This window comes from Dromiciops gliroides, chromosome 1 (assembly GCF_019393635.1).
Source record: "Dromiciops gliroides isolate mDroGli1 chromosome 1, mDroGli1.pri, whole genome shotgun sequence".
Classification (NCBI taxonomy): domain Eukaryota; kingdom Metazoa; phylum Chordata; class Mammalia; order Microbiotheria; family Microbiotheriidae; genus Dromiciops; species Dromiciops gliroides.
The window spans coordinates 566,515,174-566,803,531 of NC_057861.1; the positions used below are offsets into that span (position 1 = coordinate 566,515,174).

At 37.0% G+C, this 288,358-nt stretch overlaps 1 protein-coding gene across 12 annotated transcripts; it reads left to right on the forward strand.

The window, feature by feature from the left end:
• The first annotated feature begins 15,881 nt into the window (after positions 1-15,881).
• ELAVL2 (ELAV like RNA binding protein 2) lies at positions 15,882-191,753 on the forward strand. 12 transcript variants are annotated; one of them, XM_043976938.1, is made up of 9 exons: positions 40,973-41,038; positions 41,896-41,962; positions 102,424-102,514; positions 105,350-105,590; positions 149,142-149,245; positions 177,354-177,507; positions 181,925-182,150; positions 188,340-188,378; positions 188,988-191,753. In XM_043976938.1, exons 1-9 carry the CDS (start codon positions 40,990-40,992, stop codon positions 189,316-189,318), a joined length of 1,302 nt encoding a protein of 433 aa, XP_043832873.1. In that variant the 5' UTR covers positions 40,973-40,989; the 3' UTR covers positions 189,319-191,753. The 12 variants fall into 12 exon arrangements, with proteins under 12 accessions (XP_043832878.1, XP_043832883.1, XP_043832880.1 ...); XM_043976940.1 differs by having other exon boundaries at positions 188,991-191,753; XM_043976939.1 differs by having other exon boundaries at positions 40,976-41,038; positions 105,347-105,590; positions 188,991-191,753.
• Positions 191,754-288,358: the final 96,605 nt, after the last annotated feature.

A 288,358-nucleotide genomic window follows, 5' to 3' on the forward strand; every position in this document is an offset into this window, starting at 1 on the left:
ATAACGCTAATGATAATAATATTTTTCTAATAATAACTAATGACAAAATTAGTTCTCTTTTTCTCTCTATTGATCTTTACCCAAATGTTGTCCACCATATTAGCTCCCTGTTTCCTAGATTTCCTCTTATAAATGTACCTTCTTAATATATACTGTTACCTGCCCTCTCCCAAAACGTTCCTTTAACTATTGTTTCTTTTGAATTTTAGAGTTATATAGCAATTAAAAGTTTCATTCCACCAAGTGGCAGTGATACTTGTGAAGCCTCCTTGTAATTGGACCTCTTGTTATATACCTAAATTTTAGGCATTTGTGTATAGATATTTAAAACCATGAATTTTCCTACTAATTCCTTTCTTGGATTTTATCTCATATATATGTGTGTATGTACACACACAATTTTTTCCTCTCCCACCTTTTTGACTTTAAAGACTTTTTGATTAGTTATCTCAAAAATGATTTTAAAAAATAATACACATTTTTATGTATAGTTTTGAGTTCCAAATTTTATCCCTCCTTCCTTCCCTCCCTTTTCCCCTTCCCAAGGCAGTATGCAATCAGATATAGGTCATACATGTACAATTATGTAAAACATTATCATATTAGCAATTTTGTACAAGAAAACTTGAATAAAAGAAAAAATGAAAGAAAGTAAAAAATAGCATCCTTTAGTCTGTGTTCAGTCAATATCACTTCTTTCTTTGGAGGTGGAAAGTATGCTTCATCATTAGTTCTTTGGGATTCTCTTGGATTGCTGAGAATAGTTAAGTCATTCACAATTCTTCATCAAAAGATATTGCTGTTTCTGTCCACAGTGTTCTCTTGGTTGTACTCACTTCACTATGCATCATTTTGTACAAGTCTTTCCAGGCCTTTCTGAAATCATCCTGCTTGTCATTTCTTTCTTTCTTTTTCTTCCTTCCTTCCTTCCTTCCTTCCTTCCTTCCTTCCTTCCTTCCTTCCTTTCTTTCTTTCTTTCTTTCTTTCTTTCTTTCTTTCTTTCTTTCTTTCTTTCTTTCTTTCTTTCTTTCGTGAGGCAATTGGGGTTAAGTGACTTGCCCAGGGTCACACAGCTAGTAAGTGTTAAGTGTCTGAGTCTGGATTTGAACTCAGGTCCTCCTGACTTCAAGGCCAGTGCTCTATCCACTGTGCAACCTAGCTGCCCCTGTCATTTCTTATAGCACAATAATATTCCATCAAAATCATATACCATAGCTTGTTTAGCCAGTCCCCAATTGATGGGCATTCTTTTGATTTTCAATTCTTAGCCACCACAAAAAGAACTGCTATAAATATTTTTGTACAAATAGGTTTTTTTTACTCTTTTTGGGATGTCTTTGGGATAGAAATCTAGCAGTGGTATTTCTGGATCAAAGGGTATGCAGTTTTATAGCCCTTTGGGCACAGCTCCAAATTGCTCTCCAAAATAGTTGGATCTTTTAAAAACTCTACCAAGCACTGTTAAAATTAGCATTCCAGTTTTCCCATATTCCCTCTAACACCCAATATTTTCCTTTTTTTGTTATATTCACCACTCTGATAGATGCATCTCACAAATAATTAATACATTACTATATTTTGTAAATTTGATGCAGTAGTTATATTTATTAATTTGTTGTTTTATTTGTTTGTTATTTTTAATAAATAGATAGTTTATAGTTTATTTTAAATTTATTATTATGAGGTAAAAATATTATTGACATAGTAGGTAGGGATCTGATCTGGAGTCAGGAAACCTGGGTTCATATCTGGCTTCTGACCAATATAATGACTTTGTGATCCTGAATAGGTCATTCAGCCTTTTAGTGCCCCAAAGCAATTCTATGACTTAGTTCTGCTTACTGGTAAGCATATGGTAAAAGGACTTTCCTCATCAGGAGTTCCTTTTACCAATGAAGCCATAGTTCTATTTTTCCTGCCCATCTCATTTCCTCCCTCCTCACGCCCTCCACAAAACACAAATTCAGAGTTCTTATTTTTATAATCTCTAACTCTTAATTTATTGCTTCCTGAGGTGGTAAGAATATTCAATATTACTTGGTACTTGTTTATACTTAATATCAGTGAATAGAACACTGGAACTGGAGTCAGGAAGACCCAAGTTGAAATCTAGCTTCAAACACTTAATAGATGTTGCCCTGGGCAAGTCAGTTGTTTTGCCTACATTTGCCTCAGTTTCCTCATCTGTAAAATGAGGATATATCACTCACCTCCCAGATTTATAAAGATAAAATGAGAATAATATAGATGTTGGCCAGAATCTTATGGTATATTTGGTATAAGATTTGAGAACTGGAGCAGTTTGGGAGGGGCAGAATATCTATCATCTATCATGTTTACGTCCTCTAATAGTTTCAGCCAAATTAAGAGACGGTAGGGTCTAGTGGATAGGATGATGGATTTGGAGTTAGGGAGATAAAGGTTTCAACCCCACCTCTTGCATCATCTACCTATGTATCCTGGATTAAGTGTCTTACTCTTTCTGAATACAAGTATCTTCATCTATAAAATGAGGATAATAATGCAACTAGTGCAGTTCTTACAGTTACTGTGTATCTTGCATTTTGTGATAGATGCCACGTGCTTTGCAAAATTTTAAATGGTATATAAATATCAGTTATTATGAATTAAAAGAATGGTGCTGCTTTTGATAAGGCACAGAAGGGGTGATATTTTCAAATAGCCATTGTAATACTATTAATATTCACACCATAAGACACACTAGTCCTTGGACTACATCAAGGACCCTTTTAGATTACCAGGGGTTTCTGACCATTCTTTGGGAAATACTCACCTAGGGAACTGACTGCACTGTCAGATAAGAGCTCTCTGTTCTAGAACTTAGATGGGCTGGCAGAAAGAGCATCTGCTGACTTTTAAAGCACCATACAATGTTCACCTTTGGCATTGCTCCAGAGGAGAGCTAGCTAAATGGTGTTATATTTGGAATAGAAATTGAGCAGCAAATAAAGAGGCTGAGTTGACAATTTGTCACCATGTTACTGCTTGAGTATAATACAAAGAATAAAATAATTTGAGGTAGGTTTCTTAATCCATAAACTACCTGTATGTAATTTAGGGTTTTTTTAAAGCTATACATAAATGAAACATTAGTGACTATGAAATACTTAAGACAATTCCTAAATGTTTAGTTTGTTGTAACTAGCTTAAAAGTGAAAAAAATTATGACAGAGGAAGCTTAGATTCAATCTCATAGTAAATCAAAAGAAAGGCAAAATCTGCTTTAGTATCCAATGACACTGTCCAATTAGCTTCCAGACAAACATAAATTAGAAAAGTAAAAGGTATTTTGTGAAATTCTGAAACAATTAGGTTTTCCATGAAATAATCCCTGGAAACCAAATACAAAATTACTAAAGCATAACTAACGTATGTCCAAAGATAAGTTTTGAAAGATAGCCTACATAGCTGGTTCATCAAAAAGATATAGATAAGCAGATCTAGTTAGAAAATAAGTGGGGCCCAAGATTGGATAAGTGGAAAAGAGCAGGTTGAATTACATTTGTTAAATGGTACAGTGCTTTATTAAGACCCAAAACTTCTTGGGAAAAAAGTTCTATTTTTAAAAAATTTTATTTTTTATTTTATGTCTTTTTAATATTAGTATACTGAAGATCCTATATGATTGTGAAGCATTGAGTAATATAGTCTCTGAAGAATTAAAATTGCAAGTCACTCAAATGGTACTTGTTGGCATCAATAGGCAGCAGCATATCACTAATTAAGAAATGCTCAGGAGAAAGGTAGCAAAATATGTTATCAGAGAAATGGGTGATTGGACCCGGAATTGGCCTGACCATGTTACAAGAACTAGGGATAACCAATGGACAGATGGCATGTGTGGAGAATTGATTGGAGAACTGAACCTCAAGGGATTAGAAAGCTGGGCTGTGGCAGCCTTGCTTATTGAGAGAGTACTTTCCTCAGTGAGATTAAAAATCTAAAGAAGCAACTAAGAAATGAATGAAAACACCCATGTCAAGTACCCTAACTTATATTCTCCAGAAGTTTATATATATTAAAACTTTAAACATGTTGAGGAAAGTTAGCATTTGAGTTGAGGTACTCTACTTAGGAATTCATGAGGGACAGGGATATAAAGCAAAAATCAAAGAAACATCTTTAACACACACACACAGAATACTAAGATGCTACAACAGTTTATAATAGCATGGATTGACTATGCCTCATTCAAAAAAATGAGGGGCTGCTACTTGTATTTATCTTTTGTGTTTTACTTTTTTCACCTGCTTCAAAAACTTCCATTAATATTTCATCTATATTTTCCTATCTTGGTGGAGATGGAAAGGATTTAGAGTCATTTAGGATTAGAGACATGTACTCTAATATTCATTTTAAATATGAAAAAACTAAGGTTCACCTAGGGATTGTGACTGCTCAGGATCACACCAATTGGTTAGTCACAGATCAAGGACTAGTACCCAGTTATGACTTCTAACCTAATTATTTTGTTTTCACGTTGCCTTTTTAAGGGTATTCACAAATATTAGCTCAAATCAGTTTGTGCTTTTTAAAATTCCTCTTCATATGCCATTTATCTGACTTACAGATGGCAAGGAGAATTATAGAATACATTTTAAAATTTAAAAAAAGAACAAACTGGGACATCTAGGTGGCACAGTGGATAGAGCACTGGCCCTGGAGTCAGGAGGACCTGAGTTCAAAGCCAGCCTCAGACACTTAACACAGTCACTTAACCCCAATTGCCTCACCAAAAAAAACCAAAAACAAAAAACCAAACTAGACTTAAAGATGTCTAATTTTTTCCCGGCTCTGAAATTCAATGAGTCTTAGTTATGATAAAGTAACCTTGTTTCCTTTTTACAAAAATGGTTACTGGATTGGAAGATCAAAGTAATTCTGTGGGCATAGTGTATTTGGACTTTAACTAGGCATTTGACAAATCATCTCATGATTTCGATTCCAAAATGGTAAAATGTGGTCTGCAGAACAGTACAGCTAGGTGGATTTGGAGCTAGGTAAATTATTCTATCCAGAAACTGTTGATTAAAGAATTAATGTCAAATGATGTGGAGGAAAGTTTCTAGTGGCATGCAACATGTACTTGATGCTATTCTATCTAGAATTTTAATAAAAAACTTGAAAGGAAAAAGATGGAAGGCATGTTTATTAAATTTGAAGGTGATTCAGAATATGGTTGGATGACAGAATCACAATTCAAAAAGAATGTGACAGCTTGTAAAAATGGGCTAAAACTAATAATATGAAATTTCAGTGAAATAAATGTAAAGTCTTGAATTCAGGTTATAACATTTTAGGGAGCAGTTCATGTGAAAAAGACCTGGGGTTTTTAAATGCACAAGATGCTCATTATGGATTTGGGGGTGGGATTTGAAAACTAAAGCAACCTTAGGCTGCATTAAGAGAAGGATCATCTCTAGATAAAGGTAATTGATGCACAGTACTTGGTACTGCTAATTAGATCACAACTGGAGTATTGTTTTCATTTTGGGGAGATACATTTAAAAGGGATATTGACAGGGGAGCACAAGCAGGATAGTGAATGGTTAGGAAATCATATGAAGATGAATAAAAGGAACTGGGGATTTTTAGTTTGAAAAAGAATATTTAATGGAAACATGATTGTCCATCTTAAAGTATTCAGTTTGTTCTGGGGGCAGAACTAGAAGTAACAAATTTAAGTTAGAAGAAAACAAATTTTATTTCAGCATGAAAGGAACTCTGAAAAAATAAGTGCCATTTGAAAATGAAATAGGTTGCCTTGTAAGATAGGAAATTCCTTGCCACCAAGAGTGTCTATAGAATGTTGTAGCCTAGATAATTTTAAAGGTCTCTTCAAAATATCCAAAATTCAATGATTAGGCAACTGAAAACAGTTTTTTGTTATTCATTATTTTCTTTAATAACTTTACACACCAGGTTTATTTTTACATAACTGTTGAATACTGCCATTGCCCATATATGAAATGTTCATATCTATTTTTTGAAGATTAGTAAATAAGAATATTCCAGAAAATATCAGTCTTCTATGAGTTAAATAACAACTGACATAAAAGGGTTTTTCTTTTTTTTCCCTCTCATGAAATCTAGAAGTCTCAGCAAGAGAAAAAAGCTATTTCCCAGTAAATGGTGTCAAAATAATTCAAGGAAATGTCTGTTTGTTACTCAAACAGCTTAAACAGTCTGTAACACTATTCATTTATGTTAAAGCTTCCAACTCATGTTTACAAAAACTGACATTTCAAAACAGCAGCATTACCTAATTTCCTATCTTGGAGTGAATTTGATCAAATGATTAGGGTATTATTCATATCACAACTCCATTGCAGTCTTCTTTAAAATTACACACATATATGCTCTCCATATCCAAGCAACAGATTTTTTTCTTTAGACACGTGAAGGGTTAAAAGGAGCTGTGCGATGTTGCATACTCTGAGATACAAATTAATAATACAGGCTAGAACCATGTGTTTTCCCCCTTTTGTTATATTTTCTTATGACCATCTGACATTCAAACTATTTGGCTTAATTTTCAAGGGGCCAATGTTAAATTATAGAATTATTTTATAACGTATGCTGATGTCTATGAAGAAATAATATAAGGGTATTGATTTTGCTATTTTTTATAATTTCATATGAATTTGGACCTAGCTTTTCAAAGGTGGATCACAAAATACACATGATATATGAATGAGATATAGAGTTAAACAGACATATATATGTATATATACATATATAATATATATATGTATACACACATACAAACACACTGCTTAGGCAAAGTCATTTAATCACTCAGTGCCATAGACAACTCTCTTAAGACTATAAGTTGCAGAATAGTTCCTAGCCTTATTTGAGGAGTTTCCCTACATAAATCAAGTAACATGCCCAAATAAATATATATTCTGTGTAAAAAGCATATATGTCTATTTATGCACATATGTGTCCATTTATGAAAAACTCTATGTAGATCTCTCTCATTAACAAAAATTCTCATAGAAATAATTTTTATTTGAATCTATTATGCTATCCATCCCTCATTGTATTAATTTGATTAGCTATTTAGAGTAAAATTTTCATGAATAAACACCAGAAATAGAAAGCTAGAGCACTGTGGTACAGTTAAAAAATGCTGGACTTAGAACTGGAAAACAAGCTGAAATTTTCTCTCTGACTCTTTTACATTCTGTATGACCCTAGGAAAGTCACTTGGTCTTTCTGAACTTCATTTTTGCCATCTATAAAATGTGATTAATCACACTTGCACTCCCTAAACAAGCAGTTGTGGTGAGAAAAACACTTTGTAAACCTTAGAGGCAAGTATACATATGTATGTATATGTGTGTGCTATATATAACATTAATAATTATGATTACTTTTGTGAACAGAATAGATAGGCATAGTGACAGTACGTAAAAATGTGTGGTTAAAAGAAAATATGTCTTTTATGAAAGTAATGAGAAGTTGAAAATATAATTTAAATTTTATGAAATTGGCTTCTTGCATTGGGACCAATCCAGTAGATAAGAACAGATACCATCTGCTGTTGAACAATAAAGTTGTCTATTGGCATTAAAGATCAAAATATTTTTGTTTGTTACACTGATGTGGCCCATAATCTATTCAACCTGATTATAGGGAGTTATTCACCGAGCACTTAATGCTAATACAAAAAAAAAGTGAGTCTAGTTATTGCATCAAATTAGTCAAAATTGAAACCAGGAAGTATAGTGAATTGCCTTAGACTGTAATTAAGGAAACCAGGTTTTAAATTCTAGTTCCTTCCATGATCTTGAAAAAGTTATCTAGCCTATCATTTGCCACCTGTAAATTAAAACTAATCCCTCCTTATTTTTTTGTATAAATATGTTAAAATGCTTTGACCTCTTAGGATAAAAGATATCAAATCACATCTCATCCTCAGTTCTTTATTTTTTAAACCCCTGCTCCCACCCTGAAGATCAAGTTTTTTTTTTAATAACTAGACCTATGGAAATATAGTTCAGAAATTTGTTTTGGGTTTTTATAAAAAGGAAAGGAATTTGCAAAATTTCATAAGCTCTCAAACTATGGTTATAACTAGAGATATAGATGTTTATTATGTTAGGTTTTTCTTAGGTATTTAAAAAAAAACTCTGTTGAGTTAAGTAGGACTTTGGTGAGTTGCGGCTAAGAAGAGGCAAAGAAGTATAGTTTGGGGAAAGGAAAGGGCAAGTTATTAGAACTACTCCCATGTCAGTAATCCCCAACTTTGCAGAGTTCAATATATAAATACATAATGTATAATAAATAGAATTATTTAAAGCTTTGTCACAAAATTCTCAAAATAAACATTTTGACATGGTAAAATTTGAAAACACAAATATATGGAAAGTACTTAAGGATAAGAGAGGAAGAGGGTCATAAGATCAATAATAATAATAGTTCACCTTTAAGTAGCACTATGTTAGGACAACAAAGTGTTTTGTATCCATTATCTTTTTCCCCCACCATAAGCACTTTATGATATAAGAAAAGCATTAGTATCCCCATGTTTTAGACAGAGAAACTGAGGCTCAGAGAGCTTAAATAACTTGCCTCAGGTCATAAAAGCTAGCAAATGTTGGTGTCTTGAGTGGGTACTCAGGCTTTTTATAGTGAACCTTTGAGGACAATTAAACTGTGCATAATAGGCTGGAATTCACATGGAGAATTTTTTTTCAAGTGCTTGTAAGCATAGTCATTACCTCAATATGATGACAGGAAAACGATGGTTTAGAAGGAAAAGCTGCCTTACACTAACATGCACTTTTCTCTCATTAAGGGATTCACTTAAGGGCCTGCTTGTAGCCAGGGAGTGCATGGGCACATACACACACACAGAATAATATAAACTCATATCTGTACTACGATGCAGGTAACTAGTACAAAGGATTTTTACACCTGTAACTATTCAGCAGAAAGCTCCTTGAAATGGCATGAATCATATTTTAACTTTCAGATTTGGCTTATTGTCTTTTAAATATTCAGGGACTAACCTTTAAGATTGAATAATTATTAAATTATTTTAAAAAGAACCCCAAATAGAATTTTTTTTAGTTTTCTCCTGATTACTTTATTTGAAATGCACTGTCACTCATTTCCATGCTTGTTCCTAAATTAACAAGATGTCTTTAAAGTATCATCTAAGTGCACATTGATCTGAGTTTCCTGGTTAAACAAAATAAAAATAATGTTTCAATGCTATTGTTTGCCAAGTGAAGAAGGTGCCTAACAATTCTTAAGTCTTAAAATATGATATACAATTTTGGAAATACAATGTTTCTTTTTCCACCTTGTGCATTCACATGTACACTCCACTAAAGAGCAGATTATTTTATAATCCACTTCTGCCATAAAGGTACAAGATGCAAGACACAGTGATCCATTTGTTACGCTGAGAGTCATGGGCCATTCATTTGGTCTATACAAATATCTTGCCCTTTGTTTTTGATCATTTTTATTCAGGGAAAGTAACACTTTAAACATCTACAATCATAATATACATTTTGTTATAATTCAAATAATATAGGAATATACACCTGCAGTTTTCTGCGTAATTCTCTGAATCATTATCTATAAATTATCTGAATAATTGCAACAAAATGATAGAATGTGGGGTGGTTGAGGGAACAGGGTACTATATATTTTGTAAGAGGCTAAAATATGAGTATCTTAAAGGGTTATATTTTGTAACAGTAAGTTTTGCTTGGAGAAAGTTAAAAAATCCCAATATCTCTTTTAAATCAATTCAGTGATAAAGCTCTGTTTACTGAAAAAAAAATAACCTGTTTATTGAAATAGCTTTCTACTAGGATTATCTGTTTACTCCATAGTGAACACAAAACTGGAACATTTGTTTCCATTATAGAAATATAGATCTTTTTAGTTTCAGGAAGAAAAGACATGAACATCAGATCATTTAAAACTTGACCTAAATCCCTGTTGCCATAAATTTCAAAAGGTTTTATAGCTTTCAGTCTGTTTGCTCACAGTAGGAATTAGTGGGAATAATGGCAAAGATGAGCCGCTCCCCCCCACTTCCTAGAAGCAATTTTAAGACAGGTGAGCTATTTTTTTTTAAGAAACAATATTTAATTATGGAAACTCCTTCCTCTGCGTACTGAAAGCATTTTAATGACAGTTTACTTTAGTGGTCTATCAGCAACATGCTGCTTGTGCCACCTGAATTTCAATTTCTTAATTTACAGCACAGATAAAATAGAATTGAGCTGGATCTGTGCTGCTCTCTACATTGGGTTGGTCTTATCAAGCGTGAAGTTTGGCGCATTGCAAACCTATTCAAGTGATTATCTGTTGAGGACCTCTTGAGCCATCTCCATCTCTGCAGTGTGATGATAAGACAGCTGTTTCTCTAGCTGCCGTGTCTCTCTGGGCCTCAGTCTTCTGGTACAAACTAAGGCTTTGTTACAGTGCCCTGGTGCCGTCACTCTGTTGTGCAAGGGTTTGATCTGAACGCACAAAAAATGTGTGTGTGTGTGTGTGTGTGTGTGTGTGTGTGTGTGTGTGTGTGTGTGTGTGTGTTGGGGGGGGTGTAGTGGAGAAGGGTAAAGGAAGAAGAAATAAAAGGAAGGAGAGGAGAAAGAAGTTGATGAGAGGGAGGGGAAAGTGTAGATCTGATTGACTAGTTGGTATGCCCAGTCTTATTATTTTAAATTAAATGTGTATTGCACATAAGTGGAAAAATAAATCTTCAATGTAAGAAACAACTGGGAAGCAGGAGCTCTAGAGCAGAAAAATGCTTCTACCTAGTTCATTATAAAATGGAGAGTGAAATAACTGAATTGCAGCTGAGATGAATGTCTTCCTTAAGTTTTTGAAACTTTTGTTTTTATTATGATTAGGAACTTTGAATGAAATTTATCATGAATAGAATAAAGTTTAGTGCTATCTTTTAAATCAGAAATCCAGACTTATACAGTACTCTGATTTTCAATCTCTCATCTCCATCTTTTCTCCCTCCTCCCCCCCCCCCCATTTTGTGCAAAGAAGTGGATTTTTTTCCTATTGTAATAGCTGCTGCTGAATAAAAAAAAATCTAGAACATTTGTGGAAATGTTTACGGACTGAACTATTTGTATATATCTATATATCTTTAAAACTTATGCTGTCTCCTACACTGCAATTGGTATCATCCTTAACAAAACCAGGCAAATTATGGTTAAGAGCATAGCTTCTAAATATTTCCTGTGGCAGTATCATTCATTGAAACATTTTGTTACATTTAATTGGCCATAATTTAAAAAAACAATTGATATTTCTTTCATTGTTAAAATGTGAACTCAAAAGTTATGCTAATTCCTCTTACACCATGGTCTTTCCCCTCCTTTTTTCCCACTCTTGATCTTTAGCCATGTTATTTTTTAAAGTGGGGGCAGAGGAAAGAAAGGAAATGAAATGTGCATTTGCAAGTTTACTTAGTGCAATAATGGTAAGTGTTTTTGATTTTAAGAACTGTATACAAAATAGTCTCAGTTATCTACTTTCAAAGGACTTTTCCCCCTTTTTTGCAGGGGAGAGGGTGGGAGAAGTGAGAAGAAGGAATAGAGAGAGAATGGGATGGGGAGAGGGGAAAGAGGAAGAGCCAGAAAGCACATTTACTGGGATGTCCCCTGGGAATTTGCTTGGATAAAGACATGTGAGTTGTATACATCAGTCTTTCCAAAAGCTAACAGCATTCAAATTTATTTTTCGTGAGCACTTTAAGTGAAGTGAAGATCATTAATGGGCAAGGAAGCTTCTGTAAAGTAAGAGGATTACAAAGGGTGCTTTGGGTGTCTAGTATCCAGATACTGTCCAGTTTATCATGACTGTCAAGAACTGAGGAAGTCAAACCTAATTGAAAACAGCTTTATTTCCTTGTGGCACACAGTACATTCTCCCCCAAACTTCTTGTAAGTCTGAAAGATTCCAAAGAGATGCAGTTTCTCTGTCTCATAGGGAATATACTTTGGCTGAAAACTCCCGCCCTCCAGGGAAAAGTTTTAGGCGGGGCTACTTATCTCTGTCCATGGTCCTACATACTGCATTATTTCTTTTTCAGGGATGCAGTAGACAGTACACACCCATCAGGTTTCCCTAGAAGTTTTCTCTTTTTTTGGAATTGGAGTTCCTAAACTGCTGAAGTTAAACTGGCATGTTGATATGTTAGGAAAAGCCATCAAAAAGGGACCTATAACTCCATTTATGTGCATCTCTTTTCCTTCAGATTTTAAAATCTCATATTTCCAACATTAAAAACAATTCCCTTCTCCCTCACCCAAGACCAACAATTTATTCAGAATAATCTTCCCAAACGGAAGAGGAGTATTGTTTTGGTCCACCAGCTTTAAACCAAACACAGTAAAATAATTTACGTAGCTAAAAGGGTTTATTGATTTTCAGGGTTACAAAGGTGGTTTCAGAACCCTTCAGACTAATGCTAATGTCTAGACCTAAAGTGTAGGAAAGAGGATAAAATGAGAGGATTTTTATCCAAAAGGTCATTGTCTGTATTATCAAATGGACACATAATAGTTTCATAACTGCATGTTAGAAAAATACATAAGTTGAATTTGTTGGTTTTCATGATTTTGAGGAAAAAACCCCAAACTCCCTTTTCCAACTTCTTGGTTTACTACCACGGACCTTCTCATTCTTACTCTTACGGACCCCCTTTATTCCTTTCCCTCTCTTTCTATTGCCGAAAACCCATAGTGTGTAGGGAACTTCTTTAAAATCAGAGATAATTTTTACACTCTTTTTCTACTCATATTATAAATTGCCTTTTCTTATAATAGTATCTTGCACATAGTAGGTACTCAATGTTTGCTGAAATAATTCATTACTATTAGTAAACAAGAGTTTTTTAGGTTCAGTTATTACTGGAAAATTTTAAACTTAAGTACAAATACTAAGTTGTTCATAGCTTATTATATTGCAGTTTTAGTCTCATATATAATTGACATGTAATAGTACTTCATTAATTATAAATATATCCTCATGTCACATGTTAATATAATGTGAGTTTAAAAGTGGAGGCTATATGTAGGTAGTATCTGTTAGAGGCAGGTTAATTCAGCTCTTATTCCAAAAGTTGAAAGTCTATATGGTGAATTTGGAATATAATTTTAAAGTGGTTATTAATTCAGAAACCATCTATTGGGAGGATGATAGTTAAAGTTTTTAAAGTGTCAATACATTAAATCATTTTGTTCAGAATTTTTCTAATATACCAAAGATGTGTGGAAAATAACTGCTAGAATTGCTAAAAAAGTAATAACAAAATAAAACCTTAAAAAAAAAAGCCCTCACAACATCCCATTCCGCAAAACCTACAGGAACTGAATTTAAATGAAAATGAAATATCTATATCTACTTAGTCTAGGTATTGGCATTCTGAAGACACAAGCTTTATATTTTATTTGGTTTACTTTCTCCCCCAATTATTCTGTAACCTTGAATCTCTTTTTCTATCTCTATTATTATTTATCTATCTTATTATCCTCTTCCCAGAGAGGGGGAAAAACCCTCTTTGGAAAAGTTGGCCTAATTATAATCTGTTCATCTTTCCTTTTTATAGGCACACACATATGGAGATACTACAAAGCCTAGATTTTAGCACCATTGGAAGGCATAGATGTACTTTAAAGCTTAATTGTTAAGGTGGTCTAAATGCTAGGCAGTTTTCAGAAATCTCCCACAAAAAACGAGTTATGCTAACAAAGTAAAACTTCTGCATTTTAACTGAATAATATAACCCATTCTTTTACATTATTAAATGTAAACAGGTTTCATTTTGAATTACACAGCACTATACTTTGCCCATGCTGTATTTTTTAAGTTACTATTTCTATCAAGTGATAAACTTCCACTCTTTGTTCATTAGGGTATGTTATGTGTTCTAACTGGTGGAGTCTTTTTGTCTTCTTCCACCCAGATCTTTTCCTCTTTTCTTCAGTCATTCAAACACCTAGTTTAAGCCAGCAGTTTCCAACTTGGAGCAAGAGAGTTGTAAGTTCAAAAGTAAGATCATTCAAAACTATTATAAAAAACTAAAAATAATTTAAAATATGAATGTTAAGATTAGATGTTGTCAGGCCCTCACAGTTATTGTCATGCTGAATAATAGAACATGGAGGTTGTTATACGACCAGACGGGAGATAAACAGGTTTTCTGTTCTTTTCCATTAATCATTCATAAACACTCACTGACACTCTCAAGGAACATACTTTTACTTTATATGCCTCTTCCAAATCATTACGATCGGCATAGATCTATCTGAACCTTCTCTTTCCACCCACACTTCTAATCCCTACCTCCGCCCTCTCTTTTATGGCATTTGGGAAAAAAAAATAGCTGATTGTACTAAATAAACACCTAAAGGAATTCCTTTCAGAAGAACTGATATTAGTTATTGAAAACATCCTATTGTTTTTGTAAGAAAAAGCTAGCACTATCTAGGCGTTATAGCTTTTTTTTTTTTAATTTTTTCAAAAAGATACAAAGAAGGAATTCTGATAGAAAAAAAAAAGTAGGGTCAAGTGAAATCTGTCCACTATACACCAAGGCAATTCGGAGCACTATGCATTCACTTAGATAGGTAAAGATGTTTTTCAGTCTGCTGAATGTTACTGAAAATAGGTCGGTGGTTAAAAACGAAAGAAAGAAAGAAAGAAAGAAAGAAAGAAAGAAAGAAAGAAAGAAAGAAAGAAAGAAAGAAAGAAAGAAAGAAAGAAAGAAAGAAAGAAAGAAAGAAAGAAAGAAAGAAAGAAAGAAAGAAAGAAAGAGAGAGAGAGAGAAAGAGAGAAAGAAAGAGAAAGAAACCTACTCGACCTGTAAAGGAGTTTACAAGTTAAACTTCTCAAAATCAGAGAGAAAATATTGATGAAGACTCCCAGCATCTTTACCGTCAGCAATGCATGTGTGGTCCACGAACTATTCTGTTAGCAAATGTAGGGGGCTGGTTTGCTCCTGTTTTACAGACTGCTGAGCTGTTCTTTTGGGTGTCGTAGCAAACTTAAATGAAGATACTGAGGCTTTGCACCGAGGCTCTTTTCTTGGCCCCCGGGAGTTGAATTCACATCCTTCTGCCCCAACGTGTGATAAAGGTAAATTGGAACTATAGTCTTGCATAGCATTTCTGCTTTCCAATCTTGTTCTGTAGGGATGAATCCCCGCCCCCCCCCCCCAGCCCCCGCGCGCTCCCCTCTCCCCCCATTGCTAACAAGACATCTGCAATACGATCTTTATATGCATATTTTAAGATAGACCCAAGGAATGAATCTGGCGACTATACTAAGATCCATCAGAAAATACGCTAAAAAAAATTGCGAAAAGCATGCGGGGGGGGGGGGGGGAGTAACGGATGTACATTCAATTATTTTCACGGAGATCAAAGAGAGAGAGAGCCACCAATGACTCATACATACCAGGCAGATTTTTTAATGTTATAAAGAAACGTGCAATAGATGCGGCAGTAACTGCAGGGGGATGAAATTTCTGTGGCAGAGAAATTTAAGAGAAAAAAGAAAGCGAGATCGTGCCAAATAGCAAACTCTGAGAGTTCAGTTCCAACCCTCCCACGTTGCTTTCCTCTCTGACTGCTCCATGCATTTCCCTTCGCCGCCTGCGTTAAGTGTGTACCTCTCGGCACAGCTTACCTTGAAACGGGACTCCATTGAGTGTCCTAGAGTGACATAGGATTGCAGCCAATCGGATCAGGGCTCCTATCTTGGGCGGCTCAGAAGAGCGCTCTTGCGCCAATCACAGTCCCACAGCTATGAGCAAGTTGCGTTGCAGCCAGCTTCGGCGTATACTTCCGCGCGTGCTGCCCGGGATAGGAACCTGGCACAGCAGCTGCACACACGCCAGTGCGGAGGCGGAGGAGGGCTTGGTGATACGGTTGCTATAAATCTGTGGTCCAGTCCACCTCCCTTTTAAGACGTCCTCCCCCCTTATTTCTGTTCTCACTTAGAGATGCAGCAGCTTACTTCTGTAGCGAGCCACTAAAAAGCAACACGGAGAAAGACATCGGCTTTAAAACAAAATACGTTCTTTCATCCCTTTTCTTTGTTCCTTCATTTGTTTCTCTTTCCCCCTTTTTGTTTAGTTGAAAAGCAGTAGGATAGTGTCTTTCTCTCTGTCTCTCTCTCCTTTTTTTTTTTTTACTCTTTTTAAGTTTCCCTACCCTTTCATTCTCCCCCCCCCCCCATTTCGTTTAGTGTTGGACGTTGGGAGTTGGAAGCATTTCTTTTTATTTGCTTCTTTTAAGCTGTCCACAGTTTAGGTTTCGTGCTGTCTTAACAGAACTATCCAGCTGCCTCTTGCTCATCCTTATTGGGAGAACTGCACCGTTACTTTAAACACACATACACACACACAACCTTAAGGGAGAAAGGTAAGTTGCAGTTTGGTTTCTTTAATCGTTACTTGCAGCGATTCCCTGGCAAACACAGAAAACCTGTAAGTGAGCGGAATATCAAGTTAATTGCACATAATTGTCTTTCGTTTCAAAGCCATTGCTCTGCATTATTAGTGAAACTTAAATATGTGTAAACATTTTTAATGTACTGCATATTCACAGTTATCACTAGCAGAAACTAAGTAGTAAATGTGGACAGAGGCATAGTAATGATCGTACTGAAACTAGACAGATTGAGAAATAGTATCTGAATTGAGGTTCGAAGTTCATTTCATAAGAATACATTTATAACTTTGGTGTTAGTGCTTGCATGCCTTTAGTGTATATGAAGGATTATAGATCATTTAGAAGAAAGGAGAGTAGCATGTTGAAAAGATAAGCCTGGGTTTTCAGATTAGAAGAGATAAACCTCCAAGTTTAATTGCATTAACTGAATTCATTTTGTTTAGATAGGATTGCTAGATGGAATTAAGAGATGAATTAGGCATCGAGTTGTAGTTGACCGAACCTAGTGCACGCAGCCTGTCTTTTGGGGGTGGGATAGGGATGGTTGGGGGGTGGGGGCTGTCAAAATCGATGAATGGCTAAATGCGTAAGATCCAATTTAGGGAAGTTAATTACCATAATTCAACCCACACCATTGAAGCCAATTTGAAGGCAAATTCTTCAGTCTATCCAGCATACGAGATTCCCTTTGTTCTGAAAAGCCTAAATAAGATCCTTTGAGCTGTGTCAGTAAAACGGTTTTTCTTGTGAGGGTGTTCGCGATACTCAAGAAGCAGAGTAGATTCCAACCTCTGTCCTTGGTCCTATGCGTTTGACTTCATCTTGGGGGGGGGGGATGCGGAGGGGGGAACCCCTTCTCAATCCGGTAGGTTAGGGATTCGCTGCAACTACAACTATAGCCTGCCCGACTACGTAACCCTCTCCCGAAACCTTCCTTCCTTATTGTATCCCCCCCACCCCCCATTTCCTCCGAATAGCTATTGTTAAACTGACACTAGAGAAAGATGGTAAAGGATGTGATTTCGTTTGTCTGGTTAGACAGATGCACATTTCAACTTATGCAATTTCTCAGCGTTTAGGTGATACTAGCCCCATTTCTTTTGCAAAAAGGAAAAAAATATATAAACCTGGGGTAGGTATGGGGGAGGGGCTTGAATAGAGATGTGGGGGTGAATGATAGAAGATGCCTGATTTACCTATGAGAAGTTTAAAATTATTGGCACCAGCTTAATTCAGGACTGTGTGTGTATATGTATGGCCCAGTGAGGGCAGAGGCAGAATATAAGGTTTAAGGCTTTTATAATTATCCAGTTCCCGATGCTCTCCACCCAATTCAGTTTGTGAACCTTTTTTTTTTTTTTAAAGGACTCTTGTAACCTTGACTGTACTTAGGGATCTGATGATGAGACAGTGGTGGTTAAAAGCTTTAGGCTGTGTCTACCATGTATTCATGATTGGACAGGACCTAGCATTGCCATTGTTGTTCAATTTATGCCCAGCACGTTACCACATACCCACCTATTTCACATCTGAAAAGAATTAATATGAGAGCTATACAACTGTGGTAAATTGGTGGTTGGAAATGTTCCCCATTTCCACTTGTGAGTATTGGTTAGGGAACCTGGTGTTGAGACTGTGTATTTTAACTCATAATTACTAGTTGCAGAAATAGGTTTATTGTGGTAGAATTCAAAAAGAATAGGAAATAATTTAATATTTATGGTTCACCTAGTGGATCATAGTTTGGCTATTACTGTATTTTCTCCCTAAAAACATCACAATCTTTTCTAGTTAGGTTGAATAAAATTCTTCACCTTCATCCCTTCTATATCTACTTTTTATTTTTACACTATTCTCAGTACTAGAGAATGTTTTAAAGAGAAATGATCTATTCCTTCAAATTGGACTGTCAATTTCAGACCTATAATGAAGGCTTAAATTTGAGGAACTGCAGGAATAGACAAGTAATTGAAGAAAATACATATCACAATTGAGCTTTATTTTCCTAAAGGACTGAAGGAATTGGGAGCGTGTGTAGGGTCAGTTTAGGGGCCTTTACTTAGGAAGGTCTGTGTGTATGTTTGTAAAAGACTCTCTTAATTGGACTACAGTAGACATTTATGCCAGAAACTGATCAATTTGTATTGCTGCAAACTATAAATTTTAATGTTGGGGACTTGGAAGTCTTGGCCTTGCTTGCTCTTTTCTCCACCATAACATGCTTTTGAGGTGTGAGGTAGAGAGAAAACAAGATCACCTCTTTCACATGCCACCAGTGATTCACCAGCTTTTTAAACTAGTGCTGAGGAGTTCAATTTAACATGCAACTAATTACCAAGTTATCAAATATACCATGGAAATATTAAATCTGTATGTGGCTTTAGAAGGAACTAAATTATAAAGAAGCATGCAAATGCAAAAAAACCCACCACAAAACAAAACAGAAAACTAGGACATTCCAAGACTTTTCAGTTAGGCTTGGAAGATTTGGTAGGACCATTTTACAGTTTGTGTGCCAGCAAGCACTCAAGGGTATTGTACAAATAGCTGTTGAAAGTAAGGTCAAAACAAAAGGAAGCAACCAATTGAGCAATTACCCCATTAATTAGGTCCAGCTCTACAAACAATAAGGGTCAGTTAGGCCAAGAATTGGATTTGGGGCATGTGTGGTCATGGGATAATCCGGACACTTCTGAAAATCAAGGAGAGCTTTCGCCCTCATTTTGGAGGATCTGGGCAGAGTGTCCACACTCTGCAGGATTCCCTAGATAATTGCTGAGTTCCCTACCTCACTTTGGCTGTCTACTTAGTCCAAGTAGTTAAGCCTCTTACCTCCCTAGCATTAAGAGCATTTCTTTCTGCTGTAGGACAGGGGTGAATAATAGGGCCTCCTGGAATGTCCGGTTCTTCCCCTCCCTACCTACGCTCACTGCTCCTCCCCGCCCCCTCCCCGTTTGGATGGGGGCGGGGGTTGTGTTTGTGCACTCCTTCCTGGACCTCGCTGCATCAAACCGCATCATGCCCTTGAAGTGACAACCTTTGGGCACGTTCTTGCGGTGATTCAAAACGCTTACTGCTCCATCAATCTCCTTCTTTCCCATATCCTGCGACTTCAGGTAGGTATGCTGGGTGATTTTTTTTTTTTTTTGCAAAGGAGGAGGAAAGCAAGGGGCTTTTAATGGAAGAACCACAGGTGTTTTATAGTAATTAAGGGCTGGGCAGGTGTGAAAACGTGCTGCTTTGGTGTCCCCGGTGATATGTGTTTTGACTTATGATCCATAGGACATGATCTGACTATGCACAGGCTTTTTGGAGGAAAGGCAATTGAATAGGGTGGGGGCGGGAAGGGAGGATGAGCGTGGGGACGCCCCCTTGTTGACAAATTAACAATTTCAAGGCTTCTGCTGGGGGGCGTTTGAAGGATGCGGCGTTTGGCTGACAATGGGATAGCACAGTACAGGATCTCCTACTTTGCGTTTGAAGCAGAGTATAGCACCCCGCACAGGTACTGAGGATTTCTTTTTAATATTTGGTACTCTCTGGAGGAGGAGGGAAAAGTCGGGGGTGGGGGGGAAGGGAACCTTTTTGAGTTTAAATGAAGGACAAGAACCTTTCAACCGAATGTGTAAAAGAAGACCCTTTTAACTTTCTTTGCAACAATCTAAAGAATATAAACAAAACACCCGGAGTGACTCCCTGGATGACCCTTTAAAACGCAGTGAGAGTAAAAAAACAAAACAACAATAACAAAAAAACAACCAAAAACCGCCCGTGCAAATTTGCACCTGGGGAAGGTTGCAGGAGGAACCGGCTAACCCTTCCCTGCACAGCTCAACGGGGTGGAGGGTGGGGGTGGGGGTAAGTTTGTCTGGGATGCCCTGTGCAAGCTGGAGAGAAGATTTTGCCTCCCTCCCCTCCAAAGAGCTTTGTGCTAGGGGGCCGGGATTCTCTTGAGCAGTCCGAGACCGCCGCTGCGGTGCTAACTCTGAGCCTGGGGCTCCGCCTCTTGGCGCTTTTCCAAAGAAGCCCCTCCTCCCCGCCCTTCTACAAACGGCGGGACTCTGCCTTCTTCTCTCTCCTCTCTCTTTCTGTCTCTCTCTCTCCCTCTCTGTCTCTCCCAGGCCTCCGTGAAAGAGGAGCAAGGGGTGGGGGTGGGGGTGGGGGTGAGTGAGGGTTAGGAGGGAAGATCGTTAGCATCACGGGGCGGGGAGGGGAATTGCATGTTCGGCGCCGGCTGGTCCATCCCCGGCTTCCTCTCCGCCTTCCCGCCACCCGGACCGACCGGGGGGACTGCTGCGAGCCGCTTTTCCACGGATCCTCCCTAAGTGATTCTCCTGCTGGTGTGACGGCGGCGGCGGCGGCGGCGGTGAGCAGAGGCGGCGGTGGCAGGAGCGGTAGCAGCAGCTTTAGAGCCGGAGAAGGCAAGTGTGGGTTCGGGTGGGGAGAAGAGAGGAGAGGGGGAAGTAGGGGGCCGCCACGCGCCTTTTTGTCCCCTTTCCATTTATCACGGCTTTCTTTCTTAAGGCGAAGGCAAAGCCCACTGTGCATGCAGCCCGCTCAGACTCGGTACATCTTTACACTCAGGTTCCAGTGTACCCGCCCCCCTCCTCCTTTCTAAGGACCTTGGGTAGAGAGGGTTTTTTTTTTTTTAAACGCCGAGGGTGGGGAATGTTGTGAGTCTAGGTAAGGAGGAGGAGAAGGAAGAGGAGGTGATGGTGGGGACTGAAAAGAGAGGTCATACCCTTTTAAGTTTTTGGAGTGCAGATGTTTGGGGGGGGTTAGAAAAAATTTACAGTCTTGGGAGGTGCTGCCGTGTGTCTTTGAGAGGTTTGGACAGAGCAGGGATTGAACCTCGAGCGAAGCTTGCCGCTCTTTTCCCCTCTATGGTAGTGGGGAGCCCTAGGCGTGTTTTGGGGGTGGTGGCAGTGCTGCTAAGGTGGAGAGGAAAAGGGAGCTGGAATCCAGGTGAGCTCGTTGAAAGGAGAAGGGGGTGGCGTGGGTGCGGTTTTGGGGGTAAGAGATCTTGCTTCGAGAGCGCGACCCCGCCTTGCAGCCTAGAGAAGGGGATGAGGTGAAGGTACCGTTTCATCCATCCTTAAAGACTCCAGTTAACATCTCTCGTGCACGCTCTTTTGAGCTGCACCTCCTCGTGCGTTGTCCTCCGAGGAAGGGGTCCTTCTGTGATTTGCAGCAAAGCAGTCTGCAAAGGTGGTTTGTAGCTGTAGACACCGACGGACGGTGGCAGGATAATCTCTTCAGAGCTTTTCTTCCTTTTTCCCCTCCCCCTTATATGGGGGCCAGGGCTCTGGAGGATGCAGCTAAGCAACTGCATTTTCAGGTTTGCTTAGTGCTAGTTGCAGGGGAGCCACAGAACGGGATGTGGAGGGCTTGCATGCCTGCTGCATGCAGGTCGAGCATATCCGGGCAGGTACCCTGTTCCCTATGACCCTCTTTGATTGCAGCAAGCCGCACCTTGAGTTCGTGGGTGAAGAGGGCGGGGCAGCGAGCAGGCGCTACGGTGCACGAGGGTGTGTGCCTGTGCTGCTGCTGCGTTGTATGTTCCAGTGTCCGTGTGTGTCGAGCGACGATCTTGAGATTTGTGGAGTGACTCGGGCCAACAGTTTTTAACTGGCAGGTCCTTTTACAGTTGCAGAGAAGATGACCCGAAAACTGAGTCATTATCACAGCGTTCCTAGCAAAGCAAAAATCGAAACAAATGTAGCAGACACCTGATTATTACTGGGGGATGAGCTACAAAAGCTGATTAAAAAAAAAATCAAAAGTGCGTGCATCTTTCTTTACCGACTTTGTGGAGAATTTGCCTTTCTTTTACCCTCTTAACCAAAATGTGGAACATGATGGTATGTTGTTTAGTTTTTTTTTTTCTTTACCCCAATCACATGTCTTAATATAGTGGAAGTAACATTGGATTTGGAGTCATAACACATGGCTTTACTGTGTGACCTTGGATAAGTCACTTCCTGGCTTTATTTTTTCTTTTTTCGTGACTGGATTGGATTAGATCTTTCTCCAGATATTTTTTGTCTTCAAATATAACCTTCAGGGTCTTTTTGTTTTTTTTTAAACCTTGCCTTGTTAAAAGGATTTAGAGCTCATGTAAATGGTGCTGTGGTGTAGTGGGAAAAAATACTGCTGTTGAAGGCAGAATGCAAGTCAAATCCCAAATCCGCTACCTGCCTATAATGACCTTGGGCAAATAGGGGTACAGTTGTAGGTTTCACTTTCTTCATTTATGAGTAAATGAAGGCATTGGACTAGATGATTTCTAAGGTCCCTTCCACTTTTTAAAACTATGGTTATATGAATTTTCCCCTTATCCCTCTCAGTTTATGCCTTCATAAAAATTTAAATTCCTAGCAAAAGTTTTTGTGTTGTCAGTTTCAGTTAAAACCAAGGTATAATCATCCCTTAGCAATTAGAGATCAATTTCTTTATTCCCTTATAGGTAAAGCCCATTTGCCCCAAATGACTAATATTGTGCTGGCCTTGAAAGAACTTTACTCATGAAATATTTTTCCAAAGCCTTTTTTGTTTGTTTTTTCTAAGGTTGTGGTAATTTGAGGAAGCAGTCCTAAAAGTCTCCATTTTGGTTAGTTTGTGAAACTTTAATATATCCACTAAACATGTTCAGACATTTTGGTATAAAAATGATGATCTTTTTGATTAAATATGTAAACTTGTATTTTTTGTAGCAGGTTGAAAGGAATATTGATATTTTGCTTGCTACTCTGCTGGGTTTCAGGTGAAGGTATATTTGAAAAGAAGATCCTTTTTAAAAATATTCCATGCCAGGTAGGAAGGAAATGTAGGGGGTTCGGAGCAAAACAAATGGTTTATATTACATTTTCCTCAGCTCTTACTCTAACCAGTCTTTTTTTTTCCCTATGACAAATATTATCCCCTTGGGTAATCTCTGAACAAAAATGTTCTGGGTTAGAAGCCTGAGTGAGTAACTTTCTGCTGCCGTCATTTGGCAGATTACTGGGTTTCTTTTTCCACGTGAAACCCTTCTTTTTTGGGGGAGGTGCTCCTTCATTCACCATTATCTAAAGTCTATAGCACACATCAGCTATTTTAAGTTCCCTCCAATTATAGGCAACGTTAAGGTGTAAAGCATAGAATAGATAAACTTAAAGGTGGTTGTGTTGCTTATACCTTGATGGGTTCTTCTTATTTCACTTGTTGCATAGATTAGCTTCTTCTGTGACCAGATCATTTGATTCTCTGGGTCTTTCTTTCCTAATTTACCCTGGATCTTGGGGTATACATTTGTTTTTTCGTTCCTCTTGGTCATTGGGGAAGCATAAACCTTTTATTCTTGTTTCTCTTATGCCCCTTTTGTACATAACCTTATCATTAGGTTGAAATTATCTACTTGAAACAACCTAAATCTGGGCTTGGATTTTTGCTCCCACAAATGCCTTCCTTGAATTAGGTTTTTCTCCATTCTGGGCACACAACTTGCTTTCAAGTTTCATAGGGTTGTCTGGTCAGCATGACTGTTCTGACATATTTGGCTCTTAAGGCTTTTTGTTAATTGAGCTAATTATTCTAACCCCTTTCATCTTGATTTGTTGTTTCCAAACTGTTCTAGATAGCTCTCTTCTATTCTAAAAGCATTAGGCTTTTTTTTTTTTAAACAAGAACCACAAGTTGGTAGGCAAAGAGCCCAGGATGATTTTTACTTCCCCCATCCCCCAAACCACTTTTCTAAAGCACTCAGCTTTGGCCATTTGCTTCATCGAAGGCATTAGCATAAAATAGCACATGAAGCAATTACATTTTAGTTATTCTAGCTCTAGCCAGGCTACCAATACTCAAATCAGCATGAAATTTGGGGAAGAAGGGTTTTTGGTATACCAATTTTGCATTGTGCCTTTTGGTGTTTTTAGAGCAAACTAATCCTGCTTCTTAATCAAATGATGTTAAATGTGTAACATTTTGCAGTCTTTAAAGCAGTCTATACCTACATGAATAGGGAGTGAACCTGCCATTTCATAATTGTGAAGATCATTTGTTCTTTGGTGCGGGTTGACAACATACATGGCGGCACCCACATGGGGAGATGGCAGGAACCTACTTCAGGGGGGGAAGACATCCTGCACTCTCCTGTTAAGTGGGTGAGGAAATTCTTCTACCAGTGCAAGCGGGCAATTTCTGTAACTTAAAATCTTCGATGATTGTTTAGAACATTGAAAGGTGAAGTGATTTGCCCAGCATTATCCAGCCAGTGTATGTGAGAAGAATGATGTAAAGTTAAATGTGGCCAGTTCTTTTATATTCCCCTACTATCCTAGAGTCGGAATGGGCATCAAAGGCTATCTAGTCCAATATCCTGTGATTTTATCGGTGAAGAAACTTGGGACCCTTGAAGGTTCAGTCACTTGTCTGAGGTCATCCAGATTGTGTTAGAGGTGGGAATTGAACCCATATCTTCTGACTCCACAACTAGTGGTCTTCCTATTGCTTTTTGCTTGCTAGCTGTTACCTTCCTTCAGAGCTAATAGTTAAATTGGGACTTGAGTGTGGTTTCATCTTAATGGGAAAAGTGACCTGTCAAAGAGGATGGGGGCTGTTGGGTTAAATGCCTGGTCAGATTCTGTTTTTGTTTGGGGGTTTGTTTTTTGTACCTGAAAGGTTGCTCTATTTTGGAGAGCAAAGCCATAGTATACTACCTGATGAGTCTAATTAGGTAAGGCCAATCAATATTCATGGTAACTACATCTGTTACCTTTCACGAATCTTTAAAACACTCACTTTGAGTCTAATACTTGGTTAGTATCTCATTAGCTTCTATTGCCAGGCACTATTGAGTAATATAAACAAACTATTGAAATGTTGAAATTAAGTATAAGTTCCAAACTTTATCATAGTCTTAATAAACAGAAGCAGTTTCAGCTTTAGAGTTTTTAGTAACAGAGCATTTAAAAAATAGTTTAAATTTCACAGCATTTTACGGAAAGTTAGGATTTCGCCACATACATTCTCATTTATCCTCACAACTCTGTGAGGACTTAGGTGGTATTGTCCCCATTTTATTGGGAAAGAAACCAAAGCTAGTGTCACAGTGTCTGAAATGGAACTCAAATTCAGATTGCCCCTGATTTCAAGTATATCATTCTTGACATTTTATCGTATTGTATTAGAAAAAATAATCTCTTGTGGGGGCAGGCTATGCACAGATCAAAGGAGAAATTGAAGAGTATTTTAAATGACAAATCGAGGCTTTGCCTGATTGTTAAGCTTTGAAACTTGAAGGCCTGTTATTTCTGAGGAAAGTAAGTTTTATAAAATAATAAATGTTGCTTTCTTGATATCCCATACAAACTCACAAAAAGGTATTGGTGATTGTTCTAAGGTGAGCAAAAATGAACAAAACAAGCTACATTTCTGTGTGTAGGTTTTCTTCATGTTCATGAAATTGTTCTTTATATTAATAGCATGGAACCCACTTTATACGGAAGAACCAAGGTACACTTTTTTCCCAGAAAAATATTCGATTAAAACACTTTAATCTTCACCTTGTAGAATTGCAGTTTTCAGTGGTTGTGAGTGGCAATGACAGAAAATTAAGGGTGCTTTTGAAGGCAGGTGGAAGGAAATATGTTGGATACTTCATGGATTATTTTGGTAACTAAATCTTGGGTTTAATGTATGCATGCATTTTTACTATTACATATTTAATTTTGGTGGGGTGGGGGATCTGTATAAGATTCCCATATATGAAACTGAAGTTATATTTCATTTCTTAGGTTGTGGGTAGGTTGTTCTTTAATAACTCAGATTATAGAATTTGACTTTCTTGCCATCTCCTTTGCTACCTTAAAGCTGGGTTAGGAAAAACAAAAACAAATCAATCAGTTAACTCTTTTATTCACAGATGTTTACCCTCCCATATATATATATATATATTCACTTTGATTTATAATTCTGGACCCATAATCAAATTCTGTCATTCCTTCTGGGAAGGATGTCAATTTTTCAAAAGGAAATATCTGTCCTGGCCACCACTGGCCTTTGTGTATTGCCTCCCCCATTATAACATAAATTTGAGGACTGGGATGATCTTCAATTTTGTATCTGTATTCCCAGCACTTAACACAGTGATTGGCACATAATAAGTACATAAATGCTTTTTCATTAATTCGTTATACAACAAAAATAGAACCAGTAATTTTTAATTCTGGTTTTGCATTTTAAAATTTGCTTTTCATTACTTCAATTGTTCTATCAGTGAGTTCAATTTTATACATTTCTTTATCCATCTGGCAGCCATTTATTTACCTTTTATCTTGATCCCTAATTTTATGGGTGCTGGCTGGGAAATTTCATTTGTAAAGTTCATATTAGTCTCAGGGATCAATATGAAAATTCTGTTTTTTACTGGGTTTACATTGATAATTTATTTAAAAATTCTCTAGATTAAGTGAATGAAATTAACTGGTTAGCTCCACATTTCCAAAAAAAATAGTTTCCTTTGTATAAATGTATGGGCTTATTTGTGTATGCACATACATGTGTATACTTAAGTATTTCAAGGATCTGTGATCTTATCTCAGTTCTCTACCATTTCACATAGCCACTGTCCCTTGCCTTGGTATCCTGTCATTTGGAATTGCTGTGGCAGAAACAGTGTATGTCTTACCAAATTGGCCAAGGGGACCCTCTTTAGTTTGATAGATTCTAGCCTCTCTCAGGATCCTCTCTGATTTATCTGGGCTGGTCCTTAGGAGACAGATGTACAGTTTCATCAGGAGACCTATTCCCTAAACCTTCCTTAATTGATAGCCCATGCCTTGACTTATTCTCTTCAAGCAGATTTTTCATTGAGGCATCAGAGAAATGTATGTAGTAGGGAAGTAAGGGGTATGGTGGTGACCTTGAATTTTTTATGAGTGTTACCAATCAATTATTGGTATGACTGAAGATGAAATCTTGAAATTATCTAAACTGACCTTAATTTTAGATGATTTGAAAAGAGATATTTACTTTTGAACCCTAGCATTCTTTATAGTAAATGCTGGGTGTGGTATGAAACAAACTTAAAAGTGGAAATGCCTTAATGATGAAGCATTTGGACTAATGTAATTAAATGCTTTTGGCTTTTTTGGTTTATACTAAATTAGCTCTTATTATGAGCAGTTCCTTGATGAAACTCCAGTGTACCTAGGAATCTAGGTGTCTAAAACAGTCATTTAAGCTCTCATATTACACTTACCACAGTGCTGAAGGATTTATTTACAGCAGTTCTAATCTTACTGTTATGTTAGGAAAGTCACCTTTGCCCATCAGTGTGATCAGAATTAGAACTAAACATCTTTGCTGTTTATGTTTAAAGTGCCTCATGTAACCTGTAACCAAATGCTCCAGGTCCCCTGTTAATAAAACTTCTGTGTTCCTAATCAATCTGTTATAGGTTTTCTCTCTCTCTCTGGTTGAAGTTCTTGGTGTCTAATAAGAATTTAACCTAGGCAAATAGGAAGGACAGGACTGGAAGCCTAAAGTTTTTGAAGCATTTGGCATGAGATGCTGGTGCCAATTATATATCCTTGGGCGTTTGACCTTTCTGTGGCTGTTTGCACGTAAGTAGAATGGGGACAATAAAATTTCTCCTTCCTGTTTCACAGGGATGCTGTTAAATGGAAATAAAAAAAATCTTAAGTAAAAGGGGTAAGGGATATCTTGCTATAGCTAGAATTCCACTTTTGTCATGGAGCTGCTAGTGGACAGTGGCTTTCTTGGGTGAATTTTTACTATGTGTATAGCATATTTTCCAGTGTAATAAAGATAAATCTGAAACTGTAGGGCTGTTTTTTTTAATTGTCACTTTATTTCTGTCATCTTTTATGAATTTATAACTGATGTTGCTTAAGAGAACAAAATTTTATATTGTTTCTTTACTCGTTTTAGAAGAGAAGCGGTGGGGTACCATGGAAAGAATGCTGCATTTGGAGTCAGAGGATATAGGTTCAAATTCCTGCCTAGCTGACCACTTTCTGGTTATCTTGGTCAAGTAATTGAACCTTTCATGTCCTCAGTTTTCATCTGTAAAATGTAAGAGTTGAATGAGATGACCTTTAAGGCCCCTTATAGTTCTAAATCTATGATGGTATGATTACATTTCAAATTAGTTTACAGGTAACTAATGCTACAAATAAAGTTGCTATCAGGCCATATTTTAAATGTGCCTTTAGTTTTTTTTTTTATTTTAATTTAATTTGGGGGGGGGGCAGGGCAATGAGGGTTAAGTGACTTGCCCAGAGTCACACAGCTAGTAAGTGTCAAGTGTCTGAAGTCAGACTTGAACTTAGGTCCTTCTGAATCCAAGGCCAGTGCTTTATTCACTTTGCCACCTAGCTGCCCCAGTGCCTTTAGTCTTAATGTTTATTTTGTTGTTTCTATTTTATGAACTGAAATTGTGAGGAAACAAATTTATTTCCTATCCATTCCCTCAAAAAGTCATGGGAAGAGGGGAAACTTACTTGACAAGAGACTTGTCATCTTATCTGGAGCTTCACTGGGAGATAGGCTTTGGCTTCTAAGATGCTGTCACCTTTTGGGGTTAAAACCCCTGGATTTGCTCATCTCTTGTCATCTGCCCCTTCTAAGGATTCTTCTGCTAAACTGACAAACTTTAAAAATTAAAAAGAAACGCCCTGCAATTTAGGATTTATCTTTACTACAATGCCAAATACATGCTATGTTTATATAGTAAAAATTGACCCAAGAAAGCCACTGTCCACTAGCTACTCAGTGACAAAGTGAAATTTTAGCTATAGTAGGTTATACATATAATAGCCCTTCTTATTTTGTTCCTATGACACTTTCGTTGTCCCATAGGTGTATAGCTCATATAGGTGAGATGCACAGCTAAACTTAAATTGAAGGAATATGAAATCATCAGTACAGTGTCAGGTTTCTCAATATGAAGGTATTGCTTGTCACAGTTAACTTTAACCATTTTGTATTGTGTCAGCCTGTAGCACAGATGTTTTTCAGGCTTTCCCCAAATGTAACAATTATTCATTTTGTCACTACCACTTTGTTTTCTCTTCTCTATAATTATTTTCCTTTCGAGGGCCTTTCATTTTCTTCCCTCTCCTTTTTGAGGTTCTGATGCAACTCCTGCATCCTGCCCACTAGATGTCACCCATTTTCACTGATCTCTGGTAGTCTTTGACTCCATCCACCCACTTTGGGGTCTTCTTGGCTTGCAGGCAGGTCTCTCTATCCTTTCATATCACTTCGTTGCTATGCAATATGTATTGTTTTCAGAGCAAGCCCATTTGCTCATTTTATTTCTTTATTTTTTCAACTAAGAATCATTTATTACATTCCCCCCCTCCCCCCCCCTTGGGGAAAAAATAGAAAAGCAAAACCCTTGTAAGAAATGTGTAGTCAAGCAACACAAATTCTCACATTGACCATATCCCAAATTATAGATCTCATTCTACATCCTGAGTCTGCAACTTCTCAGGAGTGTGTTCTTTGTCCTTGTATATTTGTCAATTTAGATAATTCCAGACCCTACTGCATTGCTTCCTTAAAATTATATAGTCATTCATTCACTTTAACAAGAAGCACATTTTTCTACAATTAAACTTGTAGATAAGATTTTAACTTTTTTATTGTTTTTTTTTAAGGTGAAGGATTGCTATTCTCTAAGTGTTTAACTAAATTTTGTGAAACTACTTTCTTTTAAAATTCATCCTGACTGAGAAGAAAAAGGAATTTTGACAGTACTGCTCACAGCAGTATAAGGAAAAAGACCCTGGATTTGTTGTCTGAGGGACATAGGTTTGAATTTGGGATCTCCTACTTATCCTGTGACCTTAGGGAGTAGTATCTGCTTGTCAGTTTTCTCATCTATAAAATCAGGGGATTGAACTGGATGAGGAATGGTAAAGGACATATCAATTGACCTAGACTCCTATATGCCTCTTGGGGTTGGATTGGTAGTATTATTTGCTATGAAAAGCTTCATTTAATAAACATGGTGGACAAAGCATCGAAGGAAAGAAGGTGGTATAAATACCATTATTGAACCCAGGAACCTTAAAAATTAGGTCGGATTTTGCTAAGTGGAGGTTGCAGTAGGACATACAAAGCAAAGTAAAGAACATGGGGAACCTAGTGCATTCAATGGGAAAAAAAATAAAATTTGATACATAAAAATGTGTCAAATTGGGATTAGGAAATATGGCTAGAAAGATAGGTTCACATTAGATTGTGGATTGTCTTGAATTTTTGTCTTTGCTAATATGTATTTGAAAAATGCTAATAATAGGCAAGTGATGAGATAAATGAGGGTACTTAAGGAAGATGAATCTGGCAGGGCTGTGCAGGAGGAGTTAGTGTGGGCAGAAAATTTGCTAGAAATGAGGGGTGATACAAAGTTTAGCTAAGACATGATCCATTCCCCCAAGGAACATAATCAGGAAGACTAGTTAGGAGTCCACTGGAATAGTTTAACTATGAGATAAGAGTTTGAACTAGGATTTTGGTATTAGGGATGGGGGGAAAAGGAGAAGGGGAGGAATGGGGCTGAAAGACTTTGTTTTTGGCTTTTCAGGGTCTTACAAAATTGCATGCACTATTTAAAAAAAAGTGCTGGCTTTGGAGAAAGACCTGGGTTTGAATCCCTTGTACCATTTTATTACCAATATAAATTTTTGGGCAAATCACATCTTTGGATTTCAGTTGCCTCATTTGTAAAATGTTGGGAATATACAATCTCTAAAGTTGCTTCTCTCTAAATTTGATCCATTATTTCTTTTTTTCTTTTCTTTTTTTTTTCAGTGAGGCAATTGGAGTTAAGCGACTTGCCCAGGGTCACACAGCTAGTAAGTGTCAAGTGGCTGAGGCTGGATTTGAACTCAGGTACTTCTGAATCCAGAGCCTGTGCTTTATCCACTGCACTACTTAGCTGCCTCATCCATTATTTCTTGATCTTACTTTGTGTAGAGATAGTTGATTCTCTGTTTTATCTGTTAAATATTAACTTAAGAGCTGGTGAATATTTCCTTAGTGAAAAGAGCATTTGTTTTCAGGATTTTGTGGGCTAAAGAAAGACAAACTGTGCTCTTAAAAAACAACAACAAAATGGATTTTAAATGTTATGCAAGTTGGTGAAATTTACTACAGTGTTATTTTCTTCATATTACTTCTAGGACCTTGTTCCAGAAGGGTACGAAATCTCAGGGTTTATTTTAGAAACATCTTAAATATTTAGGTGTGTTTATTTTTTTTCGTGATTAAAGTCCTCTAGCTCAATACTAACAGTGATCCTTAAGTTACACAAAAAACATATGAAACAGATTTTTATTTTGGAAAGCACATTAAAGTATACAGCTTTCTTAATAAAATTCTACAAATCCTTTTGAAGGCCTGCTAATTTAACAGATACTTTAGCCTATTGGGAAATTCCAGGTTTTGGTGAAGGTGTGGAATTAGCTGTGAAATCCCAAAACTAGGCCTTTTAGGCCATATTGGATCTTGCTAGCCTAAATCCCTAAACAGAAATTATTAACATTTGACCTATCCATAGAAAAGGGTTTCTTCACATTTCTTTGGCAGTTTGCTGATGCCTGTGGACCCCTTCTTAGAACAGTGTTTTTCAACACATAAAATAAAATAAAAACCTTGTAAAGTGAAACAGAATTTTCCCCAACTCTGAAATCTATTCACAGACTCCATCTTAATAACTGCAGAACAGGTGCACCTTTCTCTTTTTACATTAGAATACATTCTTCTCGAGGCCAGGGACTGTTACTTTTTGTCATTATAACTTAAGTTCTTAGTACAAGTAGGTACTAAATAAATGTTTGAAGTTATTTTTTTAAATGTTGAATGAATTGCTAAGTGGATTCTGAACGAATATAAATCTCAAATTTTTAACTACATGGTAAATAAACAACAGTCAGAAGAACTTAATTCCTTTGGTAGTACTGAGAAAATTAAGTATTTGACTAAGCAAGGACCCTTCCTTCCTTGTTCACTTTTTTGTTTTCCTCAAAAATATAGTCAATGAAGCCACAAGAATAGCAATGGAGATACAATTTTTACAAAATTAATGTTAATAGAATTCCAGTTAACTTCTGAAAGAAGCATACCAATGACTTCTTAATAAAGAGATTTTGGACTTGGTCTGCAGCAGAATGTGATTTTTTTTGGGGGGGGGGGGAATGGCCAATGTTGAAAAGAGTTTTGAGTTTTTATTACAAGTTACTTCTTCCTCTGCTGTGGTGGGAGAGGAGAGTGGGAGACAAAATAGTTAATTGTAGAAAAATTTTAAAAACATGTTAACAACTGAAAATCTTTGCCTAGATATTTACAAATAACTAAGGATTTTTGTTTTTTGGTCACTATTCTGAATTCTATTGTTTCTTCAAAGCTTATTAGATTCGTTTCCTTCCATTGCCCTTCAAAATATCTCTTTGATTTCTCCATCTCTTAAGCTCTGATTTCAGCCTTTTACTTTAGTCTTTCTTTTCTGTTTCAAGATATCCTTTTACTTCTGTGTAAACCCAAAGTTCTCCCTATAATTTTATGCCATCTTTTTTTGCCATTTCTAAGCTTCTACTTATGTTATTGTTGCTTTTTAGGAAAAGGAATTGTAAAACTTAATAGGACTTCATTAGGTGCTATAAAAGAGGGCTAATAGTTCTTCCCTAAACTCATTGCTAATGAGCTTTTTATTTAAAAAAAAATTAGAGGAAAAAATCTTTCACTTCAGATAGCTATAAAAATAGCTTAAACGAGTAGCCTTCAAGTATTGTGAATTAGTGGCCCATTTTATGTTTTTTCCTTGGATTCATTCTAGCCCCAGCCCCCAAAACAGCCTCTGAATGTAGTGTCAAGAAGAGTATGAGATGGGGGCAGCTAGGTGGTGCAGTGGATAAAGCACCTGGATTCAGGAGTACCTGAGTTCAAATCCGGCCTCAGACACTTGACACTTACTAGTTGTGTGACCCTGGGCAAGTCACTTAACCCCCATTGCCCCACCAAAAAAAAAAAAAAGTATGAGATAATTAGCCTTCCTTTTTCTCCCCTTCACTCTCCCCTCCCATTGGTAGTAATCTGCCTTTGAATTTACATAGTGCTTTTAAAAATGACTAATATACAATATTACATGAACTATTAAGTCATCCCTCTACTAAACCGTAAGGTATCTTGGGGTCAGGATGTGTCTTCAACTGTCTTGTCTTAGCTAAACTTTGTGGTTTTTCTTTGCATGTAGCTCTCTGTTCTACTTTCAAAATAACCCCTTAATAAATACTTGTAAGGCTCATAATTTCTAGTTAGTACGAGGATTTTAAAAATACGTTTTCCCTTGAGAGGTAGCTACATAATGAATTAGAGAGGGCTAGCCTTTGGGTCCAAACAACCTTCCTTCAAGCCCTGCCTTGGACACATAGCAGTGTAACCATGGGTAAGTCTCTTAACTTTTACTATTGATAGTGGCTAACATTTCTATAGCACATAGTATTTACAAAGCACTGTACAATTTTATCTTAAGTTTATCCTCCCAACAACCCTTTAAGGTAGGTTCTGTTATTTTCCTTATTTTACAGATGAAATGTGTAGGATCCCACTTTAAATGTCTGAGGCAGGAGTTGAACTCTGGTTCTGATTCCAGGTCTAGCTCTCTATCATCTACCATTTAGTCGTGTAGAAGCCCAGAGTAATACATAATCAAACTTGCTGATCCACATCTCTAGTACAGTTTCTATAACTAGAAGCTCTCTGTACCGATAAAATCAGACCCCCACCAAAAACAAAACTCTCTTCCTCTATGACTATCACTATGTTTGGTGTGAAGTCAAGGGAAACTTTGTGTATGTTTGAAATTAATATCGATAAATTTTAAAGACTGCATACTTAATGTTTATGATTTGGGCTCCTGGTTTTTTTGTTTGTTTTTTTGGTGGGGCAATGAGGGTTAAGTGACTCGCCCAGGGTCACACAACTAGTAAATGTCAAATGTGAGGTCAGATTTGAACTCGGGTCGTCCTGAATCCAGGGCCGGTGCTTTATCCACTGTGCCACCTAGCTGCCCCCTCATGTTTTTAAAATTGGAAAACTGACCAGTCCCAAATGTTTACTTAGGCCTAGCTTTGGAAGTATCTCTAAGGTAGAAACAATCCTCAAGTACTAGCAAATCTGTTTAAGATCAGAGGTGTTTAATTCTAACGATTTTATTTATTCAACCAATTTAACATTCATCAGCCTTGAAAATCCCAGTCAGACTATTTTCCATCCCCTTCTCATTGCTGGAGAGGAAGTAAGACCTACTGTTTGTGATTTATTTTACATAGCTTATTCTTTATCCCACAAAATTGTTCAAGTTAGCTTAGTTTGAAATGAGGTATAGTTAAAAGTATATATGTGGGTAAATAACATTCTGAGATTTTGGCCTTGGAAAGAAGGCACTGTTGTAGGCTTAACTATGAATCCTGTTATGGGTATACTGTGGTGGTGGTGGTGTTGTTGTTGTTGTTGTTGTTTTAGTGAGGCAATTGGGGTTAAGTGACTTGCCCAGGGTCACACAGCTAGTAAGTGTTAAGTGTCTGAGGCCGTATTTGAACTCAGGTACTCCTGACTCCAGGGCCGCTGCTCTATCCACTGCGCCATCTAGCTGCCCGATATGGGTATACTGTGATGAGTAGATCCAGAATTCTTAATGCCCCAAAGAAGCCTAGAGTCAGAACTTATAAATGACCTAATGAAAAATGGGCTTTGTTTGGACCTGGAGAGTTGAGGTATTGTTAGTTGCCCATTATTAGAACAAATATGTTCATTTTTTGATAATACTTTAGAGTAAAATGAATCCTTCTTACCTCGTGGGGGAAAGCTGATGGTAAATAACAGAGGTGAGCAAGTCTTGAGATTTTAAAGGGGTGGATAAATCCAGTACTATCTGTAATCTACCAAACACTGTGTACTTGATTTGTCAATCTCTTCCTTATACCCAAGACCATAAACACAGCTGAAATATAAAACGGCAAGATGGGTAACCAAGGCAGCAGCAGCTTGATGTGAGCTTGTAGCCAGGAGGAGCCTGTAACTCCCCCCTCCCTACGTTGTGTTACTCTTGAAAGAGAGCTTCTGCCTATACTAGCTAGTCTGTCTTTTTCTTTGGACAAATTAAAAAAATGGGTTATAACCTCCTCATCCCCTTTCTGTCCTTTTAAAGACTGAAATTAGAGTAAAATCTGCAGTTGGATAAGAAGAGATCAGTTGTTGAAAGGCTCATAGATTGCTGTTAATTTTAAAATGCTCTGTGCGTGGCAGCATAATGTGATAGTAGATAGAGAAAGGTCTGGCTTTGGAGTCAGGAAGACCTAGATTTAGATCCCACATTAGTTTATGACTATGGCCAAGTTATAAGACACTTGACTTTTTTGTGACCAAAAGCAGCTTTCTAAGACTAGAAGTTGGAAACAAGTTGCTGATAATGCTTCTGTGGAAGGAGTCTCCAAACTAAGAACTCTCCTTCTGTGATGATGTTTTAGGACCATTTCTTTATATATCCTTTATAAACTTAGCACGATGTTTTGGTGCATAGTAAGCATTAGAAAAAGAGTGTAGGCTAGTCAATAAAGAACTGGCCATGGACTTGGGAAGAACCAAGTTCAGGTTGCTCCCTCTTAACACATACCTGTTATGTGACTGTGGGCCATATTTTAACATTTAGAAATTGTAGAGAAAGTGTAGATCTGCCCTGGTAGAGGAAGTTCCTCATGAGGAACTATCCACATTGATGAAATTTTAGGTTTGGTTAAAAAGGACATTCTTTGTTCTTAATGACTAGGTTTTCAACAATACTTAGGTCCAAAGTTGGGACTCTCATCATACCTCCCCTCCTCCTATTCCCTGTTCTGTTCCACAGAAGAAAATTTCCTGTTCAACTTGGCTTTTCTGAAGGAATTTGCGAAAGGCTCATACAGATTTTTCAATTTACTTAGATTTTTAGTTGATAGTAATGTAGCAATGGTTAGACATGGACCTCAGTAAGGCACTGTTTATCTCTGCTCTGTTTGGGTTGTGAGTTGCAGATCAAGGTAGTATCTTGATTGGTCTTAATCTCAGTCAAATAATTACATTTTTACCTCCAATTTACATTGGAAATGGTGGTACTGGAGAAAATTAGAATTTAAAATACTTTAAAAATTGATATTTACAGCACAGAAGTTTTTTTTTTAAGGAAAAACTGCTTTTATTCAAAGGTAAAAATCAAATATGCTGTTGATTTTTGCCAGCATCTGAATTGACATAAGAATTTTAGTAAAGAATATTGAATTCTATGATAGTTACAGTTGAGCCAATGAGAATTTTTTTTGGTATATATGGAATTATTCTGTCTTTCTTTGGGCTCTTTTGTTCTTTTGTTTGTGGGGCAATGAGGGTTAAGTGACTTGCGCAGGGTCACACAGCTAGTAAGTGTCAAGTGTCTGAAGCTGGATTTGAACTCAGGTCCTCCTGAATCCAGGGCTGGTGCTTTGACCCCGAGCCTATGAGAATTAAAAAAAAAAATTCATATTAGAGACCTTTAGGTAAGTATGGTTTCTTAATAAGTCGAATTCTTGTGGGTAACTTCAAAAAGCTTTTCAAGCGCAATATTTTCCATTGATTTCCTTTTATAGAGGTGACTATCAGCAGCCCAAATTAATGCTAATTTGGTAGTGGTAGTGGTGCTTGTGGTGCTGGTGCTGTTTCAGTTCTTATTGTCCTTGCTTACATTGGTATTATTTTAATTTGCATAATCAAGAATCTTGTTCTTAAATGTACTTAGAGTAAATAGTGTATTCGACAGTCCCATGTTTGAAGAATCTGAAGCATATTAAATGATGAGTCATCAAGGTTTTTTTTGTCTTTTTTGGTTTTTTTTGTTTGTTTGTTTGTTTTTAAGGCTAGAATTAGATCAGGAACAGACCTTGAATCTCTTAAGTTAGTGATATCTAAATTGTCCTAGATAACAAGCTCATTATATCCTACTTAGGCAGGAAATATACCTACAGACAGTTAGCTGTGATTAACCTCCAATTTATTCTTTTTGGAGAGTGTAGGGAGTTGATTAAAAAGATTTAACCAAATTCTTAAGTTCAAATTTGAATTGGTCACTTTGTGACCTTGGACAAATAAATGATTCACCCACACTGTACTTGGAGGGTTGAACTAGATAAACTGTATAGTTATTTCCAGCCCTAAATTTGTCGTCCTGCTGGGAATTAATGTTGATGAAGGTGTATATATAAGAGAGTATGATATAGGACAGGGCTTCTTTAAATTTTTTCCACTTGTGACCCATTTTCACCTGAGAAATTTTTATGTGACCCCCCTGGTATATAGGTACATAAAATAGGTATACGTAACCTTTTATTGTTGCCAAATTTTATACAACTCCCACATTGTTGCATGACCTGTATGGTGTCTCAACCCACAGTTTAAGAAGTTAGGATATAGGAGATTTAGATGATGTGGGTCAGAATTTCAATTCTGATACTTTATAACTGTGGGAAATTGTTATGGACTTCTGGGCAAACCATTGTGCCTTAATTCTCTCATCTGTGATGTGGGGATAATGTCACCTTTTTCAACCTAACTTATAGACATGTTTTAAGGTTCTATAATCTTAAAGAGCTCAATGAATATGAATGAGAGCTATTTTTGAAATTGATTTTCGTGTAGTCACCTGACCTTTCAGTTAGGTTCCTTCTGCCTTATTTATAACCTTATCTGCCTGGAGGATAGATCAGATCTCCAGAACCCTCTTAGATTAATTTAGAGTTGGTGATAATACCAAACACTAGTTTGATGCTTCAGGTTCTTCATAATTCACTTCCCAGGCTACCATTGTGCATTCTGTTTCTTGGTAATTTAAGTGCTGTATGTTCTCTTCTACACCCACATAACAAAATCTTTACCTTTTGTTTAATAAGTAATTAATGATGATTTTAAAAAATAGAATTTTAAGAACTTTGAAACTTAAATTTAGAATTTAAAAACTACTTAAAATTAAAATTTTAAATTTAAAAGCTTTAAAAATTTAATGGGTTGCAGTGGTCAAAGAATTAATGTCCAAGTGGCCAAAATACTAGCCTCAGTTAGGCTAGTACCCTAACAATAGATAGGAACTAACACTAAGAATAATTTCATTAAGATTATATTCTTAAGCTCCACCAAGACTCTACCTATATTGCACTGACTAAACCCTTGAGAGAACCCAAGGTCGCTTCCATACCACAATGAAGCATCAGAGTAGGATTTTCATACATATATAATGTGTCCACATTTACTCTCATTAGTACTGTATTTTAATGATGTTAATCATGAAAAGTTAATCTTTAAAAATAATAAGGGGGCAGCTAGGTGGCCCAGTGGATAAAGCACCGGCCCTGAATTCAGGAGTACCTGAGTTCAAATCTGGCCTCAGACACTTGACACTTACTAGCTGTGTGACCCTGGGGGAGTCACTTAACCCCCAATGCCCCGCAAAAAAAAAAAAAAAAAAAGAGAAGAAAAATTAAATTTAAAATAATAAGAGCGGGGGGGGGGGGAGGAATTGAGAAGGTAACATGTATAAGCAGGGCAATTATGTTATTATTGTGTTAATTTTACTATTTAAGTATAGGTAACAAGTTCACAAGTTTCACATACAATCTTCTGCTCTGTTTATTGAAATACTTGAGGGGACAGCTAGGTGGCACAGTGGATAAAGCACTGGTCCTAGATTCAGGAGGACCTGAATTTTTTTTTTAAATTTTTTTTTTTGGTGGGGAAATGAGGGTTAAGTGACTTGACCAGGGTCACACAGCTAGTAAGTATCAAGTGTCTGAGACCAGATTTGAACTCAGGTCCTCCTGAATCCAGGACTGGTGCTTTATCCACAGCACCTGAGTTCAAATGTTGCCTCAAACACTTGATACTTACTAGCTGTGTGACCCTGGGCAAGTCACTTAACCATCATTGCCCCCCCCCCATTTGATATTTGAAAAAAGAAAATTAATCTCAAGATTGGGTTACTTTTATTGTTGTAGGAAAAATAAAGAGAAGGAAGAAGTATTTCACCTGAACACCAGAAATGAAGTTCTTAGATTCTCATGCTCTTTTTTTTTTAATTTTTAAAAAATTTTTGCAGGGCAATGGGGGTTAAGTGACTTGCCCAGAGTCACACAGCTAGTAAGTGTTAAGTGTCTGAAGCCGAATTTGAACTCGGGTACTCCTGAATCCAAGGCCAGTGTCTTATCCACTGCGCCACCTAGCTGCTCCCTCTCATGCTCTTTTTAGAAAAATTTGAGACCTCTATCCACAGTGACATTCTTTTATCTTAGTTCAAATCCTGGTTAAAAAAATCTTGTGGCCTTTCACAAAAAGTAAATCTGAAGAGTAAGGAAAGTAAGTGGCTACTTAAATTTAGATTTCATTTAATAGGTGTAGCTGTAAAAAAAATCATAAAGCACTGATTTAATGGCAATTAAATTGAGGTAAAGTGTCTACCTATTATTCCCTTCCACTCCCACTCCACCCTTCCTCACTTCAAAGAGGAATGTTTTTTTGTAAAATTTTGGTTTTCCCCAGTCTTGAAGGTCTGAGTGAAACACAGGTTAGAGCATGACCTTTTAGTGCATAGTTGAAGACAGTTGAAATTGTTTTGCCACAATGACAGATTTAAATGTTCAAACTTGAATAACTGACTAGTATTTGAAGTTGGACAACAATAGGAGCTCTATTTTGTAGGCTACTGTAAACTTTGGACATTAACATTTAGAATGAGATCTTAATTTTTTTCCTCCTAGGCCTTTAAATGGAAAATACACTTCATCTCTTTAGATATGTCTGTCTTTCACCACCTCACCTTTCTTACTGAGTGAAATGAAATATTGAAGACTTCTGAAAGTTTGAGGTTCTGTCAGAAACCCCTACTCCCTTTTTGTAAGTAAGTGATGGATAATCTTGTTTGCAGTATAGTAGAGCAGAAAGCAGGTGCTTGTCATGAAGAAACCCAGCACCCATAATATAAATAGTTTGGTGTCCCTGGGCAAGGCAAATTCTGTGAGCCTTAATTATCTTACCTATAAAATGGGCATAGTAATTATTGTAATTTCTACTCTTAAGGTGATAATGACAAGAAGGCTTTTGAAACCTTAAGGCACTTTAAATGTGAGCTTCTTATTTTTGTCTGGATGTTTAATTGGTACAGGGAGTTCCCATGCTGAGAGTTTACCTACACCAATATAAACCAGCAACTCTTCTGTAATTTAGCCTTAAGGTTTCCCATTGTCACCCAGCTAATGTGTGAGATGGAGGCAGGACTTCCAATGAGCTCTTACTGGACCTGAGTCAAGACCTTTGTCCATTTTGCCATTATTACTGTCATTAGTAGAAGTAATAATTATAATCTCTCAGAAACTTGTATTTTCCTTTCTTTTCTCTTGGGGACTTCCTTACACTTAAAGTTGATCGTGACTGATTGGAATCATAGAATGTTTCAGCTATGAGGGTCCTTGGAGATAATCTAGTCCAGTCCCTTTCCTTTTTTACAGGTAAGGAATCCTAAACTCTGGGAAATGAAAGACTTCTTTTTTTCTTTTCACCTTTCAGTTTTTTACCCTTCCTTCTCCCTTTTTTCTTTCTGAAAAGAGAACAGTCTAAGGGCTTTAAAAAACCTTGTCACCAATCCTTTTCTTTGGGTAAAAGCAGTGAGCGCTTAGCCTTTTCCTTGAATCCTATGAATTTCCCCATGCTCTTAGTTTTTGGAATCTTAATCTAGACATAATGTATTGACTGGTACTCCAATCATCTTTGGATCTAATAGAAATCATTCTAAGTAAGTGCATGTTATGTCACACCCACCTCCACTACTGTTACACCACGTCATGATATCTCATTCCTAGCATTTGATTTTTCATCTTTTTAACCGTAGGTTTCCTCTCTGTCTTACGTTAATAATTACATTTATATAGCACTTTAAGATTTGCAAATTGTTTTACATTTGATATTCTAAAATGATTATAAGCAATATTGAACATCAATACCACAAATTACATTTGCTTTTCAGCTATTAACATTTAAATAAATGGAATGCAACCTATAAAATGTCATAATTTTTCATTTGTTTTGTCTCTTGTTGGGATTATTCCCATTCAGTTTTTCTTTTATATGGTTCTGTTCTTATGGGTCTTTTTTGCTGTTTCTTTGCATTAATTCATAAAGATCTTTCAGTAATTTATTGATTGATAAAGATCTTTCAGTGTTTACTTTCCTCACACATGTCAATCTTAATTGAATTATAGTAGTCTGTTATGTTGTAGGACATTTAGGTTGCCTCGAGTTTTTGTTATTAGAACTAAGATTGATACAAAAATCTTAAAACAGAACTTTGTTTGGTTTATGCTTTTAGGATATATTTCCAACAGAAGAATTTTTGAATCAAAGCACATTTCATGTGATCGTCACAACCTTACTAGGTAAATAGTATAGATATTATCACCTTTCATTTTTTACAGATGAGGAAATTCAGGCTCAGTGAGGTTCATTGACATAGGCAATAAGAATTATGAGTCAGTCATTCCTCTGTGGAATATTCATTTTGCGGAATATTCATATAGCTTATTTTATTGTCCCACCTTCTGTCACCAACTCTTGATCTGTGTAAATGTTATTCACATCGTGTATCACCCATGGTGAATTTTGAACATTGGCACTGCTTCTCATTACACAACATGCTTCCAAACACCTACCAGGCATGCACTGAGGGAATATAAACTAATTTTAACAGCCTAAGCAGCACATAGGAAGACAAATCTTCTGCCCCCATAAAACCTACATAGTGAATGTCAAGGCCCGAATAGCAGTAGTTTTTGTATTCCTGGTCTTGTGAATTAGCTAAGCTTAAGTAATTAAAAAAAACTCCTTGTATTATTGGTTCACAAATTTACTAGGGCAAATTTGAATCCTGATATATAAGGATGGAGTCAGCTCATCCAAGTTTATAATTTAGTTAGCATGCTTTCTATTTCAACATGTATGCCATATACCTGACACATTAAGTAGAAATGTCTTATGAGCCGCCAGTTACAGAACCCCTCCTTCTCCTTCACTCCCTAGTCTCCCTCCCCCTCAGGGTTCTCCAAGGCAATGTTTACCTATTAAACTACTCAGAGCCCTATTCTGTTACTTTAGATGCACTGCTACTCTGCTTAGATACTCAATTTTTAGAAAACTCATTATTTTCTTTGTAAAAACTGCTGCCAGAAGCTGAAGTTGGAGCATTGATTTACTGCTTAGGGATCACTGGATCATTTATAGCTGGTAGAGACCTTTAGGGGGTTATTTGCTCTAACCCCTTCATTTGTTTTCAGATGGTGAAAATGAAACTTGCATTTGATAAAATAACCTAGCTGAATGTTACAGGGATTGTCTTAAGTGTATCTGGTATTTGAACCCAGGCTTTGTGACTCCTATCCCACTGTCTTTGCCATTTAGTGTCAGTGCCATCTAGTTTATTTTAAAATCATGGCTTGGCTTTGTGACAGTCATCTAATCCTAAAAAAAAATCACATGCTAAATGGATGGGACTGTGTGTTTTCTGTGTGTGTGTGTGTGTGTGTGTTTTCAGTCATGACCCCGTTTGGGGTTTTCTTGGCAAAAATACTGGAGTGGCTTGCTGTTTCCTTCTCTGGCTCATTTTACAGATGAGGAAATGAGGCAAACAGGGTTAAGTGACTTGCCCAGGGTCACATAGCTAGTAAGTGTCAAGTGTTTGAGGCTGGATTAGAACTCAGGAAGATGTCTTCTTGATTCCAGGATTGACCCTTTATCCACTGTGTCACCTACCTGCCAATGCTAATTTAACTCCTACTTTTAAAAGCTCTGTGAATTTCTTTGGTATAGATACTTCTTTCCCTGATTTCTTTCTTTCCTGCTCTTTATCATAGATTTGAATCTGGAAGAGACAGACCTTAGAGGCTATCCATCTAGTTTAACCCTCTATTTTTGCAGATAAAGGAAAATGAAGAAGTGACTTGTCCAAGTTTACATTAATAGTAATGTGAAAGGTGGGATTTGGTATTGGGTCCTCTGACTCCAGAGACTGAAGCCTTGATGAATTCCTCTGTCTCTGAATTTAGCTAACGTGATCTTAAAGGACAGGTATTGGTAGTCTGTCCCTAGACCTGTATTCTAAGCCTTTTCAGATTGGTAAAACCTACCAAAGCCTATGTTTTCCTGGCAAATACTTGGGAACCAAGCTCCCACCTTTATGCCATCATAAATTATACTAGAGAAGGACTTCAGTAGAAGAGTAAGAATTGAGAAATAGTGTGGGGTAATATAAAGCAAAAGAAAGGAAGAAATTTGGAATATAGTAGCAGTGGGCGAAAGGCTTTATCAAACTTGCTTATTCATTTGACACAGTTGTTAATAAAAGGTACAAAATGTTAGCATTATAAAAGCATATGTAATATCAATTATGGATATTAAAAAGATCAGTATACAGTGCCTGAAGTAGGTCAGGTATCCCTAATTTTTGTATATAAATGATGCCCTGTAGTATTTATGACAGCTTTTTGTTAGAATATCGTTTTAATGAAAGACTTGCAAAATCTCATTTTAATATTTGACACTAGATTTTTTAATTATAAAAGTATTTTATTTTCCAGTTACATGTAGAGATAGTTTTCAACATTTGTTTTTATAAGATTTCTAATTTCAAATTTTTCTCCCTCCCCCTCCTCCCCAAGACAGTAGGTAATCTGATACAGGTTATATATGTACAATAACGTTAAACATATTTTGGCATTAGTCATGTCAAAAGAGAAGAATCAGAGCAAAAGCACCCAAAACCAAAGAAATAGTACGGTTCAATCAGCATCCATATTCCACAGTTCTTTTTTTTTCTGGATTTGGAGAGCCTTTTCCATCATGAGTCCTTTGGAACTTTCTTGTACTGTTGGATTGGTGAGAAGAATCAAGTCTGTCACAGTTGATCAACACATTATGTTGATGATACTGTGTACAATGTTCTGGTTCTGCTCATCTCACTCATCATCAGTTCATGCAAGTCCTTCCAGGTTTCTCAAAACTCCTCCTGCTCATCGATTCTTACAGAACAATAGAATTCCATTACATTTATATACCACAGCTTGCTCAGCCATTCCCCAGTTGATGGGCAGCCCCATAATTTCCAATTCCTTGCCACCACAAAAAAGCAGCTATAAATATTTTTGTACATGTGTCCTTTTCCCTTTTTTATGATCTCTTTGGAAAAAAGACCCAAAAGTGGTATTGCTGGGTCAAAGGGTATGCACAGCTTTATAGCCCTTTGGGCATAATTCCAAACTGCTCTCCAGAATTGTTGGATCAGTTCACAGCTCCACCAACAATGCATTAGTGTTCCAGTTTTTCCACAGCTTCTCCAACATTTATTATTTTGGCTTTATTGTCATATTAGCCAATCTGATAGGCTGACACTAGATTTTGAGAATCTTCCTTTCAAACTATACAGAACTTGAGCTTATTTTGATATGACACTCACTTTTAAAGTACTTAATCTTCTTAGTTACAGTTTTGTTTTTACCTCAAGTTCAACTTCTTTGAATGAGCCAAAGCCCTTTGAAACCTTGATATTCCCTTCTTTTATTTGAAGGAAGGTTTGATAGCTCACATTTTAGTGTGAATTGAAGCCTCTTTTTTTTTTTTTTTTTGGTGAGGCAATTGGGGTTAAGTGATTGGCCCAGGGTCACATAGTATCAAGTGTCTGAAGTCGGATTTGAACTCACCTAGCTGCCCCGCATTGAAGCCTCTTATGAGAGAGAGTAGAACAAGGGAATTGGTTCTCAGGTGTCTTCAGTCAGATCATCATAGCTTTATCAGCTGGTCTAAAATTTCTAGGACAGGATTGATCTATGCTTGATTCCTGTCTCCCACCCTCTCTGTCCCCACAGATTATATGGACCTTGGCAGAAGAGATGTGTTTTATTCAGTTTTTAAGCACTAATTTAAGTACTTAATAAATCTTTCTTTCAGTAGCATTTACCTCTTTGAATCTATGCCAGAAACCACTATTGTAAAACTTTAGTTGGGGGGGATGATCAGGGAACAAGGTCCTTGTTTAATAACCATATGGGATCAGACAGGTGAAGTTTTAGAAAAAGAAGGACCTCGGATTATTTTGGCAAAAGTTTCATTTTATAGATGAGAAAATGGCTGAGTGAGAAATTTATCAGTATTAGTAAAATACACTAAAATTACCCATACCATGCTATAAAAATTTTAATTTATTTTGTTGTTCATTAAACCTGACTGCTACTTTCATCCAGTTTGATCTTGAACAAGTCACTTCACTTATTTGGCCTCGGTTTCTTCATCTGTAAGATGAGGGGATGGAATTAGATGGCCTTCAAGATTTATTCTATCCCCAAATCTGTGATCCTGCAAGGATGTTCTTATAAACATCAACATTACTCTAATGATGGAGAAACTAACAGACAACCAAGTAACAGTTTATAGTATGAAAGGGCCTGTATTTGTGCCATTACCGTTTTCCTCACTGATAGAGATTTAACCATATGTTTTTTTGGGTGTGACTTAAATGTTGATTTTTATACTTAGGTGATGACATGCAGGAAAAGGTTGACTTTCATAGCTTTCTGTTGCCTATTTGGCTAGAGTATTAACACACAACTTAAAAGTACTTCTTGTCCAAAAAACATGAGTAAAGATTTGCCCCATGGCCCACCACTCAGCCCTTTTTATTCTCCAAGAAATTTGTTTCCTCCCTCGCCCCCCCCCCAAGCCATGGTGCATCTCTTTTTTTGAGGGGTGGGGCAGGGCAATGAGGGTTAAGTGACTTGCCCAGTATCACACAGCTAGTAAGTATGAAGTGTCTGAGGCTGGATTTTGAACTCAGGTACTCCTGAATCCAGGACCTGTGCTTTATCCACTATTCCCTCTAGCTGCCCCCCTGGTGCATTTCATTTTGAAGTAAATACAGTTTATAAATATCCTGAATTAAAATGCAACGGCAACTAAGTTTCCTGGGGACTAGGGGGGCAAACTCTTTGATTCTTGTCTTTTGTGGATCTTAGGGAATAACCATTTATATTCCTAGAATCTTTTTTTCTCCAGAAGGTTGAGAACATGTTACCTCAGGCAAACACATTGATAAGTGATGGTTAACCTCATGTTTTTGTGTGTGCGTGTACACACGTTCTCCAAGGTTGAGCAGCACCATCTGGTGTGTTGTAGACCTGCCTTGACATAGGGTTATTTATTTTAAAGCAACTCCTTTTTAAAGCTGCAGTATGTTTAATGGGTAATCCTACATTGAAAGCTGCTGGTATGTTGGCAGTTCATCAAAGCAAGGTTGTGATCCTGTCACTTCTCATTAATGAAGGCTTTTATTTGGCTTAAAAAAATCATATCTCCTGTTAATATCTAGTCTTTTCATAATGGTAAACTTGAGGGGATGTCTGACATTTTATTATTAGTGACCAGGATGTAGACACTTTGGTTCTTGCTTTGTTATGTCCAATTGTCTGTTTTGCTGAAGTCTAATTTTAAATTATAAAAATCCAAATGAATAAAATCACCTGTGATCGGCCCTTTAAAGAAAAAGGCTATTTCTTCTCTTAAATGGATGCTTCCATTAGACTGAAATTTGTGCCACCACATATTCTTTGTCATATTGTGGATTTTAAAAAAGGAATATAAGAGGTATTGACCTCCTTCCTGATAATAAATAAAAGAAACTTCGGCCCAGAGATTAAGTGATTTATCTGAAGTCATACAGGTAAATAGTAACAGAACTGAGAGTTAAACTTGGATTCGGTGACTAGAAGGTCACTTCTCTTTTCACTGAATTCAACTGTTTATCAGTATATTTTTTGACTGGGATATCAGTTTCACAAACTAAGGGCAACTGTTTGTTTTGTGGATAACCAAACTGAAGGAATCTGCAGCATTAAGATGAATAGTAAATGTAAAGAACATTCTTCTCTCTTAGGATGTCATGGAGTATTCTAATTATGTCAAGAAGATAATTCCTTGTGTCTATTCTAGAATTTTCCTTTTGTAGATAAGAAAAATGAGGCCCTGAGAGTTTGTGGATTTGCCCAATGTCAGAAGTGGGATTTGAACCTATTCTGACTTCAGTGTCAGTATATTGTGTCAGTCTTTTCAATAACAGCATTTGACCTATCATTCTTTTTAACTTCTTCAAGGTTCTTCAGTGGATTTTTATGACACCCTTTATCCCCACACCACATTGAAGTGTTTACAGTCCCTCCTCAATGTGCCACCACCAAGACAGGTTTTGATAGTTATATAGGACAAAGACATAGTCCTTGCCATTTTAAGCAGATTATCTCCAGGAATAAGCCTGAAACAAAGGAAATGACAGCAAATAAGACAATATTTTATGTGAGAGGGAGGAGCAATAAAGGGAAGTGTCATGGAAGAGTTGAAATGTGATTCTGGGGGCAGCTAGGTGGCATAATGGATAAAGCACCGGCCCGGGATTCAGGAGAACCTGAGTTCAAATCCGGCCCCAGACACTTGACACTTACTGGCTGTGTGGCCTTGGGCAAGTCACTTAACCCTCATTGCTCCTCAAAAAAAATTAAAATAAAAAAATGAAATGTGATTTTGATTTTAAAGGATGAGTAGGACTTGGCTAGGCAAAGGAGAATTTGGAGATTCAGGCAAGGAGAATAATATGAGTAAAGGCAACAAGATAGGAATGAAAATGATTTTGTTTGTGAGATGGAAGAGGGCTCAATGTTGGGGAGATAAGAGGGGTCCAATTGTGGAGCATGTTAGCCAAGTACAATTTAGACTTGATTCATTAGGTAAGGAACTACTGAAATTTGTATTTGATGATGATATGGTGATGAAAGTGGTGGTTAAGAAAGGTTAATCAAGCATGGGGTATGTTGGATGTATTGGAGTGGGCAATATGGAATGAGAGAGACCAGTTAAGAACTTGTTGCAATAATGAGGTTAAAGGTTAATGGTGGCCTAAACTAGGGTGATGAAAGTAGCATTGGAAAGAATGACTGCATATGAAAGACTTTGATTCTTCCACCAATGGAAGGAGTTATGAAGCAAAAATTAGTTTTCAACTTTCATGTTTGGGGATAAAGGAGGATTTATTGACATAGGGGCAGTTGTAAGGGAGCCTTTTTGATTGGGATGGAAGATGATTTGTTCTCTAAGGATCATCCTTTTGATCATTTGTTTGAGATGATGGTATATTCAATTTGAACTGGCCAAGAGAGAGTTGTATTGTCTGGGATTAGAATGGAAATTGATGGGATTAAAGAGTTTTGAAATACCTTCTAGGTAATTACCATAGAGATCATCAGAAATCTCATCCACTCTTAAAACCTCAATGATAAGTGAGTATAAAGAAAATAATGGAAAGCTATAGTCTAAAGACCTCTTGTAGAAGAGAATGTCATGATCAGCATTTATATATTTGACACACACTGGCTAGAATCATAGATTAGAAATTAGATGGGATTAGTAAACATCTAGATTTGGAGATTTTTGTAGCCAGTTTGTATTTTATAGTTTATATTATTTTTATAGACAACTATTATTTGAGGACTTTTTTCGTATGTTCCCTGCTGTATTTGTAGGAGGAAAACATAAAAAAAATTTTCAAAGTATGCCACAAAATTGGTAAAGTTTGAAATCAAACCTACACTTTCTGTATTAATACCATATGATGATCCTCATAATAACTGTTATTTCTATGGCTCTCTGAGAATAAGGACTGGAACCTATAATTTCATTGGTATAGGGAAGCTCTCCAGTGATGCATATCTACATCTTCTCTGCAATTTATAATCTTAGCTCACTGAGAGGTTAAGTGATTTATCCAGGGTCACATAGCTGGTATATGTCTGAGTTAAAACTTGACCCTAGGTCTTCCTTGGCTTTGAGATTAGATCTCTATTATCATGCTGCCTTTCTCAGTACTCTTAAGGCTAACATACCCTGTGAGGAAGGTATTGTAATCATCATCACCAGTTCCTCCATTACAAATGAGAAAATATACAACTTATACAGTTACATATTCAAGGAGTCAGAATTGTTGTCCTTGTTATAGATTACATTTATGTGCTGGTTTTATAAATGTAACATATATTTAGTTTATAATTTGACTGGGAGAAGGAAGCACAAGATAACCCAAGGGAAATAAGGAAATCCTTTTTGTGATGGGATTTCCTTGGAAGAATGCAAGTAGAAGTGTTACAAAACTGAAGCAGGGTTTTTAGAATGAAGATGTGTAAATCTGGAGAATTCTAAGTTATATAGTACACACAGTCTATGAAGTGTCTATTTAACCAAAAAAAAGAGGCTTGCACATTCTCATGGGCAGCAATAAAATAAAGTAATTAGGTTCTTCAAGTCTCCAGAGTGTTAAGCATTGTTAGATTTTTTTTAGGTTAACTGTCAGCTATGTGCATAAGTAATTACATGGCCCATGTATAAATATACCACCACTTGTTCTTTATTTAGTACCAGTCCAGACTGCTATGCCCACTGGACTTAAGTATCAGAAAATCTTGGCACCTAAAATCAAGAATATTCAAGTAGTTTTATTCAATATGTCTCTCATCCACCATAGGCATCATATTTATTCTTTGTTTGGTTTTTGTGGGGCAATGGGGGTTAAGTGACTTGCCCAGGGTCACACAGCTAGTAAGTGTCAAGTGTCTGAGGTTGGATTTGAACTCAGGCCCTCCTGAATCTAGCCTCGCCCCCCCCCCATATTTATTCTTAATGTTCACTTTGTACTAGGTTTAGAGTTAGAGAAACATGACCTCATTGGCCCTCAGTTTCCTTATCTGTAAAATGAAGTCAGATTAGATATGTGTCTGAGGCCGGATTTCAACTCAGGAACTCCTGACTCCAGGGCCGGTGCTCTATCCACTGCGCCACCTAGCTGCCCCAGTATGTGCAGTTATTAAAAAGTAATATTTTTGATTCTAGAAAATTCTGCTTTGGCATGTGGGCATATCTGTTCTGGATGGCAGCTTGTCTGCCATTGCAATGCAAACTCATTGTGAATAGGGATTGTTTCATTATTTTAACTTGTAATCCCAGTGACTAATAAATATTTGTACTTAATAATAGTTAACATTTATATAGCATTTACTATGTGCTAGGCACTGTGCCAAGTGCTTTATAGTTATCTCATTTGGTCTTCACTATTTTTTGTTTTTTTTATTACTCCTTTTTTCCAGAAGAGCAGACTGAGGCAGATAGATTAAGTGATTTGACTAGGGTTACACAGCTAGTAAGGGTTTGAAGCCAGATTTGAACTCGGGTACTTTTTATTTTAGACCTGACACTCTTAGCTCCTGGCCACCTAGCTGCCTCTGTACTTGATTAAGGACCAAAGTCCCCTCTTGTTTATGCAAACAGAAGTTTTCAAATATGGGAGTGGGTGGTGTTCCAGCTTAAACATTTTGCCCAGGTTGTTCAAATACCTTATCCTGAAAAAATTACGGCAGCTAGGTGATGCAGTGGATAAAGCACCGGCCCTGGATTCAGGAGTACCTGAGTTCAAATGCGGCCTCAGACACTTAACACTTACTAGCTGTGTGACCCTGGGCAAGTCACTTAACCCCATTGCCCTGCAAATAACAAAACAAAAACAAACAAAACAAAACAAAACAAAAAAAGCTGTAGGTAAATTTTGTGTTTTTTTTTTAACTCTTCCTCTTGTTTCTAAAGTATAATTGATCATCTCTGGAAAGGGAGTTTGGATATACTTGCCTCAAAATGAACAAGTCTCATCATGGATGTTATTTTAGGAATCATCAATACCCAAAGTATTTTTAAAATCTGTTTAAAATCAGAGGGCAGCTAGGTGGCACAGTGGATAAAGCACTGGCCCTGGATTCAGGAAGACCCGAGTTCAAATCCAGTCTCTGATACTTGACACTATTACTACCTGTGTGACCCTGGGCAAGTCACTTAAATCTCATTGCCCTTGCCCCCCCCCCCCAATTTGTTTAAAATCAGATGTGATCCTTGCTGAGAGGACATGGAATCTGAGACAAAAAGGAACCTGATGGAATCATGGAAGGTGAAGGTGTTGGTATGTCATGGTGTAAACCTGCAAGTGCTAGATATAAAACTGTGAGGTGGTGGTGGTTGTTATTGCTGCTGCTGTTAGAAAAATATATATTTATTTGGTAACTGAAAAAACCCAGATTTTCCATTTTTGTTAATAACTAGAGCGCTTGCAGGGATTTTTGATTTTCACTTTTCTCACCAGACTGTGTTTCTTGTTTCGTATTAGGTCTCTAAAGAAGGCACAATCAAGCTGGAAGGAACACAGGGTATAGCAAGGCAATTAGAGGTTCTTAATAGAAGATGTGCTAATTAGTGATCTGTAGTCCCTTTCAAACAAGAATGGGAGAGTTGCTTTCTAAAACCCAGTATCTGGGAGTTAATCTTATTTATCTGGAAATAAGGATAGAAACTTTAATTAGAATATAATAAGCTCCATTTAGCCTCTGCTCCTGAAAGTTAGCATTTAGTCATAGAGTGTTCTTTACCCTTTGGGAAAGGCTATTCATACACTTAAAGCTAGAATAAACACTAGAGGTTATTGAGGATGAGCCTCTGAATTAATAGAAGAAGAAAGTGAGGCTCAGATAGGTCAACTAACTTCCCCAAGGTCACACAGCTATATAAAGTAGAATTTGAACCTAAGAATTTCTAACTCCATGTTTAACACTCTAGTATATATGCTGTATTATTTTTAAAAATGATCCATCTCATTAATGTGAGTTTTTGAGAGCTTGCATATATGGGAAAGTAGACAGGAAGAATAATCTGGATCACAGGATGAAGAATGGGAAAGTATTAGGGTCTTTGAAGTCAAGAGAGGAAAGGGTATCCTGAAGGTTTCAGTGTCAGGGAAGTTGAGGACTAAATAAAGGTCACTGCAAATAGGAAGCCAATCAAGACTTTGGGAAAATTATAGTAGACTGGAGAGCATGAAGGCCAGATTGCAAGGTATTCGAGATCAGAATGATTGAGATAGAAACTAAAAAAAAAAAAAATAACGAGCTTAGAACAGGAGAAAAAAGGGAGGGTAATAAAGAAATCTAGAGGTGTAGGGGGTGGGGTAAGAATTGGAAAAAATTGAGCATATTTTTAGTCCGTCAGAAGGAGCCTTTGGAGCTTGAAATATTTTGAAGACTACAAGAAAAAATGAGGAAAAGAGGCAGTGTAGCAAAATGGATAGAGATCTGACTTTGAAACTAGGAAAAACTGATTCAAGTCCCATTTCTGACAACATTCTGACTGGATGACACTAGGCAAGACATTTAACTTCTCTGTTTTAGACAATTCTTAAGACTATAAGGTACAGAGAAGGTACTGACATGCATTGGGAGAGGGAGTTTATTTGTGCAGGTCTTCTTGGTATTAATGAAATCACTGGTCTAATTCTGACCCTGAGAAACTGGATGATTTGGGGGGGGGGGCGAGGTTCCATAAGAATCAGAAAAGGATGGCATCCAAGGGTAACAGGATTGACCTTAGCAAGGAGTAAGAGATAAGACATGGAAGGAGTAGGTGATGTTGAGTTTTGAGAAAATGGCATTGGGGCAAAAGGCCGGAAGATGGGAGAGTTCTAGATGAGAGACAAAGAGGAGGCCATTTAAGCTGTTTTGTGGAAAATGGGAAAAGGAATCATGTATAATGAGGCTGGACAGATAATAGAGGCTGTGATCTATTGGAGAAAGAATGTTGACTTTGGTATAGAGAAGGGTCACGTGAAGCTGGACAATATAAATGAATAATGGCCTCAGGCAGGATGGTTGTGCTGTGTTTAGCATCTTATGAGTAAGAGCTGAGGAGACAGATTGTGGGAGTAATCTAGGATTTGGCAAGGGAAGGAACCTTGATAAAATAAGATGGGGAAGGGATTTGAGAGGAGAAGACAGGATAGAACCAAACTGGCTAATTCTGGGGTAGATTGATGGAAGGTAAAGTCAGAGCAGCAGAAATGGCCTAAGAAAGCTCGGTGGGGGGAGGGATGGGGGGAGGTCTCTGAGAGGGAAGAAGCAATTTAGGAAGGTTGAGTGAGTATGGTCTGGGTCTTGAAGAAAAGCCTTGAGTCCTTGTGGGACTTGAGGACAAAGGTACTCAACTTGGTATCAATGAGCCTATTTTCAAATGTGTGTATGAGAGAACTATTTCCCCTATATGTTTTATTTTATGCATTGAAAAACATTCTGGAAAGAAGTTCATGAGCTTCACAAGATTGCTAAAAGGGGTCCATCCATCTCTCCCTTCTCTCTCTTACTCTCCCCGCCCCTTTCATTCTCTTTCCTCCTCTCTGTCCTTTGATTTAGTAAGCTGACTAGAAGAAGATTGCCAAGTAGGAGTGAAAGTCCAGGTAAAGTTATGAACTATAAATGTATACTGGTTGAAATTGGGACATTCCATGCTTATCTCAAAGGGAAATAGAATAATATAGCTGTTCTTGGAATCTAGCATTTCTGGGGAAATGGGCTTGTAGGATTATAGTTAAGAATGAAAAGGAATATTGGGGGTCATCTACTCCAACCATTTATTTATAGATTAGGAAACTAAGGTCTCTGGAGAAGGGGCCTGCATGCCCTAAATTTTATAATTAATAAGCAGCAGAACCAGGGTTTGAACCCAGGCCTTTTGGCCTGGTTTAAATGCTGCACTCATTTTCTGCTCTATCTTTGTAAAATATGTTTTTCTAATATGACACTTCTGATAGGAATTGAGCAGATAATGATCCCAAGAATAAAGTGTCCATGAATAGAAGTTGAGATTACAAACAATAGCAGATCTCAAAACGACATCGTAGAATGGTAGTTTTTTTAATTTTTATTTTTTTGGTGAGGCAATTGGGGTTAAGTGACTTGCCCAGGGTCACACAGCTAGTAAGTGTTAAGTGTCTGAGGCTGGATTTGAACTCTGGTTCTCCTGACTCCAGGGTGGGTGCTCTATCCATTATGCCACCTAGCTGCCCCGTGGTAGTATTTTTTTACTTCCTCATAATTCCCAAAAGTGCATTTGAAAACATGTTAGTATTCCCACTGTTTCCTTAAGCCATCTTTCTTAGTAAAATTATTTAGTTTTATCCAGGCAACGAAGTTTAAAGAAAAGAGGTAAGGGAATACTAATCATCTGGCACATACTTCTGAATCATAAGGCATTTTTAAGTTCATATTTTGGTTATTTTTACATACTTCTATCATGTAAACAATTTTTTCCAAACATAGGTTTACTATGTGGCATGTTATGATTAAAAGGTTAATTAAAAAATACCTTTTCCTCATTTGGTAGTTGAGGGGAAACTTTGCGTTCTAGTTTGAAACATGTTATCTGGCAATGTTGGGAGTTTGGGGTGGGGTTTGGACTTCCTTTTGGGTGAACTGAATAAATAATTTATTCCATTTGGTTGTAGTTCAGTCCCAGATTACTCAACCCCTATTGTCAGTGGTATGGGACCAAATAGAGTTACTGATGTTTGTTTTCAATTGTAGGACTTGTTTCATTCTAATAACAGTGGAATATGGTTAGTTAGCTCACTTAGCTAGAGAAAGGTGTACTGATGGTATCACAGTTGTAATATGGTATTTTCAATGACTATTTACTTTGGTGGACATAGATGATAGCTCACAAATTCATAGATGGAGTTGTTCTTGGAGAGTGACTTATACTGGGAGTTCTTTTGCTTAATCCATTCACAGCATTTGGAAAACATTCTGTTGTTGATTATAATGATGATGGGTCAGGACAGCATATTTTAACATTTATAGTAATTCTCAGAAGTATTGAAGTATATACCTTGCAAGCTTGAGTTTTTTAAAAAATATGTTTTGAAGGGACATGCAATTATAGAAGTGATTTTTTTTTTCCTCCCAGCACTCGCCCAGGAAGGGGAAATGTTCTGTGTGCTTGAATTTGGCAGTGATACCAATACTGCCCTCAATTCAGCAAAACATTATGTAGCTATAGGAAATCATTTTTGTAGTATGAAAAATCATAAATCTTTGTATCATAGGAGTAAATAAAGCAAGAGAATTTTAAATTAAGAAATTGGAAAACACAAAGTAAGGCTTTCATAAGAATGATCTCAGCTTTCATTGGTTTTCATCTTAATTGAAAAAATTGATTTTTTTGTGGGGGTAATAGATAAGAGTTCTTTTATGTCATGTCTCAAAAGACAGGATGATAAATGTGTGGGGGAAGAGGCGAGGCTTTTAAAAAGAAACAGTAGTTTATTGGAAGGGAGAACTTGATCTGTAATAGGCTTTTATATTTGTAAGGGAACCTCAATAAGAGATAGAAAGCTTGAGACGAAGCAAGACTTTTGTCTTGTTCTTCCCCTGCCCCATACCGACTACTTCACCAATAACATTGTTTTTTTGTATGATAAAGATTATACTTTCGTATTAGTACTGGCAAGGTTTAGATAAAAAGCCTTCTGTTTTGAATTTGACTGTTGCTATAAGCTTTTAAAACTATTTTTGAATGATTAAAAAAAAAAACCTAAACAAACCTGAGAGTCGACCAGAAAGACAGAAGGTTTTTTTTGTGTTCTCTCTTCTCCCCTCCACCCCTGCCCCCGACGGGAGGCATCATGGCTTAGGGTGGAAAAAAAGAACTGAGGAAAAAAACCTTTATGTTAATTTATACATGCACACATGTGTGTATGTGTACATATATGTAAATACATTACTCTTCTTGGGATTCCATTTTTCTCACATGTAATATCACGGTAATGCCATCAAGAAGCTATGAAAGAGAATAGTTAATATTAAAAATGGTTGCAAAGCATTTGGAAAATACAGCTGTAAAAATGCTTAACCACAATAAATCAGCTCAAATGGAGTAGACAATTCACCATTAAATATCTTATTTTGTGCCAGTTTTGAATAAAAAATGTACTTCTAACACACTAAAGGTTTGCTTTAGATTTTATTCCATTTTAATCCTTACAATCTTAAATTCTTCATCTGTGCATGATGTTCTGAATCATGATCACTTCCCACTGTACTTTGTGTGTGTCAGGTTTTACACTATAATACTGTGTATTTATCTATTTAGAACATTGATTTATTTTTCTACTTATTGGTGCACTTAGGTGTTCTGACATAGACACCTGCTTTATAAAATCCATGCTTTAAAGCCTAATCAGTGCAAACATTCATTATAATCTTTTGAAATTAGACCTTATTTTGGTCCTCAAGTTTTGAAGACTTACCAGGATATTCTGTTAAGGTTTAAAAAGAGGTAATGTTATCTAGCAGCCTGTAGGTCCTGTTATAAATAGCTATCAGTTTACATAAGGTAAGAGATGGGTGAATTAGGGGGTGGGTCTATTTGTGTCTAAGAAAATGAAATTTCAAAGGAGAAATACTGGTAGTGAAAGTAGGAATATCTGACTTGATTAGAATTCTTAAATTTGTGATAGGTGTCATACATAACAGAGCCTGCAGAATTTGCAGAGTGCTGTGTCTCCTGAGAAGTCCTTGTCATGAGGAGAGTGGGAACACAAATGCCTTCTTAGAAGGATTTCATTAGTATTCTTTTTGCCAGGGAATCTTCCCTTATCTTCTGAGGTACTGCCAAATTGTCTTGAGATATAATTTTTAAAAAGATTAGCGCTTAACCAAGAATTTTTAATCAAATTTCCTCAATTGTTAGAGACTGGTTAAACATTCTGCATCTGATGTTGTTTAGTATGGTTTTCTTCTTCTTTGAGAGGCAGTATGATGTGTAGTGGCTAGGGAGGTGGTCTTGGAATCCGGAAGACCTAGGTTTAAGGCTTTGTGCTTTGTGACCTTGAGAGGTTCAATGTACCAGACTCATAAGATAATAAATAGCAAAGCAGGTGAAAACCTACATTCATCAGTATGTGAATTTCCTCACTGGTACTTCCCTACATCAATTAAATCATGACAGATAAAAAAATTTTCCCTTTTTGGGAAAGGCACAACATTACTAGAGATTTTAAAATTAGTGTCCTTCATTCTTTTTTGTTGTTTCAAAAAGAAATAATTTACCCAGGAATAATTGGAACAATGGAAAACTCTTCCCCCCCACCATCTTCTTAAATTTCCCTTGTCTTAAACTGCTTAAGGGTTCTGCTGTGACAGCTTGCTTTTTTCTGCAAGAATATTTTACATTTGTTTGAACAATCTGCCATGGGAAGTAGATGATTCTTTACAGAACCCTTTGGATGGAAGGTTTAAAGGTCCAGCACTTTAGGAGTTCAGTACTCCAACTAGGCAGAAGAGGGAGGAAAAAAAACAACAACTAAGGATGGGAATCCAACTTGAGCCTTTATTTTATTGATTCTTCTGGCCATTTCAGTGCTTGTTTTAGCACCTTCATCTAAAAGTGCTGTTCCAGTATCTACAGTATTTGTTTGATCAGCAAATGCTGAATATTCTGGCCATAAGGAGGCCCACAAGAAAACCAAGGCTTCTAAAGCGCCTTTCAAGATTTTATGTCCTTAGAGGAATGTCAAAGATCTTTATTATAATTCCTTGGAATTTCAAAGCAAGGTTAAAGTTCCTGCTAATTTAATTTGTTTTTTTGTTTTTGTTTTTACGGGGCAATGGGGTTAAGTGACTTGCCCAGGGTCACACAGCTAGTAAGTGTCAAGTGTCTGAGGCCGGATTTGAACTCAGGAACTCCTGAATCCAGGGCCGGTGCTTTATCCACTGCGACACCTAGCTGTCCCTTGCTAATTTAATTTGAACAAATCAGAACTGAGGTGAAACAAGCTAGGGAATTTGGAAAGACTTTTCTAAGACTTGGAGGTATTTTGGTTGTTTTGTGACAAAAGAATGGTTTGAATAAGTCTGTTTTCAGCTTTTTGTTGAACTCAGATTCTAGGAAACCAACCATTCACAGTCAGTACAGGCCCAAGTAAGGACCTGAATTAAGATGGTAGTTTTATAAAAAAGGAAAACATCAATTTGGGAAACATCGACATCAGAGGGATAGAATAATAAACAAGGATTCATTGAAGAATGCCTATTTCATATCATGTAAAAGATTTCAAGGCTGAAGTTAGGGAGAAAAGGGCATGACAAAAGCAGTGAAATTTTATTTGTAATATTACAAATTGTTGCTAATTTTTGTAAATGCTTTCTTTGGTGATAAACTTAGCTGATCTAAACTTCCTGTTTTTCATTACCTTGGGTAAGCACATGGATGTTTTGTTTTTAAGTTTAGTATCTTCTGTTTAAAGCATATAAGTATGCAGTTTTGTGGTTGGTCATTAACATGAGGAATTTACTTTGATTTTTGACTAGTGCAAAGAACTGATGATCTTTTGCAGGAGATGCATTTGTTGGGTAGACAGAATGATCCAGGATTGCTTCTTCTCATAAGTAATTGAAGGAACTGTTGCCTTGAGTAGGGGGTTTTGTTTTTTGTTTTTTAAACCAGAGCTTTTATTAGTATAGGGAACTCTCACTGTATTAATACAGATTAGTGAATCTGTAGCTTGGTCTAAAAAGTCAATTGTCTGGAGCACTTAGGGTCAAGTTACTTGCCCAGGATCACACAGCCAGCATGTATTACAAAGCTTGAACCCAGGTCTTCCTAACATCCGGCTCTAGCTCACAACTTCACAGCTAAGATTCTTTACTTTTCTCTTTTCACATGTGTGGAAACTGAGGTCCACAAAGCCTGCAACTTGTTCAAATCCACAGAGTTAGTGGCTGTGCCTGGGATTTAGAACCCATTGCACGTAGCTCTAGATATTAAGGATGAGAGAAGGAAAGAAGCACTTAATTAAGACATGTTTATATGATAATTACTCAGTTTTGGGGGAACTTTGGTGAGAACTTTCTTTTCTGAGTCTTCAATTGCTATGGTTGCTAAATCTCATTTCCATAAGGTTAATTCTCTGGATCATGGGTACATGGTCTGTCTGGTGTTTGGGGTGGGGTTTTGGAAGCACTGCTGTTCCTTATGGTAGGTAGGAAATCTTTAGAAGTATACCACAGGAATTAGTCTTTAGTACTCTTCCAGCTTGCTATGTTTAACAATGACTTGGAGGAAAACACAGTATTTACATTTGTTATAAAACTAAAAGGGAGAGCAAATAATGTTGAATTTTAACACTTCTGATTCAAAAATCTCAACAGGCTGGAACAGTGGGCTGAATCTAACAAGATGAGATTCTTATAAGATTAGATAAGGAGTACTGACTGGTCTTAGGTTCAAGGAAAATCATATGCAGAAGTACAGGATGGTAGAAGATAGACCTAAGCAGTGATTTTTTTGAGGAAGAAAATACACAGGATTTATTTTGGACTGAGGGCTCAATATGAATCAGAAATAGCATGTAGAAGCTCAAAAAGCTATTGTGAAATTTCTGTATTAACGTGTCCAAGGGGAGAGATCCTCTGTACCACATCTGGCATATAGTAGTATTCAATTCTGAGTGACACATTTTGAAAGGCACATTGATAAGTTGCATTGTGCCCCAAGGAAGGCAGGGAGAATTGGGAAGGGTATTAGATGAAGTAATTAGGGGATATTTAGTTCAACAAGAGAAGGATTGAAGACAGGTGGAGTAGAGGTGCAGGATATGGTGTCTACTTTCAAATATTTGAAGGGCTATCATTTTTAATAGGTATTTGTTATGTGACTGCTGACGTCGGAAGTGGGATCACTGTGAGAAGAGAGAGAGACAGACACGGATTTTTGACTTAATATAGGGAAGAACTTTTTCAATGTGGGCTAAAAAATCACATGGGTTGCTTTTCAGGTGGTGAGTTGTCTGTCACCAGAAAGATTCTGATTTTTACTTAATGACCTTCTGTCAGAAATATTGTAGAGGGAATTCCTACATTAAGAGGTTAGACTTAACCTATAGGATATCTTATAACACTTAAAATTTTGAAAATGTGATTTAACCTTGTTTAATGATAGGAAGATAGTTTATCTATGGATAAAAAAGGGGGCGAATCTTCCCCCTCTCCCCCCCCCACTCTGCTTGCCAGAGATCTTGGCAAAGCTGTTTATTATATAGCAAGTGACCTTTTTAAAAAGGTATGTGCAAAAGGGTATCTGACTGCCAAACTTCAGTAGCACAAGTGTCAGATTCTAGGCTGTGTGGATTATTTATTTATTTATGTATGTATGTATGTGTGTATTTATTTATTTATTTTAGTGAGGCAATTGGGGTTAAGTGACTTGCCCAGGGTCACATAGCTAGTAAGTGTTAAGTGTCTGAGGCACGATTTGAACTCAGGTACTCCTGACTCCAGGGCCAGTGCCATCTAGCTGCCCCGTGTGGATTATTTTGAATAATGATTGATGGTTTTAGCACGATCTTATTGCTGAGTATATTTCCTAAATTTTTGATTTTGACAATCCAGTTACTTAAGAAAGTACTTGTATTTATTTCATATAGCATATAAAAGCCTCTAAATTGATAAAATAGGTAACATTTACCTGAAACTCTTAACTTTAAAATTTTCAGTTTTATAAGACATTCTTTTGCCTCCAAGTGCTTGCTTGATATAATGTAAAACACTAAACATAGAAGCTGGAAAGGCAAACCAAGGTTTCTCATTAAAAAAAAAAAAAAAGGCTTGGCTATCCCAGACCAATAAAAGAGCCCCTCCTTTCTCCTGCTCTCTTATTATAAAATGCTCTTTCTCAGGGGGCAGCTAGGTGGCGAAGTGGATAAAGCACCGGCCCTGGATTCAGGAGTACCTGAGTTCAAATCTGACCTCAGACACTTGACACTTACTAGCTATGTGACCCTGGGCAAGTCACTCAACCCCCATTGCCCCGCAAAAAAAAATTAAAAAATAAAATGCTCCTTCTCACTTTGTGCACTTAATTCTATCGCCTGTCTTTTCCAGCTCATGGCATCTATTCTCTTCTTCCCCCACCCTACTTCCAAGTTACCTTCCAAACCCTGCTATTTCTCTTGTGAGCACCACTATTCTAGGTTCACAACTTCAGTGTTTATCTTCAACTCCTTACTTTGCTCACATGTTGTCAGTTGTCAGGTTTGGCCTTTTCTACCTCCACAATATTTCTCATCAGACCCTTTCTCTCTATTTACATAAATATCACCTTAGTTTGACCCTCATTACCTCTTGCCTAAACTATTGCAATGATTTTATACTTTCTTGCCAAGCTCTGCTCAAATGCCAGCTTAACATGAAGCAGGTCAGAATCCTGATGGTGTTAATGTGAATACAAACCACGTCCCTGGCCTTATGTAGGTACGTCTTTATAGGAGTATCACTTGTATGACCCAAAATGGAAGGTTCTCTTTCCTTTCCTCCCTTTGGATCTCCAGGTTGTCAGGCTGGAACAGGAACCCATCAAGGTACTTGAAAAGTCATCACTTACCCATTCAATGTCCTCTGGCTTCCCCTGTCCTCTAGGATAAAATACAGTCCTCTGTTGTGCATTTAAAGCCCTTGCAACCAAATTTCAACTTTTTTTTCCAGCCTCATTATACATTACTTATTTCCTGGTCTCTACTATCCAACCAAATTGGCCATGTCTCGGTTTCTCTCATACATACCTCTCTCTCTCTCTTTTCTCTATATCTTTGCTGTCCAACAATTCCCCCCAAAACTCCCACCCATGCCTGATACCTCTGCCTCATAGAACCCCTCTATTCAAGATACAGCTCCCACTGTCTACATAATGTATTTTCTACATCTTCCAACTGTTAATGCCTTTTCCCCCATCCCTTTCTTGGTTTATTCTGTATGTATTTATATAGATTGCCATTTTCTTGGACAGAATGTATGTTCCTCAAGTGTATCCTAAGTGCCTGGCAAATAGCAGTCACTTAATGTTTGTTGATTAATGATACTGAAAAGGTAGCTTTGCTGTCCATTAGAATAGATTTCATCAGCAAGATTGGAACACATAGCATCTTCTCTCACTCAGGTGAAATTTTGATCCTGGTCTGATTTTTTTCAGAGCATTAGGTCTTTGGAGGATGATCCATGTTTGTGTTTGATGGCTCACTTTTGTGTTTGTGGAGCTCTCTTGAATGTGACAAGAGACTTGTTTTGTAGAAAAAATCCTCAGAAAAGGGGTGATAGTTTTCATGTGTTACAAAATTCAATCTCAAAATGAATTAATTTTTCCTTTTATAATTTTGTTTGCACATGTACCTTGTCCATTATACTTTGATGAGTAGCATAAGCACCACCTAATGGAAGTGGATGTAGTAGAAATAACTTGCTCTTGAATCAGAGGTTCTGGGTTCAAATTTTAGCTCTGCCACTTAATACCTGTGTTATGGATGTTACTTTTCTTTTAGGAACCTTAGCTTCCTCAATAACATAAGTAAAAGTGATTGGATTTGATGACCTCTAAATCTGTAATTCTTTGACCTCTTTTCATTGCTACCCCTCTCTTTCCTCCAATTCATCCTGTGCACCCCTCCAAGATTAATCTTTTTAGAGCGTGACTTCCAAACATTGCTTTCCTTGCTAAAAGGAAGTTTCCTCTTTGCCAAATGTCTGAAGTTCAGATTCATTAATGTGGCGATCATGCCCTGCAGTGTGGCCTCAAATCTTTTTTCCACTTTTTCCTTTCATTGTTCCCCTTTGGTAGCTAGGTGGCACAGTGGATAAAGTGCCAGGCCTGAAGTCAGGAAGACTCATCTTCTTGAGTTCAAAAATAGGCCAGACACTTAGCTGTTTGACCTTGGCCAAATCACTTAACCCTGTTTGCCTCAGTTTTCTCATTTGTAAAATGAGCTAGAGAAGGAGATGGTAAACCACTCTAATATCTTTGCCAAGAAAACCCCAAATGCGGTTACTAAGAGTCGGACACTAATGCAACAACTGAATAACAACAACATTCCCCTTTATGAATCCCTGGGTTCAACCAAGATGGTTCTGCTCCTTATTCCCTTCAAGCAAGCCATGTTTCTTCCCTTCTCTGCATCTTTTCTCGAGAATGTTAGAATCATAGAATTAGAATTTATAGGACCTTGGAGTACATTTATTCCAAATACTTCCTTTTCTCGATAAGAACATTGAATGCCAAAGAAGTTGTGACTTGTTTAAAGCCACATAGCTAATTAATGTCACAGCTCTGGACTGAAACTGAGGCTTTATGCTCTGTGTTTAATATATATATATATATATATATATATATATATATTTAACTTAAAGAACTTCATGATGTAGCTCTGAGTTATCTTTGTATCTCATAGGTTCTCAAACCTTTTGGTCTTGTGACCTCAAAATTGAGGACCACAAAATGATTTCTTATGTAGTTTATATATCTATTGATATTTACTGTAAAAGAAGTTAAAACTGATATATTACAAATATTAATTCATTAGAAAATAATAAACTCATTGCATGTGCACATGAATAACATTTTTATGAAAAATAACTATTTCCCCAAACAAACAAAAAAACCATTTTACATATTTTTACAAATTTCTTTAATGTCTGGCTTAGAAGACAGCTTGATTCTCCTATCTCCTTCTGCATTCAGTCTGTTGCAATATGTTGTTTTGGTTGAAGTATATGAAGAAAATTCGGCCCACAAATATGTAGTTGGAAAAAAAGGGAATATTTTACTGACATAAGTATTAGTATTATTATGAAAATAGTTTTAATCTCTCAGACCCTTTGAAAGGGCTTTAGGGACCCTCAAGGAACAGGCTGCAGACCACACTTTGAGCACTTCTTTGTGTAGCCTTTAGCTTTATGTAGCCTTCCCCATGCCTGACCTTCACATACCTTATCCTCCAGGCAAACTGAGCAATGACCTATTTTACCGAACACATCCCATGCTCGCTAGTTTTTGTGCATTTTGTTCTCATTACCTGGAATTTTACCTCCTAATGTTGCCTTTAAAATCCTGTCTATCTTTCAAAAGCCAGGTTATATCTTCTTCTTCAAGGTGACATGGTTGCTATAATGCTGACATTGGAGTCAGGAATCCTGCTTCTTAGATGTGTTTTTCTTAGCTTCCGTTTCCTTATGTATAAAATGTGGGAGTTGATGGTCTCTGAGGGTCCTTTACTGTTCTCAGTTATGATCCTGTGATTATAATCCTGGTGTGCTCTGCCTTCAGACTACAGCTGGGGGATGCTACGTTAAAGAAGGGTAGTGATGATCTGGAAAAGAACAATCATGATGGATATTGAAGGAACATGAATTTAAATTGGTTGAAGGAAATCAGGATTGTTAAGTTTAGAAAACACAAAAACTTAAGAAGTGAGGTGATAAGGGCTTTCAAATATTTCAAAGACTGTCAAGTAGAAGAAGGATTCAATTTATTTTACTTATCCCAGAGTACAAAACTTGGAAGAAAGATAATGTTTCTTTTGGTTGGCCCAGAGTACAAAATTGGGAGAAGTGGGTGGAAGGTAGAGAAGCAGAATGCTGCATTTGTTTTAAAAAATCAAAACAAAATAGAAACTTTCTAACAATAAAAGCTGTACAAAAGTGTAATGAGTTTTCTCTTGAGTGAATCCTTTTATGAATCCAGCCAAGACAGGAGGTAATGAATTTCTTGTCACTGAAGGTCTTGAAGTTAGAGATGGGTATGAGTACTTTTGGGGGATCATGCAGAAGAAAATTCTTCTTATGCCTAGGTTGGACGAGATCAGTGACGCCAGACTCAACTAACTAAAAATCAGGAGGTGAGTGTGCAAGGGAGGTAAATTAGACATAAGGATCCCTGTGGGCTGCAAATTGACTTAGTTTTAAAATTTAGTGTGATCTATATTTTGTTTCATTTTTATTTCTTTTGTTAAATATTTTATCTGGTTGTGTATTTGACACCTCTGAACTAGATGATCTCTTTATAAACCTGTTTTTTTAAAATAAAGACCATATGCTTTTGAGACCACTGTGTGAGCTTTCTTATTATAATTTGCTCATGAAAACATACCTGTCTTAATTTTTTGTCTTAATAAATGCTAATTCATCTTCCTTCCTGGGAAAATTTGCTCTCTCCTTGCCTAAGGTTCTTATAGCTTCAGGGTGACTTTCAAAGTGATGCACTCCATTGCTAGTTATAAAGGACAGATCAACACCAGTTGGGTACTTGAAAGGATAAGTGTGTTTCTATTTTTAAAGATAGGTTTTTATTGAACAGCGTATTTTTTTAAAAGGAAAGAGAGGCTCTTACTCTCCCTCATAAAACTCCTGTTATTACTCTTCTGATCTGCCAGTAATCATCTTTAGGTTGTCAAGGTTTAGTAGCCAGGGGAGCAGATTTATTTCTAAATCATTCATGTTTATAAACTGGAGTACAAAGTAAGCAGTTGTCAAAACCTCTTTTCCTGGAATATTCTAATCTACCTAATTTCCTTCTCTCTATATAGATTAGCATTACTTAATGCTTGTGCTGCCATGACCAAGTTTTTATTCTTTAGGATCAAGATTTAATTTTCTTTACTTAAAACCATACTTTTCTTTCTAAATAGATTTTTATCCACTTTTTAAAAAACTGAGTATCAGCTAATAGTGTATGTAATTTTAGGCTTTCACAATGGGAGCACTTTAACATTACTAGAAAGTTACTTGTTCAGCAACAAATTCAGGCAAAGAAATATCCTTGACGACCTTGAGATTCTTTCCAAATAAAATTCCCAAATTCCTTAAGCTTGAGATGCTACTTTTATTCTTAATATAGGATAAAGAGGGTTGTTATTAATATAAGGTCCCAGAATTTAAACATATATACTTTTATGCACATAAAAATACATATACCCATGTGTAAACTATATTTAATACAATTGATTTCCTTTGTAGTCCTATCTTTTATTTTATACACTTGAAAGCATTCTGATAAATGGTCCAAAGATTTCACCAGACTGCCAAAGAGGTCCATGACAAAGGAATTTAACCTTTTGAGCACAACATAGTGATCAGGCAAGTTTTTCACAAGAAGACTGATCACCCCCAAATGCCTACTAATTCAGCATAATACTATGTTGAAGCCTTTGCTATATAACAATCTTAAAAGGTTATAACGAGAGACTATATTAGTGAAGCAAAAATATAAAAATTTGGATGGGCTTCCAGATAGACCCAACTTTTGTATTGAAATCCATGTTAGCAAAATGTTGGGTACACCAACATACTATGATTTTGCGCCCCCCCCCCATATAAATATTTATATTTTGATCTCTAGTGGGAAGTATAACTCTAACTCCTTATTATATACTGCTCTTGGATCCCTTTAAAATAGCTCTTCTTAACCTTTTCTTGAGTGGCATGAACCCCTCTCTCAATGTTTTTAAATGCACAAAATAAGCTGCATAGGATTACAAAAGAAATGTTATATTAAAATATATATAATATTTTAAAGAAGTTGATGGAATTCAGATTAAGAACCCCTGCAAAAGAATTTAGTGTTTTGCTAGGCATTTTGGAACCAAAGAAGTACTTGTTAGTTCATTTACTCTCTCTCTTTTTCTCTCCTAGGTTCCTGCAGTTCCTTAGTTATCAGTGTGGTGTTGTAGAAAAGAGCATTGGATTTGGAGTCCAAAAGGCCTGGTTTCAAATTCTGGCTTTGCTTGTTTCACTGTGGAGTACTCATTTGTTCCATCTTGACTTGAAAGAAAAAGTTCCCTAATTTAGAAGTGTTTTGGTGTGATACATTTGAAAAGAACACTAGCCCAGAAATGAAGAGATTTCTAAATGTCTCTAAGTATCATGGTAATCATGTCCCCTTTTTTACACCTTTGGGCATGAGACTCCCCATCTGCAAAAATGAGAGGGTTTGACCTAGATAATCATTTATTTAAAGCTAGAAAGATCTGTAGAGTTCATCTAGTTGAACCCTGTCATTTTACATATGAGGAAACTGAGTCCCAGAGAGGTCAGATAAAGGTGCATGAGGTCACATAAGGAACACACAATCAGGATTTGAACCCAAGTCTTCTGGCTCCAACATTCTTTCCACTATGCCATTCTGACTCAATCTCTCATTTAATTCAATATCTATTACTTGCCTAACTATGTGAAAAGCACCCCAATAGATGCTGAGTCCCTGCCTCTTCCCTCTTAATTAGGCTACCTTTGTGAGGCCTTTCATTATTTCTCTCCCAGTTGCTAGTACCAACCTCCCCCAATTACGTTGTATTCGTTTTGCATATCCTTATATGTCTCTGTTTTATCTATCTCAAAAGGATATATGATCATGAATCCAGGGACTTGGTAGGGTGGGGTTATTTTCAGCTTTTCCCAGTACATATTGAGTGCTTAATAAATACTTGTTCTTCATTAATGGTACTATTATTTTTGTAGCCACTTAAGTTTATAAACTTGAAGTTATCTTTGACTGGAATCTTTTGCCCTACATGTTGATCAATTTCCAAGTCTTATTTCTGCTTCCTTTCTTTTTTTTTCTATTATAACAATATTGGTGTAAACCATCAATTCTTCTCCCCTAGGCTCTATTGATGTAAACTCTTGTTTCCAGATTCTCTTCCCCATTTTTCACACTCACGTAATCTTCCTAATGTATTGCTATGGTCATTTTGGCTGCACTCCAAAACTCTCAGTAACTCCTCATTGCCTTCTTTAATTAGCTTAAACTCCTGAATGGCATTCAAGGCCCTCTTTGATCTGACTTCATTCCATCTGTTAAGCAATCTTGCTTTAGCTAAAATGGCTGTAATGTCTCAAGCAAACCTAGCAATCAGGCAACTCTGAGTTACCTTCTCCCCATGAGGGTATATTCATGGAAGATCCCTAGCACTGACTCTAGACTGATGGCCTTCATCCTTCCTTGCCCTACAACTGACCAGTTTTTCTACCAATGCCCCTTTTATTTTTTTCTCTTGTTGCCTAGACCCTAGCTGAGGGAACCCAGACCCTCCTCTTTACTCCATTGTTTAGGCACATATTCCCTCTTTCTCAGTGGTTGGTGGACCCTCCTCGGGGATGGTGGAGCAGACACCCTAGTAGGTTCTAAATACTCTAGGATATTTTCATTCCTCAGCCCTGCAGCCAAACTCAGTTGCATGTTGTCTTCTCCAATTAGTGAGTGAGTTTCTTAATAGTACTTAAGAGAACTGTCGTCTTCAATTTGTATCTCTTGGATTTACTTAGCACAATGCTTGGCAAATAATAAGCACTTAATACAAGCTTTTTCATCCATTGAATATTGGTTCACCTTGACAAACTCGGAATAGCCTTTGTCATACATAGGTTCATTGATGACTGCACAAACAAATGACATTCCCTGTGTTTAGATTGCTGCATGACAGGATCTGCTGGAGTCATCCAGAAGCATAGAGTTTAGACAAGTCCTTTGAAGTTTGTCCTGTATATTCTCCAGTTTCTTCTGCTTTTGTTTTTAGCAGCCTCCATTAAATGACAGCAGCATAGAGAGTGGGGAGATTTTTTTCCCTCAGTTCCTCATCTGTAAAGTGTAAATTATGTTTTTACTATTTTTTAAAATTTAATTTAATTTAATTTAATTTTACATATAGGTATTTTATTTTTTCCGTTACATGTAAAGATCTCAACTTTTGTTTATACAAGCTTTACAATTTCAGATTTTTCTCCCTCCCTCCCCTCCCCCTTCCCCTAGACAGCAGGTAATCTGATATAGGTTATATCTATATATCTATATATCTATATACATATAGATATAGATATATATCTATACACACATATATATATACACATAATAACATTAATCCTATTTCTGCATTAGTCCTGTTATAAGAGAAAAAATCAGAGCAATGATGAAAAACCTCAAAATAGAAAAAAAAACAACAGCACCAAAAACAAAAGAAATAGTATGGTTCATTCAGCATCTATACTCCACAGTTCTTTTTTTTTTTTTCTTGGATTTGGAAATCCTCTTCTATCATGAGTTCCCTTGAACTCTTCTGTACCATTGCATTGGTGAGAAGAATATAGCCCATCACAGTAGATCAACACTCAATGTTGATGATACTGTGTACAATGTTCTTCTGGTTCTGCTCATCTCACTCATCATCAGCTCACGCAAGACCCTCCAGGTTTCTCTGAACTCCTGCTCATCATTTCTTACAGCACAATAGTATTCCATTGTATTCATATACCACAACTTGTCCAGGAGTGGGGAGATCTTACTGCTTGCTGACCTGTATGAGTGTTTTTCCAAGTTTCGTTTTAAGTAAACTTGTTCTTCCAACTTAATGTTAGGTTGACTTAGAGAGCAATGCCAAATGGGCCTGTTAAAAGTCTGTGGCATAGCCATCAAGTTAAAAGCTACCACCACTCCCTCTTTACATGCAGAGTCTGCAGCCCTTTAGAAATCGTGTGACAGGTCTTCATTTCATTTATTTCACATTCTCTACTTTGATAAGAGGGACCACCTCTAGGCAAATATTCCAGTGATACAGAAGCTGTGAGTTAATAGCTTGCCAAGGGGGAGTTAACTGGTCTGAGTAGCGAGGTGGAATTTAGAATGGTAGGGTAGAGACAATGGTGGTTAGGGTTCAGACTTTGTTGGGGGGACTAGTGTAACGCAACAAAAATTTTCCTGTTTAGTCTCCCTCCCCCCAGAAGCCACCATGTTCGTCAGAGTCATATTTAATTTTGATTCAATAAGCATCTGTTCATCTACTGTGTAACTGACACTATGCTAGGCTCTGGGGAACAGATACTGTTGATATTTTTTGTCCTTGGATTTAAGTGAGGGAGGGCTGTGCAAGGTCACCAACCTCACTATCTCCTCCAGAGCCATCTGGGTCCAGTGGGAAGATATACATCAGGACGACTGGAGAAGGCTTCAGATGTTTGAGGCAATTTGGGTTAAGTGACCTGCCCAGGGTCATACAGCTACTAAATGGCTGAGGTGAGATTTGAACTCTGGTCCTCCTGACTTCAGGGCCAGTACTCTCTATTTGCTGCTACCTAGCCACTCCGAGGGTCCAAAGACAAAAATAAGAAAAACTTTGCATACGAGGAGCTTATGTTCTAATGCCACCTGCTGTAAGTCACTTATTTTTTGTTGCAGTTGATCAAATGGGACTGGATATTTATATTTGTCTGACCAGACTTTCAGTAGATATGTTAAATGTTAAGCCATTTTATTTGAATTTTCTTAATCACATATTTGATGAAGGTAAGATTTATGGGGGGGAAGGGCCCATCCCCACCCAAATTCATCACAATAGGCCCAGTCTGCTCAGTGGAAACAATCAAAAGTAAAGTAGGTGTAAACCAGTCTTTAATCAATTTGGAAGGAGTGTGGGTGCTTTAAGTCTGGAGAAAGGCAGTTGATCTATTATTGGAAGTATCTTGTGATTGACTGAAGAAGAGGAACCCCGTCAGTCAGATGGGAAAGGACTCCAGATTCAGGAGCTGAGGACGCTAGCTCTGAGAGGGATTTGCTTTTAATCATGTCCAACCAAAGAGATTGGACTTAGAGGAAACAACACATACATCTGGTAGTAGGGAAACAGGTTAAACAGAAGGCCTCCTGAGAAAGGCAGCTGGATGCTGGGACAGAAATGCTAAGTTGTGAACATCAAAAGATCAGAAGGCCTAAAGATTGCATTGATGTCAGTAGCACTGGCTACTGGAGCCAGTAGCAAAATTCCTACACCAGCAGTGTCTGGGAAATGTACACCAAACTAGAAATATGGAAGAAAGATCGCTTCTGGACCATACAAGGGTCCAGATTATTGGAACTCAGCAGAGAGCTTCACTTAAGAGGAACTTCATGAAGACTCCACAAAGGAAGAAAAGGACTTCTTGAAAACAAGAGCTATGAATTATCCCGTTGCCACATTTCCTATATATGTGCCTTACTACCATTTTATCATACGCTTGTGGATGCCCTCCCCAGAGGATCTTCTGTGTTCAAGGAGAATATGTTTTTTATTTTGTTGGGATTGTTTCTTTAATAGCGTTTTTTTTTTTACTATATCTCATAATTAGTTAAGCATCCTTTCTCCAAATCTAATCAGTGAAAAACACCCTATTGGGGCTTCATGAACAATAGTACTAGAAAACCCATGTCAAATAGAAATGGTGGCCACTAAAGCACTTTTGCAGGTGCTTATTGACCTAGAAAACCCCATATTGACATTATAAACTACATTTCGTTGTATTTTATTTATTTTGTTAAATATTTCCCAATTAACCTTTTTTTTTTTTTGATGAGGCAATTGGGGTTAAGTGTCTGAGGCCAGATTTGAACTCAGGTCCTCTTGATTCCAGGGCTCGTGCTCTATCCACTGTGCCACCTAGCTGCTCGCCCCCCCCCCCAATTATTTTTTTTTTATTTTTTATTTTTAGTGAGGCAATTGGGGTTAAGTGACTTGCCCAAGGTCACACAGCTAGTAAGTGTCAAGTGTCTGAGGCCAGATTTGAACTCAGGTACTCCTGAATCCAGGGCCTGCGCCACCTAGCCGCCCCCTCCCCAATTAAATTTTAATCTGCTTCAGCACATGCTGTTGGACACCTCTATTATAGTTCCTTAAGAGCAAAATCAGTAATATAGATGTTTTTTAATTTGCCTTTAAGGTTCCATATCAGTCACATACTAGGCACCCAGTAATTTTCTGATCGTGTTGTAGTTCATTTTCAGTGTACTATTCTCAAACTGGATTCTTGGCAGTTTTCAAGCATCTAGGAGTAAAACAAGAGAATGTGTGACTCGTCTATTTCTTTCCTGTTTTACAGTGAAGGTACTTAGGAAGTAGAAATGGTCTGTAACTTAAATATTTTTTGGTACATTCTGGATGTTTAAATTTGACACTGGAGTCTTAGAAGCATAATAAGAAGTTTGAGAGGAGAAATGGCCATCTCAGTAAATTTTGGCACTTAAAAAAACTGCAGCTATTACCTTCTCCCCTCCCCCAATATTCCAATGTAAAATACCATCCTTAAGAACTTTGATCAGTATTCTGACCTCTGGTGCTAATATTCGTGTAAGTCCTTAGTTGTTCCAGCTCTGCTTAGCCTGTCCATGTTTTTTGTTGTTGTTTTTTTTTTCCCCCAGATTTTTCTCCCAAAGGGAAAACTGTTCTTGAATGTGATAAGCTAATAAAGCAGTGACCTTTGGTAGGTGCACCAAAGTGGAAGCATCTTGGAGAGCCCTAAGGATGCCTCACCTGTATTGACACCCCTACCACTTTCATTCCAGACTGGCCTTTTCCTCTGAAATCTGGTCATTTGTTTGTAGTTTAGATCATTGTTTCCTAAGTTTGTTTGGAGCTTTAGTTCCTTGTGACAATGTACATGGAAATTGTAAAAGAATTTTGAAACTAGTAATTTTTCCTTAAAAATATTAACTTATGATATTATGTATTAAAAATCTTTACGCAGTAATTTTGGCATGGAAAAATACTCATTTTCCTCTTAATCTCCTACACCAACATTCCTCAGTTACAGTGGAATATTTCAACCCCAAAAGGGTTCTGTGCCCACCTTATTTTGAGAGATGAAGATTTCAAGTAAATCAGAGTGATAATTATTATTGACTCTGGTTTTTCAATATAAAATTAATCATGATATGGGCCTATATATGTGTACATATGACAGTAAAACCAAAATAAACTGTACTGCTAATATTTACAAACACATAAGGGTGCTAATTCAGTTTTTGGAATTTCACAAGGCAGCTGGTGGCATGCCAGCTTTCACATTAGAGAATTATCACCATAAGTCCCATGAGAATAGTTTTCCTAGTTATTCTTTAACTTCTAAATTTGATCTAGCTTGAACTATTTAGAATTTTAAAAATCTTTCTGGATCATATTTTACATAATCATATTTATATAACTTTTAGTAGTTTGCAAGGTGCTTTTATGTATATTACTTTATTCTCAACATCTCCATTTTACATTTGAGTAAACTGAGGCTCAGATTGATGACTTGTCTAGGCTACATTATAAAGCAGAGGCAGGACTGGAAGTCATAAAATTTTTATTAGGTGGAGAATTATATTAGGTGTCAGTGTTAATGATGCTTCATGAAATACATGCCATGAATTATCCACCTGTCTTTTTCATTTAAAATATGGAAAATAAGTTCCCATTTTAAAAGCATGTTGACTTGTTCTGAACTCCACTCAATTATAAAATGGTTGTTATAAATAACAAAGTACTGAAATTCCAGGCATAAATAGATGAATTTAAATACCAAAAATAGCATTTCTGTTTACATAGCAGAACTCAAAAAAGAGATTTTTTTATATGAAACCACTAATTTTGATTTCCTAACTTTTACTTTTTTTTTTCTTTTTTGGGGGGGGCAATGGGGGGGTTAAGTGACTTGTCTAGGGTCACATAGCTAGTGTCAAGTGTCTGAGGCCAGATTTGAACTCAGGTCCTCCTGAATCCAGGGCCAGTGCTCTATCCACTGCACCACCTAGCTGCCCCCTAACTTTTACTTTTAAAAGGTATTTATTAAGTTCTATACATTCTTTTAAAATGGTCTTGTTTTTATGTTAGTTATGAAGTTTTGTTCTCTTCTATGCATTAAAATTTTTTTCAATGATTTTTTTTTTTTGGTTTTGTTTCTGAGTTTTATTTGGTACTACTGTTGCTAACTATCCCTTCATGGCCCTCCCCACCCCCAACACACACACACACACACACACACACACACACACACACACACACACACACTTTAAAAACTGAGGGAAGGGGCAGCTAGGTGGTGCAGTGGATAGAGCACCGGCCCTGGAGTCAGGAGTACCTGAATTCAAATCTGGCCTCAGACACTTAATATTTACTAGCCGTGTGACCCTGGGCAAGTCACTTAACCCCAATTGCCTCACAAAAAAACCCAAAAAAAAACTGAGGGAAAGGGGGCAGAAAAACCATTCTAACAACATAGTCATGGAAAAAAAGTAATGAAGTGACCATGTCTACAGAATAAATGTATGTCTTTCTGCACTTTGAATCCTCAGGGTAACATGTATCATTATAGTCTCCTAGAGATATCATTGGAACATTTCATTGATGGGAGTTTTAAAATATTTCAAAGTTGTTTGTTTTTATAATGTTAATGGAATAAATTGTTTATGAAGTTTTTCCAGGGTTTTGGGAAACTTTTTCATGATTTCTCATGGTACCATGGTATTCTTTTACATTCTTATACTGTAATTTGCTTAGTTATACTGGCCAGTTGCTGAAAACTCTTAAATTCTTTATTTGCTTTTTAATCTCTTTAGGACCTGGGAGTATGTTTCCCTTGTGACTTGATTCCTTGATGTCCATCCTTTTCCCCTTCCACTCTGAATTCTCTTTTGAGTTTGATGTATTTTTACACCAAACTGTATGTGGTCAACCTTCCTTTATGTGCCTATGAGGCTCTTCTGATGTCGTCCCCGCTCCCTCCCACAACTTCCTCCCTGTCTATATACTCCAATGATAAGAAATGGTGAATTCTACCCTCTTCTATTCCTTTCTACATTAATGTATTCCTTTCCCTTTTAAAACTCCCCAAACCTGGGGCAGCTAGGTGGCACAGTGGATAGAGCACTGGCCATGGATTCAGGAGGACCTGAGTTCAAAATGTGGCCTCAGACACTTGACATTTACTAGCTGTGTGACCCTGGACAAGTCACTTAACCCCAATTGCCTCATCAAAAAAACAAAACAAACAAAAAACACCTCCCCAAACCTAACCATTCCATTCCTACGTCCTGTTCTTTTTTTCTTATTTAATTCCCTCAAACTCTTGGATGCATTAAAGTTTTGAAAGGGAACTTGTTCTCTTCCTATGTTTTGTCTTGACCCTGATGTTAGCATTTCAGAGTTCCTCTTTGGTGTTGATCATTACATTAGGAAATGTTTGAAAGGCCCCTTCCATTAAGGGTCCATTTTTCTTCCCTGTAGGATTATATTCACCTTGGCCAGGATTAAGTTCATTTTGGCTGTAAACCTGTATCTTTTCTTCTGGAGTGTTTAAGATCTCTTCATTCATAGGAGAAGCTTCCAGGTCTGGTGTGAACCTGGCTGTGATTTATTGGTACTTGAACTGCTTCTTTCTGGATTTCTGATGGTTGTGGGTTTTTTTGTTTTTGTTTTTTTGAGGGGGTGAGGTAGGATATAGTAGCCCTGGATTTTAGCGAAGACATTCCTGGGACTTTATATTTTGGAGTTTCTTTCAGGAAATGACTAGTGGATTTTGACTTTGCCATCTGATTCAAATAGTTTTAGGTATTTCTTATTTGGGATTTCTTGAAATATTTTGGCCAGAATTTTTAAAATGATTTTTTTTGGTGGGGCAATGAGGGTTAAGTGACTTGCCCAGGGTCACACAGCTAGTGTCAAGTGTCTGAGGCCAGATTTGAACTCTGGTACTCCTGAATCCAGGGCCGGTACTTTATCTACTGTGCCACCTAGCTGCCCCTTAAAATGCTCTTTTTGAGGGAATTCAAACATTCTTAAATTGTCTGCTTGTTTTTAGGTCAGTTTTTAATATTAGCTTACATTTTCTTTTTTTTTTTAATTGCTCTCCATATCTTGTTTTTGTAGTACTGGTATTTCTTGATACTTTATGGAATCACTGATTTATCTCCAGCCTATTTTCATTTTCAGGGTAGTTGGATAAAGTTTAATACATCAAGCTTTTTGTCCTCTAAATTCTATTCTCTTTAGTTTTTGTGTTTTATTTTTAAAAAATCTCTTGCTTCATTTCTTTTCAGTAGTCATGTGGGCCTTGTGGGAAATACATTTTTTTTTTTACAAGTCTCTTCTTGTAGTTGTGCAGTTGGTCTTTTGGTGATCCATCTAGATCTACAATATTTTTTAATACTGGTTGGTATTTTCTTTGGGTTACTAATTTCTTCAGCTTTGGTTTCTGAAGGGAGCCAGGCTCTGTTTCTCCCCCACCCCCAATCCTGTGCTTTTGGGTAGAGTGGTTGTCTTGCTTGATCTTATGATTCCTGCACTAACTTCTACCTCCTGGAGTTAGATTACCTTAAACCTTTGATGGTCAGAGCATTGGGTCTCCTGGGTCTTATATGGCATCACAGTTCAGAGAACTAGTAACATTGAAGCTCCTGAATGGTTAGGCTCTCCCGGAATCTGAGCACTGCCAAGTGTCATATGTTGCTGTTACTCACCAGTGGTTCTACATCTGGTTTCTGGCCTCCCTAGACTCTACTGCCTATATGTCGCTCTGGCCCATTTCTAGTTGGTTGGGAGGCTACCAGCTTGTTAGCCTGTACTAGCACAGGTTTTAATGGTGACTCCTTTTTCTTTTGGCTTTGGTTATCAGGTTGAGCATGCACTTCTGTAGTGGAAGAAGTCACTCTAGTTCCTCACTGGATTTCTAGATCATTATTTGGTCTGGTATTGGTAAATTTCAGGTTTTTGCTGGTGTGTATGTAGGTGCTAGGAGGTTTGCCACCATTAAGACAGCCATCTTGGCTGCGAAGTGGCCCTTCTCACTTTACCAATAAGGAAATTGAGCCTTAGAAAGGTTCAGTAACTTGCTCAGGTAATATTATATCTTTGTGAGGTCAAATGTGAACCCATGTCTTGGTGACTACAAGTATAGATTTCTGTTTGCTATACCAGCCTGCTTCCAGATGTTCTTAATCACCACATAATCCAGTATGGCAGTGGTCATATCTGTTCTTCTCTTTGTTACTACATAGCTGTATGACCTTAGACAAGTTACTTCCTCTTTGAGTCCTAGCTTCCTCATCAGTAAAGTGAAGGGTTGAACCCAATGATCACCAAGGGTCTTTCTGGTTCTAATGTATGAAATAGAGAAAACTCAACCTGGGAAGTATTTAATAGTGAGTACAATTTCTTCTGTTTGGACTTACACGATGGAGTATGTGCTTTACGCTTTTGAGAATCTTTTTAACAGGCTTTTGGACCTATAGCATCTTTTTTTTAATTGTAGGAGAATGCCAGAGGTTTCTGAAAATTAACTGGTAGAATTGAGGGAGTGCTGAGTTTTAACTCTAATAACTTCATCTTTTCAATTGATAGAGAATAATTTAATCTCTTTACAAAACACTCAGTTTTTTTTTAACTTTTGTGGCTGTATATTTTTAAAAGCAGGTCTTCTTTAGTTAAAGAAAATGAGAAAAACTAAATGGTTTCCTCCTGGCCAGTAGCTAGAATCAGAGTGGCCTTGGAGGGGATAGTTGGAAGCCATCGTGAGCTAGATTAATGGAGTGTGTGTGCTGTCTGCCCATGTGTCTTCTTAATAATTTTCTATTGCCCTGCTCCCCTTACCCCATCATAATTTGAAGGAGTCATGAAAGTTAATTACTTATGATTTTTAACAAAACTGTTAATTGCTCCCTCTCCCCGTCCCCCCCCCCTTCCAGGATTAAGGGTGCTCTTAGAAAATTGCAGTCTTATAAGAAAATCTGAATTACAGCTGCCTTTTGTGCCTTTTATCAGTTAACTTAGGAGGCACGAAAGTAAGCATTTGCTTCAGTCCCTTTAAATTGTAACCTCTTGAAAATAAGAGTTAATTGGGGGAGGAGGTGGGGGGGGGGCGTGAAGAAAATGAACTTGACATACAGCACTACCCTCTAGTGTTCATTTCTTGAACCACTTCCAGGCTTCTTACATAGGCAACAAGATGTACAGCTTGATTAAGGGGTGTGCCAGTTTTCTGTACTTTAGCTTTGTCTTTAGAAGTTACATGAAGAACACCTGCCAACAAAATATTTTCTCTTTACTCATTTATTCTGACTTTTTAATAGTAGCCTGTCTTTAAAAAAAAAAAGTAGCCTGTCTTGGAATCCATTGTTGAAAGACCTTTTCTTTCCATATCTTTATCCTACTTGCCTTTTTTATGCTTATAAACAGTGGTTTGTGACACAACATGAGTTAATTTTTAGAAAGATTGGAATTGGAATTTAAATACTTAAATTCACCAAGTAGTTTGGGTGCATAAGGCCTCCCCCCAACAAGCCTATTCTTTAGTTTTATATGGGATATCACCTCTTCACTTCCTTTGTTTTCTTCCTTTTGTAATCTCCAGTAAAAGATCCATTTTGTGAAGGTCATTATCCTATTGTAGAAGGATGTTTCAAGTCACAGGAAGGAGATCCATAAATTATTTTTTTCTTCTCTTCTATCTAGTATCAAAATTTTAGTATATCTGAACTTAACTTTTCTCTTCAGTTCCCTGGGTATATAGCAGTATATAATTTATTGTAGATATATTGGTCATGGTCTTCAATAGCTACCCCTTCCACTGAATTGTATAGCAGTCCCAAAAGAGAGGCTCTGGCATCTCAAAAATTCTCCTGGTCACCAATTATTTGGTGAGGAGCTTCTATAAATTAGACAGACTGGTCTTTATACTGAAAGTGGCATACTGTGGCCACGTTGGTCTTCAATTTAGAATGTAGTGCATTAATCTAACTTGATATTATTTGGTATATATATTACTGCAGACTTGTAGGTGAATGATTTCTTGTATTCTTTGTTGTATGTATCTAATTCAGTAAAGGGTAGAACTAAGTTTTTCAATGATTTCAGTATCTGATTTATGGTTTTCTCTACTCTATTCCTTGATGTACCATCTAGGAAACTCAATATTTCATTTTGATTCCACTATCAAGTCCTCTCAATTCCTCCCTCTCCTATGGCAATGGTTTCCTTCCCTGATGTATATTGTACATGTAGCATACAAGGCCTCTGCGTTATACTATCTCTCAGACTCAGAACTTTGAAATTCCACTTTCTAGTCACAACAATTTATCCAACTTTTTTCACTTTCATTTACACTGTAGTTTTCATTTACAAAAGTAGTTTTGACCCATCCTTATTCTTCTAGTCCATTTCTCTCAGTCTGATTTCACTGGTTTTTATATTTAGTTTTGGTCCAGTAATTAGCCATTTTAATGGCTGACTAGCTTGTGTAGAGAAATAAGTTAGAAATAAGACTTGAGATTTTATCCTGCCTCATATACTTAGTAGCTGTGTGACCCTGGATAAGTCAAGTAACTTCTCATCCTGAGTTTCCTCATCTGTAAATGGGGGATCATAATAATAGCACTTCCCTTGAAAGGCTGTTGTAGGATCAAAAAAAGATAGGTGTAACGTGTTTTACAAACCTCAGAGTGCTTTATAAATGTCGTCATTATTACTTAATACATTATTATTACTTGCTTTTACTCCTCTCTTCTCCCCATACTTCTTCCAGTTCATCCCAGGATAACTAACTTCAACCATATTACTTTTCTGTGTTTTTGTTCTGTTTTGTTTTTCATTGTTGTAGAGGATTAGGAGAAACTCATGGGGTCCATCATTTACAGATTTATTAACTTAAGCCAGACCTTGTTGCTTTTTGACATTGCTAATGACTTCCTATTTCAAAACCCATAGCACCTGTTCTAAGCCTTTTTATTGTTCTTTCCCCTCATGCATTTCTGTTACTCTGAACAGATGATCTACTTTTCTATTCAATATGCATTTCTTTAAAAGCAAAAACAACAAACTAGGTAGCAGTTCAAGTTATTATATAATCCTTTTAATCTTACTATATGAAATGTATATTGTAGTTTACAATAAAACAAACTTTAATTTTGGAAAAAAAGTAGCCTTATCTTTGTATTGCTCAAACCTTGTCAAATATCACCTCTTCTCTCTCCTTCCATGTGGTCATTGGAGGAAAGGGTTTTATTCCTCTCTATCGATGATAACCTTACCTGCAATCCTGATGCTCTCTTCTCTCCTACAAGGGTCTTGTTCCAGAAATTAGCCGTTCTCTTGAATAAATCTAAGGGCTTTTAACCTTCCCATGTACTTAAAAATTTGCTTAGTTCTACTCAGTCCTTTTCCCTTAATACTTCTATCTCAGCTACCTAAATCTTTGTTAACATCTATTCCTGTCTTTTGAAGTGGTTGTCTATATCCAACTATTAGTCAATCAGTAGGATTGATTAAGGGCCTTCCATATGTCGAGCACTGTGCTAGAACACTGGGAATATAGAAGAAGAAAAAACCTTCTGTTTTCAAAGAGCTTACATTCTACTGGGGGAGACAACATGCACATATATAAATAAATGCAAAATAAATATAAGGTAAACTTGTGAGGAAGAGCTTTCTTTGGTGGTGGTGGTGGTAGATCAGTACAGGTATCATTTAAAGGTAGTAATTGAAGGAAGTGAGGGATTCTATGATACAGAGGTGGAGAAGGAGTATCTTCCAAGCATGGGGACCTTGAAAAGCACAGTTCTCATTACCCAGATCCCATATAATTAACATCAATGCCAAAGGAGGGCCCACTATTCCTTCCTGAAGTGCAAAGAGCCTGGCCCCAACAGCAAAACTCCAATCCAGGAAGTAAGGCTAAAACAATAAGTAAAAAATGAATATACTTACGGTACACTGAAGGATTAGACTAGATGACCTGAATTACTTTGCAGCTCTAAATCTTATAAATTAATATATGTATGTATATGCACATTTAGATAGCTATACACACATGATGTAAATCATATAAATTTGTTCATTAGAATTCAGCCACAATCAGTTATGGCACATGATTCCACATGAATCTCCTAGCTTTGAATATCAGACCAAACCAGTTGTGTGGTAAGTAGGAGAATGTAATAGGAGTCAAGATGTAGCCAAGACAAAACAGTATGGGTTATGGCTGTCACTTATATGCAATTACTACAAATCAAAAGTTAAGTATAAAATTAAATGTGCTTTTTCCATAAAGGGAAATGGAACAAAGAAGCTTATTACTTATATGACTTTGGACAGATTCTTTAACCTTCCTGTGCCTCAGATGCCTCGTCTGAAAAATTGTCAGGTTAGACTAGAAGGCCTCTTAGATCCCTTCCATCTCTTTACCTATAATCCGATGATACTCAAAGAACAATTCTAGACATTGCTTAGAATATGGAGATATTTTTTAAAAAACTCAAAAAATAATCCAGCATGTGTCATTGACACTGCTAGGTAACTGTGACCTTGACAGTAGGTGAAGAGAAAGGTCTGATCATAGAGATTTGGTGGCTGGCTGCATAAAGGTGGTAGCCAAAAAGTTGCAGATGTAAATGAAAGATTGTTGAGGGAAGGGAATGAGAATAGAAGGGAAAGGAGTGAAGAGGAATGAGAAAAGACCTTTGAGGAACACCTACAATTAAGGAATTGGGAATAGGATTGGGAACCATTAAAAAAGATGGAGCAGTTAGATAAAAAGAGAACCAAAAGAGAAAGGGGTCTCTAAAGGGAAAAGATGAGAGCCTCCATGAGGTTAATGTCAAAAGACTAAAGAGACCACAAGAAGAGGTCAATGAAACTGATGATTAGAAGTCATTGTTTATAGGTAAAACAGTTCTCAAAAGAAGTACAAATGATTAACCATATTGTTAATGTAATGAAATTATTAATGTGAGTGTTCAAAATCACTAAAGAAAAATGCAGATCAAGTAATTAATTAAGAGGTCTTACGTCATAGCAGATTTATAAACCATGAGAAGACAAGTGCAATAATGTCCTATTGGTGGAGCTGTGAAATGGTGTAGCCTTTCTGGAAAGCAGTTTGGAATTATGCACTGACCTGTACATACCCTTTAGCTCAGACCTGCCTATGTGGTAGGCATATATCCAAGGAATTTAACAATAGAAAAAGAAAGGTTCCATATATAACAAATTGCAGTACTTTTATGGTTGCAAAGAAATACAAAGTACTAATTATATTTTTGTCTTGAATTAGGTTATCTGCATATGCAAAATATCCTTACTGGGTTTTTTGAGCTTCATAGGAGCATGTTACATGTATTCCTATAGCACCTAGCATAGAAGCCAGAAGATAGTAGTCTCTCAAAAAGTGATAAATGATTACAACAATTCATCTCTTCATTGTCTACTATATTCTTCGGTCCTTTAAAACTGCAGATAATTTTAGATAAATTGATAGGAAATAAAGTCAGAATTCAAATGTTAATATTTTAGTCAATCTCAGTTTAGGAAAGTGTCCAACAGATCAAACCAGACAAGATAAGTTCAATTAAGTTAGAGTGAAAAATGCATGTGATAAAGCTATATTCATGGATGATGATGCACAATAATAACTCTGATTTCACTGTCATGAAATATTCATTAAAGAATTAATTGCAAAATCTGAACTTGTCTCTCATGCCCCCCCCACCTACTTAGTTGTATTTTGATATTTCTTTTCTCCTGTTTTTACCAGAAATGAGACTAAAAAGTGATCAGCTCTCTCCAATATGTTTTGAAGGCTTGGTGGTCCCAAGATCCTTAGTGAAGGACCTCAAATTCTTTTCTGCTCCCAAATTTGATGTTGAAGGGTAGAGCCTAACTCTGGGAGTTAGTTGCATCAGAGTGGTGCATTTATGTCAACAAATTTCTGATTACTTCATAGAGGTGAAATTGTTGCTGTATAATATAATTTCAATTTGTTCATGTTAAAGCTACAAATAAATATGGGTTTATGTGTAGTGTTATAGTAAAGGTTTTAGTCAGGTGATCTGAATTCAAATTCTGACTCAGACATTGACTAGACTTGACTTTGTCCTGGATTGATCTAGAGAGAGTAATGATAAGTAAGTTGAGGTTCTTAGAATCTAAGGTCTGACCTAGCTATAAAATTCTAGGATCTTTCTAGAACAAAGAATAGCCATTAACAAATGTCATTTATTGATGCTTTTTAAAAAAAGTTGTAATTATTTTTCTTTTAAGTGGGGTATCCTTATTTCACACTTAGACTACAGCAGCCAGGGTGAATCCGTAGCCCAAAATATGGATGGACAAACATTTAAAACTGTTGACGAAATTAAATGACAGATGTTTGTAAATGGTGCAAAGATAGTTGGTCTGGGGAGTCGGGAAGACCTGGGTTAACAGTTCCACTCCTGACCTATATTGTGACTGATTTTTGTAAGGCTTTTAACCTGTAAGTGTTCTGGAACAAAGCTTCTTAAACTATGGGTTGTGATCCAATTTGGATGTTTGTAACTGAATGTGGGGGTCTTGAAAAATTTGGCAACAGGAAAAGATTATGCCTGTTTTATATACTTATATAAATGTAAAAATGTCTTGGGTGAAAAGGGGTTGTAAGTGGAAAGTTTAAGAAAGCCCTGCGATAGACAACTTCATAGCTCTCTAACACCTAACACAATACCTGGAACTTAGTAGGTGCCTAATCAGTGTTTATTATCTGAGTCTTTAAGAATAGAACTTTCAGAGAAGGTTGCCAAACAGCAGTTATGAGTTTACTTACCTTGGGGAGTTCTTTATACCAGTGAAATCACAGGTCCAGTTCCTGACCCCTAACATAAATTCTAATTGTGACTGCTTGGGATAGGGTGCTTAGTAACTTTCTTCCTTGGGATTTCATCTAGTTTTTACCATGAATAGCTTCCTGGTATGAATATGTCAGAGTGAGAATTGAAATTTGCCTGCATTTACACTTTTTATTTCTGGAAATAAGAGAAAGGAAATTAGCTGTATCAAGAATGGTTTGGGGAATCTTCTATTCTCGTCTCTATTAATGTCTATTTCCCTCTTGGTCAGCTAGGTGGTACCAGGCCTGGAATTGGGAAGACTCATCTTCCTGAATTCAAATCTGGCCTCAGACACTTATTAGATGTATGACCCTGGGCAAGTAACTTTAACCCCATTTGCCTCAGTATCCTCATCTGTAAAATGAGCTGGAGAAAGAAATGGCAAACAACCGCAATATCTTTGCCAAGAAAATGCCAAATGGGGTCACAAAGAGTTGAACACAACTGAAAAAAAGGTGAAATTGCCTTTCTTTCTAGACTGATAATCAGTAAACATTTACTAAGTGCTAACTCATGTAATGAAAGTGTGTGCCATATATTTGTGGCATAACCTTGGGTGAGGACGAGTCACTAATCTCTCTGGCCTCCTTAGGAAGTAAAAGCTGGACTAAATGTTCTCTAAGGTCTCTGCCAACTTTGAATTCTATGGTACTTGTGTTACTGAGATGAGTATCACTCCCTAGTCTATGTTCAGCTAACCTTCTGTCTTTCTTTGGTGCTTCCTTTTCTCTTGTCTCCCAAATCTAATCAAATGTTAAGTATGGTTGATTTTTACCTATTTTATATTTTTTTTGCTGCTATTTTAGATCAAGCAGTCATTATTATTCTCTTCAACGGTTGAAGTAGCCCTCTGAATCCTGGTCTCTGTTTTCTCTCTTCCCATCGTTCAGCCAGAACTACAAGATGAATTTTCTTAATGTACAAAATTGATGTCACTCCTATTCAAAAATGTTCTGTGATTAACTGCTATTACATGCTACTTAAAGTACAAACCTATAGCTTCACCTCCAAGAGCTTTGACATTCTTGGTCTACTTGCCTTGCAGGCTTCATTTTATTTTTTCTTATCCTATTCATCATTTAAATACTCTACTAGTCAGACTAAACTAATAATTTTCTTCCCATTATTTCCTGTAGTTGGTATGTTATTGGTGCTGCTTGATGTTTCTTAGTTTCAATAATATGCATAGCAAAAATGTTTACTGTTTCTAATGTTAATATACTTAGTGATTAGAAAGATACATTTAATAACTTATTTTATTCTTTGATCTTGAATATTAGTTGAAGGCCTGGATAGTTGTTTTTTGTTGTTGTTGTTTTGGTGGGGCAGTGAGGGTTAAATGACTTGCCCAGGGTCACACAGCTAGTAAGTGTTAAGTGTCTGAGGCTGGATTTGAACTCAGGTCCATCGGAATCCAGGGCCAGTGCTTTATCTACTGCACCACCTAGATGCCCTCAGAATAGTTTAATATTAAGGAGGATTGGTTATAAGGCAAAAGTTAGAAGTCCTCACCTTGCATGAAATGTCCATTCACACTAAGTAGAAAGTCTTTCTTGCCCTTGAAAAGCTTATATATTAAATTAAATATTATTGGAATAGTTCTCTTTTAGGTTTTAGGGAAAGTAACTCCTTGTCACATATTTGTGAGAAGATATATTGGTAAGAACTGCAACAGGAAAAGAGAACTAAATAAGTTTTTAGTATTTTAACTCAGAAAATTTCCACATTTGCCACTTTTCAGAATGAGGATTATACTTACCCATTATAAATTTCTGTATGACAAGGACAAAAACCCACTAATGGATAAGAACAGCTAGTAAGTATCAACACTACGAGCACAGTCCATTATTATCATCCAATGTTTTAAACCTAGAGAAGTGAGATGCTTAAGTAATACAATGCCCATATATGGCCATACTTGTTCTTTCTACAGTATGATCTGCAGTTGGCCTGCCTGCCTTTGTGTGTGATGAATGGTGTGCAAATAAATAAATAAATGTGTGGATGTATATGTATATAAGTATATTTCTTAAACTATATCATATACTTTTTAAACACTCAGGAAATAAACCCCAAATTGGATAGGATTTCATTGTTCTTCCCAACCCTGTAAAGTTAAAGAAGTGATGGCTTCTATAGCTACCATAACACATTGCCTTTTACCTTTTCAGAGAGCACACCTTTTTAGTGTGATCTTCCAGATCTTTGAGATAGCAAAGAGAATGACGTGAGCATATAAATCTATTCTCTCCCTTACACCCTTCAGTTTAAATCTCCTGTGATCATCCCTGAAAATTTGGGGGAGATGGTTTCTGCTCTGACTCTCCTGAATACTCCTTTTTTACCCCTTGCTTTACTGCTCTCTCCTTTTCTTCTCAATATGCCCCCTCCCCCTTCATTGAGAGGGAGAAAAGAGAAATCAAATATGATACTTTAAAAGAAATTTTGCACATGCTTCCTACTTATAATATACTTATTTTGTTCTGCTGTGTAATAATAGCTGGCCGTTTATATATAATACTTTATAGTTTATACTGGACTTTCCTTAAAACAAACCTGTGTGGTAAAGTAATCAAAATATTCCCATCACTATGCTGAGCAGACTGGAAGCACAAAATCACATAGCTGGTTACATTGAACAGGGCCTCTTAAACTTTTTCCACTCTTGACCTTCTTTCACCCAAGAAATCTTTATGTGATCCTAGCTATATAAAATAGGCATACAAATTAAACATTTACTGCCACATTTTTTGCAGTCCCCTATTCAGTTACCTATATGGGGTGGTGTCGCATAGTTTAAGAAGCTTTGATGTAGAGGATTTGGCACATAAAACAAGTCTCTTACCTTTAGTCAGTGCTTTTTTCCACAATACCAGGCTTGCTATTAAATCATTATAGTATAGCAGTTGCATGTTTATGAATGTTTTCTCCTTGATAAAGTGTGAGCTTCCTGAAAGTAGGAACTATGTTTTGAAATGTTTATCCCCCAGAGCCTAGTACAGTATTTAATGCCACAACTATGTAGTACAATGGAGAGAGTGCTTCAAGTTCAGATTGTAACTTGGACATTAATTGTGTAATTCTGGGGAGATCACTAAAGTGGGGAAGTCACTCTGCCCTGGGTTCCTTGCCTGTAAAAAAGCACCTACTTTTTAGGGTGGTTGGGAATATCAAATGAAATAACATATGTAACGCACTTTGCAAACTTTAAAGCTTTTACCTATTAGCTATTTTTATAGTAAATGCTTAAAAATGGTGGAATGAATGACTGTAGCCATATGAATTGTTGCTAGGAATCTTTCATTAACAACTACATATAAGCATGTTCCCCAAGGCATATGTTTAGTTGAGTTGAACAGGCATTTACTAAATCCCTACAATATACTAGGCTCTGTAGTAGCTACTAAGGAATATACAAAGATCAATAACACTGTCTTAAAACTACTAGAGGAGATAAGAAATGTATACATTAGATTATAAATGGATAGCAAAATCTCTAATACCATAAGAATAAGGAATGATTAATTCTAGTTAGGAACCAGCAAAAGTTTCATGGAAGAAGACGGTGCCTACCCCTTCAAAAAATAACACATTTCCACAGTCAGATAAGGAGGGGAAATAGTCCAGGGGACACCATAGGTAGTGTTACAGGACTTAAGCATAAGGTAAGAGAAAACAAGAAATCAAATTTGGCTGAAAAATAGCATACATGAAAAGAATTATGGTTAATGAGGCCTGAGTGGAGAACCTTGAAGGTTAGACTCTGGTACTACATCTGTGTTCCTGTGATTTAGGGTTGGAGAAAACTGTTGAGGTCATCTAATTCAACATTGTCCTTAGAGGAAGATACTTTAGATGAAACCCAACAGAGCTACTATGCTAATTCCTCAAGTTTTAATTTTAATAGGAGGCAATAAGTAATAGCTGAAATATTTTTGAGCAGAGGAGTCAAATGATAAGAACTGTGCTTTAGGAAGAGATGCAAATGATAGTTTGGAAGAAGGAGAAACTGGGAGATTACTTAAGAGGTTATGACAGTTCAAGAGAGAGTAAAGGCATGTTTATGGTGGTTAATAGAATAAAAAAATAAGTACTGATCTCAGTGAAATTGAGGAAGTAGAATTCATAAGGTGCCTTCAAAACTGATTAAATGTATAAAGAATTGTTGGTGAAAGGAGAAGCTAAAGTTGACACTGATGTTTTTAGCCTATATAACTAGAAAAATGATGGTACCATAGTCAGAAATGAGGAAATCAGTAAGATCAGTATACTTTTTAAGATTAGTATACTTTTTTATTTTTATTTTTTTGACTGGACAGGTACTAGTTGTTTTAAGATTGATAGAGTTTGAGATGCCAATAGGATTTCCAGCAGACCAGTTGCAAATATACTCTCTACATAGTAGATATTTTAAGGTTTGAATTATATTAAAATCTCTTTAGCTTTCATTCCTCCTCAAAATGTTTTAACATGTAAAACAGGTTTGATAGTAGTTTTTCCATTTGGGTCAGCTTTTAACCCTGGTAGTTGACACCCTTTCTTGTTGCACTCATATTTGAACTAATGGAATCTTCAGCCATTTCTCAAAGAATACTACTTAGTTGTGAAGCTCATGTCCAGTCTTTTATCTGATTAGTGCTTGATAAATTAGAACATGAGCCTACAAACATTTATTTAGCGTATATCATGTACATGGTAGTGTGGATATGAAGATAAAATAATGTAGCTAGAGAGACAAAGAAGTCCCCACCCTTAAGGAGCCTGCATTATACTAGATGGTGCCTTTTACCTTTTGAAAATTACCTGTTTATGATATGGTCTTGTGTTAAGGAGTTTTTAACTTTGCTAATAGGTTTACTCATTTAAAAAAACAACAAAAACACTGGGTGGATCTCAAAGTTTGGGAAATTGGATTGATATTTGGGCCACTTTCTGTTGCTAGGCCCCTCATAATGGAACTTTGGTGTTTTGAATATTTGTCTTAGATTATGAAATATTGATGTTTTGATTATTTGAGAGAGAGATTAGGGAAAAGAGAATATAGAGGAGAGAATGGAGAGAGAAAAATACTCTTAATAAAACTATAGGAAACTTTTCTTTTAAAAGAAAACATAATGAACTAACTCACTCTTTGGAGTAACTGAATTCTTGGAATGGGGAGCCAAGATGGAAATAAAGCATGAAGTGATGAGAGATGGGATTGGGATGAAAAGACAGACAAGAAAAGTCTGAAAGAAGATAGAAATTTTCTAAGCAAGTTTCCCATTTATGCTGGTTGGAGTCTAGTAGTGCAAGTACAAATGCTAGTCAGTACAAAAACTGGGATCCTACTGCCTTTATCATGACTCCTCTCAAGTAACTGGAATCAAAAATGTGACAGTTTTTTTTTCTTCTGTTAACTGTGGTCCTAAGCAATGTGACTTAGTATGTGAAGCTCTGTATAGTCACTTCTACTTTCCAGAGAAATTTATTTATAACAACTAATTTGTTTCTCATGCCTATGGATTTATTTACTTTGGGGAGTACTCATTTTAAATGTTTTTGCTTTTTGCTGTCTTTTGAGGTCAAAGCTTTGTGGTGGTAGTTTTTCTGAATAAATAGCAATGCTTTAAAATGAATGGAGGGATGTGTGGTGCTCCTTAAAATTAAAAAGTGAAGTGCCATGTACAAACTGTACAACAACAAATATCAGTTCTTGCCCTGATCTCTAAAGCAACTGCATTTAGAAGAATGGGGAATGGTGATTCTAAGAACATGAAACCATCTTCACCTGAAGTGCTACCATTTTTAAACCAGGTCTTCTAACACCATATTTAAATTATATTTTTAGAGTACAGTATATTGGCTAGGCAGTCAGATGGCTTGAGCTCTATCCTGAGTAGGCAAGCAGTAGTGTAGTAGAATAAGAACTGGGTCTCAATTCACACTTGTGTTTGTCCTGGCTCTGCTTCTTAATAACTGTATGAACATGGATATTTTATTTTTCTCTGAACCTGAGTTTTCTGATTTGTAAAATACAGATCTCACTTTTAACACTTTCAAGGTTTTTGTTATTATTATTGTTGTTTTTGTTGTTGTTTAGGGTCACAAAAAGTGCTTCTAAATATTTATGGAAAACTCATGAGAACACCTTGTTAGTTTTTATTAGCTTTCTTGGAACTAAACATTTGTCAACTAGCTACTAAGTTAATGATAACTTAAAAAAAAAAACAAACCACGATTCAACAAGATAATTTTGAAGGTCTCTTGGCAATGGGAGAAGCAAAGGAAAAAACCAGAAGATCTGAAGATATAAAAGCATAATTAGGTTTTTTCTAGATATATAAGCCTGATCACTTAATAAATAAGAAAAAAATTGAAGCTGCAAGAAATATGTTATATAGCAAGATGTTAATTTAACTGATGGAATATGAACTACATAAGTAACGATATGATTACACCTAACTCACCCCTCAGATTGTTGTTGAGTTCATATTCCGTGGAGTGAGGGGGAAGTTAGGTGTAATCAGATATATTGTGTGTGTGTGTGTGTGTGTGTGTGTGTGTGTGTGTGTGTGTATGTGTGTGTATTACATACACACGACACCTTTTTGGAGAATAAATTTGAAATGCAGAGAAGCTGCAATGAGACATCTTATAACAGTTCTGCTTAACTCAGTCATAATTAGGAATTTTGATTGGTCATTCACATTTTTTTTTCTTATCTGTGAAATGAGACTTGACAAGTTTCAGTTATCAGGTTACCATGGCCCTAGTATTTTCAGGACGACCTTAGCAGAAACCATTTTGTTTTTTTTTTCCTTTTCATGAGCACTCATGTTTCACTGAAGACAATTGGAAAAGGCTACCAATGGTATTGCTTGATGTGTGTAGGTCAGGGTTATAACTTTTTTTGGCTACTAGTTACTAAGACGTTTCTTCCATGATGTGGCCCAGGAAGTACCTTGAATAAAAAATAATCATTTTCCTCTTCGAGTCTTTCTGAAGAGTATTTCCATCAATTGTGAGTCACCCTGATTTGGCAATCAATGCCCTACTAAAATAGGCTTCTTCTTCCATCCCCCTCTTTTATTTTTATTTTTCCTTATAGAAGCTGGAAGTGTTCTGTTTCCTAAATCTTGGAGTTGAATCAAGAGATTTGAATGCCCTCAAATTACTCTTTCTTGAAATAAAGCAGATTGCTCCACCCCATAGTGATAAGTTCTCACAGAAAGTGTGAATGCTATGATTTGTACCCTGAAATACGTTAAATTAGAACTGTGGTAATCCTGATAGCTAATTTTAATTGGCTATAGCTTTAAGAAAAAATACATGGAAGTCACTCAGTATCCTGGGAGAGGGAAAAGTAGATAGAATATTTTACTTAATCACAAATCAGTTTCTTTGTAACTCTCCGTAAATCTATGCTAACAGTTTATAGTGGTAGTCGTAACCAGGTGCACAGCCAAATGTGTACAGATGCAGAATCTTAAAATTTTATGCACAAATAATAAAAGGCCTCATGCATTGTGTTTATTCTATGAAATTATCCATTTTTCAGATTGGAAGCTGAGGTGGTATAAACCTGTAACTTTCCCTACCCAGGCTTTTCCCATTCTACTCCCTTCTCCCTTATCACATAATAATGCATCTAATGAAAGGAGAAATTAAGTTTTGTTTCTTACTGTACCTAGGTGGTACAGTGGATAGTGTTGAGCCTGGAGTCAGAAAGACTAATCTTCTTGAGTTCAAATCTGGCTCTTATCTGTCACTTTTTAATCTATATGAACCTGGGCAACTGCTTGCCTCAGTTTTCTTATCTGTAAAATTAGCTGAAGAAGGAAATGGCAAACCACTACAAACCACTTTGCCAAGAAAACCCCAAATAGGGTCTTGAAGAGTTCGACGTGTCTGAAACATCACATAACTTATGAAACTTTGAAGGACTTTGTTGCCTTTCCATGCTCCATAATACACATGAGCTGAATATATTTTAGTTGTGATTTTCAACTGGTCAATACTAAGTCTTCCAATAAAGCCTCTTAAGAACATGACTCAAGGAGTATATACTGATAATCATTTTTATAGAACTTGAGGTTTACCCAATTTGCAATGTTGACAGTGTATTTGAATTAAGTTATCAAATGATGTTTGTGATTGCTCAGCTTTTAATAGTAGAGACTTTTTATCCTGATCATTTTCTGGCTGATTTTCTACTACTACTTATATTTTTGCTACACAAAGAAAGATCTTAATAAAAATTCTGTACAACTTTTATTATGTAGTACCCAAGTGGTTCATCCTTAAACATCTGTGTAGATTAAAAATTGTGTGTGTGTGTGTGTGTGTGTGTGTGTGTGTGTGTGTATACATACATATACATACACACATATAAATTATGGCTGAATACTATATAAAGTTTTAAATAAAAACTGTGCTAAATCTCATATTGTGGAATTGGTTCATCATTTCAAAGTTGTTATTAATTTCTCAAATTTATTTGGTTCCTAGTGTTAGAGGAAACTGTAAACCACTTTATAAAAGTCTGAACACTAAGGAAATGGATTTTACTGTGTAACTTGATTCGACTTTCTTGACAATATTCTCAATAAGAGGGTCAGATCTGTATTGCTAAAAAGCTAAGTATTACATGAGAATCCAGCAGCCATTCCTTCAAACTTTAACAGATTACAGGGCAAAGAATAGATCAGTCAAGAAATATTTTTACCGATAAGATTTTTAAAAATTTTATTTTTCAATTATTAAACACATTTTTCTCTCTTGCCTCATGCATTCTGGAAAAAGGGGGCAAAAAGGCTTATAATGAATACAATAGCAAAAAGCAAAACTGAGATAAACCAGTTAAATCTATTTATGGGGATAGATTTCTTCCTTTTAAAATGTCTAAGTTACTACTTAAAATGCATATGTCCAGATGAAGAAGCCTCTACTGTTAAAAGCAGAGGTTTATCACAATGAGCATTGGATGAATTCAGACTTTTATATAAGTAACATTAATCAGTTAAGTAAACATTATGATAGATGATTAATTATTTTCAGTTTGCCTTGCTAAAATAGTCTGAAGGGGGAAAAGACCCATTTCATTTTTAAAGCTAAGAAAATTAAAAATAAAAGGTATTTTTGTGAAAGGGAAAATTAAGCTGAATAAAATGTTTTCATTGTTTTAGTAAATAGTAGCTTGATTAATAGTGTGGTAAAAGTATTTCCCAAACAGCCACGGTTAACCTTTAAAATTAATGGTCATTTGTTTCTTAATGACTTCATAAATACCAGTTTTAATTAGGTTTGTTAAGCAAAACAACTACTTTTATTCAGTTTTCTGATGTAGTTGTAAAATCGAAATATATATGTAAACTATACGTGTACATATATAAACATATAACATTATCTCTATATTTATGGCTGTATTACATGTACCATAGTGCCTTATAAAACGAATCTATATCTGACCAGATCTATAGAATACATTTATTAAAAGGATGTAAAATAAAAATTGTCCCTTTCGTAGAAATTTTTTTTTTGACTTGTCTAGTGACTTAAATCAATTGTATTGATACTGACAACATTGTGGTTAACATTTCACACAAATCTTGTAAATGTTATTTCCTTAGATGGAATAGAAAATCCATGAAGTCTGATATCCTTTCACTTTTAGCTTTGAAGCATTAGTGCCTAATGCTTATTAAATTCTTATGGACTACTGATTGCTAAATTCTGTGTTAAGGAGCACAGTGCAACAAAACCTCGATGTAATTCAAAGAAAGTGTACTACCCACAGAGGTCACTTTAAAAATTATTTATGCTTCCAGTGGGAAGGAATAGTTGTAAACTTGAGAGTAGGTATGATGATATACGGCTGTGTGTTTTGTATGATGTGATGCTAGTCACTATCACAAATGAGTATTAAAAATAATAACCTGGGGCAGCTAGGTGGTGCAGTGGATTAAGCACCTGCCATGGATTCAGGAGTCCTTGAGTTCAAATCCTGCCTCAGACACTGGACACTTACTAGCTATGTGACCCTGGGCAAGTCACTTAACCCCCATTGCCCCACAAAAAAACCAAAAACCAAAACAAAAACGAAAAAAAATAATAATAACCTTTGTTATCCGAATTCATGTTAACTGTCTTTATTTGACAGTTCTAGCAACTCGAGTACAGTAAAAAATGATGACCATGAAGGTATTGAAAGTTTTTATACTTTTTGAATCATAGTAGGGGAATTATTTCTTCTTTTCTGCCGACTATAGGGGGCAGCTAGGTGGCACAGTGGATAGAGCACTGGCCCTGGATTTAGGAGGACCTGAATTCAAAATCGGGCCTCAGACACTTAACACTTACTAGCTGTGTGACCCTGGGCAAGTCACTTAACCCCAATTGCCTCACACCAAAAAAGCAAACAAAACAAAACAAAAAAACTATATGGTTAGATGGTAACCTAGTTGACTAGAATAATTAAAAGCAAGCCACCTTATCCCTAAAAATACCAGAGGAGAAAGGGAAGAGTTAGAAAACAGTGTAGAATACAGAGACATGTATTCTTACTTTCATTTGACTCCTATATTTAACCGCTCTTCAACATTGAAGGACCAGTACCCTTTGTATAATGTTGCTGTATTAGACAGTAGACAAAGGGATATTTGCAGATCCAAAAATAAGACTAAGGTCTAGATCCAAGATGAGTAAGAACCATCCTCAGAGATTAAAGCTATCTAGAATCTACCACCTTGAATAATTTAGCAGTGAGTCAATAAACACTTAAGTGCCTTTTAAGTGCCACACATTAAGGCATTATGCAAAGTCCTTGGATACAAAAAGAGCCAAAAGATGATCCCTGCCCTTAAGGAGCAAAGAGTCTAATGAGGTTAGACAAATAAATAAAAATAGGCAAATTAGCAACAATTGATATGTAATTTATCCTATATTATGCTTTGGACAGTTTAATGATAAGATTAAAGGACCTTCTGATTTGCCATCTGGAAGAAGCCAAACTGAAATGTAAGCAATGACCAATAATTTATAAACTTGAAATTATATTGTGTCATAAAGGGGTTTTAAATAAAGATGAGTAATGCAATAGTAAATTCAAGCAGAAAGGTAAAAGGGTAGGAAAGAGGTTTGATTGAAATCAGGAAGTCTTTGTTTAGCAACATCCAGGGGTTGGGAGTGTTCTAAGTTAAGAAGAGAATGAATCTGTTTGCCAGGTATACTGCGAAGTGGAAAAAGATGTACCTCACTATTACTCTACCTTTATGACAGTGTTCATTAAGAGCATCTGATTCATTTGGCTTTGACTCCATATAGACTAAAGTTAACTTCTGATTTTTGGTTTCCTAAGTGGTCTTTCCACCAAGAAAAACCTAGTGCTGGTAGTAAACATGAATATTCTGATCTAGGTGACTAACAACACATTTCTCTTTTGTCAGTTAATTGAATTGGCATTCTGCCTAACAAATCAGTCTTGTGCCTTTGCATATCATGAATTAGTTCAAGTCAAGGCTTGATTAAAACCAAAGGGAAAAAAGTAGGTTCACAGAATAAAATTTTTGGGACTAGGTCTATGTTGAATTGACCTTTTCATTGAAATAAGTTTTGAAATAATCAACCTACTACAATTACCCCCATGATCTGGAAAATCCATGTAAAAATTTTGGCCCTCCCTCTCTACCTGAGAAGTCTGGGTTTTTGTTTTTCTTTTTCTTTTATGGGCTCTTTACAGTATCTTATTGTAAAATTTGGGTTATTTGGGCAATTGGGTAAAATTTAGTCATAGGTTCTGTGTCATCTGCTGGCCTTTGCCTGTCCTCTGCTGCTTCTACAAAACTCCCCCAAAATTCCCATATAATTTCTTATGCCAACTCGTGTTAATCAAAACCTCATTGAGGAAAGTTGTGATGTTGAAGGGATAACTGTATATGCAGTTTATACTATCATTGCTTTCAGAGTATTGGTACCACTGAGTGACTTGCTTTACAACATTCATAAAACTTAATTCAATGTTGCTGTGATCAAAGAATTCATTGCTAAGTGACCACCTGTTGCTGGTGAGCTAGGCTGGTTCTTAGCAGCCATTCCCCCACGGATCCATGTTTGAAACTCTCCCAACTTTGGAAGAACTGCTGTATTTTGTCTTATAAGCACAAGCCTTTGAGGAGCAAGGGTCACCTCTAGTTCATGATGGTGCATTGAAAATTCAATCATAATTGGTTAAAATTCTGATGAACTTTCATGTCACTATAAGAACCCCTAAAAACTTTAATGAATGTTCTCAGAATCCTTCATTTTTCTCAAAGTTTGGCTCAAGCACTACCTTTTATGCTAACAGCAATACTCCACCCCAACCTGTTAGTACCTTCCAAACAGTGACATGCTATTATTTGCCTTGCTTTTATTTTTGTGTATTTTATATACATAATTCTTAAGCTTCTTAATGTAGATGTGGCTTCCCCTAGAGAGAGAACTTTATAGTCATTGTGCCATAAGCTGTTTAAGCTACCTATAAACCACACTTGGATTTGGATCACTGATGCCTTTTTGAATATGACCTGAGTATGTATTAATTCACTGTTTCTACTGCTTGCTTCTTCTGCATATACTACTGACCTGGAGCAATGCATAAGAGATTCAGTGAGATTCATTTCTTTTTCTCTTTTCTTTTCCTTTCCTTTTCCTTTTCTCTTTTCTTTCCTCTTTTCTTTTCCTTTTCTCTTCCTCTTCTCTTCCCTCCTCTCCTCTCCCTCTCCCTTTTTTGGGGGGCAGGGCAATGGGGGTTAAGTGACTTGGCAATGGGGGTTAAGTGACTTGCCCATGGTCACACAGCTAGTAAGTGTGAAGTGTGTGAGGTCTGATTTAAACTGAGGTCCTCCTGAATCCACTGCACCACCTAGCTGCCCCTGAGATTCATTTCTAATGGAATCTTCTTTCCTACTGCTAGAGACTCTCCCCAGTACAGCACTGAAGGATTTCCCACCCTAAATCTCTGTACCAGTTTTATGGTTCAGGAGCTCATGAAACCCCAGGAATTTGTTCAGTGGGTTAGAGAACAGCCAAGGTCCTGCCACATGATAAGATCAGTGAATGAAAAGTGATGCTCATTACCAAGACATACATTCCACTGTGGCTCCTTTTGACATAATTAAAACTACTTCATTGTCATTCATTAAACCATGGTAGCCTTATTGGCGTGAGGGCTAGAAATACAAGGTTAGGGGCTTTGTAGGGATGCAAAAAACTCACCCTATTCCTATTAGAGGGATTGATGGAAATTTTGAGTAGGAAGCTCTGAAATCTACAAAAAGGCCAACTTTGTCTTAGAAACAATAAGAGGGGTACTTAGATACCCATGCCACATTTCCAATTTCTTTGAGCTATTCTTTACTGCATACTTCCCTCAAAGGTGGTTTTTGAGCTAATTTGAATAGAGAGACAAAACGTGGGCCTATAGAAATTATTTTTATTATATTGCTCCAATTATTGTTTGCTCCGAGTTCTTGGCATATTATTAGTGTCTATTATGTACGGATCGCATGAATAAGCTGAGGCTTCTTCCTTCCCAAAAGAAAGAAATAATAATTTAAAAATAAACATTAAACAGGGAAGACTCATATTTGAGAAATATGGTTTATTTGATCTTTAAAATTTAACTTCATTATTGCACTGAGTCCATCATCTGTGTACTCTCTTTAACCATGTATAACAATCCATTTACATTGTATACTCTGTATTAATTTCCATGTCTTCCCATAATTTCTCCGTAAAAGGCCTACTGAAAACACTGGGATCCTTTGTGTTCAAATAGTGTAGCACTTAGGCTGTCTCATGCTATGTTATTTGATGGAGCCATCTCCTTTTCTGATGATTATTTGACCTGGATTATATATAGACATATAGGTTTACTTCTTTAAAATTCAAAGATTTTTTATCTTTGATTCATCTCATAATATTTGAACTTTAAAGTGACTGAGTGGAGTTGGCAGAAACTGTCTTTTTTACTATATTACTTTCTACTGTCCTAATGTAAGACTGAAGTTGGCTAGAACTTGTAAATGAAAATAAGTATCATAGGGAAATAATTTTGTCTAGGTCTCAACTATCATGAGATGGTTTTATTTATTTTATTTATTTTTTATCATGAATGCTTTCAGAGAAATGGTATCTTTTTAGCTTTCTCTTGTGACATTTAAATCTTTGAATAGAGGATTCATATTCACTTATTTTGTTGATAGATTTGGTGTTCTGTTTTTTGAAGAAATGAGACCTTTCTTGCATTCTCATTCTTTGCTGCTACTAGATTCCTGAAGACAGGAATAAATGGTTTATTGATGCTGTTGATAAGTAAGACTTCAGTTATAATTTTACCATTTTTTCAAATTTTAGCTTTGTCTTTCTTCCTTCTTTAGAAAGCAATTTGATTTGAAATGCTTTTGGAATATTAAAAATATACCACTTAAGACACAAAGAGATGAATTATTTCCTTTGTAATTCCATTGTTAGCCAGAAATATGATCCTAATAGAGCTGATGGAGTATACTAAAAATTAAAGTTTACTCACTTTTCCTATGATTAGAGGGTAGACTTGGAAAAAATAATGAAGATTTGGTAGAACATTTATTTGTGTATTTTTCCTTTCTCCTAGTATAATCATTAGTCATTTTGGTTAGTAGTAGACTAAAAGAAGACTTTAGTGATGAACAATGACAAGGTTTTTTTAAATTAAAAAAAGTCCTCAATGTTTCCTTGATATAAGAATTGTACTTTATAATAGAACCCGGAGGACATTTCTCTAAGAAGTTTGATTATTTTTTTTAAGGTTATTCAGTTGAGTAAGCTAGGAAAGAGTTTAGTTTGGCTTTCAGAACTTTCCATCTGAAGCTTAGCAAATGATATATCTATTTCACTTTTCATCCCATTCACACTTATTTGGAGTATATTTCTTTGTCCCAGGTTTCTCTGCTCCCACATATTGGAAAGCCAAGTAATATAGTCCCACCCCAGAAATTACAGGATTATAACAATAGCATTATAGGCAGGATCTTTAAAAGTTACTTTTCTTAAAGAATTCAATTTAGAAAAGTAGATGGAGAGGCACTGTTCTTAACAGCATCAACTGAGCATTATTTTACTAAGTGCCAAGCATGGGGCTAGTGCAATTCTTTCAGAGAGCTTGGAATTACTCACACATTGCAACTTTCCCCTTGGAGGTTTTGCTATATTGCAGGTCGGCATAAGAAATTAAATGGGAATTTTGGGAAAACTTTGTGGAAGCCACAGGTGACACAGATCCTTTGACCAAATACTTAACGCAATTTTACAATAAGATACTATAAACACCCCATAAAAGAAAAAGAAAAAAAATGACACTTCTGGTATAAAGGGAAGGACAAAAAAAATTCTGCAGATTTTCAAGATCATAGGGGTGCTGGGTCCCTAGCCTCTAAGATGTGGAAGGGATAATTGTATATTATTTTGGGGTCCTGGTTCATGTTCCAGTACTTCACTAGCTGTGATACTTATGGTAGGTCACTTAACTTTTATTGGCTGCAGCTTTCTCTTGTGAAAATAAAAGATTTAGAGATAAGTGATCTCTCAGAACCTTTGCAGCCCTTTTTATCTTTCTCTTTTTCTTTCTCACTGGGCAGAGTAAGTGATCCATTAGCACTCTCCCTGCTCAAAACACTCTTGTTTGCTGTATCAAATGACCATTTTCTGCTATTCAGATGCCCCTAGGCTCAGTCTATTCTATTTCTTTGTTTGAAAATGTGTTGAGGGAGATAAAAGGATGTAGAAGGCCTTGGTTTCTCCCCACCAGTCTTTGTGCTCTCCCATTGCCCCCCCCCCCCAATTGATGTGTATATTTTTTAAAAGGGAATACTTTTTTTAGCAATGTTTTTTTCAAAACTTTAATGGTGAAGTAAGACACTAAAAGCCTTAATCTGATAATGTTATGTTGTGAATGTAAGGAAGCTGGAATGACTTCAAGTAGAGTTCCACTGATGAATTCTGTATCTATTATCTAAGGATTAGTATAGCTGAGCCCTGAAAAGTGTATCGACTTTAGTATTGCTTACCAGGTGGGGGTTTTTTTTCCCTTTTTCCCCCTGCCCACAAAAATTAGAAGTCAATATATTAAGGTGTTGGGGGGACATTTTTCTTTTCTTAAGTGGAGTGTAGTGCTTGCACTGATCAAATACCCAGATCTTTAAAACATTTAAGTATAAATTCAGAATACAGTTGTTCTTTCTTGCAAAGGATTTTAAAGCCAAAGGAAGCTATATATAGGCTATGCAGCAAAGTTGCCGATGGTAGATTCAGGAGAATGAAATCTCATGTCCTTTAGTGAAGGGGATAGAGCTTTGCATTTTTAGTAACTTAGAATTTTTGCCCAGAATAAAGGTAAGACTCATGTGAGCAATTTATTTATAACTTCCAATAAAGGTACAGGTCTAACTAGATCAGAAAGACTGTCTGGTGTGCATAAAATGTATAAGTACAGCAAAATCCTTTTTTCACAGCCTTCATATGGTGCAATGGAATTATTTTTCATGTATATTGACCCTTCCAAAAGAGGTGTCACAAAATTAGCTCATTAGTTTTTATCTCCTGTGGAATGGGATTTGGAGTCCTAAATTTAATATGATTCTATTTCATGGTTCCTTGAAACTTACTGTCAAATAATGAGGCTTTTAACTTCTGTAGGTATTTAGGTTATGTATGTTATACATTAAGAGACAGGGCTGAGAACTTGAAAGAATTAGTCATAGTTCTGGATCTTTCACTTATGTAATTGTATGATTTGGGGATACTTGTCAAATTTTCTAAGGCCCAGTTTCCTTAATCTTCAAAATGCTCTACCTGATGGGGTTGTCGTCCAGGTCAAATAGAATGTTAATGTAAATACATTTCATAAATAGTAAAGCATTAAGGAAATATAAAGTAGTATTATTAAGCTTTTGGTTGAAATCTCTTTGATCTGCTCTTGTAGATATCAGTCTGTGCCTAATAAGCAGCCTAACACTATTAGTGCTTGCTTTATCATATTATGTATGTAATTAGTATTTTCTATAGTTCTTTTAACAGGTTCAGGCTTTAATTTGTTTTGTATTCCATGGGATCAGACACATTTCTCTGAGGGTGTGGGTTTAGAAGGGAAAGAATATGCTAAAAATGCTTCCTGAAATCCCTTACATGGAACATAAGAGAAGGTTACTCTATGGAGAAATTCCTCCTACCACCTTATTTCTCCTACAATACAGGCTTACAAAATTGCCTAGGGAATTAAAGAGTTAAATGACTCATCCAATGCTACAGAGGCAAATTATGTCAGAGGCAGGACTTGAATCCAGTGTTGCCTAGTTTTGAGGTTAACTCTTTATCTAAACATAAATAAGAAAAACTCCCATATTTCCAGGGGAAAATGGGTTTTAAAGTTATGTTAAGTGTTAAAAATCCAATTGAGAAAAAGTTAGAGAGAGAGAGAGTGTGTGTGTGTGTGTGTGTGTGTGTGTATACATTCACTGGCTATAGCATTTCATCATATATGTATTTTCACTAATATATATTCTGTGCGTATGTGTACATGTTTTTGTGTGTGTTTATACATGTATATGTTGAAAAGTCATATTTTGTGCTCATACATGTCAAGGAAGTTTTTAGTCCTCATTCATATTACCCCAGGGCACTTTGGGCTAAGCCCCTGTCGTTCTAAGTTATTGTTTCTGAATTATAGCAGTCAAAAGTGGGCCTATTTTAGAACAGCTGGGTGGCCAAAAGAGAGTAGAATTGGGATTTTGTGTCAATATTGTGGCTCTGTTTAGTATCTGGGAAAGTTGTAATAAGTTCTAAATGGCCCATTAACTATATTGGAGGCCTCATAGCAGTGCTAATTTCCAATCGTGCTGTGTTTGCAATTTACATATTAAAAAATGTTCACTTGGTGTGTTCAGGGACCAAACTGATATCCAATTCAAGCATTACCCTAAACATTCTTATTTTTTGGTCCAGTTATTCCAATTGAAAGATGCTGGTTTTACTGTCTCTCGGTATATGTGAATAATTCTCAGTGAAATTGTTAAAAGAAATCAGTTTGATTATAGTGGCAAAATGTCTTCACAGGGTTTCAGTTCACTTTTAATTTTAAGTCCCAGGACAAAAAGAAGATTGTTGTCTAATGGAACAATATAGCCTGTTCTTCCCATAACTATTTTCTTAATACCCTTTCAGTATTTGGGGGAGAAGTGGGGAGAGCTTTTCAGAATGTCTTAACAGAGAAACTTTACAAAACTGCATGATCAACCACTTTCATCATTGTAAAATTAAATCATGCACATTACCTTCCTCTCCCCCTTTTACATTCTAAAAATAAAAATAGTTGCACATGATATTTCTCTAGATGTTGTTTAAGGTAGTGCGTCAGGATAGATGCCAAGATAACTAGTTAATACTACTTTTAAATCAGGCTCTTAATTAAAATGCTTATTTTTGTGCAAGAAAAGTACACATTAAACCGAATTTGGAAAGATTAGATTGGAATTGCCTCAAATTCAATTAAGCCACACTGCATGGACGTGCTGGGAATATAAATACAATTACTGTAAATTTGTACAAACTGATTTGTTGCATTATCTTGCTAATCTAACATACGGTACTTTTTGTGTCCATATTGCAGACGGCAACTCCAAACTAACATGGCAGTCAGACTGTGTGATGTGGCTTCTCTGCTTAGAAGTGGTTCGTGGGCAGCAGAGCCTTGGACTGGGGTCTGTGGGATTTTTCTTAAATTCTGTAGGCTACTTTTTTAGCATGTTGCAGTAGTGCTAAGGCCATACCAAACACTTGAATCTTTCATTTGGCGCATACTATGTATGTATATTCTTACATTTCAGCCCATTTTGTATGGCCTTGCTTAGGATTTTGAGCACATTGCAATTTTTAATATAGTGATAAATGTAGAATTAGAACCACACTTTGTATAACTTGTAATCTGAATTAGGTTTTGGTGCAGATTCAAAGAAAAGAGTGTAAAGTTTTGAACAAAAAAGTTTTGGTATGGTCTGAATACTAAGTTACAGTAACTTGCATTCTGTTTCACTATGTATTTTTTTGGTTACTAAATTTTGAGGTTATTGACAAATCTTGATGGTTTAAAACTGTTTAAATGATTTAAAAAAAAATTCTGGCTGAAAATCATTTGCCCAATAACTGCTGAACAAGTTCTCATTCTGTGAACAGTTGTGTTGAGCCTATCAATGGAATATGCATTATTTGTAAAATATAGCACATTAGTATCATTTTATTCTGAGCAGATGGTTCTATAGCTGAGAAATGCTGTAATTTTCAGCGTGCACAGCCTACTGCAGCTGTTCACTTGAATGTTGGCTTAGGATCTCATTCTTGCCACCTGAACATGAAAATAATTGTGCAATTAAGTATGGATTGTTTGTTGTCCTTGCTAAATCCTGCTAATTTCAATCAATGAATACTTTATATTTTAAACACTGTCCCAGTGAGCTTTAGACAGAATCTAACATTTGGGGCCCCCATAGTTCTTTCATATAAAGTAACACAAGAACAGCAGGTGGGGGGATTTTGTTTGGGTTTTTTGGTTTGTTTTTGTTGTTATTTTTTCAAATTGGCCTTGGTCACTATTTTTCTGAAGTTCTTTGTTTTGATAGGTGAAAGGAATGGGTTAACCCATTAAAAACATGGAGTTTTTTAAGGGGGTGGTTTGTAGGGAAAGCACTTCGGGGTAATTTGCAATGACAATATTGTTTTGCAAAATTGTATTGATTAGGATTTCTTAGGAAGACAAACAATTGAAACAGATTTATTACATTTTATACAAAAAAGCACAACCTTCTTAATGTAGTAGTAGTATCCCTTCTCCCCAACATGTTTCAGATGCTTCTTTTGTGTTTATTTTTTCAACCCTCAACATCCCTCTGAAGGAAGTATATAGAACAAATGAAAGCGTTCCCTTCTTGGAGAAGAGAAAAAAGGTTTGGAGGTACTGAGACTTGTCCAATGTCACAGAAATAGCCTGGTTTCAATTTCTCTTTAATTATGGTATTATTGATTCTAGGCCAATCCATTGTTCAATGCTGGCCTCCTTTAAAAGAGGTTTACTACGATATGAGTGTTTTGCTTATTCTATTGGTATTGCCTTAAACATTTTAGGTACTATAATTTAAAACTACTTTTGTCTTCCCCTTATCACTTTTCCTCTTTCCTTCTCTTACTCTAATACCTCCTCCTTGACTTCCATTTCTTTTTTTATATATTAAGATATTGCAAATTAAAATCCCCACTAATTCAGAACTTTGTCTTTTTAGAGGTTGTTTCTCTGTGGAGACTAGAAATTTTATTGAATGTCTTTGGAGGGGCCATGCTTGCAATAAAGCTTCAGATTTTAAGAACCCTAAAAACTTAATCCATTTGTTTTAGGGTATCTAAAGACTTTTTGGAAAACTTAGGACTGTGGTTTGTTGCTCTTCTGTATGAAGAGTTACGGGTTGGATACTATGAATGCTAGACCTCATTAAGTTTTTGAGTATTATTAATAGTCTGGGTCTCTATTGGCCAACCTTGATATTTGTCTAGCATATTTGAAGTTTGTAGCTGCTTTTTACTCACATTCTTATTATAAGCTCAAGTTAGAATTGCTTGAGCTGGTTATTCTTAAAAGTTGAGTTGTTTTTGTTGTGTGGATTGTTGTTGGGTTTTTTGTTTTGTTTTGGGTTTTTTTGTGTGTGTGTGAACTACACAGTTTTACTAGTGTTAAGCCAGAATGCCAACTTTAATTGTGTAGAGATTTGATTTTGATACCGGAGACCAGTTGCCACTAGCCTAGTGGATGAGAATTGTTAGGTGGTATTTTTTTTTCCTTAGCTCTAATGGTGGAAAGAAAGGGCTACAGTTCATTAAGGTGGAAATAGTATTCCATCGTTTCATTCCCAAACTTTCATTCAGATGCTCTTCCACTGCCTAACATGTGACATTCATGATTTTTCTTCCTCTCAACTCATAGGCAGGATAGTGACAGGAGACTGTCAATCAAAAAACTTTTCAATATGTAACCAAAACAGTACATGTTGACAAAAATGTGCATTTATTTCCACTTTGATTTTTAAGCTTATAGATGTTAGTGTTTAAATTCTAAGGAGTACATCCAGTTCTCCTTAAGCTAGGTGATTTTTTGCAGCACCTTATGCCACCCATCTGTAGTATGGGGTTTGAATCTATGTTTTTAAGCAAAACAAACTTGACCTGAAGTCCATGGAAGTCCCAGGTGAGTAGGGGAATCTAAATAGATCCAGAATGTAGTAGACAATGTTTAATTTAGAAATGTGTTCTGTACTTTTATGCATGCGCAGCAATGCACTTATTATGTATGTTCTAAGTAATATGTAATGTTAAAAGTATATTTTCATAACTGATGGGATAGTGTGGGTGCTGTGGTTTAGTACGGGCTTTATTGTCATTTTAACAGTGCAACTTGTGTTTAGTGACATGTCTTTAAATTCTTGGCTGGAATCTCTTTTAATAGATTGTGAAATATGAATTCTGACATTTCTTGTTTTCTCTGTTTTTAGCAGGTAATTGCTGCCATGGAAACACAACTGTCTAATGGGCCAACTTGCAATAACACAGCGAATGGTCCAACCACCATAAACAACAACTGCTCATCACCAGTTGACTCTGGGAACACAGAGGATAGCAAGACCAATTTAATAGTCAACTACCTTCCTCAGAACATGACACAGGAGGAGCTGAAAAGCCTCTTTGGGAGCATTGGTGAAATAGAGTCCTGTAAGCTCGTAAGAGACAAAATAACAGGTACGTAGTTATACAGCTGAATATGTTTGGAGATGGGAGGATATATAACATTAACATTAGACTTCCCTGCTTGTAAATCATAATATGCTGAAATTTTACACAATTTTGCTAGTCTCTTTGTTTCTGACTATAATAATATCAAATTCAGCATAGTGGAAATTTGTGTTGGGTTTTTTTTTTCCTGTATAAGAGAATCAAAGTTGAGCCACATATGTATTAACTGGGTCTTAATATCTTCTAAGATAAATGAGAAAAATACGCTTAAAAGGGGAGAAAAGTTGTTCTATCACCCAGACTTTCTTCTTGAACCATACCAAGTTGGATTCATGCTTCAGAATTACTGTAGTGGAATATGAACATTTAAGGGATGCCTGCTTTATCCCTCTCTTTAAAAATTATCTTTTCTTGAATTCTCTATTCCATTTTTGGTAATGTATGGGCTAAAGCATATGGAAACATTTATTTTGCTTTTGTATAAAGTAGCTGAGTAATAAATATTAATTTGATTTGATTTGCATTTAGTTAGCTCTTCACTTGTCACGTTTAAAAAAACTGCTTAACTTAATTCTGGAAAAATGCTGCATGAATGCTCTCACCTCAGACATTATTTAGTAGGAACAGATGCAGCTGTATTAATTCCTGTATATTAATTCCTGACTGAGGTAGCACAGCGTCCTCTTCTCCATGTGTTTTTCACTTCTGTATTTCTGGGCCCTATGATCGTTGTAGCTTCTTAGTAGTAACTGTCTTTTGTTAGACCTGAAGGTCTAACTTTTTCTCCTTTATTAATTTAGAAAGAGGAAGTAATAGAAGGAAAAGGGCAGGAAAAGAAGGTAGAATTTTGTAAGCCATAAAGGAATTAACTTTTGTTTTCCTCTGGCTTAAATAAAGAACTGGAAAACCATATTAGCCAGATGTCCTTCCTTACCATTTCTACTTGGAATATTGGTCATGTGTACAAGGTATAAAGAGTAGGAATATTAATATTATGAGTTAAAACCAAGTGTGAGGGGGCAACAAGGATGAAATCATCAAAAAGCCCTCAAATCCACAAGAATTTGCTTCAGTCAATTGTCTCAAATTCCCTTCAAAACTTTTACCTGAACTACTAAAAAGTTATGACAAAATATAAGTTGTACTCTTTTCCCCATGTCTATCTTCCTGTGATTATATTAAATAGTAAAGTAGTCAAAACATTGGCAATAGGAAGTGGGAATGAGAAACAGGGCGAGGGCATGGAATATCTTGAAGCTACATCATCTTTCAAATAAATGGAAAGTTCTTTTCCTTTCCTTATTTTTCTCTCTTGGATGCTTAGAAGGAAAAGGAAATGAAGTAAGGTATATACACCAAAACAACTTTTCCTATCAGCCTCTGGCAAAGCAAAAAGAAATCAAAATAAATAATATGAATGGAAAAGTAGAAGTGAATTTCTTAAACCTGCCTTTAAAAAGAGACAACTATGTTTCAAATCTCTGACTCCCTCTCTCCCTTCCCCCTTCCAGTTTGCACAGACATGACAATACAGTCACTGTGGTTTTCATTCTGTAGTCTTAGGTTGTTTTCAGAAGTTTTAGGTTTAGTGGCATTGTCAGCTGCATGCCAAGGATTGAACATATTTCCCATTACTAGAATGTACATTATAATACAATGGAAGATGAAGAGACAGCCTATACAGGGAAGTGCCTATTTTTAAAGACTTTCAAATTGGTATGTTGGAGCCACTTAATTTATTTTAATATAGGCCATGAAAACTGGCTATAGAAGTACTTGTGATTTGAGCTCTGAGCAAGCTCTCGCTACACAGATAGATAGATCTCCATATATATATAATCTACAAGTTTTTTTAAGTGTTTGTATATGTATGTCTATATGTATAGATATGTATACACATACACATATACATATACACACATTACATATACATACATGTATTCTTTAAACACAACACCAGATAAAATGAGTTATTAAACAGTTTCCTTCTCCTTTTTGAGGTACATAAAGGTCAGTTGACCTTGTAATCCTTTTTCAGGGTGTAGGGACTGAGATATAGGTAACTTGTAATCTCAAAATAGGGTTGCTAGAAATATTTGGGGACATTTGTAGGAGAAATAGTTCAGAATTCATGAATGTTTATGTAGAAATAATTAGGAAAGTATCCTTGTAGAGATGAAACCCTATAGGATCAGAGAATTGGACAGCCTTTTTTCAGTTTGTGCTTGGGTTAGGAAGGGGAGAAAAGAGAAGCATCTTTCTTATTTATGTGGTTTACTGGACTTTACCTCCCATTTCATTTTATTAATATTATATATTTTATTTGACATTCTCTTAATAATAATTCTCTATTACCCAGGACATTAAACATCTCAACAATATTCTGTATAGTTTCAGTATTAAATTTATCTTGCCCTGCTGGAAAAGTTTACTACTTTAATAAATTCACTAAACTAACCATTCCTTTTCCAAGATTGTTACCATTTACTCCAAAATAATAGGAAAATAAAAATAGCTTTCATTTTATTTATATTTACAAAAGCTACAATAATAATAGTTTTTATGTTTATATTTATATAGCGCTTACTGTGTGCCAGGCACTGTGCTAAGCTCTTTACAGTTATCTTGATCTTCACAACAACCCTGGGAGGTTGGTGCTATTTTTATTACCATTTTACAAATGAGGAAACTGAGGCAAATAGGTTCATCAGAACAGAAGGAAATTCTAGGAGTCAGTAGATACCTTGATTCATGTGACCCTAATTTCAAAGTTTATGCTTTGGCCTGTGGTTTTTCATGGCAGCTGTCTATATCCAAGCCAGGTTTACTTACAATCATTAACTCTCCATTTGTTTTCTCAAAGAATCAGAGTGGGTAGAATTTGGAAGTCATCAAGTCCAACCTATGTTTGTTTAAGAATCCTCTCATTAGCATCAGTGACGACAACGTGGTCATCTGTCTTTGCCAGATGACAAAATGAAGGGCAGCTCACCTCCTCTGGAGGCAACTCCATTCCATTTCTGGATAGCTTCACTTCTTCCTTATATTTGGACCAATATCTGTAACTTCTACCATTGCTTCTGGTTTTGCCCTATGGAGCCAAGCAGGAGAAATTTAATTTAATTTCTCTTTCACTTGACAGTTCTGAAAATAATTGAAGACTAGCTATCATGTTCTACCTGAAGCTACTTTTCCCCTTGTGGGCAGAACATCCTCATTCCTTCAAAAGATCCTTCTATTTCCCTGTCTTCAAGTTTTTATTATTCTGAACAAGCCTTTTGGATATTCTCCAGTTTATCAATGTACTTCCTAAAAGAGTTGAACTTAAAAAGCACCAAATGCCAGGTGTACTGATGATAGAGACAAGGAAGCTTAAAGTCTCAAATATAATTGGGTCTTTTTCCTCATTAATCCTTAACTTTTGAATCACAGTTTATGCTAATCTTGATCTTATCTCCAGACTGAATTGGACTTCAAGATGAAATAGACACATTCTGTCTTGGAGTTGAATTCCTCAATCCATAGTTTTATTCTTGACCTACATTCTCTTAGTGCCCCAAATTCTTCAGCTGCCTCAGCCATCACAGGTGGTGGATTTATCCCTGTATAGATATTAAAATGAATTATGCTCATCATGATATCAAATTCAAATAGAAAAGATCCCCATGACTCCATATTGAATTAGAAAATTATTGTTTAACATTATCTGTGGGGCAGCTAGGTGGCACAAAGGATGGAGCACCGGCCCTGGATTCAGAAGCACCTGAGTTCAAATCCTGCCTCAGACACTTGACACTTACTAGCTGTGTGACCCTGGGCAAGTCACTTAACCCCAGTCACCTCACCAAAAAAACCCAAAAAAACATATTATCTGTGCTGTATTGTATTTTTGTTTTGTTAAACATTTCCCAATTACAAGGCTGGTTGCCAAGCCCTTGGGTAGCAGTTTTGACACTCATGAATTTAAGAAACTTAATTTATTATTCTGCCTTCTGGATTAGCCATAAAAGGTATGCCATTCTAATTGACTAATCTATGCCTTTTACTTCATAGTATAAGCAAAGGGTTGGGGCAGGACAGTCATATAACATGAGAAATCGGACATTCCATGTTCATAAATTCAAAGAAAGTAACTCCTCCCCCTTTTTTCCCTCTCTCCTCCTACTCCCAATCCTAATAGTAATAGCTTGTGTTAATCCTAGCCAAATAAATAATGAGATATACCAGCGCAGGTGGATAAATCTTGAAAGACTACCTGGAAGTTAGAAATTGATTTTTCTACCCCGAGATGCACTTAGTACCTTGGGATATATGAAAGGAACTACAGTAGACAAAATTGATTAACCAGATCAAAAGTTGGAGATAGTACTTATTGAGATTTGTTGTTGTTGTTGTTGTTGTTTGGTTTTTGTTGTTGTTGTTGTTTTGGTGAGGCAATTGGGATTAAGTGACTCGCCCAGGGTCACATAACTTAATGAGTTTGGTAAATTTTTTTTCCAAAATATTAATACCTAAATAATTTAACACACTTAACAGAATTGAAATTTGTTTTTATTTAGGGTGAAATCTCTTCCAGTCTAGATTGTAATATTTTGGTTTGTTCAGAGGAATTTAAATCACAGCATCAGTATATTTGCAAATGGTAATACATATATTCTCCTCAGTCTGCTTTGTTGGCTCATTATCCATGTCATACCCCCTACTTATAAGTGTTTCCCCAAGACTCTGTCCTAGGTTTCCTTCTCTTTTCCCTTTCTTTCCTCTTTTGATGACTTCATCAGCTCTCCTGGGTTTAATTATCATTATGCAGACGGTTCACAGATCTCTATATCCAGTCCCTGCCACTCCCCTGAGTTTCAGTTACTGCTTTTTGGGTGATTCAAACTGGATGGCCCAGAGACACCTCAAACTCAACATGTCTAAAACATAACTTATTAATTTCTTCCCAAATCTACATCTTTTAAATTTCTATTGAAGGTACTACCATTCTTCTAATTGCCCAGGTTTATCTTGGCCTTATACTTGTATAATTCCTGACTCTCAGTCCACAAATCCAATTTGACAGATCTTGTCATTTCCATCTATGCAACATCTATCACATACTACTTTATTTCTTTATTCATATAGCACCACCCTAATTGAGGCATGTCGTTCTATAGAGTTTCATATGTGGCAGAAATTAGTTAATAAGCATTTATTAAATGTCTGCAATGTGCTAGGCATTTTGTTAAGATATTTTGGACACAAATACAAAGAAAAAACAATCCCTACTTACAAGGAGCTGAAAGTGTATAAGAGGATTTAAGAAGTAAATACTATAATAATAAATATAATTCATAAAAGTAAATAAAATAAATTCAAATAGATATAAGATAGTTAAGGGAGAGAGGTCATTACCACTTAAGATATTAATAAAGACTGTAGGTATTAAGATAAAAGGACTATGATACAGAAGGCATGGTTTCTCTTCTTTGCTTTGCCTGTAACTAACTAGATGACCTTGGGCAAGTCACTGAATCTCATTTCTATATCTGTAAAGTGATGGTTTTAGAATAAAGGACCTGAATTCCCTTCTAGGTCTCAGTGTTTACTTCTACATGTGGTCTGAGGACTTGAGGTCAACCAACTCTTGTAGAAAAATAGTAAAAATTTTACAGGAGGTAGACACCATCCTTTTGGAGGCCTCTTCTATTCCACTTAAGACTTGGTAGTCTGGTTTGTCTCCACTTAGTTGCTGACTTATTACATTATTAGGTAGTTTGGGCACTGGTTTAAAGTAAAGATTATAAATTCAAAAATAAGAGAATCCCAGAATTAGAATACTCAAAGATCACTTGATTTTGGGGGTCCTTTCAATCCTACACCCTTAGGTAAAGATTCAGGTCATTAAAAGTCTCATTAGAGATAGAAATTCTTCATGTGGTAGTGGTAATGGGACTCTTAAATATGACTGAGTTTTATTTTTGGCTCTACCACCAGCTTCGAGACCTTGGACAAATCACTTAAACTCTCAAATTAATTGGTCTCAGTTTTCTCCTATGCAAAAGAAAGGAAAGAATTGGATTAGGTAGATTTGTAAGGTTTCTTCTAGTTTTGATTGTAAAAAATCTGCAACAAAAATTTATAATCCCTAACAAAGTATCATAGGTCATAAAAATCTTTCACCTGTAATTAAGACTTTTTTCTCTTATTCTTGTTTCTTTTGTTCTTCATGTAGAAAATTTAAAAAAATGCATTCTAACATGCTTAGTCTTCTTGAAACATTGAAGGTATGGTACGTTTTCACAAGTCACCTACTCACTTTTCTGGGATACTAATCTCTTTATGGGAGCACAATGTGAATATATCCTTATTGAACATAATTAATTTCTGTTGAAGATAGATCAGGTATTTTTTTTTGTAGGGGTGAAATAGTTAAAGGTGGGGGGGGGGATGACCTGTGGGTAAGATAAAATAATAGCTGAGTGTTTTGTTTTAAATAATGAAAACCCAGAGTTTGGCATGAATATATTTTGTAGCTACTGAGCAGTTTTAAAGGGACTGTAATTTACTTAGGTGATGTCTTTCTGGGATTAGTATGTTCCCTTATATAATAAAACAGGCATTGGGGACCTTCTATCCACAGAGAAATATGTTATATGCTGGAGGAGATGCATTTTTTAGCTAAAACAAAATTGTCCTAAAGTGTCTGGTCACTTAAGGCAGCTTTTCCTAAGTTCCACCTGAATTGAAAGATTCTTTGGTCTAACTTTTGTCCCCCCAGATATTTCATATAAAGGCTGCCTCAATAAGAATCTTTTAAAAAATCAAAGATTTTTAACTAGAATGAGTCACATAATTGGAATCAAATAATTACATATGATTTTTATGCTTTAAAAAGATAGCTTGAACAAGCTTCCAGGTACGTCAATTTCTTGTAAGAACTTTTATCTTATTAATACAGTGGGGAGATTGAGATATTTTAGCCCTTAAATTTTTTTTCATTTAAACTTAATCTCTCTTACTCAGATCATAGTTCAAAATTTTTCAAAGGTTAGTGATTTTTTTAACAATTGAATATTATGTTGGCACACATGTTAATTTTTTTTAAAGAACCCTAATTCTAGACACACTGATACTAGTCCATTTTGTAACCTCTATAGAAGCAGAAAAATAAATAAGTGGTGTTAATTACACATCTTGAACTATCTGGTTCTCCATTTTCATATTTTACTACCTAATTTTTTGCTCTGTCTTCCAAGAACAATTGTAAGTTCATTGAGCCAGAGACAATATTTTCCTTTCTGGTACAGTCTCCTCCTGTTGGCTAATACAAGTGCTTTAGGGTGGAGTTTAAATGTATTCATTACTTTGGGTGGTTTGGCAAAATTATCTCATCAAATCTTAAGTGTTATAATGGTTGGAAAAAACTTGGTTTATTGTAGCAGAAGGTAAAGTAGGCCCTTTGTTTATGTACATGACTAAAGTCTGACCAGTATGGATAACTTCCATTATATGAGCAACCATGAAGGATCCTAGTTCTCTAACTGGAGTAGATGTTTCCCTCTTTGCCCTCAGCTACTCTTCCAAATAATCTGTTCCAATCTATTATTCAACAGTTAGATGGAAAAAACTCATATTTTGTTTATTTTGGCGGGGGGGGGGGGTGTCCTTTTTTTTAAAAAAACAAACTAGACTGGATCTTTTAAAATCCACATAAATATAATAAGTAATATGACAAATTGGATAGGGCTAAGAATTGGACCTGGGATTTCATTGCTAATAGGGAAATCTTGGATAAGGAAACTCCGTAGGCATCTGCTTTTGCAACTGTACATACAGTCTTATTTTCCTGCTGCATAGAGACAGTTACCTAGGGACACAATATATGTCAGAGATGTGACTTAAATAGCTATCTATCAACATGTGTATCTATGTGTGTGTATATGTATGTGTGTGCACATACACATACATATAGTTATACACATATGCCAGAGGAAGAGCTGTCATATTGGGGAATAATTGTCAGTTTGGTTTCTTTCAGACAGAGTGTAGACACAGAGAAAAGTGTTCTGCTTCAGTGAAAAGTCATCAATTGGATTCAAAAGACAGAGGTTTGAATTACGCTGATACTTATTAGGTCTTGTAACCTTGAACTAGTAATTGGACTAAAAGATGTCTAGTCCCTTTCCTAGATCCTACTATTATTTGTCCTTCTAACCTAGCTAGCTAGCATCATTACTTTGGAACATAGTATTCATTCATGGGATCACCCAGTGATTTAGAGTGTAGTTTATCTAATGTGGCAAACCTTAAAGTGGGAAGAACAGGTAGATTAGGAAGGAAATATTTCTAGGGCCTAGGGATGCAGGGCAATATGAGTTGCATAATTGGCATTAAATAATTACATTTGATATTTATGCATTAGAAAGATATCTTGAGTAAGCTATATCACTGTATAATAAGTAGAAAGAAATCCTACTGCTCTGGATTTAGAGATGGGATTCAAACCCAGATCTTCTTGATTCCAGTATTTGTTAGCTGTTTGTTATTAGGCTAATCTCTGAAACTGTTCTCATCTTTAAAATGAGATATTTCCTGTAGTAACAACTCCCAGGGATTTTGTGAAGCTCAAATAAAAGAATGTATATAAAGTACCTTATAGAAGTACTAAAGCATTGTATAAATGGCAGCAGCTTTTTTTAAAAAAATTGAGTTATGGTTAGTACTCTAGATTAAGGGTTAAAATCAAAGCTCATACTTGAAAATGAAAGAGTGTACGTACTTTTCAAAGAAATTGATCTGATAGGAGAAGACAACAGAGTAGTTCTTTATGTCACAATCCCTGCAAGGAAATCGTAGAATATAATAGTAGAGCTTTCAGATCATCCTGGCCAGAATGAGGCCTCTCCTATCACTTCTCTTTCCAAATCATGTTGCCTTCATTCCAGCCATCCTTATCCCCCTCATATGGAACCTTTGACTCTGACTGTGGGACCCTAGGGCTCTGATGGGTGTACTTTTACTTCTCCAGCTTGGAAGCAGGCCTCCACTTAATTTCCCAGCCTAGCTACCATTCACAGCCTTAGTCCACATCTTCTTTCCCCTAACTTTCTGGCTCCCTATTATGTGTTATCTTACCCCATTAGAGTATAAGGTCTCTGAGGGTAGGAAGAGTCTTGCTTGTGTTTATATCTAAGAGCAATTACTCTCACACATAGTAAATAATTAATTAAAACTTTATCATTCATTATTCATTCACTAATGAAGTTAAGGAAGGAATTATAATGGAGGCAGTATTTGGGTAAAGTGAAAAGAAATTAAAAAAGAGAAGTAACATGACTGTGGGAGTATGTCACAGAATATATGTTCAAGTGAAGGAAGTGGATGGTGAGTTCTTGAGATGTATCTCAACACCAGCACAAAAGATTGTATTAATGAAATGAGATTTCAGTTTTTTGGTATTAATTATGCTAAAAGCAGAATATTAAATACATTCTTAAATTTCCCTACTAATTCATCTTTCAAAAGGAATTAGTAGTAAGCAGTGCTTTTACTCTACAACTAATTCTGTCCAAAAGGAGGAATTGTTTAGTAAAGTATAAAGAATAAGAATGGGGAGAAAATGATTATATTATCCCAGATTTCATATAACCCAAGAGTTTAATAGAAAAGACAACTCAAAAAGATCGAGGGATTTTCTAAAAATATAATCATGAATGAACCTGATAAGTAAGAAAGGGAAGTTGGGTTCTATAGTAACCAGCAAGGCTTGAGTTCAGATATTTTTTTTAATGTGAAAATGATATGGAGATATGTAAGTAAGGACAAAGATTATTTTGAGTTTATAAACTTATAAGTCTTTAAAGCCCATAATGCACTTCGGTGAATACCACAAGGAGGCATATTGTAGCTCAACAAACACATTTGATAATTAGACCTATACAAAAATGGAATATATTGCCTCATGATATTTTCTGATAGAGGCTTAATAACTACTTAGGGATGCTTAAAAAGGGAATTCTTGCTTTAAGTAAGAATTGGGCCAGATACCCTTCTTAACTCTAAGATTCTTTAAAATACCAATTGATAATAGGGCTAAATAGTGAAAGATGGCTGGTTATATCAGTAAAATAAAAAAGAAAGATAAAAAAATTAGATAGGGGCATCCCAAGGTGTTTTAGGCTTATATTTCTTTAAATTGTGCCCTTAAGTCAACATCTCATTATAACTCTTTTGAGAATATCAGCTTGTTAACATTTTAAATCATAAAATTTTAAAATTGTTCATTTTGATTTTTTTGAAAAGTTAAAATAAGGGTGTCATAGCAGTCGATGCCTGGAAAAAATTTTACTCCTGAGGTACTTCATATATCATCACCATTTAGTAATGCCTATATCCAAAATATAGAAGAAAAAAATGGTATCTAGTATTGTCTTTGGGTATAGCTAATTATTTGAAGACTTTAATTGTCACAAGTTCCAGGAACATTTACTGGGAGAGTCATTTAAAAGGGAAAGCATTTGTCTAGGAGAGAATAACTTAATTGGCTTTCATATCCAGATGAATTTAGTTCATATGTGATTACTGTTGTGGGTTATGCCAGTCAATCAGTAAACATTTGTTAAGGACTTATTATGTGCCATGCACTGTGCTAAACCGTGGGGGTTTAGCAAAAAATAGTCCTTGCCCTCAAAAAGCTTACAATCTAATGGAGGATCTTAAAATTTATAAGTGAACCCAGTACTCTGGAATATGTTCTGGGAATTATAACCTATAGGTGGTTGAAGGGTTATGTGACCACTTAGTGTTGATTCAAACATCAACTTCTGGAGATTGGAGACTATATGATGTTCCAATATCTTTTCCTTGGCTGCTAAAATTTCAGACATAGTATCAACAGAAGGAAGAAATAGAGTTGAGAAAATATTTCAGAGAGAAAGTGTATACACTGGTAGGTGTATACAGCTGCTGATACAAATCAAATCAGGTTTTAGCAGGGTTATGCTGCTGATTGTTTTTAAAGCTTATGCTCATTCTCTAAAAATTATTATCACTAATTAACATTTGATTCTGGTTTTAGTGTACATTTAGTCAATCTTTAATGGAGACAGGCAATAATTGCTTTGTAGAGGGATAAAATGCTTCCAATTTATTTTGGAGAAGAAAATTTGTTCCTTGAATGTAGTCCGTATTCTTAAATTTGAGGGAATCAAAGTAGACCATCTAAAGATTAAATCTTGATTGCATATGTGTTGTTAGGCTATTTCACTTGGTGTCATTTTGCAGAAATGGATGATTGAAGAACAAGGAAACCTGAGAAATGTTTCAAAACAAAAAGAGCCAATATATGGGAATTACCTTTCCCTACAGGTGTGGACAGATATTCAAGACTAGATGATGAGTAGGTAAAAGCGGTGAGAGTCTGTATGTGTTTGGTATCATTAGAAGAGTATTAAGGCATATTATAGTGATAATTGGGAACTCCCTGTTGGTATTCTTCTATAAGGGGTCATTAATTCACCTAACATACTTAGTCCTCCCAATACTTACTTGCCATAGCTTATGTAGTTAAATGATGAAATGTCACCTGGTTTTACTACAAGGACCCTTTTGATGTTCAGTCAAAACCTAGTTATAAGATGGGCTTTCTTATAAGAATCTTCTAGAATTCTAGTGTAGATTCCAGAAGTTCCTCAAGGCTTTTTATAAAGTGGATCTCTTTTGCAGTCTGGTAAAGCCTATAGACTGCTGCTTACAATGTTTTTAAGTGCACAAAATAAAACATAGAAGGTTGCAATGGAAACCAGTTATATTGTAACACAGTTATCAAAATACTTTTTAAAACATTAATATACCCTAATGAATGGAACTAAATAGTTGGATGAGAGAGGAGGCAACATAGGATGATGAATAGAGTTCTGGACTTGGAATCAGATTAGTAAGACCTATATTCAAATGCTGCCACTGACACTACGTGTGTGACCTTGGATGAGTCAACTTCTTTGAGCCTTATTTTCATCATCAATATCCAAACCATGGGTTTAAACTTAAAATGCTTCCAAACTTTAAAGCAATATATAAATTTCAGTTATTACTAAAATAATGGCTTGGGGGCAGCTAGGTGGCATAGTGGATAAAGCATTGGCCCTGGATTCAGGAGGACCTGAGTTCAAATCCGGCCTCAGACACTTGACACTTAACACTTAATAGCTATGTGACTCTGGGCAAGTCACTTAACCCTCACTGCCCCGCCAAAAAATAAAATAAAGTAATGGCTCATAGGAAACATAGCCCAAAGGGCCACCTAGTTCAGTCTCCTCATTGTACAAATAAGGAAACTTAAGTCCAGGGAAGTTGTGACTTGCCCAAAGTGTTTAAAAATGAATGAATGAATAAAAAAAGAATCCACACACACACACACAAATATAGATAGATACATAGATAGCACCAGAGACTCCCATCTCTATGCTTCCTGGATAGAGCACTGGGTCTTGAATAAGAAAAACCTGAGTTCAGATATGGCCCCTGACACTTAACTTTAGTTGTTTGACACTAGGCAAGTCAGTTAATCTCATCTGCCTCGGTTTATCCAATTGGAAAGTGGGGATAATAATCACACCTACCTCCTGAAGTTGTAAGGACCAAATAAGATATTTATTAAGTGCTTAATATAGTGACTGGAATATAATAGGTATTTAATAAACACTTGTTTCCTTTCCCCCTAAAACTCCTTAGTTTTCTATAAGCATCAAATTCTGTTTAGTATTTTAGTTTGTTTCTTTTCCAACTTGTTTTCCTTAGGCCATCAAGTGCCTGTAAATACACTTCTCCATCCTTTCTGGGAACAAAATAACATAATAATAGAATATCTAAAGTACATAAATAGAAATACGTGTTCCTACCTACAACTCAAGGGTACAGATAAGGGTTCTGTCAACATCTGTTTCTTTGTCTTGATTCAGAATTTGACCTGTAACTAGTAATTTTCATTTCCTGTGCAAAAATATTGTCATGTTAGTTCGTGAGGTCACACAGAAAGCCTTAAGAGCACTGCATAAATGTAAACTATTATTTGAAATATCACATAAAGCAAAAGAAATTCTCAAATAATTACAATTACAGTACTTTAAACCCATCACCACCACTACACATTGTTCTGCTTCCAAAAAATGAAAGAGGGAATATTGTAATTCTTATTTTGAAACAGTTTCAAAAATACTTAAGGGCCTTCGATGTATCTAAAAATCTCCTTGAAAATAAATTCTTGGATGACAGAGTAAAAATCTTAAAGATCTTGTTGTTCCTTAATGTACAGTAATATAAATTCTTTGCGATTATAAATGCCTGAGCAGATGCCAATCTGCACTGATAGAGGAAATCTCACAGGGAGTTTCCTAAAATGATGAAATCACAGGTCTGATTCAAAAATTTCAAAAACTTGGGTCAAGAAAATGCAATAGGGGGCAGCTAGGTGGCGCAGTGGATAAAGCACCGGCCCTGGATTCAGCAGTATCTGAGTTCAAATCCGGCCTCGGACACTTGACACTTAGTAGCTGTGTGACCCTGGGCAAGTCACTTAATCCCCACTGTCCCGCAAAACAAAAAAACAAACAAAAAAAGAAAATGCAATAACCTCTTTCTGTCCTAAATTGATATAATTATCATGGGAGTATGTCTCATCTTCCTTTTGGGTCCTACCTAGGCCTACATACAATATTTTATGAAATGTGAGAAATAGTTACCTTTGGTAAAGTTGAATTGGCATTGATTCATTTCTCATAGCTCTTAGATGTACTTCAGAGTTCTGCCAATTAAACATTTTAGAGGAAGAAAGTGAGCTCTATATTGAGTGTAGTCAGCACACCCCAAACCATTAGTATAACATGGCATTTAATGTAAATGTTTGGGGAAATGGCTGTTAGGGGATTTTTCTGGTGGATAGTTAGTTAATAGCAGCCCATTGAAGAGATAAAACTGATCAAGGAAAAGGGTATGCCAGGGTAGATTAAAGTCTAGATTCAAGTTTAAGGAAATCTATCTAGGCCAAGTTTTACAAGGGGGGCTCCAATCCTTAAAGAGTTTGCAGTTGAACCCTGAGCAAGATGAACCCTGTGACTGTTCTCAAAACAATTACTTTTCTTCCTCTCCTGTTTCACTGGTGTATCTTATCTCATATCCCTTTATCAAATACCAGAATGATATCTGTCTTAATGGTCATGAACTTCTTCCTACCATCTAACCTCAACCTTTCTGTTGCAATTTAAAAGAAAAATTGTTCTCTCTCTGTCCATTGTGGAACCCAGAATAACTTTTGATGTTCCATCTTATGTTCCTTTGAAACTTCTTCCCCCCCTCCAGTTTTGTAATGGTTCTTTAAAAAGGCCTAATTCCAAACATAAGCAGTTTAACTTGCTTTAAAAAAAAATTGGAGCCTCTTTAGGTTCTGTTTGGTTTTATTTCTACTGCCTAAAATTTAAAGCTATAGCTATAAAATGAGAAGCATGAAAGGATGATTGTGACTAAATGTCATTGTAGTATGGGCCTGTTATTTACAGGTCTATTGTTCAAGGACCCTCTCAGCTAGGTTCAACAAGGTACATCCATGAGTTTGGCTGAAGGAAATGAATGTTTTGGCTGTACTCGAAGATAGAAGAAACATGATCTGTTTAGGGAAAAAGTATACAAAGTATACATGTGTCCTGAAATATCACTGTATGGATTTGATGCTCTTCTTTCATTTTAATTTCTGATGCTGAAGTCCAGAACCAATAATGCAGACAGATTCCTGACTTATTTTTTGGTAGCAAGATGATTGGCAGTGATAAAGTCAAGTTTACCTGTGTTTCATTGAAAAGATTGACATACATTTATATTACCTATTTTATTTCCACTCCTAAATCATTAGGTCCCTAGAAGCATAATTGTCCAACCCAGTAGTTAAACTTTTTAAAATATATGAGTATTTTACCTATGACTTGATCTCTTAGGGATGACATGACTTGGTATTTCTTGCTGCTCACTGTTAGTCCTTTTGCCATTAAACCTTGAAAAATCATTGTTTAAATATGATTAAATCTATGTGCCTAGTAATTTTAGCCACTAAAGAATTACTCTCTGATTTCTGGAGAAGCTTAGAGAGGGAGTTAACAAATTCATAGCATTTTAGAAATGTAAGTCTTGCAAATATTTAATTTTACTTATTTTTACATAGGGCAGCTAGGTAGCACAATAGAGAGAGCGTCAGGCCTGGAGTCAGGAAGATCTGAGTTCAGATGTGGCCTCAGACACTTACTAGGTATATAACCCTGGGCAAGTTAACCCTGTTTGCCTCAGTTTCCTCATCTGTAAAATGAGATGGAGAAGGAAATGGCAAACCACTCTGGTATCTTTGCTAAGAAAACTCCAAATTGCAGTCCCAGTAAGTCAGACACGACTGAACAACAAATTTTATATAAGTGATCAGTATTTGCTTATATTATAGAATTTCTTGAGATCAAAATCTAACAATTTGGGGGGGGCGGAGCCAAGATGGTGGAAGGAAGACATTAAGCCCACAGGGCTCCTGATATAATAACCCCCAAAATAGCAATAAAAGAACCCTTGGGGCAGAAAAACACACAAAAATACGGGCTGAGAGTTTTCTCCAGTTATAGATAGATTTCAGGGGGCCGTGCTGGGCCACGAATAAAGCCTAACCCCACAATCGGGCCAACACACCAGACACCCGCCAGAGGAATTTGCCCCAGTGCCTTTGAATTGGCCACAGCACCAGCATCTTCTGGAACCGAGTGCAAGGTCGGACTAAATGGCCCGGGGAGGGGGGGGGAGTGCAGGGGTACCAGTGGATTGAGAGGAAGGATTTGACTGTCCCACCCCAGCGGGCAACCAGGAAGAAATCCTGAGCGGTGGGAGACCCAGGTGGGGGAGGGGAGCAGGGGAACGTCTCATCTGAAGCTGAGGACCACACCACAGAAAGCTTTGCTGGTTGATTTCTTAGTAAATAGGCCTGAGGTTATCTCCGGACCTGAGAACAGGCCAGGTGAGATTAAAGCCTGCCCCCCCCCAACCCAAAACACCTGGGATCCTCTGAAGCTGAGAACAGGAGTGGAGCGGAGAAGCAGCCCCCGTGCCCCCCCCCCCCAGTTTAAAATCAAATGAAAGTGAGGCCAGGCAGGCTGAGAAGAAGCCCAGCCATCCCCCAGGCTACGCTGTAACTTGAACATTGTGTCCTGGAGGCAACGCCACACTTGAAGGAGTTAAAAGCCAAGAAATAGTAAGCCAGGATGAGCAGGCAGAGAAAGCAGAAGACCATCAAAAACTTCTTTGGGGGTAAGGTAGACCACAAGACAACCTCAGAAGAAGAAGATAATAACAGGGTCAAAGCTCCAACACCCAAAGCTTCAAAGAAAAAATATAAACTGGTCTCAGGTCATGGAAGCTCTCAAAAGGGACTTTGAAGAGAAAGTAGGAGAAATAGAAAGAAGATGCAGAGGGGCAGCTAGGTGGCTCAGTGGATAGAGCACCGGCCCTGGATTCAGGAGTACCTGAGTTCAAATCCAGCCTCAGACACTTAACACTTACTAGCTGTGTGACCTTGGGCAAGTCACTTAACCCCAATTGCCTCACTAAAAAAAAAAAAAAAGGAAAAAAAAAGAAAGAAGATGCGGAGAAAAGAATGGAAAGGGAAATGAGAGCAATGCAGGAGAGTCATGAGAAAAAAGTCAACAGTTTGAAAAACCAAATGGAAAAGGAGATTAAAAAACTGATGAAAATAACTGCCTAAGAATTAGGATTGAACAAATGGAAGCTAGTGACTTTATGAGAAACCAAGACACAGTAAAGCAAATCCAATTGAATGAAAAAATAGAGGGCAATGTGAAATATCTCCTTGGAAAAACAGCTGACCTAGAAAATAAATCTAGGAGAGAGAATTTGAAAATCATTGGACTACCTGAAAACCATGACCAAAACAGAAGCTTAGACACCATCCTCCAAGAGATTGTGAGGGAAAATTGCCCTGATATTCTAGAAGCAGAAGCTAAAATAGAAATTGAAAGAATCCACCGATCACCTCCGGAAAGAGATCCCAAAAGGAAAACCTCCAGGAATATTATAGCCAAATTCCAGAACTCCCAGGTCAAGGAGAAAATACTGCAAGCAGCTAGAAAAAAGGAATTCAAATACTGTAGAGCTCCAACAGGGATAAAGCAAGATCTAGCAGCTTCTACATTAAAGGACTGAAGGGCATGGAATATGATATTCCAGAGGGCAAAGGAACTGGGACTTCAGCCAAAAATCACGTACCCAGCAAAACTGTATAATTTTTCAGAGGCAAAAATGGGATTTCAATGAGAAAGAGGTCTTTCAAGTATTTGTGATGAAAAGACATGAACTGAATAGAAAATTTGACTTTCAAATACAAGATCCTGGAGAACCATAAAAAGATAAACAGGAAAAAGACTTCATGAGGGATATTAAAAGATCAAGCTGTTTACATTCCTACATGGGAAGATAATACTTTGAAATCATAAGAACTATCTCAGTAAGAAATTCAGGGGCAGCTGGGTGGTGCAGTGGATGGAGCACCAGCCTTGGACTCAGGAGAACCTGGGTTCAGGTGTGACCTTGGACACTTGACAATTGATGGCTGTGTGACTCTGGGCAAGTCACTTGGCCCCGGTTGCCTCACCAAAAAACAAGACAAAAATTCTTCACAAGAAATTCACAGAAGATAGGGCTGACCTGAATATGAAGGGATGATATCTGTAAAGCATTTATGTTTTGTTTTTTGTAGGGCAGATGGGGAGGGGTGTCATGTCTGGGACTGGATTTGGGCGTGGGGGGCCTCCTGGGTCCAGGGCTGGTGCTTTGTCCACTGTGCCACCTAGCTAATCCATGATGACATCATTAAAATAGGGTTGAGGTGTAGGAGGAATAAACTGGGGGAGGGAGAAAGGGAGAGATGATCTGGGGAGAGGTATTTCACATGAAGGAAACAAGAAGAAAGCTTATGGAGGAGAGTAGAAGAGGGGGAAGGAGTTGGGGAGTGAGTGAACCTTAATATCATCAGAATTGGCTCAAAAGAAGGACTAACATATATACTCAAGTAGGTATAGTAATATACTTTTGCCCTGGGGGGGAGGGAGAAAAGGGGGGCGGAGAAGGGAAGGAGAAAAGGGCAGATTGGGGGAGAGAGCAGTAAAAAGCAAAACACTTTCAAGGAAGATGAAGATGTTCTGCATGACTGCACCAGTATGATATATTGAATTGCTTGATCTCATAGAGAGGGTTGAGGAGGGAGGGAGGAAGAAAAACTTACAACACAGAATTAGCTCAGGGACCCTGATCTCATTGGAGTGGGGACATGGAGGGAATAGTTTTCATACCCAGTTGGGAGGAGCAATCTATTTAACCCTGCAGGAAAATAGGAGGGGAAGAGGACAATGAAGGAAGGATGAAAAAAGGGAGTGCAGAGCGAGGGAGAGGATAGTCAGAAGTAAGGCACCTCTGAGGAGGAATTAGGTAAAAAGAAGATAGAGTAAATGTCATAGGAAGGGAGTGGGATGGAGGGAAATTGTTATGATGGTTGAATATAATGGCAAAATGTATGGTACCTACTTTGCTGGGTTTTTGTGAAGAAGATTCTCTGTCAAGATTAAGGTTGATATAGAGGTTGTGATGAACAGGATGCTATCGGGAAAACCTGGAGAGACCTACATGAGCTGAATGAAGCAGAGTGAAATGTACTGTATACAAAATAACAGCAATAGTGGGGGATGATCTACTGGGAAGCTTGTGGTTGTTTTCAGCAAGGCAATGATCCAATGTAACCCTGAGGGACTTATGAAGATTGCAGCCCATCTGCAGAGAAAGAACTGATAGTATCTTAAAACAGATGGAAACACATTTTTAAAAAAAATTTTTTTTTCATTTCCTCTTTGACAATTTCTTAATCTGAAGTTTTGGTTTTTTTGACTGTTTTCTCTCACAACTAGCTAATATGGGAATTTTTCCATGACTACTCATATATAACTTATTTTGAATTGATTGAGTTCCTGTGGGTGGGGGGTGGAAATGGAGGGGGGAAAAGAAATTGGAACACAAAGTTTTTAAAAAATTGATGTTAAAATTTTGTTTTTACATATATTTTGGAAAATAAAATTCTATTCAGAAGAAAAAAAAGAAAAAATCTAACATGTAATGGTCATCTTGAGATTTTTAATTTTTCAGTTCTCTAACAGTCATTTATAGGAAAGGACTGTGTCTCAGATGCTGATCAAGAAATGTTTTAATTTATTAAATTCTAAACTTAAATTAGGTCACCATTTTAAGGCAGCCTCCTTTCTCACCTGAGAAGCACAAGCTATTCTGCTAGTTATTATTAACTAACACTATAGAGTTTCTCAGAGCAAGCTGATGTCTGATAAATTTTCTCTCAATCAGTCTTAGTTAAACTTCTTGAGTTCTGGGAATATGCTGTAACTAGGAACTTATGCAGAAAACAAAATTGACTGAAAGGAAGATAGTCACAATAAGGCATTCTTGGGACTAAGAAGAAAGAGGTAAAAGGACAATATAATTCTTTGAATGAAAAGGTGTTTAAGCATTAGTATACATTGGGGATACAAATATACAGTTCTATGTGTGTGTACATACATACACACACACACACACACACACACAAATATACAAAAATCAAGTGCTGAAGGAGCTCTTAATAGGGGAGACAACATAATAGGGGGTGGTTCACCTACAGGTTCACCTACTTTGAGGGTATTTTGATAGGTCAAATCAGTGTCTGAGGGTATCTTTAGTGCACGTGTGGTAAGGCCCAGTGGACCTCCATCTGACAGGGAAGATTATATTTGATAATTCTCTGCACATCCATTATTACAAACAAGCATGCATGCTTGGGATAAGGCTGAAGAGGCCTGGTCAAAAACCTTTGGGAAATGGGGAATGAGGGCAGAGACAAGATGGTGGGCAGAAAAAAAAAGTGTTGGCAACAAGATTGAAGGGATGGGCTTCCTCATAGCACCTGCTCCTTGGGGCCTACTGCCAAGGTTAGATAGGGACAACTGGGGTAGGGGAGAAGTGTTCCTGCTGGGCCTTCCCACCTAATTCTTTAGGGTTTCATTGGGGTGGTACTATCAGGGAAAGCAGTAAGAGGTTTTATATAGTTGTTTCGGTCATGTCTGACTCTTCATGACCCCTTGGGAGAGATACTGGAATGGTTTGCCATTTCCTTCTCTAGCGCATATTACAGATGAGGAACTGAGACAAACGGGGTTCAGTAACTTGCCAAGTCACATAGCAAAATTTGAACTTGGGATGAATAAGTCTTCGGGCCCACTGTATCCACTGCAGCACCTAGCTGCCCTATTAGAGGTCCTATGGTTATTCCGTCTAGCAAGTTTCAGATTCCAAATTGTTTATGTTGGAGGTTATGGACTCAGTAAACACTATTTTGAGTTTGTTTCCATTTATGTGTATTAGCTCATATCTCTGTGATATAAATTATTTGGATTTTATTACTAGACTGCCAAAAAGATTTCCAAACTGAGGCTGATTAGATTGGAATCTTCATTTTTGAATGCTAACCACCTTAATTTTATTAGAGAATAAATTTTAGGAATTTGCAAAGACTTTATTTAATGTGGGATGTGGTAAGAGTTTTGACTTATGGGCCCTATTCATATTTTCTTGGTTTAAGTACTACACACATTTATTTTATTTTATTTTATTCTGCGGGACAGTGAGGGTTAAGTGACTTGCCCAGGGTCACACAGTAAGTGTCAAGTGTCTGAAGCTGGATTTGAACCCAGGTCCTCCTGAATCCAAGGCAGGTGCTTTATCCACTGCACCACCTAGCTGCCCCCATATTTATGCATTTATTTAATGCATCATTCCATTCAGTGATCAAAAATGATGAGAGACGGGTTTTGGTTTTGGGTTTTGTGTGTGTGTGTGTGTGTGTGTGTGTGTGTGTGTGTGTGTGGCAATTGGGGTTAAGTGACTTGCCCGAGGTCACTCAGCTAGTAAGTGTCAAGTGTCTGAGGCCAGATCTGAACTCAGGTCCTCCTGACTCCAGGGCCAGTGCTCTATCCACTGCGCCACCTAGCTGCCCTGAGATGCTTTCCTAATGGCTAAAGTACTTGACTTGGAATCCAGAAGAGCTGGGTTCAAATCCACACTCTTCATACTCAAAACTCTTGTAACCATGAGCAATATATATAGTGTCTCCTCAGAGCCTATTTCTTCATCTATAAGAAGTGGGATGATAACACAAAAAATTTCCACCATATGGGATGATTGGAATGCACAAATTAGATATAAATATGTCTTTTTGTAGATTGCGTTTTGTAAACAGAACAAAGTTCCATTGATATTCGTTGACCAATGCATTTTCACTTAAATTTTTTTCCTGTTAAAAATGCAGATAGGTTTTGTTTTAGATCTTATTTTTAGCTCTTAAATACACATTCTTCCCATCATTGTACCTTCCAGTTGGAATCTTTATATTACTAAATATAGTAACTCTTGTTTATGTAGTATTTTGTTCTTCTCCAGTCTTCCACCTGCCTCAGATTTTATAGGTCAGGATGCTCAGTGTAGATTTTACCTTATACATACCTGTGGTGAAGTACAGTGCCTTGCTTACCTTGAATTCAGTATTGGAAATTTCTGTCAAAGTCATTGACACAACCAAGAGTTTCAAAGTGGGACTTGTAAAGTTGTGTATAAACAGATGAAAAGAAATGCAAAGGAAAGACTCTTCGACATCATGGGACTCTTTACTTCAGTAGATGCCAGTTCTTTAGTCTCAACTTTAAATGCCACTAATGTAGTTCTTTTTTAAATTAACATTTAAGTTCCAAATCTCTCCCTTCCACAAGCCCTTCCCCTTCCAATGCAAAGACAAGCAATACTATATTATGAATATGTACTATATTATATTTATATTATAATTAAGAGAAAACCTGTTATAGTAATGTGGTTCTAAAAAGTACTTTATCCTTTTTGCCTGTTTTTTTATTTTATTTTTTTTAATTCGCCCTTGGGGCAGTGAGGGTTAAGTGACTTGCCGCAGTGTCACACAGCTAGTGTCAAGTGTCTGAGGCTGGATTTGAACTCAGGTCTTCCTGAGTCCAGGGCCGGTGCTCTATCCACTGTGCCACCTACCTGCCCCTCTCACATTCCTTCTTGTGGAAACAAATGTTGAGGGGCAGCTAGGTGGAGCCCCCTTTGCCTGTTCTTCTGCCTGACTGTGATTCAGATCACTGCTATCTTGAGCTTCCTTTACTTCCGTAAAACATGTTTTGGCTGTTCTCACACCCCATGTTGAAAGATTAAAAATCTGAATTGTTTGGTCATCTTTTGCCTTAAACAAGAGTCAGGCTTTATTCCTTTCTCTTACACTCTCCAAAAAAAAAATTACATTCAAATAATGTCCTAAAGCTGCTGAAAAAAGCTACCATTTTCTCAAATAATTTAATGTTAAATGTAAGATTCTTTGAACTAGATTTACTTCTAGACCCTTTTAGTTTATTAGGGATAAATTCCTTTGCAGGGTGATTTATAGGACTGTCTGTAATAAATGCTTGTGTATTTAGCCTAGGAAATAACATAATAGAATGTTATTTTACATTTGATTTGTAGTATTCTTTGGTGTCTAATATCAGAGGCCTTACAAAAGTTAAATGATAAATATGTTTATGTAGCTATGCAGTTTGATCTATCAGGTGGTATTCCTCATCCAGGAAAATACTCAGCTATGCCCGAAGGGTCCATCCAAGTTTCTTCAGAGGTCACCTCCATTGATAAGGCCTTTGTTTTTTCTTGTTCTAATAATCGAAGTTTTGTTTGTTTCTAGTTTCTGAGAAATCTACCCATGGCAAAGCTGTAAAGTAATGGAAACTGTCTGGTTGATGGCCCTTCTAGGTTTACAGATATAGACAACTTACTTTAAAAGTAATTTCATGGGGGCATCTAGGTGACACAGTGGATAAAGCACCTGCCATGGATTCAGGAGGACCTGAGTTCAAATTCGGCCTCAGACACTTGATTCTTACTAGCTGTGTGACCCTGGGCAAATCACTTAATCCTCATTGCCCTGAAAAAAAAAACAAAAAAAAGTAATTTCATTTATGTGGTTGTTAAGCAGGCTTTAATCATAGGGCTACTTAGTTTTTCAGATTTTTAGCACTTCTATTAGATATTTGTCTTACTGGAAATAGTCATTTTCTTTTGGAATGTTACATTGGAAATGTCACATTTTCCTTTGGAATGTGTGTCTTAACTATCTTTTATTCCTTGATTTTTGAGTGATTGGTGGAAGAAATGAGATGGTCAGCCTGATGTACTGGCATTCTGTTTTACAGTATTCAGACCTGAGTGAGCATCTTACCTCTTGATTCAGAAGATTCCAGAGTCCGCTGATATATGGAGACTCCCCTGGGTATAGCCACTGATATGTTCATATATTTTTAGAAGTATAGATATGTCAGTGATTAACTGTCATTTTATTTGTCTAGACTTTTAAAACTTTTAATTAAAATCCAGGTATACATGAAAAACTAGGGTCTCCTGCTTGAATTGTATAAATGTTAGTGTTCTGTGTAGTCACAATAAATTCAAGATCTTATTAGCAGCCCCATGCTTTATCTTTGAAGACACCAAATTTAATTCTTCTTATTAAAAATAATTTCCAGCTATTCTAATATTACGTAGAAATGCAGCTACAGTCATCTCACTTATCAGTCAGTTTTAGATTCATATAACCTTTTAGACAGAATAAGAATGCTTTAAGACATTTCTGGGAGCTTAAAGGGGCCACATTTCATGCTTTTATTCTGATTACTTTAGGAAGAAGAACTAGGGGTTGTCTTGGCTAGTGTGACGTCTGATTTTTCCAGGATAATGTAGAAAAATGCCTTTTAATAAAACCTTTTAGATATTTTACCCACAAATCAAAGGAGAAAATCATACTGTAGTATAAGACTATTGAGTTGTTGAAGGACCTAAGTTCAAATTCCTCATAGCAATGTGACCATGGACAACCAAGCCACTTAATCTTTCTGAGAATCAATTTTCTCACCCACAAAATGGAAATATTTCTAATCTTCCCTCACAGGATAGTGATGACAATCAATGATATAGAATGTATATGTATACATTGGTCATTTCCAAAAGGCAATATTAAAGTAAGATTTAAATTTTTTAAGGATTTTTACTATGAAATCCCATTTTAGAACTCAAACTTGAATTATATCAGTTATCACCTATTATCACTGTTTCTCTGCTAGAGGGTTTACTTTTTTATTCCTTTTTTTTCTGGCTGTGGCTCTCAGAGTACTGAGTGATGAAAAAGAAATGTATACAGTTAGGGAAAAATGTAAAGATTGTATAGAAGTAAAGATCAATAGTTGATGGCTGAAGTGATATGAGGAGAGGTATCCCAGTAGGACCTGAAATATAGCTGACAGTTGATTTAAACTGGTTGCAGTAATTCATTTTAAGTGGTGGCCTCCCTTGGATTCCCTACCAATGTAATCTTATGCATAAGAGGTGGTGTTCTAGGAGAATATTGGTCTAAAATGTTATAAATTTGTATCAAAGAATATCTACATTATACAGACTCTCAGCCTTATATATAATCCTCTCCTCTTTTACAATGTGTATGAAAACATTTGTTTATTTGGTGTTCAAGTTTCGTATAAAATAAATATGTGCTAATAGGAATGAGTTTTTGAATAATTATAAGCAATGTGGTCAAACAATGAAGAACAGTTAAATACTAGCAAAGCACTTTATACAGTATAAAGGTTTTAGGTGGTTTTTTTGTTTGTTTTTAAAGAAAATTATTGTTCTTTGAACGTTGCATAATAGTGCTAATGAGACTGATGGGAGTAATTTTGTCCAAATATTCAAACTTATAGGTCAATACGGATATAGATTTATCTATCATCTGTCTGATATATAGTATATTTGTCATATAGGATATGCATGTTATATACATATATATATTAATAGAGAAGCAGTTCTCATAATTGTAAGGTTTAACTTATAAGACTGCTTTCTTTAGTCTACTAGTAATATAGTATTGCTTGAAATGACAGTACTTAAATACATTATGGCATATTTTTTTTGTTTCCTATTTAAATTTTTTTTTTGGTGGGGGGCAATTGGGATTAAGTGTCTTGCAGGGGTCACACAGCTAGTGTCTGAAGCTGAATTTGAACTCAGGTCCCCCTGACTCCAGGACCATTCTTCTGTCTACTGTACTATATCTAGCTGCCCCTTCCTAATTAATTATTGAGAAGCATAGTCTTAGAGATACTGTGGCATTTCTAGTTGGAAAATATTTTTATTCTAAGAATACGGAAACCCTAATAATAATACTCTATTATGGAATCTCTTGATATGCTAGGAACATGACTAATATCAACTTTATGGACTGTGATTATACTAGACAATATGTTTCAGGCTCTGTGATTTGACTAGTAATATAGGCAAATGTGTGTAATATATAGACAATGCTGACAATCCCTTCTCCTCTCAGAATTAAAGGAGGAGGACATTTCTAATCATAACAAAAAGGACTTAGATTATCTCTTAAATGGGAATTGCTTTGCAGTTAGGGTCATTAGAAGATGAACTTTCAAGGCAAAGTATGCTGCCTTTTTTTTTTTTTTTTTTGGTGGGGCAATGAGGGTTAGGTGACTTGCGCAGGGTCTCACAGCTAGTAAGTTTCAAGTGTCTGAGGCTGGATTTGAACTCAGGTACTCCTGAAGGTTCTTAACCTGGAGTCTGTGAACTTTATGTTTTAAATAGTTTATTTTTGTACCCAATGTAGTTTCCTTTGTAGTCCTTTGTATTTTGTTTTATGCATTTAAAAAACATTCTGAAAAAGTATCCATAAGCTTCACCAGACTGTCAAATACGGGTCTATGATGGAAAAAAAAAAAAGAATAAAGAAAAAAAGAGTTGAGCCCCTGTACTAGAGAGACTTCTCAGATCTTTTCCTGAAAACCACAAAGGACTCTGATTCTAAGTCATGTATGTAGTTTGAATCCTTTATTTTATAGATGAGAGAACTGAGCCCCAGAAAAACGAAGTGATTTGTCCAGGATGATCACATCTAGTTAGTACTTGGGCTGGTTCTGGTTTTGATTCTCATTTCATTGCTCTTTTCCCTCATGCCATGCGGCTTCCCTTTATCCCCCTTAATCTCTACTTGTTTTGACCTAATCTTGGAATAAAATATTTTTTGGCATAGTACCATTAAAAATGGCCTAAAAGCCAAGTTTGTAGAATTTTGGGGAAGAACACTTTTAGAGTCAGCTGTATTTAACTTTAACAAAATATTTTTTGTAGCTTACAGAAAAGGTGAAGAAAAATTTGGGATGACGAAATATTGCTAAATTACTACTTTTTAAAAAAATTACTACTTTAAAAAATCCTTTCGGTTTTTCAATTTAGCCAACATTTAAGTTTGTAGAAGTTGTCAGATATTGGAATCTTTCCTCAACTTCTCTTAATTCTAGTGCCTTCTCTCTGTTAATCATTTCCTGTTTATCAATTATATATCTTGCTTTGTATATATTTGTATGCTGTCTCTTCCATTAGATTGTAAGATTCTTGAGGGCAGGAACCCTCTTTACCTCCTTTTGTATTCCTAGCACCAAGTCCAGTGCCTGACATAGAGTAGACGCCTAATAAATATTTATTAATTCAAATAAAGGTATGATTACGAGAGGAGATGGACCAATCCCATGGAAGGAATGACGGATAACTGATGGAAATCACTCAGATGCTTCATTGGTAACCCCTTGAAGTTAAAATAATTAAAGGAAGGGCCACCTTCCCATATGGTGGGTGAATTTCCCTGTGGCAAACATAAAGGAGGACTTGAAGCAAGCATGGCATAGGATCAACGAAAGTGGTTAAAAAATGATCATCTCAGTTGGAGGGATTACCCACATCACTTACATCACAGACTCGTGGCAGTTTATAGACACTGGGCTTAGGTGCCATGTATTTAAAAGAAGAAGAAGAAGAAATATTAGCTTCAACTTAAAGGAGTTTAGTCCATTGGGTTGGGAGTGGGGGAAATAAACACTATGTATAAATATAACAGAGTATATTGTGATATGGGCAAAAGCAAGTCTGTACAAGATGTAAGAAATTTGTGCATTGATTGGACTTTAAACCCATGAAGACTTTGTGTAAAAGTAGCCCCTGAGTGAGGTATTGGATGAAAGTAGTATTTCTTTAGCTATGAAAATCATGTGTGTTCAAGGCATTGATGAATCCACAGGAGAGGGCAGAATGAGGTGGTTGGAACATACTATATGTCAAGGGGAAGAGATGAAATGAGACTGGGAAGGAAGGTGAGTGTTAAATTGCAAAGGGTCTTTAAGTAGGTTAAAAAATAATTGTTCCATAGGCAAGGGAGGGCTGCTGAAGACTTTTGAACTGGGGAATAATAATAACACTGTTAGACCTGCACATGAAAGATAGTGTTTTGTCTCTGTCAGATCATAGGATCATAAATTGAGAGCTTAAAGGGGACCTTAGAGATAATTTAGTCTAGGAAGGGGGGGGGGTCTGACCCTCTTTTTAGCATTCTGGTGCAGATATATGGATACTTTCTCAGAATAATGGTTTTTAACCTAGAAAAATGAAATGCATATGACTAAGGTATTTTTTTTAAATAAAGAAATAAATGTATTTGAAAAGACTTCTTGCATGATAGGGGGTGGCCAATACAGGAGCTAGGCCATTTAGCATTTTTGTTTAGAAGCTATCTGTTAATTATGGGGACAAAATGCCCTTATATCTGACAGAGCTTTTCTTTAAGATAGGCTCTTCCTTAACATGAAGAATAAATAAGTAAACAAAATGGATGCTTATTCTTACCCAGCACATCTCCGATTTAGGTTGCAGGTCACACGTTATACAGTGTGAAGAGATTTTTATAACTTTTACCATGAACTGCTAAACTTACTCTGTGGATTACATACCACTGGGATGGTTGTAGTTCTCTCCCCGCCAACCCCCCATTACTGCTTAGTAGAGGCCTTTCTGAGGTTCTTCTAGCTGTGTCTGCAGTATTTAAATAGTCTTCCTTTTATAGTCAGCATTTATGTACCAACCTGCTTTAATAGAATTAGTTCATTTGGGGATTTCTCATAAGTACAAGAATCAGGACTCTATACAGTTTTTAAAGTAGAAGAACACCTTTCATATACTATTTAGAAGATGATTCCTTGTTTGCAATAAATATAAGCAAACAAAATCATTCTCATAGAAAGGCCAGAACTAAAATATTCTGTTGCTTAGGTTTTGTGTTATATTCTTTGTGATAAAAATGTATAGGATTTATTTTGGGCCATTTAATCTATTGTTTTATTGGAGCAGCCAGGCAGTGCAGTGAATAGAAGGCAGGAAGACTCATCTCATCTTCCTGAGTTCAAATGTGGCTTCAGACACTTACTAGGTATGTAACCCTGGGTGAGTCACTTAACCGTGTTGGCCTCAGTTTTCTCATCTGTAAAGTGAGCTGGAGAAGGAAATGGCAAACTACTCCATTATCTTTGCCAAGAAAACCCCAAATGGGGTCACAAAGAATTGGATACAAGTGAAACAACGGAACAACAATTTTGTTCCCTTTCTCCATTTAGACATTAACATGTTTTTGTACTACATTTCTTTTCTGAAATATTCCCAGCTTACCTGGTGGCTCATGCCAGTTAAGCATAAGTCTCAGAACCAGTGAGGTTTTCAGTTTTCCAACAATCAGTAGCCTCCCTTTAGACAAACCAGATTCACTGTAGTCTGCTAGACCCTTCACACTTAGGCCCTTTTGTTCATTGTTTCTTCGTATTACAAATGAAAACTTAAGTGCATCCTCTTTCAGGCATGTACTTTCGGGAATCATCTACAAGCAGCTTTCCAAGAGGAGAGTCAATAGCTAAGGAGAAGCTAAGCATCTCTTCAGAATACTTTATTTAAGAAACAAGAATAGAATTGTTTGAAATTCACATTGCAGAAATTGAGAAGTGCACATTTAGATTTAGTGATTAGGGCTAGTAGGCTATGTATAGTTTATAAATAAGTGATGATTATGAAAAGCAAAAATTCAACATCATGATTGCTTCTATATTGATACCCAAAAATGTAACCAGTTTAGGAATGATTAACTTTTATGGGTAGAGGAAGGATCACTATATAAAGGGAAGAATGTGAAAAAGAATGGTCTTGCATTATGCAGCTTTCCTCTAGTCCCTTAAAAAAGTCTGTTGGTCTCTTACTGCACAGATGCTGATTGTAATCTTTTCATCCCTTATTAGTATAAGCTTTCTTTTTTGTTGTTGTTGTTTTTTGTTTTTTTGTTCTTTTTAGGGGCAATGAGGGTTAAGTGACTTGCCCAGGGTCACACAGCTAGTAAGTGTCAGGTGTCTGAGGTTGGATTTGAACTCAGGTACTCCTGACTCCAGGGCTGGTGCTCTATCCACTACGCCACCTAGTTGCCCCTTTAGTATAAGCATTCTTAATCTTAGTTTTGTAACCTTATTTAAAATTTTTTTGATAACTTATGTTTTAATAGAACTTTTCCTTTGTATTCCAATGTACTTTATCCTATGAATTACTTTATAATTATTTGGTCTCCATAGATTTTACCTAACTGCCAAAAAAGAAATCAATCTCCCTCTCCCCCTTCCTTCCCCCCCATCCTTGCCTTACTAAATGTCCTTCGTGAGTTATTAAAGCCATTCTCACCCTTCCTCATAACCTCTTTGCCCTAATCCCACCCCCTCAAAAAATTTAACAACTCCAAACAGCTTAGCAATGTTACTAAACTTGTTTTAGGTCAGAACTGGTCTTTAGTTTATCTTGACTGTTATTAGAGTTTTATTGAAAGGTTTTAGTTTGTTTGCTTTTAGCTTAATAGGTCTTTCTTCAGCTGGTCCTTGATTTACAATCTGTTAAACTTTTACTCAGTTTTTCTGGCTTGATAGGGCCTTCCATAGTTTGTGCTTTTCTGATAGAGTATTTATAGTCTTTAACTTTCTTCCACACCCCCCCCCCTTTTTTTTTAGTCAAGAGTTTTCCTTATAACTCCCATTAACAAGTACTAACAGATGGATGATAACTGTATTATTCTTTCAGCATGTTAAGGGCATTAAGCATGCACATGCGTGCCATATTTCTTTCCCTCTTGTTACTCATCATTTGCTTGGGAAGATTAGGCAAGCTAACCCAGAGTTGGTATTTTACATATGCTACTATTGTGTATTGTTATCTTAATGCCTAGAGCTAGGAATTTGATGGTTAGGAGTTTGTCTTTTTTTTTTTTTTTTTTTTTTTTTGGTGGGGCGATGTGGTGACTTGCCCCAGGGTCACACAGCTAGTAAGTGTCTAGTATCTGAGACTGGATTTGAACTCGGGTCCTCCTGAATCCAGGGCCAGTGTTTTATCCACTGTGCCACCTAGCTGCCCCAGGAGTTTGTCTTAATTAGCAGTTAGGCTTCCTAGGATGGTCTTGAAGCTCCCAATGTTGGGAGGAACATGTTTGCTGAAGAAAAGTTAGGAGGTTCATCTAAATGGGTTACCAACAAAAGTTAAGGAGGTAGGGGGAGTGGGAAGTCTATGAGCTGAAACAAAAACACTTGACTTATTACATCAGTATTTGGTCTGGAATTCAGCTAGGTATAAGTAATAAAAGAGAAAGAAGGTCACATATAAAAGATCTCTTAGTCTTTGAGTAAAAGTATGCAATGATCTAGAGAGTAGAAACTGCCAGGAGGCTTGTAGAAGACTACAATAACCCTTGTCATATTTCTGGATTCTTGCAACCTCTTCTGCTTGATGAATTCCCTGATTGTTCTCTCAAGTCACTGTTCAGTGCTGCTGCCAAAGTTATCAGCCTTTGTTTAGTACTTTGACAGTGCTGTCTCACTGCTTAGCTTTCCTAATGCCTTTTTGTGGCTTCCTGTTTCAAAATAGAACACATTAAAAATCCTCACTTGTTATGTCTGGTCTTTATTAGGATGTCCTGGAGATCTTACTATAATCTTTTCTATTTTCCCCTCTTTTCATTGGGTTTTCTCAAGAAGATAAATTTTCATTATTCTCTTTATTTGACCATCTTATTCCTGCCTACAAGCCTATTCTCTGTACTTGAATAAGCCCTTTTTTCCAATCTCTTGGAACCTACTTGGTTCCTAAAATTTCGCTGTGAAGATTTTACAATTGATTGGAAGAAACAAAGATGACTTCTGTTTTAGTTTTTTGGGTTTTTGTGGGACAATGAGGGTTAAGTGACTTGCCCAGGGTCACATAGCTAGTAAGTGTCAAGTGTCTGAGGCCAAATTTGAACTCAAATCTTCCTAAATCCAGGGCTGGTGCTTTATCCACTTCGCCACCTAGTTGACCCCAATAAAGACTACTTCTAACTCCACTCTGATTAAATATAAAAATCCAGTAAATATAATTAATTCCATTCCTGCAACCTACTATGTGCAAGACACTCTGCTAAGTACTAGGAATACAAAGACAAAATGGAGGGGGGGGAAGCCCCCTACTTGCAAGGAACTTATATTCTACATTACCTCTAACTTCACTTACCAAAACTTTAGTGTGTGTACTTACTTAAAGTGAGCACTTGTTTCAGATGCATCTAATAATATGCTTGCTCTTTGTGTTAAAATTTTGAGCTCTTTAAGGGTCCATCTTACTTTGGAGATTTTGTAGCAGAATATCATGTGCATGAAAACTTTTTGGTGTATTTTAAGATGGTAAGATAGGAGTAGCTTATGCTCATGAGAATTTTGACAGCAGTCAACATCTATGAAGTGCTCACTGTGTGCCAGACACTATTAACTTTAAGATTTGACCAGATAAGAAATTATTTTATGTGCTTCCAAAAGCAATTTATGTAAGTCTTTTCTTGTTTTAAATTTACCTTTTTTTTTTCCTATTCCCAAACCTGGAATTTTATCAGTTTAGAGTACTTGAAGTATGAAAACTCCCTCCAGCGATACAGATAGGCATTTCATCTTTAACTTGTTCTTATAGAGTTGCCTTGAAAGTTAAGCCTCTCTGCAAAACAAAAAGGAAAAATAATAAAGTTAAGCTTCATATAGTCAGAATGTATCAGGCAGAATGAACTGTGGTCCTCTATTGTTGACTGTATGCATTCTTCCATAATGCCTTTCTTTAAATTCGCTTTAGATATCCATCTCTAATTCTTCTGTTTTATAAACTGGGATTTTTATTTAGAGATATCACAGGCATGATAGTTTGCTTTCTAATATTACAATTACATGGGTGGGTAATTCATTTGGACAAACATTAAGTGCCTAATGTATGCATCGCATTGTACTTGGTATGCTGGATAAAGAAAAGAAGGCTAAATTTGATGAACTGCAGTTATGGAATAATAGAATAATTAGAAGGGATTGTTTCTTTCTTTGTAGTAGTGCCTATCACATAGTGGGCACTGAATAAAGGATTTGGACACATACTTTAGTGTCTCTTGGGTACTGTAATTTCACTTGGTAACATTCTGTAGTTAGATACTTTGGTCTGTCAGGTTTTGGTTAACCAAAAAACACACCCATCCCAAGGAGCACTGAATTTCCTGTGGATTTCTCAGATTTTGCATGGGAAGCTGTAGGTTAATAAGCCTGTTGATTTCTGAGGCTTTCAGCTGGTCTAACTTTAACTTTTCAGAAAGAAATTTACTTATTTCTAATTGCAGTAGCTTTTCATGGTCAGTCTATTTCCCATTCTACAGGACAAAAACAGGGAAGAGTTCAGAGCTCTACAGAAAATTTGGACATGTTTGATTTTTCAAATGACATTTAGCTGTTTTTAGGTACAACTGTGTAATTTAGTGTGACACATCAAACCAAATAGATTTGTTACAAGAACTGAGAAATCATTTTGCTGTAGTAAAGTTATAATTATGATGTTTAGTGCTTCTTTGATTTTTCATGCCAGTTCTGAATTTTTAAAAAAAGGTCATTGGCATGAAAAGAAAAAAGAAAAAAAAACCCTGTTTAGAAGCTGCCCTGCTATTCTGTGGCTGCTTAGTTCTTTATTCTTTTCTTTTTTTGTGAGAGTTGACACCCAGTTGGTGGTAGAGGCCAGCAACAGATGCCCTTTTTTACTATCACAGTTGCTGGTGTATTTTCCCCTGTTTCTCAGCACTCAGTATTTCAGGAACTAAAGAACAGTCGTCTGTTTTCTGTCCCCATCCCCAGTAGAGTTAACATAAACAAACCCCTTGATTTTAGGCATCACAAGGTAAAGGCAAGTAGCAAAAAACACCTTTAAAGAGAAACTGAAGGGCATTCACTAGAGAAAGTAGAGTATTTCAACAGATTTTTTTTTTTTGGCCAGAATGTTTATTTCAGATTAGCAAAAATAAGGCATAGTAGAATTAGCACTGTATTAGAATTCAAAAGACTTTGCTTCAGGATCCAATTTTAAAATTTAGCCTGAATCACTGTTTCCTTATTTCTAAAATAAAGATGATAATACTGGCCTCACCAGACTTGGTTTTAAGGACATGTGAAACTACACTAATTAAAGTGCTTTGAGACTTGTAAAGTATGATATTGTAAAGTATGATGCATTGTGATTATTTAAAACCTAGTAAGTTAGGATCTGCTCATCCTTGAGTAAAGAAGTCTCTTCTCGGGGCAGCTAGGTGGCGCAGTGGATAAAGCACTGGCCTTGGATTCAGGAGGACCTGAGTTCAAATCCAGCCTCAGACACTTGACACTAGCTGTGTGACCCTGGGCAAGTCACGTAACCCTCATTGCCCCACAAAACAAAACAAAACAAAAAAAAAGAAGTCTCTTCTCAAGTACTCTCTGGCCTCTTTAGGCTTTAGCTTCATTGTGGAGACTTCTTAGGTTTTAATGATGGAATTCTTTTAAAGGAAGAGTATAAAATCCACAAGGTAGAAAAATTGGTCTCTTGAAGACCTTGTGATGTTAGGTGCAAGAAAGAGCTCTTGCAGATGAGGTCCCAGAGAAGGAAAGGCACATGCAGAAAGCTGAGATTTAAACCTATGTCCCCATTCACCATTCATTCTCTTTGAACATGCTGCTTCTCAGTGAGAAGGGGACAGTGGGTGCACTTGAAACCCATAACCTTTGAAAACGTTCATCTTAATCTCTTTTGCCATTTTCCCCCAAATTTGATCTCAAAAGGCATCTCTAGTCACCTGAAAGTTATGCATGAAGAGTGAGTTAATTTTATTTCCTGCACTTGTGTTAGATTATTCCCCCCCCCCATCCCCCTTTTCAGGTCTCACTTGCAAGGCACCCTATGTCTCTTGTCCTGTACAGAATGAGATATGCTGTCTGGTGCTGCCTTTTTGAAGGAGACTTAGTATTTCATAAAGTAGATTACAGATTAGGACCTATTGAGAAGTCACAATTACCCACAATTTAATGCATTGCTAGAAGGTTGTTAGTATACAACACAATCACCAATTGTGCAATCAATGGGGATATCTTAATTAACTGGAATGGAAAATGCATGAGTGTTAGATACTTGCCTATCATAATTATTAGTCATAAGTTATAAATATTATACTGACCAGAAATTTAGACTTTAACAGAAAACCTACATTTTCAACTGAAATTAATTTAAGTGTAAATAAATTTCTAGTGTCCTTTAAAAAAAAAGTCTGCTTGGGATACCTTTCTATTTATGCCAATTTCATGGTTTGAAAGAGATCTTTAGTGAGCCATCTGTTTTCTGCATTATGTGAATGGATAGGTTGAATTTTCTATCCTTGTTATAATCCCTGGTAATGTCCTTTGGAAGCTTGTTAAAATGCCTAAGAGGCTTTCGGGGAAACTCGGCTGCTATCCTATTATACCTTCCTTTCTAGGGTTTCCTATTCCCTAAACTGAGAATCTGTCCCGTTCAATCAGAAGAAAATACAGAGACCCATATTCATAACTTGCCTTTTTTTTTTTAAATGGATGACTTTCTAAAAATGGCATACTGTATTTACAGAAGGCAGGGAATTAAAGTTGGCAGGAACTGAACATTTAAGATTTGTTTACTGAATACTGTAGAAAGGAATAGCAAGTAATTTACACTACTCTTATTCTAGGGTCCTCTCCCACTAAAGCCCTTGGTGTAAATGTTGTGCCTGGTGGCTTCATTACTGATTAGATCTGTTTTTTTGTTTGTTTGGTGTTTTTTTTTTTTTTTTTTTGGTGAGGCAATTAGGGTTAAGTGACTTGCCCAGGGTCACACAGCTAGTGAGTGTTAAGTGTCTGAGGCCAGATTTGAACTCAGGTACTCCTGACTCCAGGGCCAGTGCTCTATCCACTTCGCCACCTAGCTGCCCCTTAGATCTGTTTTTAATATGCCCACTTTTGTTTCTATTGCTTTAGGCTGGATGGCAGAAACAATGGCACACAGCTTTTCTGACTAGAGAAGTACAGTGAATGCTCAAGAACAGAATTCCATCTGAAGTAATAGTTTGAGTGGAGTTGAGGAATGAGAATTGAACATTACAGTGAGGGAAGAGAAAGTCTTTAAAAAAAAAAAAGGAAGAGGAGGAGGAAACAAATTCTCTGAAATGAAGATAATCCAAAATTAGTTGCCTGTGCTTTTTGTTCAGGCTCCCAGTATGGAAAACACAGAGATGCTTAAATGTGCTCTTTTCTCACGTGGTCGGTCTCATTTCCTTATGTCCATCTGAGGGACCCAGAAGAGCCTGGCAGTCAGAGAATATTGTGGTGACCTATTTCTTGGAATAGAGAGGTATTTTTAAAAATAAATGTTGCTTTGTACCTTTCTATATCCCTTCAAACATTGCTACTTCTTTAAGTGAAATAATAGATACACATCAATCAGTGTAGACACTTTTTATTGTTGATTCAATTACCAGGTTTTATAAAATTCACTATCTACCTTTTTCATTGACTCTATTTAAATAGTCTCGGCAGACTCAATTATATTAGTGAAAAAGCACTTAAAACAAAATTACATGCTGACACCTCATAATTCATACTTGTAGATCTGTGAAACAGATTTATGTAAATCTATCAAATTCCAAAAAGGACATGATTTTTAAATTGAGATTTCATTTTATTATGATAATTGTGAAAATTCAAAGTTTTAGGTTGTAAAGTATTTAATGTTTGGAAGAACCTTCCTTATCAAGCCGGTCACTTGTGAAGACAACACATCTGACCACTTTTTTTCTATGTGTTGCATATCGCATCTGAACAGTGTAGTAATTTAAAATTCTGGAACTATGTTGTGAGGTGGCAGGGAATAGTACCAGATGTGGCATCAGAAGACCTGAATGAGAATTCTACTTCTCCTTGGATGAAATAACTTGTCCAAAGGCCATTCTACCTATTTTGCATAAGTTGCTTTACTTGTGAAAGGAGGGGCTCAAATCAGAACATCTCTCTGGCCCTATCCAGGATTAAAGCCTATGACTATGCTTGTCTAGGAGCAACTGATCTGCTGAAGGGGGAGGTGACCAGAGTGGAAGAAGTGACAAGGACTGAGAAGGAAGATTCAGCTTTTAAACATATGTACCTTTATAAGAAGGACTTTGGTAACAAGTCTTATTGACTAGTTAAAAATTTGCCTTGCACCAGATGAGGTAAGAGAGTTTCAGAGATATTATGTAATTTGAGCAGTATCATCCAGTTTGAGTAGGTGCTGGGATTTGAGTCCAGGTCTCCTGCATTTAATATGTGGGCTTAATATATGTAAAAAAGTCACTCAGGTGTGCTTACCAACAAAATATTGGGATAGCTTGCTGAATCCAACAATGGTTCTTTTAGCTCAGCCATTATAATTGTTAAGGAGGTCTAAAGTGAACTCCATGACCTTTTTAATAAGTGGTATTAAGATGATTTCAGACATTTGAACAAATGTTAAATAGTCCTAATGACTCAAGACCACCCAAATGCTTTAACTCTAAAGAAGAATGGAAGATGGCTGTTGATCCTGCTCACCAATCATTGCTTTTCCTCCCTCATCCCTTACCACCTCTTCATTTCATATCAGTCCCCTTCTCCTGCCAGAGAAACAGCCATTATAACAAAGGTGAGGAGCAGTTTTACAAAACCAAATAACATCAATCAAATTGGACAGTATGTGCTGTTTTCTACCTCCAGAGTCATTTGCTTTTGCAAAGAAGATAGATTTATTATCATAGCATTTCTATGGGACCAATTTTGGTTGTTAAACAGTGTTCAGTTTCAGTTTTCATTAGAATTTCTGTTTCCACTATAGTAAATTTGTATATTATCTTCTTGGTTCTGCTTATTTTACTTTCCATCAGTTCTTGTTAGTCTTCTCATATCTCCTTATAATCTTATTCATTTTTTCTTTTGCATTCATATGGCATGATTTACCTAGCCTTTTTGTACTCAGCAGACATCTACCATCATGCCACTATTTTGCCTATACAAGAAAATACTTGTTATACATATTTTGATATGTATGTGACCTTTCTATTTGTCATTGACCTCTTTGGAATATATGCCTAACAGGGATTTTTTTATCAAAGATATAGTCAGTTTAATCTCATAATGTAATTCTGTATTGCTTCCTAGAAAAATGGAGCCACTTCACAACTCCACCAGCAACAATCTTTCTGTGATCCCTCAATGTAATTATTCTTATCTTTGGTCATCTTTGCCTATTTGTTGGGTGGGAAGTGAAGCCTTGGAGTTGTTTTAATTTGCATTATTCTTATTAGTGATTTGGAGTCTGTGTAATTTTCAGCTTTAGTGGCTTAAAATTATTTGCAGACTTTTTGGGCGCCATAAATTTCACATTTATAGAGAGTAAAAATCTAAGGCACCATAATGCCAAGGAAGGCTTGGGTTCAAATTCTGCCCTTGACACATACTGCATGTGTGGCCCAGAGTGAGCCACTTGACATTTAGATTTCTACATTATTCGGAGGCTAGAAGTCATAGAGAAGGTTCTGACTTACAAAGATAAGTCATTTTCTCATCTGGCTCATTAAGAGAAAGGGCGAATGAAGCTGGGGAAGTTGCTAAGCTGCATTGGTAAAAGAGACTTTCTCCCTAGGATAACTCTGAAATCACATTTAGTGCCTATCCTCTATACCTCTTCATCAATTTACTATTCCAGAAACAGTGTTATAGGAAGATATCCAGATATAAAATATTTTGCCTTATTCCTGTTGTGTGTAATACATGTATTGTGACATGCTGGGTCCCACTAGATAGCTCCTGAAGGTACTGGTATTTCCATTCTCACTCCCACTCCCATTCCCTCAGCTCCCCCCTCCCCTAAAGGCTAATAACATGGTCCTACTCTGATTTAAGAATGCAATCTTTACTTTAAGCAGCTTTAATATCGTTATTATATTTCTGCTTAGGGTAATCTTGCCTCCAGCACATCTCCTAGTGGGCAAGAGGCAAGACATATGAGAAACATGCTTGATGGTAGTGGTTATAAGGAGTGGGAACAGATGTCATATAGATAGATGATGTGGATAAATGATAGAGAACTGAGAGGATGAGTGATCCAGCGCAGTAGGTTATTATTCGAGTCATTCAACAAAGCTTTTAATAAGTTCCACAATGAGTCAGGAGCTGTGCTAGGTTATGGAGAATAAAAGACAAAAAATCAAATTGTTCTTGCCCTTAGGGAGTTTGTATTCTATTAAAGGAGATAACAGATATAAGTATATAATTATATGAAAATTAATTACAGGGGCAGCTATGTGGCACAATGGATAAAGCACCAGCCCTGGATTCAGGAAGGCCCGAGTTCAAATTCGGCTTCAGACACTTGACACTTACTTTTTTGGGTTGTTGTTGTTGTTTGTTTGTTTGTTTATTTTGTACAGCAACAAGCGTTTATTTTATTTTCCAGTTACATGTAAGGGTACTTTTCAACATTCATTTTCATAAGATCTAGAGTTAATGTCAACCAGTTCTGACCAAATTGGAGAGTGTATGAAGGGAAACAGCGTACATTGACTTGGGGTGAAGTTGTGAAAGGCTTTCAAGAGCCGTGGTGCAGTGGATAGAGCACTGGCCCTGGAGTCAGGAGTACCTGAGTTCAAATCCCGCCTCAGACACTTAACACTTAGTAGCTGTGTGACCCTGGGCAAGTCACTTAACCCCAATTGCCTCACTAAAAAAAAAAAAAAGCCTATCACAAACTGTAATGGTGCTATGTCATTAATATTTTGTACCCTCAAAAGTTGATCAGAGCGTAGATTTAGAGCTTGGGAGATCATTGATTCTAACCCCCTCCTTTTTGCTGATGAGGAAACTGAGATCCAAGATTAGGTAGGTTTAAAGGGGGCAGTGCAGTAGTTCAGTGGATAGAGTGCTGGACTTAGAATCATTTGGGAAGACTCTAGTTTGAGTTCATCCCTGACAATTAATAGCGGTGGGTGTCCACAGGCAGGTAAAAGAACATCAGACTTTGTTTCCACTTCTGAACAATGGAGATAATCATACTTGAAGTTCCCTCCTAACCTGTCTAGGTTGTTGGAACATCTCAAATGAGATGTTTGTTCAAAACTTTGAAAACCTTGAAGTGCTATATAAAAGTCAAGGATCATTATTCAAGTTTTAATAAGCTTAAATTGTGAAACCCAAAGTGATCTGATCTATCTTCCTGCTTTCAGGCTGGATTGTACCTAAACTGTTCTAAACAAATGAGAATGTATGCTGAGAAGGGGATTCCACCACCTACTTTGGGTACTCTTTCTAGTGCTAATTAACTCTTATTATCAATTCATCTTGGCCAACACTCAATTCACAGCCTAGTTCTCACAGGGGCACTTGGCTAGGCTTTGAGATCTTTTAAAATATCTACCCTAAATACCGGAACACTAGGTCTTAACTGCTTTTCCTTTTGTTAGCAGTATGAATAGGAAGCATCTGGTCAATCCTCTGCATTATCACATAAGACTGTGTATTGTTAAGAACTGCCTTTAGGCTCCTTTAAGTTTTTCTTATTCTAGATAAACTGACTCTTAGATTTCTGGGTTCAGATTTATATGCAGGATGTTCTATTTGTATGCTAGCTTGGGTTTATAAGAAGTTAGTTTCATTGTTGTTATATACAGGTAGGCAATGAATATTTTGGCGCTCGGGGGTGGGGGGGGTGGAATCATTGACCTGGTCTCTAAGTTGATTTGAATGACCCTATTCTGCTTTTGGCCCCTTCACCAGTGACACTACTTAATTAGCTTTTAATGGACCGGGATCAGCTCTGCATAGCTGGGGAGTTGGTGCTATTGCTTTGGGGTAGAATAATCATTGACCCTAAGCAGCTGCTTCTAGGAGCCTGGGAGGGAAGGCATGAACTGCCAACATATGGAGTATAAAAATTGACCCCAATTTTGAGGAAGATTTTTTTTTTTCTAAACCTTTTAAAAGGTCAGCTTTTATACACTGCAATATAGGGTATCCTGAAATAAGATTCTTTTGCCGACTCATGAGTTTTCTGTGACACTTGAGAGTAGCGGATGCTATAATATTTCATTGGCTGCTAAAGGTCTGTCTTTGCCATAAATGTTAGGTGGTTCTTTCACCTAGTTGGTATTATGTGCATCGGGGGAAGAAAGAAGTCCCTAGAATGACAGGGACTCATTAATAAAGGAATAGAATAAATTTAAAAGTTTAAACTGTTGTATAGAAATTGTGGGTGAAATCAGAGGGTCTTTAGTAAATGTAATTTGTCATAGAAGAGTTAAATCAAAGTAATACATTTTCACTCCTGCCTTTCTCTGTAGCATTTAATTGGTATTTACTTATTTGGTTCTATACGTTGAGTATTGAATACTAAGGATGAATAAGTTTGTTTCTTGGTACTTTTGTGTTTAGAATAATATTAAAATTGAAACCTTTTTTTGATGGAGTTGGTCACATGTTTTTAAGATTTACTTCTGGGGGCAGCTAGGTGGCGCAGTGGATAAAGCACTGGCCCTGGATTCAGGAGGACCTGAGTTCAAATGCAGTCTCAGACACTTGACACACCTACCAGCTGTGTGACCCTGGGCAAGTCACTCATTGCCCTGCAAAAAAAAAAGATAAAAATAAAAAAGATCTACTTCTGTAACTCATATTCTGAGATAGCATTAGCTTCGTTTTAGGAAAAAAAAAGACAGCCTAAAAGGGATAAATTTGTAATGATACATTCCAGCTTTTTAGTGGGACATCTCCCCAAAGAGAATTACTATTTTTAATTTTATATGTGGTCAGTAAATAAGTATTTATGAATTACCTATTATGTACCAGGCACTGTTGGAAGCTCTGGGGTACAGAGAAAGACAAAAGACAATCCCTACCCTTGAGGAGCTCACAATTTAAGGGGAGAGATAACATACAAACAACTATGTGCAAACAAGTTACATAAAAGATAAATATGAAGTAATCCACAGAGGAAAGACAGTAGAATTAAGAAGGATTGAGAAAGTCTTCCTGTAGAGGGTCGTGTGACTTGAAGGGAGCCAGGAAAGATGGAAATGATATGGGGAGAGTATTCTAGGCATAGTTGACAGCCAGGGAAAATGCCCATTGCCAAGAATTGGAGTGTCATGTTCAGGGAGGAGGCCAAAATATTGGAAACACATTTGTTAAACACAGTGTACCTGTGATACAAATAGAAAATCAAGACAGTTCCTGCTTTTGAGGATCTTACACTCTAATTGGGCAAGACGACCTAGAAAAAATGTTTAGGTTCAGTTCATGGCAGATGGAAAAAGAGGGTAGTATGGAGGGATTGGAAGCAGGGCAGATGACAAGGCCCAAGACATCTTCAGGATAATGATAGGAAAGTTCCTTACCAAGAAGATAGTGTATTGGAGGGTTAAAATGTTGTGAGACTCGGGGATACTTCCAGCAGAGATTAGGATCCAGGAAGGAGAAGGTCCATGATGGGCACTGATGGAAGTGAGTGGCCCCAAGTCATGAGGCAGGAATTGAGTGGCCAGAGTGGGGAAGTGGAAGGTTCTCCTCCTCTTCCCTCCCTACTCCCCACTTTGATGACATTAATAATACTTGGCATTTATGGATAGAGTGCTGGACTTCAAGTTGAGAAGACCCAAATTAAAATTCTCTTTTAGGTCTTAGATATGGGACCTGGACAAATGACTTCCTGTATCTCGGTTTACTCATTTGTAAAATGAGAACAATGCCACCTACCTCACAGGGTTTTTGTGTGGATCATATGAGATTATATGTGTGTGTTATGTACACAGACACACATGTACACATATGTGGAAATATATTATTTTGTAAATCTTAAAGCACTGTGCAAATGTTAGCTATTATTTTTATGTACCTACTGTGGTCCAGGTAATTGAACTTTGCTTCTGTTCTTGCTCTGATTAATAATTCTCTTATTTAGACTTGGATAAACTGCCATTTTTCTATCCTTTTATGATAAAAGGATGATACTGTGTTATCCCATTGGCCATGTTGTAACCCAGTCAAGGAAGCTTTTCTCAGTGTTTTGATAGTGGTTTTTGTCATTTCAAAAAGTAAAGATCCTTAAGTTTAGCTAGAACCCCTCAGATTTTCTTGATTTTTTTAGCTGTACTTTATCCCATTTGGACTGTTCCCCCACCCCCTTCAGATTAGGAAGCTTCAGCTGTATTCCTGAACCAAGACCGAAAACTGGACCCATCTAAAATGACTGCTTTGGAAAGTATCCCTAATGCTGAGAAGCTTCTTTTCCTTGATAGAGTAAGCACTCAATTTTCTTTTCCCCATCCCTATGGTAGACCTTGAAGTTGCCTAATATAAAAGCTTATGGGAATCATATCATCCACTGTGCCCTATATTCATTTAAAAAAATGAAGAAAATTCCATCTCCTTTATATGTAGCTTGCACTAAAAATGTCTTCTTAGAAAACATTAGAGTAGAATATGAGCTTGCACATTGCCTGTCTTATTTTCATGTTTGTATCCATAGTGTGTAGCACAGTGACTGGCCTGTACTAACCATTTAATAAATGCTTATTGAATGGAAAGATAAATGGTTCTATAACTAGGTAATCTTATATAAAGGCAAATGAGCACTAGCCTAGAAGTCAGTATCTGGATTCAAATCCTGCCTTTGAGGCAAGACTGACTATAGACAAGACATTTAATCTCCTAGGGTCTGCTTATCTGTAAAAAAAAAAGTAATTGGACTAAGTGGCCTCAGCAGACCCTTAAAGCCTCAAATCTATGACTAAAGGAACAGGTTCTTTATGGATCTACATAATTTTTCTCTTCCAGAATGGACTGACACTGTCTCTGTGTAGTGTGTGTGTGTGTGTGTGTGTGTGTGTGTGTGTCTGTCCGTCTGTCTGTCTGTCTGTCACCTTGTTTAACTCACATGACAGGAGCTGAAAGCTTTGGAAGATCATAAAAGCATTAATTTCAGGAATGAATACAGAGGGAGTTATTTTTGATACAGATGGAATGGTGCTAGTGCCCAATACACTATACACCAAACTTGGACTTAGTGCCTGGCAGCTCAATGGAACTAATGTGTGTCTTCTTTTTCCCCTCCCTTTATTAGGGCAGAGCTTGGGGTATGGCTTTGTGAACTACATTGATCCTAAGGATGCTGAAAAAGCTATCAACACGCTGAATGGATTGAGACTTCAAACCAAAACAATAAAAGTATGTTTGTGCTTTTTCTGTCAATTTTTATAGCTGCTTGAAGCTTTATAGGTTTTTTTTAAAGTACTTTTTAAATTTAAAAAGTACTTAAACCCCAAAACAACCTGATGGGTGGTGGTGTTGGTGGGAATATATTTAAAGTTGGTTATAATTAATCTGATATCTTCTACCTATTTCTGACTGTTAAGGCTTCTTTCTGTTAGTGCCTCTTTGAAGTGGGGAAAAGAAACTAACCATTCACAAATGCTATGTTCACCTTTATTAATGAGTGGTGATAGAGATTTGCTCAAGGTAACCGCCATAGAGAAACTTAAATAAGTATAGCTCTTCTCTTGTGAATACTTATTTGCCTAATAATTTAAAAAACAAAGCCAAACCCTCTTTTCCCCTTTGCAAGCCCCATTCAATTTGAGATAAGTGAATTTTGATGGTTTCTCCCCTTACTTATTCTCTTTTCTCTGTCTATTGTATTTGTTTTTTTGTTTTGTTTTGTTTTGTTTTTTAGCTTTGTGATGCTTGGGGTAACAACACAGTTCCACAGGTGATCTATGCACATTGTTTAAGTTTGCTGAAAGCTGACTGGTGTGTAATGTAAGAGGCTGCTCTTGGTAGATAACAGATTCTCTCTTTTTAAGATGGAGAAAGAGCCTTTGCTTTTGGAATTAGTAAATCAGTCTACAACCAAGGCATTAGTAAGTGGAGAGGGGAGATGTTACCCAAAAAAAAAAATAGCAGTAGGTTTTTTTTTTTCCCTCTGGAATGAATTTCTGCTTGTTTTTGTTTTTGTATTTTGGAAACTACAGTATCGGCACTTGAAGTTGCCTCCCATCAGGACCATTAAAGTATTTGTTAGTCTGTCTATATGTTGTTTTACCATTTTATATACTTTATATCACTTGATAATAACAATTTTTTTTTAAATCACCTAGCAGATCTGTCCTATCAGTGACCTAAAAAAGTTAAAACTTGCAAATAAATATCCCTAGAGGCCTGAAATCCTCCAAGATTTATGGGATTTTGCTTGATAACTTAGAGAGTGCTATGTGGAAGAATTTAACATTCAACTTAAAGTCAACCACTTCGGTAGGGAGAATTCTATATGGACCAGAGAACTTAATCCAGTATTCTTTTGACCTAAAAATTAAGATATTTTTCTCTGTCGACACTTAGACTTTTAAGTTTGTATTGGCTTCTCTAATTACTCATATTCTTGTGTGTATTCTGTGATTTATATAAAAAGATCGGAATGTGTAACAGCACATCTATTACTGGGTACTCAGTTATACACACACACACACACACACACACACACACACGTGTACACACACTCATACACAAACACAACCCTTTGCTAAAAGGCATAATGTTTCTAGATGTGTACGTGGATTGTCTTTTTTCTGGTTTCATCCCTGCTTTCTGGAAACTTGTTACTGTAGTTTGCCCCCTGCACCCTTGAGTAAAGGAGCGAAAGTAATGAGGGAGGTAAAAATGGAAGTTTACCCCTTTTACCCTGTCTCTTTTCCAAAAAAGATCCATTGTCTTGTTAAATTATACTTCTCCAGATGGCCTGACTTACTCTCTTGATGATCTGACTGGAAATAGTGAGAGGGGAGAGCAAATGAGGAGTGTTGGAAAAACAGGGCTCCCCCTGGGGAAAAATAGCTTCAATTAACCGGAGAGAAGCTGTTGTTGTGAGTACTTTTCACTGACTATGACTGTAGGTTTTATCCCTTAGTTGGACTTGGCTTCTAGAACAGGTAGAGAAGAAGAATCTAGAGCTGAAGGAGTAAGGTAGAGGACAATAATGACTAGTGACTTTTACATTCTGGCATCTGTTATTTCCTTTTTGATTTTCTGAGACAAAAGGAGGAAGTAACAACAAGCTGCTCTTGCTCTCCCTACCCCCATTCAATTCTTGCAAAATTACCAGATAACAGCTGGTATCCCCAGTTTGGCCCTGGTTTCTTTGGGAGGAAAAGCACAACCACTTTCCAATCCTATATATTTTGTTTGTCTGTTTATTTTTTCAAATTTTTGGTTTCAATTAGAGATATCTTGTGGGGTTTTTTTTTCCTTTAAAACAATATATTGAGCCAGATTTTCTTTTTTTCAGTGCCCAGTCTATTCTTTGGTTCTAAGTACTTTTTGGAAGCTGTATTGTCTTTTAGATCCCTGGGGTATCCTTCCATAATTTTTTCTTCCCTGCCCTCCAATCCATCTGGCTTATTGTAATTAGACTAATCTTCCTAAAACATTACTTTCATTATGCTACTTGCTTACTCAAGAATCTATAGTTCTGTAGTGTTTACCACACTGTCTAAACTCCATTCTCCTGTTGCCATTCTTTCCCTCCCCTTCTTCCCCAGTATCCCTTTATTGTGTATACAACCGTACTTTCTTAATACTCTCAAAATGCTAACATTTTGCTACAGTTAAAACAGTCTCTTCACAATCTTCTGGCCATATACCATATTACCATGCTGTGCCTACTGTCAAGAATGCCTTCCCCATTCGTCTTCAATGATCTGGGTTTGTTGGGTTTTTTCCCCCATACTTGAGGGACCAGTTCAACTCTCATCTCTTTGTTTAAGCCTTCCTCTATCACTTCAACTTGTCTTTGTGCCTTCTCTAAAATCTGATAGTACTTTGTACCATGTAACTTAGTGAATAATTACATAATGTCTGGATCTGGAAATACTATTAATCAGATACTAGTCTCCTATTGGATTATAAACTCTTCAAAGTTAAAGTTCTTTTCTGGGTTTTAGCATAGTCCAGGGCACATAAAAATCTGCCTGTTGCAAATACAGTAAAAATGAATTTATCTGACATTCTATCACCTGCAACTTCCTTAACTGGAGTTTCTATATATGTACACACAGTATATTGATTTGTGTTCATAATGATGACCTGATTAATTATAAAATTTGGAAAAACTTTCTGAATCATTAGACAAATTGTAGTATATTGAATATAGTTTGTGCTGAGCCATTTTATTTGATTTCTAACTTTCTACAATTGGTAATCCATATACAATGTCTTTTCATTGAGCTAGTTGGTTAACCAGTATGTTCTACTTTTTGATTATTTTAGAGAGTAGAGTCTGCAAGAATATTATGGACATCTGTACGTTTTAATTGGAGCTTTAATAGAACCTAATATACAAAATAGGTTGCTCTTCTTTCTATAAGTTACAGAGCAAGTGCTGATCTGTACAGGCAGAGTATATCAGGAGTTTTCTGTTCCAAGGAAATCTCAACCCCAAGTCTGGTCTCATCGTCATGCCCCTTCCTCTGTTTTTTTTTTTTAAGTTTCTTGATGTTTAGATTTTATCAAATAAACAAATTCCATGGTTTACTGTGATTCTGCCCTCTTGATTGTACAAATAATGAAATGAAAGCCCAGAGAGGTTGTGCCTGCCCTGTAGTTATGTAGATAATAACTATTCAGCAAGCACTAAGTGTATCCTATAATCAAAACACTGCCTCTTACAGGTATGAAATGGAAAGTTAAAGGCATTGGAGAGCTAAGATAGAGATTAATATTTCTTGATAATTCTGGAAACTCACTCAAAGATTCTTGAGCCTGCCAATTGGGGGGGGGGTGCGGAATGGACATGTCCACTTCCATTTTCCCCAATGGTGTATATATTTAATCTTTTATCTGGTATAGGATAGGAGAAACCTTTTCCTAAGAACATATTATATTGGAAAAAAGGGACATGTGAAACTTATTTTGTACTTCAGACAGGCTAGTGTTATTATTTTACAATATTTTCTATTTTGGGGATGGTTTCATTAGGCCGTGTGTGTGTGTGGGGGGGGTATTTCATGTGGAAGCCCCTGTTAATTTGGGAGTCTTTGCATTTTGTGAATCAGTCTTGTCCTTTGAATTTGCCTTTCCTTTAAACTTCTCATTTCTGTTGAGGGTATCACCAACCTCTCAGTTACTAAGGTTCATAACTATATTTAATTGTTCTTTTTCACTATCCAGTCAGATGCCATATTTCACATTTGTCTCTACTCAAGCCTACTCTAGTTCAGGTCTTTGTCATTCCCCTGGATTCTTTTGTGAAGGCAAACTAAACTAACTTTTGACTCAATTCTTTCTTTCTTTCTTTTTTTTGGGGGGGTGGCAGTGAGGGTTAAGTGACTTGCCCAGGGTCACACAGCTAGTAAGTTTCAAGTGTCTGAGGCTGGATTTGAACTGGGGTCCTCCTGAAATCCAGGGCCAGTGCTTTATCCACTGTGCCACCTAGCTGCCCCATGACTCAATTCTTAACTAACCATTAACTACTGAATAATGTGTGTTGCCTCAGACAAGTTGGGCCTGGGAAAGACCTTAGCTTAAAAAGGTCAAGGTCTCCCACTGCATCTGGGGCTATTGCCAGTCATCCTGACCTATGTCTTGCCACTAGATTCTGAGGACACTGGAAAGAGAGTGAGGCTGATGATTCTCCATAGCCCTACCTCAAGGCTGGGGACAGCTGGGTGGCACAGTGTGACCCTAGGCAAGTCACTTAACCCCAGTTGCCTCACACACACACAAAAATAACACTTACAGAATAAACCTTTGATAATAATCATCTAGTGCTGAAATTAATAGAGTAAAGTCTCCTTAAATTGAAGGGTTTTTTAAAATAATTAAGATTTAGCTTTTGCTACTTTTTTATTTGATGGTGCCATATCTTTGTATTGATCTCCTACATGACTTAATTTTTATCTCTTAGACACATATTTTAAATATCCAGGTTGATTTATAAATTCCTTGTGTTCATATCTGTCTCTTTAGCCAGTTCTTTTCTTCTTCTAAACATTCCATGTCTGTGGTGGCAGAATTTCATTCTTGAGACTTCTTAGGCTGCTTTCCTCATAGCATTTTGTTGTTGTTGTGTTTTTGTTGTTTGTTTTTTTGTGGAGCAATGGGGGTTAAGTGACTTGCCCAAGGGCACACAGCTAGTAAGTGTCAAGTGTCTGAGGCCGCATTTGAACTCAGGTCCTCCTGAATCCAGTGCCGGTGCTTTATCCACTGCACCATCTAGCTGCCCTCCTCATAGCATTTTAATCTACAAGATCCTCTCTGTCCTTTCTTTAAACTCAGCTCTCCAAAATCTAGGCTGCATGTGAAACTATGCCAAACATTCCTCTCTGGCATTCCAGATTCCAAAAGGAAATGTTCACTTCCTAGAATAGTCCCCAAAACTGGTCCAGAGAATATTTGTTTCTATTTTTCCTTCTTCTGCCATTTAAAAGAATGAAATATTAAATTAAGTAAGTCAGGATTCACCTGCTCTGCTTTTATCGTAAAGAGTTCCAACAGATATCTGATTCCTTTTACTCCTCCATCACTACCATCTCATGCCACTGTCCCAGGTTTTTGATCTTTCTTGAAGCAATCATTTCTCTGAATAGTTCTTTCCCTATATCTGTGTGTGTCTGTCTCTGTCTCATTTCTTGTGTGTCTGTCTCCCTATTTACCTCTGTCTCTCTTCTTCTGTGTCTCTCCTGCCTCATTTTCTCTCCAGTCCTCTTCTCCAGACATGCCTCCCCTTCTGATTTGTAGCATATCTCATAGACTCCCTTTGTGGTGGGGTATTAGACCTTTTTGATTGATAAAGAAACAGGACACTGATTAAATGATTTATCCAGAATCATGGTTAGGTTTTAGCCCTAGAGCTTTGAAACTAAGTCAGGGGTTAGCAACAGGATAGGCCTATGGCATAAGGATCTTTTAAGTAGTATGTATTTTGCTCTTTTAATTAAAATAGACATGTTTCCACCTGTTTTGACTTACCTTATTAATGAGAATCTACTAGAACTTGGATGCTTTTCCTAACAGCTCTCCTTTCTCTGATCCTTTATCTTCTATACCTCACTTCCTCAGGGCCAAGCTGTCCCTGCTTTGTATCAGGATAATTAGATAATCTGATAAACTCATTATAAAATAGTTGAATGATTATGGAGCTGAATACCTGGAGTCAAAGGGCCTGGCTTCAAATCACAGCTTGTGCCATGCTATTGGTGTGACCTTGGGCAAGGCCCAGCTTCTTCTCTAAGGTCTAAGGCCCCTTCCAGCTCTGTCCTTTATGCTAGTCTATTTTGTTGAACTAACGAACTAATTGAAAAATGAATATTCTAATTGGAGCTTTTCTGGGATCTTCTTCTAGTTCCAATTCATTCTAACAGGCCTTCCAAAGGCAATAAATAATTATTTGGTCTTTCTATATCTTTTATAAATTAAATTTCAAGGTAGAAAACAGTACAGATGAAGGTGGTATGAAATCTCTCTGTAGTCATTTGGAAGGGGAAAAAACCCACAATGGAATGCAATTTCTCCAAAAGTTATAGTCTAAGGATACCATAAGAAAAGCTCTTCTCCCTTGATGGCTTTTTCACTCTTGACCCTTGAACCTAGGCCTTATAACTCCAAATTCTTTATACTACTCTGCTGTATATCAGTAAGATCAAACAGGAAAGAACACACGTTCATATTCTCTCCCCCCTCACCTCCACCCCCCTTCTCTTCTTGTCTTGCGTATTCTGGAAATGGAGGAGTAACTCATGGGGCCAGTCACACCACTGATCGGCACCCTCATTTCTGACATGATCTAATTTTCCCCCTTTTAAGCAGCCTAGTCACTCTCAATTCCCATGAGTTCACCACATGGTTCAGTACTTAGGGTGGATACCTGATTGGCTTAACCTTACAGCAGGTCAGACCTTCTAAACTTGAGGATTATAGGCATTTGCCACCATTCCTGGCTTACATATTTAAATTTTAAATCGTTCTTAATTTGGTACTAGGCTGTTAGATATAACGGATAAACTTAGAGTCAGAAAAGCCAGCAGAAAGAAATAAACAGATGTATAGTTGAACTCTGCCAGCCAACCACTGGAGTAATTTTTTGAGTTTATAGTTCAGAAGCTACATGTTAAGATTCCTCATTATAACTCCTCTAAGGAGTCTTTAGGTAGGGAGCCTAAAACAATATAAAAATTGTTGAAACAATCATGAACAGTGTGAAAATGCAGAACACTTGCATTACTATTTGGAAATACTCAGAGGATAAGATTTTTTTTTTCCTCCCAAGCCAGCCTTTTTGAAAGCTAACTTTAAATCAAGAGGCATTAATTACTCATGTGTTTAAGAACAGTAAGGCCTCCCAAAAAGGGAGGCAGTGTAACATTTAAAGGAAAAAAAAAGAGAATAGAAGGGAATCCAAAAGGAAGAACAGATAATCAGAACAGGACAGTATTGAAAGTAGCAGGTAGAATTATGCCGGGTGACCTTGGGGACACTGTATACACTTAAAAAAAAAGTGGTATTAAATAGAGATTCACAATATGATATGAATCCTTATTGGTTCTCTCCTGTGTATTTGGACATACTTTTTATTTAGTGTTTGTGTCGGTGGGTTAGGGGAATGTCTACACCAAGCATTTTTGAAGACTTCTTCAGACAAAATGGGGGGTTGAGAATAATTTGTTCCATTGGCCATGAAGGTGACTGAAGCTGTCAGTGTGGAGCACTTATAGCTTGGGCAGACACTAAAGATATCAAGGTCACTCCACTGTATCCTGAACCATCTCTGGTCCAGATTTTTGTCTTGCCACTGGACTTAGATGACTCTGAAAGAGAGAGAATGAGGCTGATGACACACTCTGCCTCACTTAAATCCAATTCACTTGCAAGTCAAGATACCACCCTTGGGATGTCATTGCTTTTCTCTGAAAACAAATAACAAGTTTACAATACATATACATTTTTTAAAGTTGAGTCAACCTTGTGTATTGGGAAATTGTGTGTAAAAGACCAAATGGGAAGATGAAATCTACTGAATTTGGAGAAAATAGTTGAGATTTTGAATTATTTAATTACTATTATTGAATTCTTGGGGAAGTTAAATAACTTTTGATTATCCTATTCCTGGGTCCTAGACTTGCTGGAAGTCCAGTTATGATGCCTTACCTATTTTTGTCTTGTAAAATGCATATTATGTGTGTGTATCTTTGTCAGAGTTTATAGCTAGTTTTCATTTCTCCCTGTTAGTAATGTTCTAGGGCCGGCTCCTAAATGAGGATTGGAATGTTTAGAACAGGTGAAAGGACAGAAATGATAACTGTGAAGTTGACATTCACCCACAATTGTAGTTTCTAATTCTGGTGTGCAGTAGGCTTTAACTAACTTGAACATTTTGAACACTGTTCTATTGTATGGTAGGCAGCAACCAATAAGGAACTTGCCCTAGGGTGTAAGATGGGAATAGTCTGAGGGTGAATTGCTAAACCCTATAGCCCCAAGATGGAGGGGAGGGGCTACTCTGAGGAGCTCTTAGGAGCTACTCTACCTGCTAAAAAGCTCTTGAGGTTTAGTTTAAGTACTGCAACCCTCCCCAGCCCGGGGTTATTGACTTTATAGTTAGTGAGAGACAAAGGGGAACTTTGCTCTGGGTGGTGGTTTTTGTTTGTTCGTTTGGGTTGGGTTAAGTTTTTGTTTGGGGGTTGTTTTGTTGTTGTGGGGTTTTTGCCTTTCAGTGAAAGCAGCAGTTTTAAATATTTGGCTCATAGCTTTCCATTTCTACCAGATCAGATCAAACCTTGAACTAAGACCGAATACTTGTGTTAATGGCCAATCTCTGGGGAAAGAACCAGAAAATTGTGGCCAGTCTTGAACTTGTATTAATTATTCCTGTCCAAATAACAGGAAATTAATGCACTAATTACCTGTTAAATGCCTACTATGTGTAAGATATAGAGACAGGGTGTCTTATGGATAGCACCAGCTGGCCTTGGGCTTCCTTAGATACTTGATAGTGGAATAACCCTTGTTAACCTGGAAATTAAGGAAACAATTAATAAAGGAGAAATAAGGTCTTTAATCGGGTATTTGTGGTATCCAAAGCTCGGAAGCTAGGAATACCCAAAGATTGGAAACAAGAACAGGCTTTTTATGAGGTAACAGAACAGAGGGAGCTATGAAACTACCCTTGGGAAAGGTAAGTTTCTCACAGACAGAAACTATTTAATGTCAATGAATCTTTTTACATAATAACCTAAAGTCCAGGAAGTAAGCTTGGGAATCTTTGGGAGGGGATAGTTTGCTTGGGGGAGATCCATAAGCTGTCAGGAATCTGGAAATGACAAAGACTGGTCAGCCCAAGGCAATTAATTTGTCTGGGGAAAAGGGGACTGGATGGGGAATCAGTTCTCAGTAAATTTTGTAATTCTCACCCTGAACAAGTCACTTAACTCCTATATGTCAGGTACCTCCATTCTACTTAACTTTTCTTTATCAGAGGGGTTGCTACCTGAGGTTCCCCATACTGACTGAATCACAAGTTCTTTTATTATCTGTGTGCAGTGATCTGTGTTGATGATATCAAGATGAAAAAATAATAGCAACTGGATGTAGTACTGGACCAAAATTTAAGGTCTTATAGCCTAACCCAACCCCCCTCATTTTACTGATAAAGAGACTGAGGACTCAAGGTCAAAGAACTAGTCATTAGTAAACCTGGGATTTAAACTTGTGGTCTTTGACTCCAGACCCAGTACTCCCAGTATATTATACCACAAAGCCTCTCCTTGCCCTTAATGAATGAATAAAAAAAAGCATTTATTAAGTGTTTACTGTGTGTCGAGCATTGTGCCAAGCTCGAGGGAATGCACAAAGAAAATGAGTGTTCTTAAAAGAAGCTCACAATCTAATCTGAGGAAACAGAGAAAGGTATAGCTTCTAGACAACTTGCTTCTAGTATACAACAGATGCTGTGGTAAATTTCACTTTTGCATGGATCTTAGATTTTTTTAGAGGGTGTGGACATTTAACTGTTTCTGAATGGCCCTTAAAAGTCTCCTCTTAGGATGGTGTATGGGGAAAAGTCGGGAACTGGCATCCAAAATCACTTCTCTGAATCTATTACCTTGTTTGACACTAATGATTCTAAATGTTATGATATAAAGACCAGCTTAACTACAAATTGTTATGCATGTATGTGTATATGTACACACAAATATCACATGTATGTATGAGGGTGCCCCACCATGGGATAAAGGGCAGCATGGTATGGTTGAATACAGCTGGCCTCAGAGCCAGGAAGAAAGATCTGGGTTCAAATACTGACTGATTTATGCTGGTTTTGTGATCTTGGGCAAGTTCCTCAACTTCTCAATACTTTAGACATTTCTCTAAGACTCTTAAGTTTCAGAGGAGGTACAAATCAGGGATATAGGAGACATTTGAAACCCAGAGATGGGAAATGATTTGTACAAAATCACACACAGATTATACATATAGCATTCCCATTTATCCTGAATTAGTGGAGAATAGGCTTGTCTAGTAACTTGTTCATAGATCACTTTTAGACTCTGTGGCAGAGGCCATAGCTTGTAGAAACCTTGTATTTCCACCCATTACCTAGAAACAGGTGTTTAATGTTTGGATTTAGTTGAAATTCAGATAACTATATTAACATTAAATTCCCAGTATTTAAACTGTTTTGAACATATTTGGTTAAGAAGGTGTTTTGATATCTTCATTGGATCCCTTGTGTAATGGGGGAAATGGGGTACGGGTTGGGTTAGGGGTTAGGGTTCTTAGGAATTCCTCTTTAAAGAATTACACCCTCTTTTTTTTTTTTTTTTTTTTGGCGGGGCAATGGGGGTTAAGTGACTTGCCCAAGGTCACACAGCTAGTAAATGTCTGAGGTCGGATTTGAACTCAGGTACTCCTGAATCCAGGGCCGGTGCTTTATCCACTGTGCTACTAGCTGCCCCAAGAATTACACCCTCTTGCACACAAAAGTAGTTAGAATAAGGTGGTAGTTTATTTAGGGGCAAGGGAAGGGAAGGGCTGGGGGAGGGAAACCATGACAGAAATCCTTGGACTTCTCTTAGGGAGATAGGCACAAAGCACGTGGCTCAGAGGTACCAATCTCCTCGAGCAGGAGAATGGCAGGTACTTTTATAGAGGACTGATGGGGGGAGGGGTGACCATTTGACAGTGGAAAGTTCCTTTAGTGAGGGAGGACCATCCCCCACTGGTGGTAGCTGGGGGAATTGGGTGAGGAGTGGAGGACCATCCCCCACTGGTAGTGACTAGAGGAATTGGGTGAGGGGTGGCTACTGATCCCTCTTCAGGACACAAAGGCCGCAGCCACATCCAAATTTATCTCCCCAGGGTAAGGGAGACCAGAATGAAGGTTGGAGGTCCCAAAGCTAGCTCAGTCCAAACTGGTTTCCCTTATCTCTCTAGGTTTATCTGTCCTCTGGCTTAGTTTCTCAAGAAGAAGATTCCTTGATGTGCTCCAGAGAACTTCTGGGGTGCTCTGCACCCCATGACACTTGGGATCCATTGAAATAGTATTTGTTTTTGTTTTTTTGTTTTTTTTTGCGGGGCAATGGGGGTTAAGTGACTTGCCCAGGGTCACACAACTAGTAAGTGTCAAGTGTCTGAGGCCGGATTTGAACTCAGGTACTCCTGAATCCAGGGCCGGTGCTTTAACCACTGCGCCATCTAGCTGCCCCTGAAATAGTATTTGTAAAACACTTTGCACACCACCTGACTCGTAGTAGAGGCTTATTCACTTTCCTTTTCATCTTCACTGTAAATATTAAATATATTTCAGAAGGTATGAGTTTTATGTCTGCATGTTGTTCTAAACAAAATCCCTGATGATTGCATTTTTATTTGTAATTGTCCCAAATGTATAATAAATGTACACCCCTCTCCCCAAAACAAACAACCTGGCTTATTTCAACCATCCAGATAAATATGAATTCATTGTATACTGTAAGAGCCCTTTGATTATTATGCCCCAAATACATTTACAACAGATTTTTCTGTACACGTAATACTCTTTAAAAGCCAGCAATACACAGGCTTAATTCAGACTTAGTGTTTGTCAAGGGGAAAATGGGGTAGGGGTAGGTTTCTCAAGAAGAAGGTTCTTTGATGTGCCGCAGAGAACTTCTGGGGTGCTATAGGCCCATAACAGTGTTCCTTAATGTCATTTTTGTCTCATATAGGTTAGGCAATGATGGCTATGATTTCAGCCAAATTGCTTTGAATGTACCTGTCCAGCTTGCAGGTTTTTCATAACAGTGATCTTTTCTATTAACCACTGTCTCCAGAGAACACTAAGATATGTATTTGTTGTGTAAAAATTCCTTTGACCTAGCAGTGAAGGTGAGGGGAGGAGAACCCTCTACACCTTGCCCCCTCACCTTTGTACTTTGTTCTTCTGGCATTAAAGAACATTGATCTAGAAAGTGGCAAAAGGGGATCCTATTTGGAGGTTTAATTAAAGTAAGTGCGTTTTATTGATGCTATCAATCAGCAGAGATTGAGGGAAAGGGCATGGTGCCAGACCATTTAGAGCTCTTGACAGAGTAATTAAATACCTTAGGACTGGATTCTCAAGATCAAGTGAGGTGCTTCAGCAAAACTAAAGCACTAGCAAGGTTTGTCTTAGAACAAAGGTAAAGGTCATTTTCTCTCTTTCCCCACCCCATAAATTTCTGTAGTGGTTACAAAAATGGTAATTATATGATTTCTTAGCTGTGCTGTAGTTAAAGTTCTGTCAATGTTTCCATTATAAACCCCTTCTTACAGGTAAAATTTTTCTACCTGTCAAAAAAAGGTCTTTAGGAGTACGGTAATTATTTTTGTTAGCTCTGTTAGGAGGGGGAGGGTTTAAGCTCAACTGTCTTGTCATATTTGGAAGGGGAAGATTGTTTTTGAAAGCACTTTTAAAGGCATTTCTGCAAATTATTTCGTTGAAACACATACTTTATCAAGTTATCTTATTCTTTCTGGTTGAGCGAAGAAAAGAAAAAAATCGATAGGTTTGAAGCTTTAACAACTTTTAGGATTTTCTTTGCAGTGAGTGTTAAATATGAATTTTATGATTGCCAGGTCCTTATCTAAATATGTATGTTTTCCTTTAATTTTGTATTAATTGTTTTTAGAATTTTTACTCTTTTTTTAAACCCTTATTCCTTTCATTTTTTTCCCCTTTACTTTCTAAAAGTAACTGTAAGGGGCCTAAAATTCTAGCTAGTCTGTCTAAAATATCTAATGAGTGGTCGCAATAGTTTTTAGCAATAGTTTAGACTTTTAAGCATTTATTAAGGAGAATAAGGAATTGGTAAAGAGAGAGAGAAAGGCCTAGATTCATCTATCTGTCTCAGGGAGCTACAGTTCTCCTCCTCTGCTCTCCATGAGAGTCCTGATGAGAGAGAGAGAGAGAGAGAGAGAGAGAGCGAGCGAGAGCTAGAGCGTGAGCGCGCACGAGAGCCAGCCTCACCCCCTCTTCCTCCCACAAGCCAACATCACTTCCTGTGACCAAAGAAAAGCCACATGGCCTTGCCCTCAGAGGCCTTCTCCTCATGGCTGAGTTTTGTTACAGTAAGTGTCCAGCAGGTGGTGTCATTCCAATTATTACAAAACAAGGCAGAAAAATGCCAGAGAGAGCCACTATAATCTTAAATCACGATTATGAATCGTTGGTTTATTCTTTTTAAACCTCTGTTCTTAGCCCTGACTCAGCATAGTTATTTTATACCCCAAACACTCAGTGTAGTATGTAGATTGAAAGCTACTTTCAAGGAAGTATAGCATGTAGTCAGTCTAGGATCTTGTTGTGTTGACTTGGGAATTTTGATAATATTTTAGAAATGTATACCAGATTTAAATCGAGTCCACCAGAAAGCATTAGAGCCTGATATGTTATGATTTGCCTATAATACACATACAGCAATAGGACATTAGATTTGGAAAAGCGCAGATTAGCAGCCTCAGAATTTTGAAGCTAGAAAGATATTCTCATTCTCTCTCTCTCTCTCTCCCTATTCACACACCCAAGGTCATTCAACTATCTATTGAAGAACTGGCAGTAAAATAAGAATCTATTGATACCTAGTCTACTGTTTATCTCCCCCCCCCCCCCTTTTCTAGTATGTTGTCTTCCCTATTAAAGCTATGTCCAAATGGGGGACTGTTGGTTTAGGCTCTCTTATCTGCCACACTTGCCAAGGTTAAATATAATTATTGATTACATCAATAATAACAGCTAGCATTTATATAGTGTTTTAAGGTTTGCAAAGAATTTTACAAATGTTGCCTCATTTTATCCTCAAAACACTCCTGGGAGGCAGGTGTTATTTTTGTTCTTATTTTGTAGATGAGGTACCTGAATCAGAGAGATGTTAAGTGACTTGCTTAGGGTCACACACATTTATCTTATCTGAGGCTGATTTTCAACTCAGGTCTTTTTGTCTTCTGAATATTTCTATCTAGCTGCCTCTAAACATCTTTAACCCTTTTGTCAATTATAGGAGAATAATTTAGACCTGGAAGGGTCTAAATTTAGGGGTCTGGAAGGGATCCTAGAGGCCATCTAGTGCTAACACCTCCCCTCTCCCAATTGTACAGATGAGGAATCTCAGGCTCAGACAGGTTGTGGTAAGTTTAAGGTCACAAGTGATAGGGGTAGAATTTGAATGTAGGTCCTTAGGCTCCAAAACCAAGTACTTCTGCTATCATACCATAGTCCCTGTCCTGTTTCTAAAACACCAGGATTTCACCACATGTCATATAGACATACGCTTAACTCTCTTGATAAACTGTGGAAGATTTTGTAGAAGAAAATAACCTGTTTATATTTTAGTCAAATCTGTTAAACATATTGGCATCTCTGTAGAGAGAGCCTCTGCTCTAAAGAATTCCTTCACCTGCTGAAGAAAAGACCTCTTTCCCCCAAGCAGTTTAATGAAACAAAATGATGTTCTATTGGCCATAGTTAAATAACTAGCTTTATTTTGGGTTTTCATAATTAATGAAGAGAGAAAAACATTAATGTAGGTACATAGCCTTAGTTAAGATGTCTTCATGAGATTAACTTCCTTCTAAATTGGGTTCATAACCTTTTTTTGTCATAGATCCCTCTGGGATCTTTCTCAAAATGTTTTCAAGTGCATGAAATAAAATATATAATATTAAAACAACATTTTTGTTTTGTTTTGTTTTTTGGTGAGGCAATTAGGGTCACACAGCTAGTAAGTGTTAAGTGTCTGAGGCCAGATTTGAACTCAGGCACTCCTGAATCCAGGGCCGGTGCTTTATCCACTGTGCCACCTAGCTGCCCCTAAAATAGGTAATATTACAAATGAAATAAAATATCTTGAAATTAATTGATTCTGAGTTAAAAACCCCTGCTTCGACTACACCTTCTTTCAGTCTGGTGAATGATAAACAAAACTTGTCTTTTCTTCATGTGATTGATAAAAAGATAACCTCACTTTTAGTTTGCTCACCAAAACTCCTATGATGATCTAGCTACTGGTTCTGCCTTTGAAGAATTAAAAGTATACTTTCTATTTTGATTGTTTTGTTAGACACATGGGACTTCAGATAAGGATATTTTTGTAAAATTAACTTTTTTTTCCAACACAGCTGATGCTTGTGCCAAAAGTAATGTTATCTGTGTGGCATCGTTTTTATTTATTTTGTTAAATGTTTCTCAATTACATTTTAATCTGGTATGGATGGTACTGGGGAGTAAGAGGCTAGAGGTCTTGGAGTTTGCTAGCTCTGCTGTAGGCTATCTACCAAGGCCTTTAGTCTTAGAATTAATAGTAGGAGTCGTGGTAGTATTATGGTGGTAGGGGCAGTCTACTACCGTGAGTTCACTTGTGTAGGAAATTCTAGAAACTCTCCATTGGTTTTAGGTATATGTCAAAGGCAAGACTTGAACCCAGGTCTTCCTCACTCGTAAACCCAGGCCAGATACTGTGCTGCTTCTCTTACCATGGAGTAAATAACATTATTTAAACTATATTAAACATTTTTAAAAGTTCAAATGAGCATTCTAATGTCTTTTGGTTGTCTTTATCTTCCCTTGTGATTTTCCCTCTATGGAAAATTGCTTATATGAATAATATATGTGCATATATAATATGTATAGCATATGGATACATGTGCCAAAATTATTATTTCATCAACATGATCTAATCAAATAATTGTGGTACACATGTCAAATTACTCACATTGGGGGAAAATGTTCAAAGATAGATACAGATAAAAATAAATGTTTGAATTTAAATTGTTTTTGAAACCGAAGGCAATGATCAGGATTCTCTTAGAATGGCCTATAGAATGGTGTTCTGGATTCCCATGGGAGTTAGGACCATTTAGGCTAGAATTCTTTCTCAGACATTTACTAGTTGACAAGCCAGGGAATAATACCATACTTACTTCAAAGGGTTGTTGTGAGAAGCAAAGTAGTATATTGAAAGTACTCTGTAGACTTCAAAGTGCTTTATAAATGTGAGTGTTTGTGGCGTTACTTAAAGGATATGTGATTTCTTTATTATATGTGTTCTCTCCACTGCTACAGATTGCAGTCTCTCTATGACTTAATATAAGAACTTTGAGTTCCATTGGCTGAAAATTTCATCACCCTGGAGCTAACCTGCTGCTGAATCTACTTGTTTTAGCTAACTTGGTCTTTGGGGAATGGAAATATAGTTCTAGGCTTTACTAGAACCAATCAATTGGCATCAGTGGGGCAAGGGAGCCAGTCTAGCTAAAGTAGTAAGACACCCCGAGGGAGATAGAGCTTAGTTTGGTCAAAACACCACCTCAGACCCCAGTGGAGATAGTCCAAGACCCTGAGACCAAGAGTCCATCAATCTGTCAATAGTAGTGTCCCATCCTGGCCCCTGCAGTCACTGAGGGAGAGAAACCTTTGAAGAGATGTAATACAGCAGCTAACTTCTTAGAAGCCATAGCTACTGAAGATTCTGAAGAAAAAGTACTTAACACCAAAGTCCTTAGCTTTGTCAAATGGTTCAGCATCAGAAATGAAAATTGTTTTAACAGTGCAAGTGACATTGAAGAAGTTGTATTACCATTTGATTTGCCACTGTACCCCAAAGACCACTGGGCTTTTTTCCAGCTGAATGACAGCTGAAACCTCCTCTTTGTGTTTTCTGCTCCTGTTAGAATGTGAGCTCCTTGGGAGCAGAGCCTATCTGGCTTTTTTCTCTTTGTATCCTCAGCATCTACCACAGTGTTTTACACACAGTAAGTGCTTAATAAATGTTCATTAATTTGTCCATTCATTCATTCTTGACTGAGGCTGACTTTCTATTCACTAGAAATATGCTTGCTAGAGATGTTTTAAAGCAGTTAGTAGTAGAAAGTATTTAAGCACTTGAATTTGCCATGATGTGCTGACTGTTGTGTCATTTCCCTTCCCTCTCCCTCTCATTGTAAATCAGAGGTTGCCTTAAATTCAGGACATGTTGACTATAAGGCCACCCTACTGTCTCATGCCTCTTGTCTTGTTGATAATTGGGAATATAGAACTAGAGAAGGGAGAGAATTAAGAGTTATTTGCTTATACATGATAAATGAAGGCATGGGAAAGAAAGAAATTGATTAGGTTAAGAAGAAGGTGGGGGGTGGTGGTGAGCAATAAAGATAGAGCCAAGGCAGATACCCTCACTAAAGAGAGAATGGGGAAGAAGTAGCCAAGGACACTGAGAAGGGGTAGTTAGAGGCAGGAGGGAAACTGAGGGTGGGGTCCTGGGAGCCAAGGGAGAAGGAACTGGTGATTAATAGTATCCTGATGCAGTTGAATGGGTAAGGATGAGGACTGAGAAGAGAACTGCAGATTTGGCAACCATGAGCTCATTCGTGTCATTGAAAATAGAACTGTTGGAGAAGAAAACCAGGTTCCAGGAGTTCAGGAATAAATGGTGGTTGAGGCAGTGAACAAAGTCTGCTGTTTTTTATAGGTAATTTCTTTAGGGGAGGGAAGGAGTTACTTGTATATTTTAGGTCTTAAAATAGCTTTTGTTACATAATCTCAATATCATCAGTACTGATTGAATTTGGTTTTTAATTCTAATCATTATTATGCAGAGCAGTGAAGAGTACTTTCTTTAGATTGAGTGTGATTTTAAGTGAATGCATTGATATTGAACAGTCCTTAGGTGGTGTGCATGAATTTTCCTTATGACCTTTTCTGTTACTGTTTAAATAGCTGCTTTATGAAAGTTCTATCAAAATTAAAATGGCCTAAGATTTGGCTGGATCATAAGGTGAAAAATGTTAGTTTAAAGTGACCTCTGAAATAATTTAGTCCTATCCATTTTATAGATGAGGAAGCTGAGGATCAAAGAGGAAAATTCACTTCTACTTCCAACAAGTAACAGAATACCATCTAGAACCCATTTTTTTCTACTCCAACCCAATGAACTTCGTTTTTCTATTTTATGTGATATTTCACGCATTGCAGATTTTAAAGGATATAACGTCAGATTCTGTTAGCAAACAAATCTAACCTTTAATAATCTTACTGAAGTGGTTCCTTTAGTAGTCAGTTTCTTTTAGGACATAGTTGGAGTAAATTTATTCAGCAAATATGTGAATGTCTTACTATTTGTGAGGTGCTGTGCAGAATACAAAGGTGATTGACATGGTCCCTTTCTCCCCGGAGTTCACAGTTAAGTAGAAGAGTTTATAATCCTGTAGTAAACAAGTATTTTGAATTACTGTTACTTTGTTTAGAGAAGATATTAAATCTTACTCTACTTCAGGTTTTATTGATGGGAGACGTCAAGGTACTGGGAAAAATGCTATGTTGGAGTCAGGAGACCTGGCCCTTAACCTCCAGTGTGACTTGAGACAAGTCACTGAGGTAGTTTTCTCATCAGCAAAATATGGTTGGACTGTGTGATCTCCCATCAGCTTATAAAATCCCCCCAAATTATCCCCACTTTGGAATTTTAGGCAATACAGATTGGGAAAAAACACAATTATTAACTTTTCCTTCTGGAAATACTTTTTCTTTGTTTACTCTTCTCTATCACCATGCCTCTCCATCTTCCTCAAGGAGAGGTGTTTTGCTTACCATAGTTGGGTCCATGACACATTTTATTCTGACAAGTATTTCTTGTGAAGCATTTCAGCACTCAAAAGTCCACCAAAAACCACAAGTAATGATCTTTGTTTTTGGATGAGTCTTCTCAAAATAGGACTAAACTGTTTAGGTCAGAGGAAGTCCATGTGCTCTTTATGCTATGTGTTCTTTTAAATTACTTAACCTTTTTCCTGGATATGGAGATTGAATATGTTTATTTTTTTTTTCATTTTGAGAAATGAGTGCTTTGTCTTTTGAATGGATTCATAATAGGAAGGAAGAAAGACACTCTATTCTGTGACTTGTATACAACTTTTTTTTCTTTGACCAGTTGGGCTTAATTGTTTTCTAAAATAATAACCTCCTCCCAAAGTCCTACACTGGTGTGGAAACATGGCACAGGTGACCCTGAGTTCTTGAAGGTTTTCCCAGTAGATCCCAGGTTCTTCTGGTCTTAAGAAGAATTTTGACCACAGCAAGGGGGAGGAAGCCCCAACCTAGCCAAGTTCACATAGGATACTCACCAGAATATTGACAATAAAATTAGGTTCTGTTTTTTTTTTTAAATCCATGGCAACTCAGTGCCCCTACTAGAGGGATTGCAATTTGACAAATTAAAGGAAAATAGAAATACATCATTTTGAAGTACATGTAGCAAAATGTAGGTAAACACTTAAAAGGTTTGAGATGAACTTTTAAAAAAAATCTCAATAACTAGGCTACTTTTTCAAGCCTGTAATTCTATCAGTAGGCTGAATGATTTAAAAGTTCTAGTCCTAGGGATACAAGGAAGGTGGCTATGATCTTTCCAGATTTCAGTTCAAGAAAATATTTCCTATATTATCTGGAATTACCTATTTTCTTATCTATAATTACCTGCCTGATCCCTCTGAGTACAAAACTAAACATCAGCAAACAAAAACACAGGGAAATTGAAATCCCTTGACTATGGTTTGATAGAAATGAACTGCCAACTGCAGTGCTTTAATAAAAAGATGTCTATTAGGGCATAGTCTGTTTCAACTCTCATTTAATAGCTATACATGGATGATGCTGTGTAAGGCAGCATTTAATAAACACCACTCAGTATAGTTTTGCAGTGGCTGAGTTTATGACTTGTGAAGAAGGAAATCCAATTTGTCATGTCTCTAGTTTCTTTGTTGCCTTAAGAGAAAGAATTTACCTTCCTTTTCCCCCCAGGGATATTGAATTTTTGTATTTATATTTAATGAAAAACCTCATTTTAAGGTTCTCTTTACTTAAGGCAAGCAGCTTATTCCTGGGACATAGGGAGTTTTTCCCCTTAAGTAGAAGACTACAGTTTTGCCTCTAAATTCAAGAAATCATTGTTTAGAATTCAGTTAGGTAATGCTACTGGTGCATTTTCATTTTAAAATTCTGTCTTTTACTTCCTGGGAATTAGGTCAGAAATTTGTACCTTTTGGAATAGAAGTTAGACTGGAAAGTGTCATTTTGGTTTATTAAAGAATAACATAGTGTTGCTGCCTCCTTTTTTCTCTCTCTTGTGTACTTTCTTAAACAGTATGTTCTTTGTAAAGGATAAAAATAGACAGGGAACTTTGAATACCAAAGTTTTTGTTACGAAATGGTATGGGTTCGGGGTCTAGGTTTAATCAAATCAGTTTAAATCACTAGTTAGGAAGCCTGATTTGGGCATGTGAACCTGGCCATGTCATTAAGTTTCAACCCTTGTGAAATAGGAATGATAAAGCTCTACTGTGAGAGGCAGCATGCAGATTAAGAGCTAGTCTTGAAATCAGTAGGCACTGAGTTCCTTCATTTCTTTGCCTGTGACACACACTCGTTGGTTTAATGATTTAGGCTGTTCTCTAAGATAACAGCTTTCTGAGAAGGGACTTGCCCCAGAGCAACATCCCTGTACTAGTGTCATCACAAGTTTAGTCTCTGTCCTTTTCTCTATTTACTTCAGAGTTAGGAGGAAAGTATTTTTGTTCAGAAAGCACAAAATTATATAGAAAATATAAATGCATGTTGTTAAAATTTTTCATTTAATATGACCTTAATAAATTTAGGCTTCAATTTGTGAAAGATAACATTGCAATTTAATGACATGACTAAATTATTTGAGTATTTCTAGAGTAATTTTGCAGTTTTGAAAATGTAAGTTTATTTACCAATTAAAGTTCTTCCCTTTAGCTTTATATTTGAGGCTTCTTGTCAAATCTTCTGTTCCCCCTTTAGTATTATAATCATATATATTCTTGAAACTTTGTGCTTAAGGAGATTTTAGTCCCATTCTTTTCCATATTAGCTAAGTGACCTTGGATAATTCATTAACCATTGGTTTCCTCATTTTAAAAATGAGGGTCTTAGACTATATTATCCCTCATTCCTTCTGGCTTCAATTCTTTACATTCGTAATGATACTAACAATCACATTATCTTTGGGGAGGGAAAATCCTTCTCACAATTTGAGGACTTAAACTAGACATCTCTCTAATGTTTAATGTGATCAATTTGAATGATTAAGTGTGAACTCCCACTGGCTGAAGTAATTTCCTTTAATCTTTGTGAATCCTTAGAGAAAATATAAGGAACTCCAGAAGATTGGGGCATGACTTAGAGTGACTTGCCAGAGAAACTTAAAAAGGGTAGTGAGGAGCTTCCCGAATATGATATGTGATGTAAATGTACTCTAATGGTCTAAGGATATGAACAGACAGTTCTCAAGGGAAGAAACCCAGGCTATCTGTAGGTATATAATTAGATAAGTATGTATGGGAGGGGTGGTGATCAGGGTTCCCGCAATCAATTGATTCCCCTGGCCCAACTGAAAAGGGGCAAGGAGGTATTAAATTCTTAAGTGAAGTACAGTATTTTAAAAAAAGGTGGGAGGGGGAAAAAAGCTAGAGTAAGAACCTACTAATCACTTTACAAATATTGCCTCATATAATCCTCACAACAACCCTTTAGAGTGAAGTGCTTTGATTATTCCCATTTTAGAGTTGAGGCAAACTGAGGCAAAGTGATTTGCCCAGTAGGGTCACACAGCTGTGTCTGACGTCAAATTTGAACTTGGTCTTCCTGACTCTAGGCTTACTACTCTACCCAGTGCAGCACCTAGATGTATGCACTGTACCTTTAAAGTGTATGAAGTTCTTTCATCAAATTTAGTGGAGAGAGCAGCTAGTGAGGGAAAGCCCTCTCTAAGGAACTAGTTGAGAATTGCGGCAGGAGACAGTTTTTAGGTTTGTCACCTCTATCAGCTGCAGTGAGGAATAGGCACAGGGAGCCTGGGGGGAGGGTGGTATGGGGGTAACAAAAAAAAGGGAAGGGGCATCAAGGCTGATCTGCTTTTTGTTCACCTTAATCCATACATCTCTACCTACTCTTCCTAACTGATGTCAAGTATGTAATTGTGGGAGGGTACCAGGTTTATATAGGGAATGTTTGTGGTGACTTGTTCTTACAGTACTAGGGTGATCCACTGGATAGTGTGCTGGGCCTAGAGTCTGGAAGTCCCAAGTTCAAATTTAATCTTGGGCACTTAGACACTCCCTAGGCTTGAGCCTCTGGGTAAGTCATCTCATCCCTCCTACCTTAGTTTCTTCATCTGCAAAATTGGGATAACAATAACACTTCTTAGAGTTGGGAGCCTCAAAGGAGACAGCTAGGTGGCGTGGTGGCTAGAGTGCTGGGCTTTGAGTCCTTTTAGGTTGCATTTGACTCTTCATGACCTCATTTGGGGTTTTCTTGGCAAAGATACTAGAGTGATTTGCCATTTACTTCTCCAGTTCATTTTAAATGTGAGGAAACTGAAGCACATAAGGTTAAGTGACTTGTCCGGGATCATGCAGCTAATAAATGTCTGAGGCCAGATTTGAAGATTAATCTTTCTGATTATAAGCCCAATGCTCTAACCACTGTGCCAACTAGCTGCCTTTAATCAGGAAGACCTGAGTTCAAATTTGAACTCAGATTCTTACTAGCTGTGTGACCCTGGGCAAATTGCTTAGTCTCTTTTTTGCCTCTGTCTTCATCTGTAAAATAGGGTTGTGATAATAATAGTACCTACCTCTCAGGGTTGTTGTGAGGATCAAATGAGATGATAATTATAAAGTGCTTGGCACACAGTAAACACTATGTAAGTGTTAGCTGTTATCATTATTAATATAGGCACATAATAAATGCGTTATTACTTTCTTTTTCCCTCTGGCCTATGTGCCTACTCTTTCCACCATAGTACAATTCTTCTTATTTTGAAGTGTCCATAGAAAAGACCCTAATTTTGACATGAGCTATTAATGACAAATTTACGTGGAACCTCACCTCCTTTAGGTGAGAGGATCCTCCCCAAATTGGACTGGAAACCTAGTACATTACAACTGGCTTTCCTGTCACTAGTGTCGCACTGTTCCTTTATTATTCCTAGAGACTTAACCATAGATACTGTCTTCAATGGACTTTTCAGGGAGGCTTCCAGAACTGTAAGAGAGGGAGGGAGGGGAGGGAATGGGGCAACCACATGGATCTGGCCAACCTTCCTGTTCATCTTTAGGCCAGTAGAAGCTCCCATTAAGCACAAAGCGCTCTATGTTTTTAGATGGCGATGAGAAAATATCAACTTTACTACAGAAACTATACTATCTCATTTGCACTTAGCCAGCCTTCAACTCTTAGGTTGTAGTCACATAATTATAATGGGTAAATCTATTTTCATCCCTATTCTTCTCATCCATTCTAATCTCCTTTGATCATTGAAATTTGTGAAGAGCAATTTGAAAAGCTATAGGTAAGAGTGCTCATTTGCATGGAACTCTCCCTCCTCCCTCTCCAAGTAATTCCAGTATCACTTGTCTTTGTTTACCATGCAGCTTGTTAGGGCAGTGGAAAATTCCAGGAAACCTGATTTTTAAATTGGTATCTCTGGAGTAGCAGGGTGTTCAGTGTTGTACTACCTGTTTCATCTTTAAATATTTAAATTGCAGACTTCCTGTCTGCTTCTCAAATTAGAGCCTTTGCTTGGTAGTTTTGACATTTCATAACCTTGATCTTTAGGCATTAAATATTCACCTGTTGAAATAGCAGTAGAAGCCTTTATTATTTCTTTTTAAAGAAAGAAAGGAGGAAAAAGGCCAACTTGTTCATTCCACATGCCTATGCACAAGCATGCATGCAAGGGAAGTCTGAATGTGACGCTTGAAGAAAGATGTTCTGACCCTCGACCACTGAGAAACACGCAGGAGCTTCACTATATTACAACATTTCTAGTTATCATTTGGCAAACATTTCTTGAAGCCATTGTAGTGTATTAGAACTGCATTTAGAATTGGGAGACCCGGATTCAAATCCCAGCTTTGCTACAACTGACAGTGGAAAGCTATGAATTTGTTTCATTATCTGCTCATTTTTTAATTGAGATAACATACCCTGCACAGTTGTTGAGAATAAAATAAAATAAAATAGTAAGCACAAAGTACTTGATGTTAAAATATTATGTCAGCTTTTTTTTTTTTTTTTTGCGGGGCAATTGGGGTTAAGTGACTTGCCCAGGGTCACACAGCTAGTAAGTATTAAGTGTCTGAGGCCGGATTTGAACTCAGGTACTCCTGAATCCAGGGCCGGTGCTCTATCCACTGCGCCATCTAGCTGCCCCATGTCAGCTTTTTTCATTACTGGTTTATAAGCCATTTTGCCCTGCACTGTGGGGAGACATGTAGAAGAATTAAAAACTATCTCTGCCCTTAAATGAGTTTATAGTAAGCTATATCAGAATTTGGCATAATGTGAAATCAATATCAAATTCTTCCTGCTTAGCCTCTTATAATATTTTACTAACAGGTCTTCTACAGCTGCCCGAATAGTCTTCCTATTACCATCTTCCCTTTGGTTAGTAATATGTGCTCTGTTGCTTTACCTGATTTTGCTCAAGGTATTTAACTCATTTTTCTTTCTCCTGAGCTTTTTCTCCAAGGCCTGAGCCTCAAAGCTATCCTCCCAAATGGGACAATTCACTTTTCACTGACCTCAGTCTCAGCCCCAGGGGAATTCTAGGGGGACAGAATTAGCTCCAAATGGATGCCAGTCCCTTTTGCTTTAGGACTGGTAAATTTACATACACCCTGACATCCTGCCCCAATTCCATCTATTCACTCCCTGAGTAGTCACATCACAGTGCTGTAATACTGCAATTTCAGCCAGAACAAGGTTCTGTCTTCTGGTTTCCCATGTCACAGGAAGGGGGGGGAGGGGCAGAGTTTTTTTGAAAGCCTGTGGGTCAGAATATGCATCACTTCCAAGAGTTTTGTTTGAGAGTTTATGAGAATCTGAGGGAAATGTCTAGCTCTCTTTTCAGTTGAACCAGAAGTTAAAGACTACTGCATCGCTATGATTCAGTCAGTCATCTACTCAGGACCCTTAAGCAGTTCCCTATTGTCTACCTCATACTACACCCTTTGGTGTTTTCTAAAATCAAACTAAAGTGAGCTACTTTTCATTTTCTGTCCCTTTCTTGTTGCTGTTACTCATGCTATCCCCAAATTCTTCTCATCCTTTAATGTTTCAGGTGCCACCTATGAAACCTTAGTCTGTGTGTGTGTGTGTGTGGGGGGTTGTTTGTTTTTGTTTTCGTGGGGCAGTGGGGGTTAAGTGACTTGCCCAGGGCCACACAGCTAGTGTCAAGTGTCTGAAGCCGGATTGGAACTCAGGTACTCCTGAATACAAGGCCAGTGCTTTATCCACTGTGCCACCTAGCTGCCCCAAAAATCTCTACACCTTTTTTTTTTAGAGGGGGGGGGTGTGTGAGGCAATTTGGGGTTAAGTGACTTTCCCAGGGTCATACAGCTAGTAATTTTTAAGTGTCTGAGGTCACATTTGAATTCAGGTCCTCCGCTGCCCCTGCCTTAGTCTATTTTTAAAAAGCAACCTCTCTATGAATTATGAGGAAACTTGAATTCTGTGCAAGTAACATCATTTAATTTAGCAAGCATCATGTGCCTACTGTGTTCTGGTACTCGATCAGTGAAAACAAAAATGAAAACGATACCTCCCTTCATCGAGCTTATGTTCTACTTTGACATTTCAGGGAATGTTTGGGCTCTTTTTCCAAGCTTTCAGAAGCAACAAGCACATCTGAAAAAAGCAACACTTCTAATAGTCCTTCCGTTTTGCTACTACAGACAGCATCCCATTCATGGCTACCTATCCCCAAATGGGAGGGGTGGGATGTATGGTCCAGGCCTTCCCAGGTTATTCTTTGGAGACTCCAGGCAGGTGTACCATCTTTCTTCTCTATTAAATGCCCAGGACTGGAAGTTTAACAACCCTGCATACGGTTTTGAAATTATTCCTGCTCCTTGTAACCACCACCATTCTTCATTTGTGGGGTATCAGGGAGAAAATGTGCACAACTATAATTTAGAATACTTGGGAGAGACTTAGAGATTCCATTTCATATGGAACAAAAAAGGGGTGATAGACGTTGATCATCCTAGGCTTATATAACTTTTTTAACTAAGCATTTGGTTTCAGGAAGTTTAGAAATGGTCCTCATGACATCTAAGGAAGGTAAAAGAATTTAGGAATTCATTTGTATGGCTATTAATCAAAATATGTGACCTATTGCGAAAGACTGCCATTTCCAAAAATAATATTCCCCAGTGTTTTCAATGCCTGTGAAGGCCTCTGGAGAAAGGACTGGGAACAGATTGATGAGTCTGTCACTTTTATAGGGAGTGCTGATGATAGAATTTCTAACAAATAACAACCAAAATACTTAAATTAATGAAGGGAAAGGTAACAGTATTTCTTTAAGGGGAAATCATGCCTGACTAATCTCTTAGAATTCTTTGGAAGGTTAAATAAGCATGTAGACAAGTGTGTGGACATAATTTAGACTTTCAAAGTGGCCTTTAGCAATGTTTCACGTTTAAAAAATTTTTTTTTAGTCAATGGGTTGGAAGGAATATTGTCTTAGGGATAGAGAACTGACACAGTGAACAAAGGATAATAATAAGTTGGCACTGTGTTCTGATTGAAGAAGTGTGTTTATTTTGTGGTACCCTAGTCAAAGATTGGTGTACATATAATGATACAGAAGAGGTGTGTGGTGTATTTGTGCAGTCTACTGATCACATTTACTACCCAAAAGAGCTTAGAGTCAAGCTAGTGGGGGAAAACAGCAGGAAACTCTCATGAGATTCAGTGTGGGTGTGCTTAACATGGAAGAACTTCAGCGTGAATGTATGAGATTAAGAGTGATAGGGCCTGATGTATCATTTACAACTAGGAAAACAACTTCTGTCTTTTAGTAGGCTTATTGAAAACATTGATCTAACAAAAGAAGCCTTAATTCTTTTTGTGTCATGCTTTGGCAGTATGAAGCCTGTGTTTTTAAATGCATAAAATAAAATAGTTTTTTTTTTCCTTTCCAAGTTTATGTATCCCTCATACATGATCCATGGATCCCAGGTTAAAAACTTCTGGTCTGAAATATTTTTGTGAACCAAAAAGAGCAAGATTTTAGATATCACTGATAAAAATGTAGGAAGCAAACAACATGTTATCATAACCTCATGCAGAGTCATGGAGGGTCCATACCTCAACAGCCCAAGAAAGGCTCACAGGTCCCAGAGAAGGGCAACTGATGGTAGAAAAGGCAAACCAAATTATTTCCTTTGATATACTGTTGGGGAGGGCGTGTAGGATTTTTGTTGTTGTTTTTCCGAAATGCATGTTTAGGGCAAATATGGACTGAATATGAGAATTCTAGATTTATAAAGTACCCAGAGAAGCTTGTAAGAGTCATTTGGCTACAAATAAAAGGAGTTACATAGGTAACTATGGAACAAGAAATGATAGAAATTCTAGAAGAAAGTTAATCATTAACCTGTAGTGCTCTTCTAAGGGAAGCTAGGGATGTTTGGGAATAACTTTGGAGGTTGAGTTTCTAATGGGCTGACCTATATTATACTACTGAACCTTGTGGGTAAGTAGATATTCTCTACTATCCCCACCCTGCCCCTCATGTTGTTTACAACTTGCCAACATTTTTTTTTTCATCAGAATTCAGATTAACACTAGGTTAAACACAAGCTTAGGTACTCACAAATCGAATATCCCTTGATTATCTTCACCCTTTACTAAGAGGGTAGTGAGAATGGCATACCTATCTACTTTGGTTTTCCTTGCCTTTTCAAGGTTTCCTATGCTCGCCCGAGTTCGGCTTCCATCAGAGATGCAAATTTGTATGTCAGTGGACTTCCAAAAACAATGACCCAGAAGGAATTGGAGCAGCTCTTTTCCCAATATGGACGAATTATTACTTCCCGTATTCTAGTTGACCAAGTCACTGGTAAGTAGGCAAGTAGCTGCTGTGTACAGTATCTTTCACTTTCTTGGGCTGGCAGATTATGAAATATTCCGCCTTCCAATACAGCAATCTTGCCTCCAGAACATATCAAAGGTATATGTGGGCCAGAAAATGCAATTTTCTGCTGGAATTGTTCATAAATATGCATGGACAAAAATAGATTGTGGTGTGTAGTGAGCTAGCTTGAGTCCTTTCCACCCTGAAGGTGCAGGTTTGAAGCCTGTTTCATGGCTTGTAATAAATTTACAGCTGCTATAATCTTCCTTTCCAAGCTGTGGTGTGAAAATAGCTCCTTATAAATACTAATAAACAGTCTTTTTTCTATAAAAAAGCAAAATATAATGCAGAAATGCACAACTGGTTCTCCAAAGGTAGGATCCCACTGGACCCAAACTGATCATTGTTGCTGGCGTTGTTTTCAAGGTGCATGCTGCATAGCTTGAGCTTGTATCTAAGGCTATGGAGCTTAATTAATAGTTAAAGTAGATGTAGTCTGCTTTAATGTAACTTTTAACAAAATGGGAATTGGCAGAGTTAACTGGATGTATTTTTCAATAGTGAGGTAGAATTTAAGGGAGAACTTTTTGACACAGAATTCTTTGAGCTAAAAAAAATTATTTCGATCATCTTAAATTCACTTTCCCTCTCTGTTTCTTTATCTGTAAAATGAGAGGGTTTGATTAGATGGCTTGAAGTTCCTTCTAGTTTTAAATTTAAAGATCCTATGAAAGAAAATTTTAGATTAACAGACTTTGAATAAAATATTGGCAGAATGCGTTTTTTCTTCTTATGAACATCATTCTGCCTAAAATGAGTCTTATCAACAGCAGTCCAAATAACTATTTTTGTTCTGTTCATAATGAATAGCCTTTTACTCTAGGTAAAAGAATAATCCCCATAGTGGATGACTTAGAGGAAAAAAGCCTGTGGTAAACAGGGTTTCACTCTATTGGGGTTGGGGTGGGGTGAAAAATTGTCTCTGATAGTTATGCATGTGAAACCAAGGTCTTATTTTCTCTTCTTTTAGTTCTCTCATAATCCTCTTTATTCTTGCTTATATCTCACTTAATGGTTTTGGTGAGAAATATAATTTGTTGTTAATGGGGTTAAATAGTAAATCTAATCCTTGGAATCTTTACACAATCCTTTAGAGCAAGAGCATCATCATTTTGTGCATTTCACTTCTTTTGGTGAAGGAGAGAGTAGACTATAGTCCTAATATGGAAAGAATATCCCAATTGAAATCCTAATATGATTTGTGCTATTTGTACTGAAAGAACTAGGAGAATTATGTCAACTAACCAAGTTCTGATGAAGAGTACTGTAGTACAGTCAGATTGTAGGATAGCCTATTCTGCAACTAATGATTTGCTTCAGCATTTCAAACTATCCATCTTAACTTGAATGTGGGTATTCCTCTCATTTGACATAGACCATAACCCCTCCATATGTCTGTATACTGATTGACAAGTGGTGGTCCAAAAAATAATAATAATAAAGCAGCTGATATTGCTTTGGATGACAGAAATCACAATCCTTCACTGGGTCTTGACTTGAAGCTTGTCCAGCTTGTTGTGGGACATGCTAAAGTTTGTGTTCTGTGGCATTCGATGAGTTTTATTTGCTTTTTTGATCAAATAAGTTCTAGGGATGTTAGCTCATTATAAAGGAGTAACATATGCTGCTTTTTTCCTACCACTTAAATTTTTAGAATGTTAGCTTGTTCTCTCTCTCTCTCTCTCTCTCTCTCTCTCTCTCACACACACACACACACACACACACACACACACACGATTTAAATATAATACCAGCAAGTTTAAAGTAGTATCCAGGTCTGAGTTAAACAAGCCTCCAACACATTTTAAATATATTTTTAAAAATTTTTATAAAGAAGTTAACTGAAGTAATTGGTAAGTCAGATAATGGGTGGAACAATTCCATGGTACTATTCCTTATCTTTCTCATTAATTTTTAGATCTCAAGAGTTGTTTTTTTCATTGACTTGGTGAACTCCCAGTGTGGAAACTCCTACCAAATGGAGATTTGCATTGCAATTTATCATTTATAGTGTTGACTGGGGAAGGTGCTGAGAACTTAAGTGATTGCCAATGGTCACACAGCAAGTTTGTGTCAGAAGGAGGACTAGAACTCAGGTCTTCTTAACTCTTGACTGTTCATCTGTCCTATAAAATTGTCTCCCATCAGCAGTTTATAAGTAAAAATTAGAATAAAAGCAGAAGATTAACTCCAAACATGCTCACTTTCTGACAATGGAGTATAACACAAGGTATACTTGTTTGCTGCAGAGTTAGTGATATTGACAACAGTAGCTTAGTGGAACAATTCTGTAATGTTTCCTGATGCAGAATTTTAGGAAGAATTTTCATGGTATGATACCTTTACAGTGCATTGCTCGGGTGAGGGTAGGGGTTGCAGTTGAAATGCACACATTTAGGTGTTGGAATTTTAAACATGTAAACTCTTGATAAATCATTCTTTTTTCCTTTTCCTTTATTTTCCAGCAAACGATGTGAGGCTTAATGTGCATCATCAGTACTTTATAGTGGTTTGAGAACCCTTTTTAATAATTACTCCTTAAAGTGTTAATGGCATTAAGGTTGTAAAATACCCTGAGCACTGAAAGAACTTCATGTATATAAAAAATCCATGTTTAGGGAATATAAATGTTACTTGTTACTTTGGAAAAAGAGACGTTCCAAATAAATAGATGACTATAGTAGAAAGAGACGGGCCCTTAAAAATTGAAAGTTTGTAGCTTTGAGACAGTTAAGTTGATGACATCTGTTAAAAGAGTTCTGTGAGGAAGCAAAGTAATATCCCCAGAGAGAGGACACATTAGCTGTTGAACTGCTCCATCGCTTAATCTTAGCTAAAAAGCTGAGAAGGGAATTTGAGCTTGTGGCATTCTGTTTTTAATGTAAAATGTTTCATTTCATTTTCACATTTAGGGCAGTAATAATTATGTCTAGAATATTTTGGCCCGCCTCATATCTTAAAGTAATTTGAACACAATTTCATTTAACCAAAAACAAAAATTGCATTGTTCAAGAACATAGCAAGGCTTTGATTTGGGAACATGTCCTTAAAGTGCGGCTCACTTTAATTTCAACTACAAAATTTGATGTTAACTATTAATATTTTTATAGCACTCACCACCTAAGTGATATCTTTCTTCTTTTTATATTGTTTCCTTTAGTCTTGTTCTTTTTATCTGTCCTAACTATTTATAATCTAAAGCAGAATGGGCCGCATGTGGTCCACAGCACTCCTGAGTGTGGCTGAACCAGATTAAAATATAATTGGGAACTATTTACCAAAAAACAGTAAAATACAAATAATGTTAATGATGTGGTTTTCTAACTCACTATTTAGCCATAGGAATCTTTATATATGATTTTTTGGCCCACATTTCTTTTTAAATTTAATATCACTAATCTAAAGCAGTTGTGGCAAGAGACCCATCATATATTGCTCATTTAACATAACACAAGAAATGTATAAAGACATTTTTAAAAGTTAGATTTTTTTTGGATCAATTTTAAAAGTAAGAGTTTTCTCTATAAAAGTAAGAGATTTTTCTAAATGACACCATAGTGTAAAATATGCCCTGAAGTATTTTTTTTATTACCAGGATGTATAAATTTAAAACATAATCTTAATTTTTTAATCTAAAAGAAAAATAATTGTATAACCTTAATTTAGTTTCTTGTGTCAGCTAGGTGATGCAGTGGATTGAGTGCCAGGCCTAGAGTCAAAAAGGCTCATCTTCCTGAATTCAAATCTTGTCTCAGACATTTATTAGCTGTGTGACCCTGAGCAAGTCACTTAACCCTATTTGCTTCAGTTGCTTCATGTGTAAGAAGAAGTAGGGAAGAAAATGGCAAACTACTACAGTATCTTTGCTAAGAAACCCCCCAAATGGTATCATGAAGAGTCAGATATGACTGATAATCTCAAAAATTTGGTTTCTTAGTTACTATTTAAGGAGCTACTTTCAGACGTTCCAAAGGTACTCTGGTGTTATTACTACTTTTGGTCTATCATATTGGATTGACATGTTTAAAGATAGTAAATAATAATAGTTGGTATTTACTTGATCCTACCACTTCATGATTTTTCTTATTGATGGGTGTGCTCATCAGTAAAGGTAATTGTGAATATGGTACGATGATAATAAGAGTAGGTAGCTTTTTGTTACTCAAATTTATTCTTAGCACACTTAATCATCTGGCCTGAAATGGTAGTTATTAATATGTAGATTATATTTTCTTTGAATATAAAAATATAAAGAAAGGTAAATAGGATTTAATGGGCAAGATGCATGTTCTTGAGGAGAAGGAGGAAATTAATGTATTTTCCCCCTTCCCATCCAACACAGGAGTATCAAGGGGTGTAGGGTTTATTCGATTTGACAAACGGATTGAGGCAGAAGAAGCGATCAAAGGTCTAAATGGCCAGAAACCTCCAAGTGCCACAGAGCCAATCACTGTCAAGTTTGCTAATAATCCAAGCCAAAAAACCAATCAGGCCATCCTCTCTCAGCTGTACCAATCTCCCAACAGAAGGTATCCAGGACCACTAGCTCAGCAGGCTCAACGTTTTAGGTAAGTCTGATTTCATTTTGGGCCCAGCTATTGAAACAAACATCCTTAAAACTTAACGGCCACTTCCTACAAAGGGCAGTACATCTCTCAGGTTCTCGAATTCCATACTTAGCATAACTTTGCCTTTAAGCCTATAGAGGTTATGTTATGGGAGAACAGAGAAAACAGACTTAGGAATTGTGTGTCTTGTAGGCCCTGGGGTAGAAGGAAAGCACTATTTGTTTTTAGGTATTCTTAACCAATAGAATACTTAATCTGCATTGCTGTTTTAATTCATTTGAGGTCTTCCTCTTTCCTTTAGCCTATCAATCTACATATACAAAATAACTATATAGCTATAGGTAGGACTTGAGTATTTCTTTCTTTTCATTCGTTTTTAAAAGCCCTATTCTAATAAGAATGATGATTCTCATGGTATAATTTACCAAAATAAATTAATAAATAAAATCCAAAAAAAATGTTGGTCTTTCTCAGGGCTAAATTGACAGTTAAGCCAAGATTGCTCTGTGTGTGTATGTGTTTCCATGTCTGCACATGTACATATTAGTTCTCTTTTGTGAAAGAATGGAGACATGCTCCTGATTTTCATGAGTAAGGCAGTTTCTATTTGTCTGAACAAGTTGAATACATTTGGCCATATGGGATTTGCTAACTATAGTGCCACCCACCCTCACTCTAGCTTTATTGATTACAAGTGCATATTGATTTTCCTTTCTTTTTTGGGTGGACAAGCTGGTTATAAAAATAAAATCACAAACAGCTGTCCAATATACAGAAATATTACATGGTACTAAATTTAAATACATATATAGAACAGATAGAAATAAATGGGGAAAAAATAATAGTGCTTTTGATTGTCCATTCTAAGCTCTCCCTAGAGCTTAGCTTGAATTTTCTGTGTTAAAACTTAATGGAAATATATGCTTTGTGAGTTATGAGATAGAATAGAATTTTTTCTTATGTTTATAAAAGCATTCAGTTTTTATTTGTACCAGGGAAGTTCTTCCAAATAGTTCTTATCCCCTTGAAGTGGTAGAATGGTCCCCAAACCTGCCTTTTGACATGATGACTCAGTGTTTGCTTTCTCCTTTACCTCAGCCTTTTCTCTGGGGAGGAAGAAAAACAGAATTTTTTTAAATTTCTGTTACAGATAGCATCATAGCTATGAGTCAGATTTTGAAAAGTGAATTTCTTTCCCTAGCATTAAACTAAAGAGTGATTTTTGTTAGATTAAAAAGGAAGACTCTTTCACATTGTATAGGGGTACAATAGAAAGAATTTTGAACCTTTTCCCCAAGTAAATGGTCCCTATTTAGAACTCTCTATGTAGAGAAAAGACCTTGGGATACTGCAGAGCTGGGTATTGTTGGGGGAGGAAGGAGGTAGGGAGGAGACTCCTAATATTTTTATCTATACTTTATATAATACCTAGCATTTATATAGCACTTTAAGGTTTACAAAGTGCTTCACAGATGTCTAATTTTATCCTCCCAATAACTCAAGGGGGAAGGTGCTATTACTATTCCCATTTTAAAGATGTTGTCCACACCTTTTTCAGACTAACAAATATGAATATTAAAAAGTTTGGCTAGAAGATAATAAAAGTAATTATTTTGAAGTACTTTTGGATTTTCTCATTCAAGCTATAACTGTTCTTCAGAAAAATGACACCTTTAGAGTTACGTCTTAAGACGATTTTTAGAATACAGACCTGGACAAGTAGGCCCACATAATGGTAATTTCTGTCAGAGCAGTACCTGTTAGAAGTTGAAAAGACAGGAAGACGCAAATTAGGTCTTTTGTTGGAGGTGATTCTAGGGAGGTCTTACAGAGCAAAGGTATGGTAACAAATCCCATGAACCCTCTATTCTGCCCATTTCCTATGATTCTTAATTCAGAAGTTAGACTTGTAATTGACTTGGGACTACAGGATCACATGTCAAAGGGATCAATTGGGCTGAGCAACTTAGCCTTCCTCCTCATTTGGAAGAAATGTTGTCTTGTCTCTTCTTAATCCTGATTTCTGCTTTCTTGCCTTTTTCCTTTGTCTCATCCCATTCTTGTCTTAGAAAAGACAAGATGTGAACTGATAGTGATATCTTAATATAGACATAAGCTTTAGGGGGCCAATAGATACCATGGAGAAGTCTTGAATACCTTTATTCCTAGGACTTAATGGTTAATTTGTAAAGTTTTACAATTTCCTTTTTAAAAAAAACACAAAAAAACCTATTTTATCTTTATATCATTGTTTACCTTAGAACTTTAGAAGAGTCATTTCCTCAAGATTCTCCATAGATTGGGTGCTTGCTTGTTCTCTTTACAACCTTTGTGTGTTGTTTTTCCTATACAATATACTTAAATGTTTTGTCCCAGTATCAAGGCTCCATTTTCACCAACTGTGTGGTTTTTGTTCTAATAAGAACATCTCTTTTAGCTGGCATGACACAAAATTTTTTTTTAAAGCAATACGTTTTCCTAGTACCTTTATTTTTGAACTGTTGGAAATTTTTATTTATGAATTTTAAGAGTGGTTGAGAGGAAAATTATTACAGCTTTGATACACATGAACTATTCTATTTTTTTAAATTAAAAAAAAAAGAAAAACATCTACTTCAGGGTTGTGTTTTTAACCTGTGAGAGTTTACAATTTATTCTGTCATGCCATGTGAAGAAAAGCTAGGAAAGAAATTATTTTAATAGGAATAATTTACTTGACTGGACTGATGTATTTTATTGCCGACAATTTAGAAAATAAGGTAAGTGTATTTGATTGGATCGAGAATCTAATTCAAGGCCTATGGTGGTTTTCTGGGTAAATAGTGAATGGTAGTTGAATTAACTTTCAGCCAGTTTTTCCATAATATCTTCTCATAAGGCAACCTTAATTTTCTTCAGTTTGATGTCTTTTTATTGGGGGTGTGCTCAAAAAATGAGTCCCATATATGTACTTTTAAAAGCCTTTGAAAAGCTTCATTTTTTTTAAACAGTATTCGCCAATAAAAGTTTCAGCTGATTGGTGTGCTGGTAGTATTGCCACATTCCCCTTTTGAAGGGAAGGAATTATTATGGCTTTTGAGTATTCTTGATATTTTCACAATAAGCTTCCAGCTGTTTATCTTAGAAAACACACCATGACATTCAACTACAGATTTCATTTAGTAATGGAGATAGTATAATCCTGGTATCCTTTAATATAGAAAATCACTTTGAAGTTTTTATATATATGAAGCATCTTTCTCTCCCCCTCCCCATAAAATTCCATTTTAAAAATCAGGCAGGGTTTTGGTTTTTTTAAACCATTAGGTAGATTGGGGACATCAAGATGCTTTGGGGTCCTCTGGTCTTAGGGACTGTATCATTCCTTGGTCCCTAGTTCACTTGGCTCTTTCTGCCTCCTTTCTCCGTGTGTGTGTGTGTGTGTGTGTGTGTGTGTGTGTGTGTGTGTGTGTCACACACACACACACACACGCACACACATTAGTTAGCTAATGAGTAAGTACCTCAAATCGTAGGGCAACATTTCTCCCTACTTCTCCCTTATGTGCCTGGGTCCTCCTCTTCCCACTGAGAATCAAAATCCACTTGGATGTTTCATGAATCTTGGGGTCACTGTCTATTTGAATGTAGGAGAAGCAACTGAAATAAGAAGAAATATTGGTGTTCCAGGGAATTGTGTTGGAAATATTAAAGCAGTGGTAGTGGGGTGGGGGGAGATAGACAATACTAGGAAGATCCTCAAAAAGTCATGAGGTAGATGAATCCTTGTTTGCCAGAATTTAGAGATTTGGGGCTGTTGGAATAGTAGTCTAGAACCTAGTAGTACTGTAGGAATCTTTGTTCTGAGATTGATCCATGACTCTTCTCTCCATGGCCTTGATTTGGGCAGTGTTAATAAGGTACCAATCTCTCAGTACTTCTGGTTGTTGTTAAACATGCTACTATTGGTAGTAGACTGGTACAGTGGAATCTCTGGCATAGATGCCTTTGAGGCACATGGGTAGTGAGATTTTATTCTGAATGAATTGAAGGCTAGAGGATAAATGTCAAGAGTCATCCTTTTTAAGATTTATTTGAGAGGAGCCTAAAATTTTGCAACTTTAGTAAGTAGGTTAATATTTTTGGAGCTTTTGAAAGACTTCATCATTTTATTGGTATAGGTGCTTCCTTAACACACAGACATTGTTCTGCCTGAAAAAAATGAATCTAGTAGCGAATGCTTCTGTTCATTAGCTGTCATGGCCTTAAGCTGGTCCTCAGAAGGCAGACACAGAATTGGCAGCTATATCTGTACTTGAACTCATCCCAGTATTTCAGGGATGCACTGGATGTTGATGGGAATGGAGGCCCAAGTAACAAATACCAAATTAATTCCTTGAGTATCAGTTAATTTAACTTTCTTAAATTCAGTATATTTGGATACATGTAATGAAACATCCTACTATAAAATAGGCAGTTATAGTTTCAAAAACTCATCGGTTTTGGTCATGTTCATGATCTGTTAAGCAAATAAACAACAGCAACAACAAAACCCCTCTCCCCTTTCATTCTAGATTAGGTAGTTAAGTCAATGAGAATAAATGCATTTTGACAATTTAGTAGTTTTGAGATATTCATTCTTTCCTTAAGGTAATGAGTATAATTGCTTTCATTTGTTTTGTCAACTTCTACTCTTTGGTTCCAGAGAATACTGGAAAATGCCTTTTGTACCCATGGGGGGGGAAAAGAAAGAAAAACAAAAGATATTTCCATTTACTGCTTCTGAAGGCAGTATGTTATTTGGTCCCTGAATCTAGGCTTTGAAAATCTGGCCTCCCCTTGCAGACCAAGTAATTAGTGATTGCCTCCCTATTCTTCAAATGGTTGAAAATTGAACATGTCTTTCTTCAGTGTTAAAACAGAATTATGAATCTAATGAATAGGGGTTAATCTAATAGAGAGATCATTTTGATTATCATATTTGGGAAGACAAGATAGTAGTATCAAGATTAGAGGTGTCATTTTATTTCTCATTGTCTTCAGATATAGTTATACTAAACTTTTCCTCAAAGTTAACAGAAAATAAGAGGAAACAATTATGTAAAAACATCATGACAAGCCATGTTTAAATAAGCAAAGGAGAAACATTTAAGTGGAATGCTTTTGAGTTTAATTGAAAAAAATGTCATGACATTTAGGCCTGTCTTTGATGTTTTCAAGGAAAATCTCATATTCTCTCATCAAAGCCTATGCTCTTCCCTCTTCCCCATCTTCAACCATATAACTTCTAGAATCTAAAGTAAGATTCAAGCTTTTTGTTTTCTTTATTCCCAAGAAGCATGATGTGGTAGAAAGCCCATTAGGAAATTTGAGATGTGAGGATTCCACTTCTGACCACTACTAACTAGCTGTGTGATCATGGGCAAATCAGTTGACCAATTGGCCTCAGTCTGTTTCTCTGTAAAATGATGAGGGCATTGCAATAGATAGTTCCTTCCTGATCTGAGATTCTGTTTCATGGTACTAGGTTTAAAAAATCAAAAGCAAAGTCCATAATTGGGAATGTAAAGTCAGTCATTCAAGGCATCTAGAAATTCTGCTTTTTTTGTCCCTCTTTCCTTGTACTCCTGTCCTGAGTCTGTTGATCAGGAATGAGCTGTCACCATAAAGTCTTCTCATATGAAGCATCATAGTAGTTATAATGCAACATTCCTTGACCAGTCTTTCTCTCAAATCCCTAAATCTGGGGTTGAACAGAAGAAATTTCTGTTCTTCTTAGGTGTCATTAATGATAAAATAATAATTAAATCTTAGGAAAGATGAGTAAAGTCTCAAACTTTTTCCCCCTTCTCTGGATGGTTTTGACCAGAAGATTACAGTGGTGACTCGTGATACTTCCCTTGCTAGCAACAGTGTCACATGCAGAGTTGCACTGACCTGTAGTAATCGGAAACTGTTGTTTCCGTAGGAAACAATGTCTGCTGGAAGTGCTAATGGGCACTGATGTGTGGGAATGTGCACCTGTTCTCACAGTCACATGAAAGGTACTGTAATGCGTGTCACCACTGTGTTTACTGCCGCTCTGAGGCTTTGCATACACATGCTGTAGAAATGCATTCAAAGACGATGGCAGTAACAAAGCCAAGCTTTCTTAAACACACAAGGAAAAAAATCGAAGACTGAACAGTTTGCTAAATGTGTGTTTTGCAGGTTGGACAATCTGCTCAATATGGCTTATGGAGTAAAGAGGTAATGAAGAATCGCATTAGGTTCATAATATTCATAATTGTCCCCACCCTAATTGATTAGTTTGCATTTAATTTTGGAGAAAGAGGCTACCTTTTTTTATTTCTTTCTTTATTTGTCCATAAGGTTTGTGTTGGGTTTTATTTTGCATGTTCAACTGAATGAAATGCTTCTTTTGGAGCATATCTGATTCAAGGGAAGGTTTCATGCCACTGAGTCTTCAAAAACCAAACACCATTATTTGTTATGTATTGCATTGCGACGTCATAGCATGTTTGTTTGTGGGTTTTAAAAACTGTTTAATTCATCCATCAGCTCTAAAATATTCATGGCTGTTGTGGATAGTAGGGTTCAACACTGAGTCTGGCAACCATTCACTTAGCAAATTACGGTTCATAATTACCTCTACTGTATAGCATGTTATTGCAAGCTACAGATTCTTTTGTTCAACAACTTAAGCATTTGTGTGTATGTGTGTGTTGGGGTTGGGGGCAGAGGACGTTGGGGAGATGTCTAAGAACTTTGAGGGTTGGGTAGTAAGGGGAAAAACAGGGGAGATGACTGTAACCAGCTTCCTTTCTTGTTCTTGCTTTTGTTTCCTGATTTGTTTAGTAGGTTTTCTCCAATGACCATTGATGGAATGACCAGTTTGGCTGGAATTAATATCCCAGGGCATGCAGGAACAGGGTGGTGTATTTTTGTGTACAACTTGGCACCGGACGCAGATGAGAGTATCCTGTGGCAAATGTTTGGGCCTTTTGGAGCTGTCACCAACGTGAAGGTCATCCGTGACTTTAACACCAATAAATGCAAAGGTTTTGGATTTGTGACTATGACAAACTATGATGAGGCCGCCATGGCAATAGCTAGCCTGAATGGATACCGCCTGGGAGACAGAGTATTGCAGGTGTCCTTTAAAACAAACAAAACGCACAAAGCCTAATAAGTTTATTGTCCTCAGTCCGTTTATATATGAAAACTATACAACAAAGGCAAGTTAAGAGAAACTTTATACATTAGTAAATGTCTTTGTAAGTCAGTGTTGAGATGGGGATAAAATGACTACTTAGCATCCTAAGAAATATGTGAGTTTTTTATTGCTAGTATTTGAATTAAAACTTCTTAATATCTTTATGTTTGAATATGGACAAGAGGTACAGGGTTTTTACCTGTCACATTGCATTCTATTGCCTTCTTTGAAGAAGGTGGACCTTTTAAAGTGTTTCAGCTAAGGGAAGAAGTTTCTTTTCTTTTACATAACTGCCTTGAACATGTGAGTAAATATTGAGGCTTTGTGTTATAACCCTTAAGTTGGTTGTGTTCCTTTTTTAGTTCTTTTCCCAGTTTGCTTTGTGTTTGGTTTACATTTAATGCATTGCTGTTATGTCTGTTCAAAAAAAAGTATTTTGAAGTTTACATTTTATTTATAAAGTTTAAAACAGTATTTATTTTGTAATTATGATTTGGGTTGGGGAAGGGGGGGCTACATTATAAACGCTTATTGTAAGAATACTGGAGAACTTTTCGTAAAGCAGTACCTTGCCAAAGAGATAAGAGCCTCTTTGATGTGGGTTTAAAAAAAGCATCTATTTTTATAAAAAAGAAAATTTGGAGAAACTTTTTACTGGTCCTGGAACAAATATTTTGACTTGAATACTTTGAGAAATCTCTTCATATGACACCTAGTGAGCTTTTAAAACTTACCAGGAAATTTGCAGTGGTTGGAAAATTTAGAAAGATTTATGATGTAGGAAAATACTTTGGAGATCTTTGTATTAAAGCAGTAGAATCAATGGGAACACTGTTGGTTTCATTTTTGTAATCATCAGTGGAGCGTCTGATCATCCTGGCTATTATGTGATAGGTGGCTCACGTTGATTTGTGATTTTGAAACAAATAAAAATTTACAAAAAAGAATATATAAGAGCAGGCAAGAAATTTAAATTACCAAGAGATGGGGGAAAAAATCTGTTCTTCCTAAAGAATTCCCTTCAGATAGAGCTCATGGTGTTTAGTGATGTACTTGCAGTATTGTTTGAAGAATTGTTTTGTCTTAAGAAAAAAAAAAAAGATGTTGCACATGATTTGTACTGCGACAAATCATCAGAAGTGATCTGGGTTGGAGATATTTGAAGGTGTTTTGAAAGTTATGTTCAAGGCTAACACCTGAGCTTTGTGTAATGTAAATAAGACCTTGTGTTTATGAACCTTTCAGCTAATTTGTTGTTTTTATTTTTTTTTTCTTCCTTACATGCCAAGTGATGTTCAGGTTTTGAATGTTTTTGTATCGTTTTTTTTTTCCTTTGTAAATGGCATTAACATGGTTACTTGAGGTCTTGCTTATTCATTTCTGTTGTCCTGGGGACTTGAATTTACAGTGCATCAGATTTGTTGCTGATTTTGTCTGTAGATAGTCTAGCTTCAGCTGTTTATGGTGATGCTACATTTTTGTTTATAAATATGTTTGTGGTAAAAAAATGAGTATAACCATAGGTTTTGAACAAATTTCCTTACATTTTTCATACAAAAATCATAAATACCTGTATGCTATTGAAATTTAACTTTGTATGATGCTTAAACCACTATTTGGGGAAATAATAAAATAAGTCTTTACCATGTATGGAAGAAATTTTAAAAATACGAAATATTTTCTGATTAGCATCTAGCTTATAATAAATTTTCAAAAAAGCTGAGGGCAAAATGCCTTCTCCAGGATGCACTGACAACTCTATAGTTACGTCCTGCTTTTTGTATAAACTGAGATGCTCATATGCTTCCCCTTAGAACAAGCAATGTGCTATGCATAACATAGTTGTACATTATCATTGCAGTTGCTTTGAATTTTTATTTTTTATTATTTAAATTGTAGTTATAAAATTTTCAGTATAGTACAGTACATATACTGTGAAGCGCGTGCTAAAGTGAAAAAGCGGGTTTTCATGCTGACCCACTCAATGCTATTCAGAAATCAATTGGCTTAGCACTCTCTCATATCCTTAGGTGCATTTAGATTATCAAAGTTAACCTTCTGCATTAAAAGAAAAAAACAAAAAAAAAACCACATGTATATACTTTAAAAAAAAAATAAGATTTCCCATCTGGGAAAACAGTAGCTACATGCTTCTTTCCTATACTATTGTAGCAAACCAAGGCATTGATGAGAAGGCATGTAAATTGTGCTTCACTTTACAGTGTTTATCAGAGCACTTAATAAAATGTAAGGCTGGTATTTATTTGAAGTTGTACAGTATGACTTAATTCACATCTGTTGGAATAGAAAATATATTCTGTTGAGTATTTAAGAGGCTGTACATGTTTTCTTTTGTGTTTGAATCCTTTGTACTTTTTCATGTTCAGTACATCAATAAACAAAGTTGAAGGGAAAGAACAGTGTGGTGAGTAGGTCTTTATACACAACTGGTGTCGGATAAGGGGTGCTTTCTCAGAATTTGTGTTCCCCAAAGGTTTATTTAAAAGCAGAACCAAGTGTGAGATTGATAAGTGAATTTAAGTCAACCATGGAAAAGACAGTAGAATTTGACCCTCTAAGAATTTCTTAAATATCACCAAGTGAATAATTTTATAAGAGCACACACCATTATTACCTAGTAAAACTACCTGTAGGAATGGAATACCCTGTTGTAACGAAGAGCTCATTTTTAAAAAACAGATTTCATGTATTAATGTGTTGTTCTATAGCAGAATTCTGTTTATTGCATGAAAGGGGAGCAACAATATGCTGTTTGCTTTACGTGAGGCAGGGGGATAAGCCAAATTATAGAGTTGAAAAGTTGAGCTTTAATTGACCTCCATAAGTAGGATTTCTCTCTCTCTTTTTTTTAATGTTGGTCTTACCAAAGTGGTCTAGTTTGAGATGGTTACCAAATTTTTTAAATTGAGCTGATCTTCGAAGAACCTGTACCACACCCTGCCCCTATTCATGGAAGGGATTAGGCATATTTTGTGCATCAATGAAAACAGTGATTTTAGAATTTCAATTCTATTTTGAATTTTTGTTGCATAATTACCACTCCTATAAAGATACATATCTTGATGGTCTCTTTTGGGGGAAGTTTTCTCTTTAGGATTGAGAAAGTTTGGCTTGATAATTAAGGATTATGATGTTTTATGTATTTGTTAAAAGACTTAATTTTGTTGTAGCATTCTCCTCACTAAACCATTCTCATATCAGTGGACATAAAGCCCCTCTTGGCAGTAGTCAAAGATTCTAGCTGAGTGATATGATTTATCTTTCCTCCAACATGGAGCTAATTAACTAACATTTAATTCTTCTGCTTTTATTACATGAATCTAATAATAATTTTTTGCTGTTAATGCCCTCCTTTTCTCTTTCTTGCCCTCATGACTGATCAATATTTTGGTGGATTATTCAATTGGACAGTGGTTTGAGTATCACAGCAAAGAATTTAAGAGAGAACCACTGGAAAAGAGGCTCTAATCCCTCTCCCAGAGAGAGAGAGAGAGAGAGAGAGAGAGAGAGAGAGAGTGTGTGTGTGTGTGTGTGTGTGTGTGTGTGTGTGTGTGTGTGTGTGTGTGTGTAGATTTTCATCCCAATAAATTAGCAGATTTTTTTTCAAAATAGGGTACAAACTGATTAGAATAGTTTACTCTCATTGAATGGTTAACCCAAATTTTAAAAAGGAAATACTGGGATTTTATTTTCCGAGTTTAGATAAAGTGATTTTAGAATTTATCTTTATTGTTAGAATAACATAAAATGCATGTTGCAAATTTTTTCCAATTTAGTTTCTACTTTTTAAGAAAGCCAGGAAGTAAGCTTTAAAATGCAAATAGCTTAATATTGTAAAGTTTGCCCAGATTTTTCATAGGAACCCCTTTATAGACATAGCCTTACTAAAATATGTAAGACTTACAATTATTGGATTAGGGCAGTAATTTACCTCTTTGACTTCCTAAATATCAAATAGGAGCAGCTAGAATAGCTGAACACTAGAAAACATGGATAAATGAATGTTATGGGGCTAAAATATGGAGAGAATATATCCATGTGTCTTCATTCATAATGACAGCATTCTTGCAAACATCAGCAATGCTGTTCTTTGTCCACAAAATAAAGATGACTGTAAGGTGAGGATAGGGTAAGGAGTTAAAGAATCACACCCCCAAAAGGGACCATTATTCTTCAAGTTTGAAAAATGAAGTTTAATTATAAAATATAGCTATAATATTTAGAAGACAACCATGTCAAAATACCCATTCCCCAAAACCAGAAATGGTGTCACACTTTTCTGGGAAATAGAAATCATTGGTTTGTCCAGTTGTGTGTATTAAGGCAGAGCAATAAGGACCAAATTCTGTAACACGTAGCTAGCTATTTCTGAACCTTGTTTCACTTCTTCAAAGCTAGAGGTGAAGCATTTTCTTTTTCTTTCTTAAGTTAAAGTGTAGGTTTGAGTAACTTTCAGTACGGGACTGAGAAACAGGTTTGGGTTGAATATCTAAGATTTTCATGGTATCCTCATCATTCTCCTTATAGCCTGTTATATATATCACTATCAGGAGTTACTAACGTGAGTTTAAGACAAGCTTAAGAATTACTTAAATAGCTATTCTAAACCAAATAACCGTTGTGGCATCAATTACAGTGTTTAATAAAGCCCTGTTTATTCAGAATATTTAGAAATGCACTCTAGTATCTTTGTCAAGAAAACCCCAAAAGGGGTCACCAAGAGTTGGACATGTCTGTAAATGACTAAACAACAACAAAATGTATTCAGAATAATTGGTTGGGAAATGGGTGTGTGTTGGTATAGGGTGTCTCAAAAGTCTCATTGCAGTTTTAAAACTTTAATGGTTTTATTAAGCTTAAAATTTCAGTCAGACTTTTGGAATATTCTGCATATGATGATGGTGATGATGAATATGTGCCAGTGCTAAGTGTTTTATAATTATATCATTTGGTCCTCATAACAACCCAGCAAGATAGGTAGCTGCTATTATTCCATTTTACAGATGAGGAAACTGAAACAAACAGACTAAGTGAATCGTCCAGGAATACCCAACTAGTAAGTTAAATTTGAATTTAGGTCTTCTGGACTATACACCCATCACTCTATTCACTGTACCTTCCAGCTATTCCATGTTCCAATACTTAAGAAAAACAATATTCTGGGTATATCGCACACATTTTATCTTTGTTTAGCAGATCCACATGTATAATCTACGTAAATGGCCACACACATGTATGTACATCAAGATCTTGGTCTGTAATCTTCACTGATGTGGGGGTACTTCAAAGCAGATCACCAATTCCTGTGTAATTTGTGTCCATATTCTCCCACAATTTCTCCAGGTGATCTGACTAATATGCCATAGCCCTTCTCTCTAGAGTGTTTTTTTAAATTGTGGGTACATATTATATAATGCAATTTGCCCCATTTTGCACTTTTATGGTCTTAAGAGACTTGCTTGGGGAATTAACAACTTGCCTAGAGTTGCAGAGCCAGTATTTCTCAGTGAAAGCACTTTAAACCCAGGGCTTTGTTATTCTTAATACTCTATCAACTACACCGCATGCTGTCTCTTGGTGTAGTTCATGAGGTATCTTATATAACATCAACTTATCTATTTAGTCTGTATCAGTGATTTCATCTCTGTAAGGAATTCCTTGTGTGAAAACTTTCTCTACCAATTCAGATCAGCAAATAATCATAGATTTGGACATCAGAGTTTTTTTTTTAGCTCAACTCCTTTATTGATGAGGAAATTGAGGTCCAAAGACTGCTCCAAAGTATACAGGGTGACTGGCAAATGACAGAATTGGTATTTGAATCAACTAGCTGACTTTAAATCTAGCCTCATTTTTACTGTGCCACGCTGATCATCCTTAGAAAGTTGCCTAGGGTAATGATACACTGTGACTTGCCCAGAGTCACATAGCTGATAGGAGTTAAAATTTGAACCTGAATCTTCCTGATTCCAAGGCTATCCCCTGAATCCACCATGCCATGCTTCCTTCTATAACTTAAGTATAAATAGATGCACATATATGATCAAGTTTCAAAGTACTAATAATGCAATTCTAAAACTATACTACTCTAATCCCTTACTCAGTAGGAATTTTAAGATCTTACCATGCCTTAGAGTTACAACTATAAACATTAGTTTTCATAATATAATACTATGAATGTAAAACTATAAACTATTGGGATAAATTTATTGACCTTATGCCACACACTAGAAAATGAAATCTCTAATAATTTTTCTTGTGTGCTGGGGGTGGGGGAGACAGAAAGGGAAAGAGTGGTGGGTGTGTGGGTGTGTGTGTAAGTAAAGAAAACTTAACTGAGTCTTCTGGTTTTGAATTCATGATAAACTGGAACTCAGTACACTTTAAAAAAGACTAAAAGGGATTTATGACTTAATAGTTAAATTTTTGATATTGTTCTTCCTTCCCATTGCTGCTACATTTTCACTGTGGAGATTATATCCTGAATCTGGGGCTTATAATATACTGGAGGTAAAGAAAACACAACCTTCCTGTTTTTTACAAGAGATGTTTCTGGATGATGAGAATTGTATTAGGTAGCAAAACTTCTTACCCCGCCCAACCACATATTGCTTTCAATGCCTTCACTTCTTTCAGACCAAGTGATTTAAAATCATAATGATAAAAGTTTTCCTATTTAGCATTTATATAGTTCCTGGTGCCTTAGCATATAAGTATACTATATTATTAGGTATTCATTTTTGTTATTTTTCTTATCCAGACTTCTCAAACATAACTCACACAGAAGCTGTGGGGAAATTGTAAAACCTAAATGTTTCTCATTCATTTTCAACATGATGGGCTTGGGTTTTCCCAACATTACACCCCACCCCCCCCAACCTAACCCCCATCCCCTCCACCCTACTCTGCACGAGTGGGCGCACACATACACACACTATTTTATTTTTTTGGAATCTAGGGGAAAAGTTTTTCTTTACCTTTCAATGAGGAATTATGCATCAGGGAGAAAAGGAAAAATTTCAACCAGAATTTCATTGGAAAAATAGACCACTGTGGTCATAATTATTTCATGGACTGTTGGTGAAAAGTGGTCTGTGCTCATCTACAATTCTACTAAAAGATGGTCCAGAGTTTCTGTGGTTTTGTTACTATGAAGACACATTCCTGCATGATACCATACCTGATTCTGAAGTCATCAGCCCCCCTCGGGAGCATTGTGGAGTTGAGAGAAGTACCCTGTTCCAAGTAGCTTCCTTCATTGTATAGATGAGGAAAGGAAACGCTGGTTATGTAATTTATTCCAAGTTACAGAGGTCTTTTGAATGCAGATCTGACTCCTTCTTCAGTATTCTTTTCCAGAGAATGCTCTGCCTCACTATTATATTCATGCTTTAATTGGCAGAGGATGGCTCTCCAGGACTACTTGTCTTGTCCTGGACTTAAGTGTGAGCGGGTGTTTTTGTTTGTTTTTTTTTTTAATCAGATTTTCATTACTTTGGCATTGAAGTGTAATGAAGTTCTTTTTAGAAAGCTATGGCTTAGAAATTTTAACTGAAGTGATAGCTTTGACTTCATTTTTACAATGAATATTTCCAAACAGAAATGTTTATTTAACTTTAGTTCTCATGGATTTAAAAGAATTTGGAGAATGGATAAGACCTTCAAGAGCCATCTAGTCCAACCCTTTCCCCTCAATTTTACAGTTGAGGAAACTGAGGCCCAGAGAGGTTGTGATTTGCCCAAGATTGTATGAGTGAGTGCTTCCTAGCCCCCCTCCCTCCCCCCTGCTACATCAACACTGAAATACTAAAAATAAGAGGTTCTCATGTTCCTAAATCTTCTGCCCTTTGGTTTTCTGTTACAGTCTGAATTCTGAAACTTGCTAGATGCTTAAGTCATCAAAATCTCATTACAGGTAAGTTCATTTTGTATTTATCATAGTTATTACCTAGCATCAAGAATTGAAGGACACATCTTATGATAAGGGATGGGGAAATTCAAAGCTCAGTTTTACTTAATTTGCAAGTCTTAAAATTATGGACTTTTAAGAAGTGGAAATAGACTAATTTATTAAATTGTATGAATTGACATTTAGTGTATTTTATCTTATTAAACTTTGTGTATCATAACTTTTATAGTTGCTATGTTCAAAGTTCTGGATTTTAAAAAACAGCATTAAGGTGCCATTTATTTTTTTATGTTGAGTCTAGGAAAACCATTAAAAAAGTAAGTGGTCAGCAATTAAAAAACAACAACAAAAAAGTTCTATCTTTGGTGTTGCATGTTCTAGTAAGATGTCATCATTGAAAGACAGAGAAAAAACTTTTAGAATTTAATTATTTTTATCCAAATGTAGCCAAAACAGTTTAGTTATACTAAGAGTTTCTTGGCAACATCTACTTTATATAACTAAAAAATTGACTTCAGAGTCCTCACTTGTAAATCTCAGCCAGTTCAGGATTTCATGAACTCTTATTTTTACCTCAGAATGTTCATTTTATTTTTGCTTTATCATACAGGTAGTTTTCATACAAATGAGAAAAATCAAGAGAATGTAATGAGTGGATTTACAGTCTTGAGAACCTACTTATTGACTATATGACTTTGGGCAAACTACTTAACCTCTTCTGGCCTCAATTTCCTTCTCTGTAAAAAGAGAAGATCCTAATACAATTTCCCTGAGGTCTGCAAATGCACATTTTCTATGTCTGCAAGTCAAGATGTTTTTTGTTTTTTTGTTTTTGGTGGGTGGTTTGGGGTATTTTGGGTTGTTGGGTTTTTTGGGTTTTTTTGAAGGCTAGGGAGGTGTTCACTTCCCTTTTCTCACTGTATGGGAAGATGAAGTTTGGCAACCCTGCCCAGAATGGTGAGTGGTAATACTTTTTCATGCCTACATGAAGGGGAGAAGAGCCATTTCTAATACTCAACTCTCCCCTCATCTTATCTTTGTTCTGTCCCATGCTACAGTAAGGTTAACAGCATTCTGCCACTGAATGGGGGAAGAGGAAGAGATGATGATCCAAATTATGGGTGAGTAATTTCTCCTTCCTCCTTGCTTCATAGGGTCTCTGATTGCAGTGATATTCTTCTAGGGTCTCAGTAAATAGTATCTCCTTATGTGCATGTACTCAGAAAACTGTCTGATGGTAGAGAGCACTTTGCAAAAGATTGATGAAACTGAAAGACACTCATTATCGTGCACCTGGATCCTCCTGTGACATCACAGGCAGGCCATAAATGGCTTTCTAGAAGGAGCCACAGCCCCATTTCTCCCCTTTCTTAACAATGACACACAGATTGGACTTGTTCTCTATTCAAGTTTCTTTATGAGTAAATGTCTATTTTTATGGTTGAACTGCACTTTAAAAATAGCACCAATCAGTGTGACTCTCTTCTCCATATGTTAAAAGTTGTACACAAGTTAAAATTCCTCAGATGTTTTAAATCCTTCTACACTCAGGGTACATTTCATTTTCTATCTGGAAGTTTTGAATTTCAGGAATTTTCTTTTTTTCTTAAAGCAGCTCTTTTACTGCTTGTTACCCCAAAGTTACCTGCCTCTCCTCAAGAAAAGGGGAAAAAAAACTATCACTTGAGATCTTTTTGCCATTAATAATTATTTTTATTAACCAAGGCTTGAGATGGCTGGCTGAAAAATTCCATTAATATTTGGCGAGTTACAGTTTTCATCCTGTAGCGATTGTTTATTTTTGTTGCTGGGAGCAATTAGCTAGAACAGTCACAGTTGCAGCTGTTAGATACTATAAGCTCCAGCAGAGATTACCAGAGGCCTTGTGCACATTTAGAATCTCTATTTGCATTTGTTTTAATGGATGATTCTTTGGATGACACTGTACTAGCCGCTGTTACTTGATCTTGATTGCACTGTACATTTGATTTGGCATATCAGCATGACATATTGACCATTGTATCTGAGATACTCAGTAGTAGTCTTGTTGAATCCTGAGCAGATGAGGCTGTGACCTGGGCTTGAAATAACCTGAACGGGTCCTTGCTGTTTTCCTTATACTCAAACCTCCATGGGACTTATCCCGAGGCACTTAAAATTAATAATTTTAATTATTTTTCATAAATTTGTTGCTTCCTCTTCAGATTTTTTTTTACTTACTGGGAATATTGTTGAATTAAATCAGTTGTTGATTGTGTGATACAGATATTTCAATTTGCAATTTTCTCCACTTGGATATAAATTCTTTGAAGGCAGGAACTGTTTCATTATTGCCTTTTGAGTTCTCAGAGTAGATTCCCTGCCACACACTCATGTTGTTAACTCGTGTTAAAAAAATGTTGCTGAACTATTTTTTCCTTTTTCTTATTTTTTGTTAGCACATCCAGGGACATTGTATGTAATCTACATAGACTTGATAATAATGCATCCATCATTTCCTTCCATCCCCTTCAACTTTTAATCACCCTTCTCATTGAGCTTTCCATTCTTTTTTTTCTTAATAGTATTTTATTTTTTACCAATTACATGTGAAGATAGTTTTCAACATTCATTTTTATAAGATTTTGAGTTTGAAATTTTCTCCCTCCCACTCCCCCTCCTGAAGAGAGTAAGCAATTTGATAATAGCTTATACATGTATAATCATGTTAAACAAATTTCCACATTAGTCATGTTGTGAAAGAATCAGAACAAAAGGGGAAACAATGAGAAAGAAAATAAAAAAACAAAAAAAATGGGAAATAGTATGTTTTGATCTGCATTCAGACTCCATAGTTCTTTTTCTGAATGTGGAGAGAGTATTTTTTACCATGAGTCTCTTGGCATTGTCTTGGATCATTGTATTGCTGAGAAGAGCTGAGTCTATCACAGTTGACCATCACAGTGTTTCTGTTACCGTGTTCAATGTTCTCTTGGTTCTGCTCACTTCACTCAGCATCAGTTCACATAAGTCTTTCCAGGTTTTTCCTGAAATTCTCCTGTTGAGCTTGCATTCTAATGGAGGCAGGCAACTTATACAGGTTTCAGCTGCAAGTCAGATAGAAAGGTCCTGAGGCTATAATGACAAAGCAAATAACAGTGCATCTTCTTTAGTATCAATTTATTGACAAAAGCACATCCATTTTTGATGTTAGACCATTTGGTAGTTTTTTCATTTTGTTGCTTAAAATTGTCTTGTATCCCCAACACTTTACACATTGTTGTTTTTTTAATTCAGTGATTTTTCAGCTTTGTCCAACTCTTCAAGACACATTTGAAGTTTTCATGGCAAAGATACTGAAGTGGTTTGCCATTTCCCTCTCCAGCTCATTTTATGTATGAGGGAACAGAAGAAAACAGGATTAAGTTGTTTGCCCAAGGTGAGTGTCTGAGGCCAGATTTGAACTCGGGAAGATGAGTCTACCTGAGTTCAGAGCTCTATCCATTACACCATCTACCTGACCCACTTTGCAGGTAGTAAGCACTAAAATACTTTTTCATTCATTCAGTGGTGAAGATGGTCTACCACTTTTTTTTCAATAATGTTTTTCCTTCTCCTTACATCCTTATCCCCTTTTGTTCTTTTCTACTCCTTAATGATCCTTTTGGTTCTCCACTTATGCTCCTTACAGTATTTAGTATACTGTCTGGCACATAATTGGCACTCTCACACACAGTCCAATTAGAATTAAAATGATCCGTTATTGGGCACTAGACAAAGTGATCCAGAGTTATGTCAAAGATGTAACCTCAAGGGAAGGAGATGGCTTAGAGACATCTTCATCTGAGAACAGATGGAAGGCCAAAGCTTTTTATAGATGGGGTGACCACCTGACAATAGAAGTTCCTTTTGGAGTGGGTTGGGGAAAGCTTGAATGAGGGGTGGTTGTCCTGACTTCTGGAGTTATCTCTGTCCTAGGATACCGCTCAAGTAGTAGCCACACCTAATAGACATCTCCCCTTACTTCTTTTTTGTTTGTTTGTTTTTGGTGGGGTTTTTTTCCCTCAGGGCAATGGGGGTTAAGTAACTTGCCCAGGGTCACACAGCTAGTAAGTGTCAAGTGTCTGAGGCCGGATTTGAACTCCAGGGCTGGTGCTTTATCCACTGCACCACCTAGCCGCCCCCCCCCCCCCCTACTTCTTAGGTGTGCCTGTCCTTTAGTTTTGCTTCTCAAGGAGAAAACTTCTTCTGAGTTATACCAGATCCACATCATTCCTGACTACTTGCAAAATTCATTGTTATTTAAAATATTTAACTTTAACTTCTATATTATCTTGGAGTTTGAAGCATGGTCTTACTCCCTTTATGCACATATATTCTTTCCTCTCCCTGCAACCTCCTTCTCTATTTTCCCAAAAAGTGCTTTGCTGTCTGTCTTTATTTGTTCTATGCATTTTTCTGGTATTATGATTTCCTTCATTACGGTAGACTTTAAAGTATAAGCTCCTTGAGAGTAATAATTGTTTCATTCTTTGTGTTTTTATCCCTATCAGTTAGCACAGTGCTTTGCATATATCATGAGTGCTTAATAAATATTTTTCAATTCATTTATTTATTGTTGTGTTCAGGTTTTTGAACCTTAAATTGCCTTTATACACCCTGTCTTCAAGGTCAACCCCTTTGGCTTATATGGAATTACATTGTTTTAGCATTGTTTTGCTGCCATTTTGCCAACTTTTTCTCCACTCTAGCATTTTATTTCTGAATATATTAATCTCTTTCGTTTCCTTAGAGAGACTTTCCATCATGGTGTTTGTTTTTTTTGCTATGCTAGTTGATTTTTAAAAATTCTGTATTAGGAGCTCTATGTTCTGATCCATATCATTCCTAATTTATTTAAAGATTTTATTTATTTTTTAAATCATGGAGTTTCTTGTTGGTCCATGCTCGCAAAAAGGAATTCACTGGATTCTATGTTTTATCATGTTCACTTTCCTTTGTAATATTTTATAAGTGATCTCTTTGAAACTCATGTTTCTTGCTAATTTTAGGATCCTTCCTGTTGATCAATCTGCTTGTAATTTGGACTTCATTTAGATTTTCCCCTTGAAATCTTAAGTGTTTCTGCCTTTCAAATTTTGTATTTCCCTTTCCCAATTCTTCTTTTGCTGGGTATGGAGTGGAGCACAATGTTTTGAACAGTCTCTACAGTTTTGGAGATCCCTGACCTATGTTCACTCCTAGGTTTATCACAAGAGAATATGAGCATGTATATGAACCCACAGAGTTCACAATCCATACAGAAATGTGCATTTTTATAACAGCAGGACAAAGGAAGGAGGAGATACAAGAAATCTCCACCTAAAGGGGTATATGACATGGGAGGGCAGTAAAAGTGGGGAAAGGACAATACTCATTCAGGAGCAGAAACCTTTTCTTTAGGAATTGTTAGATTGTGAAGATTGGATATTCTGCTCATCTACATGGATCCCACCTTTACAAGTAGTTTATCAGACTGGCGCCTGTCTGCACTCCCAAGGATACAAATAGAGTCCGATTTGGGTTGCAAACAACTTATGTCAGTTTGAAGGCTTGACTTTGTCATTGACACTTTCAGGGCCTCCTACAATGTTCAAGGTCTAGTATTTCTGGAAAATATGGCAACTCAAGACAAGTTCAGGGGCCCCTTAACAGTCCTTAACACACTCTAATCAGATCCAGCACTTTTTATCCCCTCCCCTTCTTCAGTTACATGAGGCTAGGCAGGGGACAGGAAGGAGGATGAGTTCTGGTGTAGGCTCTGGAGCAGAGAAGTGGGAACTGATCTCACTATGGGTCCCAGGCTCAAACTTGCATATTAGCTCATGCCCCTTCAATAGGAGAGGGAGTCTAGTAGTAAAGTAGTGCAGAGTAAGCACTTTAATGATTAGAGTTTTCCTGTTAACAGTTTACTTTATTCTAGTTCTTTATTCTTGTCTTGTGGATTCACTTATAACTATTTAATATCTGGCATATAACTAGGTTTAGAGGGTCTGGAAAAAGTGATGAATTCTTCATCTTGCTGGTCACATCTTCTGTTGCTCATTTTCCTGATAACAGATTTTACTTTCATTCTTTTAATTTCTTATGTTATGTGTTACAGCCGGCTCACAGTCAATTAAGCATTAAGTTCCTACAATTTATCAGGCACGCTCCTTAGTGGTGGGCATATGAATACAAAGAAAAAAATAGTCCCTACTTTCAAAGAGCTTACCACCTATCATCTACAATGCATCTCAACATTGCTTTCTGTATGATATTCATTTTCCTTTCTTTGGCACATAATAGGCTCCTAATAAGTGTCTATAAATTGAACTGAATCAATATCTTTATTTCTTTGGAGTCTAGAGCTTTGATGGAAGGTAAGAGCATGGAATCATGTATGTTTGTACAGGTGTATTATGCAATCAGCCTGTTATATATAGAAATAATCAACTTGCTTTCTGCCCTAGGTTTTTTTAAGGAAGCCAATTAAGTGCTCTTCAGCTCTTGGAAGTAACTACTTTCCTAAAGTATTTCCACGTTTATTTTCTGGAACTAGGAATGAATGCTTAATTTATTTGATGCATTTTTATTGCTTTACAGTCCACCTTCTTGGAGGAAGATATGATGGTTGATTTGTTTTTATTAAAGAAATATAGCCTGCTATATATTCTGAACTTATTTATAAGACTTGTTCAAAAGGGTAATTTCTTTAAAAAAAGTTAAATTATCAGAATTTTTACCTCATCATTATGAAGAAATGAGAAAATTTTTGGAGAAGGGGAAAAAAACCCTCAATGATTCTGTCAACTTCATTCACATTTTAGGAAGGGGTGTGAGTAAACTGTAGAGTCTTCTGAGGAAAGTAACTACTGTCAGTCTCCTTCAAGCCCTGATAACCAGAGTTTTCTGGCCTGACTAAAACATCCCTGAGAGAATAGTGCTTTCAGTCCTTTGGTCATTTCAGTGCCTAACACTTTGGACTGCTTGTAGCATGCTGCTGGGTTCATAAGAAGACTTCCTTAGGCAGAGACCTAAATACAGACACAAGTAAAGCCACTAGAAACACCACACTCATCTGTCCCAATGAAATCTCATGCATGTGATTCTCTCTTCCTTCCACTCCCCTCCTCTCTTCTAACACACCTCTCTGCAACTATTTGATAGTGAACCATACTGAAGAAACAATCCCAGAGGTTCTGTTTTTTTTCTGCTTTAATAGGCTGTCTTGTAGGCAACCTTAAAATGGAAGAGAGACTGTTTTCCTCCCTTGGGTTATTGTAAGAGCTTAATGAATATTTGTTGACTGACCAAGTTCTTGCTGCAGTCCAGCCTTATGAGTCCACTATCCTCCTGTGCCTAATTTTAGTGGGCATATTCATGCTACTGGACAGAATGAAAAGAGTGACCCTATCTCTCTACAGGTTCTTTAATTGATAAATCAGATGGGGGGAAGTTACTGTTTAGTCCTCGCAAATGTTTCTCTCCTTTTTTTTGCCTTAATAGTTTCTATATAATCAAGGAATTTATATAGCTTGACTTACTGTTTCTCTCTCTTATTCTCTCTTAACCTTCTTTCTACAACCCATACTTCTTCCCTTTCTGCTGGAAGGTTGTTATGATAGTGATTTCTCTTCTCTGACCTTTTCCAGCCTGTTAGGATTGATGCATTTGTTGCCTCTTGCCCCATTTTCTTTTTCTATTTTCTCTCTATTCAGGGTAGAAGGCTGAATCTGTCTTATTGTCAGGTGTACTTCTCCTTATTTCCATACTCAAGACCTCTTGCCTATTTAATCTCATTCAGTAAGACACTTAGGCTATTTTTTACCTACATCTCTCAGCATTGGATCTATACTTCTATGGTGGAATCTCATAACTTTGGTGATAGAGGTCTGTCTCATGCCACATCTACTTCTGTGAATCTTAGCATTGTCTTTGTTTGGGGGAGATGTATGTGTGTTTGTGGGTGCTGTTTTACTACCTGCACCATTGGACAAGATAATTTGGTCCACTGCACCAAAAACATAGGTGATACGTCTGCGTCTTCCGTGATAGTGAAGTTTTATGCCTTATGAGTGGTTCTTATATCTCAGTTTCTGGATCATAGGCAGTAATGGACAATAGATAACCAGATGTGACACACCCAGAGCACAGTCCATGGCAAGAAAACTGTCACCAAGCCTGTTATAGCTTACTCTTTTCCAGCTGCAGAGCATCAAGTGTCTTAGTTTTCACACTCCTCTTGGTCATAAACCTACACATTTTTCTACTCTTAATGGATCATTGAACTGGATCATTGCTTACCTTTCAGAACATCCAGATTATGATGGGGAAGGATTTCCTTCCAGTTGCTCCTGTTTGCATTATGTCCCCCTCACCTCAAGTTGATATGATACATACAGCTTATCAGGCAAGGATGTGCTCACTTTCCTGTACATCCTACATAAGAGCTAAAGCCTCTGACTTCATGACAATGAACAAACAACCAGGAACTCAGCCTTGGAACCCTGATAATCCACTCCTTCCCCCATCTTTCTTTGCCTAGGAAAGGCCTTCGTTCTTCCACAAAGGTCACAACCCAAAATTCTGAAAGGTATTACTGAAAGAATAAATTTATTAACATTTAAAAGGGAAAGAGCCAACATAGCTTCATCAAGAACAGGTCATTCCAGACTAACTTGGCTTCTCTTTTTCATAGGATTTACTAAACATATTGACAAAGGGGCTATCATAAATGTATTTTGCTTAGATTTCTGCAAAACATTTGATAAGAATCTGTTTTGTTCTCCTTGTTGACAGGATGGAACACCTCAAATAGAAAGATTATTTGTTTTTCTTTCTATCTAAGCTCCTCTCACAGTGTCTGGCAATTAATATAGTAGGTGCTTAATAAATGCTTGTTGATTGATTGCAATTGAAGAGAGGCAGGTGCAGGTTTGTAAGAAAACACTTGATTTCAATTGATAGCTTTCCAAAAGCAGGCTGGCTTAGGAGATAATTGAAGCAAAGACTAAATGACCACATATTGGGGTTTTTGGCCAGACATTGATTGGGCCAGATGGCCTTTCAGGTCCTTTCCTGCTCTGTTTCTGATATAGTGTAGTAGTGTAGCACTTCCTAATTTCCATGTGGCAATTGCTACCTGGGCCTGATAGGATTTAAAAAGTTACATAGCTGAGTTCAAAAGATAGTTGACATTGCCCAAGAAAAGGTAATAGCCTACTGTTTTTACAAAATGGACAGGGATAAAATCATAGATTCAGACAACAGTGGCTCTGTTGTTATAGAAGGTATGTGGAGTGGGGAAGAGATGCTGTGAACATGAGTCCACGTTATTTCTTTTAAGGAGAGGACCTCACAGTTAGCACATTGTGCTATTGCAATTACTCCCCTAAGTTCTATTCTACTATTCCAAACTCAACAATATGACAGGAGGGAAGCTGACTTCATAGTATGTTGGATTTCTGTGACCTCTGACACAGGTACTTCTAAGAGACCTGGCCAAGGGTTCAATAGATGATGTCTGGATTTACTTTCTACTTCTTGTGACAGAGTTCTTAGCCAGCCTTTCAGTGATCCTCTGGGCTTGAGAGTTGAGACATTTTACAGCATAGCCCAATGCATAGTTCCCCAGAGACACACATAATATTGCATTAACATCAATACAATCATAGCAACCCAGTTGCAGCAGATATCTGAGTGCAATGAAAAGATTTTACCTGAGTTTGTTGTTCTTAGCGTCGTTTAACATGCAGTGTTCTAAAACTGCAGTACTATAATCAGCCTGTCTAAATAAAATAGGAGAGAGTTTTGTATCTCTTTGCTTTTTTATGCTGCATATAGATATCCTTGCGGTAAGAGAGAGATGTGCTTTAGTTAGAACTATTGGCCACAGCTGCTGTTTTTCTGCCTAACAGATGAGCTGCATCACCTTCTTAATTAGGGTTACATCTAGTTTGGTGAAATGACTCAAAACCATATCCCATGAGGCTCATTTGAAGAAACTGGAGATATTTAACTTGGAGAAGAGAAGACACGGGAAGGGTGTGTTATAGCTATGTTCAGATATTTGAAGGATCCTTGTGTGGAAGAGATTAAATTTGTTTTGCTTGGTCCTGGAAAGTAGAATGAGAACCATGGGGTGGAAGTCGGAGAGGCAAATTTCAGTTTGATATGAGCAAAAACTTTCAGAGCTGTCTAAATTTGGAATCCTACATATAGAAAACTTCATGTAACAGAGACTACTGCCTCTCTTGGCTGCCATATAAATTACTGGAAAAAGCAGTGGGTTTTCCATGTCACACCTTCAAGTGAAGGATTTGTACATGGGGATATTACAGAAGAATTTTGTCCAACTCTAAGATTATGTGAAGTTTAGTATTGACTAGAACTGTTTTGATGCTGATTGTAATAATAGCTGACATTTATATACTTATACATGCTAAAGATTACAAAGTGCTTTACATAAGTTATTTTATCCTTACAACCTGTGAGTTAGGTATTCCACCCCCCCCAATTCTGTTCTGTCACCAATGTGTCACCCTTCCGGGTATGGCCTGGGCTACACTCTCAAGAGTGTACACCACTGTTCTCTGTAAAGAAGAATTTCAAAGTTGGGTCCTACTAGATATGAAAGATTCTCTTTAGTGGGTTGTGCTAATGTGGCTATTGGTTCTTCATCTGAAAACTGAGTCCCCCATTCACATATAGGAGGGAATACACATGTATGCATACAACACATATTAGGACAACCCATTAAGGGAATCTTTTATATGAGCAGAGGCTCCATGTTGGTATGTATGTACAACTGTGACATTTAAGCAACAGTTTTTGGTTGGAAATGTAACACCTCAAGCTCTAGAAGGAAGTTAATTTTTAAAAAAATTTCTTTAGTGATAGCTTGGCATTTAAAGTCCTTCACAATTCGACTCTAAATTGCCTTTTCTGACTTATTGCATATTATTGCATTTTACAAACTGTATTAGAATTCCAAATTGTACTACTTGATGTTCCCTGATTTTTATATTCTACCTCCAGCCTCCATGACTTTGCATTTCCCATACCTAGAATGTACTCCTTCTTTACATTACCCATTTAGAATCAAGCTTCCTCAAGTTCATGGACAATCTCCTATAGGAAACCTTTCCTGATCCACGTTTTTATTAGTGTTATCTCCATTGCTTTTTTTTTTTTTTTTTGAGAGGCAATGGGGGTTAAGTGACTTGCCCAGGGTCACACAGCTAGTAAGTGTCAAGTGTCTGAGGCCGGATTTGAACTCAGGTACTCCTGACTCCAGGACTGGTGCTTTATCCACTGTGCCACGTAGCTGCCCCCCTCCATTGCTTTTTTATGTATATAAATAGCTGTTGATATGTGGATCTCCTCAATAAAAATTGAGTACATTGAGGACAATGACTTTTTTTCATTTATCTATATTCAGAGATTCATGGAAATTGAGAATCAGACAGTACCTCAGCATCCATGTAATCCAAAGAAATTTCCTACAATAACATACTTGACAAGTAATCATCTAAAGACCTCCAAAGAAGGGGAACCCTAACATTTCTCCATGCAACTCATATTGCTTTTGGATAGCTCTGATTCTTGGGAGGTTTTCCCTTATATCATACCTAAATTTTCCCTTTTTCAACTTCCACCCCTGGTTACTGCTTCTGCTCTATGGAACCAAAGAGAGGACGTCCAAATCTTTTTCCGCATTACTGCCCTTTAAATACCTGAAGACAATTCTCATATCTTCCTTGAGTCTTCTCTTCTGCAAGATAAACATCCCTGGCTATTTCAACCACTCCTCACAGCTTTAAGCCCTTTTACCATCCTGATTTCCTCCACTGGACACTTCCCAGCTCTTGGCTTCTTACATAATGATGCTCAGAACTGAACATAATTCTGGATGAGATCTGATGAAGGAAGAGTACAGCCCTTTTCTTTCTTTCTTTCTTTCTTTTTTTTTTTTTTTTTAAGTGAGGCAATTGGGGTTAAGTGATTTGCCCAGGGTCACACAGCTAGTAAGTGTTAAGTGTCTGAGGCCGGATTTGAACTCAGGTACTCCTGACTCCAGGGCCAGTGCTCTATCCACTGCGCCACCTAGCTGCCCCGAGTACAGCCCTTTTCAAAGTTAAAAGTCATGGAATTGTAAAATCTAATGGCTTTTTCTCAGTCCTCATCCTTCTTAACTTCTCTGCAGGCTTTGATACTGTCAGTCATCCTTTTCTCCTTGGTGTTCTCACCCCATGAATTTCCCTGACCTTGTTATTTCCCAGTTCTCCTATCTTTCAAACCCTTCCCCCTTAGTCTCCTTTGCTGGATCTTCATCCAGATCATGCTCACTAACCTTGGATGTCATTGAAGACTATCTTAGGCACTTTCCTATTTTCCCTCTGTATCTCACTTGGTGATCTCACCAACTACCTGATCCAGCATATATCTAGAACTTACCACTCATTTGAACACAAGGCTCATATCATCTAACTTTTGAGCATCACAAACTGAAGATCTCACACTAAATATGTCTAAAACAAAACTCATGACCATTTTCCTCCAACCCTGGCTTCTTCTTTACTTTCCTACTCCTTTGGAGGCTACCACCATTCTAGTCATCCAGGTTCACAACTTTGATGTTATCTTCAGCTCACCTCTATAGTCTCTTGCCAAGGTTTGTCATACCTACTTATATAACATTTCTCCGAGTTCCCTTTTTTCCATTCACACAGTCACCACTCTGTGTAGCCATTTATCACGTCATTCCTGTACTATAGCCATAGCCTTCTGAATGGTTTCCCTATGTCAAATCTTTCCCCAGTCCAATCCAGCTGCCCCACTGATTTTCCTAGAACTCATGCCTGACCTTATCACCTTCATATCTGTTATCTCTAGGGTTTCATATTTAAAGCCCTTCTCAGCCTAACCCCTTCCTACCTCTCCAATCTTCTTATACTTGATTTCTCTCCAGGAACTTCTTAAGATCTAGCTGCAATCAGTAAATAAGCATTTATTAAGCACCTGTTGTGTGCTGTGCACTATGCTAAGCACTTAGGATACAAAGAAAGGCAGAAGACAGTTTCTGCTCTCAAGAAGTTTTGTCCTTGGATATGACAGTCCATCTCCCAATGACGTGCTTTTTTATTGGATGTACTACTACATACCACATACCAGAGGGAGTTAAATAGCAGAGTGGATAGGATTTCACTTTACTTATCCGATAATTGAGACAGCTGGACTAGAACAAGGGTTCTTAACATTTTGGTGTATCTTAAACCTTTTTGGCAGTCTGGTGAAGCCTGTAGACCCTTTCCCAGAATGTTTTAAAGTGCATATAATAAAATACATCAGATTGCAAAAAAACCCCTGATTATATTGAAGTATAGTTAACAAAATATTTTTTAAAACAATTTCATGGATTCCAGGTTAAGGAACCTTTGAACTAGATGATTGTTAATGTTCCTTCCAAGTCTAAGTCTTATAAAGGATGAGGGGGCTGCTACTTTGCTTTACCAGGAATTAGGGTTAATTATGCTGATCCAGGTTTCATTTGATCTTATAATTGGCCTTATCAGCAAAGCAGAATGTATTACTAATAAACTGTGTGTGGTTTTTTTTCTTGAATGTCTTAGGTTGTTTGGTCAGACTTATCAAAATGTTCTCCCTTAATTTCACTGTTTTTAATGTAAGATTTCAGGAGAAACATGAAAAGGATATTATATAGGCTGGAGAAAGTGGGTCAGCAAAATCTCTTAAACCTCATTGCACTGTCTGTACTGAGAATGCATTCTTTTTCTAAGTGTAGAGGTTTTATTTGAGTTGTGGGATAGAAAGAGTAAAAGTGTATTTCTCAGATGAAATGTGAGTGTGTTTTCACAGAATGAGTGAGGCTAAAGCAGAATTCTAAAGGTAAAAAATGCCTTTAGTCTCATTTCTCAGGTAGTGATGGGAAAGTAGTATTTGGCAAAGCTCTCTTGGATTTGTGTGAGTTGGTTATGCCCATCACTGGGTTTTTATGATATGCACTTCTCTGATCCTGTCGAGGATGTATGTTTGCGAAAAGAGAAACCATCCTTTCTTCCTTGAGTCTTCTTTTAAGAATGGTAGATTCAGCAAATCAGTCAAAAACCATTTACCCTACTATGAGTCAGGTAAGGCCCTTCAAGAACAGAAACGAAGCATTCTCCCTGCCTTAAGTTTTTGTTGGGGGAGACAAGTACATACAAAACATAAAAATAAAAACAAGGTAAATTCTTTGGAGGAGGACCCTGCTATCTGGGAATCAAGAAATGCTTGATAGAAAAGGTGGAACTTGAGCAAAGTTGTAAAGGTAAAAAGATTCTGAGAGGTAGAGGTGAGATGACTGCTTTATAGGTATATGTCTGGGAGGGGGTAGAGTTAGTACAAAGACAGAGAAAGAAAGACAATGTCATGTGTGGAAAATGAGTGAAAGAAAAAGCCTTGATTAAGCACTTACTGTGTGCCAGGCCAAAGACAGTTTTCTGAACTGTAGTTTATGAGAAAGGACTTAATGAATAATAAGGACACAAAGGTAAGTTAGGGCCAGGTTGTGACAGAGTTTCAAGGACAGAGGAATTTGTCTTTGATCATACAGGCAATAGGAAGCCAGTGGAGTTTATTAAATGTAGGAATGTTGTGATCATACCTGAACTTGGGGAATCATTTTGGCAATTGTACGTAAGATGGGTTGGAGAGGGACAGACTTAAGATAGGGAGGCTAATTAGGAGGCTATTAAAGTAGCCCAGGCAAGAGAAGATGAGGCCCTGAATGAGGACGGTGGCTGAGTATAAAAAAGGGTTTGTAATTGGAAGGTAGGGTAGACAAAGATTTGATACCTGATTCAATATGGAGGGGGCGGGGATGTGAAGAGAATGAAGGGAAAATTGAGGAGTCAAGGCTAATACTAAAGCTGTGATCTGGTAGAATGATAGTACCCTTGAAAGAACTAGGGAAATTAAGAAAAGAGATGGATTTGTGTATGCAGGGGGTGGGGTGGGGTGGGGACAGATAATGAGTTCAGTTTTGCACATGTTAAGTTGGAATCGTCTATAAGACATCCCACTTGAAATGTTCATTAAGCAGCCTGAGATAGATGAATGAAGTTTAGTGGGTTGTAATGGATAGAATGCTGAATTTACAGTCAGGAAGTTCTAGTTTTAAATTCTATCTTAATCACTAAGTTTGTGACCCTAGACAATTCCCTAACCTCTCTGGTGTTCAGTTTCTATATGTGTAAAGTAGATTACACTGAATGGTCCCTTTCAACTCCAGATCTCTGATTCTACAATCCTGTGAGAGACTATGGCTAGGTACAAAAGGTATCCCTAAAATTTTATCAAAGCTTAAAACTGCACTAAGATTTTTGGAACACCTTGTATGGCTTATCTGCTATTATCAGCTCCATTAAGGTTTGCCAGATGCTTTGTATATTTTATCTCATTTGATAGTCCCCAACAAACCTGGGAGGTAGGTGCTATTATTACCATTTCACAGAGATGAGGAAAGAGACCAAGGTTAAGTGACTTAGTCACACATCTAGTACCTGTCTCAAGCAGTATTGGATAGTCTGATTCAACCACTAGGCCAAATTTTAGATCTAAAGGGAAATTCCCTAATATAAGCCTAGTGAATTTTGTATTCCTTGTATGAATTCTTCATTAAATATTGGCATGTACACTATAAGGACTTTACCATTTGTACAGATTGATCTTGAAAGTAAGATTCAACATTTGACGATTTCTTATTCAATCTGCACCATTGAAAGCACAGATCCCTGTCCCCAATGAAAGAGGAAGATAGAGAGAAAAGATAGATATGGAAGGAGAATGATTGAATGGTTTATATGAGGCCAGAATTAGAAATATACCCCCCCCCCAAATAAATTGAGACAAGAACACCAATCCGTTTTTCTAAATATGATTAAACCATGGGAAGCCTGTGAGGCTGAATGAAAACAGTCTCCTAAATCTGAATGAAAAGTCTCTAATCCTACAAAAAGTAGAAAAATAAAGGGGACTTTAATCTGAAAGAGCTTTTACTCTTTTTGGTTGTTCTTGAGTAAGGTGACATGCAGATTCCCCTCTGCTTTCTTTGTGAAGAAAATTCTTATCTGCACAGTTTCTCTGTTGGTTTTGTGTTGTCTGAATACTTTGTAATTATTGTCACTGCAAGAGTTTGGTATAAATACCTTCATTTTTCATCTGGGGAAATTCAGGTGAAGGAGAATTAACCGACTTAACCAGGCACCTAGCAGATGCAAGATTAGAATTTACAGACCCCTAGGTATCAGGCTGTGATTCAAACATTGAACAACACAGATGAAAGGGTTAGTGTCAGATACCTTTAGTAATACACACTATCTATTGAATTACACATAAATTTAAAACATATGTTTTATGTCTTTTGTAAAGGTTTTTTTTTCTCTTAATATCAAATTTAATTCCATAATTATAGTACTGGGAAGCTATTATTCAATAGAGGGCAGGATAGAGACAGAATTAGAGTGAAGGGCCAAAATAATAAATAAACTGGGAACAAGGCAGATGGTAACCTTGTCAAGGGCAGAGACTTTGTTGTGTTTTTCTTATATTCCCACCATCCAGCACAGACCCCTACATATTAGATACTTAAGTGTTTGATGGGTTAGCTTGCAACTCATAAATGAATAAAATTTAGAGATCATCTAGTTTAGTTCTATCTTTTTCTATACCAAGAAACTTGAGCCCAGAGAGGTACATTGAATTTTTAAGGTTACATAGCTTAAAAAAAAAGGTGATAATACTATATTGTGAAGCTAGGTGACTATTGCCTTTGACAGTAATACAAGAGGGGTGGGTTTGGGGATGGGGAGATAATGATGTTGAGTTTAATATTCCTACTGGTTATTAAATCAGAAATATCTAACAGGGAGTGTGGTATGGAACTACAAATAAGAAGAAAAGCTAGGACTGGATATTTAGATCTGGTAGTGATCTGCTTAAAGATGATCATTGAACCAAAGGAGCTGATGAAATCACCAAGAAAGAGAGTGTAGAGAAAAGGAGATAAGGGCTCAGTAGGACTTTATTGAAGATTTAGCAGAGAAAACTGAGGGGTGGTCAGACTAGGTATGACAAAAAACGAGAGAGAGTAGTCTCGTGAAAACTGAGTGGAGGAATTATCTAAAATGAGAAGGTAGTCAACAGTATCAAATGCTGAGAATTGAGAAGACCTCTTTAGATTTGACAACTTAACTTGGAAATTTTGAAGAGAGGAATTTGACTTGAATGATGAGGTTAGACTTCAAATTACAGGGCTTAAGAAGAGAGCAAAGGGAGAGGAAGTGGTGGTACTGAGTTGAGACAGCTTTTTCAAAGAGTTCAGGTGAGAAGGAGAAGAGAGTATGTAGAATGATAGCTAACAAGTATAGAAGGATCTAATGGAGATTTTTTTTTAAAGGAAAAGGGAAAGTTGGGTATGTCTGTAAGGAGCAGAGAAAGATCTAGAAGGGGGGAGAGAGAATGAATATGAATAAAAATTGATAGTGGAGGCAGTCTGGGGATGTAGGGTGTAAGTGTGTAGAGACAACCAGCCAATAAGACACAGTCCTTAAGCATTTGTAGACATACTTTGCCTGCTACCAGCACTGAGCAAGCCTGCTCTCAGTTGAAAGAGTGAGATCCAGAATCAGCTAAAGAGTAGTAGAAAGATTATGTTGCTACAGTGAAAATCCGATTGAGGTTCCTTCCCTAGCATTCTGTGTTTTACGAGGTCATGAAAATTATAGTATGCAAAATAACTTTCTTCAAACGTTCATATCATGTTTAAAATTTTTTAAGCAGCTTTAATCAGCTACAGAAATAATGCATCCTTTGAGAAGGACTGCATTCATAGCAAGGAGTGATTTGTCTTTATTAAAGAAAGACATTTGAAATTCAGTGTGGGAATAGAGATGACATGTTAATAGTGATACTCACAGCTACTGTAAATCATCATGGGAATCTCTTCCTGATAAAGGTTTTAAAAGTGCAGAGTAGATTGAAAGTAAATTAACATTACCCTGAAAAATTAAACCATTACAATTTATAAAATTTTCACATAAATAAGAGCTGCTGACAATAGATGGTTTTAAAACAAATGTGGCTGATTAATTGACATGCTCTGAGGTATGTAGCTTTTTTTGTTCCTAAATGGATCTGATCATGTAGTCCCTTTGTTGCTCTCCATATTCATCCCAGTCTTTCTCTGCCAAAGCTCAGGACTGATGTATATTCTTTTTTGATCTGGACTTGGGGTTTCTGCAATGCAGGGAACTCCTGGTTTTGCAAAACTCACTGCACTTCATCACATTCGGCAACTCATCCATAACAATATTAGAGATTTCCCTGGGACATTAAGAAGTTAAATACATCATACATGTTCACACAGCTAATATGTGTCTGAATTGTTATTTAAACCCAGGTCTCCTTTACTCCAAGCCCAGCTTTCTATCCATAATGCACATTGCCTCTCATCTTTATCATATGGGGGGGGTGTACACACATATATAACAGGGACAGAGATTAGATCTGTATTTCATTAAAATAGGGAACTCTCTCTAATAATGGTACCCTATGAGACGAAAAGATTATAATGTTTCCATTATTTCACAGCCACTGTGTTTCAAGAGCATGGACCCAGGTTTTCCTAGTTTCAAGGGCAGCTCTCTATTTAGTCTGCCACGTTTCCTCTCATATAAAGTGGCTAAAAAAATCACAGAATCTGAGTTAGAACCAACCTGTACACACAAGAAATTTACAACTATAATATACCCCAACAAGTGATCACCCAGCCTTTGCTTGAAGACTTCCAAGGAGGAAGAACCTACCACATCTTAAGATAGGCAGTCTATTCCACGCTGGATAGCTCTAATTTCCCTGACGTCAAACCTAAATTTGCCTCTGCCACTTCTACGTGTGGTTCCTGGTTCTACATTTTGGGGTCAAACAGAACAAGTCAAATCTTTCTTCTGTATGACAGCCCTTCACGTACTTGAAGCAGTTATTATGTCCCCTTAACTCTTCTCTTGTCTAGGATAAACATTCCTAGTTCCTTTAACCCATCATCATGGTCCTTTTAAAACTCTGGCACCCAGAACTGAACATAGTCTTCCAAATGAGATCTGATAGCAGAATATAGCGAGGCTATGGTCCTCTTAATGCAACCTAAAATTGTATTAGCTTTTTGAATGCTGCATCAAACCGCTGATCCATACTGATCTTGCAGTATACTAAAACCCCCAGGTGTTTTTTTCCTTCTGCCAAATGCCACATTAGTTGCTTAAATTCAACTAACCTTTTTTTCACTTCATATTCAAAAAGTTACTGCAAGATAAGTTCTGGAGGAGATATACCAAGAAAGAAGAAAGTCTCTGCTCTCAAAGAACGTATAATATAGTAGAGGTTCATCTATATCTATAATATAATGTAAAATCTAAGTACTTAATAGGGATACACAACACCAAGAGTTTCTAGGAGGGAAGAATCACTTCTGATTAATTGTAATCTACACTGGTTGTGTGAAGGCCTTGGGAATGACCTTGAATTGAATAAACTGGGTTGTGATAGGTAGGATTTCAATGGCAAAGTTTAGTGGTAAGGACTGTGATGTTGCAGGTATAGAAAAAGTTACATAAAAATTTGGACAAAAAATGTAGGATATGTTTGTGGGACAGTGAGAAATCCAGTTTGGTGGCATTATAGAGTAAGTAAAGATGTAAAAGGATTAGAGGAGATGAGAAACATGATACAGTGGACATAGATCCTAGAGGCAATGTAATGGGGGTTAAAAAAAATTTTTTTAACTAGGAGAGTGACGGCATTGGTTGCACTTTTACTTGCTTTGTAACCCCAAGCACAGAAGGGACATATCATATTCAATATAATTTTTCCCATCTGAAAAATAGGGATATCTGCCTTGATTAAGTGCCTACTATATTGTTGTTGAGTTGTTTTGGTTGTGTCCAACTCCTGGTGATCCTATTTGGGGTTTTCTTGGCAAAGATACTGGGGTGGTTTGCCATTTCTTTCTCCGGCTCATTTTTTTAATAAAAGTATTTTATTCTCCAGCTCATTTTACAGGTGAGGAAACTGAGACAAACAAGGGTTGTGACTTGCCTGGGGTCACACAGCTAGGGAGTGTCTGAGGTCAGGATTAAACTCAGGAAGATGAGTCTTCCTGACTCCAGCACTCCGTCCATTGTACTACCTAGCTGCCCTGGTAATATAAATTTTTTTTTAATTAATAAAGTATTTTATTTTTTTCTGTTACATGTAAATGTAAAGATAGTTCTCATCTTTTATTTATACAAGCTTTATAATTTCAGATTTTTGTCCCTCCCTCCCCTCCCTTCCCCCTCCCCTAGACAGCAGGTAATCTGATATAGGTTATATATTTTTATTTATATATATATATATACATACATAATAACATTAATCCTATTTCTGCATTAGTCATGTTATAAGAGAAAAATCAGAGCAATGATGAAAAACCTCAAAATAGAAAAAAACAACAGCACCAAAAACAAAAGAAATAGTATGGTTCATTCAGCATCTATACTCCGTAGTTCTTTTTTTTCCCTTAGATTTGGAGATCCTCTTCTATCATGAGTTCCCTGGAACTCTTCTGTACCATTGCATTGGTGAGAAGAATATAGTCCATCACAGTAGATCAACACTCAATGTTGATGATACTGTATACAATGTTCTGGTTCTGCTCAGCTCACATAAGACCCTCCAGGTTTCTCTGAACTCCTGCTCATCATTTCTTACAGCACAATAGTATTCCATTGTATTCATAGACCACAACTTGTCCAGCCATTCCCCAGTTGATGGGCACCCCTTCAACTTCCAATTCCTTGCCCTGGTAATATAAATTTAAGGGTGAAATAGTCCCTGCTTTCAAGGAGCTAAGATTCAATTGAAGTTGTGGAATGGGGTGGGAAGGGTGGAGATACATGTTCACAGATAAGTAAAAACAGTATATATACACAAAAATACACATTGATTTGTAGGAAGCGCCAACAGCTAGGGAGAATTAGGAAGGGCCTTTTGAAGGAAGCTGCATTTGAACTGAGCCATGAAGGAAGAACAAAAGGATCTGAAGCAGAGGGAAATCCTATGTAAGGACATCACAGGATACACTAGTATCCCATAAAGGAAAGAGGGAGGGAGAAGACCCACAGAACTCATGGAGCTAAGAAATAAATTGAAGATTTTTCTTGAAAAGGTTACTTGCTGCTCTGAGAAGGAAGTAGCTGCTTGCCCTCCAAGCAAGGATCAAGTAGATTCATGGTTGTTGTCAGGGGAGGTTTCAGCCAGTAAGACTCAGAGGAAGAAGGGAAGACTCCCTGAGGCAACTATTTGATGACCTGTTAGCAACATTAGAGAAATCTGCTATCTTCCCACAGTATGTATCCAAAGTTTGACAAGAGAACCTTCCCAGATTTGTCAGAAGGGTTGACTGCTACCCACTTTTAATGATTCATAAGAGCACAAAGTATTCTACCAGAAGGAACCTAAAAAGTGGTGCCAAATATTGTGAAGTATTGGGCAAGAAACTGAAGAAAATAGGTCCGCAAGTGTTCTTTTTGTCACTCAAGGGATAGAGAGAAAAACAGTTTTGAAAGTGAATGGTTGGTTAAAAAGATGATGCCTGAGAATGGAATTTTGATGTCTGTAGCATGACAAAATATAGGAATGATAAGCTCCTGGTCAAGGACGGAATGTACCTAATAAGGTCTTGGTAAGAATGTATTTGCTGGGGCGGCTAGGTGGTGCAGTGGATAAAGCACCGGCCCTGGATTCAGGAGTTCCTGAGTTCAAATCTGGCCTCAGACACTTGACACTTACTAGCTGTGTGACCTTGGGCAAGTCACTTAAGCCCCATTGCCCCGCAAAAAAAAAATGTATTTGCTTCAAGTTGTCTTATACAAAATGACTAATGTGGAAATGTTTTACATAATTGTATATGTATAACTTATATCTGATTGCTTACTGCCTCAGGAAGAGTGGAGGCGAAGGAGGGAGGAAGGGACAGAATTTGGAACTCAAAACTTTAAATAAAAATGTTTATTGATTTACACACACACACACACACACACACACACACATACACACACACACAAATGTATTTCCCTGTTGTCTCGCAAGAGAAAATTGCTTCTATATATCTATCAAGCTAGATCTCATGAAGAGCAATCACAAGCAGTTAAGGTATGTACCCTAAAAAGTACCTCAGTTGATGAGAGAAAAATCCAAGAATGGATTTAGTTAGTAAAATTCTTGACCTTAGTATCTATATACAAATTGAAAGAGCTAGGTGACGGGACAGCTAGATGGCACAGTGGATAGAGCACCGGCCCTGGAGTCAGGAGTACCTGAGTTCAAATCCAGCCTGAGACACCTAACACTTACTAGCTGTGTGACCCTGGGCAAGTCACTTAACCCCAATTGCCTCACTAAAAAAAAAAAAGAAAGAAAAAAAAAGAGCTAGGTGACACAGTGGATAATGCCTGGAGCCTGGAGTCACTAATGCCTGAGTTAAAATTGGACCTCAGATATTTATTAATTTTGTGATTCTGGACAAGTCACTTAACCCCTTTTTGCCTCAGCTTCCTCTGTAACATATAGATAATAATAGCACCCACCAACTGTATGGGCTAAAATTCTAGCTATAATGTCTAAAATATCTAATGAGTGGTCACCAGTAAATTATAAGCTTTAGCAAGAGTTAGGCTTTTAAGCATTTATTTATTAAGGAGAATAAGAATTTGGTAAAGACAGAGAGAAAGGCCTAGATTCATCTCTCTATTAAAGGGAGAGTGCATTTCTAGCTCCCTTCTCTGCCAGAGTCCACATGAAAGAGCGAGAATCAGAGCTCCAGCCTCCCCCTTCTTCCTCTCACAAGCAAATGTCACTTCCTGATGCCAAAGAAAAGACACATGGTCTTGCCCTCAGAGACCTTCTCCTCATGGTGGAGCTTTCCTACAGTAAGTCTCCAGCAGGTGGCATCATTCCAATCATTACATAACCCTAAAGTGTTTGATATATGGTAAGCACTATTTAAATGTTAGTTATTATTATTAGCATTATTTTTATTATCAAATGCAAAAAATATAAGCAGTAGGTGAGATGAACAAGATATCCTAATTAAAGGAAGCAAATTTGTCTTAAACAGGTATCATTAAGACCCAATAATGGAACAATATTAACTACTCAAAAGAATAGTAATAAGTGAAGGATTGGGGCATGGCAGAGGAACATTGTAGGGTTTTGTTTTTGTTTTTGCTGGTTAAATGACTTGCCCAGTGTCACACAGCTAGTGTCAAGTGTCTGAATTTGAACTCGGGTCCTCTTGAATCCAGGGCCAGTATTTTATCCACTGTGCTACCTACTTGACCCAGAACATTGTAGATTAAGAAGATATGCTTATGTAAGAAAATGTAGGAACTGCAAAAGGGAAGCATGGTGCAGAACTTTTGGAAGCAAAGTTCTATGGAGGCAGAAACAGAAGTGATATTTTCATTACTGTCATACCTACCTGCATGGTAAGAGGAGCAATATGAGGCCAAGAATCATTCCGCAAGCCTGACATGTAGGTAGAATACATTAGTGATGGGAGAATTCAGTTATTTGGACATTTGCTTGAATTCTTTATATCAAAAGCAGAACAGTTAATATTTTCATTTTACTTACATGAATGTTTTACTTTAAAAGGTGGAGAAACCAGTATGGGAATACTATATTTAAGATCTCATTATCATTGATAACTACAAATTTACTGAAAACTAACTGATCCCCACCCAGTCAGGTGAAATGCTTGGGGCTAAGCAACCTTTGTCAATTCCAGACTCTTGCTTGACCTATGGACCTTTCCCCAAGCAAAATGGTCCCTCACCTTACTCTACTCTATTTAGAGTTAAGTAGTGTCTATACTTAGGAGCAATTCTGTGATTCCTTTTTGTTAAAGGTTCATTTACATTAAGTAGTTAGTAGTTTCTGTACTGGATCAGTCTTTTGGTTCCCTTTGTTCTGTTACCTCATAAAAACCCTGTCTTTGGTTCCCATCTTTGGATATTCCTAACTTCTTGCTTTGTCATACCATGAGCTGTAGTTCCTCTTCCCCAATTAAAGACCTTATTTTCTCCTATATTGATTGTTTCCTTAATTTACAGGTTAACATCATTAAGAAGGAAAAACTCTTTTCTGGGTTGAAAAAGATAGGAACTTTGGTAGAGATAGAAGCAGAATGTGAAAAGACTACTCCTTAGAGGCTCTTAAAGAGGAGAGGAGAGCTGAGAATACTTTTGACCTGTACTCTACAGTGTGTTCAGAAAAGATAGGTAGGATCTCATGATATAAAATTCTAAAGAGGAAGTCCACCCAGAAAGAATTGGAATCTCTGAAGAGTAGAATTTTTGAAGACACAAAGAAAAAAAATACAATGAGGAGAAAAAAATGGGAGTGATCTGAAAAGATCAATGAGAAATTTACCAATCAACTTAGATACGTACTGATGATGGAAACAAGAACAGGAAAAAAAGGATGAACATAAAAGTATAGCATGACACTTTGAGAGTAGCTTCAGGAATGCTCAAGTTCAACAGGAGCTTCAATTGGCAGGGAAAGCAAGGAACAACAAAAGTGACAATTAGCTATCTTGAGAAAAGAAGAGGATCAAGGAAGGGATAGGACCAGTCCTCAGGATGGATGGGACAGTGATGTCTGATGACCGAAAGAAAGCATACCTGCTCAGGTGTTATTTTGCTTCAGAAAGAATGATTTTCAAAATGAAGGCAAAATTTAAAAGTCCTAAAAGGCACTGGATATTAAGATAAGTAAATAGAGAACATTTCTTGACCTTTGAGTTCAGGTCATTTATCCCAGAAGAACTCTTCATCCTCAGGTGCAGAACAAATTGTTGGATGTCACTGTTGAGAAGCATAAGGATAATTTTTATTATTGACAACATTTTTGGACATATGATTAAAGATAAGTTAGTGAACATTTTGAAAAGTAAGTAGCATCACACAGAGTAAACATGTGGCTTTGCTAACAAGAGTTTATTTCCTTTTTAGACGAAGTTGGTAAACTGGTCAACATTGGAATACTAGAGAGATAGTTGACCTAGATGTTAGCTAATTAATAATTACTGTCTTGCTGTTCTTTTGAAATGGACAGACAGATGTTGTCTAGGCAGTTGTATAGTTGCATGATTGAGACTTGGTTGAATGGCCAACTTTAAGAATTAATTATTAATTTTTAAAAATGGGGCAGCTAGGTGATATAGTAGATAAGAGTACCAGGCCTGGAGTCAGGAAGACTCATCTTCATGAGTTCAAATCTGGCCTCAGACACTTACTAGCTCTGTGACCCTGGGCAAGTCACATAACCCTGTTTGCCTCAATTCCCTTGTTTACAAAATGAGCTGGAGAAGAAAATGGCAAACTACTATCATTGCCAAGAAAACCCCTAAGGGGATCACGAAGAGTCAGACATAATGAACAAAAAAGTTAATATTTTTATGTCCGCTTGATATGAGGTCTCCTGTAGAGTCCCGTAGTGATCTGTGCTGGCCATGTGCTTTTTCACATTTCTATAACTAACTTGAATGAAGGCAAAGATGTCATGCTTATCAGATTTACATGTGACACAAAACTGGGAGGGATAGCTAATACATTGCATTAGAGTCAGTATCCAGAAGTATCTTGACAAGCCTACTATATGGGAATGAATATAATATGATGAATTCCGTAGGAACAAATGTTAAGTATTATGCTGGCATTTAAAAAATCAGTTTCACAATATAAAGTGGGGAAGTTATAGCTAGATTATTTTGCCTGGAAAAGATCAGGGGGTTTTAGTGGATTTCAAGGTATATATGAATAAATGATATGATATGGTAGCCCCTCAAAAACTAATGCAACAAGGGCAGCTAGGTGGCGCAGTGGATAGAGCACCGACCCTGGAGTCAGGAGTACCTGGGTTCAAATCCAGCCTCAGACACTTAACACTTACTAGCTGTGTGACCCTGGGCAAGTCACTTAACCCCAATTGCCTCACTAAAAAAAAAAAAACAAAACAACAAAAAACCTAATGCAACATAGGCTACCTTGGTAGAGGCATAGCAGTCCAGGAATAATGAGGTGTGATGATGTCATTTTATTCTACTTTGGTCAGCCTGTATTTGGAGCCATGTGTTTCATTCTGGGTAATACATTTTAAGCATCATTAGACTGGAGAATAAGAGGAAAGAATCAGGATGATGAAGATCATGCCGTATAATTGGTGTTTAAAATGGAGAAAAAATCACTTGGGACAAGGGGCCATATTATAGCTATCTGTATATTTGAAAAGTCATATGGAAGAAAGATTCAACTTGTTATGCAAAATAACAGAACTCAAAGCAAAGGAAATTCAAAAGAGGAAAACTTTATGTTCAACATAAAGAAAAGCTTCGGAACAGTTAGTATTATTTCAGAATGAAATGGGTTGCCTTTGAAGGAAGTGAGTTCACTTTCACTGGAGGGTCTTCAAGCAAACACTTGGTATTACAGAGTGAATTATTTTTCAGGCATGGGTTCTACTAGATGCCCACAATGGATCCTTCCAACTTCGAAATCCTATGAGTCTTTGACAATTTTATCCCAGACATTTTTCAGTTCTGATATTCTACGTTGTCTTCTTATTACGTTCCCTGCCCAACAAAAATCAGCACTCAACTGACAAGCTAACCATTAGTTTCCTTTTTCTAGTCACTAGTTAATATAGTTGTACCTTTCCCCATGGAGGTCAGCAGCAGTAATTCCTACTGTGTTGAGTTAAAGGCACATTTATTCTTCTGTACAGTTCTAGCACCTCTGCTGTCCAGTAAACAAATCTATCAATCAGAGTGCTTGGAAAACATAGTACTTACTCTGGAGACTTCTAAATCATGAAGTATGTGTTTTCTTTCTTATGTGATATAAAGGTAGGTGTTTTAAAATGGGGATGTAAGTAATCTGGTCAGAATGAAAAGTTTGTCAGGGATGTAGCTTGAGCAGTGAGCTCCAGGGCAGTGACATTGAGAAATTAACCAATGCCAAAAGACCAATTTTTTAAATGTCCCCCTCAGCCAACAATAAGCCAATGTTGATTCACCTTTACAGTTATTAAATATCTATATTTTTTCTTGAGAATAGAAAAAAACTCAGTAGTTTCAGTCTTAATGGCAGGTCACGTTTAGGCTCCTGATTTATGTGATTCAGTTTTAGGAAAATGGAGTTTTGTTTGCTTACTCAGTTAATTTTTTTGTTATAAAAATTTCTGCTTATGAAATGTAACAGTCTCTCACTTTTATGTAGTTAGAGGTAGATAGGAGGCATAGTGGATAGAGCTCTGGGTCACTAAGATCTGACTTCAAATCCAACCACAAATTCACATAGCTAAATAATCCTGGGCAAATCACTTAACCCATGACCACCTCAGCTTCCTCAACTATAAAATGACGATAATGATAGCTCCCACCTCACAGGATTGTTGTAGGGATCAAATGAGATGTAAAGATTTTAAAGTGTTCAGCACAGTGCCTGGCACATATCAGATGCTATATAAATACACATTCCCTTTCCCTATCCCTGCCCTTGTACTTTCATTAAAGTTTAAAAAGGGCTTTAAGAATGTGTTGATATTTGGAGTCCCCAGTGACCTCATGTTCATATTAAAATAATGTTCTCACTCATTGCAATACTGTATTCAATCATGAGGAAGCATTTCTTAAGCCCCTACTATGTGTCAAGAGATTAGGCTAGGGACTGGGTTGTGATAAAAATCAATAGCCGTCAAGGACCTTATATTCCAGGGTGGAGAGAACAGGAAAGAGATAGCATCTACACGTGTATATATGTTTGGGCTTTGTCCTCAAAGAGGACCATAACATCAAGAGGGGATGTCATGACTTTCAGTTAATTGGATTTAAGTGAGGGAGAATTCTGAAAGGTCACCAGCCTCACTCTTTTCTCCAGTGGCAAGATACTCCTCAGGACGACTGAAGATGGCCTGCGATTTCTAAGGCAGTTGGGGTTAAATGATTTGCCAGTGGTCACACTAGTAAGTGTCTGAGGTGAGATTTGAACCAACTCTTGACTTTATCCACTGCACCACCTATTTGCATCATGTATAGGTGAAAGGGTGGTGTTTGAACTTTTTTATTTTAGGCAAAGGATAAGTTTGATATCACTTTTAAAACCCTGTGATATTTTAATTCAATTCATTAAGCATTTATTAAGTGCCTACTATGTGCTAAGTACCTAGAAAATGCTAGAGACACAAAGACAAAAATGAAAGCCTCTGCCCCAAGAAGCTTATGTTCTATTGTGCTCTCATAACAACTCATCGTTTCCTTTTGTTTGCAGAAGCATCCTCTTTGGGGCCCTCATCTCACCTCCTTCATACCATTAGCTTCCTTCCTAACTCCCCTTTCTGCCTCTAATCTATTTTAGTTCATCTTTCACATTCTTCCCGGTATAAAGTTCCTAATGTTGTATTCTAATCAGATCATACTGTCATCCTCAAAAACCTTCCTGAATAAAATTCCTCATCATTCAAGGCCCTCTATAACATGGTTCCAATCTATTATACTTGATTTTATCCCCAGTTTCTCCCCTTGACATATTCTACATTCCAGTAAAACTGGACTCTCTCCAACTATAGTCATCCCACCCCAATATGAGCAAAGTTCTATTGCAGATTTTTCTTACAGGTCAGTATCTGTCTATTAAAGTTGCTCTCTTTCTTCAAGGTCCCACTCGTGTGTCATATTCTTTTTGAAGCTTTTCTTAATCCCCTCTTTCCTTTCCTGAATGGAAGTACTCTCTCCCTTCTCAAACTTCTCATAGTGCTTTGCCTGGACCTGTCCCTTGCCCTCATCACGTTTTCCCTTGTTTTGTAGTCATTTGAGTACCTCTGCTTCCCATCCCCATGTTAGATTGTAAAGTTTTGATATCAATATCTGTTCAGGTATCTTGTATCCCCATTATCTGGCACAGTCCCTTTCCTGTGGAGGCAGGTGCAGTGGATAAGAATTGCAGATATGGAGTCAAGAAGACCAGAGTTTGTCTTGCCTTAGACATTGGGTGAATCACTTAACCTCTCACTCAGCCTCAATTTCATCATCTGTGGAATGGGGGTGATGAGTACCTATGACACAAGGAAGGAAAGAAGCAAGCTTTTCTTTAGCACCTACTATGGTACAGATACTGCTAAGAGCTTTACAGATATCTCATTTAATCCTCACAACAACCCTGGTGCTATTATCTTCCCCATTTTAGAGATGAGGAAACTGAGTAACTTGTTCGAAGTCACACAGCTAGTAAGTGTCTGAGACTAGATTTTTAACTCAGTCCTTCCTGACTCCAGAACTACCATTCTGTCTACTGTGCCACCTGCCTCTAGGCAGGTTCACAAAGTTATAAGACAAAAAAGTAATATTTCTAAATCATTTTGCAAATATCAAAGTGTTATATTAATGCTATTTGTAGTAAATGTTTTTTTTAAATGATACTAATATGGCTAGAAAAAGAAAGACTAGCAGCATATAACTATCATGCACAACACTGTTGAGACCATTTTATTTATTTTATTCAGGTGTAGCCTTCAGAAAGGAGAACTTGGAGATAAGTCAAAGAAAATAAAGTGATTAGACGTGGGGGGGCAGTGCTTAAAGAAAGTCAAAAGTAATTCAAATTTCTTTTGCCTTTTTATTGTTAAAATTTTTTCTGTCATCCACAATAATCATATATGATTGGAAAATTAAAGTACTAAAACAATTTCAGAGTTTCGAAAAGTACAAAGGTTTATAGAAATAAAGCATTATTTGAAATGGGCTACAATTCCAAGAAGGGATAACTTGCCTTTGTTCAGGTTCCCCTGGAGTAAAATGTGAAAAATCCTTGGGAAAAAAGTACTTTTTAGATATATAGGAATGTGGCTGTCTTTATTAAACATCTGCTATGTGTCAGGCACTGTGCTAGGATTTATTTGAACCTCAGGGATGACTGTCCCCTCATTGAGCATTCCATCTTCCCACCCAAACTGTATCAAAGTAACTTTGCTAGAGCACCTGCATGGATGTACCAGTCTATTCCTTTAGCAATTTAAGCACTTATTACATGCTTCTTTAATTTGTGTATGTAGACTTTTTTTAATGAATGGGACAAATTGTTAGTTAGCAAGCAGGATGGCTTCATACAACCCACAGTAATAACACACATTATATCATGATTCAACACTCCTATGGGAGGCCCTGCAAGCACAACCTCTATTTTATTAATGCTGAAACTGAGGCTCAGACAAGATAATCCTAGGCACACATAGATAATAAGCATTAGATCTGAAAATTTAAACTCAGGTCTTCTGTCTCTGTTATTATTTTTTGTTATATCCTATTACTGAAAGTATTATTCTGAGGTTAGTCCTACAAATTGTTTACAAAGAGAATGGTACTTCATTTGTGTAGGATGGTTTATGTGTGGCTTTCCTCTGAGTTAGGGGAGGAGTAGATTGATTAATTTGGTCTGTCCAGGGCTCTTCCTGCCCACATAGTCTAGAATTTATTGGAGAATCTGGTGACTTTAGGTAGGAGAAAGCTGTCACACCCAAATGTGCTATCAAGGTTGTATCATTCATTGGTTGAAGGAGAAGAAAGTAGAAGCAATGTGGTATAGTGGAAAGAGCACTGGATTTGGATACAAGATCTATCTGGGTTTGGTCTCTTCTCAAGACATGACCAGTGTGACCTTTGGAAGTCATTTATCCTTAGTAGGCCTCAGTTGCCTCATCTGTAAAATGAGGAGATTTGGCTAGATAACCTCAGAGATTCCTCCCAGCCCTAGATCTATCAGTCTAAAGCATTCCTTCCCCCCACCCCAGTTTTATGTTATCCATGAAAATGAATTCATGAGAAAGGCTGAAGAGGTTGCAATTGATATCTGTCTTAGATATCACAAGACCTTTTCCTTCGAGGGACAGGCCTATAAAATACATCATGACTTCTCTTTACCACATCCCTTCCCCACATAAGATATGGTGCTTGTAATAAAATCTGTGTTAGAATGAAACACACTGGGGGGGTAGCTAGGTGGCACAGTGGATAAAGCACCGGCCTTGGATTCAGGAGTACCTGAGTTCAAATCCAGCCTCAGACACTTGACACTTACTAGCTGTGTGACCCTGGGCAAGTCACTTAACCCCCATTGCCCCGCAAAAATAAAAATAATAATAATAAAAAAAAAAGAATGAAACACACTATGGGGGAAATTCTGCTATGCTTGTACTAAATACCCATAATTCCCAAATTTAATTTTTCAAAGAAGAAATTGAAGTCTGCTTTTGCACCAGCTGGACAGTCATTCCTCTTTAATGTTCCGATTATGCTGGTGGAAAGGTTGGTGGGTTGGAAAACCATAAACCCTTTGTACCCTTGCTCTCATCTTGGCTTCTGCACACATCATCTGCTTTCACATTGTATTGTAGTTTTAATCGGTATAATTTCCTTCTCTCACAGGAGGTAATTTCTTTTATGGAAGGTAATTTTTAGTATTATCATGGAAGGGAAGTTTGGAAAGTAATTTCCAGTTTGAGGAGACCTATGCCTAGATATTTAGTGATCTTTCCAGATGTTTCTTTTTGTGGCAAAACTATAAAGGCACAGGGAAAGTTATTTTGCTTTGAAGTTGTGACTCAGTGAAACCATAGGGTATGCCTGTGAGCCATATATGTATATTCCACCCCTTTTCTTTGCCATTCTATCTGTTCAATACCAGCTCAGTAACTTTTTTGTAAGTCCCTGTCTTAATGTGTTTACAAGGGTTGGAAAGCTCTCCCTGGTCCTGCTGTGATTCCCTCGGGCTTCTAAGGGAGAACAGATGGTTGAACGAAACTCAGAGCCACCCCTGTACCTAATGATGAAAAATGACCAGCCTCCTGGCAAATGAGGTTCATAACCAATGTGCCTTTTAATCCTGATAAACAGAAATTTGAAACAAGAAGGGGATAAAATCTAAATGGGAACACTTCACGAGTCATTGCTGTTTTATTTGCATACGAAAGCACTTAGTAGAAGGTCAGCCGGAACAGTTTCTACATATGTACTTTGTCAGGTGTACTGTCATGACCACATGGCCTATAGTGGCCTTGAGGAAATGAATGCTCCTGGGTCCTTTCTCGGTTGGGCAATATCAAATGCAGGTTAGTCTTCAGGGTGGAATCGGGGATTGAAGTCATCCTGGCCTGCTACAGATTGTTAAGGCAAGAATTAAATTATAATTTTCTTTTGCAGAAAATGCCAAATTTGAAATCTTACGGTACACTTGCTTTGCCCTTGACTATTGTGGGGGTACTCAGGATGTTTCTTAAAGTCTTCTTCCTTACTGTGGCATAGAGGAGTCACTTGGGTTTTCAAAGGTAATGCCAGTGGGCTGCAAATTTTGCTGAGTTCTTCCAAGATGGACATATTTGGAGAAGTGGCCTAGTAGTGGGCTCAGCTAGTTAACCAGTCCAGATAACTTTGGAAAAGCCCATTGCTAGAAGGCAGGTGATGATATATTACCCGATGATATGTTTTTTTTGGTTTTTTTTGTTTTTTTTTTTTTAATTTTTTTTAGTGAGGCAATTGGGGTTAAGTGACTTGCCCAGGGTCACACAGCTAGTAAGTGTTAAGTTTCTGAGGCCGGATTTGAACTCAGGTACTCCTGAATCCAGGGCCGGTGCTCTATCTACTGCGCCACCTAGCTGCCCCCGATGATAAGTTTTTAAGCTAAAGGAACTCATGGAACCCTCTGAGTCGTGAAGGAGTTGCTAATTTATATCTAAAGACTAAATGTCTTCAAAATATCTGTGTAGTGCAAATATTGATAACTGGGTAGTATGAAATTAACTGGCATCACATAAAGCTTACCTTTTTATTCTCTGCACCTAAATCCTAACTTATGACTATTGTCACTATAAATGATGGTGTTGGAAAATCTACTGATAATTTTTCCTGGTCAGGGAGACTTTATGCCAGGGAATTTAAAGTGATCCCACAAGAGCCCTTAGCAAAGTGCACCCTTGGCCTTAATTGACCAAGAGCTTATAACCCAGTAAATTGATACGGATGCCTTGCTCCCCATAAGTCCTTCTATGTTTTCATTTCCTCTGAACAAATCAAAATACAAAGAAAGTACTGAAAGAGCACTAGATTAGGGAATCACAAGACCTATGCTTGAATCCCAACTCTGATGCTCACAAATTGTTTGACCTTGGCTTCAGTTGATTTATTTATAAAAAAGAGATCATAAATTGGGGGAGGGACTAAATTGAGAGGGAAGGTAGAGCAGCCATGCTTTCATTGTATAAGAATCTCCCAGTGGGAAAACTGTTTAAACTTTATAAACTCTGAGTTGCCTGGAGGCACTGGGTGCATAAGTATGTGTCAGAGATGAGACACATGTAATGGAGAATACCCTTGACTCTGGCTTACTCACTTTCTAATATGGGAGACAACATGCATACAACTGTGCACAAAGGAGATATATAGAAGATAAATTGGGTATTCTCAGAGAGAAGATACTATGATTAAAGGGGTTTGGGAAAGGCTTCCTGCAGAAAGTGAGACTTCAGCTCACCTTAAGCTAAGACTTAAAGGAAGCCACAGAAACTCCTCTAGGGAGGGATGAGAAGAGAAAGAATTCTAGACATGAGGGACAACTGGTTAAAATGCACAATTAGGAGATTGAATGTTTTGTTTGAGTTACAGCAAGGAGGACAGTATCACTGGATCACAGAGTACATGGAGGAGAAAAAAGTTTAAGAATACTGGAAAAGTAGGAAGGGACCAGGTTACAAAGGGTTTTTAAAAGCCAGAGGATTTTATATTTGATCTTGGAGGTAATAGGTTGCCACTGGTATCTATTGAACAGTGGGGTGACTGACATCGCCAGACCTGCATTTTAGGAAGATCAATTTGACATTTGAGTGAAAGATGATGGATGCACTTTCCTACTTGTTCTCCCCTATCAACATTTTCCACCAGTCTTTCCATTTTAACATTATGCTATACTTAAGCAATTGGATTGTCATAAAATGTTACACTATTCATGTTGATAGTTCTTAATTCTCTCTGTACCTGGTGAGGGTAACACGGATGAATGTGACAAACTGCCTAGGAGAGGGGGAAACAGAAGTAGGAAAAGAAGTACATGGTGAGAGTGGTAAGGATAATCTTGATATCTTTTTGGGGAATTTAAGATCTCTTCCTTTTCCCCAGAGGTGAGGTTTACTAGATCAACAGCTGCTAAAACTCATTGGAACTGTGTACTTGGGCCTGTACTAGATACCCATTTGCTTCAAGTTGTAATTCAAGGTATTGATTTTATAAAGTCCTTTGTCTTTTATTTTTTCCTTGTTCCCCAGCCTGGTTTCATTGAACACCACTTCTCTGTTGCTTGTCTTATTACTTATCTGTACATTTGTAGGTATTGTTACATTTTGTACATGTTCAGGGACATCATGTATTTTGAATGTTTTAGAAAAATGTTAAAGTTAAAAATTAGCCAGCTAGATAATTCTTAAAACTAAATTTTCAAAAAAAGAAAAAAAAACCTAAATTTTAATGGACAGAGCTTTATTTTCCATAATGGAATTAGTAGAATCTTTCCCTAACTGATGTATGAGTGCATATATATACACACACACACACACACACACACACACACACACACACACACACACACACACACACACACACTTTAAAACTCATGTCTCATTTTTCCTATAGCACTAAGCACAAATGTTGGGTATTTAATATTTAATGAGCATTTAAGAAACAATTGATATGCTATTTTTAACAGTTTAAATATTTTCATAGCCTTTCTTAATGGATCCCTTGCTGAAATATAAAGATGACCCTGGATTCATAAAGTCTTATAGCAATAGAGCATTACCTCTAAAAAGTACTATGATACCTAGTTAAGTGTGGAAAGGCTTATCATCAGAAGGTTAACCAGTGCCTGAAAATTTTTTTCCTAGCTGTAGGAACTCATGAAAACCATTTACAGAGGTGTTCTGGTCTGCCCTAGTGGAGAATGATGAAACTGACAAAACTACCTATACTTTGGAACCATTGAACATAAAAATAGGAAGCTATTTTTGCAGACAGTGCCTTCCTTTCAGACTTCTGACAAAAGGTAACTCCAAGGGTGTTCATCAGGGTCATAAATCACCCCACCAAAAGGTTTGAACCTCTTAATCCCTGTAAAAATTCAAAGCAATAGTACTCTTGCTTTAAAAAAAAAAAACCCAGTAATTCCCAAGTTGTATCCATTATGGTACAGTGTTTACTCATATTTCCCCTATTCTATAACTATCCTTCCTCTGAGCACATGAAATGTTTTGAGGAGGAAAATCTAGGGTGGGGAGAATGATTTCTCGAATAATACTTTCCCCCGACAATTTTATATCTGGTTTGAAATAGCAGCTGGGTTGTTCACCCGCTTATAGAGATTTCTATAAGTAGAACCTTCAGAGCAGATAAAAGATTGGATTTTTAGAGCTTCTGGTGTATGAGGAGAGTCTAAGGAATTAGTTCTCACCCTCTGTACACCTCTAACTCTAAGCTGTCTCTTCCCCTCTTTCTCTCCTTAATTTTTCTTTCCTTCCCACTTTTAGGTTGCCAGTACAAGGCTGGTGGTTCTCCATTTATTTTCTACCTTGTGAGGGGATGGGAACAATAACCTGGGGGTTGTACGTTGTTATTTTCCCAGTCAGCTGAGAGAGGCCATGCTACTCCTTCAATTGACCTTCATTAATCTTTGAGGTTTCTTCTCTAAGCTTTAGAAAAGAAGACTGATTCAACTCAAAGTTACACAGCAGTTATTTTCCTTGAAAGGAAAGCCAGAATGTTCTACTTTTAATTTATGCACAAATCCTCCCTCTCTTGCCATCTCTGTCATGATCATATGTAATGGTAACTTACCTAAAAGAAATCCTTTGCTTTAAACACAGAAGAATTGCTGAGGGAAAGAAAAAATATATCAGAAGGTCCAGAATACATGAGTTCTATAGAATTTAGAGCCAGAAGTCCAAAACTCATATTACAGTGGGAACTGAGTCTCAGAGAGGGAAAGTTTAAGTTGATTGTGCTATAGTTAATGTATAATTCTAAGTGAATTACTCTCTTTAATAAACTAAGAGTCTGGGGCAGCTGGGTGGTGCAGTGGATAGAGCACCGGCCCTGGAGTCCGGAGTACCTGGGTTCAGATCCGGCCTCAGACACTTAACACTTGCTAGCTGTGTGACCCTGGGCAAGTCACTTAGCCCCAATTGCCTCACTAAAAATAAATAAATAAATAAATGAATGAATGAATGAATGAATGAATGAATGAATGAATGAATGAATAAAATAAGTCTCAAAAATTATTGAAAAATGGTACAACTCTTTTTTTTCAGCATATCTGGAATGTTAGAAGGGTGGTAGGCCATAGAGCACATATGTTCACATAATTTTTCCCCTTCTCTCTTATTTCCCTTCCACACCAACTCCTGGTATGGAAGGCAAATATATCAGGGGGTAAAAAGAAAAGAAAGTTAATTATTGGACTAGACTTCTGAAGACCTGAGGCTGAGACCTTACTCTGCTATGTATATGTTATGTGGCCTTGAGCTTCAGTTTTTCATCCCTAAAAGTAGCAGTCATATTTGTATCACTGACTTCTTGGGGCTGTTACAGTGGTCAAATAAGATAATATGCAAAAGTGGTTTAGCTATTGTTATGATCATGCAATTTTAAAGTAGAGTTTAGAATGGTTTTATTGATGCAGTCAAGCATAGCATAGGGGAGGATACTGCAGCTCAGTTAGGGGTACAATCACATGTAGCTTCTACCACCCCTAGTGGTGGTGTGGTTGATCAGTGGAAGTGTCCTCTACAGTCTAAGGAGATAATCTCTTACACAGGATTTTCCAATGAAGAGTCTGCCATAGCATCTGTCACATCACTGGTGAGGTGATGATATCAAGGAGCCCATTAGCAAGAGGGTTGGGGAGGGGGAAGAAATCTAAAAATTAACCAGGAAGACCTACTCACCATAAAGAACATGGAATTATAATTAATTATAGCACGTCAGTAAACTTGATGAAGTGTTTCAACAGCCAATTCTAACTAGATCTGATTTAAACCCTTAAGCATGACAGAATTGCATGGTAGAAGACAGTCCTAAGAGTGTAGGACCATAGACTTCTCTGTTCATTCAGTTATTCATTTTGCTATAAAATGCAAACTTTTTTTTTCTTTTGTCTTCTCTTTTTAGGGGGAGTAACATAGTGGAATAAACACTGGTTTTAAAGTCTCAGAAGACTTGGAGTCTTGGCTCTGCTGTCTACTAGATCTGTGGCCTTGGAAAAGCCTTTCTGAACCTCAGTTTTCTCATCTGTACTAATAATATTTTACTTACCTATCTCATAGAGTTAAAGCCAAAAGAACTACAGTATTTTAAATGGAATTCAAGAAATACTTTAGAAATATTAATCTTTGTTGTTTTATTTTTATAATTATGTTACTGTAATTTACTGCCAATACAACAATGGTAACAAACACCTTGCTTGATGTTTTTGTCACGAAGGGGGAAAAAAATAAGCTTAGTTTCAGGTCTGTATTGTGAAGGGCCATAGCAATAGAATACTGTATGAAAGCCACTAGAATGGCCAAAGGAGGTTTACCATCAGCAGATAAGGCTCTACTTGGAATATTATATAACTAGAGTTTAACATCAAGGTACCATGTCTCTATATGTGGCACCATACAATGTTCTCTACTAGTTGAGGAGGGACATGTTTTCATCCACTCTCCCATTTAGTAATCTCAGTCCCTGTAGTTCACCCCTAATTGCATTGGTACTTAAGGATGAAACATGGGATCTTTTAGTGACATGTTAACATGTCAATATCTGGAGTTTTCTCTATAACACAGGAATTCCTCCTTGCCAGTTGAACTACCTTGAATAGCAAAGGTAATCCTAAGGAATCCTCATTTCTCAGATGGATCAGGGACATGTTTCCAAAATTAGTCCAGCACACAGGCTTCACTCTGATGGATTAGGCGCTCTACCCCTCTCTGAGGATCATCTGTCTCATGGGCACAAGGAAAATAGGCATCTGTTCAGATCTGCAGGACTGCCACCTGGAGATCTTCCCATATAGTGTTTTCACATGTAGGCTTGATTATCTTTGTGCCCCAAACTAGCTTAAAGTTCCAGGGCTCTCATTATGATAATGAAATAACCAGGACTGAAGTATTTTTTTTTAATTTTTTGCTTCTGAGCTGGGGTTTGTGTTAGAATGGCTGGTGGAAGTTCCATCTGTAAAGACCATAGGAATTAAGTGCATGTGGGGATTGGGGGTGTGGGTCCTGTGTTTCAGGAGACGAGACGATGTCCATAGTTTAACCTTAGACCTATAGAGTTTTTTTATGCCTACTTTTTTGTTCTCAGTGGTTTTAATAAGGATTTTTAGTTTTTGCAGCACCTGATTTCATTATGATTTAACAAGTGTCTCTAGCAGAGAACATTGTATGGTGCCACATATAGAGACATGGTACCTTGATGTTAAACTCTAGTTATATAATATTCCAAGTAGAGCCTTATCTGCTGATGTAAACCTCCTTTGGCCATTCTAGTGGCTTTCATACAGTATTCTATTGCTATGGCCCTTCACAGTACAGACCTGAAACTAAGCTTCGAGTTCATCCTGTCCAAACCCCACTCTTTACAGGTAGAGAGAGTGAGAGGGGAAACAGAGGGAGTGGGAGACAGGGAGTAAATGTGTAAGGGACTATTTAATATTCATGCAACAATAGATTTAGAATTGGTAAGCAACCCTAAAGTTCTTCTCTCTCAACTCCCTCAATTTTCAGATGAGGAACTGAAGCCCAAAGAGGGTTAAATAACTTACCCAAGTTCACGAAGGTAGTTACAGAGTTGTGATTTGAACTAAGGTATTTTTGTCCAAATCCAACAGTCTTTCCACCATATGACAATCTTGCCTAGTTACTGGTAAGACTAGGACCCATGTCTCTGGGCTCACAATCTAATACTCTTTGTTTTTTTCTTGTGTTTTTTTTTAGTGAGGCAATTGGGGTTAAGTGACTTGCCCAGGGTCACACAGCTAGTAAGTCTTAAGTGTCTGAGGTCGGACTTGAACTCAGGTACTCCTGACTCCAGGGCTGGTGCTCTATCCACTGCGCTATCTAGCTGCCCCCAATCTAATACTCTTTGAATTATGCAATTATGCTTCCCAAGCCAGAACCCCCTGAAAAGATTTGCAGTCATGTTGCCCATGTTTGGTTGTTGTTTGCTTGATCACTTCTGTGCCTCCTATCAATACTTTTGTTCTCAAGCTTAGAAAATAAGGTTCCTGAGTATTAGAACCTTTATGGGTTAAGGTCTAATAATATATAGTGATATAATTATTTGTTACTTTTCCCCCTTTCTCATTATTGCCACAAGAGCATCAACTGAACAAAGATAGTATACATGAGATAAGTCAAAATACATCTGGAATTGATGTCCTCATGGTGATGATGTCATTGCTTGTTCTTGCTTCCTCATTGAGCTATTAGAGGTACATCTTACATCTTCCCAACTAGAATAACAACTTGCTAGAATAATAAATGTAAATAAGAATAATAAATTTATACAATGTTGTTGACACAGTGGAATATGAACAATTAATCAGTGAAACTATTATATTCTCTTGCATAACTCCCTCCCCCAATATTTTGGTTCTAAAATGAGAAAAGGATAGAAGATTTTGGAAGCTTTGGGGTTCTGGTCAATTGCCCTTGCTATCCTCAATTTAGGGGGAAAATTTTTAAACAGAAAATTATAATGAAGAGAATATACCTTTGCGATCAAGAAGCCTACAGGAAGAGTTTAAAGTAATTTTTAAAAGGATTGAAAGCTAGTGTTTACATTTAGAATGTCTTTTCAAGTTTTAAGTTTGAGAGTTAAAAATCTATGATCCAAGGAGGAAAAGGAGCAGCAGTGGCAGCTCACTGCTAACATCTCCCCATAGGGTTGAAGGGTGTATTAAAACCTCATATGCTCACAGAAACTACCATTCACTTAATCCCCTGGCTGAGCATATTCTGTGGCAGATAATACACTTTACTCCAGGCAGAGCTCAGTGCTAAAGGCCCTACATAAGATAAAGAGAAATTAGAGAAGTAAGGAGAGAAGGCAAGTGGATGGAGTTAGAGGAGCAGCTACGGGCTTCTTTGACCCCTTCTCTCACTCCAGCCAGTTGGGAGTGGGATTGTTTGCTGTGGCATGGACAGAGCACACTTTGCCTTGTGAAAAAATGTCCTCTAATGGAAGAAATATGTTATGAAAAAACAGTGCTTTAAGCCAGCAATTGCTGCACTCTCATCTCTTCTTCCAACTGTGAATCTGATTGATGTTCCTCAAGTTCCCAAAGAGACTCTGATAGCAATCATGGTTGGTGTCTCAATGCAGAAAAAAATAAAAGTGGAACATGAAAATTTATGTAGGAGTAAATAAAACAAACAAACATAAAACGCCAATTTTTTTTTCTTTTCAAATTTAGGGAGAAAAAAAGAAGTATTGGGAAGTTAGGGATGTATGAATGTATACAAGAATATTAATTTGTTGTGTTGTAATTGATATTGAATTTACGTTAGCTGATATTCCTCTATAACTCTGGTAGGACTAATTATGATAACAATAGTTCACACTTATGTATTTCTTTAAGGTCTGTAAAATATTATACAAATATCTCATTTGATCCTCACAACAACTCTGGCAGCCAGATGCTATTATTATCTCTATTTTGCAGATGAAGAAACCAAGGCAGACAGGTTAAGTGACTTGCCCAGGGTCACACAGTAAGTGCCAAGGCTGAGTTTGAATTCAGGTCTACCTGACTATAGGGCTCATGCTGTGTGCACTGTACCAACAGGTGCCACTGACACTTGATTTATGGACTAACTGATTTGTATGAAGTTTGTTTGAGAATATAGTTATTAGTACCTAGATGACACAGAGCTCTAGGCCTAGAGTCAGAAAGACCTGAGTTCAAGTTCAGTCTCAGGGGGCAGCTAGTTGGCGCAGTGGATAGAGCACTGGCCCTGGATTCAGGAGGACCTGAGTTCAAATCTGGCCTCAGACACTTGACACTTACTAGCTGTGTGACCCTGGGCAGGTCACTTAACCCCAATTGCCTCACCAAAAAACAAACAAAAAACCAACAACAAAATCAGTCTCAGACACTTAGCTAAGTGACCCTGGCCAAGTCACTTAATTTTTATTTGCCTCAGTTTGCTCATCTGTAAAATGGGGATAATACTGCCTACCTACTTTGCAGGGTTGTTAGGACCAAATGAGATAATTGTAAAGCCCTTAGCACGGTAAATGTTAGATGTTAGTCATTAGTAGTAGTCATATAGTTATTATTGTTGTCATTTCAGTGGGTACTCTTTCCCAAATATTTGTATTATGAAACCATAGAATGTTAGAGTTGGAATGAAACTGAAAAGTTATCTACTTTCATGATGAGTAAGTTGTGGCCTACCAAGGTTAGGTGATTTGCCTAAGATCCCACAAGAACCCAGTGTTCCTGGTCCACTGCTTTCATAGCACCAAGATATTGCTTACAAGTTAACCAACAAATGAGACAATAGGTGACTATCCAGTATAAGCTACAAAGACTGTGCTTTAGCTTCTTTTTTTATTTCCAGCAGAGAAGGGAAGGAGCAAGGGAATAAGCATTTTATAGTACCTACTATGTGCCAGGTACATAACAACCAAGCACTTTTACAAATATCTTTATTTGATCCTCACAACAATCCTAGGAGGTAGGGGCTATTATTACTCTACCAGCTGCTTCTAACAACAGCCTACTAATATGGCCTCTTTGTGGCCTAGGCAATGCAGAGTTTGCTATTTTAGAATGAGATGATGATAAGGATGTCAGAAAGCACTCCACCACAACTCTCCATAGTAATGGAGGCAGAAAAGGGGAGCTGTTACATCCCTTTTGTTTAAGCCATGGAATACTACCCACACTGAGTTTGATCACCTCTGACTCAAAGGTCAGAGATTAGCTTTATCTAGGAAGAACTGCGATATTGGGCAAAGAAGTGGAGAGCAATAGTACCAACCAGTCAGTTATGTGGCCACATTTCAATCAGGTCCTTCCCTAAACTGGTGACTCAAATTTGTGGCTCTTTAAGCCTCTTGAACCTATTTTCTGTGGATCCACAATGAACTAAATATTCTTTTGCCCTTGTGGAAAGATGTTCATATAGGCCTACCAAAATGTATTTTTAAGCTAGTTTAAATCTTTGGAAGAGTAAGCAGAGAAGGGAGACTTATGGCTTCTTATTGGCTTTTGGAATGAAATCACCTGGCGTAGGTGACCTTGGATGGATGAATCAAGCAAATTTCAGATGATGACAATAAAGTAATGCCTTCCCTCTTCTTTTTCCCTCCAGTCTCTCTATCTCTGTTTCTGTGTCTGTCTCTCTGTCTCTGTCTCTCTCCCTGTCTCTCTCTGTCTCTCTCCCCCCACCCCAGTAAGAGCCAGCAGATACCTAAAGTTTATCAACTGAAAACAGAGGAATGTACAACCTATTACCAATCCAGTCACATCTTACTGAGTATTTAGGCATTTCTCCAATCATACCAATCAGATTTTTGTTTGCTAAACACAGAAAACATAAAACTTCTGAAATATGTTTTGTCTTCCCTGGGAAAATTACCTGCTTCTCTATAGGAAATGGTGATTGTGATCCCTCTGAAAGCTGTGTTTATAGGTGTATTGGATAAAATCCCCAAACTACCCTAAGGGCAAATCATGTTAAATTTGACATAAAACAGAAAGAGCCCTAGAGAAGGAATCAGAAGAGACCCAAATTCAAATCCTTCATCTGACCCTTAAACCACGTATCCATGGGCAAGCCTCTCTTAGCTTCAGGTTCTTTGTGTATGAAATGGGGATAAAATCTCAAGGTGGTTGAGAGAATCAAATGAGATACTCATGAAACACTTTGCAAACCTTAAAGTTCTATACGATGAATGTCAGTTTTGTAGTAGTAATTGTTATTTGCCATAATACTAATATTTGTCATGATTAGTACTACTGCTAGTACCGCTATAGGCCTTGGATAGGATTTCATTTGTTTAGAGAACTCCCAGGTGAGGAAACACCACCTCCTACAGAAGGTGGGTGCCTTTGCTGCTTTGTGTGATCTTTAGAGGATTGCCAGAGTACTGGGAGGATGAAGTGCCCCATATGTGTCAGAGGTAAGACCTTAAACCCAAGTCATAATGGCTTTGAGGCCCATTCTCTATCTGTGCCTCTTTAGTGTCATTACATGTGGAGAGTGTTATTGAATGAATTAAAATGCATTTATTAAGCACTTTTTATGTGCTAAGCTGTGGGGATAAAAGCCGAGTCCTTACCCCCAAGGATCTTGTATTCTAAGAAAGAGGTAAACACATGGAGAAGAGTAGTGGGGGGAAGGGGAGTACTATGGGTTTTCTGAAATAAATCAATACCACCCTTTTTCCTGGAAAATATATGCCAGTTCACTTTCCTAAAGGGATTTTTTCAGCATCATGTGACTCTGCAAACCAGAACTCTTCTTGGGCAAGTCCACCATATAATGTCTCTCCCCCTATTCAAATTTAAGCTCCTTGATACAAACTGTCTCACTTTTGATTTTTTTATCCCCACCATTTAACATAGCACATGACACATAATTAATAAATGATGTCCCATTTATCTGTTAATCCCTTGAATAATTAGATAACCTCCAACTTAGAAGTGTAATAAGGAAATTTTTCAGCTGTCTACCTTCAGATTATAGTAAATCTTTGAGAATAAATTCAATCTAAATTTCTCTTTTGCCTTTTCTCTTCCCCAGCCCCCAACCCCCACCCCCAGCTAAAATGGACAGAAATTGGACATAGATTTTTTTCCAGCATTCTGAAAACTAGCATAGTATAAGCATATTGAAATCAAATGTTTTTGTGTTTTTAATCCACAAAGGCAGTTTGATATTATAATAAAGCTCTCACAGTTGAGTGCCACTGATTTTGTATGTTCTTGAAAATGATTCATGATTAAAACCTCCCTTTTTACAAGCAGCTGCCCCCCACTGTGCTCTACAGAGAATAATAAGCTACCATACACAGAAATATTAAGATAGTACTTAAAGCATTAGAATTTTAACCACTTCACATGGCTGAGGCATGGGAACCTTTTCAGCAGAATTGCTTTTCATATCAAAATTGGTAATGCAGCCTAAGCTTGGCTGAGCACACTCCTTGTGGCCCAGCTGCTGCTTTGGGTGCAGGATGGAACTTAACTATAATTTGTTGTGACTGATCTCTAATGCAAGTGTTAACAGTGGCTACTTGCCATGTGTAAGAAAGTGAGACTAAGTGTTGTTTATCTAGACAAAAAGTGATACCAAAATGAGGCTGGGAGGTGTGATTCTAATTTGCACCTCTGTTTCATTTGCCCACAAGAACTATATTTCTTTGTCTTTATTTCTGAATATTTAGTGACAGGAGGACTTAAAAAAAGATATACTGCTTACTGGTTTTTATCCTTACCAGTTTTGTACATCCCCCTCACTCCATTCATGCTTTCTCCAGAACATGCTTTCAGGGGAAAGAGGCTCCTACTCCAGCTGTTTTTGCTTAAAACGAACTATCAGGCTAACAATGCAAATTTGGCTTTTCAAATTTAGTTAGAAACGTGTTGATTTGACTGTGACTCTTTTTCAGCCCCTGAACAATATTTTCCATTTCATAGCTGAGAGTACTCAGGAGGAAAGAGAAACAAAGGCTGGTGGAATAGCTTGGCTATTTTCAAACAGCCTGTTCTAATTGTTATAATGAGCATCTCTCATTATCCCCGTCAGCTTTTGTGAAGGTGACAACACAGCTCCTGCCTGTTTTTTATAGTCCATGTCAGCCACAAAGGCAAAACAGCCTTGCCATCTCTAATATAAACTACCTTTTTTTAAATAGCCTGAATATAATGGAGTGGTTTTTCAGTAGGAAGTGATTTGTTCTATTAATGGCATTATCATTATTTCTCCTCATGGCTTTCAACTTTAAACCATCTTATCATGAGAACAAGGAAAGTATAAAGCCAGAAAAGAAAGGATGATTAGATTCAAGCTGGGTCTGGAGTCTTTTCCCTAACTTAGTTGAGGAAAGAGGAGTAGTTTTATAACAAACCTAATCCCACCAACCATAGGAGTCTTCGCCAGTCAAATATCCTATAATAGTTGGCCTCACAAATTTGCTTATTAGAAGGGAGTGCTAAATCCTGTTGGAGTCTCTTGGGCAATTTTGAGATATTTCCTCTTTTCTAAGAATTACCATGTATTGTAAAAAGAGTGCTTTAGGCAACACATGATCGATTAATGCCTTGCCTTCCCTATGTGACTTTTAGCAATATCTTACAAATATGTAGCTTGACTCTAATAAGTAGCTATTAGATGAAAGGAGTTGTAATGTGAACTAAAGTGCATTGTTTTGTGAAAATTCAGGAGTGAGAAAATGCATTCCTAGTGAATCAAAAACAGCCCCACCCTTGCAGGCCAAAACTTAATCACTTCACAGTGTGACACACACAATTGGTTTTCTTACTGTCAGACATATCACCAAACATTATATCTGAAAGCTGCAAAACAAACACTCGGCCCCCACTAAAATGTGTTTGAGCTGGGAAAGAATAATGTCTACTGTCTTGCTCTGGTAGTGGTTTTGAAGTTTACACCTTCAGATGCTATGTGAGAGGAATTAAATTTAAGGAGAAAATGCCCACATTTAAAGTCATTGTGAAAGAAGGATCTTTTGCAAGATTTCTTTTCCAGGCACAGTTATGGAAGTAACCATTTCCCAGTGTGACCAATTTGTGACTAGGGAAAGGGTAGAAATGGTAAGATTTATATTTCTAAAATTTAAACTATATAAAATTAACCTTCTAGATCATGGATAACATGGATCACACACTAGACAGAAAAGATTATTCCTCCTTTTCCTGAATACATATAGGGACAGATAATTACTCTGATACTTTGAAAGAGTTATCATTTCATCTGTATGGACACTGCACAACTCACTCATCAACAGCCAGTAAACATCTATTAATCACTTCCTCTGTTCCAGGCACTGTGCTAAGCACTGGGTATGCCCTCAAGGAGCTCACAATCAAATGTGAGTGAAAAAAGAAGGAAAAATATATGTACAAACAAGCTATATTCAGGATAAAAAGGAAATAATTAATAAAGGGAAGGCACTAGAATTAAGAGAGGTTGGGAAAGGCTTCCTGTAGGATTTTAGTTGGGAATTAAAGGAAGTCAGTAGGCAGGATGAGGGAGAACATTGTGGACATGTAAAAATGCCCAGAGCTGAGAGGTGAAGTGACTTGTTCGTGGAACAGCCAATGTCACTAGATGGAAGAATTGTTGTTATAGCATTGCTGGGGTGGGGGGAGGTTGGAGGATAGATGACTTAAGCAGGACACACAACCAATGTTTTCAATAGGACTCAGACCAAGGTCTTTCTGGCTGGGAGACCAGCTCTCTAGCCACTTTCCTATGATGCCTATCCACAGTGTCTCTTTTTCAGATATTGCTGTTTAGCCACACCTCTCTCATCTTGTTCTTGTGAAGTTGGTTTCTTAACCCAAGTATTTCAGTTCCTTCTCTGTACTCTTTCTCAGAGGTCATATGATAGAAATGCATCATCAACCCAGCTATTGCTGCCCAGTTTAGGGAACATGTTATCCACATCTGTCCTTGGCTAATGACAATGGCAACAAAAAGCTACCTATTGGATGAGGAAGGCACTTTTGCTCAATGGTAGCTTCTTAACCCTATTTTGATTTATCCATGTTAATGCTTAGATAATTAAGAGTTGATTATTTTTATTGTCCCTTTATATCCCTTTGTACTAAACTAGCACTCTTGTGGAAACATTTCTACAGTAGTTTGCTTCTAGAGTGACATAAAATATTATGGTCCTCATAAAGAATTTTTATTTGTTAGACAATTCCTTAATGAAGAGGATGCCACTCCCTATTGGAGGATCATAAATAAAGCAAATGAAATATGTGTGGTGTCTCCTTAAAAAGAAGGCAAATTGTAAGGGCAATTAAAGGAACTCAGTCATTTGTGAAGCATTTATTAAGTACTTGCTATATGTGAAAAGAATCCCTACCTTCAAGAGACTAATTTTTATGGGGTTGACATCATGTACTTGGTATACAATATTAGGTTCTCCTTTTTGAATTTCAGTTTTATCATAAGAACATAAACTTAGAGCCAGAAAGAACCTTAAAAGTCATTTTACAGTGGCAACAAGGCGGTGCAGGAGCTGGAGGGCTATGTCTGGAGTCAAGAAGACCTGAGTTCAAGTTCAACTTCAAATGCTGCATCTGCTGTGTGACTCTGGGCAAGTCACTTAACCACTGTTTGCCTCAGTTTCCTACATCTTACCTCTTGGGGATCAAATGAGATAATATTTGTAAAGTGTTTAGTGCAGTGCCTGACCCATATTATTAGGTACTTCATGAATGTTTCTTTTTCTTCCTTTCGTTTCTTACAGAAGAAGAAATTAAAACCCAGAGAAGGTTAAGTGACTTTCCCAACATCACACAGGTATTAAGTGACAAAGCCAATATTTGAACCCAGGGCCTATGACTCTAAATCCAGCATACCTTCCATAGATTCCATTTTCTGCACTATGGTACTAAAGGTAGCCATCATCTATCTTATCTCTAGGCTCCTCAGGGAGGAAATCAACAAACAACAACTCTGTTTTCAGAGTTTTCAACCTCTGTCACAAAGGGCAGGAGAAATGCTGTGGGCCTACAATTCTACTGAATTTCTTGATTTTACACTGAAACTGGCATTAAGCTAGTACTATGTTCACTTTGTGAATGTAACACCAAATCTATTTTCTATAGCATTAGGACTTTTCTCCAGTGACCAATTAAGGCTGTTCCATATGACGTAAAGAGATTATAGAGGTAACGAGTGACCACAAGCCAAACCTCTTGCTGTGCTAACATTTGATATATTTTATCTGCCATATAGGAGGGGCCAAACAGCAAAGCTTTGGGTGACTTGAAGTTAGGAAAACAAAGTATGAGTAAAAAGAATGACAGGTTAACTATAATGAGCATGGTCCCCTTTCCCCCTCTTTGTTTAATTTAAATGTACCAGAGATTTGGCTCCAAATTTGGGTTAGCTATTGGGTACAGGAAGGTACTTAGGTCATGGTTAGAAATGGACACCTAAGTGGCACAGTGGATTCAGAAAAACTCATCTTACTGAGTTCAAATCTGACCTCGGATATGGAATAGCTTTGTGACCCTGGGCAAGTCACTTAACTCCATTTGACTCAGTTTTCTCATCTGTAAAATAAGCTAGAGAAGGAAATATCAAACCACTCCAGTATCTCAAATGGAGTCACAAAAGAGTCCGACACAACAGAAACGACTGAACAACGACAAATGAGATTAGAAGTAGGCTTGCTTATTTGTGTCCATTTTTCCTTTGCATATTGGGTCACCTGCAACATGGCTTTCTTGGAGATGGTAGTGTTCTGTAATTAACAACAATACAGGATTGGTATATGTGTAACAAGAGGCATTTTACTATTGAAAGAAAATCATTTGTATCCAAGCTAAAGGAATGTACCTTCACTTGGTCACCTCATAGTTTGGTGGTTATTCTTTGTTAAAGGAATTCTCAACAAATGAAAAATCCTGTGCTGACAGATTAAAGAAAAGAATGTTGGGATCTTCCAGTTACTTTTCCAGGGGTTCTTAACATTTTTTGTGTCATAGATATCTTTGGCAGTTGATGAAGCCTATTGACTCTCCTCTCCTTGTGTGTGTGTGTGTGTGTGTGTGTTTTGTTTTTTTTGGTTTGTTTTAGTGAGGCAATTGGGGTTAAGTGACTTGCCCAGGGTCACACAGCTAGTTAAGTGTCAAGTGTCTGAGGCCAGATTTGCACTCAGGTACTCCTGACTCCAGGGCCGGTGCTCTATCCACTGTGCCATCTAGCTGCCCCTCTTTTGTGAGCTTTTAAGCACACAAAATCAAACATACAGAATTACAAAGGAAAGTATATAGAAATACAGTTATCAAAATATTTAAAAACAAAAAAAGTTCACAGACCTCACATTTTAAACTCTTATTCTAGACTCGGTGTAGTTACTCCACATTGGCAATTACAATTTAAAGTGTGACTTAGATACATTTCCAATTTTCAATCACATAATATTGGTTTTGTGACTTTGTTCAAGTTACTTCACTTCTCAGTGTCATAGGGTGCTTTCTAGCACTATAATTTGAAGAGGAGGTAGTGATGTTTGTCAGTAGATGGTGTTTCCTAATTGTGAATTCCCTATGTAGAGAGATAATAGGCTCCATCCAATAACTGTGGGAGACTATCTTTATATTTAGAAGTTATGGAACCTCTAGCCCTCTGTGACAACTTCCCTAAAGTGGAATTCACTAGTGACAGCCAAAGCCACATTATAATTTGAAAGAGTCTTTATAATTTGGCAGATCCTTATATAAGTTGTATATTTTTCTATTGCTTTACCCTTATAGGAGCAAGAGTCCTGCTATCAGGAAAATATATCTTTAATAGTATGAAGTAGCATAAATGGGGTTCAGACTTTAAGCATAGAGCCAAAGGCACAAGATTATCCTAGTAAACCAGCCCCACATTAGAATATAGTTAAGATTATGTTTTTTGATGTTTTATATAATACCTAATTTAGTAGCTATTCTTTTTTTTTAATTCAGTATATTCTCTTGTCCTTCATGCCTTAAAAGGGAAATCTAATTTTTAAAAAGAGCAAAACCATTGATCATGTTTAAAGCTTATTAACTGCTGATCCCAGAAATTAATAGATTGGTGTCAATCAGAATGAAAGTCTCTAGTCAAATGGTGTACATCTCTGTCCTTGGCCTTATTCTGTTTAATATTATAATGATTTAAAGGCATAAATGATACATATACTTTAATATCTCCCTCACATTTTTTCCATTGTTGTTGGACAAGTTGACTGTTATGAATGTAATTGTCCATACATTTAGAATTTGAGGGGACTTTAAGGATCATCTAATCAGATGTTTTCATTTTACAGACAAGAAAACTGAGGCAAAGAGAGGTTAGATAACTTAAGTATCTTAGTAAAGTGGGTAAGAAGAGGTAATATAGAATTATCAGAAAACTGCTGGACTTGCATTCTGTAAAATAATAGCATAATAACTAGCATAGAGCTTTAAGGTTTGCAAACACTTTATTAATGTTAACTGATTTGATCATCATAATATCCCTGTCAGGTGGGTGCTATTATCATCCCCATTTCCTCATCTGTAGATGAGGAAACCGAGATGTAGAAGTCAAGTAACATGGCCAGCATCACATACTTGAAGCAATATTTGAACTCAGGTCTTCCACTCTTCTACCTAACTATAGTACTTACCTTACAGGATTGTTCTAAGACTCAACTGAGATAAAGTATGTAAAGTATTTTGCTAACTTTACAAAGCCACATCCATATCATCTCTCATTCTGAGTATTTTCATCATTATTATTATGACTTGAAAGAAGTGCCCTTCAGTAGAGAGAAAGTCAGCTTCAGTGTCAGAAAAACCAGGGCTCATGCCCCATCTCTGACACATACTGGATATGTGATCCTGAGCAAATTATTTAACTTATTGATGTGGCCAACTCTCTAAGACTCTAACTTTTAGAGAAAATGATGGCTTGCTGCAACAAAGAAAGTTTCTCACTGGGAGCTCCCCATGCCAGTGAAATCACAGGTACAATCCTTACATCTGTCTAATTATTTTTTATTGTTATTCAGTCATGTCCTACTCTTTGTGACCCCATTTGGGGTTTTCTTGGAAAAGATACTGGAGTAGTTTGCCATTTCCTTCTCCAGCTCATTATTTACAGATGAGGAAAATGAGGCAAATGGTGTTAAGTGACTTTCTCAGGGTTGCACAGCTAGAAAGTATCTGAAACAAGATTTGAACTCGGGCAGATGAGTCTTCCTGATTTCAGACCTGGTACTCTATCTACTGCACCACCTAGTTTCTTCCTATCATATTATTACAACTACCCAAAGTCACACAGGGTTGAAATAGCAGAGCCAGGATTTGAATCTAGCTTCTCTGACTCCCTGTCTTATATTTTTTCCTCTGCCTAACATGCTGAGAGCCTTCTTCAGGTTATTGTATATTGGAAGCACCATTGGAAGCACCATTGTTCCACTCAGGCTCAGTTCAATTTGACTGTCACTTATGAAGGCACCATGCTAGGGCTGAAGACTGGGAATGAGATAGGACTAGGCCTATGATTTCTTTGGTATAGGGAATTTTAATTCCCTCTATCAATGCAGATCAGCAATTTCTATGGAACTTATGAGGGAGACACCCAAAGTACATAGAGGTTAAGTGACTTGCTGAGAGTCACACAGCCAATATGAGTCAGAGATAGGAGGTAAATGCAGGTCTTTCTTATTCCAGTGCCAGATCTCTGCCCACCACAGCATGCTATTTATAAAAAGCACTGGGATGATAGCCACCAAAAAATGAAACAATTGTCACTTGAGCTTCCATTTGGAGCTACGTTAAGCTTCCATTCATTATATGAAGAGGCCACATGGTTTGTCTATGATGATGTTCTTTTTGTTAACTTTTTGTGCATGTAAGTCACCACTGGTGATATTCTACAGTCTAAATATGCTACTTAACATTGGCCCATTGTTCATTGGATTATTTATAATTTTTGATTCTTCTGAGATTATAGTATTCCATGGTTCAGAACCAATAGGGAACTTACCTTCAAATGACACATGTATAAGCTATTGACTGACTCCTTCTCATTCAAAGCCTTTCAAATTTAGTGGGACTTTCTAGAATATGCTGTCATCATTCACCTTCATTCACATCAGAGTAGGATCATAGCAAATGAAATAGGCATGATTGAAACATGGAGAACTCTGGAACTTTCTCAAATAAACGTTTTGACCAGAGTTGCTGAAAAAGGAACAAGATGGACTAGTTTTTCTTTGTCACTTGGAGCTAATTGTTAGGCTCTTTATCAAGAATTGTAAACACTACAGCTGAAAATCAGTTTAAAGATCCTGTAAAGCCATATATACATATCTTGAACATTCAGCCTAAATTTCACTTATTTGAGTGACAAATCAGAAATCTCCTGAAAGGACAGGCAGCTAAAGGAAGCTTTCTCTTAGTGGCTTTTGTTTCTTCCCTATTGGATGACTGCATAAAATAAATATAAATTAATGTTTATAAATAACAACAAACTTTTGTTTCTTCCATATTAAATTAATTCATTGAATAAATAGAATTAAACTAGCATCTCTTGTTTTTAAATTACAAAAACCAAAACAAGATTTTTTCCCCATATAGCAACTTTCTTTTAAAGAATTTCAAGTAAATCTCAGACATGTAGTTATAAGCCTATCACACCCATAGTTTCTTTCTACTAATATTCTTAATTATATAATGCTCATATCTCCAGTCATAATTTGTTATTCCAGAAGAAACTGGCAGTTTTATAGGAAGATTTTTTTTTAATGTCAGCATTTGCATGCTGGACAAGGCTATTTTTCTGCCAAATGAAAGAATATAGAAAATAGAGATGGGGGCAGCTAGGTGGCCCAGTGGATAAAGCACCAGCCCTGGATTCAGGAGTACATGAGTTCAAATCCGGCCTCAGACACTTGACACTTATTAGCTGTGTGACCCTGGGCAAGTCACTTAACCCCCATTGCCCCGCAAAAAAAAAAAAAAAAAAAGAGAGAGAGAGATAAGAGCAGATAGTGCTTTAACATGCACATATTTACCCGTAGTATTGTTTAATAAGATGGTTTGGGAAGACTCTACAAGGGAATGCCATAAGGATCACCAAGCTGTTTTTAGGTTATTTAGAAATAACTTGTTGGGGCAGCTAGATGGCGCAGTGGTTAAAGCACCGGCCCTGGATTCAGAAGTACCTGAGTTCAAATCCGGCCTCAGACCCTTGACACTTACTAGCTGTGTGACCCTGGGCAGGTCGCTTAACCCCCATTGCCTGCAAAAAAAAAAAAAAAAAAAAAAAAGAACTTATCAAAGGAACTGGGTAAACCAGATTCTTTTACCACCTTGTTAGTCTTTTTTTTTTTCAGTCTTTCAGATCCACTATGATTCCAAGAGAATCATGGAAGCAGCATATACTTATACAGGTGCTTTGCAGCAGAGACATGTGGGCTGTGAAATGGTTTGTAGAGCTTACAAGAGGAAAAGAGTGAAAGGCACTACTCTGAAGCACTGACATTATGTTCTTCATTGTTTTTTACACTCAACACATGGCCTGTTTTGATAAATTCATGATTTCATCAGTGTAGGCACTTCCTCCAACAATCAAGGTGAAAGCTTCTTCTCTCTTCATTTTTTTTTAGTCTTGTGCCATTCTTTGTCAATGTTCTATGACTCCTTTTATAGCACAGGTTTTTAATTTGGGATGTATGATTTTGTTTTTCAAAATATTCTGAGAACTATTTCACTGTAATTGTGGGGGGTTTTATAATTCTGTGTATTTTATTTTATGCATTTAAAAATATTACTTGGAGAAAGGGTCCACAGGTTTCACTAGACTTCCAGACAAGTCCATGACACAAAAAAAGATTAAGAATTCCTGCTCTACAGACAATATCTCCAATAGACTGCAAACTTTTCCTCTGGTTCTGCTAATGTATTATAGGTCTCGATAATCAAGTAGCACTAAAGAGATCCATCTTTTAATTTCTTATTTTCACTGCATGATTGGACTACTTGCTTTTCTGGTCATACATTTCTTCAGTAATATATTGCTTCTTCTTGCATGCAAGTCATTTATACCACATGGCAAGCTATCTACATCCACCATGCCAATTTCCATTTCCCTTTTGGTTACTTACAATTTCAGTCCTTCTAAGACTTGGGTTTTCCATTATTCTTAGCCATAGGACATTACTAGGAAAATATTGGCTTTAAAGAGAGTGTGCTTTTGGATCAGTGATCAGTCTGGTGAAGTAGAAAGCCCTTATAAATTTTGACTAATATGATCCTGCCTCATCACTTCTTCCTACTATATTCTGGGCCTAGTTCACTGTGACAAGTAAAATCTAATGTGCCTTATTCTTGTCCCAAGTGTAGGGAAAACTAGCTAGGGTTTACTTATAAATTAGAAGCTTTAGCGTCAAGTTTGGCATTAAGCATTTATTAGTGAAAAAAGAGAACACCTGGGTTAGAAAGCCAATAAAAGACCTATCTAACCTAGCATCCTCAACTTCACCCACCAACCACAAGTTCAAGCACTGAACTGTATGTGTCCAAGTCCTTTCCTGCGACCCCTGGATGAGTCAGTCCTTAACACACTGCTTCAAGCTAATTGGCTAGCATCACCCAAATCCATTGGTTCACTGGGCTTGAGGGTGGTCTCTTGTTGAGTTCTAAGTCCTCAGCTTCTGAGAACAATACCCTCTTAAGGGCCGAACAGGTGTGGTTTCAGCTAAGTCACTAATCCCTCTCAGTCAATCTAATCAGTCCAAATCAATCTGTAGCCTTTGGGTACTGGCAAAAGTCCATTCTTTTTTTCTTTTTTTTTTTCATCCCTTCATATTCATTTCAGACCTGTCTTCTGTGAATTCCTTACTGAGATAGTTCTTATGAGTTCAAAGTATTATCTTCCCATGTAGGAATATAAACAGTTTGATCTTTTAATATCCTTCATGAAGTCTTTTTCTGATTTACAATTTTAAGCTTCTCCAGGGTCTTGTATTTGAAAGTCAAATTTTATATTCAGTTCAGGTCTTTTCATCACTAATGCCTGAAAGACCTCTTTCTCATTGAAATCCCATTTTTTCCTCTGAAACATTATGATCAGTTTTGCTGGGTACATGATTTTTGGCTGTAGTTCCAGTTCCTTTGCCCTCTGGAATATCATATTCCACGCCCTTCGGTCCTTTAATGTAGAAGCTGCTAGATCTTGCTTTATCCTTATTGGAGCTCCACAGTATTTGAATTCCTTTTTTCTAGCTGCTTGCAATATTTTCTCCTTGACCTGGGAGTTCTGGAATTTGCCTATAATAGTCCTGGAGGTTTTCCTTTTGGGATCCCTTTCAGGAGGTGATCAGTAGATTCTTTCAGTTTCTATTTTAGCTTCTGCTTCTAGAATATTAGGGCAATTTTTCCCTCACAATCTCTTGGAGGATGGTGTCTAAGCTCTTGTTTTGGTTACAGTTTTCAGGTAGTCCAATGATTTTCAAATTATCTCTCCTAGATTTATTTTCTAGGTCAGCTGTTTTTCCAAGGAGATATTTCACATTGCCCTCTATTTTTTCATTCAGTTGGATTTGCTTTACTGTGTTTGTTTCTCGTAAGACCACTAGCTTCCATTTGTTCAATCCTAATTCTTAGGCAGTTATTGTCATCAGACAGGTTTTTATTCTCCTTTTCCATTTGGCTTTTCAAACTGTTGACTTTTCTCATGACTCTCCTGCATCGCTCTCATTTCTCTTTCCATTTTTTCCTCCCTTTCTCTACATCTTCTTTCTATTTTTCCTGTTTTCTCTTCAGAGTCCCTTTTGAGAGCTTCCATGGCCTGAGACCAGTTCATATTTTTCTTGGAAGTTTTGGATGTTGGAGCTTTGACCCTGTTATTATCTTCTTCTTCTGAGGTATTGTGGTCTACCTTACTGCCAAAGAAGTTTTCGATGGTGGTCTGCTTTCTCTGCCTACTCATCCTGGCTTACTATTTCTTGGCTTTTAATTCCTTCTTAAAGTGTGGCACTGCTTCTAGAACATACTGTTCGAGCTACAGCGTGGCCTGGGGGATGAGTGGGCTTCTTCTCAGCCTGCCTAGCCTCGCTTTTATTTGATTTTAAACTCTCCACTGGGGGTGGGGGTGGGGTGGGGCTGCTTCTTGGCTCCACTCCTGTTCCCAGCTTCAGAGAGTCCAAGGTGTTTTGGTTTGAAGGGGGGCAGGTTTTAATCTCACCTGGCCTGTTCTCTGGTCTGGAGATAACCTCAAGCCTACTTACTAAACAACCCACCAGCAAAGCTTTCTGTTTTTAGCTTCCATGAGCCTGCTACCCTACTCCCCTCCCCAACCTGGGCCTTCCACCACTCAGGATTTCTTCCTGGTTCCCTGCTGGGGTGGGACAGTCAAATCCTTCCCCTGAGTCCACTGGTACCCCTGCACTTACCCCCCCCCCCACTCCCCATCCCAGGCCAGCCATTCAACCCAACCACACGCTTGGTTCCAAAAGACACCAGTGCTGCAGCCGATTCAGAGGCACTGGGACAAATTCCTTGGGCAGGTGTCTGGTGTGTCAGCCCAATTGCGGGGTTAGGCTTTATTCGTGTCCCAGCATGGCCCCATGAAATCTATCTATAGCTGGAGAAAACTCTCAGCCCATATTTTTGTGTGATTTTTCTGCTCCAAGGGTTCTTTTATTGCTATTTTTGGGGTGATTGTATCAGGAGCTCTGTGTATTTAATGTCTTTTCTTCGCCATCTTGGCTCCACCCCCAAAGTCCATTATTTCTTACACCACCTGGCTAAGATGCATAGGCATACAGGGATCAATATCTAGATCTATGGTCATCAAAATGGTGTGCATACACCCTAGGAGTGCTCAGAATGATCCATTAGGGGCACAGAAAGAAAATATTAGAGGATTCATATTTTATATAAAAAAAGAAAAGAAAGAAATCTTACACACACATCTAATATATAGATCAATAGCAGTGCCCTCTCTTGGTCTTTATGCTAGATGCCTATATGATGCATACATTTTGCAGGTAAGCACTCTGCAGAGGAGTTGGGTGGGATATCTTCATTCATGATTTCATTGTCTTCTGATGTTGCAATTTATATGTTTCAAAAGAGCACTTGCTCTAGAATCAGAAGATCTGAATTCTAATCCTACCTTGAATACCTGCTACTTTTGTGATCTTGGGCATGTCCTTTGTCCCAAGTTTTCTAAACTATAAAAGTGCGTGTTGAACTGCATGGCTTCTGAAGTTCCTTCTAACTTTGGGTCTATGATCTGATGATCCTATGCTTTATTTTGTCTAGTTTTAAATAAATTTACCCTCTTAAAATAAACATGTGCTTTCAAAGATTCCTAAAAAGAAACTGGATGGCCAGGCAGTTCAATGAATAGAGCTCTGGACTTGGAATCAGGAAGACTCATCTTTATGAATTCAAATTTGGCTTCAGACACTAGCTGTGTAAGCCTGGACAAGTCACTTAGCCCTGTTTGCCTCAGTTTCTCATCTGTAAAATAAGCTGGAGAAGGAAATGGCAAACCACTACAGTATCTTTGCCAAGAAAACCCCAATGTGGCTATGAAGAGTCAAATATTACTGAAAATGACTGAACGACAATAAAAAGAAACCACATATTGAAAATAATACTAATAATGAGAACATAGAGGAAATAATAAAAAATAGCAGAGCTAAGACTTTTACTTTGGGTATAAACTCTACATTAGGTACATTATGAAGTAAAATCGATTATCCAGTCATTTCTGACAAGAAATTTTCCTTCCCCCAAATTAGAAATTATAAAGATATTTAAAATATGGACATATCAATGATTATTAATAATGAACCTTGCTTTAAATGTATATTGTGTCTTGAGATATTAGCTAGTGTTAATATAAAGCCATCATGATTAGCAAGATGTTAATAAGCTTTGATGACAAGATTATGTATTAAATATAAATACTTCAGTCTGCACACTTAATAAAAACATCTTGAAAAAATAGAATTTTCTAACTTACTTAAACATCTTTTCAAATGAAGAGTGTCCATGGCTTTTGAACTCATTTGTTAAACTTCTCCAAATGCAATACTTCCCAATTCATTTTTCAGAACAACTGAATTATATCATGGAATATTGAAACTCACCAGCTAAATTTAATCAAAACTTTTGTATAATTTGTGAATATAATAGAAAAATAAGCATAATGATTTAATAGCCATGGTCGTTGATATACCTTTTCCATCAGTATTTACATAGCTTTGTTGAAGTATATATTTCATTTCTGATATCCATTGAAAAAAAGTATGAAAACAAATTGAACTTAGAATCAAAACCTCCAAATCATAAAATTATAGTGTTTAAGATTTTAAAACTTGAAAAGCATTGAAGAATATTCAATAATGTATTCTCACTTAGAGCAAAATATTTTTGTACTGTTAATAAAATTTTTAAATCACTTAATAGTAGATCATTTTATTAATTATTACTTTACTTTTGGGGGGGGGGAGCAGGGCAATGAGTGTTAAGTGACTTGCCCAGGGTCACACAGCTAGTAAGTGTCAAGTGTCTGAGGTCAGATTTGAACTCAGGTCCTCTTGAATCCAGGGCTCGTGCTTTATCCACTGCACCACCTAGCTGCCCCCTCTTTACTTCCTTCTTAATGTAGGATTAGAAGTCCAATCCATCACTCACCATGTTTACTTTTGTCAGGTAAGAATAGTTCATCAATCAGAGGCATGAGCTAGTTATGAACCAAGTCTAGATTTCTCTATCAAATCAATCAAGGGTATTAGACTATGAGGGATTTGGTATTAATGACTTTGCCAAACACACTCCAGTTGATTTGCTGATGACAGCAAACATTAAACAAAAGAGAGGGAGTTCATTGAATCTATTACCTCACCTCAGGAAACATTTCTACATCAGAGAACACCCCCCTCCCTATACATACACACCTTTCCCTTAGGTGTGAACAAGTCCTAGACATCTCTATTGATTCAACCAATCAATCAAGGACAATGTTACAAAAGGTACAAGAAGTCCTTGAAAATCATTGGGATGGTTGAAGAATTCAGTTATTCCATTTTAGTTTTTGATACAATAGCAGATCAATTTGGAATGTATAATATTTCAACAATGATCAGAGGGAGTAGTTCCAAGCAACTCTTTATGAATTGCTTGGAGTGAGTGTGGGAAGGACTGAGGGAAAGGAAGAGAGCTTTGGTTTCTTCTCCCTCACCTTAATCAGAGCATAACCTTGGGAGCTTCAAAGGATTAGTGGATTAGGGCTTCTTGTTGGCATCTTAAAAGTTTCCTGAGAATAGCAATTAGTGACCCTGTCTGCATTGGGAGTAGAGGATGAACTAGACCCACCAAAGAGTAGGAATGCTTAGGATTCTAGAATGAGCCCAACAGAAAGCTATATTTTATGTATGAAGAACATCCTGAGGATTCCCGCAAAAGGACTTTCCAGAGCTATGAGTTAACCCCTTTTGTACATATTCTCCAAACTGGAGCCCATTTCCCCTGGAGTTTGTATACATGTGGGAAAATATCTCAAATTTTTTATCACTAATTTCTTATATCAGTTGTTTTTACTATGCCACCTTAGTAAATACTTCTTTATAAAAGTCATGTTGGGCTAATTGATTGATTGATATCATTGGTAATCATTGGGGTTGGAGAGCATGCCCTTGGGGGCTTTTGAGCTATAATAACTAGAAAAGATAATGCCCCAGTCCCTCAAGCCTTACTCTAGATCCATGAGGGGACATAGTAGTCACTTTCTGAGTACCCAAACTGTCAGTTTGAGTAGAGATTGGGAGAACAACCATGCATAGGGATCATTTATGATATCTATGTAGGAGACGTGAGTAGGGGTCACACAAAATAATTCATGCCTTGGACACCATAGGTCTGACAATGTGTTCTGCTGGCCTTGTAGTAGGGGCAAGTAGTCTCCATGGAGGCCATATATATACATTAGTTCCCCTGGTCATTGTTCCCACTCCCAGTTTCTGTTTCCAGGGCATCTTTCTGGGCATTTCAAGTAGGTATAAATGACTAGAACCTTTTTCTGCTAAGAGAAGGCAGTGGTACCTTCGCTCACAGCCCTCTCAAGCTTTTCTGAACCTCTACACTTGGCCAACCTATTTCATTTAGAGACTCCTGAGGAGGGGCAAGATCAAGATGGTGGAAGAAAGGCTGTGACTCTCCCAGCTCCAGAAAACCTGTCTGCAAACCTCCAAAAATAATGCAATAAAACACTCTTAGAGCAGCATAACACACATAAGAACAGGGTGAGACTCTTTTCCAACCAAAGACAGCTTAATTAGGTGACTGGGATCACCTGCTGTTCGGGCTTAGAGAGGAGCGTAGCTCACAGAGCGGGACTGCCTTCAGGCAGGCAGTGCCTCCAACCTAAGCCTCAGAATCTTCAGCTGCTTCTTCTGAAGCTCAGCTCGAAGACTGGTGATGGGGTACAGCGGTTGGGGGGAATAGCTGTGGTCTCTGTTGGAACTGGGGCAGGGAGCCCATATTCTGAACCAGCAAGCAAAGTTGAAGGACAGCCACCCAGTGGGGGAGGGCACAGGCACAACAGCTTCTGACCATAGAGAATCAAATTTCAATCAGACTTCTGTTTCCAGGTCAAAGAGAAAGCAGGCCATGGTTACTCACAGGCCAGGCAGACTGAGAAAAATCCAGTCACCCCGTGGGCCAAGCTGTAGCTCAGAACAGTGTGTCCTGGAAGCAACACTACACTTTAAGAAGGAGTTAAAAGCCAAGAAATAGGGGATCAAGATGAGTAAGCAGAAAAAACAGCAGACCATCAAAAGCTGCTTTGGGGGCAAGCTAGACCAGAATACACCCTTATAAGAAGAAAATAAGAAAGTTAATGCTTCTGCATCCAAAGCTTCAAAAAAAAAAAATATGAATTGGCCTCAGGCCTTGGAAGTGCTCAAAAGGGAGGTGGAGGAAAGCATGGAAAGAGAAATGAGAGTGATACAGGAAAGTCATGTGAAAAAAGTTAACAGCTTGAAAAGGACCCAAATGGAAAAGGACATTAAAAAGCTCTCTGAAGAAAATAATTGCCTAAGAATTAGGATTGAACAAATGGAAGCTAGTAACTTTATGAGAAACCAAGACACAATAAAGCAAATCCAAATGAATAAAAAAAAATAGAGGGCAATATGAAATATCTCCTTGGAAAAACAGCTGGCCTGAAAAATAGATCCAGGAGAAATAATTTGAAAATCACTGCACTACCTGAAAACCATGACTGAAATAAGAGTTTAGACACCATCTTCCAAGAGATTGTCAGGGAAAATTGCCCCGATATTCCAGAAGCAGAAAGTAAAATAGAAATTGAAAGAATCTACCGACCACCTCCTGAAAGAGATCCCAAAAGGACAACTTCCAGGAATATTATAGCCAAATTCCAGAGATGCCAGGTCAAGGAGAAAATATTGCAAGCAGCTAGAAAAAAGGAATTCAAATACTGTGGAGCCACAGTCAGGATAACACAAGATCTAGCAGCTTCTACATTAAAGGACCAGAGGGCATGGAATATGATATTCCAGAGGGCAAAGGAACCAGGTCTACAAACTAAAATTACCTACCCAGCAAAATTGTGTATAATGTTTCAGGGGGAAAATGGGACTTCAATGAAAAAGAGGACTTTCAGGCATTAGTGATGAAAAGACCTGAACTGATAGAAAATTTGACTTTAAAATGCAAGACCCTAGAGAAGCATAAAAAGGTAAACAGGAAAAAACAATCATGAGGGACATTAAAAAGTTAAACTGTTTACATTCTTACATGAGACGATAATACTTCCAACTCAGTATTAGGGCAGCTGAAAGGAAAATACAGGATATAGGTGTGAATTGAATATGAAGGGATGATATATGTAAAGCATTTACCCTTTTTTTCTATAGGGCACGCAGAGTGGGGTGGCTTATGTATGGGACTGGATTTGGGTTCAGTGCCTCCTGGGTCCAGGGCTGGTGCTTTTTCCACTGTGTCACCTAGCTGACCCATGATGACATCCTCAAAATGAAGTTAAGGGGTAAGAGTAATGCACTGGAAGAAAGGGAAAGGGAGAGGTGGAAGGGTGTAAAGTAACTCAAATAAAAGAAACAAAAAGCTTATGGAGTGGAGGGGGAAATGGGGAAGGAGCTGTGGAGTGCGCGAGCCTTACTTTCATCAGAATTGACTCAAAAAGGGAATAACATAAACACTCAAGTGGGTACAGTAGTATATTTTGCCCTGGGGGAAAGGGAGAGAGAGGTGAAGGAGGGGAGGGGGGTCAGTAAAAAGCAAAACACTTTTGAGGAGGGATAATGTGAAAGAAGATAAAAAATAGAGTAACTATCAAGGGGAGGAAATAGCATGAAGGGTAATACAGTTAGGAATAGTAACTGAAAGAAATGATGAGCAGGATGATATCAGAAGGACGTATGAAAAATGCAAACCATCAACAGAGAAAGAACTGATGGTATTTGAATACAGATTGAAGTATAATTTTATTTGTTAGTTCCTCTTGTTAAAGTTATTCTATTTTCTTTCACAACTTGATTAATGTGAAGATGCTTGGCATAATTGCACATGTATGACATTGAATTGCTTGATTCCATTGGGAGGGTTGAGGAGTGAGGGAAGAAGAAAATTTAGAACACAAAGTATTAAAAAAATCAGTGTAAAGAAACGATGAGCAGGTGGATTTCAGAGAAACTTGGAAGGACTTAAATGAATTGCTGCTGAGTGAGATGAGCAGAACCAGGAGAATGTTGTACACAGTATCAACAACATTGTGTGTTGATCAGTTGGGATAGACTTGACTCTTCTCAGCATTACAGTGGTCCAAGATAGATCCAAAGGACTCATGATGGAAAATGCTCTCCAAATCCAGAAAAAACAACAACATCAACAACAGCAAAAAACAACTGTGGAATCTAGATGTAGATTGAGCCATACTATTTCTAATTTTTTTTGTTTTCCTTTTATGAGGTTTTCCCTTTTACTCTGATTCTTCTTTCACAGCATGACTAATGCAGAATTATGTTTAATGTGATTTTACATATATAACCTAAAATTAGATTGCTTGCTGTCTTGGGAAGGGGGGAGGGAGAAAGATTTGAAATTAGAAATCTTATAGAAACAAATGTTGAAAATTATCTCTACATGTAACTAGAAAATAATAAAATACTATATTAAAGGGGAAAAAAAGATTTAGACACTCCTGAAATCCAGTCTGGCTTAGTATGCAAATGAGTTTGAGTCAGAGAAAAAGGTAAACTAAGGAGGCAAGTTCATTGTTCTCCACCCACCTGACTCACATTCTTGTAGTTTTATTCATATCTGTCAGCAAAAAAAATACTCTTGCTTAAGTCCTATATTTCAACCAGCAAAAAAAAAATCTACTATTTCTCTATATGTATATAAGAATATAATTTTTATACCCATAGGAAAAGTAATACTACCTACAATGTTATACAAATAACATTGCCTTTTGGTTTTCATTTGGGGGGCAAGAAGGGGGAATATTCCATGTGCCTCTGTGGTGTTATTGTTAAAAAAAAAAAAGAATTGTTTTCCTGGAATTCAAAATGGTAAGAGAATTTGAATTTGATCAGTGTTATAAATCATTGAAGTTGCTGTTCAAGGGCCTAGATTCAAATTAAGCCTTTAACAGCAATAACCTCTTTTTTCAATTTTGGTACTATTGGGAGATAATGGAGCTCTTAAATGGAATGAATTTGATTTACAAGTACAGCAACACTCCCTTCAATAGCTGGTGTTTTCTTCAGTATATGTTTTACTCTTTCAAAGTTTAATCAATAACCAAGGTAAAGTGAAATGGCTCATGTTCAGTTGTCTCTCAAATTTGAAAGGTTTGCTACGTTTCTTGTGTGTGAAGTTTTTCTTCAGCATCAGGATTTTTAAAAAATATTATTTCAGGGTCTTAGGAAAAGTTTTTAAGCACAAACCTAGAACCCCAGGAAATATTGCATATATATATACATATATATATATGTATATATGTGTATGTGTGTATATATATGTGTATGTGTGTATATATATGTATATGTGTGTGTATATATGTATATGTGTGTGTGTATGTGTATGTATATATATATATGTATATATGTGTTTGTGTATATATATATATATATATATATATATATATATATATTTGGGCTGGATAATGAGGGTTAAGTGACTTGCCCAGGGTCACACAGCTAGTAAGTGTCAAGTGTATGAAGCTGGTTTGGAACTCAGGTCCTCCTGAATCCAGGGCCATTGCTTTATCCACTGCGCCACCTAGCTGACCCTTTCTCTCTCTCTTTTTTTCATGCAAATATTTTTTCACTGATCCCATGTGTCTAATTGCTCTAAAAAGCCTGCCTTTTTTTCCTGATAAAAGTATTTTATTATTTTCCAGTTACATGTAGAGATAGTTTTCAACATTCGTTTATATAAGATTTCCAATTTCAAAATTTTCTCCCCCTCCGTCCCCTCCCTCCCCACCTCCCCTAGACAGGAGGTAATCTGATATAGGTGTTATATATATATATATATATATATATATATATATATATATATATATATATATATACACACACAATAGCACCAAACATATTTCTGCATTAGTCATGTTATAAGAGAAGAATCAGAGCAAAAAAGGAAAAACCTCAAAAAAGAAAAACAATAGCACCAAAACCAAAAGAAATTGTATGGTTCAATCAGCATCCATATTCCACCATGGTTTTTTTTTTCCTGGAATTGGAAAACCTTTCCATCATGAGTGCTTTGGAACTTTCTTGTACCATTGTATTGGTGAGAAGAATCTAGTCTATCACAGTTGATGATACTATGTATAATGTTCTTCTGGTTCTGCTCATCTCACTCATCATCAATTCATTCAAGTCCTTCCAGGTTTCTCTGAACTCCTTCTGCTCATTGTTTCTTACAGCACAATAGAATTCCATTACATTCATATACCACAATTTGTTCAGCCATTCCCCAATTGATGGGCAACCCCTCAATTTCCAATTCCTTGCCACCACAAAAAGAGCAGCTATAAATATTTTTGTACATGTGGGTCCTTTTCCCTTTTTTATGATCTCTTTGGGAAAAAGACCTAATTGTGGTATTGCTGGGTCAAAGGGTACACACAGCTTTATAGCCCTTTGGGCATAGTTCCAAATTGCTCTCCAGAATGGTTGGATCAGTTCACAGCTCCACCAACAATGCATTAGTGTTCCAATTTTTCCACAGCTTCTCCAACATTTATTATTTTCCTTTTTTGTCATATTAGCCAATCTGATAGGTGTCAGGTAGTAACTCAGAGTTGTTTTAATTTGCATTTCTCTAATCAATAATGATTTAGAAGGGCCAGCTAGGTGGTGCAGTGGATAAAGCACTGGCCCTGGAATCAGGAGGACCTGAGTTCAAATCCAGCCTCAGACACTTGACACTTACTAGCTGTGTGATCCTGGGCAAGTCACTTAACCCTCATTGCCCTGCAAAGTGTATATATATATATATATATATATATATATATATATATAGAGAGAGAGAGAGAGAGAGAGAGAGAGAGAGAGAGAGAGAGAGCGAGCGCACATTTTTTTCCTTTGACCATTTTCAATTGGGGAATGACTTGGAGAATCACAATTTCAACAGATTGAAAGGGCACTGGAAAGAAGCATGACGTGTGAATAATTAGGTTAGAACAGTGGTTAGAACAGTTTACAAACAGTAACATACATGATGAAGAGACATGAATGATACTTTAAGTGGACTGTTCATTGAGCAAGATTAATGAACCATTTGATTTCTCAACTTATATCAAAGTAGTAGTAAAAATAAAGCAGAACAAAGAGAACATTGTATATAGTAACAGCAATATTGTTTTAAGAACATCTTTGAGCAACTAACTCATTTTGACTATTATAAATAAACAAATTGAGGCTGCTAGGTGGCACAGTGGATAAAGCACCAGCCCTGGATTCAGGAAGACCTGAGTTCAAATCTGGCCTCAGACACTTGACACTAACCAGTTGTGTGACCCTGGGCAAGTCACTTAACCCTCATTGTCCCAGAAACAAACAAAAAAACAATAAACAAATTAACTACAAAGGACATATGAAGGAAGATGCTATCTGCATCCAGAGAAAACTGATAAATAGAAGTATGTATAGAATGGTTTTATATTGTGGCAATTAAAACTAAATGTGTGGAAGCCTATTTCTGTCCCAAGTGCTGGTAACATTCAAGTCCATTGATTGACATGACTTGAAGGCGGCCCATGAGTAGAATGTACTGAGGTCAGAGTTTATATCCTCTGGTGGGAACAAGGCTTGTGTGAGGTAACTTCCTGACTCAGGGATGACCTTCAATCAAGGTCAGCCAGGCTCTCTCAGTATATACATATACATTTATACATACATATGTAATGGGGGAAATGGGGTATGGGTTGGGTTAGGGGTTGGGGTTCTTGGGAATTCCTCTTTAAAGAATTACACCCTCTTGCACACAAAAGTAGTTAGAATAAGGTGGTAGTTTATTTAGGAGCAAGGGGAGGGAAGGGTGGGGGGAGGGAAACCATGAAAGAAATCCTTGGACTTCTCATGGGGAGATAGGTACAAAGCACGTGGCTCAGAGGTACCAATCTCCTTGAACAGGAGACTGGAAGGTACTTTTATAGAGGACTGATGGGGTGGACCATCTGCCTGTGGAAAGTTCCTTTAGTGAGAGAGGACTGTCCCCCACTGGCAATGACTGGAGGAATTGGGTGAGGGGTGGCTACAGATCTCTCAAGCCATCTCTCTCTTCAGGACACAAAGGCTGCCACCACACCCAAATTTATCTCCCCAGGGTAAGGGAGACCAGAATGAAGGGTGGGAATCTGAAGCTACCTCAGTCTGATTTGGTTCCTCTTATCTCTCTAGGTGTTATCTGTCCTCTGGTTTAGTTTCTCAAGCAGAAGGTTCCTTGATGTGCCCCAGAGAACTTCTGGGGTGCTCTGCACCCCATGACACACACACACATACACACACACACACACACACACACATATATATACATATACACATATACATATTTGTGTCTAATAGTAACCATCTCTAGGAATGGCAGGGGGAGGGAACAAAAAAAAGAATAAAACAAAGTTTTACATGATAACTTTATTATATATTTAAAAGTAATAGCAAGTTGCACATAATAGATTTACAGCTTCATGTACAATCATCTTTTTCTATTATACTATGTTATGGAAATGCTTGTTTTATTTCTTGTGTTCAGAATAAAATAAATAACTTTTTTTAAAAAACAGTATAAGCTGTTTAGTGTGTTGGGAAGATATCCCATGAAGGCTTTTGGTGAAGATGGGGATGAAAAAAAGTCACGCAGGGTGACAAGTCCTGCTACAGCTATGATCTGTGCTGGTGGAAGTCATCCTATGAAATGATATCACAAATCCAGAAAAGTAAACGCTTCATTATTTAATAAACATTCCAACAATGCCATTTCTGGAGACAACAACCAGTGTTACTCTTTCTTCTTTTCTTGTACAAATACTCAAAATTTGTCAGCACATGTACCACACTGTCTCTTTAAGGGGCAGGTCAGACTGGATTGTAAAGGAAGAATTCGACCACATCATAAGTACCTGGTGTGCCTGCTTGCCTGCTTCCCAAGACTAGTGGCATTTGGAACTTTTCTGTGAGTGGACTGATGGTGATTCTGGCATGCTAAGTCAAACTCATAATGATTTTACTTTCTGATCTTAGTGCCAGAGAATTATAGTTGAGCTGTTAGGACAAGAAGATATGGAACTGTCACTTGTATTACTGTGAAAACGAAGATATTCTCACTTTTGACACCATGTTTTCCAATATATGTTGAAGAAATAAAATATTCATATTCCTATTTTTCCAACCTGGAGGCAATGTGTTACTCAGGGTCACACAGCTAGTAAATTTCTGAAGTCATATTTGAATTCAGATCCTCCTGCCTCCAGAGCTATCCACTGTGTCACTGAGTCACCTATTCCCAAAATGTTCATATTCTAAGTGCATAACAGACACATTGTAACATAAAAGGTATAGATAAGGCTGGCCTTGGAATCAGAAAGATTTGGGTTTAAGTTCTGTCTCTGACAATGGCTAGGTGGCTATGGGCAAAATTGATGAATATAACTTAACATTTCTTTAACCTTCTTTAATCTTTCTCTAATGATTAGAGCTTGAACAATTTTTCAAGTACTTAACAATTTGCAATTCCCATCTCAAACTTTTAAATAGATACCATAAATATAGTTTTGTTTTCTTTCCTAAGAGGTACATTGGGTAGAGGGGCTGGGCCTGGAGTCAGTCAGGAAGACCTGAGTTAAAATCCAGCCTCATTCACTTACTTGCTATGTGATCCTGAGCAAGTCATTTAATTCCTGCTCCTAAGTTTCATTAACTGTAAAAGAGGAATAATAATAGCACCGATCTCACAGTGTTGCCCGACTATATCTTAGCTTCAAAAAGTAGTAGTATATATATATATATATATATATATATATATATATATATATATATATATATCTTACCTTCAAATAGTAGTAGTACTAGTAATAATGATAGTAGTAGTAGTAGTAGTAGTAAATAGTAACTAGTATTTTTTCTGTTGTTTTTGTTTTTGTTCTGTGGGGCAATGAGAGTTATAAGTGACTTGCCCAGGTTCACACAGCTAGTAAATGTCAAGTATCTGAGGCTGGATTTGAACTCAGGTCCTTCTGAATCCAGGGCCAGTGTTTTATACTCATTGCGCCACCTAGCTGCCCCACAGTAGTAAATTTTTAAATTAAATTTTTATAGGTATTTAGATAGCTTACATGTATTTGAATTCCTTCATTTAAAAACATGTCATGGTATTTATCTTTCTCATGGTGAAAAAAAGCTTTTATATTCTAGGCAAATTTTCTTTTTTACCCAAAGAGCCCAGACTATTCTCTAAGATTACAGATGAGCTGGTGTTCTATATTGGTGGAGGAAGTTTTCATACTGGGAATAACTCACACTGAAGAAATCACAGCTAATTGATCTGTTTACATATTGTATTCCAAACCCCCAGCAGAATATAAACTGCTTAAGGGCAGAGGCTGCTTAGCCTTTTTTGTCTTTCCTAATTCCTGAAACATACCATCTTGCTGTTGATGTTTTCAGTGGTGCCCAACTCTTCATGACCCTATTTGGGGTTTTCTTGGCAAAGATATTGGAGTAGTTTGCCATTTCCTTCTTCAGGTTGTTTTACAGATGAGGAAACGGAGGCAAACAGGGTTAAGTGACTTCTTAACCAGTGTCACACAGCTAATGAGTGTCTGAGACTAAATTTGAACTCATAAAGATAAGACTTCCTGATTCCAAGCCCAGTGCTCTATCCACTGGGCCACTTAACTACGGAAGAGCTGAATCTAAAAGGGAGCTAAAGTTTCAAAAAGTAGAGGTACAGAGGGAGAACATTCCAAGTATGCAAAGGCACAAAGGCAAGAGATGGATTGTTGTGTCTGCAAAAAAAGCAAGTAGACCATTCTAGTATATTTAGCATCATTTCTCAGTTCTTGGAAATGATATCAAGCAGATCAAGAGTTCAAGGGGAATAGTGAAATAGATTTATATTACTTTTTAAAATAAAATGTAAACACTTCAAACCTCCCCCTACCAGCTACCATCTTGGCCTGAAGCTGAGTTTGTACTTTTCTGATGAAATAAGAACCAATCTCTGCTATGTCCTAACTGCTATGGAGAACTAATTTTAAAGAAATGTCAAAAAGCAAGAATTTCATCCTGGTAGGCAAGAGTTCTCTTAAAGAAAATAATTAGCTTTTCATTTTAAACATTTTAAGGTTTTCAATCCACAGAATTATTCATCAGTGTTTAGCAGTTAACATGTAATTATTTAAGTGCCTGGTCAGAGTAGTAGCCCTAACTTTCCATTTATTACTTGAATTCAGACTAAATTTAGATCCATAAATGCTGTGAAAGCCTTGGGCTAGGTGACAAATCATTCTATATGTGGCTTAGTTTCTGTGTCTGTAAAATGAGAGGTGGCATGTGAGAGTGCTAGACTTGAAGTCAGGATGACCTAAGTTCGAATCTGGCTTCCAGATATTTACTAGATTTCTGATCCTGCACAAGTAAGTAACTTACCCTTTCTTAGCCTTAGTTTCCTCATCTGTAAAAATTAATTTATTCAAAGCACTTACCTCACAGGGCAATTGGGAGGATCAAATGAGGCAGTTTGCAAATTTTACAAATTACTTTTTCAAACCTTAAAGCACTGTGTGACTTATTATTGTCAAAATTTGTATTATCTTGTGGATAGCAGGTAATATAAAATAATGGATTATGCAAAAATAATTTGGCTTTAGAACAGCCACATATGCTCTTTTTAATGCACACATGCTTTTTAATTTTAAGTGTAAACTTTTATTGATATTTTTACATCATCAGAATATTGTCCCCATCTCTTTCACAGTCATGCCATATAAGAACTAGATGGCACAATGGGTATGAGTACTGGACTTGGAATCAGGAAGACCTGAGTTCATTCCCTAGCTGTGTGATCCTGGTCAAGTCACTTACCTATTTCAGCCTCAGTTTCCTCATCTGTAGAGTTGGAATAATAATAACAATTACCTCCCAGAGTTGTTAGGATTGAAAGAGATAGCCTAGGTCCAATGCCTTGCAAACCTTAAAGCACTATATAAAGGCTGGCTGTTACTATTAACAAATATTTTTAATAATTAGAAGAAAAGGAAAAAATAACCAAAATCAATTAATATGTTGAATAACTCAAAAAATACATGTAGTATACCATACCTGTGGATCCCTCATCTCTGCAAAGGAGTGAAGTGAGAGTGACTTCCGTGGGGCTCCGACTCTTTCAAATGTTTCTATATAATCCTTTCTTGGTTTGGTCCTTCTATTTCTGGCATTTGGGGTTGGGAGTTCTTGGTTTCTCCAATGGTCAAGAGTTTATACAAACTCTGCTTGCTGCCTTTGTAAAGAAAACAATTTGCATAGACTACATGAATTTATGACTTCTCTTTGAATTTGCAGCTTATGTGATTTTTAGAGTGCTGTATGGAAATTCTTACTGTCCTAAAAATAATGTTTATTCACTAAGGATTTATATCTCACCAACCAAAGAATCCCATGACAGAGAAAAGCCTCAGGCTGAGATGTTCAGTGTAGGCATGGAATGAATAGGTGGATAGTAGGAGATTTTGGGGTTCATTTCTCAGGTCTTCAATTGCATTAGGCTAAGCAAGTCTGCACATCATGATTTTACCTTTTGCACTGCTTCATTGACTATGTCTATAGTGATGGAATATAGTTCTTACTGTTATCCAGAAATGGAACACCTCTGGATTATTTACTTCTCCATCAAATACATCCTTAGTCTTTTTCTGCATTTCTGCATTTCACTAGTCCTCTGTGTTATCTCAAAGAATATAGAAATATATCCTCTACCATGTAATTACTATAGTTGTATAGTTAAATGCTATATTTCAAGACAATGATATAGTCAGGTTCCCTTTTCCAAGAATGTTACATTAAAGATAGAGTAAAATTGATGTACCTATCTCTTCCCAAATTATGTAACTTAATATAATTGAAAAAAGCATTTATTAAATGTTTAATATGAAGGCCATGACAATGAAACCTGATAAAGGGTCTTTTCTAGGTGACAGTAGTATGAATGGGGAAGAAAGGTCATATTTGAGGTATATAGAAGGAAATATCAAATGACATCTGATTATATATGGAGGAGTGAGAGGAATAAATCAAACATAACTATTGATAGTAATATCAGTTAAAAAGGGAAAATGGGGAGAGGGGTAGGTTTTGTTGTAGGTGGTCTTGGTGGTGGTGTTTTTTTTTTTATCAAAGAAGACAATGAATTCACCTAGAAAAACAATGAGTTTGAGGTGTTAGTAAGGAATCCAGGTGAAGATGTCCAGAAGGCAATTGGAATGTGGGAGATGGGAAGGTGAACAGATTGGATGTGAAGTATGGTCTGAAATCTAGAGTCACCTAGATGTAGTGGACCATGTGTTTTTGCACTGGCTGATGCATCTGATTATCTGAATATCAGGACCCCAGGACAGTAGGTTCAAAATTGAATAGATTAAATTACCCAGAAATCATGACTAGACCTATTTGGCTGGAAATGGAGACTTTTTGTTGGGATATAGTTCAGAAAAGCTAGAAGGAATTAAAGTATGAGGGGCTTTGAATGTTGATATAAAGGAGTGATGTCTTTGGGAATCTGTTATTTGTTTTCTACATTGTTTATGGATTCTTCTGAGTCCTTTTCAAGCTTGAAAAGCTTGTTTATGATTGGTGAGCTTACAGGGGCTTTGTTTGCCTTAGTTTGGGACTTTTGATCTCAGATACCTATAAAGTTGATGGAAATAGCCTTTGTACCTCTTAGAATACTGGTTTCACTAATAGGGGCTACCCATCATGATGAATTGGTGATCTTTTATTCTTTTTTTGTGGAGCAGTGAGGGTTAAGGGACTTGCCCAGGGTCACACAGCTAGTAAGTGTCAAGTGTCTGAGGTTGGATTTGAACTCAGGTCCTCCTGAATCCAGGGCCAGTGCTTTATCCACTGCACCACTTAGCTGCCCAGTTATCTTTGACTCTTGAAAGGGCAGAATCTTATGGGATGAGCTACCCCTTTATACTGGACTCTAAAAGAGAGCCCATGATCTCAACTTTTCTCTTTTACCCTTTTAAAATTTCTTCCAGAGAATTCCCAAGAAGACAGCAGTTTTGAGGTTAGATGGAAGGAGCCTTCCCTACAAGGAGTCATTAATAGTTGATTTGGAGCAGCCCAAGGCTCATCCATGTACTCATTCAACCCCAGATTTCTTAGGAAATTTGAGTTACTTTTCTAGCAATCCCAAGTTCCAGAATACTAGATTCTAGCCTTCTTCTAAAAGAAAGCATATTTTCTTGGCAGCATAGTCCCAGAATCTAGCCTAGCAATAGCAACATTAATCTCAGGAATTGTCTTGTGAATGACAAACTTGTTCGAGAATCAGGGAACTTGGCCTTCCATCAAGAGAAGGATTTCCTTAGCAATGTGCCTCTTATATAGAAAAATGTGAACCCATGTGAACCTCTAGTGCAAGGATCAACAGCATAGGCACAAAACCACTATATGGAACAGTGAATTATTCAGACAGTGTGGGCTCGATGGGGTGTTGTGAGAGAAAAGGTCCATATTTGGACTCTTCTCAGATATATGTCAGCAAGTAAAAGTTAAGTTTCAGGTTCTTAGGTTTTGTTTCTTGGAAAGTACATGAAATATGTAACATTACAAGGAGAGTAAATGATTGGTTAATAATGTATACAAATAAGGAATTGTGAGTGCTAAAGTGTGATTGGACAATTTTCAGATGAAGATATGCTAATGCCTAGCATTATATTTAGTGCAATATGATTGGTCAATACTGTATGTAAATAGCACCAGCCCTGGAGTCAGGAGGACCTGAGTTCAAATCCGGCCTCAGACACTTGACACTTACTAGCTGTGTGACCCTGGGCAAGTCACTTAACCCCAATTGCCTCACCAAAAAAACAAACAAAAAAAATACTGTATGTAAATAGGGGTATGTAAATGCTGAAATATGTATGTTTAAAATTAGGTAATGATGTATAAGGAAGATTATGAACTCTGAGTACTCAACCAATGAAGAAAAGAGGGAGGGACCCTTTGTACATCAGTAAAACTTCACTTTGGTGCACTTCTCTGACATAATAAGGAGAGTGTCCACCCTCGCAAGGATGTATTAAAGAGCCTTCTCTGCTGTTCACTTGTGTTATTTGAGTTGTCATACTTATTTGTTAGATGTGTTTCTAACAGTTGCCTGCGTAAAAGCGCCTTCTGTAAAGATTTCAGGTTCTCAGAGTTGTTCCATAAGGCTGAATGCTGCCTGATCTATTTAGGAAGAACCCATCAGAATGTCTCAGTGTTGCTTTGTCTCAGTCACAAATTCAAATCTCTCTGGGAGAGGCTGAACCACAGGGTGGGATTGAGTCTAGAGAGCTTTAGAATTTTTCCTTATGGAAAAGCAGAAACCGTAAGAGGGAAAATAATTGTATTTTTGAACAACTGGGAATCTGTTATTTGTTTTCTGCATTGTTTATGGATTCTTCTGAGTCCTTTGCATCTTCTACATGTTCCGTGGGAGTGAAATTAAGGCTGTCTTATTTTTGATAAATGCAATTTTTCTTGCTTTGAATGCCTATACATTACTTCCATCATTGGGAACCTGGACATGAGCAATATTCTGAGATTTCCTTGAGTAAGCTCTAAGTGAGGTGAGCCAAAGAAAGTGATATATTTTAAGGTAGGTCCCAAGATTGAACCCAAGCTATGTGAAATGAGGTCTTGGGGTGCTGAACCGCAGAATACACTGACATCAGGAATTTCAACTTTTAGAAGAATTAGCCCAGCATTTATGCAAATTAGTGGTATCAAACAAAAAGACAGGGCTCCCCCAAACCATACATAAGGTTCCCTGCAAGCCACATGTTGACTCTGAAAACCACATATTGTTAGTATCTAGGTTTTATTGTGTTTTTATTCACTTGTTAAACATTATCCAATTAATTTTAATCTGGTCCAGGCTTCACTTGGGAGGGTGGTGAAACTTATATAGCCTGTGGGTCACATGTTTGGCATTTCTGGTGTAGATGATTTGGAGGGGAAAAATCTGGAGGAAAGATAAGTTGTGGTTTAATTTAGAATCTATTATAGGTATGAGGTTGTGAAAGTTTAACTAGGGTTTTGATAGTGGAGTTGGGAAGGAAGGGATAGATAAGAATGAGGTTGTTAGGAAAGAATTGTCAGGGCTTGCTGACTAATTAAACATAGGAAGGAGAAGAAAAGAGAAGAGAAGAGAAAGAGAAGCTTTTCCTGACCAACCTAGCTCTCACTGATCATTTTGTCCTCTGAAGTTTTATAGCATGTTGTCCATACTGTAACGATTGGAATGACGCCACCTGCTGGATACTTACTGTAGAAGAGTTCTTGGCGGGAGGAAGTGACGCAGACTAGTGGGAGGAGGAAGGAAGAGACTGGCGCTCGGTCTGGGGCTCTTTCCTGGGGACGCTGGCGGAGAAGGGAGCTAGAAATGTGCTCTCCCTTTAATAGTTAGGAATCTAGGCCTTTCTCTTTACCAAATTCTTATTCTCCTTAATAAATGCTTAAAAGCCTAACTCTTGCTAAAGCTTATAATTTATTGGCGACCACTCATTAGATATTTTAGACAGACTAGCTAGAATTTTAGCCCTTAACAGATGGCTGACCACGAAGAGGAAAGCTAAACCTCAGTCTTCTTCTGATCTTCTGGTTGGGTAAGAAATTTCCCCTCCCTCTCCCTTTAACTGCTAAGTACTGGTGTACTGGCTGTGTTTTCCTTTAAATTTTTTCAAATGGACCTTTTAAACTCCCTAATTACCCTATTTTTGATTTTAGTCTGTTTAACCAGACAAATGGGGGATAAGATCATGTTAATGCTTTGTTTTTGTGGATTTTCTATTTTTCTTTTTATTTTTGTTAAAAGAGCCAGCAACTTACTCACACAAGGAAATATCTCTCCCTCTCCCAACCATGCTTTTTCAGAGAAACCTGAAGAGATTCCGGCAGCTTTCCCCAGTTCTAACACTAATTGTTGCTCTAATTTTGCATGCCTGGAGGCAATGACCCACCCTCTAGAAGCTTTTAATCCCCTAGCACCTGGAGGCAAAGTGGGGGAAGAGGAATCCAGGCCTGAGTTCAAAATCAAGTCTGATTCAAATTGCGCTGGTCCCTCCCCTCCTCTCCAGACCCCACCCTCTACTCCTCCCATGGCTAAGCCCATTGCTTCCCCTGCCTGGGAAGTCCAGAGATCTAATGCGCATGCTCAACTTTCTCTAACTACATTTGCTGCTTCAGGCTCAGCCCTTCCCCAGCCTGGCTGTGCTTCTGAAACAACCTTAGAAAACCCTTTAAATTCCAGATATGCTCATTTTGTTCTTAATTTTGCTAACCTGCTTTTGTCTTTAATTAGTAATCTTATAAAGCATTTGTATGGTGAAAAGACTGACAGACAATATAGAGGGGTTAAAGAAGAAAAACTTAAGCTGAATAAGAATGACAATCATCACCATAGTTCAAGACTCTGCTTTTTTTGCCATGGAAGGGTACATATTTTACAGAAATGTAGAAGTAAGCAGCAAGGTATTGATATGAGTATTGGGGATTTTAGATATCGGAATCAAAAGTGTTCTGAATTCACTCAGAGTAATAGTATCAGTTCAGAGGTTACATAGGATTTCTATGCTATTATATATACATTTTTAAATTAATGGTATGGGTTTATTTTCGTAGAGATTTTCATGCATTTGAGATTGTGTTTTATACTTAGTTTCTAAAACAAAGAGAATATTTGTAAAAGCTTTTTATAGTCATGTGGTCCAGTTTATATTTTATAATACTCTTATTGATATTAAGTTCATATTCATTTAGATTTCCCTAGTTTGAATTTCATTGTCTTTTATTGTTCCACGTGTATCTTCTTCTATTCATTCATCTATCTAATTTTGAAACATGGTTTTGATTTCATAATACATTGTTAATTCTAGGAGTATTGTGCTCCCATATTCTGAGTTGTTTGTTTTTGTTATTTTTTCTCAACTGATTATTTGATCAAACTCTTTAAAGCATTTCCCTGGCAAATTGGTTGCCATGGCAAGTATAAATTGATTCTAGAAGTATTATTTTTGATAAGCATATTCCAAAAAAAAAAAAAAAGAGGGGAACATTTGTAAAAGTTTTCTTTTTTTTCAAAAAAAAAAAGTTTTCTTTGAGATTCTGTTGTGCTTTAACTTATATTTAAATATGTTCAGATTTTTCACAAAAGTAATTGTATACTAAGTAAAAAAAGGTATTATTTGAAATTGTTGCATAATTATATATTATATTCTGAGTCAAGATGTATTCACATTTTTTGCAATCATTTATTATCCTCAATTTTTAAATCCATATGAGACTTGGATTATGGGAACTTATCATTTAAGACACTAATTGCCTTTATTCTGAGTTATCAGATGCCAGTTGGCCAAGATGCCATCCAATCACAAGAGGAATACGCAAGAGCAGACACTGAACTGTCACATGAGGGGAGACATGCATGAAGTCAAGGTATGGCTGAGGGAACGGCTTTTGACTAATGTTGAGGTTGGATTCTCTTGGTTTAATATTTTATTTTATTTTTCCCCACAATATTGTACAGATGGCTGGAAGTATTCATCCCACCCATCTCACTTCTACACCTGGCTTCTATGCTCCCTCCTATATGCCTGATGCCATGGACATCTCAATCCCATGCATCTGATTAAGTCTTACTCAGTTTCCTCCAATATGTTCGGTGGCATGGACATATATTCCATCCACCTATTTTAAGCCTGGCATACTGCATGGACAGTATATATTGCTCAAGTGTGGGAATGCTCATATCCTATCATTTCTCTGTTCTTTTATGGTAACCCCCATAATTATCTCAGATGTCATGATAAATAACAGTGTTGAATTTGGCCTTGACATCTGTTACCAATTATTTTAGATTTGTAATTTCTCATAATGGCATGAGGATAATTAGGCAGATGATGCAAAAGGTGATGAAACAAAGATAAAAATTATTTTTAAAAAATTAATATTGCAGCAATTGTCTTCTCAATTACCCTCCAAAAGGGGGGACTATAGTAATATATAATTTTAAAGGATGTTTCAATTTTTGTTTTATTATATGTTTCATGTGTAACAACCAAGATTCTGAATTCCCTTAGACATGTTTTTGAGAACTTTCATTGTTTGATTTGATTATTGACAAAGCTATTTTAAAGTTGTGTTAAGCTCAATTTTGTAGGAAATTTCCTGGCTGATTACCAGCATCCACACATCAACCCCTGAAAAAACTTCCATTCCACGACTACACCTAGAGGACATCTGAGAAAAGACTTTCAGAGACTTTAAATGAACAGTTTTGATTTGTTGTTTTTGTTGTTTTTTTTTTTTCTCTTTCTGTTATAATATACACCATCTGTAACATGTATTCTCTGCAGAGGCCCTCCCTTTGCAAGACTAATGTCAAAGCGTCGGTTCATGAGGACAAAAAAAATCGCCCCTCTGGACAAAACTTTCCTCTCTTCCTTTTCTATATTGTTGTTCACATATTATTAGTTAGCAATAGTTATCATATTGTTTTTACTGTTCCGTCAAGGAAACATTTTGTTTCTTGAGGAACAACAGGGGGGACTGTAATGATTGGAATGACGCCACCTGCTGGATACTTACTGTAGAAGAGTTCTTGGCGGGAGGAAGTGACGCAGACTAGTGGGAGGAGGAAGGAAGAGACTGGCGCTCGGTCTGGGGCTCTTTCCTGGGGACGCTGGCGGAGAAGGGAGCTAGAAATGTGCTCTCCCTTTAATAGTTAGGAATCTAGGCCTTTCTCTTTACCAAATTCTTATTCTCCTTAATAAATGCTTAAAAGCCTAACTCTTGCTAAAGCTTATAATTTATTGGCGACCACTCATTAGATATTTTAGACAGACTAGCTAGAATTTTAGCCCTTAACAATACTATTCATCTAACAAATTGCCTATCTTATTCTGTATTGTTTCTCTTACTGTGCACATTCTTTCCTACTTATGAACTTAATTCATTGGCAGAGATAACATTCTCAACTCAGAAAAGGGTATCCACAAAATTCAAGAAGAGAGAAAACAAACCAACAGCACCAATGCCAGCTGTCCACAGGAACAGAGCCAGCCTTGGTGTTTGTTCTGCTGTGAACTCTAAAATTTCATGACTCACTTTCCTATGTTTTAGGGAAGTTGAGCATTCCTGAGCAATGGGAAAGCAGTTTCTTTAGGTACTCTGAGGGTAGTGGTATGTCCTGTCTTAGCTTCATGTTAGTATTATAGTTATTTTCAGTTTGTACCAAACTTGACACCCAAAGTGACTGAACTGAACGATTTCTCTTTTCATGGGGAAAGGGACCAATGCAATACTCTATAAAAAAATAGAAAAATATTTTCAAAAAATCTTCACCCTTGATAATGATCAAATTACATGTAAGAGAGGCAGTGTGGTATAGATGGAGGCATATATGTGCATATACATACATATATACATATACATTTATATACATATATACATACACCATACACACATATGAATAGTGAGAGACTGGTAGGCGACATAGTAGATAGAGCATTGGACCTGGAGTCAACAAGTCCCAGACACTTACTAGCTCTGTGTGGCCCTGGGCAAATCACTTGATCTTTGCCTCCCTCAGTGTCGTCCTCTGTAAAATATGACTAATAATCACACCTACCTCCCAGGGTTGTTGTAAAGACGATCAAATAAGATCATGTATGTGAGACACTTTGCAAACCTTAAATTGCTTATAAATGCTAGTTATTATTATTTCTATTATAATCATCATTAGCAATTACATGGCCAGTTTTGTAATCAGGAGGACCTGGATTCAAGTTTTGTTTCTGACACCTGCTGTGTAAAAAAAGACAAGTCACTTAAATCTCTAAAGTATACTAGATAATGAAGACTGTAAGTTATAAATCAGCTAGGTCCTGATTAATACAAATAATGAATACCCCTGGGGTGGTTGCAAGTATATGAATTCACACTATTTGAAGTTATGATTTTATGAATTATGGTAATTGGCTCCAACCTAATGGAAATATGCAGAGCAAATTCAAATAATGTTGCCACTTTTATGCTAATCAGGTTCTAGCTGTTATTTTGGTGGAGTAAATTTCCACAATCAGATCACAGGCCCAGACTGTCTACCATCCTTCCTTCCCCTACTCCCCCACCTCAAAAAACAAAGCAAAAAAACCCCCTTATGAACAAATAATTTGGCTGTGTTTTAGAATGATTTATTATCACTTATAGAGAATCATTAAAGTCATTCTTTGCAGTGAAATTCAGCCACTGAGAAATGCCCAGCTGCTTCTAGTTTTGCAAGAAACTGTAATTGATGTCAAATCTAGTCTTGAATATGGGACCAGCCCTAAAGATTTTAGTGTAAAAATTTAAGGTTCTTTTTGAACACTGATGGAAGGTTTCCTGTTGCAACTAATATACCACTAGAGGATATCTAAAGACACATTTATCATTTAGATTTCCCATAAGAGGTGAAGAAAATGACTCAAAGCCCAAGTGCTTCAGTGACAAGAAACTTTTCTACCTTTTTTCTCTCTTGACTCTGTTCTCTGATGATCTCACCTACCCACAAGGCTTTACCTCTGTGTGAATCACTCTCAAATCTTTATCTTAATCCCTTACTTTTCTCTCTCTCTCTCTCTTATTTTTTTATTTTGGTGAGGCAATTGGGGTTAACTGACTTGCCCAGGGTCAAACAGCTAGTGGTCAAGTGTCTGAGGCCAGATTTGAACTCAAGTCCTCCTGAATCCAGGGTCAGTGCTCTATCCACTGTGCCACCTAGCTGTTCTGCTTACTTCTCTCAAACTCTAGATTGTTACAGTCTCATCAATACTTCAAATTCAAAATGTTCAAAATTAATCATCTCACTTCCCCTGTCTTGCCTTCATTATTTCAACCTAGCAGCCACTATCCTGGTTCAGGCTTAATTATCTTTTGCCTGGCTTATTGAATTAGCTTCATTACTGGCCTCTCTGCTTCCAAATTCTCCCCTTATATACTGTGGTCAGAGTGATCTTGCTAGAATACAGAATCTGATTACTACAGAATAAAAATTCAAAATTCTTAGCCTGACATTCAAAGTTTTTCATGATCTGACCCATCCTATTTTCCCTAGATGCTGGAGTTGTTTGCCATTTCCTTTACCAGTTCATTTTTCAAATGAGGAACTGAGGCACACAGTTAAATGACTTGCCCAGGGTCACACAGCTAGTAAGTGTCTGAGGTCAGATTTGAACTCAGGAAGATGAGTCTTCCTCATTCCAAGCCCATTTTTTATCCAGTGTCACCTAGCTGTCCTACCCATTCTTCAAGACCCAGCTAAATTCAGCTGCCATCATGAAGCCAAGACTTTCCTGAATCCCTCCCTTATACCTTGCAAAAAAAAAAAAACTCTTTTTCTTTCTCTTATGTTTCCAAACCCCTTTATACCTCCCAAATAATACTTATCACATTCTATCTTGAGGTTTGGGAATTTATTTTGTTTCATATCTTCCATACTGAAAGTCCATTGAGGACCAGAACTGTGATGTATCCCCCTCAGCACCCAGAAGAACACCTTACACGTAGAGAGCCCTTGGTAAATATCTGGGGAATCTAGTTGAATTATAGTCATAGAACTTTAGAGGTGGAAGAGCCCTCAGAGGTCACCTAGTCCTGGAATCCTCTCTAGAATACATTTATACACTGAGCACAGTTCTTTTCTGAAGCCAAATAGCTTGCTTCCTGTTTTAAAACACCGAGTGAATTAAAATATATTCAGAACATACTCTGAGACATCAATATGAGGTCATTGCACCATAACAGCTTAAGAATTGCTGGCTTTGGGGAAAATTAGAACTGATTTTTAAAAACCTTTTGCATGACAGCAAAGGTTGGGTTGCTAAAATTAGAGGCTAGAGCTATAGAATAGGCCACTGGTAGTGGCTAAAGAGGCCACAGAGGTAGGGCAACTAGATGGATAGAATGCCAGGTCTGGGGTCAAGAAGGGCTGAGTTCAAATCTGACCTCAGGACCTTACTAGCTTTGTGACCTTTGGCAAGTCATTTAACCTTTTTGGCCTCAGTTTCCTCATCTGTAAAAATGAGCCAGAGAAAGAAATGGCCAACCACTCCAGTATCTTTGCCAAGGATCCACCTGAGTAGTAAAGAGTTAGAAAGGACTTAAAATGAATAAGTAGCCAAAGAAGTCAAGTGACCTATTGTTTACAGGCCTGAGATAGAAGGGAAGGGAATAAGTATTTATTAAGCACTTATTATATGCTAGGCATTATGTTAAACACTTTACAACTATTACCTCATTTGATTCTCACAACAACTCTGTGAGGGCAAGCACTACCATTATTTCCATTTTACTGTTAAGGAAACTGAAGCAGATAGAAGTTAGGTGGCTTACCCAGGGTCATACAGTTATTAAGAATCCGAGTCTGTATTTGAACTCAGGTGTTCCAGACTCCATGCTCAGTGCTGCTGCACCACCTATCAGTCTCTAGATGGCAGAATCAACAGTAAGGTTATAGGAGCCCAAACTGCAGTGTCCTTATCTTTTGTGCCTTACCTAAGTTATCAAGGAACTGTTATGATTGTGCTATTTAGGATCTAGAACTGGAAAGAACATGGGGAATCATCTAGTTCCTCTGCCTCATTTTTAAAATAAGGAAAATGAGGCACAGGAAAGAAAAGTAACAAGTCTAACACTACATAGTAGCAGAACAGGATGATAACTCAGAGCCTCTGAGAGCAAATTCACCACTATTTCTCCTACCCTATTGTGCTATAGGCAACATTTTGATGACTCCCTAAGTTGTAAATCAGACACAAAGAGTTTTCAGTCACAATTGGTATGTGCTTTAAACCATTTTTTTGGCTGCTAAGCCAAAACCTCCAGGGCAGGGTTAGGTGATTTTCTGAGTCATTTTTGGTGATATTTTGAAGGAAGAAATAACAGAACTTGTTGACATATTGGATATAGGAGATGAAGAAAAAGGAAGAGTAAAAAAGTGATGCTCAGGGTTTTGGCATAGTGATGCCATTGACAAAAATCAAAAAGTTGAATGCAGGAGCTGGTTTGTGGCTTAAAGATAACAAATTCCATTATGGATATGCTGAATTTGAAATGTCAGGAATATTCAAGTATAAATATTCAGTTGACAATTTGGGAGTATCTGACTGGAGTTTGGGTAACACCATGTTTTATGGGAGGGAAAAAGTTGTTAGTCATTTTCCAGCATCAAAGGTATACTTAAGGTTATTTTTAGAGGGACATATGGAGAGCATGATTAGTGGGGAAGTCCAGACTTGAGATTTTTATGGTGTAGGGAATTCCCCAAATGGAAAATTCCTCTACCAATGCTAATTGACAACACTTTTGCAGTTTATAGTCTTTAGTTGCCTGAGTCATTAGCATAAGTGAAAAAACAAAAAAAAATATTTTCAGAATTCCAGCCTGCAAAATGACAAGCTTGGTGAAATTGGGATTTATTTAATGAATTTCTTTCATGAATGTTAGCATTTCTAAAGCATCTACCTCCTATCTGTTATAATTAAGATCTTGCCTAGAAGACTTTTGGACTGACTTTTCTGGAATACAAGTAATTATTTGCCCTGTTGTACTCACCCTCCCAGACTACCTAAACACAGGATGTGCAATATCCACTTTAGGAAAACTAGAAAGAATAGTGTCCAAAGGCCTATACACTTTATACCATTATGAGTTCAACCTCTACTAACATTTTTTAAAAATGGGCATTAAAATAGCTTTATAACTACAATCTATACTGATATCAAATACTTCATCAACTCCTGATCTAAAACAAGAAGTCTTCTTACAATCATATTCCCTTTCATAAATTTTTGGGTCATATTGGCCTAAAGAAATAAAGAACAATGATCTATCATATCTAACTTTTCCAGAATTTTATTCATATCCTTAACTTCTTTCTTGTTTTTTTTTTGGTTAGATTTATCCAGTTCTGAGAGGGGAAGGTTAAGGTCCCTCACTAGCATAGTTTTATTATTTATTTCCTCCTGTAACTCATTCAAATTCTCCTTCTAAAATTTAGATGCTATACCATTGATGTTAAGTATTGATATGACTTCATTGTATATGGTACCTTTCAGCAAGATATAATCTCCTTCTTTATCTTTTTTAATTAGATCTATTTTTGCTTTTGCTTTGTCTGAAATCATGATTGCTACCCCTGCTTTCTTTGTTTCAGCTGAAGCATAATAGATTCTGTTCCAGCTCCTTACATTTACCCTATGTGTATCTCTCTGCTTCAAATGTGTTTCTTGTAAACAACATATTGTAGGATTTGGGATTTTAATCCATTCTGCTATCTGCTTCTGTTTAATGGGTGAGTTCTTCCCATTCCCATTTATAGTTATGATAACTGTTTATTTACCAAAATGCTATTTTCACCAGTTTATGCCCTCCCTTTCCCTCCTCACAAGTGTTTTACTTCTGATCACCACCTTCCCCGATATCTCCTCCCTCATATCAGTTCCCCCTCTCCCTTCTATTATCCCTGTTCCTTTTTTTACTTCCTTATAGGGTAAGATAGATTTCCATATCCAACTGAGTGTGTATATTATTCTCTCTTTGAGCCAACTTTGATGAGAGTAAGGTTTAATCTTTGCTCCCCATCCCCACCCCTTGTCATCCCCTCCATTATAATAATTCTTTCATGCCTCTTTTTTGTGGGACAATTTCACTCAAGTATTTTGACCCATGATTTCCTCATTTATAAAATGAGATAATTGAACAAGATCAGGGGTTCTTAACCTAGGGTTTGTGAACTTGTAAAAAATAATCGTTTGATAGCTACATTTCAATGTAATTGATTTACTTTGTGTTTTATTTTAGACATTTAAAAAACATTATTCTGAGAAAGGGTCCAAAGGGGTTCATGAAACAACATAATGTTTTATACTGTGTTGCCCTTTGAAATCTGGAATACCTGTTGTCCCTAAACCTTATTACTTTATGAAGAATCAGACTAAATAAGAGTTTCACAGATAGACTTTTCTATATTGAAATTTGAAATGACAATCTTATATTCTTTAGTCTCAAATTGAGACAGTGGTTGTGTGAGAAGGAATTAACTCACCTACTTAAAATCCATTTTAAACAAATTTTCTTTAAGCATTTTGCCTTGCAAGTGGTTTGTTGGTGCTAGCTTCTGAACCTAGCTTGTGCCCATGTCTTCTAATGCTATATCACAGTGCACATCTAGTCTAAAGGCTGGAATTTTCATAACAGAATGGGGACAACATTAAAGATGTTGTCATATTTTAGCATGGTACTCCCAAAAACTTAGAGGAAGGAGTGGAGATGAATAGACAGACAGACTGACTGACCAACAGGGAAGAGAGAGAGAGAGAGAGAACGCTGTTCATTGATACTGAAAAGGAAATGTTTCCTGACTTCTACAATGAGAGAGAACATTGGGTCACCTATATTCCTGATCAGAAACCATTTATAATGCATCTATTAATGGTATTTTGTAATTATTTTCTTTTGTAGGAAAACTAAAAAATTCTTCATACTTTGGATTATTCAGTAAGGCCAATTTTTCAGTGCTGTGGTTTGTCCATAAAAACTTATAAATTTCATTATTTTTAGCTTTTACAAAAGGATGTTTACTTCAAATATATAATGAGAACAAATGTAAAAACATTTTCCCCAAGACCTCTAGGGCATATTCTCCCCTATATCATCTCAATATCTAGAGAAGTAGGCTTAAAACTTAACCCAGTTCCTGACAAGTTGATGTCCAAATGGAACTTGGCTACTGAATGAATACTTGTTTCAGCTTTTGGCATGGATCCAAAAAAGTCAGTACTTATTCCTCAGGACATCAATATTGAACTGAGCTGCAAAACCCAGTGGGGAAAACCAGTACCCCAAAACTCTCTCTGGACCCCCTCTACTTCCCACAGTCTCAGAGACTTTACTAACTTCACCAAGAACAGAAAAGGACAAATGGAAATTATAGACTGAGGACCATTTCTCAGGGTCCATATGGTGTCAGAGGTGTAAAAAACCCTGAGACCTTTCCCCTTACCACATAGACTCTCACCAAATACTGGTAGAGAAAGAATCTTGGAGTTCTGTAAAACGGAAATGAAACAAAACCAAATTCAACTTAATTTAATATACATTTAGTAAGTGTTACATGAAGTATACTGTGTTAGCCTCTGGGAAGTATAGAAAGCAAGATAAAACATAACTAATGCCCCCATGCGATTTATAGTCTAGGAAGAAATAACTCAAAAACACAGATAACAGAAGTACAACAGATAGAGTATTCAACTCTTAGGAAAATGTGCCTTCAAATCCTCCTTCTGACATTTACTACCTGAGACTGCGACCAAATCACTTAATTACTCTGAGCCTCAGTTTCTTCATCTGTAAAATGAATTATAATCCATGTGGCACCTGTGTTATTATGAGGCTCAAAGGAGATAATATACATAAAGAACTTCACCAGTTCTAAAACACTATATTTTTATTATTAACACATATTATTAATGTTCTGCATTAGAGAGGTACAAAACAGAGATATGTATGGTTTGATAGAGAAAGTCCCCAGGATCATAGAATTAGAACTGGAAGGAACCTGACAGGCATCAAATCCTATTCCATCATTTTATAGATAAACTAAGTGAGAGCCACCAAGGGATTTAGTTATTTGTCCAAAGTCAAACCTCAAACGATCCTCTAAAGCATAATTTAAAGTCAATTCTTCCTGACTCCAAAGACAGTGACCTATCCACTCTGCCATATTACCCTCAGAGGAAGCAACTGTCAAAGTTTCATTGAGAAAGTGGAGTCATTTTAGTTGGGTTTTTAGCAGGTGAAAAAGTGGATGGAAGGATATTCAAGATATAAGGAATAGTATAAACAGAGATACCGAAGTGGAAATGTGCAAGATGGGGGGGGGGGGGCTGGAGGTGGAGAAGTGAGTGGCTCAATTTGTCTGAAACAGTGCAGGGAAGAGAATAATGTGAGATGAAAGTTGAGAAGTACAAAGGCATCAAGTCATGGAGGACCTTGAATGCCATATTAATGGGCTTGAACTTTACTAGATGGATAATAGAGAGGAACTGAAAAGTTTTTTTATGTTAATAGGTCTAAGCATAAAAATGATTAAGTAGTTTAATGGGTGGACTAGAGCAGAAGAAAGTCAAAACAGCAGGTCCTTGCTCAGCTGCCTCAACTTTAAAACAAAGAGGGTATACTGGATGATTTCTGAGATTTCTTCTAGCTCTCGATTATGATCTTAGGACATTCATGTTTTAAACTGAAGAATAAACATCATTACTTTTTGAGAAACACTAAGTCATAGGAATAAGGGCCATTGTCATATACACTTTCCATATGTATGTACATATATATATGTATATATATATATATATATATACACACACACATACACGCACACACGCACACACATATACCTACTGACATTTTCTTTCTTGTAAATAAATTACAAAGGGTGCTTTGCTTCAAGAATACCTTATACATACCAACCTAGATTTATAACAAATTAGGGGATGATTCTTTTCTTTGAACAGAGACTTTCATAATGCAAAAAGAGAAATAAAATCTACCACAGAATTCCTTTAAATAGTGAGCTGCCCTTGCCTGTGTTAAATAATTAATTTTACATGAAACAAAGGAAAATATCTAATGTGAGGCTTACTTGTAGAGGTCTATTGCAAACTGTGTTTCAAGCTCTTTTTTTTTTATTAGCAACACTGGTCTATAATTTCTGTACCATATGTAGATTCTTTGGTCAGAAATTCATAAGTCTTGTTTTGTTTCTGTCTGACACTGCATGGAAATTAATTGGCATAGTTTCATCATGAATATTTGGAGTCTGCAATAATCTGAAAAAAACCCTTTAATTTTAGTAATATATTATGATTTATGCAGCATCTGATTGAATGCATTTTAATGGATTAGAAAGATTGAGAATAAATTTACTAATATACTGCCTTGATTCCATCTAGTTTCCTCCACACAATAAGGGTTCCATAAGTCCTTTCTCGTGTGTATGTGTTTTTTTCTTTATTATTTTCTTCATAGATTACCTATAGATAACTTTCAGACTCTCTCTTCCTTGTTCTTTTGTTCTCTCTCTCTCTGATGAATAGGAAAATCTATTGTACTCACATGTGGCCAAATATAGCAAACCAGTCATGGGATATTATTTGCAAATGTCACTTGAAATCAGGTTTCTTCCTCTTCCCCTAGATGCATTAGGAAGAGATTCTGTCTGTGACCTTTTGAAAACCTAGTGCTGAAGATTCAATTAATATTTCAGTTCATCCCTTAAAATTCATGTTTCCTTAAAAAAGTCCATAGAATCATGTAATCCTAGACCCAAAGATCATATAGTCTAGCTCTCTGATCTTACAGATTAGGAAAATAAGTGCTAGAGGGCTTAAATGACTTGCTCGATGTCGTATAGCATTTTATTTCTTGCAGTGAATACACAACATACTAGGATTTAGAGCTGGGGGGAATATTTAAAGTCCTTAGACTAACTACCTTATTTTACAGTTGAGGAAACTGAGGCCGCAGAGGTTATGGTTTGCCTAAGCCAACACACATAATAAGTTAGTAAGTGACAGAGCTGGAATTCAAACCCAGCTACCCTGTTCTGCAAATCTATTATTCTCTGCAGTCAGCAAGCCATTATATTATTTTTAAAAATTGGTAGCACTAGATAACTGAAATGAAAGGTGAAAGAAAGAACAATAGTGAGGAGATATGTACAGTATTTGTAGTTCTTAGGGCACAGGTAAATGGTTAAATCAGACGTCATTACAAAGAAGGGTTACAAGAAAGCTATTCCTCTATATTCTTCATAGTGTATAGTAATGCCATGTGGCTGTAGCCATATCAGCAAATTATTCAGGTGAAAGAATTGATAGAACAAATGCTTTCTGCAGTTGATGTCCATATAACAAGTCACAGAGCTGTTCCCTTGTGCTAGTTTTCTAAGGAAATGAAAACTTTGGTTGTGAAGGTTTTAGAAGACCTGAGCTACATTTGAACTCTGCTCTCTGCTTTTGTTCAGTAATAATCTTTCAGATCCATTCAATCCTTGTGAATGCCAATTTCTCATACTCTTACATGTGCAACATACATGCACAAACTGATCCAAGATCATGGAGAATGAACCTGGAAGCACATTAAGCACCTACTAAATACTTTACAAAATTATTTTATTTGATCCTTACAATCCTGGTAGTTAGATACTATTATTATCCTTATTTTACAGTTGAAGAAACTAAGGCTGACTTGTTAAGTAACTTGTCCAGGGTCACACAACTAGTAAGTGTCTGAGGCTAGATCTTGTAGTAGTAAAGGGTATGATTATAAACATTTTCTTTTTGTCCTTATGAGTAGTGTAGTGAATAGAAATCTGACATGAAAACTAAGACCTGAGTTTCACATCACATTCATTTATCTAGGGCCCAGGAACTTCACCAATACTTTAGATAACTGTAAGATTTTAAGTCATAGAGAAGGTGCCAACTTGCATTGGTGGAGGGAGTTGCCTCACCCATGAGTTCCTTATCCATTGAAATCACAATCTTTTTCCTTTCTCTTGGTAGATGATCAAAAAACCTGACAAAAACTCTTTTCTTTTACTCCATTCTCTTTCTTCTTTCTCCATTTTTTTGCCTCCACTCCCCTCTCCACACCCTATTCTCTAATCTAAATGGGGCCTGCTATTAACAATGTAAAGCATTTTTCTTTCCAGCTAATAGTGTTCATCTTGAAAGGTTATGGACCACCTTCCCCCCAACTCCCAAGTCTACTGGGTACTTCTTATTACTTACTAATTTACTGACCACTTAAGAGGTAGGCTGGGCATCAGCTTTGAGCAGACATTGAATGTGATTTATAGTCATTCTTGAATTCATCAATCACCACAAATTTTATTTCAAAAATAATTTTGGCTGCCTCTTTGTAGTGAGCTTATTATTTCTGTGTACCCACAAAAGATGAGACAAACTAGGTCAAAAGTCTCTTCTTTAGTCTATAAAACAGGGATTTTGGGACTCACAGTTACCTTAAAATAAAAATTTTAAACTCAGGAAAGATGTATTTCAAGAAATAAATCATATCATAGAATTCTAAAATACCAAATAAGCTAATTTGTATGTAGCAATTGTATGCATTCTCCCTTCTTCCCACTCTCAACAAAATCAAACAACATTTTATCATCTTTCTTTCCTGTCCATTTTCTACTTTGTATATCCTGAGACTTCTGAGCTCAGTTCCAGGTACATTCTTGAGGAGAGGGACTGACTTTTTATAGTGCCTTAATATCTGCCCCCAACCTGGTAGAGTGCCTTGCACACAGGGGTGTTGTAAGACTCAAATGAGATAATGGATGTAAAGCACTTCGTAACCCTTAAAGTACTATATAAATGTCAGATATTATTATCAGCCTACAGTCACCAGTTGTCCAGTCTGGTGATGATTTCACTTTCTGAGCCTTTTGCTGCACTCTTCCTTTGTTCAACTAATGATTATAGAGCAGGACTTTTTAAACTTTTTCTACTTGCAACCCCTTTTTGCCTGAGAAATTTTTACATGATCCCAGGTAAATAGGTATATAAAATAGGTATTACTTTTACTGTTGCCAATTTTTTCATGACCTCCATATTCAGTTATGACTCCCATATGGAGTTACAACCCACAGTTTAAGAAATTTTATTATGGGGGCAGCTAGGTGGCATAATGGATAAAGCACTGGCCCTGGATTCAGGAGAACCTGAGTTCAAATCCACCCTTATACACTTGACACTTAATAGCTGTGTGACTCTGGGCAAGTCACTTAACCCTCAGTGCCCCGCAAAAAAAAAAAAAAAAAAGTTTTATTATGGAGTAACATTGGAGTGTCCTGGTAAATGTTTAATACCTGGACTCTTTAACCCCCCCCCCCAAAAAAAAAGTATGCACACATTTTTAACATTTTCTCCATTATTAATACTTTCTTAAATTTAGACTATCAATGAAACTGCAAATCAATCCTGGATTTATAACAATTTTCAATTTCTTAAGAATAAAAGCTCACCAATTTGATAATATAGCCAACGGGCTATAAAACATTGCATATCCTTTGATCTAATAATGCCACTGATAGCTTTATATCCCAAAGGAATTCCCCATAAAAAGAGAAAAAGAGAAAGACTAGATTCAGGGATTTCCAGGTAGGAGCTGAGATGGTGGAGGAAAGGGAGTAAGCTCTCAGAACTCACAAAATAATCATTCCAAAAATATCTCCAAATAATGCCATAAAACAATTCCTGTAGCAGCCTAACACA

Bases quoted from the DNA above. Each gene is read 5' to 3' on its own strand.
- ELAVL2 (XM_043976937.1), top strand. From the start codon at position 40,990: ATGAGGGTCCTTGGAGATAATCTAGTCCAGTCCCTTTCCTTTTTTACA. The intron at 105,591-149,141 runs GTACGTAGTTAT...TCCCTTTATTAG, and splicing joins CGTAAGAGACAAAATAACAG to GGCAGAGCTTGGGGTATGGC. The intron at 177,508-181,924 runs GTAAGTAGGCAA...CATCCAACACAG, and splicing joins TCTAGTTGACCAAGTCACTG to GAGTATCAAGGGGTGTAGGG.